The sequence below is a fragment of the Notamacropus eugenii genome, chromosome 2 (assembly GCF_028372415.1).
Source record: "Notamacropus eugenii isolate mMacEug1 chromosome 2, mMacEug1.pri_v2, whole genome shotgun sequence".
In the NCBI taxonomy this organism is placed as follows: Eukaryota; Metazoa; Chordata; class Mammalia; order Diprotodontia; family Macropodidae; genus Notamacropus; species Notamacropus eugenii.
In genome coordinates this window covers 508,958,207-509,246,564 of record NC_092873.1, presented here as the reverse complement: position 1 = coordinate 509,246,564, position 288,358 = coordinate 508,958,207, and the positions used below count along the sequence as shown (strand labels likewise).

The 288,358-nt window shown below is 46.8% G+C and overlaps 1 protein-coding gene across 3 annotated transcripts; it reads left to right on the top strand.

Moving 5' to 3' along the window:
• Positions 1 to 51,105: 51,105 nt before the first annotated feature.
• On the top strand, positions 51,106 to 283,143 carry TRABD2B (TraB domain containing 2B). Of its 3 annotated transcripts, none has more exons than XM_072649361.1 (7): positions 51,106 to 52,046; positions 55,297 to 55,854; positions 203,195 to 203,341; positions 216,711 to 216,885; positions 242,584 to 242,674; positions 253,650 to 253,934; positions 276,773 to 283,143. In XM_072649361.1, the coding sequence occupies exons 1-7, from the start codon at positions 51,909 to 51,911 to the stop codon at positions 276,987 to 276,989; spliced, it is 1,611 nt and encodes a 536-aa protein (XP_072505462.1). In that variant the 5' UTR covers positions 51,106 to 51,908; the 3' UTR covers positions 276,990 to 283,143. The 3 variants fall into 3 exon arrangements, with proteins under 3 accessions (XP_072505462.1, XP_072505463.1, XP_072505461.1); XM_072649360.1 differs by having other exon boundaries at positions 51,107 to 52,046; positions 55,294 to 55,854; XM_072649362.1 differs by lacking the exon at positions 203,195 to 203,341 and having other exon boundaries at positions 55,294 to 55,854.
• Positions 283,144 to 288,358: the final 5,215 nt, after the last annotated feature.

Below are 288,358 nucleotides of genomic sequence, written 5' to 3'. Positions count from 1 at the left end.
CTCAGGAACAACAGCTGGGGCTCTTCTTTCCCCCAGCCCTCATGCCCAGCCAGCTGGGTATTGGCCAGAGAGGCCCATGGGTCAGAGTCTCCCCAGCCTCCCCAGCCAGGTGACTGCCCAGAACCAGGCAGCACGGCCCCTCCTCTCACCCTATCCCCCAGCAGCTGCACAAACAAACATCAGTCAGGAGTGTTTGGGGCTGGAAGACCCAATCTGGCAGGTCAGGGAGACCCTGAAGGCTTGCTGAGGACCAGCTCAGGGCCAAGGCGGCCTCAGTTAGATAAGCCAGGTAATTACTGAGCTCTGCCCCTATGACCTTCACTGAGCTGGATGCAGGAGTAAAGAGTTTCCATCTACAAGGAGGGAGAGCCAGGGATGCTTCCTGGAGGAGGTATCCCCAAGCTGAGCCTCAGTAGGGCCCATTCAGTTCAGTTGGCTTTCATTAAAACTGCTGGCCTCATCCTTCAATGCCTCAGCCCTGGCATGGAGGGGCCTGCAGTCCTTGAAGCTTCCCTCTGCCAGGGGAGCACAAGTTATTAACTTACCAATTAACAAGCATTTATATCCTAAGGATTGATGAGCTGATATTTTATCTGGAGCTGCAAACCCCCAAAATGAGTCAGCCAAATGCCCACAAGGAGCTGACATTCCTAAAGCACAGGTCTGACCACCCCTCTCCTCTACTCCATAAACTCCAGTGGCTCCCTATTACCCCCAGGATCACATAGAAGCTTCTAAGGTCTTTCTAACTTTGCCCCAACCAGTCCTTCAAATTTCATTATACGTTATTTCCTTTCTCACCTTTCTGAGTTTTGTCTTAACCAGCATCTTTTCATTCCTCATAGAAGATGCTCTGTCTAGGGGGAGCTGGGTGGTAGAGTAGGATCTGGAGTCAGGGAGACTGAGATCAAATGCATTCTTAACACTTCACTAGTTGTGTGACCTTGGACAAGTCCCCTAACCTCTGCCTCAGTTCCTCAGCTGTAAATTAGAGAGAACTCCTAGGGTGGTTGTGATCAAATAAATTAGTGTTTGTAAAATATTTTTCCAGCCTTACAATGTTATAAAATGCTAGCTATTACTGTTATCGTTGTTGTCATCATCACCGCCACCACCACCATCATCATCCCTCGCTGGGCCTTCGTACTGGCTGTGTCCCTCAGGCCTGAAAAGTCTTCCCTCCTCACCTTTGCCTCTTGTCTCCTTCAAAACTCCACTCAAGCATCCCTGTCTACATGCAATCTTTCCTGATTTTCCCAACTGCTAGAAACCCTCCCTGCCCAAATATTTTGTATTTATCTCCTACAAATTTTCGTTGCACTAAAATGTATGCATTTGTTCTCCCTTTAGAGAATATAATTTCCATGAGGTCAAGGACTAATTTCATTTTTGAATCTATATCCCTAGCACAGTGCCTGGTGTAGTACTGTCAGTGAGTCATATCTAACTCTCTGTGATCCCGTTTGGGGTTTTCTCAGCAAAGATACTGGACTGATTTGCCATTTCCTTCTCCAGTTCATTTTATAGATTAAGAAACTGAAGCAAACAGGGTGAAATGACTTGTCCAGGGTCACATAACCAGTAAGTGTCTGAGGCCAGATTTGGACTCAGGTCTTCCTGATTCCAGGTACTCTATCCACTGCTCCCCGTACCTAGTAAAAGCTTAATAAATGCTTGTTGATTGATTAATAGAAGTGTATGAAATACACCCAAAATAGGTACCATGTTGGACAGGGGTTGAGGATAGGTCTGGTTTTAGGGTGCAAGGCCCAAATGAACTCATCACAAAGAGCTACACCATGAGGTTAGTTGCATGGCAGAGAAAATGAAGTCTGAATGGAGGGAGGCTGGACCTTGTGCTGGGAAGGGAAGGAGAGTGCTCAGATAACAAACAACCCAGCCCCTTCCCTCAGGGAAAGGACAAAAGGGACATAGGCCGTATGTGTCTATAATGCTGCAAGAACATGGAGTGTGAGAGGGAGAAAGAGAACTCTAGAACCCAGGCTCCAGGAGAAAGTGAAAAGGAAGAGAGAACTTCTAACTGGGAAGGCCCTGGAAAGCTTCTGGAAGGTGGCATACCCAACCACAAAGGAAGACAATTTCAAAGATGGTGAGGATTTGAAAGGCAGGGGGAGAGGCACAATAGGGCTGCATGAATTCCAAGAGTACTACAGCAAGAGGATCTCTGATCCAAAGACCTGGATTTAAATCCCACCCCTGCTAGTTATTAGTTGTATGGCTCTGAGGGGAAAAAAAAATCACTCTGGGACTCAGTTTCCGCATCTGTCAAATCAGAAGATCGGTCTAGAGGATACCTAGGATCCCTTCCAACTGTATAAAGGACTGTATACGTGTGTGATAATTTCCTGGCCTCTTGTGCCTGTGACCTCAGCCATCCTGCCCTTTCTAACCCAGCCTCCTGCTCATTTCTGCCTTAGAGATGCCAAATCACTTGGACAGCTGCTCATGGGTAAACTAGGGCTGTCTCTCAGGTCCCCCAGAGGAGGTGGGATGATGACAATAATAATTTCCCCCATTTCCAGAGCACTTTGAGGTCTGCAAAGCCCTTCCAACACAGGAAAGGAGGGCAAGAATGCAAGGACAGGTGGGAAAAAGCAGGTTAAACCCCTTGCCCAAAGCTATTGACCCAAATGTCCTGATGATCAGAGCTGCCCCACAATGACTCCTGAGGAACAGATGACCTTGATTGGTAGTGAGTTCCTTATCACTTCAGAGGTTCACACCAGATTTTGTATGCTTCAGGTGTTCACACTGCTCACTCATCAGGAATGTTATAGAGGAGATTCCCAGTCAGATTTGGGCTGGGAGGTCTTTCCAGCCCTGAGAATATGGGAAACCCCACAGCAAGTATCTCTGAGGGAAGATGGACCCTGGGCTCTGGAAGCCACATTCTAGGCTCTTTCACAAAGGGACACAAAGCTTTCCCTTACATACATACACGTAGAAGAATCAGAGGTCAGAAAAGTGAGAAAGAGAGAAACAAAAACTAGTTTGGGGAAAGTCTGGAACAGGAGGAAGAAGACAGTAGCAGGTAGCTGTGCTGGAAACAGGACCCAGGGGACGTGAGTTCAAATCCTTGGTCCATCACTAACTTACTATGTGATCTTGGGCAAGTTACTCCAGAGAATTCTAGGCTCTAAATTTGTCCTCTTCAGATCTCAGTCTGCCCATCTGTAAAATAAAACAGTTGGAGTAGGTGGTCCCAAGGCCCCTTTCAGCTCTGAATCTATGGTCCTTCAGAGTGATACCAACAGTGGATAACGTAGGAAATCAAAAGTTTAGGAGATATGTGGTAGGGGTACGAAGAGAATCAGGGATCTGACTGGAGGAGTCAGGATCGGAGACATGTGGATATAATGAAAGGACAGTTCAATTTACAGTCAAAGGGCCTGGGGTTCAAATTCTGGTTTTTCCTTTTTTTAAGATGTGTGACCTTAGGCAAGTCACTTCCCCTCTATGGAGCTTGGAGAAGCAGAGGAGGGGCCTTCTAGGATGGGGGAAGGTCACAGCCTGGCATTAGTTGTCTAGTAATCACCTCCCAACATCTACTGCCTGGGATTCTTTCAACAAACATTTATTAATCCCCTGGTATAGTATTTTACCCTGTTTTCCTTAGTTTCCTCATCTGTAAAATGGACTGGAAAAGGAAATGACAAACTGCTCCAGTATCTTTGCCAAGAAAACCCCAAATGGGGTCACAAGGAGTCAGACATGACTGAAACCACTGAACAGTGATTACAAAGGTGACAATGGTAACAATTAGTACAAAGAGCATGGATCTGGATTCAGGGGACCTGCGTTCAAATCCTACCATTGAAGTTTGCTTATGTGACCTTGGACAGGTCTTCTTCCTTCCTAAGCCATATGGAATCTCTTCATCTGTAAAATGAGAAGGTTGAATAAGATGTCCCCTTTGCAATTCTAGATCAAGGGTTCTAGGATCCTATTGTTTATAGAAGCACTTGCTTGAGATTAAGGGAGAGCCAGGTTTGAATGACAGATGATCTTTGCCTTCATAAACTTTGAGGTGGCAGTGACAGAGACACCAACATAGCTTTAGTATCCAACATTCTGTCACAAATTGATGAGAGTATGGGCGTGGGGGTGGAGAGCCAACATTCTGCAAGGGGTGCCATGTTGGAGAATGGGTTGTGAGCTCTGGGAAGGCTCCCTGGAGGAGGTGACACCCAAGCTAAGCTGTAAAGGTTCAGCAGGAATTCATCAGGTGAAGAAAAAAGAAGCTGAGCAGACCTGGGGAGGTGGCTGAGCTGGAATCCCCTCAGTCAGTCAAACATAATCACACAGCTTGATGTTTGTGGCGAGACAAGTGGAAGGCTGTAGCCTTCCACTCAAAGCTAGACAGTGTCACAGCCAGCTAGAGTCACAGCCTGACATTCACAGCCAGACAGGAAGTCACAGCCAGACAGTGTCACAGCATGACACTCACAGCTGGACAGACAGATGCTCACAGCCCAACAGCCAGTCAGCCCAACACAGGTTAACAGACAAACAATCACAGTTGGACAGCCTAACACTCACAGCTGGGATAGACAGTCCTAGTTGGACAGCCTGATGCTCCCTGCCTCCAGAAACCCCCTGACCATGATGAGGCATCTTTCCCTCTTAAGCACCCCACCCCACACAGAACAAACATACACACACACACACACACACACACACACACACACACACACACACACACACACACATTGCTCCAAGGATACAGAACATGTACATACCACCCACAGGCCCAGGGCTCCGCCTGCCTGCCCCAGAGGTGACGTCAGTGATAATAGAAAACAGAACTCCCACTGATGGGGTTTGGGTTGGGGGGTCCCCTCCCTTGAGATTCTGGGGAAATTTTCCCTCTTTGGGATCAGCCCCTGGGATGATGAGTCAGGGTCCCAGTAAGTCTGGTGAGAGGAACTCCTAGTGTCTACAAGAAACCTCCCACACCAGAAAAGAACCCTGCAGCTTGGGGCAGGCTACAGCGCCACACTTCCATCCAGTTCATGTTTGTTCATTCATCTATCCAGGCAGTAAAAATGCAGGCAGGCCACAAAAAAAGAGGCAAACAAGGGGATCTGGGGCTCAGAGGAGAGGGATGCTGCTTCCAGTGGGCAGGACCAGGAAATGGGCCAATTACAGAGAAAAAGTGGTATTTGGTGGAGATGAGTAGCAGTAATAGCAGTAGTAGTAGCAGTAGCAATAGTAGTAGTAGTAGTAGTAGTAGTAGTAGTAGTAGTAGTAGTAGTAGTAGTAGTAGTAGTAGTAGTAGTAGGGTGGTGGTGGTGGTAGTGGTGGTGGTGGTTTTTATCCTGGGCCATCTCTAGTCCTCCTGATGAGTATCAGGCCACTGGACCCAGATGGTTCCGGAGAAGAAAGTGAAGCTAGTGACCTTGCACAGCCCTCTCTCACTCAAATCAAAGTCAACTGCAAGTCATGTCATCCTCTTGATGTCCTGGTCCTCTTGGAGAATGAAGGACAAACCCAACAAATGGTGGTGGTGGTGGCAGTGGTGGTGGCAGTAGTAGTAGTAATAGTAGAAGTAGGAGTAGTAGAAGTAGTAATAGAAGAAAGAGGAGGAATAAGAGTCGGAGAAGGAGCAGCAATACCTACCATAGAGCACTTTGCCAATATGATCTCCTTTGATTCTCACAACAGTGCTGGAAGGTTGGTGCTATTATTATCCCAACTTTACGGATGAAAAAATTGAGGCAGACAGAAGTTAAGTGACTTGCCCAGGTTAACAGAGCTAGTAAATATCTGAGACTAGATACTAGATTTAAACTCAGGTTTTCCTGACTCTGGGTCCTGAATTCAATCAACTGAGCTACCTAGTACAAGTCTAGGAAACAATTCATCTGAAAAAAGACCTAGGGATCCTGGTTGCTGTAAGGTCAATAGGAGTGAATAGTGTAGAGCAAAAGCAACCAAAACCCTACTGTGTCCTGTGACAGTGTGTGCAAGAATCTAATGTCAGGAGCACTTAGAGCTTGAGGGCTCTAGAAGACAAAGTCATGAAGGTAGATGTTAGCAGAACAAGGGCTCAGATCTTTCCCACAATTCTAGGTTCCCTTGTGGCCAAAGCATGGAAGGGCAGTGATCTCATGATCTTCCTGCCTGGTTGTCAGATTATGGCTGCATCACCCGGCTCAGTTCTGGGCACTAACTTCGAGAAGGGACATGGAAGAGCCACAGCATGGCTAGAGGGGCACTTCTGGGAGAGCGGGGGGCTACAGATTGGGAGCTACAAAGACTGAAGGAGCCAGGGATGTGTAGCTGAAATAAAGAGAAGATTGGAGGATACACTCATTGTCTTCTAGTGTTTAACATGCTACCACATGGAAGAGGAACATTTCTGCAGAGCTAGAATGGCCCTCAGAGGTCATCCAGTCCACCACACTGTGTCAGGAGTTTGGAGAATGGATGAATGTCACACGGAGGAGGGAATATGACACATGAACACCCGAAGGCATGCCAGTGCCTTCCTTGTGTCATCTGTCTCCAATTTGTCCTGTGGAGAGCTCATTTGTACATATTTGTTTGTATGTTTTCTTCCTCTGTTTGACTGTGAACTTCTTGAGAGCAGGAATTGCCTTTTGCTTTTCTTTGCATCTTGAGGGCTTAGCATGGAGCCTGGCTCATAGTAAGCATTTAATAAATGCTTGTTGAAGCAATATTGTTCAGTGAAGAACTGTGAATGACTACGCTATTCTCAGCAACACAATGATCCAAGACAATCCCAAAGGACTCATGATGAAAAATGTTATCCGCCTCCAGAGAAAGAACTGACGTTGATTGAATACAGATTGAAGCATGCTATTTTTCACTTTCTTTCATTTTTTCTTTTAACTGAGTCTTCTTGTACAAAACGACCAATAGAGAAATGTTTTACATAATTGCACATGTATAACCTATATCTGGTTACAGCCTCAGGGAGAGGAGAGCGATGAGAAGGAGAGAGAGAATTTGGAACTCCAAACTTGAAATAAAAATGTCTTTAAAGAAGAAGGCTCTTCCTGAAGAGAGTTGGATAATCTGAGGAAGAAGAAGCTCCAAGGTATGAAAAAGAGGTGAGAGACCACCCAGCAAGAGTCAGAGAAGAAAGGGAAGAGTAGTGGTGGTTGGGGGCACACTGGTTAGATAACTAGGCCTGGAATCAACAAGACTCATCTTCTTGAGTTCAAATCTGACCTCAGACACTTACTGCGAGATCCTGAGCAAGTCACCTGACCCTACTTGCCTCAGTTTCCTCATCTGCAAAATGAGCTGGAGAAGGAAATGGCAAACCACTCCAGTATCATTGCCATGAAAACCCCAAATGAGGTAACAGAGAGTTGGACATGACTGAAATGACTCAACAAGTGGTGGTTGGTGACTCCCTGCTCATAGTTCCTGAGGCTGCTATTTGTTGTCCTGAATAAGAAGTGAGAGGTCTGGTGTTTTCCTGGGGCATGTATCCAATGCATCACAGAGAACCCTCTAACACATCACTAATTCTGATGAGCCAGCCCATGTATTACTGCCGGAAGGCCCCTTAAAGATAATGGCCAAAGATTTCAGAGTTTTGAACAGAAAACTGGAGATCACAGGGACACAGATTGTATTTTTCTCACTGCTGCTTACTGATAGAAAGGGATTTGGAAAAGTAAAAGCTAATTTGAGAAATGAACACCTCATAGAGAAGGTGGTGCCTGAGAATTAGATTTGTTTCTGAATGATGATTTAAATATAGGGATAACAGGCTTCTGCCCAGGGATGGAGTGTGCCAACAAAGACTGATAAGAATGTGGTTGCCAAGTGTCTTGAAAACCTCATTAAAAGGTGAAGAGATGAAAGAGTGAGAGAATGGCTTCTATTTATTCCCAACCTAGACAACTTAGAGAGTTGCTACAAAGAAGGAAGAATTATTATGTGACCTTGGGCAGGTCATCTTCCTTCCTAAGTCTTGCATCATCTCATCTATAAAATGAGAAGGTTGAATAAGATGGTCTGTGAGCTCCTTTTTTAACTCTAGATCAATGTTCCTAGGATTCTGTTGTTTGTAGAAGTATTTGCAAGTTAAAACCCCAGAAGTCAGCAGGAAGCAAACTGTGAAATGAGCCAAGAATTCAAGTGACAACGGAGTAACTAGAGTTTTTGACTTCAAGCAGGCAAATTTAACCTCATAGATATCAATGAGACTTGATGGGATAAAACTTATGACTGGATTATGGCTCTGGAAATGTATACCTTATTTTAAAAAAAGATACAGGCCAATAAGGGATGATAGTGACATGGAACTATGGATCAAGGAGCTATACTCTCATGAAGAAATCTCCAAGTCATATGAAGGAAGCATGGAATCTTAGTACTTGAGCTAATGAGTTGAACCCACACAGGGAAGATACTCTCAATAAAGCCTAACCCTCAGGTTGTGGCCCAGCCTCACTTGAAGATCTTCAGATAGGAGGATTCCATCACCACTCGAGGCAACCATTTCCTCTTTTGGACAGCTTGAATGATTGTGGCATTTTTCCTAACATCCAGCCTGAATCTACCTCTTTGCAATTTTCACCCACTGTTCCTGGTTCTGCCCCTGGGGCCCCCAAAAAACGAATCTGATCCATTTTTTGCATGGAGTAAGCTTTCAGATACTTTAAGACAGCTGTTATGTCCCCCTCTTGTCCTCAACCCCACACTTTGTTTTCCTGGACTATCCACCCCCAGTTTCTTCTATTCTCATAAGATATGGACTCAAGGCCCTTCACCATACTGCTTCTATCAATCCAGCTGATCAATGTCCTTCTTAAACTGTGGTACCCAGAACTAAGGGGTATTGTTTCCTGGCCTAGACCCAAGTCAGATCTCATCTAAAGTATTATACTCCAAGTTGAGAAAAGACATTGATAATCTCAAAAAAGTCCAGAGGACAGCAACTAAGCTAGTGAAAGACCTTGAGTCTATGTCATATGAGGAGCAACGAAGGAAATGGGGATGTTTATCCTAAAGAGAAGGCTCATGAAAGTATAGGATGCCTGTTTTCCAGTATTTTTGTGGGGCTTATTTTATTCAATCTCAGAGGGAAGAATCTGGAGCAATGGCAGGGGTGGGAAGAGGATGCAAAAAGGTTGATTTAGGCTGTTATCAGGAAAGCCCTGGTCATAGATGATCATAGAGGTCCCTTCCATTCAAAGGACTGTGATTCTGTGACAGCTACAAAGTGTTATGCATACATTTTCTTACCAATTTTCATCACAGTCCTGGGAGGTGGACAGTAAAGATGAAGATTCACTCTATTGTGAATGATGAAGGCTCTGAGGCAAAGTGAAGTAATTAAAAATGTACAGTACCTAGAGTCAGGGGAGACCTGAGTTTGAATTTTCCCCTGGAACACTCATTAACTGTGTGACTCTGGGCATATCATGTCCCCTCCCTGAACCTTAGCTTTTCTGTATATAAAATGGGGATCATTTACCTGCCGTACCAACTACATAGGATGTTTGTGGGGCTCAATCAAGATGATAGGTAAAAGGTTCTTTGCAAGACTTAAACACCATCAGGTATTTTTATAACCCTGTCAATGAGGGCATCGAAGCTCATAAAAGGCAAACCAGTTGTCTGATGTCACATATCTCCTACATGTTTAGATCAAGATTAGAATTCAGGACTCTTGTCTCCTTGTCCTCATCCTTCCCCACTATGTTAAGGTACAGATTAGATTAGATGCACTGGAAGGTTCCTTTTACCTTTGAATGAATGAATAAAGTATTTAAGTGCCACTTTGTACAAAGCTCTGGGCTGAGAACAGGAAGGCAAGAAGGTCCCTGCTCTCTGGAGTTCACATTCTAATGGAGGAGACAGCATCAAGAGAAGGTTTCTGCTGCAAATCAGATGGAAAAGTCTCATGGTTTGTAGGGTTCGTGGCAAAAGAGATGATTGAGCCTCTCCTTTAATGCCATTTCTGCCAGGCCTAGAGGCCTGAGGGCTACCCGAGTCTTACCTTACCTATCGCAGGTCTTCGGCTGGCCAAACCGGATAAACGTATGAGAGAAGAGACTTTCCAGAGTTGAACGAGGGTTAGGCTTTATTCAGGGTCTTGGTTACATGTGCAGGGGGAACTCTTCCTTAGGAGAGAGGGAGAAATCTCCCAAGGAGGCAAGATCTTACAGTAATAGAATGAAAGCAGAAGTGGAAGTGGGGAGAGAGGGGAGAGGGAAGAAAGAAGAGAGGAAAGAGGGAAGAGGGGCTTTCTGTCCTGTAAGGGCCCCTCAGCGCTAAGAGCGCCTTCAGGCTTCCCTGACCCTACTTAAGCTCTCCTGCCGCATAGTTTGCACCTGAATACCGTGCCTGTTAGATAACAATGGGTGTGCTCAGATCCGGGCCAATCTCAAGGGCGGGGATGCTCTCTCCCATCACGTTTCCCACGGGAAGAGGCGGAAATGCACGAGATATCCTGGTCTCACACCTCAATTCCCTGCTGTTCCCTGGGGGGCCTCATGAGAACTCTAAGGTTTAGAAGTTCTGACCTTTACCCACCCGAGACTGTCCACATGGAACTGAGCTTACACCCCCAACACATTTCCACTGATAAATCTTGCCAGTTTCCGACATTGAGCCACAGGACTTCATGACAAGAGCCTATCTGATAAATATGTATTAAGTACCTACTATGTGTCAGGCACCGTGCTAAACACTGAGGACATAATTAATAAAGAGAAATCTACTCCCTGCCCTCAAGTAACTTACAATCTAATGGCAACATTAGCAGTGAAAGAATCTTCCTTTCTAGGTCTTCAGTAGCTGTGGCTTCAGCCCCGTGGGAGCTGGGGCAAGGCTGTATCTCCTCATGTAACAAGATCACATATAACACTTATCCATGTGTTTGAGCATAAGCTCTTTGAAGGCAGATCTGAGGCAGGGAGACAGAACCTGGCAGGTTTTTAATGCTTTCTCAATTGAATTAAATAAAGATTATAGAATTACAGATTTAAAATTTTGGCCTTGAAGATCACCTAGTCCATTTTGAAGGAACTGAGGCACAGAGAGGTTAAGTGAGTTCATACAGTCAATGTCTGAGGAAAAAAAAATGAATTCAGGTCTTCTTGACCCCAAGACTCTATCTGCTATATCCTTAGCTGCAGTGGTAAGGTAATAAGTAGAAGAGCTGAAATAGAACCCAGGTAAAGTTTTCATATGTATTTTATATTAATATCTTTTTATATCATTTCCCAACGTACCACTTTGCTCCCCTCTTGTAGAAAATCTCTTCTGATAACAAAAAAAAATTGATAATGGAAAACAATTCAGCAAAGCGAACATAATTTAAAAGTTTGGCATTGTCTACAGTATTCCATACCCATTGCCCCCCATCTCTGCAAAAGAAAAAAGGGAGACACATGTTTTCGAATTTATCTTTGCAGCTGAGCTTGGTTGTCTGTTTCAGTTGTCATGATGTTACTGGACTTCCCACTTCTATCGCTATTGTCATGGTGTAGTTACTTTCCTGAATCTACTTATTTTACTTTGTATCTGTTCGTCTAAGTCTTCTGCTTCTTTTCCTCATCTGTAACAACTTCTCTAACAGCTTAGTATGTTTCATTACATTCATGTAACACAACTTATTTAGCCATCTCCTTATCACTGGGAAACTTTGACTTTTTTTAAGTTTTTTTTTTTTTATGTTCTGCTGTTTTTCAGTTGTGTCTGGCTCTCTGTGACCCCATTTTGAGGTTTTCCTTGTAAAGATACTGGAGCGGTTTACCATTTCCTTCTCCAGCTCATTTTACAGATGAGGAAACTGAGGCAAAAGGGGTTAAGTGACTTACCCAGGGTCACAGAGCTAGTCAGTATCTGAGGCCAAATTTGAACTCAGGTCTTCCTAACTCCAGGCCTGGTGCTCTATCCATTGGGCCACCTAGCTGCTGCAAAAACTTCTTTAACCATCCTTTTATCACTGAGAAATTTTGATGCCCAACCCAGTTCTCTATCTACTATACCACATTTCTTGTCCCCTTCAGAGATAAAGTTCTAGCAATAAGTCAAAATTCCTTTGCTCCTGTCTCTGATGATGAGGCGGTCCTTCTCCTTGCCTACACTAAGCCCTCTTTATACCCAAGTGACCCTATTCCATCCCATCCCTTCTGGCAGATTGCTTCCTCTATCACCCCCACTTTCTCACATATCTTCAGTTTCTCTCTGCCTGTTTCTGCCTACACACGTCTATGTCTCCCAGCTTCCTCCAAACCTCCTCACTTGGTCCTTCCATCCCTGTTAACCATAGTCCCATATCCTCCCTTCCTTCTTTGGCTAAACTGGAGAAGGCCGTCTACCATGGGTTGCTTCATTTCCTTTCTTCTTATTTTCTTCTTTTCTCTTTCCAAACTACTCCCTTCAAAGATCCAGCAAAAGAAGGAAAGGGAATGGGAACGCAGCTTGTGGGAGATTGAAGATATCTCCTTGGCCTCTTGTCCAACCTCTCCACCAAAGGAATCCCCACAAGGCTTCATACAGCCTCTGTTTGAAGACTCCATGGAGAGGGAGCTCACCAGCTCCCCAGGCAGCCCACTCCATTGCCCATTTACTCTCTCTCTTTCCTACTCCCTCCCCCAAAGGAAGAACCGATTCCATTTCGGGAAAGCTCTCATTGCTGAGAAGTTTGTCATTCCATCAAACCTAAATCTGCCTCTTTTTGACTTCCTGCAACTCTTCCTGGTTCTTCCCACTGGGGCCAAACCAAACAAAGAGAATCCTTCCTCCACATTAAAGCCAGTCACATTCATGAAGAGAATGAGCCAGTCCCATGGGAACCTTCTCTTGTCTGAGCTAAACCCACCTCATTTCTTCAGTCAGTCCTCATATGGCCCGAACCAGCAGCTTTTCCTCACTCTGGCTGCCCTCCTCTGGACACTCTCCAGTTCCAAATCCTGCTCAGTGCTGGAAGGGACCTTAGGGATCCCTCATTTCACAGATGAGAAAGCTAAGAGGTTTAGAGAACACTAATGACTCCCCCAGGGTCACACAGTTTGTGAGGACTGCATGTGAGATTCTCATGCAGGATCTCATTTCAGTTTTGAACTAATGTCAAAATGGAGGCAAGACAGAGATTATCCTCCCTCTCAGACACAAGAGGAGAGTGAGGCCCAGGAGGAGAAGAGGCTTGCCCAAGATCTCACAGAAAGTCAGGGGTGGGAAAGAAAAGGAAGACCCAGAACTCAGGTCTCTTGACTCCCAGTCAAGACCAACTTTCCCAGGGTCTGGAATTCTCCCAGGATGGAAGGGGACTTTAAAAAACCAAACAGTGAGGCAAGAATGAGAAGACACTGGCAGAGGCAAAAATTAGAGGGCACTGGGGGAGGCCTGATTGGGGTTCCTCGGCACTGGCCTGGGCCCTTTTTGGTAAGGCCTGGCTCTGCTCAGGCTCCACTGTCAGCCCCAGGGGCAGTTAATCTGCCCTGACAATTGCTGGGTTGGCGCTGAGGTGTCCTACTAAAAGGCAGGGTCAGACTGATTGCAAAGGGCAGAGCTGGGAGCTGGGCCTCCCTCCCTGCCTCAGCCCACTCCCAGGGTCCCCCAACCCCCAGCTTGCCACAGCAGCAGCCCTGACCCCAGGTGGGCCAGATAAAATATCTGGAGCTGTGGAGGGAGGATCAAGGGGCCAGCAGGGGCTGGATTAGCTGGAGGCCAGGTGTCCCATGGCAGGACTGATGGATAGGGCAGACAGAGATCCCAGGATTTCTGGGGTCGGAGAACCCCAGCATCTTATAGTGACAGGCCGAGAATGCTAGAGGAGGAAAGGACCTCAGAGGCCAGCTAGTCCAGCCTCCTGCCCCTCCCTGAGAGGGGCCATCCTTAATTCTAATGCCTTTCCTCTACTGATCACTTCCAGTTTATCCCATCTGAGACTTCCTTGTGCATAGTTGTTTGTATGGTGTCTCCACTACTGGACTGGGAACTCCCTGAGAACAGGGGTGGTCTTCTGCCTTTCGTTGAATGCCCAGCACTTGGCACAGCGAGTACTACATAAACACTTATTGACCGACTCAGTCAGTCTGTGCTCGAACAGCCCTCTGGAGAGAGAACTCACTGCTTTACAAGGCAGTCTGCTCCATTCTGGGACAGCGTTTTTGACATATTTGAAAGAAAACTCTTTGTCATATGGGGCCAACATCAACAACTAGGTGGCGCTGTGGATTGAGTGCTGGGTCTAGGGTTAGGAAGGCTTGAGTTCAAATCTGATCTCAATCATTTACCAGCTATATGACCCTGGACAAGTCACTTAACCCCCTTTGTCTCAGTTTCCTTATCAATAAAATGAGTTGGTTAAGGAAATGTCAAACCACTCCAGTACCTGCCAAGAAAACCCCAGATGGGTTCATAAAGAGTCAGACACAACTGAAAAAGAATGAACAACCACGAAAGTCATATAACGACTGTGAGTACTGATCCCAGTCAGACCCCCAGGGGGAAACAGATCAAAGCTACTTCCTCTTCTGCCTGACAACCCTTCAAATATTTGAACTCAGCTCCCATGTTCCCCCAGTCTTCTCTCTGTCAGTTCCTTCAGCGGATCTGATTTCAGCTTCCTTTCTTCAGCAAGCATTTAGGAACCTACCTTGCCAGGTGTCACCATCCTGGCTGTCTTCCTCTGGACACTCTCCAGGGTACCATTTTCATTCCTCCACTGTGGTGCCCAGCACTGAGCACAATCCTGGACATGGGGCATGTCCATGGCTCACCTCTCTGATCCTACAAGACTTGTCACTGTTATCAAGGCATAGGAACATATTAGCTTCTTTGGGTTCTATATCACATTGCTACCAATTGACCTAAATTTCCTCTCCCATCCCCCAGGGCTTTTTTCTGAGAAATAGTTTCTCTCCCATTCTAAATGAGTACAGTGGCTTAATTATATATGTTGTCAAACTCAGCATCCCCAAAGTGAATTCAAGAGTAGAACGTTCATTCATCCATTCATTTGACAAAGATTTATTGTGGGTCTGCTACATTCAGGACCCTGTATTTGGCACCATAGATCAAAAACAACAAATCCAAAAGTCTTCATCCTCAAGAAGTTTCCATTTTGCTAAGATGGATGTGATCCTGACTGAAATATAATGTTGTGCCAAGGGGGTGGATGGGAATCTTCCCTCTTCTCACCATCAGGGCTGTGATTAGTGGTCTGCCCTTAACCATGTTCCCCTGGGCTCTCCCACTGGGCGTCACAAATGGCACATTAGGGAGATTGCTCACCCATCTTGCACTGCTCCCACACAGTCCCAGTGATTTGGGCTCTGTCTCTGCAAAAATACTTGGTATTCATTTGGGTGGGTATGACGGAGTCACTGACTCATGGCCAGACTATCTGTTTGGCATCTTCCACATGTTTGATGCCATCTTCAGTGCTCTGGGCATTGCCAGGCCTTTGACCCCCAATTATATGGGTATATGTTGCTACCCCCTAACCCCATGTAGAATGCAAATTCCTTGGGGAAAGAAACAATTTCCACATTTGTCTTTCTATGCCCAGAACCAAGAGCAGTACTTAGCACGTTGGATTAAATACAAAGTCTTCTTGGTGGGGGGCAGGAAGGCAGTAGGGAGATCCTTGATCTAAAGTTGTAAGGAACATCAGAGGCCAGCTACTCCATTTTACAAATAAGGAAACTGAGGCCCAAGGGGATTCAGTGACAAGGTACTTGGACAGAGTCTTAGAGAAGACAAAGATTCACAGAGGTGGAAGACAGGAGGAAGACCTGTCGGCGATGGGAAATCTCTTGTGCCAATGTGGGAAATGGAATTCTGAGTTCAGGAAATTCCTGGTAGACCAGTCTGATGGAAGATGACAGAGAATAAGGTTTAGACCTGGGACTCCATTGGTCTAGGGCAATTCCAAATGAGGAGACACCCCCTCCCAATGCAGGTTGATATTGTCTCTTCAACTTAGAGTCTTAGAAAGCTGCCTAGGGCCCTGTGAGGGGAAGGAACTTTTCATCCTCTGGAGCAAAGCAGGACTCAGCATCCCTTAGATGAGGAAACTGAGGCTCAAAGAGGTATAGGGACTAGTCTGAAGCAACACAGGAAGTCTCTGCTGCTTTCCTGCACCCAGTGCTTGGATGCTTGGGGGACGGGAGGCAGCGGGAGTAGTCGATTCCAACCTTGAGCCGTTCCCTTTGGAGTCATCTCTTTTTTTTCTCTGTAAGGAGCTAATTCTGGACTCATTCTGTTTCCATTACTAAAGGTGGAAACAATTCAGACCCCTATTCCCACATTCTTGTGTACCCATGAAGGGTTGAGTGTCTAGACAAATCGCCCAAGTGCCGCCTGGCTTTTTCTCATTTGGGACCGGTCTGCATCCGTCCTACAGTCCAACGTTGGGGCTTCCCGTTCTCGGGCTTGCAGGGGCCAATGACCCCAGGGCCAGCAGCTCACTCAGAGAGGCCTCTTTTAGGGACACTGGTGAGCAGAGGGTTTTAAGTGTTGAGTCCAAAACCTTCATTTTACAAATGAAAAAACTAAGACGTTATTTGCCTAAGGTTACACAGTAAGTAATCATATTAGGATTTGAACTCTGGTCCTCTGGACCCCAGTCCAGCACACTCTTCATTCCCTATGGCCTTTCCCCATGGCTTGATAGTCCTTGACTGGGGTTGATGGCTTTTGCTGTTGGAGTCCTAAATTTAGAGGTGAAGGGTCAACTGAAGCCATCTAGTTCAATCCCTTCATTTTATAGATGAGGAAACTGAGGCCTAGAGAAATGACTCACCCAGGGGCACACAGGATTCCTGTATTAAGGACCAAGTGGCCTAGAATCCTCCAGATCTGCAATTATAAGACCCAAGGTTCTACCAGGGTAATAGCTGAGCTGTGATGTCACCCCATGGAAAAGCCTTAGGACAGCAACCCAGAGCCATTTCACATAGTCCCAGATTCTGAGCTCTAAAAGGGACCGCTAGACTCTTCTTTCCCCCTAATTACAGGAATTCTCTCCACAGGATCCAACAGAAAGAGACCTCCAATGATGAGGCAGGTGCTCCTCCCTTCCTGAGGCAGCACATTTCCCTTTGGGGACATGTTATATCTTAGGAAGCCTTTGCTGTCCCCCTCAGAACTGAGTATAGTGCCTTGTGTACAAAAGTTGCTCACGCAGGGTCTCCTGAGGAGGAATCAGTCACTGTGAGAGAATGAAAAGAACTCAGTTTGGAAATGGATGACCCGGGTTCCAATGCTGCCCTGGTTACCTGTGTGACCATAAGCAAGTCACCCATCGCCTTGGTTTCTTCATCTGTACTGGGAGGGGCTTGGAGTAGACGGTCTTTAGTTCCTTTCAACTCCAGATGTGAGGTTTAGAATCCTCTGAGAGACTCAGTAACAAGGCCCCTGATTTTTGGCATGTGGGCATTGAGTGGGTTTAGTTGAAACGGTTGCTATGTTGTCTCCCACGGAATCTTCCAGGAGGCCCAGGGGCAGCTATGCCTTCTGTCCCCTTGCCGCCTCCCAGCACGTGGGAGGGCCCCAGCAGGGGCTGCTTTGGGTGGTAGCTGAGCTGTAACATCACCCCATGGAAAAGCCATTTCCAGGGATACCATCCAAAAGTGCCTTTGTTACACATCCTCTCCCAAGCAGCCCAAACCGGGCCATAGGGAGGCTGAGGGTTGGGCTCTCCTGAAACTCATTTAGACCTTCCTAGAGTTTGGAGGGAAGAACTTCCCCTTCTGTTTGGATTGAGTGGAAGGGGGAAGCCGGGAGATCTGAGATTAACCTGGTGCTGCTTGGCTCCAGAGGAATGATGGGAAGTCACTTCAGAGAGGCAGTTTCAGGACGAGCTCCTGGAGAATCTGCCTTAAGCTTAGATCTGCCTCAGGAGGCAGAGTCCCTTCCTCCATACCCCAAGCACTGGCCTTCAAGACAAGGCTGGATGGTCATCTGTCAGCTGTAAAGGGAATTCTTGTTCAGGACCACCTGGGACTTCCAATAGCTAGGTACCCCCCAAGGTACTGAAATCCCGTGATTGACCTCAGCTCCAATTTTGTCTCTTAGGCTAATTATCTGTGCATTATTACTTATTATTAACATATTATATATTGTTACTATGATCTTATTATTTGTCTTGGACAACCTACTTTCCTTCGTAGTTCTCAGTTTCTTTCTTTGTACAAGGAGATGGGTTGACCTCAATGGGAACCTCAGTTTCCTCATCTGTAAAATGAGAGTATTAACCTCATTGACCTCTAAGGTCCTTTCCAGCTCTAAATCTCTGATCCTTTATGATCCTTTTGGATCTAAATTCAGGATCCTCTTGAGGCTGGACTATGTCAGAAAGAGGAACTCCAGGATAAGAAGAGGCTTGGAGAGTATGTTCTAGGATAGTTTAAAAGAACTCACAGAAATATAGAAGTGAGAGCAGGGGTGCTGCTTGTAAGGTTGAGCTAATCGTTAAATGTTCAATGTGAGTATTCACACTTCAAAAACAGCAGATGCTACAAAGTAGGGATTGATTTATTGTATTGTCGATTGTCTAGACTTAAGAAAGGGATAGGGAAAATTTTAATAATGTAGATTACATGTAAAAGTATGTCCTGCCTCTTTTTTAAAAGAGAGCCAGTTGTTAAACATTTGCCTGTACAAATCCAGGGTGGGCAGGACTCCAGTGACCTTAAAGAATCCTCAATATAATATAGCCAACATGTGGCCAACCAGCCTTGCCCTGAAGACTTTCAAAGAGGGGAAACCCACCACTTCTTGAGGTAGCCCCACCACACTGGAACAGCTCCAGTTGGGAGGCCTCTTTGTAATCTCCGATTGCTGAGGAGAGATTCAAAGTTCCAAACTCCAAGTCTAGAACTCTTTCCCCCAGGCCAAGCTGCTTTGTAGTGGGATCCCCTTCATCAGAGATCTCCAGGAAAATCTTGGATGAACCTTGCTCAGGTGCATACTGAATAGGTATGAGGTCTCTGAGCTCCTGCCAGCTCAGAGACTGGGATTCTGTCCTTGGATTCTAGTCTCACCTCACCTCAGCCTTTGAAGTCCTAGGGCACTTTGGGCCAGTCACTTAATCTCTCCCATCATGGAGGGAAGCCCTTCTAGGCTTTAATGCCCCCCCACTAAGAAGAGAGACCTAGACTAGCCAGCCTCCAGGGTCTCAGTCAGCCTCCAAGGTCTCTCCCAGCCTTGACATTCGAGGATTCTTTGTGGCTTGGTCCTTCCCATCCCAAAGCCCATGGTATGGAAGTGTTTGGATTACAGGCATTTCTGGGCGAGGCATCAACACAGGGTTCTGAGAGGGGCAGTCTGGTTTCACTGAGGGGAAAAAGAAGTCATGCAAAGATGGACTATTTTGGGCATGTTTTGTAAACCTCTCGGCCTCTCGTGAAACCGACATTCCCAGCCCAAGCTCTCCAGGGTGCAGGCTCTTTGAAACCCAAGACAGTTGCTGCAGAATCCCTTTACCTGTCACATGGTTTTCATAATTTTCCTGGCACCTTCTCGAATAATCAAGGCCGGCTTCAGCAGACGAGGGGGCGAGCTGATGTAGGCTGCTACCACCACTCAGTTCAGGGAGAAGGCGGAAGCCAGCAGCCTAAGTTGCTTGTTCAGACCTTGGAGGGGGAAGGGGGAGATGAAACCTCTGGGATGTCTCCTGGAGACCTGGCCTACCTTGTGGAAATCCATTCAAATGTATACCATAGAGAGGGATAGGAGCAAGTGTTTCCTGAGCAGCCAGTGAGTCCATTCTCAGGCTCAGTTCTCCTGAGGGAGAGGAAGAAGAAGCGGAAGAGAAAGGAAAGGAAGAGGAAACACAATCGGAGACTCAGAGATTTCACAGATGGGGAGACCGAGGCACAGATAAATAACTTGGCCTGATTAAGACCACTCAGATAATAGGTTAGAGTTGGGCTTTAATTTTTAATTTATGGAATAAAACAAGTATTTCCATAACAGTATAATAAAAAAAATGGCTGGGCTTTCAACCCAAGTCCTCTGACTCCAAATCCAGGACATATACTGTTTTAAAACAAAGGTTGGTTAACCTTCTCTGGGCTCTACCACCTTGCCCCACCCCCACCTTTCTACTTCCAAACCCTAGCTTGGACCCTGATCACCTCTTGCCACGACCAGTAGCTTTCTAATTGGTCTCTCTGCCTCAGATCTCTCCCCTTAATAAAAGGAAGTTATTATCATAATCATACTAACATTGTTAGTACCCAGACTTTCTCAAGAGTCTCCAAAGGTCCTAATTTCCTAGGGCAGCAGGCTGACACTTCTGCCTGCCATTCAAGGCTCCAAGACCCCTGTCAACTCTGACCTTGTCTTTTCTCTGTTCTAAGATCCCTCCCAGGTTTGACCTTCCATAAGCTGTGTTCTTGGATGCTTCCCAATTCTAAAATTTGATGTATCAGGCCTATCCTTCCAGGCACCCTTTTTTGGCTACCCTAGCCCATAGGGTCTGCCCCTCACCCCACCTAGTACCACAGGAGTGACTTATAGACTGCTGTGCATTAGGCACTAATAGCTCCACATGCATGAGCTTAGAGTCCTAGGGCTCTGGGCATGCCAAAGCTCATCACTTTGTGGTTTGGCAGTGGTTATTGTTTGTTGTTTTTGTTTGTCTGTTTGTTTGTTTTTACAAGTTATACCCTTTCATTGGCAAATTCCAGGCCTGAGTCTCCTTCCCATCCTTCCATCACTAAGTCCTGATGATAACTTTGAGGTCTTATTTCCTCCCACAACTCCTAGTCCCATCAAAATTTCAAAATCCCTTTGGGCAACATGAGGAATACAGCTCCCAGGAATAGAGAGGTGAGAGTCCTCTTAAACTCTGCCAAAGAAAGACATTCATTTTTATTTTTAAATTTCATTTTAATTTTTAAATTTTATTTTGTGAGGCAATTGGGGTTGTGACTTTCCCAGAGTCACAAAACTGGTAAATGTCTAATGTCTGAGTTCAGATTTGAACTCAGGTCCTTTACAACTCCAGGGCTGTTGCTCTATCCACTGCACCACCTAGCTGTTCTTCATTAGTTGGAGAGTGTCCAGGGGAAGATAAACAGGATAATGAAGGACCACGAGTCCATGCTTTCTGAACCCAAGTTAAAGGAGCTGCAGTGTTTGACCTGGAAAAGAGAAGATATAGAGGGAACATGAGAACTGTTCTCATGGACTTGTAGGGGGCATCTCTTGGGAGAAGAATGAACCTTGTTCTGCAGGCCCCAGGGGAACTAGAATCAATGGAGGGGGTGGGGGGGAAGTTTGTTGTTGCTTCAGTCATGTCTGATTCTTTGTGATCCCATTTAGGGTTTTCTTGGCAGAGATACTGGAATGGTTTGCCATTTCCTTCTCCAGCTCATTTTACAGATGAGGAAACTGAGGCAACCAGGGTTAAGTGACTTGTCCAGAGTCACACAGCTAGTAAGTGTCTGAGGCCAGATTTGAACTCAGGAAGGTGTCTTTCTGACTTCAGGTTCAGTGATTTGCACACTGTGGTGCCACCTAGCTGCCAGAGTTGATGGGGGAGGGGGAAGGGGGATAAATTACCAAAAGGATTTATTTAGGTTGAATGTTAGGAAAAGCTTCTTAGCATGGAGTGCTATCCTGAAATGAAATAAGCCTCCTCCAGAAGTGTCAACTTCCCTTCATTAAAGGTCTCCAAAGGGAGGCTGGGTTTGCTGTAGTGGAGATTCCTTTTGTGTGTGCACGGGACTAAAGGACCTGTACTGCTGCTGACTTATTTTGAATTTGTGGTGCATTAAAAAAAACAAACAAACCCATAAACCAGTCCTTTTCATTTGATATGTTTTCTGAGTGTCTGTCCTCTATCTCATACTTTCCAAGCAATTCATTGAAGCCCCATAACATTTTCCCTTTATTGGGTCCCTGGGATCTTGACTGTCATCCAGCATAGTGCCTCCCTCTGAGGTTCATGCCATCTGGAGGGTGGGTGGGTGGGTCTTCAATGGCTCCATCCAAGTCTTGGATCGATACAGTGAATGGTAGAAGGGAGGCCAGAAGGGAGCCCCTGGGGCACCAGGACTAAGGCTTTCACTTTTTGGTCCAGATGTGAGATTGGTTATAAACCCACCTAACTATATCTCTTCATTCTATCTGCAAAGAAAGGCTGAAATGTGAAGACTTTATTTCAGTAAGCCTGACTGCAGTCCGCTAGAACATGAATAAAAGTCAGGGCTGGGAGGTCCTTAGAACCTGGAACAGAGAAGGTCAGGGCTGGGAAGTCATCCAGGTCAAGCCCTCTCCCTCCCTCCTCACTGAAATGTCTCCATTACTGTTTAGGGTACCACCTTCCTTACAGTCATGTAGGCTCACAACTCTGGGTTTGCTCTCCTTCAGCCCACAGATTGAATCACTTTCCCATTCTACCTTTTCATTTCTATAACCAGGTAGTGGTCATTTCTATAATATCGCATGCTTCTATCCTTTTCTGTCTACTCAGATAAACACCTGTCTCTCACTGTCTCTCACATGGAGGAGGCAGGTTGGCACAGTGGGTAAAGTCCTGGACTTTGAGTCAGGAAGATTTGAGTTCAGCCTGCTTCAGATACTTACTAGTTGTGTTGCTCTGGACCTATCATCTTTCTGTGCCTCACTTTCCTCTTCTGTAAAGTAAGGGGGTTGGGTTTTAAGGCCTCTAAGGTCTCTTCCAACTCTGTCTATGATTTCTACTTGATCTTCCTGCCTCCTCTTCCTCCCTTTCCAATGCATCTTCCACTTAGTTCCCAAAGGAATTTTCGTGAAATAGAAGCCTTGATGTGACCATGTCCTTCCCCTACTCAAGGAGCTCCAGGGCCTGAATCTACCTGACCGTCTTAAAGGGCTCAGCATCCTATCCCAAGCCCAAAGGCTGCCTTTCCACCCCATCGCCTGCTCTCCCTTCCCCAGGCCCTGCTTGGTGGCGTTAGCACGAACAGCTAAGCTCTGATTTATATCAGACTCGCCCCCTTCCCGCCAAAGCTTGAGGCCAGCCAAGTGCCCCGCCGGGCAGCAGCTGCAGTCTGTCTGAAATGCTTTGGGGATGAAGTTGTTCTGTGTGTTTTTCCCAGAGTGCAAAGGAGCCCTTCCCAACCCCACCTCCATCCCCACTCGTCACCCCTACCATACTGGGCAGTGAAGCTTTGGCTCCTACAGGGCACCATGCCATTGACGTTTGGTTTGATCTCACCAGGGACCTCACTGACATCAGAACTGGCCTAGGCACCAGCTCTGGGAGGCCAGAGCATGGAGCAGCAGGGTCCGAGCCTCCGGCCTTTTCCCTCCACGATGCGTCTCTTGTCATTATATTCCCATTGGAATTTCCATTAAGTGAGGCTATTTCCAGTCGTATTTTGGTTAGGGGAGGTTTGGTTATATTTCCTAAGTACATTCTATCTATATAGCCTCCTAAGGTATTACAAGACCCTACAGAGGAAAGACAGAAAGAAAAACGTGGGCACAGCACCTTCCATACAATAAGTGCTAATAGTGCTAGGTCAGGTAGGTATGAAATAAAATACTAACTCATAAACTCCCAGAATCTCAGAGTCTGAAGGCTTTCAGGTTTCTAACCCTCATCCCATAAGAATCTCCTTGTTTCAATTCACGGGGAGCTCACTACCTACCATTGTCAGATAGAAGACAAAGGACAATTGAGTGAAAAGAGCACAGAAGACTTGGACTTGAGACTTGTTTCTTCTACTCTCTCTCTGTGCCTCAGTTTCCTCTTCTGTAATACAGTGGGGTTGGCCTACGTGGTCCTCCAGATCCCTACCAGCTCTAAGAGTTTATGCAGCTATAAGCTACTATCACAAGGAAGCTGTGGAGTTCTTGCCATTAAACTTTTCTTTTTAACTTGAACTTAAGGACTGAGGACCTGGCAGGGAGTAATTAGGGTAAAGACTCTAGGCGTGGCTGGAAGTTAGCCGTGGTTGTGGTCAGACCTGGGTACGATCAAGGTGGAAGAATTCTTGGGCTTGGTGACTGTGACCCTTCTCCATCCCCAGCAAGGATCCCAATGTCAGTGGGGTAACCTGTAGAGATAAGTGCATCACACATTCAGCCCCCATTCCACCTCCTCCCTGACAGTGAGGTTCCTTCCAGCTCCAGGGCTCTGGAGACAGCTGGTACAAAGGCACAGAGATGGGCTCAGGTTTAGGGAACAGCAAGATGTCCAGTTTGGCTAAACTGTGGAGTATTTAAAAGCAAGGACCTGGCTCCTAGGGGCAAGGTCTAGGAGAAGCCATGAGTCTGGCAGGAGCTGCAAAATTCTGAGCCAAGCCCGGTCACTCTCTTACTATTCATTTCACTCATCCATTCATTCCTTCCCTCCAACGTCACAGGACCTTAGCCTTTGCCTGGGAAGGGACCATAGAGACTAAACCTCTTCAACTTATGGAAGAAAAAAACTGATCATGAGGAGATTCAAAGAGTTGTGGCCATGAGATTGGCCTTGGAGTCAGGAAGACCCACCTTGAGGCTGGCCTCAGACATGTGCCTACCCATGAGTCTTACAGTGAATGGAGAGATTGTAGATGCTGTGGACAGTTCACTGACCTTGGCAGTATACTTTCCAGGGAAGTCACAGATGATGAGGTTGACACAGGCATTGCCAGAGCTAGCTCAGTGTTTGGGAGGCTCTGAAGGAAAATGGAAGAGGAGGTGTTAGGCTGCCTACCCAAGTGAGCTGTTGTTGTGACCTCATTGGTGCATGTCTGTGAAACCTGGACAGTCTACCAGTGCCATTCCAGGAAGCTGAATCACTTCCATTTGAATTGTCTTAGGAAGATTCTGAAGATCACCTGGCAAGATGAGATATCCAAGACTGATGTCCTTTCTTGAGCTGAACTGCCAAGCATTCAAACTCTACTGCAGAGAGTGCAACTTCAGTGGGCTGGCCACATTGTTCAAATGCCAAATGTATGTTTACCTAAAAGGCTATTTGATGGAGAACTCACACAAGGCAAGCCTTCACATGGTGGTCAGAAGAAGCAATACAAAGACACTTTGAAGGTATCTCTGAAGAATTTTAATAATGACTGGGAGATAGGGATGCCCAGTACATGTGGCATGCCCTCATCAGAGAAGGGGCTGTACTTTATGAGTGAAGCAGAATTAAAGAAGCACAAAGGACACCTGAGATGTGTGAATCCAGAGACGCTTCTACTCCTAATCCTCTAATGGACCACTTGTGCCCAGGTCTATGATAGTACTTTCTGAACTCATATAGGACTGATCAGCCGCCAGTGAACGCACAGTACCCTGATGCCAGCATTGTGATGTCACTGACCTTCTAAAACAAAGGATGAAGGATAACAACAAAATGGGGGCCATCATACCTTCATCTACTTCCCAGGATTGTTTTCAGGCTGCAATGAGATAATGTTTGTGTAGCACTCCCCTTCCCCCTCCCCCCCATATGCACCTTGGGCTGATCCTCTCACTTATACTCACAGTATGAGCATTGGGTGGGGCCAGCAGGACTATCCTCAATCTCTACCATCTACCCTACAACTCCTACCATTCTACTTCATGAGTTCTTCTCATTAAGCCAATAATCTTAATGAGTATTTATTAAGATGGTATAGTAAGAACCAACTGGCATAAAACATCGTTCTCCTCACACACAACCCCCACACAAAGAAACATGATTTGGGATGACCCTCCCACAAGTACACACAGCATCCATGGCAGGAATGGGATCAAGGTCCATACAATGGTGTGTGTATTCATCCTTCGTTGCCAAAGAAAACCATGCCATCAAAGAAATGGTGACATGACTTGTACTTGATTTTGTTTTGAGTGAGGGAGGGCTGTGCAGGTCACCAGCCTCACTTCTCCTCCAGAGCTATCTGAATCCAGTGACCAGATATTCATCAGATTGACTGGAGATGACCCAGGATGAGGCAGTTGGGGTTAAGTGACTTGCCCAAGGTCCCACAGCTAGCAAGTGTCAAGTGTCTGAGGTAAGAATTTGAACTCAGGTCCTCCTGACTCCTGCCCTGGTGCTCTATCCACTGCACCACCTAGTTGCCCCTCCATATAATTGGGTAGTGAGGCACTGAATAAATGACAAGGTACTGAAGGACCTGAAAGTCCTTTGTTTCTGAAAGAGTCCCTAACAAAGTCTCGCTTTGAGTGCAGTATCTACCTGGCAGCTCACTCAACTGGGCTCCCAGCCTTGGTGACTTGTCTGAGTCCATAACCACCGTTTTCTCTGATTTCTTCTGCTGGGATGGACTGGGCATCGAAGTGGAGACAGTGCTGGGCCAGGAAGCAGGAAGTGTCTAGTTCCAATATGCCCTCAGATCTTTACTAGCTGTAGGACCTGGGCAAGTCTATCTGCCTCATTTCCTCAACTGTAAAATGGAGGTAATAGTAGCTCCTGCTTCTCAGGGTTCTTGTGAGGATCCAGTGACAGGATATTTGGAAAGTGCTTAGCACAGTGCAGGCAGTTCATAGATGCTTGTTTCCTTCCTTCTTTTCTTCCCTCCCTCCTTCCCTTCATTCCTTCATTCAATCCCTTCTTTCCTCCCTCTCTTCCTCTTTCCCTGATTTCCTCTCCTTCTTCCCTCCCTCTCTTCCTTCCCTTTCTTCTTTCCTTCCTTCCCTCCTTCCTGACTTCCTTTCTCCTTTTCTTCCTGTCATTTATTCTTCTAACCAGCCAACATAGATGACGTAGTTAAAGGACTTGATTGGCATTAGGAATACCAGAGTTCATGTCTGGGCTCTGACTAATACTGACCATGTGACCCTGAGGAAATGACCTGACCTTTCAGTGCTCAGGGCAGCTTCTATGACCTCTCCCAGCACAATGAGTTTCCATACCATGAGTTCCATCCATTTATGAAATGATAGTTCTGGGAACAAAAGGAAAAAACACGTCCTTGGGATAAAATCTGGAGTTAAACAGCATAGATGTTAGCTCAGCCTTTCCATGGAGCTTTAAGGTTCACAAAGTGCTCCATAAATGTGATCTCACTGAAAGCTCATCACAACCCTGAGAGGTGGCTGCTATTATTATCCCCATCTTACAGATGAGGAAACTGATAAATACAAAATTTACGTTGGAAAAAATGGGTTTAGATCAAGAAGGAAGAGAAGCTGAGGCTTTTGAGATGACTCAGAAGTCTCATGCTTCTACATCACGAGCCACTGCTTTAAGGAGAAAGTAAGAAGGAGGGGTGGGGTGAGTGTTAAATACAAAGATATTTATGGAATCCATCAGACAAAGAAAACAAAGATAAGGGAAACTAACGCGTGGGGAAATTGAGGACAAGTTTAAAGTCAGTGGCAGATCTCATCTTTCGATCTTCCCACCTCCTTTATCCAGTCCATCTTTTGCGGAGACTGAGCAATAGTGGGACTGACTCTGGGGGTGGAGGTGATGAGCAGTAAAAGGCAGGAATGACTGGCAGGGCTATCCAAGGAGATACCTCCTGGTACATAACATGGGTCTATGGGCGTCCCCACCATGAGCGAAGACAAGTGGAATGCATGAACACCCTGCATTGGGATGCTAGGAGACACCCTGACCCAAACAACATGTAAACCATGCTGGAATTTTGTTTATTTAATCAGCAGATGGAGCTTCTTGGATCTCCCAGGGAGGCTGGGCCAGGGGCAAGGGCCATGCTGGGGGCCATGCTGGCCAAATGGAATGAGTACAAGTTGACCAAAAGCTGGGTCATAATAGGGAAACATGTTCACAAGGGAGAGAACAAGATCTCAGCCTTGGCCAGCTGTTGGATAAATCCCAAAGGGTCTTGGAGTCTGTAGGGTGTGGCAGAAAGAAGATTATTTAAGGAGTTAAGAAGCCCAGGCTTTTGGTCTAATTCAACCCATAACTAGCTTTGAGAGTTGATTTTTCTTCTCTGGGTCTCAGTTTCTCCTTCAATAAAATGGAGAGTAGACAAGATGTTTTCTAAGGTCCCTCCCCAGTTCTGACGTTCTGTGTTATCTGTTCTAAGGTCTTTTCTGTGTTCCATGTTCTAAGTTCTCTCCCAACTTAGACATTCTATATTCTCTGCCTTAAGGTATAGAATTCTTCATTCTATTTTTAAATGTCTTTCCAAGCTCTGACTCCTGTGTTCCATGTTCTAAGCTCTCTCCCAATTCAGATATTCTACATTCTCTGTTCTAAGGATATTTCCCATACCAAGTTCTGGTATTCCTTGTTCTAAAATGTTAGATCCTTCATAGCCCTGGCATTTACTGTTCTGTGCTCTAAGATCTCTCTCAGTCTGATAATCTATTCTAAGGACCCCTCCTTGCTCTCATATTCTGTGTTTCATGTTCTGAGGTTCTTCCCAGGTCTGACATTCTTTATTCTAAGTTCTAAGAGTCTTCCCAGCCCAGAGATCCTATATTCTATGTCCTAAGTTTTCTTCCAGATCTGACATTCTTGGCTTCATGTTCTGAGTTCCCTCCCAGCTATGACATCTGTTCTATCTTCAGAGTCACTGGGGGAAAAAATGCTGGGAGTGAGCAGAGCTGGATTAGAGTCTGGGATCTCTCACTAATTTGGGCATGTCATAGTATCAGTCCTCAGTTTCCCTTACTTGTGAAATGACATATTTAAGAATACCCCTCCACTGCACCCCCCCCCACACACACACACATTGTTGATATACTGATGGGACAAGGTGATGAATGCAGAAGTCCCTGTGACCTGTTATGCCTATGATAGATAGTTTTGCCCCATAGAATGGTTATTTCATCATGGGACAGGAGAGAATCAGAGCTCTTCAAGACTAGGCCAGAGTTCAAGCTCCGGCAGATTTTCTCAGGTGGGAAAAATTTTAAACCCAGTCCCAGCAGCAGACTGAAATCCGCTTCCCAAGGATCAGCCTAGGTAAATACAGAGCAACTCATCACTGGTCATTGGATGAATTCTTTGGCCAGGGCAACCTTTGGCACAAAGAGACACATAAATAGTCCTCTGTGCTATGCAATACCCTTAGAAAGGGGGCCCAAGGTGCTAGGAATGACATGACTTTTAGACATCTGTAAACATTAACTTAGACGTAGGCCCTTCTAAATGTGAGATTTTGATCCAATGACCCATGGGATGCCCCAATACTGAAAGAACCAAACCATGTCAATATTGATTCTATGGTTTTGGTGGGAGAAAGCTGTGTGGGAGAGAGACAAAAAGGATCTGAGCCAAAGGAGGAGGAGGAGGGGTTGTGAAGGAAATCTGGAGGATTTTAGACTTGAGAAGGCCAGAGATTGAATTTAGGGTGGGAAAATCTGGGGGAGGGGGCTTGGGCAGTCATTGAAGGAGTTGAGTTGGGGAAGGACAATGACTAGAGATGAAGGGGATAGATTGTAGATGATGGAGGAAGAGGACTCAAGAGAACACCCTAAGAAGGAGAAGAAAGGGAAGAAGGACACAAGCTAAGGTAGAACTTTAGAAAGATAAGGTAGAATCAAAGTGGATCCAACAAGATGGCAAGATCTTTGAGAGCTGATGGAAGGTGAATGTGGTTGCCAAAGGGCTGATAGTTGAGAATCAGATCTCCAAAGTTAGAGACCTCCTCCTGCTCCTTCTAGCCATCTCCCACTTCTCAGCACTTTGCCGGAGGAGAATAGCTATTCCAAGTGTGAGGCACAGCCTGAGCACAAGCATGAAGGTGGGAGATGGATCTCCAGGTCTGGAAACACTCAATATTCCAGTTTGGCTGGAATATGAAGACTGTGAATAGGAGGGAGTATCATGAAATAAACCAGCAAAGTAGGTGGGAGCTAGGTTTTTTTAGGGAGCAGGTAAGGCATTTTTATTTTTTCCTCAAGGATAAGAAGAGTTGCTGAAGGAGGTAGACTAGATGATCTCTAAGCTCCCTTCTAAATCAGTGGTTTCTAGGCAGATAACTCCCAAACCTTCAGTCAATTCGAGTCTTTCTTTTAAAGATCAGTCCCTACAACCCCAACTACTTGTTGAACTGTTTGTCCTAGAACTGTATATCCTTTAGACATCTTCTACTCAAAAATGTCCACAATTGCACTCATCTTTCTGCCCTGCCCTCTTCAGTGCCTACCTGTTCTGTCAAGGGCACTACCATCCTCTCAATTACCCAAGCTCGAAACCTTGGAATCATCTTCAACTCCTCATTCTCGTTTACTCCATATACTCAGTCAGTGACCCAAACCTGCCATTTCCATCTCTACAATTCCTCCCACAAAATAGCCCTTGTCTTGGTCCAAACTTTCATCACCTCTCCCTTGGATGATTATAATAGCTTACTGATTGATTTCCGAGCCTCAAATCTCTTCCCAAGCCAACCTGTCCTCCACATAGCAGCCAAAGTGATTTTCCGACAACACAGGTCTAATCATGTTACACCCACACATACTAAACCCCAGTGGCTCACTGTTACATCAAGTATCAAATGAACATTCCTCTGTTTGGCAGTTAAAGCCCTTTATAGCCTGGCCTTTCCCCATCTTTCCAGTCTTCTTATACCTTACACCCTGCCAGTTAGTCTATTTTCCAACCGCATCCTTCTGACTCCTTGAGTCCCACGCTCCAGGTCCTGATTGCATATTTCGGCACTGGCTGGTATCCCCCACGAAATTAATGTTCTCCCTCTTTGCCTCCACTTCCTGACATCCCTGCCTTCTTTCAAAACTCAGCTCAAGTGAGACCATGTGCATGAAACCTTTGCTGTCACCCCCAGCAACTAGTGCCTTCTTTCCTCAAAACTTGTTTTCTTTTGGTAAATATTCTATAAATGGATGAAAGAAATAATAGTATATTAAGTCTTTACTATGTCAAATAGTTTCAAATTGCTTTCAAAATGGTTGTACCATTTCATAGCTCCACCATCAGTGGATTAATGTACCAATCATTTCACAACCCTTCCAACACTGAGTGTTGGCATTTTTTGTCATCTTTGCAATTTGAAGGCATGAGGTGAAACCTTAGGATTGTTTTGATTTGCATTTCTCTTATTATAAGTGATTCAGAGCATTTTTTCATGTGGTTGTGAATACTTTGCAGTCCTGAGAACTGTTTATTCATAACTTTTGACCATTTATCTATTAGAGAATGGTTATTAATTTTACCAATATATTTATTAATTAACAATCAATTAATTATTAATCAATAACTATTAAATTATTATTAAAATTATTAATAATTAATATTTATTAATTGTTTATGTATCTTGGATACCAAGTCCTAATCAGAAAAATCTGATACAAAGATTTTTCCCCCCCATTTGACCTCTTCCCCTCTTATCCTAGATTCATTAATTTTGTCTATGTAGAAGCTTTTCAGTTTGAAGTTTCCTCTTCTACTGTAAACAGTATTATCTTCCTTTGGTCATTTTTCTTCAATCTTGTTTTTTAAGATGGCCTGTTCCCATTGGCTCTCTTCCCCTCAACCTTGATCCTCTCTTTTCACTCAATGCTCCCCCTTCCTCTCCTCCCCTTCATCTAGTCCTGCTCCTTAAAGAACATTTTTTTTGCTCATCTTTCCAACAAAGGATTTCTCTCACTCCCTTCATCATTCATCTTCTCTTTCTGTTCGCCTTCATTCACCAATTTATGACTTCTATAATTATCTGGTCTCTCTCTTTTTTCTGTATTCCTTACATTATCAAAGCTTCTAAGGTATTCATTCTGAGGTCTCCCCACTAGGCTCTTTATTCCACTGCCTTGTAGGGCTTGCCCCATCTCGTCCCTTTTCCATTATGCCTCATCTCCAGAACAATGCCAGTTATTGAAGTTGTTAGAGGACATGGCTCCATGGCAGTGCCCCTCCCCTACCACTGATCTATACACTTTTTATTGACCTATTTTCTTCTTCCTCCATTTGTCTAGAAATCTCTTCTCAGTGTCCATGCTCTCTCACTCCTCCAGGTGCCAGTTCCCCCAAGGGTTCCATCTCCCCCTCCCTCGCTGGGCAAGTAGACTTTTCAAAAGTTCCAAGCTTCATCCAGTATAAGGCCCTCACCCCTGCCAACCTCCTCCTACCTCCAAAGTAAGGCCTCCTTCTTCTCTTGCTCCCTTTTCTATCTTTTGTGCTCATTTATTCCTTTGTCGACTGAGACCACAGAGATCACCTTCCCCTCATGGCTAGTCCTTGATTTGACCAAAGTACGTCACTCACTCTTCTCTGTCTCCCAGGTCCCCTCCCCCTTTCATGTGCCCTTTTATGTTATAATGTTATCTCCTCCCCCCAAAAAAGCATCGATTCACCAATAGTCGAGGTGTCACCAGGTTCTATCTATGATTCCCTCTTTCATATTACCTCTACCAGATTTCCCCCTTTATCCCTGTCTCCTTGTGTACATTTAGAAAGAAGTCTCTTACTGGTCTCTCTGTTGTAGCTCTGTTACTGTTGCTGTCCTCACCTGCTGCCTTTCCTCCAGCATTTCTGTTGTTTGGGGTGTTTGAGAAGCAAATAATCTCTTCACTTCTGAGTTTCTTTCTAAAAGTGTTTCAAACTTTTCTTTATTATTGAAAAATTCATCTTTTGTCCTGTATGGTTAAGCTCAGACTTGCAGGATGGGTCACCCTGGGCCTCGTCCTGACCTTCAGTACCCTTCAGAAAACAATATTCCATTCCCTCCTCCTTTTTCTAGTGGGTGAGGAATAGTCTGGCATTATTTGAGAGTCCTTTCCTTTGTATTTGAAGATCTTCCTTCTGACAGCTTGCAGCCTTTGTTATTTCTGAGATGAATTGTTAAATTTATGTGCCTTGGAGTCTGTAGCCTTGAGTTGGTTCTGGAGATGATCTATGAGTTCTTTCAATTGGATTTCATTTTTTATGTTCAAAAGTTCTGGGCAGTCTTCTTTTATTATTTCCTTGATGATGGTGTTAAGGTTTTTTTGTCCTGTTATTTTCTTCTGGGAGACCTATGATCCTTAAGTTGTCTTACGCCTCCTGTCTTTAAGTTCGGTATGTTTTGCTTGCATAATGAATTATTTTCTTTTACCATTACTGTTTTCTTCTAGGTTTTCTGTGTTCTTCAGTTCTGTTTATTTGAATTTTCCTAATCTATTTTCCTCGTTTTTGTTTCTTTGGTGAGGCTTGCCATCACAAATTCAAGTTTTTCTATTCTGCTCATAGTTTTTGATGTCTAGGACATAAATTCTGTTCTCATAATTCTCAGTTTTCTTTTGAACCCTTCAGGAACTATGTGTCTTAGTTCCATGTTCTTATAAAATTCCATTCTTTCTCAAGTATTGAATCATTTTCCTTCATTTTGAAGTATTTATTCACATATGGCTGAGCTCATTTACTAGATCTGCTATTAATGTTTTTCCTGCTCATTTATTTACATCCAAAATTTTGGAGTTATCTTCTTCCTGAAATCTTTGGTAAATTCAGCCTCCTCCCTCCACTTACTTTCCTTATCATCCACTTCCTGATTTCCTTCCCTCTGATTATAGTTTCACTGGGGACTAGATCTCAAAGTGTCTCAGCCTCTTCCCACAATGGGCATTTCATGGTTCACCAACCTAAGTCTTTGCCCCAAGTGATTTTTGCGTGTTCAGAACTTGTCCCAGCTGAGTCCTGTGCTCTTTCCTCAAACTTTGTGGAATCCAGCACAACTTCCCACATGCATGTGTCCTGTCCTGTTCTAGTGACCTGTCCCACTCCCTGTGTTCCTTAGTCCCCTGGTCTGGCACTGCCAGTTCAGAGCCTTTTTTTCTGCAGCACCAGTTCTTCTGGGTTGCAGCTCCTGGCAGGCTTTTGCTCCTAAATGGTTGTGGCTAAGCAGTCTGGTTTGACCCAAGCACTGTCCTGAATCCTAGAGTCAGGATCTCTACAACACTGGAAAGAGGGAGGGAGGAATGGGACCCAGTGGTGGGTTTTGATGTAAGCCTGTGTTGTGTCTTTGTGTCTTTTAATGTGGCCTCTTTGCTGATAGTATGAGAGGTTGGCAAAGCGTGCTGAGTGATCAATGAGCATCAGTTTATGGGTCTGGGGAATTTTCTTTTTACTTTCTTTTGGATTCTGGATATCCTAGATAGCTGAAGCTGCTTAATTTTGGTTGGGGAGGTTGTGAGAAAATATCTAGTCCACCATCTTGTTGTTCATGTGACCCAGAAGTCCTTTTCTAACTTCCTTTGATTAAGATGCAGCTCAAGTATCATCTCCAAAGGCCCCCTCTACGGCCTTTCTGATCCTCCCAGTTTCTAGCGCCTTTCTTTACTTTCTACATACTTACATAGATAGAAGTTATCTTTCCATGTTCCCATCTTTTCATGTAAGCTCATGTAAGCTCCATGAGTCATGAACTGTTCCATTTCTGTCTTCTTATCCCCAGCACCTAGGACAGTAACTGGCACATAGAAGGTACCTTATGTAGATTTCTCAATTGATTTGTTGGTAAAAAGATGCTCCATCCTACTGATGCCCATCTTGCATTCCTCTATGGTTTTTTGGGTCACCTTGAATTCTTTGGAGATGGTGGCATCCTCTGACTCAAAGCCATATAGCATCAGCAGACAAATAATGCCATTTAAAGATGAGTACTTATTTCAGGGAGAGGTTTAACATCTTTATAATCATTGCACAATTATTCAAGTGCACTGGGAACCCTATCTACTCTTCCTATTCAATTCTAGACTACAATGTCTTGTCCAAGACAGACGCTGACAAACCAGTTTTGTCTGTCAGAACTGCGGCATCCTGCAATTTGGAGACCAGTCATTTTTCATCCATTTGACTTTTCCCAGAAAGATTATGAGGTTTAAGCTCTTTCTAGGGGTTATAGATGCCATTTGAGAAGCTCTGGGTGTTCCAGGGCATGATGCTATCAACATAATGTCCTCTACAAATAGAAGCATCTGGGAGACCTCACTGTCCCCAAGGAATCTCCTATTTCCATCTTTTCTCTCTCATTAGTCTTCAAGCAGTCTCTGCTTCTCTATTCCCTACAAGCACACCCATGTCTTCCTCATCCTTAAAAACTCTCACTTGAACCAGTCATTCTTGATAGATGTCATCCTATATCTTTCTTTCTTTTTCTTTTATCTATTTACCTATCTTATTTCTTTTATCTATTTCTTTCTTTCTTTCATCAGCTGAATACTTCCAGAAAATCATCTACAATTGGTATCTTCATTTCCTCTCCTCTCACTAGATTTTCTACCCTTTATCACCCACCCTTTGACCTCATCATTCCACTGAAACTGTTCTCTCCAAAGTTACCAATGATCTCTTAGTCACTAGACTGAATCATATTTTCTCACTCCTTCTCCTTCTTTACATTTCACCCTGTAGGATTTGACACTGGTGACACTTTTTTCTTTCTTTGTTTTTATGACACCGCTATGTCTTGGTTTTCTTCCTAACTTTGCTGGGTCTTCCTCCAAGTCATGTCCACTAATCATGGGTGTTCCCCAAGGCTCTGTCCTGGCTCCCCCTTTTTTTCTCCCTCTTTATTATCTCACTTGGTGATCTTATCATTTTCCATGGGTGAAGTAATCATCTCTATGTTCCCCCTGGCTCTGTCTCTGACTTTCTGGACTTTCTTGACATGCCTAAGCTCCAGTGTCATGCTAGAACTTCTCCCTAGAACATCTCTCCTCCATGCCAGCCCTCTTCTCCCATTGGTGAATTCCTTCTGGGATCTCCAGTTTGGGGAGGCATCCAGGCCAGCCAACCTTCCTTTCCCTTCTGTCTCTGCTTTGAACATTTGGGACTTTGCCACCATTCCAGTACCTTCCTCTGGTGCCCTCCTTTCCTTGGCAGTTCCTTTTTGTGCTTTGTCTTCTTTAAATAGAATGTATGCTCTTTGAGGACAGGGACTATTTTTCCTTCTTTTGCTTGTATTTTCCTTCTCAGCACTTAGCAAACTGCAGTTAAGCATAAGCACATAGTAAGTACTTTAAAAATGTATCTTACCTTGCTTGCTTTGCCTGTACTGATAATTCTCAGATATATATATATGTATATATGCACACACATACACACATATATATATACACATTATATATATATGTGATGTATGTAATATATATATACATGTATAGTTAATACACACACATACATACACACACACACATATATCCAGTCCTAATCTGTGTCCTGAGTTCCAGGCCTTTATGAGCAGCTGCCTCTTGGACATCTAGAATTAGACCTTCTGCAGCCTTTTCAAATTCATTACATCCAAATCACAAGTCATTATTTTCCTCCTGAACTCTTTTCTTTTCCCATCTTTCCTATTTCTTTCAAGGGCACCACCATCCTCCTAATCATGACAAGAGGAACTTCCATAGAATCCTTAATTCCTCACTTGCACTCATGCCACATATTCAATTCATTTTCAAAACCTGGCTCTTTGAGTTTCCCTTCTCTCTGAGAAGTCTCTTCTCTCTACTCGTATAGCTACTCCCTTGGTTCAGGCTCTCATCCCCTCACACTTGCTTCTGACTGGTTTACCTGCCTAAAGTCTCTCCACATGCCAATACAGCTTCCATTCAACTGCTGAGGTGAGCCTCCTTTCTAAAGCTCAGACCACATCTGGGCCATATCATGCCCTACTCAGTAAACTCCAGTGACTCCCTGTTACCTCCAAGACCAAACATAAAATCTCTTTTTTGGTATTTGAAGCCTTCCAAATCTGTCTCCTTGCTTCCTTTTCAGCCTCCTTAAATATCCCTCCTTTTACACACTCTAAGAACAAGCCACTGACCAAATGGAAGCTCAGTGCTCCATCTTTCACCTCCAAAGTTTTGCTGTCTTGGGATGCTCTTCCTCCTCACTTGCAGCGCCTAGATTCTTTAGCGTCTTTCAAGACTCAGCTTAAATCCTACCTTCAGCAGGAGACCTTTCCCCTACTGCCTCCATCTACTCTGTTTAGCTCATTTGTACATAGGTATTTATGTGTCATCTCCCTCAGTACACTGTGAATTTCCTAAGGGCTGGGAGTGTGTTTTCGCCTTGTATTAAAATATGTAGTTCTTAGCACAGTGCCTGGTACATAGTAGACCTTTAATGGATGCTTGTTTATTTAGCAAGAGTAGCAGCTTTCTAGCACATTAGATAGAGTAGGTGTCAAAAAGACCTGAGTTCCAATCCTGTTTCAGACACATAATAACTATGTGACCCTGCATGTCCCTTGACCTGTTTGCTTCAGTTTCTTCATCTGTAAAATGGGGATAATAATAGCACTTACCTCGTAGGGTTAGTGTGAAGACCAAATGACATACATATGTAAAGCTCTCTACAAATCTTAAAATTTTCTATAAATATTATTATTATTATTAATCTGACTGCCTGGTCTTATAAATTTCTGCAGCACAAGGTATATCATTAAGGAAATCATATAGCCAGGAAAGGAGATGAGCTGGTCAGGTGGGTAGCAGCTTTAAGCAATAACAGATGGAGAGTCCAGGGAGTCCACTGGTGACTAAAAACGAGTCCAGGACTTGGACAGATCCTCAGTGGACCCTCAAGGGGAAATCAGGAAATGTGAGTCACACTGGCTGAGAAGGCATGTGTGGGGTATGATCTTCACTGTTGGGGGGCATTCATAGCCATACTGGGAGTCAAGGGGAGGGAACAAGTGCTTACTTGTTTTTTATTAAGTGCCTACTATGCGTCAAGCACTGTGTGAAGAGATTTACAAATATTTTTCATTTGTAAGATTTATCAATAAAGCTAGGAAGCTAGGTGGTGTGATGGCTAGAGTACCAGACCTGGCAAATCTCTTAACTCTGTTTGCCTCAGTTTTCTCATCCGTAAAACGAGCTGGAATAGAAAATTGCAAACCACTCCAAAATCTTTACCAAGAAAACACCAAATGGGATCACAAATAATCAAACATGATTGAAATGACTCAACAATAACAGTGCTGATAAATTGCAGCTCCTTTATAGGATTTACTGATTATTCTAAAACCCTAACCAACTACAATTTGGTGGAGAATAATACAGGCATTTAGGTGATGGTGTCTTAGTACCTAGCCCTCTTCATAGTCTTGTCACTTTTATTTAATGCCTCTCCTGTGTCCAGCCTCAGCCCCATCCTGCTCTTACTGCCATGGTTCTTCTCTCAGCTCCCACCATGTCATATCAGGACTATTACCCTGCATTCCAGAAATAGTGACCTGAACTGAACTGAATTGTAGCAGCCTCCTAACTGGTCTTCCTGCCTCCTGTTTCTCCTTTCCAGTCTATTGGGCATGTGTGACCACTTTTGAATTCAGAGCTGGAAGAGACATTAGGAATGAATGAATGGATGAATAAGCATTAAGTCTATACTATGTCCCTGGTACTATGCAAAGTGTTGGGAATCTGCATTCCTCAAGAAACTTACATTCACCATATAAAAGGGGAGCCACGGCCAGAAAGCAATGTTTTGATCTGGGGAAACATAGGGATGGTGAGTGGGAGCCATTGAGGAGTCAATTGGCATGCCCTCTTCAGTAGCAACAGCTCAATGTTTATTTGATTCTGGTTCAATCACTGAAGAGGGAAGAAAGTGGGGAGGTAAATAGTGGAGTGCAGAAGGCACAATTTGGAGACCAGCTAGCTGAAGATGTCCGGAAAGGAAAAGAAAGTATGGCTGCCACTGGGCAGAATGGTTGGACGTGCTCCAATCAGTCAGAGATGAGAGGGACCTTGGCGCAGTGCTTGGCATACAAAAAACACTTACCAAATGCTTTTTCATTCATTCATGGAATGTGGAATTTCAGAGCTGGGGCAGAAGGTAGAGGGGCTAGCTCAGATCAATTCCAGGAAAGATGATTGTTACATTTTCAGAATGAGCATGTAGACCTCAGAAATCTGTAAATGCTGCAGATCTTGTTATATTGCTTTGTTGATTGTTGAGACTTAAAAGATTGATGGAGAAAATATTAATAATACCTATTAATGTTAAAAGTGGGTTGGACAGCTGGTTGTTAAAGATTTACTAGCACAGCCCTGTCTGGGAGGGACCTTAACCTTTAGAACAGATGTTGTCAAAGTTGAGAAGGACCTTGGAACACACAACAGAGAATGGCAGAGCTGGGACAGATTTTAGAAACTGCCTATTCCAACTCTCCAATTTTATAAATGAGAAAACTGAACCTCAGAAAAGTTAGGTGACTTCATCAAAGCCAAGCGTAGATAGGAGAGGGTAGCTCTCAAACCCCAGGTTTCTGTGGTTCCTCCTTTGGACCCCACACTTCTCTGGCCAGCCACTGCTAGGTAGCCAGGCTTCCGAGGTTTCTTGGAGTGTTTTCCTCCTGGTCTCCGCCTGGAAATTCCCCACTGGGCAGCAGCTAGTGCCAGGGGAGAGGGCGCTTGCGTGGAAAGTGGGTGTGGGCTGACCTTGGGAGGCTGGAGGCCTAAAGTCAGGCCTGGATGAGACCAAACTGATGCTCCATTGTAGGTTTTGGGAGCAGGCCCTCTGGAGAAAACAACCACCCTTGTTCTACAGCAGCCCCCCAGGAGGGCAGAGGGCTTGAGTGCCCTCTCTCCTGCTGAGGCCGATCCTGTTACAGGCACCAGGAGGGCGTCTCGCAAGGAGCCAGACTCAGCTGCTTTTTCTTATGCTCTGTACACCCTGTTTTGGGCCTCGCCATCACAGCCTGTGGAATTCCCCAGAAACAATTTCATTAAAATGGAACAAAAGCGAAGGGGGACTAGAAGTAGGGGCAATGAAAGCAAAGGTTGGAATCTGGGTACCAACCCTCGCCCCTTGACTCCTGGGGCCTTCCCTGGGAGCTGGAGCTGTTCAGTCTCTGGCAATAAAATTAGTTGGTGAAAGGGCAGATGAAAAGAACACCATCCAGTGGCTGACTCTCAGGGTCTTGGTGATGAGGGGGTGGGAGGGGCTTTGGGGAGAGTGAAAGGTAAGGGATGATGCAAAGGGCCCTGGTGGAATGGATGGAGTCCTGACCAGGTCATCATCTTTGACCCCCTTCTGTGTTAGGTTCCAGTATATCCTTTCCAAAACCTTTCCGTTTCTCCTGTCTCACAACCCCTGCCTGTCAGAGGCAAGGCAGACATGGCTATATCCATGTTTTCCAGGTAAAAAAACTGAGACCCAGAGAAAGCACAGTGTAGTCCCTAAACCAGGTTACCTGACCTCCAGTTCTACATTTTTTCTTCTGAACAACATGGTTTCTCACTATAATGTCATGTTTATTCACTGTGTGACCACAAGATTGATATTTTGGAGGCTCAGTCTCCTCTGCTGGAAACTGGATATAAAAATCATTTCCCTAGCTTCCTCATGGGGGGTCATGAGGGCTGAATGGGAAGAACTTCCATCTTAATGTGTGACTGAACAAGGGAGTGGGCTGGGCATGAGGAGGGAGAGAGAGAGGGGGCTAGCAATGAACACCCCAAGTCCTGTCCTGGTCCCCATCAAGTAGTAAGAGACCCCTGAGAGGGCAGGGCTCCTCAAAATTGGGTTTACTCCCTATGGAAGAGTTCTAAGACACCATGGATGACAGTCCCAGAATGAATGGTCTCTTGGCTTGATACGGACACCTATGATGGAGGCAGTGACCCTAGGGATGAGGTCACTCAGTCAGTCAACAAATAATTGTTAAGTGCTGAAGAGGCCCATTCCAGCCAACCTTTATTCCCCTCCTGGCTCTGCTGACTTCCTAGACTTTGACACCAGGCCTTTTCCAGTTCCCTTTTATGTGATTCTGTTTGAAATAAACCTTGCCTTGTGGGCAGAGATTCTTTCTTTTCGCTTCCATTTCCATCCTTAGCATTTAGCTCAGTGTCTGGTACTTAGGAGGCATTTTATTTTTTTAAATTAATTTTATTTATTTTCAATGTTCCACAGTCACTACCATATAGCTTAGATTTCTTTTTCCCTCCCTTTCCCCTACTTTCCTCCTCCCTCCCCAAGATGGTATACAATTTTACATAGGTTCTACACTACATTCCTATTAAATACATTTTCACTACAGTTGTGCTGCATAGAAGAATTGAAATGAATGGGAGAAATCATATAAGAAGCCAAAATGTAATACAAAAGAAAATAATTTGTACATTCTGCGATTGAATTCCATAGTTCTTTCTCTGGAGGTGGAAGGCATTTTACCTTAGAAGATCATTGGAAATTTATTTTTTAAGTCCTTGCATTGCAATGAAGTTCCAAGTCTACCAGAAAAAACTCTCGTGCACTGTGGTCATTGCTGTGCACAAAGTTCTCCTGGTTCTGCTCCTTTCCCTCAGCATCAGATCATATAAGTCCTTCCAGGCCTCTCTGAAGTCTTCCTGTTCATCATTTCTTATGGCACAATAGTATTCCATTACATTCATGTACCATAACTTATTCAGCCATTCCCCAATGGATGGGCATTGCCTTGATTTCCAGTTCTTGGCCACCACAAAGAGAGCTGCTATAAATATCTTTGTACATGTGGGACCTTTCCCCATTTTTATGCTCTCTTGGGGATACAGTCCTAGAGGTGATATTGCTGGGTCAAAAGGTATGCATATTTTTGTAGCCCTTTGGGTATAGTTTCAAACTGCCCTCCTGAATGATTGGATTAGTTCACAGCTCCACCAACTCTCCCACATCCTCTCCAACATTTATCATCCTCCTGGTCTGTCATGTTTGTTAATCTGATAGGTGTGATGTGGTACCTCAGAGTTGTTTTGATTTGCATCTTTAGAGCATTTTTTCATGACTACAGATAGCTTTAATTTCTTTTAGGAGGCATTTTAAAAGTGCTTGTGGATTGCTTGATAGATTGTTCAGTGTTTAGAGAATTGAAATTCTGTCAAAAAGTCCATTTCGCTATCTGGAAACTGGTATGTGGGAGAGTTCAAGCCCTCCACCATCCCCTGTGCAACTCACACCAAATGTAGAATAATAGTCTTATTCCTATATTTGTCTGGATAAAGAGCATCCTTCAAATGGAGGCTGCACCTTTCCATGCAACATGTAACATTTTAAAATGATTTATACATAGAAAAAAAGAATTAAACCAGCTTTTCAGTCCTACAAATACTGATCTCATCACTGAGATTTCTCCTCCTGCTAGTATGAGCATAACCTCATTTCCACCATGATGGTCAAAGTCCTAGAGACTAACATGGATGGAAGTGGGGAGAGTCAGCTTAGCAGGGAAGACTGAGGGGACAGAACACGATGGCTCCCTTTAAATGATGATCTTTGAAAGACAGCATGGTGTGAAGGAAAGGTCACTTACTGAAGCTGAAGATGTTGGCTTTGAAATGTATCTCTGACACTATCTGTGTGAGATTGAGCAAGTTGCTTCAATTCAATAAATATGGATTAAGCACCTACTATGTGCCAAGCACTGTGCTAAGTACCGAGGATACAAAAAGAGACAAAAGTCAGTCCCTGTTCTGAAGGTGCTTACAGTCAGATGGGGAAGAAAACATGCTGCCAAATTTATGCAGAGTAAGTTACAAAGATGATTAACAGAGGGAAAGTACTGGAATCAGGAAGGGTGAAAGAAGGCTGCTCTGTTCTAGGCAGAGTGCAGGGTGCTGGGGGATACAAAGTCAAAAGCTGAATGCTCCCCACCTGCAAAGAGCCTGGGTACTATCTGAGAAACAACACGTGCTTACACAAGTGTGTGGGGGCAGGGGGAGGGATCAGGCAGGACCCCTGTCCAGGTTAAGTCTCTCAGTGGACTGATGAATAAATACATTAGACTTGAAGGAGTCCATTTCCCTCTGAGATAATTGGCTGAGTGGTTGCTTCTCATCCATTTTTGAAAAGAACTAATGATGTCATGGGGTGATGATATCTTGACTTGTGTCTGAGTTGGATTTCAACGAGGTAGAGTCGTGCAAAGTCATCAGCCTCACTTTCTCTTTCAGAGTCATCCAAGTCCATTGGCACGATAAAAGTTGGGACAACTGACAATGACCCAGGATGCGGTAGAGGACCTTGGCACCTTCCATATCTGACCAAGCTCTAAGAGCTCCATAGCCTGCTTTAGCTACCTCTGTGGCCATGGGAATATTGTTCTCATCCGCCTCTTCCACCAGGGGAAGTCTTCATATGCATGGGGTAGACACTCCCTAACTCTCCAAAGGGTCTGAGGCCTGTTGGTTACCATCAGCCTTGTTTAGACCATCTGCTGGTACATTTTTACCCAGATGTGGACTCTGTGCATGCTACAGTTATTTGGAGTCGCAGGTGAGAACTGAGTGACACGTGGATACCAAAGGTAGATGAGCAGCCCTGCAAAGGGCTCAGGAGGTAGTCCTTCCTGAACATCCCCACACCCTCTGGCTGAGAGAAAAGACTAGGCACTTGCTTCTGGGTGTGGGTTAGCTTGGTCTCTTTTATCTACTCCCTCATTTACATGGGCAAAATGGAAGAAACTGAGAGTTTAAAAACAAGGGAATCTACTCTAGAGATAACAGAAGAGAAACAGCTGAGTATCCAGCTGTTGAGTCTATTTCTCATTTTTTCCTTTGTGATTCTTAGAAAGTAGTAGGGAAGAAGGGGGGCTCTCTACTGCCCTGACAAGCAATGGCATCTTGTAACAGAACCAATGGAACAGAGTTACTTACTCAGTCCACATAAGTCATTGAGAAGAGACTGGGACCTAGAACTGGGATGCTGCATGTATCAGGGAAGTGGAGAGATAAAACTCATCTGCAGCCTCTGGCTGCCCTGGGGTTTGGGTTCTGCCTCTTTCTGAAAACATAGAGCAGGAAGGTAGGCTGAGTTTTTAGTTGAACCCAAAGCTGAAGACAGTGGAGAACATGTGCAATCATCAGAGCCCTGCACCCCACTCAGAAGAAGGGCCAAGGAATCCAACAGAGTCATTTGACTCACTTTACCCCCACGAGATGCAGTGGGAGGATGTCATGAGCAGACATGGGCACGGGGCTTGTCAGTGGGATGCTGTAAATTTCCTTGGTTACAAGCATTCTTTGTGTGTGTGCCTCTATTTGTGAGCTCAATGGGTGTCTACACTTCCCACTGATACAGTATATATTTTTGGGAAAGCGTGCCTGAGGTTTACGGGGAGATATTTTCTTGCTTCTGTTCCTACTAGGTTATTCCAGGAAATGCCTTTGCTTTGAGCTCATTTATATGGAAAGATAAACATATTGATGAGTGCCTATGAACTGTAATTTTAGGAGTACAGAGTCATAGAAGACCTTGAACTTGGGGTAGCTGTCCAATCCTGGGAAATGCAAGTTGTGAGGGATAACCTAAAGGGCTGATACGCATGTGTATACTGAGTATATACATGTAACTCAAGCCCCAAAGCTTACTGCTATGGGCCTTTCCTCTCATCGAGGGAGTCCAATGTCCCAGCCTGCGTAAGGGGCAGGTCAGAGTTGGTGAGAAAAAGAAGAGAAATCTGCTCTCTTCAGCCTCTTGGGGTTCTTCTAGCTTTCAGCATCACGAGAAGATATAGGGGGATGCCTTCTTCTCTTTAGGCTGCGGAAAGGAGAAAAGGACTCTGGGAAGAAGCTGATATGAGAGCAGTTTGGAAGTCTCTATCATTCTCCCATCCTCAGCTTATTACACTAGAAACTTTGGGAATTTCCCCTTTGATTGACATCTGAGCCACTTTCTCCTGCTTGAACCGAGTTATTTTACTTCCAATAGGAGAGTTCCTTCTCTTTGTACTGTCCGGTATATATTCTCAGATGTCTACTTTCTCGGCTTTCTGTTTTGCTATCAATTTAGGGTCACTAATTTCTTTGCTATTTGCTCTGTGTGTGTTCTCTGAGGACCTGGCATTGGTTGGGAGGGAAGTCAAGGCTTGGATAGAAAGCTTGAGGCCCTCTTTCCTCTCTTTTAGATATAGCTATCAGGAGTTTTGCTAGGACCTAAAAATTACATGCTTTGGACTAACAATGTTTAAAGGAGCAAAGATACCATTCTAGCCTGGTATCCCTTCTCTCTGAAGGAAGCAGAGTGCTGACCAGCCGCTGGCCCCAACTTCTTGCCTCCCCTCCTGCCAAGAACCAAAGTCTGCCTTGGAGAATGGTTGAGGGAAGAGATTCCAAAGATGCATCCATTCTCGCCTCTGTTTGAGTCACATACAATGTCTCCTGTGAAATATAAAGCTGATACAAGATCATGTAGAAGAATGTGCTTGAGCTGAGTCTTGACAAGTTTGTAAGAGAAGTGAGGGGGAGAGTGTATTATGGGCGCACAGACCTGGAGATTTGAAGGTGTAGAGTGTTTTATACATAAGGAAACACCAAGTTTTGCTGGACAGTAGAGTTTGGGAATGGGAATCATTATGATAAGGCTGAAAAGGTGAACAGAGGACAGTTTACAAAAGGTTTAAAATATAAAACAGGAATTTATTAATATTATTTTATCTCAGAAGCAATAGGAAAATACTGGACATTTTTGAGTAGGGGATCAGCGTGATCACCGATTCAGAATCGAAAAATCCCTTTGGCAGTCATGTAGACAACGGGGCATAAGGGACAGATGAAGCAGGAAGACCAGTTAGGAAGCTATTGGCACAATAGTTTAGGCCAGAAGGGTCTGAACTAAGGTTGGGGCTCAATGTGAGTGGAGAGAAGGGCTCAAATGAGACAGATGTTATGGAGGTAAAACAAAGAGATTTGAAAACTGATCAGCTACGGGGAATGAGGAGTGAAAGGTAAAGCCAAAGTCAAGAACCTGGGGTGCTAGAAGGATGATAGCCTTCTTGGCAGAAATAGGGAAGCTTAGAAGAAGAGCAGGTTTGGGGGAGGGAAGTTTGGGAGAAAAGTCACATGATGATTTTGAGGTGCCTAGGAGATGTGTAGATTAAAACATCCACCAGGTAGTAGTTGCAGGATTGTTTGTAGCCAGGAGAGACACTGAGGCTGCTTAAATTGATCTGGGAATCATAGGCATAGAGATGGTCATTAAACTCATGGGCACTGGTGAGATCCCCAAGGGCAAGGACAGAGAAAAGTTAAGGGGGTCCAGGACAGCCACAGTTAGTGGGCATGCTGCTATCCAGCAAAGATTGCTGAGGAGTGAGCAAAAATTTGGAGAGTGTGACACCCCCCAAACTAGAAGAGAATATTTGTATGGAGTTGATTGACACTGTCAAATGCTGCAGAGATGTCTGTGGGAGTATGAAGGCAGAAAAACGATTGTCACATATAGAAATATATCATTTGGAGCTTTGGGAACAGTGGTTTTGGGTGAGGGATGACATCAGAAGCCAGGGTTACAGAGTGAGGAATGAGTGAGAGGAGACCTAGTGGGAGGGCACCTAACATAGATGACTTTTTATCCTAAGAGTTTGATTGTAAAAAATGATGAGAGGATGGGATAATAGCTTGAGAGGATGGTAGGGTTTGGAGAAGGTTTAAGGAGAGAGACTTGGGGATGTTTGTAGGCAGCACTGAAAGAGGTTGTAGATAGGGAAAGAATGAAAGTTGGAGTGACAGAGTAAGAATTAGGAGGGCAGTGATCTACTAGAGGAGATGGGAAAGGATGATTTCAAGGGCATTGAGGGATTTTTCTCAGTGTAAAAGAAGGAAGAGTGAACAAGGATACCAAGGATGTTTGAAGTATAGAGAAAGGGAGAAAAAAAGACTCATGGTGAGAGGAGTCAGTTTTTAAAAAATGTAAAGTGAGGTTTTCAGCTGAGCCTGTTGGGGAGGGGAGATGGGAAAAAGTTGAGGAGAGAAAAAAATTTGAAATGCCCTATGTGGAGTATGACAGAGAATCCAATCAGTGCAGTTCACTGGGAGCAGTGAGTTGTGATGTGTGCAGGGGGTTACCAACTCATATGTCTCACTGCTACTAGCTTGTTTCTTTGTTAAGTTCAAAAGTATCCTGGGATAGTAAGAGTCAGATATCACTAAACTTGCTGAAATTCTCTCTTTAATCAATGTCCCAATTTCAGGCTAAGCTGGGGAAAGCCTTTCCCTTTAGGGATAGCTTCCTTTTCTTAGTCTCAAACCATATACTTTGACTTGGATTCAAATCATAGTAGATGGTGACATTCTTTAATAGCAGTTTCAAGTAACACAGAAATGCAAACAAGCATTTAAAAGAATAAACTTCCACTTGCAGCTTCTTTTTCAGCCCACCCCCATACAACAACTCTTTCCTACAGTCAAAGAGGAAACAAAAATCTTTCAGAAGGCGACTTCAAGGGAAGATGAGGCCCTGGACTGGATTCCAGGCATTTCACCAACTGCTTTTAGCTGCTGATTCTTGGCTGTGTCTCCTTTCTAGTCTGCTCTAGTCCACCTCACCTTCATGAATGTTTCTTTATGATATGTGACTTTGGTTCCTTGACTTCCCTGATTTCTGTTACAGAAGCAGTACCCGATCTCCTTGTTCCACGTTGGATTGACTAGAGAAAGATGATGGACCAGTGAGGTTCACAGTTCTCTTTCTCTTCTATCTTGGTGATGGTAAGAATTCCCTGAAAACCTGGGGAATGCTAGGTAATGCCTGAATGCTAGCACACAGACACCTCTGCCCCCTCCCACCCCTAGTCAACCCAGTCTCCACGGCAATATTTCTGGGGAAATGAGCTCCATTCAGAAGAGCAGAATGTTTCCCTTGAAGCACTGAAGATCCAGTTAAGGTTAAATAACATAATTTATATTTGATCCAGACAGATTGGTTGTGTGTTTTCTTCCAACTCCAGTCAGCAGTCTGTGAAGATGAGAGAAGCAGAAGCTAACCAGGGTCAAGGTTTGCCAGGATGTTAGTGGAGATAGAACAAGAGGGCAAGGGATTTGAGAGCAGGGTACAGGGCAGAGTTGAAACGATGGATACAACTCACTGTCTATTGCTGACCTATACTAGACACCCTTTTAGCCTGGAAGGACCTGTCAGACATGATACTCTTTTGTAGGCTTGGAAGAGTGAGAGCTAGCTCTTTACCATACAAGATATCAGAGGAGGACTTTGAGTACATAAAATCAGATTATTAGAATACTTATTAATCAAAAGATTCATATATGTGTAATGGGGATTGGGGAACTGACTGATATTCTGGGAATTATAGTTCTAAGAGGCAATCATTTCCTCTTATAACTGAGAGTGATTTGGACCATCACAGTCTTTGAGCCAAAAGTGAAAGCTGAGTCATATCCAGGAGGTTTGGAAAAGATGCACATAGTCTGCAAGAGAAAAGGCTTAGAGGAAGAGGTAGGGAGTGGATGATATAAGAAGAAGCCACTGTAGGGGGGATAGTGTCCCCAGCTCCACATAGGACTTTAATGATCTGAGGTGAGCTGGAGAGAAATGAAAACACAGGAGCAACGGATAAAGGGAGAGAAAGAGAGAAAAAAGAGCCCTGAACTGTGACAAAGAAGGAAGAGATCTAAGGGGGCTGCTGTGTCTCTATGGGCATTTTGGAACAAAGAACTAGGACTGAAGCTACCAGGTATTATCATCTCTTCAAGGACTAAGGGAATTCTAAAAGCTCTACTTTCCCCAAACTTTTCCTTCCCACACATGTCCAGTAGCAGTTGTTACATACTCTTGTCTCTTCTTTTACCTAACTGTTTACTGTGTCCTGCTTTTGCTTCATATATAATGAAACTGGGCCTGGTAATGAAGGCCTATATTACATCCTTAGTCCACTTAGCCAAGAAAAAAGACTAAATAAAACCAGGTGTTGATTGAGAATACATAAAATTTAAATTAGAACAGTGCTAGACCTTTCTTCAATCAAGGATATATGGATTTTTCTTAACTGGGGGCTCTGAGCTATAATGATTGCATTGACAACTTTTCCTTTGATATAAAGTCCATAAATACACACAGAAAGGGGACCACATGGAACTGAGGACCATTATTATATTGCCACAAAGTTAAAATCAGTTAATTGTTGAAGCGGCTATAACTGATTAAAGCTCCAAGAGAAAGGGTACAGGGAGGAGAGGGCCAGAGAAAAGATACCATCCCAGAGAGGAGATGGGTGTGGTCTGGGAAGGATTCAACTCTGCTCCTTTCCAGAAGGAAGCAAAAAGGATAGAGCATTGTCTACCCTTAGTGTTACACACACACGCAGAGTAAATATTTCTTTCACGAAAAGAAAGATGTTTTATTTGTTTATACATTTTGGTCCTCCTAACTCAGTTTTTATTATTTTTACTATGCTTTTCAACTTCTTCCTGATTTTTCTGTTCTAAGGTGTCACAACAGAAAGTCAAGTGAGGAGCTCATACAGCCACCAGAATTTCTCCAACTTATCGTGTCTGTAATCTTGTTTGTAGACAGCTAGGTGAAGTGCTAGATAGAGTGCCAGAGCTGGAGTCAGGAAGATCGGAGTTCAAATTTAGTCCCAGACTCTTACAAGCTGTATGACCCTGGGCAAGTCATAACCTGTTTGCCTCCTTTTCCATATCTATAAAATAAGCTGGAGAAAGAAATGGCAAACCATTCCAGTATCTTTGCCTCTAGAAAACCTCAAATGGGGTCACAAAGAGTCAGATAGACTTAACAACAACAAATCTTGTTTGTATCCAGTTGTTTTTATATTGTCTTGCTATTGGACTAGAAGCTCCAAGACAGCAGAGACTGTTTTGCCTTCCTTTGTATCCTCAGCCATTAGCATCATACTTACACATAGTAGGTGCTTAATAAATGCTTGCTGACTCTTGACTCTGTCCAGCATCACCTGAGACACTACATCCTGCAGAGAGTTTGCCGGGCTAAGCAAGGGATCGACTGCCCATCATTGATAGTGTCTTTGCCCTGAAGTTCACTTGATGGGGGAGAGGAGGGGAGAAAAGGGCCTCCAGGGCCAACAGCTGCAAAGTTACTCTAGTGGTCCCTAAATGCGCATCTCAAGCGCTTTTGTGCAGTTCAAGTTTGAGCCCAGATCTCCCAGGAACCTTGTGCAGGACAGAGTGTCCCTCAGGGTTGGAAGGATGCTTTGTAATATGCTCTTTAAGTTAGAGCTTAAACTTTCTGAACAGAGAGGAGAGTGAGTACCCTGGCTGGAGGAAGGGGGGCGTTTTTTTGCATTTTAGACCTTGGCATACCTTTTCAGAAAATATCCCTCTTTGAAAGCTAATTGATGTCAGCTGGTTAATTGATCTTGGGGGAAGAACACTGGATGGGGGCTAGTGAGTGACAGAAATCCCAGCCCTTGATGAGAGAACCTTGAGAGGAACAGGTCAGTCAGCAGCCTGAGGCCCAAGGTGTGACTCCAGGAAGGGTTGAGAGAGTGAGCCTAAATGGGAGTGGGGGTGGGTGGTCTCTGTGTTCCAAGGTCTCTTTCAGATCACCCTTCCAATAATTTCAACAGCATTTATTAAGCACCTACTATGTTCCAGGTAGCATATGGCAGTGGCTGACACTGCTAATGCAAAAACACAAAAGGAAATAATTTCTGCAGTAGAAGATCTTAAAAATCATCCTTTGGGGAAAGGGGAACGAGATGTATCCTGATAAGGAAAAGCAAAATAGATACAAGATAGATACAAAGCAACTGAATTATGACGATGCAAAGTTACATTAACAAGGAGAAGGAGGACGCAAATAATGGGGGTCAGGCTAGCACCAACGTAAGGGGAGCATTTCGGATTCCAGGAAATCTGAGGCTAGGAGGGACAGTATTCTAGAGGGAGGGGAGGGGACCGGATGGGTCAGATGGTGGGAACAGTTCGTGCAAAGGCTCGGGAAGGGACGTGGGTTGCCGTGGCCAGAGTACTTCAGTTCCGAAAGTGTGTGTTCTGAGGCCTTTCCCAGCTGCGATATTGAGTGCCGGAATCTGGTCCTGGACGTTTCACCAACATGGAGGCATGTTCCCCGTCTCTCTCCCCCGCCTCAGTTTCCCTCTCTGGGAGATGTGATAGTTGGACCAGCTGATCTCCAAGCGTCCTCGGGACTAAAAAGGTGGTGCGTATCCAGTGCCCTCTGCGGTATCTCGCAGGATTCTGGGCCCCCGAGCTGGGGCATGCAGAGCAGACCCAGTCTAGAGTCTAGGGAGCCTCCTTCTTTCCCGGGGAGCCCTCGGACCGCGCGGGCTTAGGGCCAAGAGCGCTTTGGCCCCACAGTGACCGCGGCCGGCGCGCCCTCTAGCGACTGACTGGGCGCGCCTGGGGGGAGGCCCGGGACCAGGAGCGGGAGGCGGGGAGGGAAGGAGGGAGGAGGGGATGGGAAGTTTGGAAAGCGGCTGGGAGTTCTGCCTCCCTGGGCGCGCGCGCGCGTGTGAGTGTGTGTGTGAGTGTGTGTGTCTGACACGCTGACATGCCTCTCAGTCCCCGCCTCGCCGAGCCTGTGCGCGGAGCGGAGCGCGCTGCTGCCCCTGGCCCGGCCCAGCCCAGCCCTGCCCGGCCCGGCCCAGCCCGGCCCGCGGCGCCCCAGCTCCAACCTAAGCCCTGCAGCCCCAGGGCCGCCCCTGCACAACTTAGCCAGACCCAGCCCGGCTCGACCCAGCCCTGCCCAGCCCAATCTCGATCCGGCCGGGTTGTCTGTTCGCCCGCCTGCCCCAGCGAACTGAGCCGAGGGAGCCCGGAGCCCGCCCGCAGTCCCGGCGCCGGCCCCGGCGAGCGGCAGCAGCATGGCGGAGCGGCCGGGTCCCTGAAGTTGGGGAGGGGGCGTCCGGGCGGCCCGGCTCCGGGGGGCGGACTGACGGCCGCTCAGCCGGGACCCCGGCGCCCCCGCCCCCAGTCCCGGGCCGCCCCGCCCCGCCCCCGCCCCGCACTTGTTCCGCGCCGCCCGCCAGCCTGCCCGGCCCCTAGCCCGCAAACTCGCCCCGAAGGAGTGAGGCAGGCAGGCAGGCGGGCAGGCAGGGAACACTGAGCCCGGGGCCGGCCGGGCTGAGGGACGGAGGGGCAGGGACCCAGGCGCCCCTCCCCGGAGCCCGGAGCATCCCTGGGCCGGCAGCGGGGCTCCGGGCTGGGCTGGATTCCGAGAGGGGCGCCCTGCCCCTCTCTGCTTCCACTCCGTGCCCTCGCTCCGCGTCCGCTCTGTGCCCCAACTCTGTATCCTCGCTCCGCGCCCTGCCCCGTGCGCTCCGGCCCTTTCCCAGACAGACTGACCGAATAAGGGGACGGAGAGCGACACGATGCCCGGGAGCCTGGCGGGCCTCGGGCTGGGGCTGGCACTCGCCTTAGCCCTGCTGCTGCTGCTGCTGCTTCGCGGAGCCTGCTCCGGGTCCGGGGAGCCGCTGGACGCCGGAGGACAGTGCCGACCGCCTGGATCGGTGAGGCGCCCTGCCCTCGCAGTCGCCGGGCCGGCTGGGCCCCTTCCTACTCCCCCCTAGCCCTAGTCCCCGGCCCCCATTTATGCTCCTGCAGGGTGGACGGCTTGAGTGAGGGCGCGTGGGGGGTTTTCCCCCCACTCCCTTCAACGCCCTCCCAACTTTTCTCATAGCCTGGGCCAGCAGCACAGAGACTTTCCTCTAACCCCGCTGCCTCTGACTCCCCCAGCGCCTCTCCTAGACTGCACAAGGCTGACTCCTCCAGCCCTCCAATCCCTCTGACCCTATCCCACCTTTTCTCTTAGCCTGAGCTAGCACTAACACAGGGATGTCTCCCCTTCCTCCAAACCCCCTTCTACCCCCAACTTCCCTTGTGGAGCGAAACACAAATCCCACCCTAAAACCTCCCCCACCCTGGCTCTGTGGGGTCTGGGGCTGTGAGGGTTCACTTTCCTCCTCAGCCTGGTTTCTGAACTGACCCCCTTTCTCCAATCCTATCCCCACATACACAGCTTTTCCTCTCCTCGAAAATTCCTTTTGCAGTCTAGATCTTCTCTGACCTGGGCCTGTCTCCCCTCTATCCTAGAACTCTTCACCTCCTCTATTAACCCCATACCCAGATTCTAGGTTCCTTTCCCATAAGGGCTTGGGGATGGGGGCTGGCTTTCCCCTCTCCATTCTTTCTTCCCCAAAACTTCCCTTAGGACATAACTCTTACCCTTTCTCCTCTCCATCCTCCTCCTCTCCACTCCCCAAATCATTTCCCTTCTGTGCCAACCAGAGGCAAAGTTTTTTTCTTTCTCCCTCCCCCCATCCACCTAGCTTCCCTTCCTGACCCTGGGCCTGGCTCCTGCCCTTTTCTTCAGCTAGGGGAGGAATGGATGGACACTCATTCCTTCCATGAGTCTTCTCCTAGAGTGGGGATGGGGTGGGAAAGAGAGGTTTCCAAAGGGAAGAGCCCCAGGGCTGAGGAAGGGGGCTAAGGCAGTCTAGGGCAGTGGTTCCCACTGGACCATTCTGAGGTCACTTCCAGCTGCCTGTGGAGGGATTGCTGTGGGCCAGCCCCAGCCCTGGGTTTTTCAAATAACTGTTCTAAGGGCTTAGTGACTAGCACATGGGACCTGGAGTCAAGAAGATCTGGGTTTGAATGTTGCCTCCGAGATTGATTAGTATCTGCCTCCTGGCAAATCATTTAATCTTATTGGGTCTGTTTTATCCTCTGTAAGATGGGGCTGGACTAGAAGGCATATAATGTTCCTCCCAGCTCTAATTTGTTGTCCTATGTCAAGGAGGGGCCTCCCCAAAGGTTGGGATATGATTCTAGCCTGGCAGACTGAAAAGAATACCAAACCTGGCTTCCAGCCAACTCTGTGACCATGGGCAAGTCTCCTGATTTTCTGAGCCTCATCTTCCTCAGCTGTAAAATGGGGATAATTATCTCTGCCCAATTCACAAGGCTGTTCTGGGGATCAGATGAGATGCTGATATGTATGCAAGGTGCTTTGTAACCAGAGTGCCCTGGAAATGGAACTGCTGTCATCTCCACCCCCACCTCGTCACCACTCCCACAAAGGCCTATGAATCCAAGATGAAAGATGGATCACTCAGTCTTCCCTTCCCCCCTTTTACTAGAATCATAGGATTTTAGAACTTGGAGAAACCTTATGGGGAAGGTGTCTGTAGGTGGGTGAAGGCTCTCTGGGAGAAAGGGCTTGCTCTAGGTCTGTGTGGTGCTGTGTGGTAGCAGACCTAGGAACCATGGCCAATGGATCTCTGCTCCTTCCATGAAAAAAAACTCTCAACCCCAAATCTATCCTAGTAAAAATGTATTATCTCGTCTTTTCCATCCCACACCAGCCCTGGAAAAACCCTGAGAGAAGTGGGATACTGAAAATGAAGTCAGATATCATAGGATTAGTGTTAGAAAGGACCTCAGAGACCTACACCTATTTCCCAGAGAAGGAAACTGAGGGCCAGGGATTTTAGAGTGGAAATTGACTGGGATCTCGGGAACAAGAGAAATCTTTTGTTGGGGGGGGGGGGTGTGGTTGGGAAGAATATAAACTGAAAAAGTCACTACCTCTTTTAGTACCTCAGTTTCCTCATCTATCAAATGGAGATAACAATTCTCACATTCCTTATTTTGATAGCTAGTTCTGAGGAAAGTATGTCATAAACTTGAAAGTATCACAGAAATATCCTGAGTATTTTTCTTATACAGTACAACTGATGGTTGACTGTACTGCTGGCAGTTGCTTAAGGGTAGGCAATGGTTTATTTTTATCTCCATATCCTCAGCACCTAGCACAATGCTTGGCACATGGTAGGTGCTTTATCAGTACTTGTGGGTTGGTTAATTAGTACCCTTTTCATTTGCTCAGCATTTTCATGTACCCCAGCAGCTGCTGATCTTTCTAGAAGCCCCCATGAGAATCTCAGAGCCTAGGATCCAGAAGAGCCCCCCCCTCCCCCAGCTACCTTCCCCCTTCTCTCCTCCCAACCCATAAATTGAACCTGGATAAGCAGACTCATTTGGAAGCTATCCCAACCCCCTGTGTGTGCACTGGGTATCTTCTTCTTAGAGACCATCCAGTATTACCCTCTTATTTCACAGATTTGGAAAGGACTCGCCCAAGTTTTCTAGGAAGTTTTTAGAGCCATAGAAACCTAAGTTCTAGACCTGCCTGCTTTCACACAGAGCATCCGTGCCTTCCTCTCGTGAGCCACCGTCCTGAGCTCTAGCTGTGTGACAAAAAGCCAAGTCTGTTTCTCTCAAAAGCTGTAGTTTCTCCATCTATAAAATGGAGACAATAACACTTGTACTGTGTGCTCCTGAAGAGCAGGGAATGTTCTCCTTTCTTTGCATCTCCCTTGGTTAGTCTTGTGAGTAGAACATAGTAGGTGCTTAATAAATGCTAATTGACTCACTGAATGTTGTGAAGATCAAAGCACTTTGTACTCTTTAGTGGGCAATGGGAAATGGGCATTATGTAACCTGTAAAATGAGGAACCTAAGATGTGCCACTCAGAGCTCCGTGATGGGGTTCAAATGAGCTAATGGAGTGATTTTTCAAGAGCAGGGGCCATTTCCTTTTTGAGTTGTGTCTCCAGTGCCTGATGCAGAGTCTGGCAAATAGAAGGCACTTAATAAATGCTTGTTGTTTAGTTGGGTGTTAGAAATTTCTCAACTGTTCTGATTGTCATTCTGATCCTCTGGTCTCATCTCTTCTCTTTTCCCTGGCCTGGGTAGCAGGGAGACCTGAACTCGTTTCTCTGGACCATTCATCGAGACCCTCCTGCCTACCTGTTTGGCACCATTCATGTTCCATATACACGAGTCTGGGACTTCATCCCGGATAATTCGAAGGCGGCCTTTGAGGCCAGCACCCGTGTCTATTTTGAACTCGACCTCACGGACCCCTACACCATTTCAGCCCTGGCCAGCTGCCAGCTATTGCCGCATGGTGAGAACCTCCAGGATGTGCTGCCCCGAGAGCTCTACAGGCGTCTCAAGCGCCACTTGGACTATGTGAAGCTCATGATGCCCACCTGGATGACGCCTGACCAGAGGGGCAAAGGCCTGTATGCTGACTACCTGTTCAATGCCATTGCTGGGAATTGGGAACGCAAGCGTCCGGTCTGGGTGATGCTCATGGTGAACTCACTCACTGAGACAGATGTGCGCTCACGAGGTGTCCCCGTGCTGGACCTCTACCTGGCACAGGAGGCCGAGCGCATGAAGAAGCGGACGGGAGCGGTAGAGAGGGTTGAAGAGCAGTGCCATCCACTTAACGGGCTCAACTTCTCCCAGGTAGGATCCTGACTTCCCTTTCTCCTAACCATGCAAGCTGAGCTGGGCACGTAGGTAAAGTCCCTCCCTTCCAGGAGACAAGGCAGCAAATTGTCCAGTGGGTGGAGAGGCTGGCCAGCCTCGGGGGTAGCTGGTGGCTGTGGGGCTGAGGACATGATAGGAGTGTCTTTGGAGGGGGACAGAAGCTGGTACAGATGTTCTTGGGGCCACTTGCATATAGAGAACAGCTTGGCCTGGGGTTTCAGCATCTTGGGGGAGGGGAGAGAATAACTGGCTTCTGGCTTTGGTTGCCTGGGTTCCCCTAAGCCAAGAGAATGTTCATTTTGAGCCCTGGAAAGGAGGGAGCCAGGAGAGCAGGTTTCAGTACAGAAGTCCTAGGAGCTGCGCAGTTCAGCAGCAGGGATTGCTTGGGCATGTAAGCCCAGGTTGAGGCTGGGGGTGCCGGATGGGGCTGCAGGGCCTGGGGCACATTACCCATCCATAAGCTGCTCTTATCCCCTGAGTGGAGTTGTCCTGAAGTAGCCTTCACCATGGTGGCTAAAGGAGAAGGAGATAGCAACCAGCATTTCTGGGTTAATGATTCTGAGAGGAGTGGAAAAAATGTGTAAACTCAGTGACCCACTTTTATTCTCCGAACCCAACTAAGGGAAGGTGAGGCCTTGTCCTAAGAGGCCCCTTTAAAGTCCCCGTGGCCCTACGTGGGTAACATGGCATTCCTTTCTCCACCACCTTGCTTCTCTGGTGGGCAGAGGTCAATGGGCCAGGGAAGGGAGCCCTTCAGCCCCACCTTTGCCCTGGGAGCAGCCCCTGCAGAGTTGGGCACAGGGCATAGGGCCCTCATAGGGCCCTCATAGAGCAGGGCCCTGCTCCTCAATACAGTCTGGCCTGGTTTGTGGAATCTGGGGCAAGGCCCTGATCTGCCAGAGGGGCTGGGCCCTGGTGGGGAGGTTACAAGCTTTTAACCAAGGAAACAGGAGGAAAGTGATCCCTCCTAGGGGAACTTAGGCTTTTGTTATCCCAGAGAAAAATGCGGCGTTTTCCCTGGGGAAGGGAAAAGGATAGATTCATTTGCTGGGCCAAATGAAAGGCGACTTTGTCCTGCATGACCGGCTGCCCCCCCAGGTGGAGCCTGTGGCCAGGGCCATATCAGGCCAGCAGAGGTGGGTCACCCAAGGCCGACCCTGGGCTTTCTTTGGCTCCAGTGTGCTTCTTAGGTGGAAAATATTTTGCCTTCTCCAGGTTCACTCAGTTCTGTTTCCTCCAGGCATCCTTGGCCTGATGGTTGTTTTCAACCTTGTGGAAATGGATTGAGAGTCAGTGGATGTGGGTTCATCTGTCAGTTCTGTTGCTGTGTGATCTTAGGATAGTTTTTTTTCCTCTCTGGGCCTCAGCTGGTTTATAGGGTGATGGATGTGATGATCTCCAAGAACCTGCTCAATTTTGAATCCTCTGACCATGGGATGGACATTTGGATCCTATCCCATGTGGTTAGTTTTCTACATTTTTTCTGGCTTGGAGACCATGTGGTGAGGGGTGGGGGGAGAGGTTTCCCCATGCGAAGTCTTGGCTTGTTTGGGGCTCCTTGTCTATAAGAGATCTCCATTCCCCATCGTAGAAGGGGCAGGGCTTATTCTAGAGCCCCAGAAATAGTGAGAATGCTTCCATGAAATGGCTCCGCACTTTAAGTGACCTCCTTGAAAGCAGATTTAGCTGTGTGTGGGTATGAAGGCCCTTAGCACAGAAAGCAGGGAAGGTCGGGGATGGGGGGATCCTTAGTATGTAGAATGTGCAATGTAAGAGCTGGGAGGACCCTCAGAAATTGTATCCACTCCCCTCATTTGACAGAGGAGAAAACTGAGGCTGGGAGAGGGGCAGAGATGGCCTTTAGTGGTAGATCTGCGAAGACCCTGGTCATTCCTCCGCCAGCCCACAGGCACCCCTCTCTAGCCCTTGGGGCCCTGACTAGACTATAGAAGCCTGGTGGGGGCAGGTGCCCTGAGCCAGACAAGCTTTCTGCTCCCTGATATTGGAAGCCTTCACCACCTGTGAAAGGATCCTCCGCCCTGGCCAATTTGTCCTGTTATCATTCTGGAAAGAGGTGCTGAAATCTGCTCTCCATCCTCAGAGGCTGATGTGGACAGCTAAATCAGGAAGAAGCAATTACTGGCCCCGGGTGGGCGTGTGGCTGGCCAGCCAGTGAAGTATCTTGAGAGAGCCAGGAATGCCAAACCCTTCGTGTGTGCGTGCATGTGTGTGTGCATGTGTGTGTGTGTGTTCGCGCGCACACACATGCGCGTGCCCGCGACCCCGTGTGTGCTCATGGTTTGCTGTGCACATCTGTGATGCATTATTGTCCCAGAATATCTGCTAAGTGCATCAGATACTTTATTTTTACTTTGCTGTCTGCTTTACTGTTATTGCAAAATATTTTTGGGGGGTGGGAAAACCCTTCTTAAAATAGCCTCTTTGAAAGAACTCTGGTTCTTGGTTTTCCCTCCTGGAGAGCAGAGAGTGACCGTGCTCCAGGACTGGTCGCTCTCTCCTCGGAGCCTTGTCTCACCCCGGTGCACAGATTCTCCTCTGCCTGTGGGCTGTGCCACTGAGGCCCGGCTTCCAAAACAAGCTCCGAAGAGGAGACTTGTTTTTCATCTTCTTCCCTTCTGCTTCCCTTTCTTACTGCTTTTTCCTTTCGCCATCCCCCACTCCTTTCTCCCCACTGACCTACCTTGCCTGATTTCCTTTTCTCTTCAAGACCCAAAGAAGCCACACTCTTTTGATCTTTTAGGGAATATTTATTGAGAAATTAGGCTTCTTGGATTCCTGCATTTGTCAGGGATTGGTGAGCAGATCAAGGAGGCCCGGAGAGAGGCCTTGTTGCCAAGGGTGCTGGGATCCATCCTTCCATTCATCCATCATCACCTACTGTGTGCAAGGTGCTGCCCTGAACACTGGGGGCACACAGACAAAAATGCCCATGTTGTATAGTTATATGTACATACTGGTTTCCTAAGTGAACAAAAGTTCCTTGAGGGCAGGAGCTGTTTTAATTTTGTCTATGTATCCCTCATTCCTGGTACACAGTAGGTGCTTAACACATTGTTTTTATTTGATTCATCTATGAGCACAATGCCTGGATTCTAGTTCCACCCTGACTACTACTTCAATTTTGAGCTTGTTTCTTTTGATAAAATGATTGGTGTATCATTGTAAACTGGTGATTTCTTACATTTTTATGATTCTGTGAGGTCTCACTTCTGCTAATAAAAAGCTTGGTGCCTCTGGGCAAGCCTCTGGCCTAAGGCACTGTTCTGTTTCTCAGTTTACCCATCCATCAACTGATGGTTATGAGACCCACCTGTCTTACCTTGTACACCTTCTATGAGGATCCAATAAAGGAGTTCATGTAGAAATGTGGAAATGGAGAAAAGTAAGAGACTGGTGCATGCTGTGGTATGATGCCCAAGGAGTCATTTGGGTGTCAAGGAAGTCAAGGTGTGATTGGGAGTAGGTTGCCATCCCTCTGGATTTGAGCTCCATTCAGCTCTGTTTCACCTGGCTGGGCACCAGGTATGTGGGGGGGGGGGGGGCGGGGAGGGACTGTAGGTGAAAAGCCCTCCTGTGTGTCTCCAGGCTTGGAGAGTTAGCTGAGTGTCCCCTGCTGCTTTGGGGGGTTTTGTGGAGCTGCCTGACTCCACATTGTGAGCTGCAACTTGTTACTTTCCTTTTCTGGGCCATACCTTCCTTTCCCTGGAAAAAAAAAAGGGTCAGGCTTAATGATTATGTTCTCTTCCTCCAGCTCAGATAGTCTGCCTTCCAGGAGATGTGGTCATGAGTGCAGGAGACTTCTTTTGGTCTATATATTTCACAGACTTGGAGTCTGAAACCCTAGTTTCCCTTGTTTAGGACTCAGTCTCCTTCTCTATAAAATCAGGGTGTTAAACTCAATAATCTGCCATTTTATGATTTAAGGGATCTCTGGTTTGACTTTGGAAAAGGCACGTTCCATCGCTGAGGCTCAGTTTCCACAACAATGAAACGAGAGGGTTGGTTTAGTTGGTGTCTGTCTTGAGTCCTTCCCGACTCTCACATTTTGTTCCTGATTCTAAAGTTCCTCCCAACTCTGATGCTGTCTGTTTTGGGTCAGGTCTGTCCCATTCCCAATGTTCTGTGCCATGTTCCAAGGCCCTTCCTGACTGATGTTTTCAGAGACTGGACTTCTCACTTTGGTCCTTGGGGCCCTTGGCAGTCTGGTAGGATAGCCTGTGAGGTAGCCGCTGGAAGAAACTCAGCTCCTCCCTGGCTGGGAGTCCCTGGAGCCTGGTGATCTGTTGAGTGGAGGGAGTGAAGTGTAGCCCAGTGGGGAGTGGAGGAGAGGGGGAGAATGGAAACTCTGGCTCATTGTCCTGCCCTAAATCCGTGAACACAGGCACTGGTACAAACGGGCCCCTCTGTCTGGGTTTTGAGCTGGGCCTTTCCCAGAGGTGGCCCTCGTCCCACTTCTTGCTTTCCCGCCCTCTCACATTCTGTCCCAGTGAGTGATGCTCCTCTACAAATACAAAGCACATTTTGGGGTTGGGAATGAGATCACAGAATCAGAATGTCAGAGGACTCAGGTTGGAATTCCAGTTCTGCTACTTACTGCCTGTGTGACCTTGAGCAAGTCTCTTCCTCTCTGTGCCTCAGTTTCCTTCTCTGTAAAATGAGGGTGGGAGGACTCCGCAGTCTCTAAGCAGCCTTAAATTGGGACTTAGAAATCATTTTAATTTCCTTCATTTATTCTCTCCATTTTCCTGGTCCTCCTGTTAGCACCTTACTCATAACTACCACATATTCCTGTTCACTTGCTCATATACATGTTCTCTCCCTGAGGTCAGAGACTTTGGGGGTTTTGTCTTTGTACACTCACACTCAGCACGGTGCCTGGCACATGGGAAACTCTTAAGAAATGCTTGTTGACTGACCCACATTTGGTTAGTGATTCAGTCTTCATATTAGCGATGAAACCCCTGACATGTCCTGAGCTCTTCTCATCTCTCCTCTGTTACTTACGGAGGACAGGGGGACAAGGAGAGCTGTTTTCTCCTCGGTGGTTGGGCTCCTTGTGGCAAGGTGGCAAGGCCCTGGCCTAGTATCTTCGCCAGGGAGGGCTGTTGGGACAGAACTGGCTCTGAACTGGCTCCCACCTCAGGACCTAGAACCAGTCCCACCCCCTTGTCCAACGGGCAGTCTCCTCATCAGAAACCTATAGGCTGGCTCACTAGCATCTTGCACAGTGTCTGCCACACAGTAGATGTTTAATAATCACTTGTTTATTGATTGGTTGGAAGAGACCTCAGAAACCCCCTAGACCAACATTTTCATTTTACAGGGAGGATACATAGGCCCATGAAGGTTAAGTGACTGCCGTAAGATCACATATATACTAAGTGTCCAAAGCAGGATTTGAGCCCAGGTCCTCTGACTGTAGTCCCCAGCTTCTGGGTAGCTAGGTGGCATAGTGGAGAAAGAAGTCAGGAAGATCTGGGTTTGAAACCTTGCAACATATACTACTAGCCATGTGACCCTGAGCTAGTCACCTAACCACTAACATCTTCAGTTTATCCATCTGAAAAGTGGAGATAATCTATATTATCTATACAGACAGTAGAAATATCTATGTAGTCAGGTGGTAACTATACTAGCTACTACCCAAGGTTGTTGTGAGTTTTATTCAGTCAGTTAATTGTGTCCAACTCTTCATTTGAGCTTTTCTTGGCAAAGGTACTGGAGTGGTTTGCCATTTCCTTCTCCAGCTCATTTTACAGAGGAGGAAACTGAGGCAAGCAGGGTTAAATGACTTACCCAGAGTCACACAATTAGTAAGTTTTTTCTGAGGTGCTATTTGAACCCAGAATGATGAGTCTTCCTGACTCCAGGTTCAGTGCTCTACCCATTGCACCACCTGGCTGCCCATTGTTGTGAGTATCAAATATAATAATGCAAACCTTAAAGTACTATAAAAAGACTTGCTATTATTATTATTGCTATCCAGCTGTTGTCTCCCTTTGCCAAGCACTTTTCCTTCTCTGGACCTCAGTTTTCTCTTCTGTAAAATGGGTCTTGGTGAAAACAAAGCCCCATGTGTTTTTACAGAGAAAGAAGCAGGGCCCAGTTCCCACAACTCATCAAGCGCTTTTCCCAGAGCAGGTCGAGGGACAACCACGCTTGCCTACTGTGGGGCTGCTAGTTTGTTTCCAAATATTATCCCCTACACAGCTTTTAGTCTCTGTCCTCCCACCTGATGCACAGACAGTGGAAGGCTGGGCTTCAGCCTTGGTCATGTTTGACTAACCAGCTTGGAGACCCGCTCCTGAGATCACCAGAAAACAGAGGATTGCCTGACACTCTGAATGACTCCCCTTGCTCATTTCCCCTTCCTCCACCCTCAGAGGGTCTTACAAACAGATCCTTAGACTTAGAAGGCAGTTTAGAGGTCCTGATTTTGGGAGGCAGGGCAGCTTAGTGGAGAGAGACCAAACCCGGATCAGAGGGGACCTCAGGAGCATCTTCCCCTGCGGTCCGGACATAGTGATGCAGTTTTCCTTTCCACATCGCTGCTTTCCCCACAGTGTATGAGTTGGCATAAGAAATTAAATGGGAAATTTGGGGCGAGTTTTGTGGAAGCTAAAGATGACACATGAGGCCAGCAGATGACACAGAAACTCAGAAATGCATAAAAATATAAATATATACATACACATATATACATATATATGTATGTATATAGATAGTACTGTAAAATATCAATCCAAACACCCCATAAAAGAAAAAGAAAAATTCAGACTTCTCTGGTATGAAGGGAGGATCAAAAAGTTTCGAGCAGATTTTCCAGATTGTGGGGGTCCCATGCCCCAAATGCCTGCGATGTAGAAGGGATAACTGTATTTTGATGATGGCATTTTGATAGATTTGGTTTCCTCCTATTCTATGTATTTCATTTTGTGATTTAAAAACATAATTCTGAGAAGGGGTAGGTGGGCTTCACCAGAGGGGTTCATGACTCTGGTCCAGTCTAACCTGCTCATTTTATAGAAACAGGGTTTGAGGGACTTACCCAAGGTCACACAGTTAGGATTTGAACCCAGGTTGGGGATTTTCAATCTAGTATCTTACCCATTGCATCATCCTACCCCTTTAATTCTAAACTCTGCTATGTAAGGGTTTACCCTCTTTGGACCTCCATTTCCCCATCTGTAAAATGGAGATAAGGATGCTTTTATTACCTACTTTACAGGATGCTCCTGGAGTAAGTGTTTTGTAAGTCTGGAGGCAGTTGTACAGAGACTTATTCATGAAGGCTCAGAGGGTCACCCTAATGCTAGACCTCAGAAGCTACTTCATTGGAAGAGGAGGGGACTGAGGCCCAGAGAAGGAGAGATTTGCTTTGGGTCATCCAGCCAATGAGTGGCATGGCTGGGTTTGCATTCAGGTCTTTCTGCAGTGGCTTCCTCTTGGGTCCTTGCCAGTGAAAAGAACTCTGGACTTGGAGTTATAAGTCCTGGATTCAGATATTGGCCACGCTACTCATTACCTGGGTGACTTTTGGAAAAGTCACTTGATGTCTCTGGGGCTTGGTTTTCCTTATCCTTAAAATGAGTAGATTAGACCCAATGGTCTCCAAGATCTGTCCAGTTTTGACATTCCGTCTTCTATGATTGGGTGAAAAGTGGATGGGAATTGGAGTCAAGGGCTCTGGATTCAAATCCAGACCTTGCCACTTAAAACCTGTGAAACCCTGGGAAAAGTCAAAACCTTTCCCTTGATCTGTGAGCTATAAAATGGGGGGCTGAGACCTGCTGACATCTCAGGCCCCTGAAAGCTTCAGTTTTGTGGTTTTATGATCCCACCTGTGTAGCTTGAACAAATAACCTACTCTCTCTCTCTCCAAACCTCGCTCAGTTTCCTCTCTCAAACTCAGGGACTAGGCTGGAGGAGCAGCTCTGAACCCATGGCCTGGTCTTCCCCCATGCCTTAGCCCCACTCCCGCAAAAGAAGCTACTCAGTTCAGTGAGTCTGCCTTCACTGGCCAGCTCCTCCTGCTGGGCCCCAGGAGCTGGGCGGACCAGCTTGGCTGTCTCTATTGATGGGATTACCGGCCCCCCCCCACCCCCAGTGCAGCCTTAATGAAGGTTGTGGGGAGGGCCATCTTGTTTGGTCAGCGGCTGCTCTGGAGCCTTTGGAAGCCAGCCCCCCCCCCCCAGCCAAGCATCGGCCGACCATTCATCGGGGCTCTAGGGGGGATGCCGGATTACCTCAAGCAGCCTTTTTCTCCCCATGGCCCCTGACTGAGGCTCGGCTTGGGGCTTGAGGCCAGCAGCTTGGAAGGGAAATGATGCCTTAAAGAGAGTTAACGAGATGGATGGCATCCAGTGCCAGTGAGGACAGAGGCACAACACGGAGGTAGGCTATTTCTGAAGGGGAGATTTGCCTTTCTCCTATGTAATAAGGTTATGTAAAGACTTGGGGCTGTCCCCATCCAGTGGGGATGGCAGCCTGGGCAGGGGCCTCACTGGAGCCTAACCTTAGCCTATCACTTCCAACAGAAGGCATCAAGGACCTTACTGGTGTGTTCCAGGCCTAGCTTTAGGGGTCTGGGTTTTCTCCTGAAGGGCAGGGGGAACCTACTTGCTGAAGATTCAGGACCCAAGCCCTTCCCACCTCAGGGGAACCAATATAGTTAAAAAAAATTCATCACTTCTGGAAAAACCTAGAGCCTCCCCAACTCCATACTTCCCACCCTTACACTTCCCACCCTCTTCCCCCGACTTCATATCTCTAATCAGTTGCCAAGTCTTGTGCTTCTTACCTCCTAAGCATCCCTCCCATGTACCCCTTTCTCTCCCTAATTTGTAGGAGCCTAGAATAACTAGGGTTTGAGAGTCCATCTCTCTTATTTTATAGATGGGGAAAATGAGACCCAGAAAAAGGAAATGACTAACCAAGCTATGCAGGCAGTAGCTGGCAAAGCAGGATTCAATTACATGTCCTTAGATTCCAAGTGCAGTTTTCTTTCCAGCATGCCGTATTCAGAGCCTCCTCAGGCCTTCATCCCACCTCACCTGGGTTTTTGCTAACTGGTCTCTGTGCCTCTTGCTTCTCCCTTTGCCAGTCTATCCTTTGCACAGAGTATTCTTAGAATGTGGGTCTGGCCATGTCACTCCTTCGCTCCAGAATCTCTAGTGGCTCCCTAGTGCCTCTGGCCTGAAGGACAGACTCGGGGCTCTCTGTTGGGCATTTTTGTAAATATGACATTAATAATAATAGATCATTTTTCTTTAGAACATGTTTGACAGTTTCCAAAGTCAGTCTCCTTCTGACTGTTGTTCTAGAAGTCTGTACACTTCCTCCATCATTCTTATCCTGTATTGTCTGTTAAAACCCAGCTCCTACCAGGAAGCCTCCCTCCTCCTCTCGAGTGAGGAACAACCTGCCCCCTTGGACTGCCTCCAGCTCTGCTCTTCCTCCTCTCTGATCTACTGTTTATGTATCACAGTCATCCCTGTTGAGTTCTTATCCCCCTCCTGAGAGAGCTCCAGTGCGAGGGCAAGAGCTGGCATCTAAACATTGCCTCTCCCCTTTACAGAATCCGCACACAAGAAATGGTGAATGAATGTTTGTTGTTTGAATGAATGTACCACTAAATGCTTTCTCTCCTCCTGGGGCGCATACCCCAACTTCTACCTCCCCTGAACCTCCTTGGCCACTCTGACCTCTCCTGGGAGGTGATTGGCTCTCCTGGGCCATCACCTTCAATTCCACAGATTTGCCATTGTCTGGAATCAGCTATGGCCGCCCTCTGACCCGGAGGACCCTCTACAGCCAGCTACAAGGGCTGCTCCCTGAAATCTAGGGATGATTATCCCCTGCTCCCCCCTTCCTTTTTCTTTTCTCTCGGAGGATCCTGGGTTTCTTCCAGGGCACCCGGCGAGAGCTTCTGTTTGCAGGTCAGGCTGTTAGCATCATGCAGGATAAATGAAAACTGCTAAATGCAGCAAATGAGAACCATGTGTGGGGCCCTGGGGAGGAGCCCAGCACTCAGAGGGGGTGGCCGGGCTCACTGGGGCCTGACAGCTTGGGCTGGATTTGGGCAAGAGCAAAGTAAATATGGATGGCAGTCAACAGCCCACAGTCTCTCCTCTTCACACTCATTGTGAAATTGAAGTCAAGCCCTCTTTGCTGTTGCCTAAATAAAACAACTCCCCCCCCCCCTGCCCACTTCAGGCTGGGTGCTGATATATATTCTAGTTTTGTGTCTCTGTGGAGAAATGCCAGCTTCCTGAGACCAGGAATGACCTCACGCAGGTTCATGGAAGCCTCGATGCCCAAAGTAAGAGAACCTTTGGGTTTTAGAGTTGGAGAAACTGAGGCCCGTGGATGAGAACCAATTAGGGTTCCTACAAGGTGATAGCTAAGCCAGGCCCTGACCCTGTTTTCTCCTTTCCCTTCTCTCTGCTGAAGTAGCGGTGCTGCACTAGAGAGAGGCCAGAGAATATACCTGGGCTGCTGAGTAAGTGCCTCTTCATGAACTGGTGTCCTGCTGAAAGAGAGAGGCAGTCACCGGCCATGTGACTGTGGATGAGACCCAGAGGCACATGATTAAGATCCACCTCTACTACTGTCTACCTTTGCGACCTTGGGCAAATCACTTCATATGCCTGGTCCTTGGTTTCTTTTTCTGTAAAAGGGGAGGGTTGACCTGGCTGGCCACTTAGGACCCTCTGAGCTACAGATCTCGGATGCTACAAGCCTATGACTGTGGGGGCCAGGGCACCTCCTGTCCCAGCTGACAGCCAAAGGCCATGAAAGCTGGAAGCCTGGGCAGAGATGCTGCCCTTCTGACCACCTTGGTGGGGATTCCCCCCGATCCTGGTCTCTAGCTGGCCTCTCTTAGTCCCTCCCTGAATCCAGTCAATCAAATGTCATTGTTTCTCCCTCCCCACCATCTCGAATCTCCATCCCTTTCCTCTGTCCCCCACCCCAGTCCAGGCCTCACCCTCTTTGGTCTGGACTCTTGCAATCCCCTCTCAGTTCTCTCTGCTTTCTACTTCTCCTTTCTCCCATGCTCCTCCACACAGCTGCCAAAATCATTCTTTAAAGGTGCAGACCTGACCCTGCTGCCTCCTTGCTCTAGACCCTTTAATGGTTCCCTGTTACCTCTAGAACAAAATGAAAAGAGAACTTGGCACATGGAGATTAGTTGAAAGAGTTGAGAATGTTGAGACTGAGGAGGGGAGATTCCGAAGTAACATGTTGTCTGTGATTAAGTAGAAGGAGCCCTGTCTTGAAGGAAAGAGATATTTGACTTGTTTTTGGCTCTAGAGAGCAAAACCAAAAGGGTGTGTGTGTGTGTGTGTGTGTGTGTGTGTGTGTGTGTGTGTGTGTGTGTGTGTAAATTCCTGTACATGTGCAGGTGTGCCACATGCACATATGTGCATTGTATGTTTATGTGCATGTGTGTGTATCCAGGTGCACATATTTGGGAGTGGGGGAGATAGCCAGTATGAAGAGAGAGTTATAAAGAATCAGATTTAGGCTCAAAATAAGGAAGAACTTTCCAGTCCTGTGAGCTGTCCCAAAGTGGTATAAATTCCTGGTGAGGTAATGAGCTCCCCATCACTCAAGATGGTTCAGCTTCAAGGAGATTGGAACTGAGATTCCTACCCAGAATGGAGGGCAAGTGCCCCTCCTCATTCCCACTCCTGTGACTTCTCTGCCTTCTTCTTCCTTCTGTTCCTTTGCCAGTCTCTGCTTCCCTCCCCGCTCCCCACATTTGACCAGTGGCAGATGAGGGCCCCTCTGCCCTTTCCACTCTGAGGCCCAGATCGTCACATCCTCCCCCTTGCCCTGTCTCTGGGGTCATGGGGGGCTGTTGTCCCAGGGGTGAAAGGCACAGAGTCATGGTCCCCTGGACCCCTTAGGGCTGCATCCTCCAATGTCGTGAGGATGGAACCTGGGCCGGCCACTCCGCCTGGCCCTCTGCCAGTCCCCTCCCTCCCCCATCCATCTCAGGCTCCCAGATGTCAGAGTAGTCAGGCTGCCTGTCCTTCCTGCTGTTTATGCTGGGTCTGCCTTGTGGAAATCAAACTCTCGGCCAGGCCCTGACTTTCCAAAGGATTTAATAGACCCCTTTGTAAACAGCTCCAAATATTTGTCCAAGTGACATTTATCGGCTCACACATCCCAAGGCCTGAGGCCGCTGTAGCCTGTTGTGGGGTTTCTGTTCTTTGCAAAGCTCCCTTTTTGTCTTTACAAACACGCTGGAGAGGTTGTCTGTGAAACCAGGGTACTTGTCCCAACGGGGAATCCCCTCGCTCTCCCTTCCTTACATCAGTCCATTAGCTTGACTGTCCTTCAAAGCCCAGGTCAAACCTTACCCTTGCCATGAGGCTTCCCTTGACAGCTCACAGAATGGAGGAGACTTCACTATCTGGACCAGTGCATTGGACACTGCCCCGATAAATGGTCATCTCTCCCCTGCAAAAAGCCTCCAGTTAGGGGAGGCAGCCCACTCTACAATGGGACAGCTCTGATTGGTAGGTCATTTCCCCTAATACCAAGTTTAAATCAGCCTCTTTGTAACCGTCCCTGCTCCCAGGCTACCCTTTGCTGCTGGTCCTGCCCTTGGGAGCCCCTGAAGAGAACCTGGCAATTTCTCTTCCGAGTGACAGCCCAGCAAATCCTAGAATGTAGCTCACGGGTCGTCATTCTTTTCTTCGCTAAGATAAACATCGCCAGTTCTCTCAAGTCTGTCTCCATCCTAGCTGCCCCTCTGGATGCTCTCCAGGGCATCAATGTCCTTCCTCAAAGGTCTTCCTATTCACTCTTGTCTGCAATGAACCAGAGAGGGTCAGTCCTTGGAGATCCCCTAAGCAGAACCTCTCAATTTACAGATGAGGCAATTGAGACCTGGAGAGGGAACATACTAGCTAGCCCATGGTCCCATAGATTGATAGACCCTTCTAGGTCACCTAGGCTAAGTCCCTCACGACGGCAGACTGGAGGTAGCTGAATTCAGTAGAAACAGCTTTTTGGGTATGATCTTCTCAGTCCTCTGTTTCTTTACCTGAAACACGAGGTGGTCAGACTGGGTAGTTCTGGGATCTATAAAAGTTGACCTCTCTCAGCCTCAGTTTTCTCTTCTGTCACATTAGGGGACTGGACTCTGATCTCTGAGTTCTCTTCTGAGTTTGGATCCTGTGAAATTGAGGTTTTGTGAATAGACATCACATTGCAAATGTGTCAGTGTCCCAGGTCAAAACCAGAACTACCTGATCATTTCTGCTATAAATCCCTAACTCTTAAATCTTTTCCCTTTTGGGCCTAGAGGTTAGATTCTCAGAGAAGCAGAGGATTTGGGGGCACCTGACAAGTGATCCAGGCCGACTGGTGCTGAGGACTGAGTGCTGAGCATAGGGCCACATAGTAGGTGTTTAATACATTTGACTGACTGACAGTCTCAACACAAGGATTGAAATGTGCTTATTGCCTCCGTGAAAGGGAAGATGGGCACAGGGAGGGGCTCATGACTGGATGTGGAGGGGGAGGGACTCTGCCCATGATCTGGCTTCATTTTCTGGGAACGTAACCCTTTCCTCAACTTCTTCTCTGATGGGGATGTGTAGAGGTCATTCAGTACTGGATGAGAAGAGGGACCCAGGATTTATTAAGATTCTTTTCAGGGATGATATTCCATGATTTTGTACAATGTAGGCAAAGAGACCTGAGTGGTCTGTGACAGCTGCATCCTGAATCTAACTGGGCTAGGAGACATCGACATACCCCTCTTGCTGTCACAGGAGGGTTCAATCCTGGACCGGCTCTGGCAAGCAATCCTTTGGGCTTCAGAGTTAACAATGGAGGGGGCGTTTGAACCTTAGAATCTCAGAATCTCAAAGCTAGGGAAGTACCTCAGAGGCTTCAACCTGTCCCTGACCAAGAATCTCTATATCACTCCTGATAAGTGGTTATCCATGCTTCATTGGAAGACCCCTAGCAATGGGGAGCTCATTACCTCCTAAGGCTGGCTGTTCTATTTTGGGATATCTCTCTAATTGTTTGGAATTTTTCCTGATACCAGGCCTAACTCTATCTCTTTGCAGCTTCCAACTTGGCAAACACAACCACTCATGGCTGGTTCCCTCTGTTGTTTTCCCAACATACATTGCATCCTCCTGTTCTTTGCTTACACTGTTCCCTAGGCCTAGAATGCCCTCCCATCCCTTGGGTAGGACTTGGTGAGTCCTATCCATTCTTTAAAGCCCCTCTCAAATGTCACCTCTTTCTGGAAATTTTCCCTGATCTCCAGTTTTATCCCCCACCCTCAACCTCCAGTAGAGACCCTTCTCCAGTAAGCACAGAGACCTGGATTTGCACCTCTCTCATATTTAGGATATCATGCCCTATACTATCAGTTACCTACAGTGACATTACATCCCCCTCCTAAATTGAGCTGCCAGAGACCAGAGCCTGAGTCTGCTGTAAGCTGTCTTTCTCCTAGTGCTCATTCCAGGGCTATCTATCTTTTTGTTGAATTAATGAATGAAGACTCTTTTTCTCTGGACCTCAGTTCCTCCCTTCTAAAATAAGGGGGTTGCATTGAAGAGTCTTTAAGGTTCCTCCCACTGGTAACATTTGCTCATTTTCTGATTTCCGTGTCAGTGGCCTATCCAATAGGAACCTTCCAAAGTTTAACACAGTGCCGGGCATATAGAAAGCTTGTTGACTAAGCAACAGATTGACTTAGTTGGTCTTAGGAGGGGCCTGTGGGACTGAGGGCTAGGAGATAACCCCAGAGTGACAACAACAGCTGGGGTCTGGAACCAGGCTCTGGTCCTGTAGGCAGGGTTGGAGGTCCTGGGTAGAGATATTATCACGGTTAGCATCCTGGCATCTCCGAAGAGGCTTTGGGGATGTTCCCAGAGAGCAAGTGATCTCAACCCTGGCTTTTATTTCCACCCTTTCTCAGCCCTGCCACCCTCTTCTGAGGCTCCTTCTGACTCTTAAAGCAGGAATGCCTGGAGAACATGGGCCTCTGAGGGGTCAGGAGTATCAAGTTGGGCTTTGGACTTGGCATAGGATTTACCCAGTGCCCATGTCTGTGCAATGTGAAGAAGTCATTCCCCAGGCTCTCCTGGGAGTTACTGAGTTACCTCCCTTCACCTCCCTTAGCTGCCCCACTGGGTGGGAAGTTCCCTACCCCCTCCCTCTGCCCGAGGACTTTGGGCACAAGCACTGGCCTACCTCTGAGCACTAGAGTTCAAACCCTTGTTCAAGTACTGGAAGAAAAATCAAAGACAGGAGCAGCCTCCTGTGAAGGACTAGAAAGGGCATCTCCTTATCCATCGATGGCTGACCTCTCTGCATATGCCCATCAGAGAGGGAGAAGGCAGAGAGCTGGGCACACCCCATAGTAGGGGGCCAGATCATAGGCCTCCTCACTTCTCTACTTTTGCTTCAGGTTTTATCTTCTTTCTCTTTAAAAAATGTATATATGTGTGTGTTATGTATGTCTATGTCTGTCGGTATACCTGTCTATCACATATGTATGTATGTATGTATGTCTGCATATATCTGTCTATCTCTCTATCTCCTTGGAAATCAGACAGCTGGTCTGGTGTACCTTCCCCATCAGAGCAAGAGGAAGAAAGAACTCAGAGGTTTCTGAAACAATAGAGGGGATTTCAGCAGTGTGGTTCAGTGGGCAGGGCTTAGGACTGGGAATCCAGAGACCTGGGTCTGAGTCACTAATTCTTATTATGTTCTGTGTTTACTGTTTTTTCTTAAAGCCTGAACTAAGATTAAATAAGGTGGTCACTAAAGGCCTGCTCAGCTCAGAAAGTCTATTTTATAGGGTCCTTCTCGACTCTAGCACGCCCTGTTCTCAGGCCCCTCCCACCCCTCACGTCCCCTGTTCTCAGGCCCCTCCAGCCCTGACATCCCCTGTTCTTGGGCCCCTCCCAGCCCTGACATCCCCTGTCCTCATACCCTCCCAGCCCTGACATCCCCTGTCCTCAGGCCCCTCCCAGCCCTGACACTCTGTTCTAGGTTCTGAGAGCTTTCTCAGCTTTGACACTGAAGGTTCTATGATTCCCTGAGACCTTAGGCTTGGAAAATGTTCAGAGCACTAACTCAGAGATCAAAAGCCCCCTCCCCCCTCCTAATGGCTCTGGCAATTATTGCATCTGTAATGGAACGAGGCCTCCCTCCCCCTTTCATCCCCATTAATTACTGAATTGGCTCGTTTAGCCTATACATTCCAGGAAAGCTTTTCCAGGACAATCTGAGCTAGAGCTCTTTGCCATGGGAGCCAGTTTGCGCTGGTAGGGGCTGAGAGCAGGAGGAGGAATGTGCTCCCCTCACTGCCTGCAGGGACCCAGACCCTTCCAGCCCTGGGAAGCCTGGGCCGCAGTCCCTGCTCTGGCCCTCCCTCCTTCCCTCCCCATCCCTGTCTCTTCTCTATCTGCCTGTCTCTCTCACCTACAAGCATGTTTGTCTGTCTCTATCCCTGGCCTCTCTGTCTCCTTCACTCTTTCCACACCATCATGTTTTTCTGTCTCTGTCTCTGTCTGTCTTTACGTCTATGTTTCTGTCCCTCTCTGTGTGTCTCTGTCTGTTTCTCTCTGTCTCTGCCTATCTCTGTCTTTATATCTCTGTGTCTGTATCTCTCTGTGCCTTTGCCTTATGGATAGAGAACTCACTACCTTCTGTTCTGTTTTGGAGTAGCTCTTATAATTGCTGTGTAATGCTGGGTTTCCCCTTCTATCTGGAGAGAGCTACTGGGGTCAGTGAGTAGGCTGACATGAAATGGGGTCCATCCATAGGATGCTGTGTTACCTGAACCTTGGCAATGAGAACTGAGGGGTTGATCTAGGTTACCACATGACCAAGAATTAGAGGGATCACCCTATCTTTCTGCCTTTGTCCTTTCCTGGGTCCCTTAGTTTTTACCTTTCTCTGTAATTCTGAGGGTTTGTTTGGAGCTGTAGGAGACTTTGCAGATCATCCAATGCAACTCCTTCATTGTACAAATGGGGAAACTGAGACCAAAGAAGGAACTTAGGTAGGAAGTAGCAGGGCAGGGATTCCAACGCAGGTCCTTCGACTCCAGATTTAGAATTCCTCCCACTCTCTTTCCCTGTCTCTCTGCCTCCACCTGGGCTCTGTTCCCTCACTTCTCTGTCCTTTTCTCTCTCTCCATCCTATCTTTGACCCTCTCTCTCTCTCTTCTTCTCTCAATCTTTATGTTTCTGTCTCTCTCTATGTCTCTTTCTTTATCTCTATCTCTCCCTGTAGGAGGGGGCATGTGACTTCCTGTCTCTAGTCAGTCAATAACAGTCAAACAGTTATTAACATCTTACTGTGTACGTAAGCATTGGTGAAAGCCCCAGGAGGGTCTCTGAGGCCGTGAGGACCCGGGGTGGGGTGAACACTTGTCCCTTTGGAGTGTCCTGCTTTTTCCAGCAGATTCTGTTTTTATGTTTAGGGTTTGTCACCCCCTGCCCAGGTCCCTAAATTCCTTCACACTTGGGAGAAGGTCACCTCATGCCCTCTCTCACTTGCCTATCTCTGTCCTTAGCGCTCACAGAATCACAACATCCAGTCTAAATCTCATTCTACAGATAGGGAAACTGAGGCTCAGAGAGGAGGAAAGACTACTAGACCAGTCACCCAGTGACATAGCTTAACAGAACTAAGACAGAGGGGAGCATAGTCTATGACCTACATGCTTCCCAGGCTGTATCAAGGGGCAGAGCACTTACTGAAAGCCCTGAGACATAGGAAATAGCACATCAGCACGGCCATTTACCAGAGGAAGAAACTGAGACCCAGAGAGGCAAAGCCCAGTGTGCCCCAGTCAGTCAGAGCCCAGGACTTTCCACTAGAGCACTCAGCACACAGTAGAAATTTAATAAATGCTGGTTGACTGAAATGGGTGTGTGCACTTTGGTCAGTACAGGGGATCATTGAGGGATGGAGCTGGAAGAGGCTCCCTTGGGGATGGTCCCTCCCTCAGCTGGGCTGGTTTTGGCTGTATCCACAGGAGCATGTAGAGAGTCTGAGCTCCTACCCCAACATTTTTGTGGGGTCTGGTTTTCCCAAGTTTGTAGAGCTGCTGATCTGGAAGAGGAGCCTGGTGGTGGTAGATGACCTTGATCTTTAGGAGGTGCCCCTCCTACCTTAGAGAAGAGATCATGAATCTAGAGCTGTAAGGGACTTTGGGAGTTACCCTAATCCATACTCCCCTCCTCTGATAGATGGGGCGACTGAGGCCTTGCCAAGGAAGTGATCCACCCAAGATTACCCGGAGTGGGAGTGGCAGTCACCCCTGGTGGTTAGGCCTCTGGTGATGACCCTAGCTGTGCGGCCTCTTCACAGCACTGGCCTGCCCTCACTCCTGGCCTGGGAAGGGTAGCTGTGTCCCTGTCAGGCCACCCTCCAGCCCTCAGAGGCGTGGCTATAGGCATTGACGTTAGCTGTGAGCCTGGCCTGTTTGGGGGCGCCCTCCTCCAGGACAGAAAGCCAGGCCCATCGGAGCCTCTATGAAGGTTGACTGTATGGCTTTAGGCATCATTTCCCATCATGGTCCTCAGCAAAATGAAGATAATAGACCCCACTTTGCCTATTGGGTTGTGAGGAAGATTGTGTACTGTGTGTATGTGTGTGCAAGAATATATACACTCCTGTGTGTGAGGTATGGCTATACACACTGTATGTGCAGATAGTGTGTTTGATGGCATTGGACATCTGAGGGGCTGCTCTCTGACTTTGTTCAAACTCCTTCCTGTCTCTGGGTTTCAGTTTCACCTTCTGTAAAATGGGTTTGAAGACACACACGCGCCCTGCCTCAAGGAGCACTTTGCACACCTAGCAGGACTAAGGCTGCTTGTCTCTTCAGCATCTATACAGGAGGTGCTTAATAAGTGCACATTGGGGGTGCTTCTTGCCTGCTATTTGCCTGATAGCTCCCATTCTACTCTCAGGCTCTCAATACTGGAATTGATCCATCAACAAACATTTATTAAGCTCCTGCTGTCTGCCTGGCACTGTTCTGTGTGCTGAAGACAGAATGATGAAGGTGGGACAGTTGCTACCCACAAAGAGCTTATGGGGTGAGGTATCTCTGTAGACAGAGCAATATCTACAAAATAAGGACAAGGGCTGGAATGGTAGAAAAAACACTTCTTTAGTTCCCTCTGTGTGGGGGTGGGGGTGCCATCTAGTGCTTGGGGACTTCTAGACACAGAGAGCTCATTACTTCCTATGGTGGTTCATTCTGTTTGGGGACAGCTTGTCCTGATATGGTATCAGAATGGGTCTGTGTGAAAGCAGAAAGATGAATCAGATGTGCCAAAGTCCCATCCAGAAAAGATCCTGGGGTTTAGAACCAGAAGGCTCCCCAGTCCCACCCCTTCCTTCTACAGATGAGGAAACCAAGGCCCAGAGAGGGGACCTTGCTTGCCTGAGGCTACGTGGGGGTGGTCTCAGTCTGATCTCAGTCAGAGGCCGCTGGCCAGAACTCTCTGTGCTGTGGGTCTGTGCATGTGGGCTTTAGGGACACACTGGCTAGGGATGCCTGGGAATATGTGTCAGTGACATCATGAGAAGCTACATGGGCTCCCAGATGGAAGGATGGATTCTTTGCACCTTGCATGTGTTCAATTCCCCACTGTCCTGCTCAGGCTCTGGAGGCTGCAGGCCCCTCCGTGGCTCAGCCTGGCTGCCCTGTAACCTCTGCATCAGGCTTTTGGACCCCGGATCCTAATGCTGGATCATCTTCCCTGCATTTAACAACCAGACTACAGCTCCAGATCCAGCACAGAGAGAATCTTTTGGCCTTGACTAAGGGACAGCCACGGATTGAGTCATCCCCAGACTAGGGACGGCCTGCTGGGGGCTGGGGAATTCAGAGAGGCCATGGAAAGAGCCTTGGATTGGGAGCCAGAGAGCTGGGTTCTTATCTGGGCTCTGTGAGCTTGATCCAATACCAGCTCTGCCAATAACTGTCTTTGTGACCTTGGAGAAGGCGGTGGTCTGCCCTTTGGGGGGGGGTCTCCATTTCTTTATCTGTACATGAGAAGGTTGGATTCACAGCCCTATGAGGTCCTCTCCATCTCAAAAACTGTGACCCTAATTCAGATGAATTCAAGTCAACACATTTTTAAAGTATCTATTAAGTGCTTGCTTCTTATGCTAGGGGTGACCTTGAGGCAAAAGTCAAGTCATCTCACGCCTCAGGAGAGGAGTTTATAGTCTATTGGGCAGTAGAGCACCCAGAGAGAGCTGCCAAGGGCACTGGGGACTTTCCTATAGCTCTTCTGTCCAACCTTTGGGCTATCTGTCTGTCTATCTGTCTTTCTCTTTCTGCCTTTCTATTTCTGCCTGTCTGCATACCTGCTTCTCTCTCTCTCTCTCTCTCTCTCTCTCTCTCTCTCTCTCTCTCTCTCTCTCTCTCTCTCTCTGCTCTCTCTCTTTCCTTTTTTCTCCCTCTGTCTCTGCTCTTTCCATCTCTCTCCCTCTCTCTTTCCTTCCCTCTGTCTCTATCTTCTCTCTCTTTTTTTCTCTCTCTCTCTTTGTCTCTGCCTGTCTGTGTGTCTCTGTCTTTCTCTGTCTCTCCCTCTCCCTCTCTCTCCCCTTCTCTCTCTTGCAAGGGCAGGGAGAGCCCTGTGCCAAAGAAGCTGGTTCAGCTCTCCAGCTTGAGGGAAGAAAGCAGCTTCTATTTCCTTGAACAAAACTTTACCTCGTGTCCTGAGTCCTCTTGCTCCCTTTCCTCAGACAATGCCCCCTTTTTCCAGCTCGCCTCTTCCCGCCTGGCTGGGTCGGCCTCGCCCTGGCCAGGCCTGCCGCAGGGTCTAGCTCTCGGACTGATGCCATGTGCCATGTATGGACAAGTAGAAGTCCTGATGGGTTGCCGGGGACTGAGAAAGGATGGCAGGCTGAGGTCTGGGTAGAGAACCCTGGTACGTGGGAGCCCTGGGACCAGAGCTGGGAATGAGAAAGAAACCTGAGTCAGAACTGAAGGAGGGCTGGCTAACTTTGTGATCTTGGACAACTCATTTCTTTTGCTTCTCCAGGATGTGATTTCTCCACCTTTGTACAATGGGGAGAAGAATGATGGGACAACAGGTTTAGAACTGAGACCTCCTATCAGGGCCTGATATGCCCAGGATGCCCTGGGCTTCCTCTTCAGAACAGCTATATTTCCCCTTCAAGGTTCTAGGGGTACCTCTGAGGGTTTGAGAGCTTCTTTCTCCAATGATCTTGGCTCAAATCCTCATTCTGAGTGTATGTCTTCCCCTTCACCCTCTGTCCAGTTGGCCACCAGTGACTCCCAGTTCCATTTAACACTGATTAAGCTAGGGGCACTGGCCCCGAGTCAGGAGGATCTGACTTCAAATTTGACCTCAAAGGCTTCCTAGCTGTGTGACCCTGGACAAGTCACTTAATCCTGTTTGCTTCAGTTTCCTCATCTGTAAACTGAACCTGAGAAAGAAATGGCAAACTACTCTAGTATCTTTCCCAAATGGCATCAGAAGAGTTGGACGCAACTGAACTACTAAACAACAACAAAGTTTTTACAAAGGGATCCTCACTTTGAAGCTAAGAAGGTAGTACCAAAAGCCCACACATTTCCTCCCAGTCTGGTGCCATGCTCTCTCTGCTTGCGCTCTCTTATTTCACTTTTTTCTATATAACTCCAGTCCCACCAAGTTCACCTAGCAATGGGGATCGCTGCTGCCTGATGAATCTTCATCCCAGCCCCCCTTCTTCCCCCAGGGCACCGGTCCCTAATGTTCCAGCTTTAGGGGATTGACAAGTTGGCTACAAAGCCCAAATACAGACCTGGAGGCTCACGCTCCTGACCTTTCAAAACCCACCAGGTTAGAGCCTCCAAATTAAACTCCTTTACCTAAAACCCAAGAAGAGACAATGGGCCAAAGGGTCTACTTCTGAATTTGTGGGCCCGACCCCATGATCTGAGGAATCTCAATCATGAGCAGACAGTAGGAGAGGCTAACTGGGGGAGTTACTGGAGCTCTGCCTTCTGAAGACCCTCTACTCCTACCCCCCGGACAGGGTTGACAGCCAGGAACCCATCACAGTGGCCCTGAATGCTCCACAGTCTCTCCCTTCCCCTGTCATCACAGCTCTCTTGGAGGGAGGTTCCCTGACCCTCTCCATGTGGGGAGATGCCTTCAGAGACTGCCGCATGCATGCCAGCCCCGCAATTATGCTGGACCACTCGAGGAGTCCATGCACACCCAAACCTCAGGGCACAAATTAGCTGAATTTCATTTGACTGGAGGAAAGTGAGACCAAAGCAAGTTGAATGTCCTGCCTCAGTTTACATAGGGTAATATGAAGTGAGATTTGAACCCAGTCCTCTGAGCCTTGAGTGGGTGTCCTTTCTACCACATTATTTCGCTGCTGCTGTCAGTGGACATTGAGGTTGGGGGAGGATAGACAAGATGATGTCACTGTTTTTAGGATTCTGAAAGGCTTTCACTTTTGTCCTGTTTGGACCTGAGGGCAAGACTGAGCCTTGGGGAGAGGCTGCAAACAGGCAGGTTTCTTATCCCTATAAGGAAAACCTCCTTCACAGTCAAAGCCATCAGTCAAGAGAATGGGCTGCCCCAGGGGCTGCTGTGCCCAGGATGAATCTGGACATTCCCTGCTTCGGGGTCTGCTGGCTGAGTCTCCTCAGTCCCATCCTGCCCTGACAGTCTAGGGATCCACAGAGGTGGAGAGTGAGGAGGGAAAGCTGAGAAAGCAAGGAGAGACCAGTGGAAGGATTGAGAAAGACCTCTAGGGGAGAGAATTGGAGGCAGGGGCCTGAGGGTTCCCAAACAATGTCTGAGCAATTCAAGGGTAGAGGTTAGGGGAGACTGAGGCAGGTGGGAGTGGGACATGGAGGGCAGGAAGGTGGGGGCACTGAGGAGAGGCAGGAAGGGAGAGGGAGGCATCTAGTCCAGCCTGGACAGCCAGACTTGGAGTCCTGAAGACCTGGCTTCACATGTTAGCTGTATAAACCTAGGCAAGTCCCATGACCACTCTTGGTCTCTATTTCCTCATCTGTAAAATGGGCGTAATAGCAGCACCTACCTCTAAGGGCTGTTGTGAGGGTCAAATGAGAGAATATCTCGACATGCTTTGTAAGCCCCAAAGAAGTATCTGAAGGTCAGCCATCATTACTGCCATCAGTCAGAGCATCTCCCTCACAGTCTTTCTAGCCTCATCTGGAAAATGGGCATAATAGCAGCACCTACCTCTAAGGGCTGTTGTGAGGGTCAAATGAGAGAATATCTCGACATGCTTTGTAAGCCCCAAAGAAGTATCTGAAGGTCAGCCATCATTACGGCCATCAGTCAGAGCATCTCCCTCACAGTCTTTCTAGCCTCATCTGGAAAATGGTTCGAATGAAAGCATTCGCCTCCCAGAGTTATCGGGAGACGTGAGTGAGATCGTTTATGCAGAGCTCTTGGCAAATGTTAAATTCCCCTAGAAATACTCCCAGCTCTTGTTATGGCCACCTTCTGGACAATTCCTCCCGTGGGTCTGCTTCGGCACCTCTGGTGACCTCCAGAGCAGCCCCTTCCATCTTCTTTTCCATCTCACTAATAGTCCCTTAAATCGAACAGAAATCTGTGTTCTTGCAACACCGCCACGAGTTCTCCTCTTCTGGCACCAGCTGCTTCTAGATCTACCTTCTGGGGTCAAGCAGAACAAGCCAATTCTTTCCGATGCTTCGACCGCCTTTCACCTTCAGGTTCAGCTCTCCTCTGTGGCTCGGAATTTAGGAAGTTAGGTCTGTTTTTTGGGGGGGGCAGGTCTCAATTCCTAGAGACTGGAGTTAGAACGAGGGGGATGGGGTGGAAGAGAGAGGGAGCTTGGCTGCTGCCAGCTTCTCTGTCAATAATCCCACATGTAAGGAGCCCTCCCCTGGTCCCGCTCTTCACTCAGGGGCCCAGAGAGGGCAAGGGTGGGGTTGGGGGGGCAGCAGATGCCCAGGCCTATCCTGACTTGGGGAGCCTTTGTCTCCTAAATCTGGCTTCATGTTTGACCTGGCCGACGTCAGCCCCTTTCTCAGGTTCTTTCTTCAAGGGGACACCTCAGCCTTCTGGTGAGCCCACCTCCTATCTATCAGGGCCAGCCTGCAGAGCCAAGGTCCCCAGAGTCCAAAGCTTAATAGCCTATTGGTGTTTGCCTATAACAAGCAGTTACATGTCAGTGGCAGGAGATGGTCAAAAAAGGAAAGACCACAGAGCAGGGAGACAGGAGACCTGAAAGTGGGGGTGGAGTTGCCTAGTTAGAATCAGAAGCCATCAGAGGTAAGGTGCAAAAGACAGATTTTAACTCAAAGGAAGGTAAAACTTCCTAGTGATGACAGCTGACTTCAAGTGGGATGGTATGCCCAGGGTGAGGATGAGCACCCCCTTCTTAAAAGAATTCCAGCAGAGATCAGATGAGCAACTCTCCCTTTGGGGAGAGGATTCTCATTTAGGGATGGGTTGGATTAAATGCTTCCGGCCCATCTAAGTCTGGGGTTCTGCCATTTTCTGTTCTAAGAGCCCTCCCAGCCCTGTCATTGTGTGTTCTAAGGACCTTCCCAGCACTGACATTCTGTGTTCTCAGGGCTCTCCAAGTCCTATCATTGTGTATTCTAAGGACCTTTCCAGCTCTGACATTCGGTGTTCTAAGGGCCCTCCTAGCCCTGCTATTCTGTGTTCTAAGGGCCCTTCCAGCCCTGTCATTGTGGATTCTAAGCACCCTCCCAGCTCTGACATTCTGTATTCTAAGGACCCTCCCAGCTCTGACATTCTGTGTTCTAAGGGGCCTCCATTTCTCACATTCTATGGACCATAATAAATCCTTACTGAATTGAATTTTGATCATAAAAACACATGGGAGGGGGAAGAGAAACCCCAGCAGCACATCTTTGCCTTATTTGGGAAATATCTTTCATCCTTCTTCCTTTGGTGTTTCCCACCTGAGCAGGAGAAGAAGACAAATCATGATGCTGGAAACATCCCAGATGCTGGAGGTTAGGGCCAGTCAGGCCAGCCCCGGCAGGACACTCATGGTCTCTTCTAGCCCAGTCTTGCCTTGCCTTCCTGGCTTTGAGGGCAGCTCCAAGTCCTCCTGGGGGAGTTCAACACTACCTCGGCCCTTGAGGTCTTTCCCCTGGGGAGAGACATTTGTGTCCCTCCCCAATCCAGGCTCTGGGGGTGGCTATAGTGATGGACTTGACCCTGGGTAGCCTGAGGATGTCAGACCAAGTCGGGCTAGGGGAGGCTGTTCATCTCTCCATGTCCCAGACTCCACCTCTTCTCTCTGCCTCCTGGATTTGGGGAAGGAAAATTTGACTTTCTCCTGGTTGGGGGAGAGTCTGTTCTGAGTGATGCTCAGGACCTGACCTCTCAGAGCCTCTCATCTGATGAGGCCCTAGCCCCTCAGTTAGACCATTTAATTTATTTTGGTTTATTGAGTCAGTCAACATTAAGTAAATCCTTACTATGTGCCATACACTGTGGTAAACCGAGAATACAAAGGCAAAACTGGAATCCCTGTCCTTAAGGATCTCCCATTCTGTGGGGGGAGCCAAACATCTAGGTACAAACAAGCTACAGACAGGATGGATTGGAAATGATCCATATTGGCAAGGCACCCGCATTAAGAGGAATCAGGAAAGGATTCCTGTAGAAAGTGTAATTTTATCTGAGGCTTGAGGTAAGCCAGGGAAGACAGGAAAGAGAGGAGGAGGAAGAGAATTCCAGATGTGGGACAACCAGGGACATGCTTGGAGTCAGGATGAGGAGCGCCACGTTGGAGCGGTAGCAAGGAGGAGGCTGGCGTTGGATTGAAGACCCTGGGTCAAATCTGGACCCTGCCACTTGCTTATTGTGTGAGCCTGGGCAGGCGACAACTTCTCTGGGCACGGCTTTCCTTTTCTGCTATATCTGGGAGTTGAGCAAGGCCTTTGGGTTCCACATCCCCAGAATTCTCTCTGTTCTTTAAAGCTCTGTCTCTGCTGAGTGACAAACTCAATGGTGGCCTGGGGGAACAGACAGTTAGACCAAGTGGTGTTGAGGCTCATGGTCTTCTTGGGAGCAAAGCATTTCCATTATCCCTACCTTACAATAATATTCACACAGGCGCTGCTGGGATCATTCTCCCCATTTTCCAGAAGAGGAGACTGAGGCTTGCCAAAGGTCACGCAGCTAGTAAAGATGAGAAGCAGCATTGGAACCCAGGTCTCCCCTATCCCAGGCCCAATAGTCTGCCTACTGCTCTGTGAGGCTTGAGTTTCCAACAGACCTGAGGCTGGCTTCTCAGGAGGGTGCCTGCTCCTGAATCTTTTAGGGTTACCTTCAGAAAGGCTAATGCTCATTTCTAAGCCCAGGCAGATTGAGGGCAGAAGAGGCAGCCTTGGGTATGCTGGGAGTGTGCTCAGTCACAGAGTGAGGGTCACCTTCTGGCCTGAGAGCCCTAGCAGGTGTATGAGGGTCCCTGTCATTAGAAGCAAGGCCCAGAGGTGACCAGGGAACTGATCAAGGAGGGGTTAATCTGGATTGTGTGGAGTTAAGAGAAGGGGTGTGGAGGCCCAGGCAGTGGTGGGTGGGATGCTGGGGGTAGTGCCGGAGGCAGGGAGTATTCTGGGCAAAACAGTGTCATTCATGGCCCTGGACGCCTTCTCTGGGCTGGGACCCAACATAGCTGTGGTAAGAACTACATTTCTAAGTGGCCTTTAATGTTTTTCACGGCTGGAAAATGTCATTATACAGAGGAAAAAGAGGTCCTGCACTCAGATGCCCCTGACTCCTGGGGCCTCTCTGCCACCCACTGGGTCATCTCTCATTTGCTCTGCCCCTCATCTGGGCCCTAACTCATCTCCTGATGGATATCCTCAGGTAGAAGGCACCATAAGGGCTCCCAGTTATTCTCTCCCTCTCCTCCTATTCTTATCTCAACTTGAGAAAGCTGTCTGTCTGTCCTCAGTGCCTCCCCTTATTCTCTTGTCATTCTCTTCTAGCCCCTCTGGAGTCTGGCTCCTGCCTTCAGACCCCCTGCCTCCAACGTGACCGCTGATCTCCTTCCGAATTGTCAAGTGGAATGAACTTTTCCCCCCCAAAAGCTTCTTGACCTCTTTTCAGCTTTTGACACCATTTGACACTAGTGCCTAGCACACAGTAGGTACTTAATAAATGTTTGGTGGTTCATTGACTGGATTCAGAGTCCTATGACTAAGGTTGGAGTCACAGCCTTTGCTGACTTCCTATTTGGTCTTGAATAAGTCCCTTAATGTCGATGGGCCTGTTTTCTCATCTGTGAAATGAGGTAGATACATTTGTAGCCTTCTGAGATCCCTTCCAGCCCCACCCTTATGACCCTATAAATGTGTCCAGAATGTTTTGAGGAGAGACAGTGCTAATAATTTCAGAAGGATAGCCTGGAGGAAGTATCCCTCCTTAAGCTGAGCCCTGGACAAGCCAAGGATTCTAAGGGGGCCCTTGAAGGATAGTCCTGTAAAAGAGAGATGAGCTCTGGTCTGCTTGGTCCTCGACCACCAAACAGGGGCTTATGGGTGGAAGTTGCAAAGGGTCTGATGGGGTCCTGAAGTCAAGACAGGCTTTATACCAAGGACTGATGTCCCAGAGTGTGAGGGCTGGCTTTGGAGGTGATGTGCTGCTCCTGCTTGGAAGTCTTCAGGCAGAGGCTGGACCCCCCTACCATTTGTCCAGGGGACATTATTGTGAACTGGACTAGGGGCCTGCTGGGATGCCTTCAGGCTTCAATTCTGTGATTTATCAAGTCTAACCCTCTCATTTTACAGAGGAGGAAACTGAGGCATAGAGAAAGAAAGAGACTTGACCAAGACTGTATGGTGGTCTGATGTCCAGGCCAGAATTCAGACCTGGCTCTCTTCTGAGCCCACATCCTGGCTTCTGTCTATACCACTAGGCCAGGCTGCTCCTCATGTAGTAGAGGCCAGATTCCCACCCATAGTCCTGACACCAAACCCTGATCCCTTCCCACTGACCCTCCGACAGTGCTCCCCCACCCAGCGGAGCCCCTCGGTCCCTCAGTCCTGCACGCTTCTGATGGTGGAAGCAAATCCTGCTTTTGGCTCCCTCTGTCTTGGAAGGAGATGATGGGGTTTTTCACATCCCTGGGCTGCCAGCCAAAAGGCATTGCTGATCAGAATTGAAGCAATCCTGCTCAAAGAAATAATAATAAAACATCAATGGACTGCCCCACCCGGCAAAAGATCCAAAGAGCAAGATGCTATAAGGAGGCAGGAGCCTTCTGGCCTGGCCAGATCCCGGAGTGTCTGGTGGTGAAATCCAAGCAGGCTGGAGCCAGGGCCGAGGCTGGACACAGCCTTGTGCAAACACAGACTGGACAGACCACAAACAGGGCTCCCTGGGGTACGTGCTGTCTCCTCCAGGAGAGGGGTGCAGGCTGGGCTGTGGAAACAACTGGGGAAACTCTGCCCTCTCCCGGAGGTGTAACAGGCACAGCGCCCAGTGGGGGCCCAGTACATGTTCTTTCTCTCTTGGCCTTGGCTGCTTGCTCTGCAAAAGTGGGGAATCTGGAGGATCAAGCATCTGATGCCCTGAGGAGAATAAATAAATGCTTATTGACCGAAGGGCTTTTTAGTTCTGACATAGTAAGGCCCCTTCCATAGCTCTGACATTGTCTGTTCTAAGGCCTCTCCCAGCTCTGACATCCCCTGTTCTCAGACCCCTCCCAGTTGTAGCACTTTCTAGGTCAGGGATCCCCAAACAAGCCCTGTGTCAGAGTACAAGGTGCCCTGACCTTGGAGTGAGGAGACTTGGGTTGAGTTCTGGCTCCCCTCTCTCCCCTCACTCCTGAGCAAGGAAAGCCCACTGGCCGAATGGTAAACTACCACCCAGTGTCTCTCAGCGTCAGCAAACGAAGGGGGGAGGGGGGGTCTGAAGCCAGAGTCTGTGACTCCAGTCAGTAATCTCCTCATTGTGTCTGTTACCAGAGCCCTAGCTTGGCTGAATGCCGAGAGGCTCACTACCAGAGGTCTTGTCCCCATGAGGGGCAGGGCTGGGGGCGGGGGCGGCCCTTTGAAATTCAATCCAATCAGACAAGTCTTTAGTGAGCTGGTCTAGCTAAGCCCCCAGCCACCCAATGGGTCAGGTAGACTTTATTCATTGTCTACCCTGTGCCAGGCACCAAGGACAGATATGAAGACAGAAGCCAAGCTCTTTCTGTTCCAAGGGGCTTGCATTTCAAGGGGGGAGGAGGAGGCACTAACTCAGGACTGGTATTTGGGGCACTGAAGGCAGTAGGTCCTAGATGGGCAAACCTAACGCTTAGTAGTAAGGTCTGAGAGGCTTGGGTTATAACAATAACCTTAGCTCCCAGAACCCACCGAGCCAGGATTTGCAAAACACTGCATGCACTCTCTCAAGCCTCCTAACCATCCTGGGAAGGAGGCCCTATTATTATCCCCATTTTACAGATGAGGAAACTGAGGCAGACCAAGGTGAAGGTGAAGTGACTTCCCATGGTCTGAGTCAGAAATCGGCTTTGGGTCTTTCCGAAACCTAATCTAAGGTTCTAGCTATGTTCTATGCTGCCTTTCAGTGATAGCTTTGAGACCCAGCTAGGATGCTGTCACTGCTAGGAAGCCTCCCCTGATTCCCCCTTTTGCCACCATGGAGGGAAGGAGTCCCCAAAGATCTGTCTGAGCCAAGTCTCTCTGCCCGGCAATATGTGGTCCCCCGGAAATCCAGCGACTCCTGTCTTTGGGCGGGCCTAACCTGCTGGGCCAACGGTCAGAGTGGCTCCCGGCTCCCCAGTGAGTGATGATGCCTTTTCACTTTCCCTAAATCTTCTGTTGCTCTAAGAGGCTGGATCTTCAAAGGCGAGAATCCCTCCATCCATCACCAGGGCCCCGGCCCCTGCCTCCTCCCCCCCACCTCCCCCCGCCTCCTTTTCATCTTCCTTGAAGAATCTCTGGTGTCAGGCAGGAAATGAGAAGAGAGAAGCCAGACCGTGTGCCCTGTCAGCATATTGGTCAGAATTCTGGGGCCAGGGGCAGGATCTCTCTTACCTCAGGACTTGTGGCCCAGCGAGGGGCAATCCAGTCTGGTGGAGAGAGCATCAGAGGATGTATGTTCAAATCCCGGCTTTGACAATTCATAGCCATGTGACCTTCTCCTTTCTTCATCTATACAGTGAGCATGCTTGATTAGACAGATGACAAGAGACTTTTGGTGGATTCCTGGCCTTGCCTTAGTGGCAGTACCTGTTCAAAGGTTCAAAGATGCTGTTCTCCTTTGGGTTTTTTTCCCTTGGGTTGAGCTGGACACAGGGGAAGGAGGTCAGGCAGGTCTCAGTAGAGAAACTGAGGAATCCTATGAGATTTAAACCACCAACTTGCTTCCTTCTCTAAACCTCCTGCTCCCGACAGTTCAGCTCAGCTTTTGGGGCTGTGGCTTCCTGGAAGCTGGACATGGGCTGAGTTTGAAGGCTGTCAGAAAGGATCAGATAAGTGGCAGGGTAACCATGGGGAAAGGGATGCTTTCAGGCAGAACTTGGTTGGCTGTTCCCAGGGAAGGGGGAGAAGCTGACAGAGGAAGGTATGTCTTTATGCATTATCTGAAGTCTGCCTTATGTCTCCCACTCAGATGATGGGAACGTAAGTGCTAAGGAGAGCTCACACAGAGGGCTTTCCCATGGAGACCTGGGAGGGTCGGGGCCTAACTGGAGAATTGGTTCAGTTCTGAAGTCACATTTTAGGAAGGGTATGAATAAGCAGGAGAGAGTCTGGAAGAGTGGGATCAGACTGGAAAAGGGGGAGTAGGGAATGTTTAACCTGGAGAAGAGAATATTAGGGGGAGAGATGTGACAGCTGTCTTCTAATACGGAGGTCTGTCAGGTGTATGTCCTACTTGGCCCCAGAGAACAAAACCAGGAATAATCAGGGAAACTACTGAGAGGCGGATTTAGGCTTTATGTCAGGATAGCTTGCTAAGGCGTATTTGGCCCAAAAGATGTGGGGAGACTGCTGAGGTGGTGGGGTTCACAGGAGTTAGAGTTAGAGTTTGTAGGAATCTTGAGATGATCTTGTCCAGGAACCTAACTTTTTATATGAGGAAGCCAAGTTCCTGAGAGATTAAATAATTTGTCCAGGATCATACAGAGAGTAGAAGAGCCAGGGTTCCAGACCAGGTTCTCAGGACTCAAAATCTATCACTCACCTCTTGATGCCTCTTTTGGTATCACACTGTAAGCCATCCTTTGCCTCATTTCTAGCCCTAATCACTGAATGGGTGTTGCCTCAGTCAAACTGAGGCCTGGGAAAGACCTTAGCTTAAAAAGGCCAAGGTCTCTCATTGTGTCTGGGGCCGTCTCCACTTGTCCTGATCTATATTTGGCGGGTGGACCCAGATGACTCCAGAGGAGAAAGTGAGGCTGGTGACTTTGCCCAGCCCTGCCTCACTTATCCAATTCACTTGCATGTCATGGCATCCCCTCCCTGAAGTCATGGTCCTCTTTGGGAACAAAGGACAAACTGCAATGACAATAACACGTAAGTGGAGGCTAAACAGGCTAGTCTTGATCATGTTTGTCCTGGGGTCTCTTGGTTGGCCACGTACCTTCAGAGGTCCAGTTAACAGTTAGTCAACAAGTGCTTACTACACTCCAGCTTCTGTGCTAAGCTCTGGAAGGGTCTGGATCATTTTTTACCAGGAATCCAGGTGAGGGGGAAGAGAGAGGGGCTTGGACCTGAAGGAGAAAATCATAACAGTGCATTGAGGGGTGATGAGGCAGAGCAGGATCTTGGGAATAGCAGGGCAGGTCACTGTATAGGATGGGGTGTAGAGCAGGTCTGTTCATCAGCTGGAGCTGAGCACAGGTGGATGTCTCAGCAGGTGAGAGCCAACTGGACAGGGAGGTGGGTGCTAACCTGTGGAGGGCTTCTGAGACTGGGGAATCTAAAATTTGATGCCAAAGATGAGAGGGGGCCACTGAGGGCTTTGGAGCTGGGAAGGTGATGTGGTCAGATGTGCTTTAGGAAGATGATTTAGTTGCTGTTGGAGGGATGGATGAGAGAGGGTTAGACTGGAAGCAGAAGGCCATGTCAGGGTCTGAATTGGGCTGGTGATCCTGGGCATGGAAGGTGGGGGAAAGGCATTATGGGGGCCAATTTTCTCAACAGCTCCAGGCTTTCATTTCATGGGAGACGGATTTTGACTTGTTGACTTGGAAAAGGAAAGCCAAGTAGGAGAGAGGGTGTCTGCCGGTGGATTTGCTGGGCTGCTCACTGTTTACTCATTGCCAGGGAGACTTGGCAAGCAGAAGGTGGGGGTGAGTCAGCTGGCCTTGGGGCATCAACTTGGAATGCCAGGCTGGTCTCATAGCTAGTGCTGGGCTTAGCCTGGCACCCCCACATGTGTGGGCACTTCTTGTGAGTTCCTGAGAATTGCAGGTTTTCAGAGATTCTTAGGACCTTAGTGTTTGAGACCTGGAGGCCCTGGAGGGAGACTTACTTGCCCAAGATTGGGGGAAAACCCAAGCCTCTGGCTTCCCATGTCAGAATTGTTTCCTCTGCTTCCCCTTTGACCTGGACTTGTCTCAGACTCTGTCCATGTCCATCTTTACTCAAACTAAGACCCAGAAAGACCTGAGTTCAAATCTGACCTCAGACGCTTAGTAATTATATCACCAGGGGCAAGTCACTTATCATCTCTATTTGCCTCAGTTTCCTCAACTGTAAAATTGGGATGATAACAGCTCCTATCTTCCAAAGTTATTCTGAGGATCAAATGACATAGTCATTGTAAATTGCTTAGCAGATACTTGGCAAGTGCTAGCTTCTGTTTATTATTACCACTCTAAGGTTCTGTGACTCTCAGTGGCATTTTTGAAGGAAAGGCACCCTGAAATTGTAGCCCTAAGGCTGAGATTCAAGTCTTGGATTGACCGTAGTTAGGCCACAGGCTATCTAGTGCCCACCTCTTTCTAGGGCTTCCTTTCACAGACTCGGTGGGAAAAAATATCGTATAAAGTTCTTTGCACCCTGGTGAGCACTTTATAAATGCTCGTTATTGTCATCTTTGGTACTGTATTGGCCCATTTATAAGCATATTGTCTCCCCTCGTGAACTCCCTAACAGTGGGTCTCTGCCATTGTGTCTGTGTGTGTATTTGTATAAAAGTCTTTAGTTTCTATGTGTGCGTCATTATGGTTGGGGAAATGTGTGATTGTGGGTGTGTTTATGTGAGAGAGACAGAGGCAGAGAGATAGAGACAGAGACAAAGACAGAGAGAGAGTCTCACAGTGTGTGGCCGTGACTGGCAAGGAGCCTATTTGTGGAATTCCATGTGCCTCCCTTTGTATGGATGTGTGGTTATATGAGCCCTTGTATTTATGCATATGTGTGTGCGTGTTACTGGCCTCCATATCCAGATGGAAGCCCTTCAAGGGAGGAGTTGCTCTGGCTTGGCTGTCCCAGGTCTGAGCAGGCAGGATGCCCTGGGTCAGTCAGTGACATTCAGCCTGGCACTGGGGCTCCGGAACCTCATGGCCGGCCAGATGGTTGCATGGGGTATGGGGGCCTTTGGCTCAGCTCAGCTCAGCATTTGGCCATGAGGTCTTCAGAGATTTCTGATTTAGTGAGGATTATGCTTGAGAGGACACCCCACCCCACCCTACCTCCCTGTCTGCCTCAATCCTGCCCACTCTCCCAAGGAAACTGAGGATGGCCAGGACCTTGGAGGGCCTTGAGTCCAGGCCGTGGGAAGTCAGAGATGTTAAACTTAGAGAATGAATGACTTGGGAAGAAATGAACACTGTCTTCTCATGTGGAGGAGAAATCAGCCTCGTTCTCCTTGGGTCCAGGGGGCAGAATCTGGAACCCTGCGGGGAAGGCACAAAGAAAGAAACTGAGGCTCTTCCAGACAGTGAGCTGGATCCTAGAGATGACCTGGCTGCCCTGGGAAATGGTGGCATCCCTTTCACTGAGGCTAGCTGACCTATTATTGGGACCACAGTAGAGGGGGCTCTTGTTCAAACAATGGCTAACTTGATGTTTGCCATGATGGTCCTTGACCATCCTTTCCCCAGGTTCTGGGATTCTGTGAATGGAAGATCATGGAAGGCAGAACTTGTTTTACTTTAGTCTCTATATCCCCATGGGGAGCAAGTGCTTAAGAAATACCAGAGGAATTACATTCAGTTCCATCTTGTCTTGTGTCCTGAGGATGCGCTATCTACCCCTTGGCCACACTGGTTTTCTTATTACAGACACACACTCACAGTCTAGGCCTGTGTTCAAAGCTTCCCTGCCTATGGGAGCTGTCAGGGCTTGAGTCTTGCTGATGAGTCGTTCAGGAGCCCTCTGAAGAAACATCAGAGCAGGGCTTGAGTGATGAGGGAGGAAGTAGCATTGTCCCTATGTCATAGGTGAGGAAATTCAAACTCAGAAATGAAAGGGACTTATTTGTGTGTGGCCACACAGGTGGTTAGTGATGGTGAAAGGAGAAGGCCTTGGGTCTACCCAGTCCTCCAGAACTGGAGTCCTTAAGGTGGCCATTTTAACTATACAGTCTCAATGGGATCAGGTCGGGTCGAGACATCTGTGACCATCCGTACTAGTTTGCACCTCACATCCTGCCAATCTTTGGACTCTAGAGCCTCCCTTCCTCTGCCCATCTCCATCGCCTCACCATGATTGCCTTTACCACCAGACTCATCAGCATCCATAGGAATGTGTCCAAAGGAAGCTTTCCTTGTTGATCTCTGAAAACAAGTGGCTCTTAAGTGGCAAGCACTACCATTTTACTCCTCAGGGTAAGGTTTTGTTATTGTTTCAGCAATTTAAAAAAGTAGACAGTGTCCATTAAATGCTGGATTCTTTGTGGAATTGGGCTCTCATAGGGGGCATGGATGTTGGGCTAAGCTCCTGGAGGCTTCAAGTTCAAGGCTTTGATGTTGACTTGCCTTGGAAGGCACCTTGAATAGAAGAGGTGCATAATAATTGCTTTTTGAATGATCTGTCAAGTCACTTCTGTCTGAGCCTCCAGCTTCTCACCTTCAAAGGGAGGGGCTCTTCCTAAGGTACAGCTCTGACCTGACACTGAAGAATCTATAAGCTTACTGTCTCTAAGAAATTGGGTCAAAGACCCATGGTCTGGCTCCAACCAGCCTTTCCAGTTTTGTTTCTCATTGTACCCCTTCATGTCCTCCATGGTCAAGCCAGACTGCCTAATCAATGCCACCTGATCTCATCTGGTCTGCTCCCGTCTCCACGCGTTTGCCTAGCCTGTCCTCTCTGCCGAGAATGTGCTCACCTACTTCTTCCATGAATCCTTCCCCGATTCTCTTCCCTCTCCCCAGCTGAAGGGTCCCTCCCTGAGCCTCAGTCTCCCCATCTGTAGAAGGAGGATAATGATACCTGCACTCCCTCTCCACAGAGTCATTGTGAGAGAAAACAGCGGAGAAAATAGTGGCAAGTCTCTAATATGGCTCATTTCATGAGAATTGAACCTGGAGTATCAGGTTTTTCACCATCCCTCCTCCCCCGCCCTCTCTTAGCCCCAAGAAGCTGGAATGGCATTTGTTGGGACTGCCTGTCTCTGTTGGGGCTTAGGGCAGATCATCCCTGACCCCTCCCAGCCCAATTCCCTAAACCCTTTCCAGGGGAGATTGTCACACCCCAGGGCTTAGGCACAGAGAACTTGGATTCCACTCCCCAGGAGGAAAGAGGCGGGGAGGGAAGCCAGCAAGACTGTGCATGGCCATGGCTCACCTAGGGAGGCTTTTACAGGTGAGGAAACTGAGGCTAGGAGATGTCTGAGCTGGGAAGGGAGCCTGGTTCTCCTTTGCCCCCCAACCCCCGGATTTTCTCCTTACACCAGCTATGGCCTGAGTTTATGTTGTAAGATGTCCAACCTTCTGGTTGGAGGAGATTCAGTTGGAGAATACAAAAGGCTCTGGGGGACAAGAGCATTCCTGCGAGGAAGGGCCTGTATGGCTTCTCTTTGGCCTCAGAGAACTGGGGATTAATCAGTCAATTTACAATCTTTTATTAAGCTCCTACTGTGTACCAGGTCAAGTACCAAGTACAGTTCTTACTCACAAAGAGCTTCCAGTCCAATGAGAAAGACAAGTACGCATAAAAATATAACGAGCATGAATATAAAGTGCGTATATTGAAATGGATTCGAAAGGGTTGGATGGATTAGTATGAGAAGAGGAAGGGACACGAGCAGTTATGAGGAAGGGATCAGGAAAGGCTTCCTGTGGAAGATGGGACCTGAGCTGCATTTCCCAGAGAAGAGGAGGTGAGGAAGGAGGACATTCCAGGCTTGTGGGACTGCCAGTACAAAGGCTTGGGAGTGGGAGATGAGAATGTCTCTAGTAAGAAATAGAGAGTAGGTCAGATAGACTGGCCTGCACAGACTGCAGAAAGGAGTGTTATGTTCGATGAACCTGGAAAGAGGTCTGGACCAGGTAGCTCACCAGGGAAGTTCCTAGTTTATCCTCAAGGGCATTTGCAAAAAGATGAATTGAGCAACCATTTCTCCAGCCTGGCAGCTACCCTAACATGGAAGGCCTGCTTGGGAGGCTGTGGGGACCTTCCTCCTCCTTGCCCATTCTTTCCAGTACAACCGACATCATTTTCCTCCTCCTCTTCCTCATTACCACCAAAATCACTGTCACCAATACCGCCATCACCCTCCCCTGCAGCAGCCTGAGGGCCTCCGTAAGCTAGGTAGATATTACAGTTTCCATTTTACAGAAAAGGAAGCTGAGGCTCTGAGAGAAGCAAAGGACGTTGGCACTGATAGAAAATGACAGGAATCCTGGGTCTTTAGTCTGCCTGCCCACTGGTCTGGCTGTATCTCCTCGATGTGCAGGGCTATGGCCTGGGATTTGTGGGTGAAAACTGATGGAATCTCTGCCTCCAGGAGGCTGAAAGTCTCCTGGGAGGAGGATGTAACGTTCCTAAGAGCAGGTGCTCCGAGGCCAATGGAGTGTGATGGGGCAGAGGAGAGGCCTCTAGGCTGCGATCTGATGGATTGCAGGGGGAGGGATGGTGTTCACTCTGCTCCCTTCCCCAGACAACCCCAAAGAGTGATGAACAGTTGGACATGACTGAACAACAGATTCTGATTCTGACACCTGAGCCCTTTCCCCACACTATCCGACCAGCTGATCTTCAGGAACTGAATAATGTTTATCAACGAACAGATGAGGATGAATGCGGTGACTCCACCCCTTCTTTGAAAACTTTTCTGATAGGATGGAAGCTTGGCTGGGGCAGGGACTTGGCCGTTTTATCTCTGTGTATATAGCACTTTGCTCTACTCCTGGAACATGCAAAGAGCTTCATGAATGTTGGTTGATTGGCTGATAGATCGATCGATTGACAAATCAGATCCTGAGCCAGCCAGGCTTGAGACGGCCATACTCATACCATTATATCCTACTAGAAGAGGAAGTCAGAGTCCACCTCACTTTATCATGGGAGAACAGAGGTCAACCCATCCAGCTCCATCCATTTGTTTTGTTGTTCAGTCATTTCAGTCGGGTCCAACTCTTCATGACTCCATTTGGGGTTTTCTTGGCAAAAATACTAGAGTTATTTGCCATTTCCTTCTCCAGCTCATTTTACAGTTGAGGAAACTGAGATAAATGGGGTCAAGTGACTTGCCCAGGGTCACCCTGCTAGTAAGTGTCTGAAGCTGTATTTGAACTCAGGTCCTCCTGACTCCAGGGCTGGCACTCAGATGTATACACTGAATCCAGAAAGGGGAAAGGGTCATACAGCTAATTGGTGGCAGAGCCAGGGCTGGAACCCAGGTGTCCTGACTCCCAGGCCAACAATCTCTTACCTGCACCACCTTGCCTCTGTTTCTTCCATATAGGCAATCAATCTTGACTCAGGTTTGGGGTACTCCTCCTTAAGGAGGTACTGGCTTTCCCCCCAACCCCTAGCACAGGGTTCCTTCCCCTCTCCTCCAGTTGATTTGTTTGTTTGCCTTGGAAGGTCTCTGCTTTACATGCCAGTGTTCACCCGGGGGACCTGATTTCAATTATCCAATTGCTTGGCTGCCACTAAAATGGCCCCTGGCTGAGCAATTTGGCTCAAGTCCTTTTCTTCCTCTAATTCCAGTACTCCATCATGTGACACCCAGCTCCCCTCAGCCAGGCTCTGACTTCCTACTGCTTGGGCATCCTGGCTTACCCAGGTCACCAACCTGGGAAGAAGAAAAGCAACAGACTGGACTTCTTTCTAGTGGGAGAGGGCCTTCGGTGTAGGTGATGTGACAGCTCCTGGTCCCTCAACTGGTCCTCACTCACCTGGGCTGGACACTGGGGGCTGGGAGAGTGTGGCTAGCCTAGTCTGAGCAGTAAAAGGGTCATAGCCCTTCCCCACAGCATTCCCACTTGTTTCCCCCAGCTTGGATACCAATGGAATCTTTGTCTGGGATTCCAGAATCACAGGGTATGATTGACTGGGAAGCCCATGGATCGCTAGCATCCACAGACTCTCCAAAGACCACAAAGATGGCGGTTCTCAACCAACCTTTGCTTTTCATACTTTCCCTGAGAGCAAGGGAGCTGATATTGTGGGGAAAACGTTGGGCCTGGGTCACGTCCCTATTCTATCACATTCTAGCCATGAGCTTGGGCATTTTGCAGCTCAGGGCCTCAGTTTTCTCCTTTATCAAATGAATGAGTTGGACCAGAGAATTCCCGAGGTCCCTTCCAGTACTCACATTCTGGGTTTGAGTTTTACCTTCACAATTGTGATGTGATAGACTCAAGGTCACATGACTAGTTAATAGCAGAACTGTACTCTTCTGCCATCAAGTTGAAGTCATTTAATGACTGCTTTTTAAGTATTACTTGGTATTGACTTGGTTACTTCAGTGGGTTTGCTCAGCACTGTACAGGGTAGAAGTCAGTATAAGGGCACAGTATCTACTGTGAGTATCATCTCATTTGATCCTCATAACCCTGTGAGGTGGGTGATATTATTATCCTCATTTTACAGTTAAGGAAACTGAGGCAAACAGATTAAGTGACTTGCCCAAGGATGTGTAAATGTCTGAGGTAGGATTTGAACTCAGGTCTTCCTGACTCCAGGCCCAGCGCTCTATCTACTGCATCACCTAGTTGAACACCTAGTTTAGATGGAGAGGGAAGATAGCCAGATATCAAAAGGTTGCTCCCAACGTTGAGAAGTACATGCCTAGGGCTTGATGTGTTGTATAGCATCAATGCTGTAGGAAATCAGGAAGCAGCAGTCATGGAGACCTTTGGTGCTCAGGGGAGGCTTCATGGAGGAGGTGTGATGAGTTGGGCATTGAATGATGGCTGGGACTTGGTCAAGTGGAAAGTGGGGGTGGAAGGATCTTGGCTTGTTCCTGAAACTGCTAATTGTGCATTTCTGCTGGGATGTAGAATAAATAAAAATCCTCTGTGTGAGATAAAACTGGAGATGTAGGCTAGGACTGGAGTTTGGAGGCATTGAATGCCAGGATCAAGAGTTACACCTTTGTCCTAATTCTATCTGGAGCCTTGGTACTATGATGGAATTATCCATGATATTCAGCTCCCTGCCCCCTCAAAAGAAAGATTCCTGGGCCTCCAAGGGGCAGAGCAGCTAGTGGTGCCAGGGCATTGACTGAAATTATTTTTCCACTGTTTTCTTCCATGGATGATATGGACGTGGTATTCCTCCATCTTAGTCTGTTCCCAGTCTGAAAGGACCCTGAATCAGCCCCCAGGAAAGAGAGCCAACATTCAAGGGGCCCCTGAGGATGGGCTCTTTACCCACCTCACCAAGACACTCTTCCTCTTGTATATCCCTGATAACGCTGTCCTGTCCTCAGCATATCCAAAGACTAAGAACTCCCCTGGTGCCTGAGGGTCCTCTTAGGTGCCCCACCTCTCCCAGACAGAGACAGAGACAGAGAATGAGAGAGAGGGAGGGAGGGAGCGAGAAGTTATTGTTGTTGTGATAGGCAGTAGGGTGGTACAGTGGATAGAGTGCTGGGCCTGGAGTCAGGAAGACCACACTTCCTAGCTCTGTTATCCTGGGCAAGTCACTTACCTTCTGCCTGCTTCAGTTTTCTCATCTGTAAAACAGGGTAATAGTAACATCTGCCTCTTAGGGCTGAAGTGAGGATCAACTGAGAGTGTATATAAAGTGCTTGGCAAACTTTGAAGTACTCTATGAATGTGAGCTGTTATTATTAAACACCTACCATGTGCTGTCGAGCCCAAGCTGGAGCACCAAGCATGGGACCACAGAATATGGAGGGGAAAGCCTCTTAGGCTGTGGTGTTGCAGAGATGCCTCCTGACCTAACAGGGGTTAGGTTGGATGCTCTTGGAGGGCTCCTCACCTGAGGTCCAGAGTCTAAGTTGATTAGGGCTAGCCAGTGGTAGACGTGAGACTCAAGAATATCCTTCTATGGTGAGCTCTGTACCCCTTCCCCAGACTTCGTATTTGGCTCCAGGGGTTCTCCAGGATAAGGGCAGGTACTGTCCCCAAGTATCTTTTCCCAACCTCCTATAAACTATGTTGCAATGACTTGGAAGGTACCAGTAATTTGAGGAAATTCTTCTATCAGTCGTGGTGGATTTTCCCCATCAGTGAATGGCCTCCCTTCTTCTGGTCACCTCTGGTGAGTTTGGGGGGGGGTTCCAGGCCTTGGGGAAGGAGGCCCATGTCCATCCTAGGTGAGGACTGGGGTCTCTGGAGCTCTGAGGCTCACAGCCTACCCCGATTCTGCAGGGGCAGGGGGACAACAGTGAGCCATAGCCAGAGGGCCAGCTTTGCAGAACTGAACAGTGGGAGGAAAACCCAACACTAACCATGCACGGCGGGACCTGGGCTTGCCTTGGAGGGCAATTGCTCTGGATTCCCTTAAACCAAGTTGCTCTTAGTAACTCGATTAGTTTACATCTTGTGGTAGAGAACGAAATACAAATCACTCAGATCCCAATAAACCATGTTTTTCTAACTAAATAGATTAGTTTATATCTTGTGGCAAGAAACAAGGAGTCGGGAGGCTTGGGCGGGAGGCGGGCTGCTCTCGTAGCCCTGTTGAGATTGAGGAGAAGGCTGTGTACAGGCCCTCACCTCCCACCGGATCTCTTGACCCCAGCTTCCTCCTCTCCCCTTACCCTCTCCCTTTGTTCCCCCACAGCCCAGGGAAAGGGAGCCTCTTCTTGCTGAGGATAGGAGGAGGGGTGGCATCAGTGGTGGGGGTGGTTCTTTCTTAGCTGACTCTCTAACCCACCTTATGAGTTGGGACACGTTGCTGTAGGTCTGGAAGATTCAGCTTCTCCATCAGGTCAATGGGCCTGTGCTGGCCCTTCTCCCAGCGTAGGTGAATGAAATCATGAGGAAGAAGGGATGGGGAAAGAGCTGATGGATTTGTAGATTCCTAGACTGCCGGAGCTGGAAGACATAGCTGAGATTGTTGGCTAGGGGGAAGGGCAGTGGGCATCAAGACATCTGGGCTCAAATCTTGGTTGTGACACTTGGTAGCCACTGAGGGCTTAGAGATGACCTTGTTCAACTCCCTTATCTTAAAGATGAGGCAACTGAGGCCCAGAGAGGCTGCAATTTACCCAAGGTCATGAAGGTTGTTAGTAGCAGAGCCACAATCTGAACCCGGGTCTTCCATCTCCAAATCCAGTGCTGTTTCTACTTTTCCCCTTCACTATACCATCTTTCTTCCTGCATCATTTATGTCCTCTCATGCCTCAGCTGTCACCATCAGGCAGGTGTATCTCAGTGTCACCCCCAGCCTGTCCTCTGAGCCCCAGGACAACTCCCTGCTGGACTCCTACACTAGGAGGCATGACTCCTGCTAACTCCCCATATCCCAAACTGGAAGCCTCCTCCCCCTTCCTCAGCCTGCTCTGCCCTACAGCGGCCCAGGCTCAAAACAGTAATATTAGCCCTGATGTTTTTCTCTTCCTCACTCCTTCCACCCAACCCCCACCCACTTCTTTGTCACATTCCGCCTGATTTTCCCCCATTGTCTCTTGGCTGTCTCTTCCCCCAGTCTCTGTCCACATGGCCCTATTCAGGTCCTTGTCTCTTCTGGGTCAGACCACTGTCAGGCCCTGCTAAGGGACCATCTGACCTGCAGCACCTCCTCTCTCCAGTCCACCTCTCTCAGGCTCCATTCCTATTGGATCACTCTTCTATTCAGGAACTTTCATTGACTCCCTTTACCTACTGAATAAGGCATAAATAAGGTATATGCTGCTATGCCTGGCTCCAGCTAAACTTCTAGACACTTATCTTAGGTGATTCCCCTTCATGTAAGGGACTTACTCACTCTGAGCCTCAGTTATTTCCTCTGTAAAGTGGGCATGCTAGGGGGTACCATGGTGCACAGAGAGCCAGGTCTGGAGTTAGGAAGACTCATCTTCCTGAGTTCAAATCTAGCCTCAGACACCTCCTCACTGTATGACCCTGGGCAAGTCACCTCACCCTGTTGGCCTCAGCTCATTTGTAAAAGAAGCTGGAGAAGGAAATGGACAAATCACTCTAGTACTTTGCCAAGAAAACCCCAGATGAGGTCATAAAGAGTTGGATATAACTGAAAATGACATAACAGCATGGGCATGATGTTGCAGACATCTGGAGGTAGCATAATAAACCCTGTACTAGGTGTTAGGTGACTTCAGTTCCAGTCTTGATTCATAGTTCTGGTCTAATGACTGTCACTTAGGGTAAGACACTTTCCTCTGTACCTCAGTTTCCTTCTCTGTAAAAGGAGGGGGTTGGACTGTTTCTCAGAAGAGCCTGCCAGCTCTGATAATCTCTGTTCTGTATCTGATGATCCCTCCTAGTTCCAACATTCTCTGTTCTACATTCTAGCCTTTGGTGTTCTCCCAATCTGATATTCTAAACCTCCTACGGCTAAAATGTTTTGTTTTGTGTTCTAAGTTACCTCTTATGGATATTATATGATTTGTGTTCTGTGATTCCTCCCATCTCTGACATTCTCTGTTCTAAGGTCCCTCCAAGCTCCATTATTCTAGGTTCTGAGGTCCTTCCCAGTGGTGTTGATCTAGGCCATGTCTGCCATTTTTAGTTTTCTGTCCTTAGGCTCTTTCTAGCTCTGATATTCTCTATTCTAGGTTCTAATAGCCCTGCTATTCTGTCTTCTGAAGGCCTTCTCAGTCCTTCTGTCTTCTGTTCTAAAGTACCTTCTGGCTCTAATGTTCTCTGCTTTGCCGTGCCACATTCTGTGTTTTAAGGGTACTCCCAGCTGTAAGCATCTGGAATTCATGACCAGAAGGGCTCATGATTCAGGCACCTTCGTCTCAAGCAGGAGCTTCCCCAGTTCCACACCTGCAGCCATTTATCTACCTTCCCCAAAAAACTGCCCTTTTGCCATTGTCCTTGGTACCAGAGCCAGAGACATGGCTGGGCCTGGATTTGAGAGGGGGCACAGAGAGAGGGCCAGACCCAGGGAAATAGAGAGCAGGATCAATAAACCTAGAGAATGAAGTGGATTTTCCCTGCCTTCCCCCAAATTAAACAAACAGGAGATCCTGGGAACCTTGTAGTGCAGACTCTAGCTGAAATGGGAACCAGATGGGGCCTGTATGTGTAGGAGCTGGGACGGGCAGGCTGGGTCATGCTGGGGCAGAGGCAAGGCACTGGGGAGCCCAGGAGGGAGGGAGAGGAAGAGAGGGAATGTGGAGGGGAAATCACAGAGAGAGGGAGGAAGAGAGGCCAAGGGGAGGAGAGAGGGAAGGAGGAGAGAAAAAGAGAGAGAGAAACATGAGCTGAAATGAGAAATGGAGAGAGATGAGGAAGGAGGGAAGAAAGGATATGAGATGGAGAAAGAGGAAAAGGATAAGGTGGAGAGAGGAGGAAATAAAATGCTAGGATGGCAGAGGAAGAGGCAAAGATCAGAGGAATAGGGAGAGAGGGAAGAGAAAAGGAGACTAACAGAAGAGAGGAAGGCAGGGAGGGAGGGTGGAAATGTGATGAGTGGACTGTCTGGTGGGAGGGGATAGGGACATCTCTATTGTTAGAGTCAGTGAGAAAGAGAAAGAAAGCTCACCATTCTGGCTCTCGTGGACCTGACATCAAGGAAAAATTGAATAGATAAAATCTCCAAATCCCACAGTAGAAAGGAACCTTGCAGTACTTCCCTCTCTCACCTGCCTGCTACACGGTCGCCTGGTCTCTCCTGGGAGACCTCCCTTGACTGGGAGCTCACTATCTCATGTTGTTACCCTACCCCTTACCACTCTCTCCTCCCCCCAAATATGGCCCTTGGCCCTGCTTTTGGGGGCCAAGTAGAACACATGTAACATCTCTTCTGTATGACAGCCCTCTTCATATTTGCACATAGCTCTTAGGACTTTCCTGAGTCTTCCTTTCTCCCCAGGCTTGATATTATCCCTGTTTCTTCAATCATTCTTTGTCATGAGAACAGGCCCCTTTCCCAAGCTGGATGCCCTCCTCTGGACACCAGCGGGCACACCAACATCCCTCCTGACTCACACTCAACACAGTCCTCTGGATGAAGAGATCCTCCCAGGCATTAAATTAATGGCCAGTCTTTCTAGAACCTAATAAGGTTTGCAGAGCCCTTTACAAATGTGAGGTGGATATCTGGGAGGTCAGGCCTGCAGGCATTATTACCATCACCCATATTTTATGGATCAAATGACTGAGACTAGAAGAGATGATGTGATTTGCCTGTGATCACAAAGTTAGTAAGTGTTCAAGGCAGGATTCAAACCCAGATCTTTTGGACTCCAAGACCAGGACCCCATTGAACTACACCATACTGCCTCTGTAATAAGCTTTATTGATTGGGAGGTCACTAAAACGCTCTGGTCTTTGTCAGACAATCCAATCATGCTGTTCCCACATTAGCCTGGTGAAATTGATCCCTTGAGCCCAATGTGTGACTTTACATTTTGCCCCATTCAAGGTTATGTTTATGCTGAGGGCTTAGTGAGGTAGGTAGATAGCCTGTGCTCTGGGACCTTGGACAAGTAGTGTACACTGGTGTGGGGTTGTTAGTGGAGGCTTTAGAGAGGGAGGTAAAGGGAGCTGGGCTTGAAGAATGAGGAGATTTTTGACAATTGAGCAGAAAACGAGTATTTCGAATTGAGGGAATGACTTGGGTGAAAACGCAAATCCCTGTGGTAGGATTGGGGTGGGATGGAACAGTGAGGAGGGGAAAGGAGGTAAAGATGCTGATCTAGGAGCAGTTGAATTAAGACTAGAAATGGATATTGTCACTAGCTTCTACAGAGCCTTGAATGCCAGGATGAGGAGTTTAGACATTCCTGGTGAGGGACTGGACACCCCACTTTCCTGGGAATAGTTAAAGGAGTTCAGGATATTCAGGCTAGAGAAGATTTGGGGAGTTGGGGAAGAACAAGACATGAGAACTGTCTGACTATTTGAAGACGGATAAGACAAAGGGATTTGGCTTGGACTCAGAGGGCAGGCCTAAGAGGAATGGGCAGAGATTGTAGGAAGGTTGTAACTGTTCATAAGTTGAGAGTTTAGTATTAGGGCTCATGGACCAGGGTTCAAAACCCTGCTCTATCACTTACTACCTGTGTGACTTAGGGAAAAATCATCAAATTGCCTTGTGTTTCTTTTTCCTCTCCTGAATAAAAGGTACAGGTTTGGTCTCCTGGGCCTCATGGGCCCCTTCCCACCTCTCCGTCCATGGGGTACTTCCTAGCAGGCTGACCTGTCCCAAGCCTTGGGGGTGAGGGGGTGTAGTGAGCTCCCTGTTTCTGGGGTTCTTCCAGCAGAGCCCAAATGGTCACCTGTTAGAAGGGCTGAGGAGGGGAGTCCTTTTCAGGACTGGGCTGGACTCTGTAACCTCTGGAGGGCAGAGATGCTGTCATAGGATGTCTACTTGGAAGTCAGGAGTCCTGAATTTGAGTCTCTTTCTGTGTGACCCAGGCCTCCCTTTCTAGGCCTTGGGTTCCTCTTCCTTCAAAAGAAGTCTTGGCCTCAAAGCCTCCTGGTGACGCTTGACTCATTTGGTGACTATTGTTGGTCAACTTGTTTTTCAGTCATGTCCAACTTTTTGTGATACTGGAGTGATTTGCCATTTCCTTCTCCAGCTCATTTTACAGGTCAGGAAACTGAGATCAGCAGGGTGAAGTGACTTACCCAGGGTCACGCAGCTGTCTGAGATCAGATTTGAATTCAGGTCTTCCTGACTCCAGGTCCAGAGTTCCATCCACTGTATCACCTAGCCTCCCTTTGATGACTCTAGGTCCTTGCCAATGTCGAGGATCTTTGAGGCCATGTACTCTCCGTTCTGTTCTGATATATAGAAAACAGCTGACATACCATTCCAGGAGACTCGTTAAGAAAGTAGGAGAAGGAAGGGGGTTCAGCTCGTGATTAAGAAAAGGCATTTCCCAAAGAAGGAAGTTGGATTGATCAGAGGCCCCTGTTCTCCATCACTCCTTCCTCAGCCCCAGCAGGCCGAGCTGGAGGGGGTTCCAACCTCCTTGTGCCATCAACCACAATTTCGTGCCTGAAACACGTGTGTTATTGGAGAAGACCCACGTGCCCACTCCCGCCTGTGAGAGGCCCTGGAGGTCCTGGGTTGGCTGACTGTTACAGAATTTCCCCATTGGTCTGGGGGTCTTCGAGTTCTAGGTGAGGCATGAATTGGTAATTGCCCGAGGAATCAGCTGGAAGGCAGAGAGTATAATTTTCCTAGGCTTATGCCAGGTTGTGGAGAAGGAATTTTTCCGGGCCCCCCCTCTCTAACAGACCTTTGCTGCCCTTCCAATCCAGCAGAGGGTTGGGAAGAGGGCTCAGGAATCTGCTTCTCTGCTCCCTCTTCTTAAAGAGGAACAAAAAGGGAAGTGAGTTTTCCAAGATCACACAGCAAGTCCAGGGATTTGGAGCAAGGGATTGAGAACCGGAAGGGGGAGGAGTAGGGGGAGGGGGAAGGAGACTGTCCTAAGTTTTATGAACTTGAATGGAAGGCTACTCACCCTGTGGCCACCATTCCAAGAATTTTCTTTGAACTTCCAAGGATACTTGGTAGGGACCTTAATCTCTCCCACTGACTGGTGACAGGTGAGTGGCTGGCATCTTGAAGAACTGGGAGGGACCTGAGTAGAGAGAATGTTAAAGCAGGAGGGAAACCTTAGTACAGAAGATATCAGAGCAGAGACCCAAGGACTTAGAATTATGGGTCCTCAGAGCTTACATATATCCACCCCTCTCATTTTATAGATAGGGAAACTGAGGCCAGAGGCCCACACTGGTAGTGGGCAGCAGAGGCAAGATTTAAACCTATATCTTTGGAGTCCAAGCCCTACTTTAAGTGGAGAGGTGGATTGAAATGGCCGAGAAGTAGCCAGGCAGTCTCTTGGCCTCTCAGGGCTTTATGTGACCTCTTGCAGGGGGAGGGGGGTGGTTGAGGAGTCATTTTCAATTCATTTAAAGAGCCAGTAATTCTTCCGTCTCCCTGGGGACCTTTCAGCACCAGCCATAACCCCTGGCGCTCCTTCCAGCTCCCCACCCCCTTGGCTTTCTGTCTGAATTACAGGTTCTCCATCCTCTCTTCCCTCCTCATCCCTTATAAACCTGCTCAGAGTCTCAGGGCTGCTCAGCTGCTCCTCCCCAGCCACGTGCAATTGAATGCCAGAGAGGGAGGGACGACCATGTGTGTTGGGGCTGCAGACTGGAGACCAGAGGGGATGTGAAACTGTGAGTCTCGCAGCTGAACCGGAGCCGTGTGGGGTTACGAGAATTTGGTTTGGCTCGGAAAACTGGTGTGTAAGCAGGGTCCTAATTGAGTTCTGCTGCATGGGATGGGGGAGTGCCAGGCTGGGGTGGGGGGAAGAGCAGTAAGAGCTGGTGTCTGTGAAGGCCTCCTTCCCCTGTGAGTCTTGTGCTCTTTGCTGCCTTGGGCAGTCTCCGGTGGTCTTCTCTGAAGCCCCCAAGGAACCCTATACCCCCCATGCCAGAACAGAAGCCCTTACATGGTCCCAGAAGCCCAGTGTCATCTTCTCAACCATCCATGGGGCCTCAGCATCGTGGGCTTTGAGACATACCTGCGTAGGGATTCTCTGCAATATACTAAACTAAAAAGCAGCTGGCCTCTGCCCAAGGACCTCCGAGGAGGGAGAACATGTCGCCAGCCCATTCCTATACAGGACAACTCTCGTCATTAGCATTTGTCCAGTGTCAGTCAGCCTCATCAGAGCTTCCATGCACGCCCCCACCTTTCTACAGATGAGGAAACTGAGGCCAAGAGAAGCTAGGTGACCTTGTCCAAAGTCACGTTGGTAGTAAATACCAGAGCCAGGATTTTCACTCATTCACTCTTTCTGCTACACTAAATATGGGGGGCCAGCCTTGGGCACACAGTGTTCTGGTTTCCTGTCTCAGTTAGTCAAACTGCATTTCTTAAGCACCTACTGTGTGCCAGGCACATGTTTGGGCTTTTCCCCAAAAGTCACACTGTGTTAAGGATAGGGAAGGCTCTTCCAGGAGGGAACTTGCTGTGTGTTTCCTAGTCTGGGAAGAGAATGAGTTATGGAGGATCCTAACTGTAGCTAGAAGGAATTTGTGGGTCCATCTTGTCTCTTTTTGTGGAGAAGGGAACTGAGCTCCAGACAACTGGTCATACTGGCAAGTCAATCCATGGAAGACCTGGGATCTGACCCCAGAGGCAGAGTGCTTCCCCCTGGACCAACCAACCCTGCTTTTTCTTCTCTGAAGATTTAGCACCTGAGATACTGGGCTCTGTTGGGGGGTAGGGGGGGAGAGGAAGGGAGGTTAGCAAGTTGGTTGGTTCTAGACTTGAGGCCCCAAGTCTGGGAAGCACAACCCATAGGGTGTTAGACCTGGAAGAGCCCAGAATGAGCTCACAGAATTTGACAGGAGCAGGAAGCATGACCAACATCAGAGACCTGGACCCTAGCACACAGCAGTACTGCCTGAACTGGGGAGGGGGCAGGGCTGGCCATCTGGGAGCTCTCCCTTTCCAATAATTATTCTCACCAATGACAGACAAGCTTGCTTGTTTGTAAACTCCCTGAGGAATCTGAGGCTTGTCAGCCCCCTGGGAACAATCCTCCCTCTTTCTCACTTTTGTTCTGGAAGGGGCCTCCCTGGAACGGAAGGAGAATTCCCTCGACACCATCCCCAACAAGTGGCCATCCAGCCCCTGCTTGCAGACCTCCAGTGACAGGGAGCTCACTCCCTCCAGAGGCCACCCATTGTAGTTTTCCCCTGCACCATCCAATTCTATCCTCTCATTTTGCAAATAAGGAAACTGAGGCCCAACAGAAGGGAGGGAGTGTTCAAGGTCATCACACATTCATCCATTGACTCATTCCCTTGAGGCATTCTAGTCACAAAATCCTATCTTGAGTGCTAGAGATGGGAGCGGACAGACTCATGAAAAAAGGCATGAAATGGAATAGTCATCATTCGATTCAGGTCTGCAAACATTTCTTACACAAGAGAGAAACTTGAGGAGGGAGAAAGCATTTTCCCCTAAAGGGCTGGGAAGCAGACAGGGTTCGGGGAAGACTTCTCCATGGAAGGGACTTCTGGGCTGAGCCTGGAGGGGAGAGAGAGATAGAGACAGATAGACAGACAGGAATGGAGAGAAAGAGAGACAGACAGACAGACAGAGATAGACAGAGACAGACAGACAGACAGGAATGGAGAGACAGAGAGAGAGAGACAGACAAATAGAGAAAGGGAAGGAGAGGGAAGGGGAGGATTCCAAACAGAATTCATTCTGGATGAATGTAATGATGTTGGGGTGAGGTGTGATGGTTGAATCTGGTCCCCCATGTGCCTCACTCAGCCATAGTCACAGAATCTGGAAGGGACTGAGGGACATAGAGCTAAAAATGTCCTAGCAGGGAGGGACCTTAGAACTTAGAACCTAGCATGTCAGAGAGACCTTGGACCACAGAGTGACAGGCTGGAAGGCTGTAGAGCATAGAACACAGAACATCAGAGCTGAAAGGGACCTTAGAATTTCCGGCTTGGAAAGCCCTTCCAACCTCAAACAAAAAACAAGTTAGAGTTGAGAGGGACCTCCGAGCGGCCCATCCTCCCTTTCTTCCTTAGCTTCTAAAATGTTCTTTTTGGCAGCGTTACTTAATTTTGGTGGATGCTTTTAGGAGTGTCAGTGTGAGCATTCTAGTCAGTCAGTCAAGAGCTTTTATTTAAGCCCCTACTATGTGCCAGGCACTGTGCAAAGCACTGAAGATATTTATTCAGGTGTTTTGGTCGTGGCTGACTCTTTATGACCCTATCTTGGATTTTCTTGGCAGGGATACTGGAGTGTTTTGCCATTTCCTTCTCCATTTCTTTCTTTTTTTGTTTTATTTTTTTTTTATTTTTTTAATTTAACTTTTAACATTCATTTTCACAAAATTTTGGGTTACAAATTTTCTCCCCTTTTATCCCCTCCCCCCCAAACACCAAGCATTCTAATTGCCCCTGTGACCAATCTGCTCTCTCTTCTATCCTCCCTCTCTGCCCTTGTCTCGGTCTTCTCTTTTGTCCTGTAGGGCCAGATAACTTTCTATACCCCTCTACCTGTATTTCTTACTTCCTAGTGGCAAGAACATTACTCGACAGTTGATCCTAACACTTTGAGTTCCAACTTCTTTAGCTCCCTCCCTCTCCACCCCTTCCCTTTGGAAGGCAAGCAATTCAATATAGGCCAAATCTGCGTAGTTTTGCAAATGACTTCCATAATAGTTGTGTTGTATAGGACTAACTATATTTCCCTCCATCCTATCCTGTCCCCCATTACTTCTATTCTCTTTTGATCCTATCCCTCCCCATGAGTGTTGACTTCAAATTGCTCCCTCCTCCCCATGCCCTCCCTTCCATCATCCCCCCCACCCTGCTTATCCCCTTATCCCCCACTTTCCTGTATTGTAAGATAGGTTTTCATACCAAAATGAGTGTGCATTTTATTCTTTCCTTTAGTGGAATATGATAAGAGTAGACTTCATGTTTTTCTCTCACCTCCCCTCTTTATCTGTCCACTAATGAGTCTTTTGCTTGCTTCTTTTATGAGAGATAATTTGCCCCATTCAATTTCTCCCTTTCTCCTCCCAATATCTTTCTCTCTCACTGCTTGATTTCATTTTTTTTTTAAAGATATGATCCCATCCTCTTCAATTCACTCTGTGCACTCTGTCTCTATGTATGTGTGCGTGTGTGCATGTGTGTGTGTAATCCCACCCAGTACCCAGATACTGAAATGTTTCAAGAGTTACAAATATTGTCTTTCCATGTAGGAATGTAAACAGTTCAACTTTAGTAAGTCCCTTATGACTTCTCTTTGCTGTTCACCTTTTCATGGTTCTCTTTATTCTTGTGTTTGGAAGTCAAATTTTCTTTTCAGCTCTGGTCTTTTCATCAAGAATGCTTGAAAATCCTCTATTTCGTTGAAAGACCAATTTTTCCCCTGAAGTATTATACTCAGTTTTGCTGGGTAGGTGATTCTTGGTTTTAGTCCTAGTTCCTTTGACTTCTGGAATATCCTATTCCATGCCCTTCGATCCCTTAATGTAGAAGCTGCTAGATCTTGTGTTATCTTGATTGTATTTCCACAATACTTGAATTGTTTCTTTCTAGCTGCTTGCAATATTTTCTCCTTGACCTGGTAACTCTGGAATTTGGCCACAATGTTCCTAGGAGTTTCTCTTTTTAGATCTCTTTCAGGCGGTGTTCTGTGGATTCCTTGAATATTTATTTTGCCCTCTGGTTCTAGAATCTCAGGGCAGTTTTCCTTGATAACTTCATGAAAGATGATGTCTAGGCTCTTCTTTTGATCATGGCTTTCAGATAGTCCCATAATTTTTAAATTGTCTCTCCTGGATCTATTTTCTAGGTCAGTTGTTTTTCCAATGAGATATTTCACATTATCTTCCATTTTTCCATTCTTCTGGCTTTGTTCTGTGATTTCTTGCTTTCTCATAAAGTCCTTAGCCTCCATCTGTGCCATTCTAATTTTGAAAGAACTATTTTCTTCAGTGAGCTTTTGAATCTCCTTTTCCATTTGGCTAATTCTGCTTTTGAAAGCATTCTTCTCCTCATTGGCTTTTTGAACCTCTTTGGCAATTGAGTTAGGCTAGTTTTCAAGGTGTTGTTTTCTTCAACATTTTTTTGGGTCTCCTTTAGCAGGGAGCTGATTTGCTGTTCATGCTTTGACTTCATGTCTCTCATTTCTCTTCCCAGCTTTTCCTCCACCTCTCTAACTTGATTTTCAAAATTCTTTTTGAGCTCTTCCATGGCCTGAGCCCATTGGGTGTGCTGGGACACAGAATCCTTGATTTCTGTGTCTTTGCCTGATGGTAAGCATTGTTCTTCCTCATCAGAAAGGAAGGGAGGAAATGCCTGTTTACCAAGAAAGTAACCTTCTATAATCTTATTTCTTTTCCCTTTTCTGGGCATTTTCCCAGCCAGTGACTTGACCTCTGAATATTCTCCTCACACCCACCTCGCCTCCTGATCCTCCCAGCCAGCATTTGGGGTCTGAGATTCAAATGCTGCTTCCAGCCTCAGGGCTTTGGGTGGGGGCAGGGCTGCTATTCAGTGTGAGATTAAGTTCAGATGCTCAGGTAGGGGCAGGGCCGCCTCTCAGGCTCAGTTCCCTCAGGGAGTTTATGCACAGACCTTCAACAATGGATCCAGGCTTCTGCCTGCTTGGGGAGCCCCTGTCTGCCACCGCCCCTCAGCTTCTGTCTCCCGAGGGGGCCCGAGCCATGGGGGCACCCCACTCCCCCCTCGACCCGCCAAAGAGACTCTCTCACCGACCCCCGTCACCTGTGGGTGGAGGGACTTGTGCGGCCACTGGAGATCCCGTCCCTGAAGCCCGCTGGGATCTGTTCCTCTCGGTGCCGCGGCCGCGGCAGGGCTGTACTCAGCTCCCAGTCCTGGCGCCCAGTCCACAGCACGAAGGACCTTTCGTGAGAGGTTTGCAGGTCTCTCCGGAACAGAAATCTCCCTCGCTCCAATGTTCTGTGGCCTCTGGGTGCAGAATTCACCATGAGTTACTTCTTTGTATTTGTTCTATGGGTTGTGGGTTCGGAGCTATGTCTCCATTTCTTTCTATAGATGAGGAAACTGAGGCCAACAGGGTGAAGTGACTTACCCAGGGTCACACAGCTAGGAAGTGTCTGAGGCCGGATTTGAACTCAGGAAGATGAGTCTTCCTGACTCCAGATCTGTGCACTGTGCACTATGGTGCCCCCTAGAGGGCCTCTGAAGAGATAAATAAAGACAAAAGACAGTGCCGACAGCATGCAAATAACTGCATGCAAACTATAGTCAGGCTAAATTGGAAACGATCGGCAGATGTGGTTTTTTGTCTTTCTATTTTCAGTGCTCAGTGGAGCTTAATAAAGGCTTATGGACTAGAACTGTTCTACTGGGGAGAGTTTTGATGCTGGAGGCAGAAAGTTGGAAGTGAAAGGTCATTGCTGTCTTATGATAGAACAGTAGATCTGTGAAATGCTGAGAGTAGAGACCAGAGGAAGACTTTGTCAGGTAAAATTATTCCCAGGAGGTGCTAGAGGCATCTAGAGGGTGCAATGGATGGAGAATGAACTTGGAACTAGAAAGATCTGTGTTCAAATCCAATCTCAGGCATGCATTAGCTATGTGACCCTGGGCAAGTCATTTAACTTCTGCCTGTCTCAAGTTCTTCATCGGTAAAAGAAGGCTAGCCTTGACTTCTCAGTTTCTGTTACCTCTGGACCCTCATCATAATTGGAGCTGGGCTTCCAAGACAGGTCTCTTGATAACAAGTGGGTATCCTTCCACCACATTGTGGGGGACTGGGAGATCCAGTGAGGAAAGAGTTAATCAGCATTCTATGTGATCAATAAATATTTACTGGGTGTTAAGTTTTCCATCTTATGGGAGATGTCTTACACTGAGCTCTCATTAATGGTAATGGGCGGCGTGTGGGTCCATATTGCATATCCTGGTTGCCCAGCTCAGGGGGAGGGAACACTTGGCTTCCTTCAGAAGGGTTTCCATCCCTTTAACCCTTCAGATATTGGGGAGCCATAGACAGGGGGAGTTATGGCAGGAAAACTTGAGGTAGACCTTACCTCTGACCCTTGCTGCCTGTGGGACCTTGGAAATCATCTTCCCTTTGCTGCGTCTCAGTTTCCTCATCTGTAAAATAAGAGATTGACCTCAATGTGGTCCAAAATCCCTCCCAGTACTAACCTTCTTCATTTGAGGTCTCAAGGTCCCTCCAAGCTTTAGTAACAGCTCCTTATTCTGCTCTTGTGGGCCCAAACAGAACCAGCCTACCCTTTGGGTACTTTAAGACAGCGTGCATGATGTTACAGCTGAGAGTCTGATCTTCTCCAGTCTACACATGCCCACTTCCTTTAGCATTACAGGCACTGACTTCAGACCCTTCCCACCCTCCTCTGGACACCATGCTACCTAAACTTCGGCGCCCAGCCCTCTGATGTGGTCTGACCAGGGCAGGAGAGGGGACATTGTAGAATCAGAGACGGCTTTATCGATCAGAGACGGCTTTATTGATCAGAGACATTTCAGGTCGCTAGATCATAGAAGGGATAAGGTGGGGCAAGTGAACAGGATGCTGGATTTGGACTCGGGGTGACCTGCCTGCAAGAGGACGAGCTGTGAGAGGATACAAGCAAGTCCCCACTGAGTCTTATTTCATCATCTACAAAATGGGTGTAATAGTACCTGTATCCTCTACCTCACTGTCATTTTTCGGCTCAAGTGAGACCATCCTTTGCCAGCTTTCAAATGCTTTTAGAAGTCCTCAGTGTGAGCATTCTAGTCAGTCAGTCAAGAGCTTTTATTTAAGCCCCTACTACATGCTAGGTTCCATGTTGGTACTCATTCTACACTGCCTTTCTCACCCCATCCTTCTGCATCTTATGGCTACGTAAGACCTGTGTACGATCTAGGCAGCATCCTGATTGGGGGACCCCTCCAGCCCCTTCCCACCTCAACTCTCTGGACTCTGGGCCTTCCCTTTACCTGGTCTTCCCTTCCAGACTGCACCTGTAGATTCATAGGGCCTGCCTCCTACATGCAGCTGTCTCTGATTGTCCTCATCAGTAACAATCTTTGCCTCCTGACTCTAGGGAGCTTTCTCTCAAGTTCTCCATTCACCATTTCGTGACGCACATTGTTGTTGTCCAGGAGATGTGTTCCTTCTTGTGATTGTGTTACTCCTGTGATTGTGGTTGTGTTAGGTCCATGGTAGTTTAATCAAACCAGAACTGGAAGGGGCCATCACTTTTAGCCCCTTCATTTTACCAGTGAACAACCTGTGTCCAGAGAAGGGAAGGAGAGGAGGCACCATGGTACAGTGGAAAGTGAGTTAGAATTAGAGTCAGAACAACCGGATTAGAATTTTGATTTTGTTGCTTATTTGTTGTGGGATCTTGAGGAGGTCATTTCTCTGGGCCTCAGTTTGCTCATCTGAGGTACCTTCTGTCTCTCAATCTGAGGTTCCGTGGAGTGTCCCAATGCCAGCAGGTGACTGAACTGATCCTGGAATGTGAACTCACTCACTTTCTGTGGCAGCGCAATGCCTTAGGGACAAAGGCGGCTCTTCTGTGGTCTTGTTTCTCTCTCCCAGCTCTAAGGCCAGTGGTTTTTCCAGAGCTGGGCCCTGAAGGCTGAGGGATGGAGAGCCTGCGTTTAATAGAGCACCGTTTCCTCCTCAAGAGAGGCCTGATTGACAGCCTGGGAGGAGATAATGGCAGATCTGCTTATTAGATGTTACAAACGCCAGGCCAGAAGGTCCTGCTCAGAGTGTTCCTCCGTGGGGGCCTCTAAATTGTTCCTGACAGCCCCACGAAAGGGCCAACTGCTCGGCTGGCCTGGGCTGCCCCAGGCTGCCCCAGACACCACTTCGACAAGAGAGATTAGGTTTCTTCTCCTGCCCAGGCTTTGATGTCCACAGCTGTTTAATATTCATTAAACCTATTCTTCAGATGTAATTGACATCATTAGACTGCCCTTTTATGATTGTTGGCAAATGTTAGGGGACAGGCCCTAAAGAGGGCTATTGATGGCAAAATGGTGCCCAGACTGAGAGAGAGAGAGAGAGAGAGAGAGAGAGAGAGAGAGAGAGAGAGAGAGAGAGAGAGAGAGACAGAGAGAGAGAGAGAGACAGAGACAGAGAGAGAGACAGAGAGAGACAGAGACAGAGAGAGAGACAGAGAGAGACAGAGAGAGAGAGAGACAGAGAGAGACAGAGAGAGAGAGGGGGAGAGAGAGAGAGACTGAGAGAGACAGAGAGAGAGAGAGAGAGAGAGAGAGACTGAGAGAGAGAGACAGAGAGAGAGGAGACAGAGAGAGAGAGAGACAGAGAGAGAGGAGACAGAGAGAGAGGAGACAGGAGAGAGAGAGACAGAGAGAGAGACAGAGAGAGAGAGAGGAGAGAGAGAGAGAGAGAGAGAGAGAGAGAGAGAGAGAGAGAGAGAGAGAGAGAGAGAGAGAGAGAGAGAGATCTAGCCTAGTGTCAAAGATATAGCCCTGACCCCAGACTGGGCCTGGACCCTGACCATCTTCACAGACTGAGCCTGTCCACAGATGGAATCCTGATGCTGCAAATCAGATTGATCACAAGCTCCTGACTAGCCTCACAAGTCTCTTCCTCTTTAATAATAGCTCACATTTCTTTAGCCTGTTAAGGTTTGCAAAGTTGTATGTGGTCATCTCTCCATTTACTCATTGAAACAATCTAAAATCAGGGGTGGATCAGTGCTATTATTATCTCCCCACCCTTTTTTTTTTCCTTCCACTTTTTAGAGAAGGTAAGTGACTAGCCCAGGGTCACATGCTGAGAAATCTGAGGCAAGATTCAAACCCAAGCCTTCCTTCCTCTGAGTTCAGCTCTCTGGAGATCTTGTTTTGATGCCATCAGCACTGGCTGCCCAGAAGCCTCTGTGTTCTCTACCTGAATAGGATTTTATTGGAAGGAAAGGGGCTGGGGTTGAGAAGCTGAGATACAGATAGTCTCTGGTGCTCCCCATTTCAGAGGGCAGACATGTCTCATCCAAGAATGAAAAGGTTAGGTTAGACTATGCCAAATCCATAAGAGAAGTACTGAGGTCTGGGAGGTTGGCCTGGCTTGGCCCATTGCCCACCAGGAAGCCTTGGGCCTGACAGAACTGGGCTCCTTGCCCAGACATTCAAGTAGGCAGAAGGAAACACTTTCTGATGACCCAAGTGTTGCCCACGTGGAAAGGGCTGTCCCTGAGGGGAGGCAATGGCCTCTACATCACTCAATGGGCTTGGCCCAAGGCTGGGTGGTTACCCGGGCACGTCCTCATCCAGATGCCGATAGAAATCAGGGTTGGAGCAGAGAACCTGGGCTCTTCAGGGCCCTGCAAGCTCTCAGACTGTGATTTTAGAAACTCTGCCTTGTAGGCAGGAGAAGGATTAAGTTGAAGAGCAGAAAAGAAGCCTGCTTAGTCTGACTGCTGTCCAAAGGTGTGCCAAACCTTGTGTGAAATTTTCTGTGTGTAAATTTTCTAATTTACATCTTGGATATGAGCAAATGCTGCAAATCAGGGTTTTATTTATTATCTAGACTTAAGAAAGTGACCAAAGAAAATGTTAATAAGGCAAATTAAACTTAAAGGTGTGCCATGAGTTAATTTTATTTTTTTCAGAGAGTCTCTTGTTAAACAGTTATCATCATGCTACCAGCTCTGCCCTAGTGAGTTGTGCAAACTTGGGCAAATGATTTAAATAGCTCTGGACCTCAGTTTCTTCCTCTGTCCAATGGGCACAGTGCCTCTTATATTGCCTACCTGATAGGGTTATTGTGGGGAGCAGAGGATGGGACAGCCCTGAAACGGTTAATAAAGAATAAGGACTTGCATTGGTCATCTGCCAACATCTGGGACTGGCCACCCTTCTAGCTACTTTATCTTCTTTTTTTTCTTCCTTGGCACTATTTCATCATGTTTTTCCTCCTCCTCCTTCCCTATCAGTCCACTCCTACTGGTCTCCTCTGAGGGCTCTTCATCTATTATGCCACCCCCTCCATGTATGGGCTCCCTAATACTCTTTCCCAGGTCCTCTGTCTCCCTCTGCCCTCTTCCCTTTGGTGAGTGTATCAGCTCCCATGGGTTCAGTTTTCATCTCTATGTAAATGATTCTCAAATCTATACATCCAGCCCTAGTCTCTCTCCTGAGCTTGAATCTGGCTTCCTATTGGATACTCCAGACTCTGTACTGTAGGTGTCACCAACTCTGTCTGTCTAAAATGGAATCCATCAGTCTTTCCCCCTCCATGACCAACTTCACTGTTACTACTGAGACTACATCTGGCATTTTACTTACTCAGGTCACTAAACTCAGCTTCTTCACTCAACTGACTCCTTACCCTTCCTCACCCCACATCTCTAAGCCAGATCTTGTCATTTCTGCCTGTCTCAGAGAAAAGGAAAAGCACTGTCCCAAATCACAGGATGAGTTAGAGGCAGAGCCAGGGCCAGAACCCAGGAATCTCCCCCTCTTCTTGTGCATGCACTCTTGGTTCCCAGAAGATGGTTCTGAGCATCTCTCTCTCCCCGCCCCTCCCTAGGGTCCTCTGGCCAGATTGGGCAGTGGTTCAGCACAGGTGTCCCCACTGTGGACTCTCTTCTGAGTGCCTGAAGCTTCAGTTGAATAAACAGTGACAGAGTGGTCAGGCCTGGCCCCATCTGGGCTGGTCTTAGAGGCTGAGAACACGCAGAACTAACATTTTCCTTGGCATCTCCTCCCATTCCAAGAGGGGCCCTCGCCCCTCTCTCTCATCCCCACTGAGGCTCATGAATTCAACGTGAATCCCTCCCTCCTTCCTCTTGAATTCCTGGGCTTACGTTGGGGCCCCCTTGCAGCCCCTCTGGCTCCATCGGAGGCTGCTTGGACGTGATGTAGAGGAGAGAATGGGGTTTGATGTCCAGAGATGCGGGATCTTGCATTGGCAAGTCACTGTGTGACCTTAGGCAAGTCATCTGCCCTCCTGGGACAAATTTTCTACTTGTCAAGCCTCTCTTCCCTGTCTTGCCTGTGTGACTGTTGTGAGAATCCAATGAAATGATGAGTGGAGTTTGGGGTCAGTGACTGTCAGAGTGAGCTGCCGTCCTTACAGGCAGGGCTGGGGGCTGGAAAGGAGGGGGATTGGGGAAGGGATGAGGTGGGAATCTGCTTCCAGGGTATGGGAGGTGAGGCTATTAGAGAAAGCCTGAAAAGAATTCCAAGAAAGGTTTGATTGCTGCGGGCTGGGGGCCATCAGAGAAGACTTCCTGGAGGAGGCTGTATCTGGGCAGCCAGATGAAGGTTGGGAAAGGGAAGAGAGAGCTCTCTGTAAGCCCCACATTGATGACAGGGACTATTCTGATTAGATCAGGAGGGGTGGGGGGAAGGGAGGGGATTCCAGGCAATAGGCATATAAAGGAGGAGGGGACAGATGGTCCAATACAGGCTGGCACTTTCTCTTCAACCTGGAACTCTGGTTTCAAAGGGTTGCCTAGGGCATTGAAAGGTTTGGTGACTTATCCAGGGTCACCTAGGCAAGATGTATCAGAGGTATTGGCTGTCCTCAAGCCAATGCTACCTCTCAGTGCTTTATGAAAGCCTGTAAATGTTTGTGTGAATTTGGGCTTAATCTAGAGAGATATCATGCCCAAGACTTGGGAGAGAAGAGTCCTGTGGAATCTTACCTTGCTCAGGCCAAATCCAGAGGGTGGTATGTCCAGCTCTGGGCCACATAGACAAGCTGGAGAAGGGCCAGAGTAGAGTGCAGAGGATACCAGGTCCCACGAATGCTGGCTGAAGGCACTGGCAATATGCAGGGAAGAGAGGACTTTGAGAGACATGACAGCTGTCTGTGATGACTGTATGGGCTTTAATTAGGGAAGAGCAATTGGACCTGTTCTTGGCTCTGGACGTCAGGAACAAGATCAGAAAGAGAAAGGTGCAAAGGTGAGGAAGGCTTTGGATTGTCCAAGGGGCAGAACCACCATGACCATGACAACCACCACCACCGCTATCACCACCACCACCATCACCACCACCACTATCACCACCACCACCACCACCGTCACTGCCACCACCGTCACCACCACCACTAGACTGTAGATTCTGTTGCTCTCCCAGAGTGGAACAGGCTGTCTTAGGTGGTGGTGGCTTTCTTCTCACTGCAATCCAGGGTTAGATGGCCACTTGTCAGTAGAGGGGATGGCTAATTGGGTCCAGTTGACCTAAATTCTCCTGAGGACCCGCTACCCCCAGGATCCTGGGATTCTGGGATGGTGGCATGGTTTTATTGCCTGATATTCCCTTCATGAAAACAGATAACAGTCCTCTCACCTCATCTGGTCGAATTTTTATTGAAACATTGTCCAGGGCACATTGGTCATTGTTGGAGACTCTCCTTCCTCTGAGCACCTCAGCACTCTGTGTGTACCAGGGCCACCTATCATTCTAGTCCTTTTCCTTTAGAACATTCCTTGAGAACATTCCACTTGGCCTGAATATTCTGCCCCCAAGCCTCCTGTCTCAAACTTGTGGTGCATGTATTTGGGGAATAGGGAACCACCAGCACCTGACAGGAATGAGGAACTCTCAATGGGGAACTTATACATTCTCCCTTGTTTCCCAGAAAAGTCTCCAGTAAAATATTTCCCTTAAATCATGATTTTATAGCAAAGCAGGGCTAAGGTCACAAAATGAAGGATAATCAGGATATAAAATGGAGTCAACTGATTTTGATTTCACACTAGACTGATCCTGGGTTTTGAATGGGAAGAGAAAGACATTTGTGTGAATTAAAAACAATTGGCTCTTTACCCCGAGGCCTAGGAAAGACCTCACTTTAGAAAGGCCAAGGTCATGCGCTGGCCCCTGGGCCATCACCAGTCATCTCAACTTTTGTTTTGCCACTGGAGGTGGATAACCCTGGAGGAGAGAGTGAGACTGATAACTTTACACAGTTCTGCTTCACTTGAATCCATCTCATAAGCAAGGAGAGACTTCACCCTCACGATTTCATTGGTCCTCTTCAAGCATGAGGAAAAAATAATACCACCAACAATTTTAAAGGGAATCCTCTCTCTCATAACCCAGTAATACCTTCCACTTCTTGAGGGGTGGGATGGGGAATATGTATGCCCTTTCCAGATAGACCTTGGCCTAAAGGGGCCAAGATCTCCCAATCCATCCTGGATCATCTCCAGTCATCCTGATGAATATGTGGTCACTGGACCCAGATGGCTCAGGAGGAGAAAGTGAGGCTGGTGACCTGCACAGCCCTCCCTCACTCAAAACAAAGTCAAGTGCAAGTCATGTCATCGTTTCTCTGATGGCATGGTCTTCTTTGACAACGAAGGATGAACACAACAATTGTGAAAGTACCCAGACATGGACCAAACTACACAATCCTTATATGTTATCTTCAAGTAAGATTTTTTAAATGTATGTATCATAAAGTTCTCTGGTCACTGATTAAAAAAGAAAGAACATGCATCCTTGGATTTGGGGGAGATGAGAGAGAATGTTATAGATGTTGGAAGCAGGCATCAGGGTACCATAATATGTCATGGACAATGAAATGGGGAGGCATTTGTGGGCCTAGGGTTTAGGAAGGCTTTCAGAGCTGAGAGAGACCTTAGAACAGAATGTGAGAGGCGAGAGGAGACTTAGAACAGAGGATGTCAGAGCTGGGAGGAAGCTTAGAACAGGGAATGTCAGAACTGGATGGGGACTTAGAACAGGAGATGTATAACATCCATTGGAGATCATGTGATTTCCCTTCCCTTCCCTCTTCCCTTTGTCTTGGAAAAGGATTTAACATGAAACTGAATCTCTCCTGCACACAGCTTATGTCATAATTTAACACAGAACTTTCAAAGCCATCCTTCCTGCTTGTAATTTCTTTTGTCCTTTTCTCACTTACAATATTTTTTTTGTGAGGAGGGGCTGCAGTGCTCCTTCATCCTACTCCTCCCCATACCCCCGTGAAAAGAAAGGAAAAAACCTCGTATCAACTATTCACAGCCAAATGAAGTAATCCCCACATTGGCTGCATGCTCTTGGAGGGCTCCATCATCCACCTTTGGGAAGCCCAATTAGTCACTGGGTTGATTAAAATTCTCCATTCCTTCCTGTGTGTTTGTTTTTCAGGTCTAACATCAAATCTTCTCAAGGAGAAGGGACTTGCCCAACATCCCATAGTTAGTAAATAAGAGAAGCTGAAATTCTAACTCACACCCTCCGGTTGCACATTTAGTCTTTCTTCCAGGAAACCCTGGGGCTAATGGCAACATGGGTTCAGATCTGCCTTGTGACCTGGGTGATCCTGGGCAAATTACTTTCCCTTCACTAGCACTGTTTTGTTGTTATTGAGTTGTGTCTGACTCACCATGATCCCATTTGGGGTTTTCTTGGCAAAGATGCAGGGGTGGTTTTTCATTTCCTTCTCCAGCTCATTCTACAGATGAGGAAACTGAGGCAAATAGGGTGAAGTGACTTGCCCAGGGTCGATTGATTGATTCGTAGGCAGTAGAAGATATTGAATTTAGGGCCAGATTCGCTTTTCTCAGGGCCATTTTCCGTTGACCTTCTCCCTGGGACCTCAGCCCCTCCAAGGTCACAATGCCAGCCTAGCCTTCTTCTTTATATTCCTCACTCAGTCCTGGAAGGGGTTCTCCTTGGCAGCCCTCCCAGGTCTCCCCATTGCCTCCTGATCTCACTACAATGGGAGCATTGTGTAGGGTCAGAGCCCCACTTCCTGGCCCCCTGGCATCCCCCTTCCCCCACCATGGGAGCCCTGGTTCTCTCTAGGCCTGGAAACAGACTCAACTTTCTTTGCTCTGGTCATAGGTCAGAGAGCCCAGACAGGGAGTCAGCCTGAGATCGCTGTGCCCTTGGCCCAGTGTGGCCACTCAGGGCAGGCTGCTTGTGGAAGAGACTAGCTGGGCTCAAGGTTTCTTTGTTTTTACATAGGGATAAAGAAGGAAGGCTTTGCAACCTGGTGGAATGAGCCCCAAGCTTAACATCAGGAAGCCTGGGTTTGAATCTGAGGTTTTTCACTTGCTGTTTGTATGACCCTGGGCAAGTCCCTTTCCTAGGTTGGGCCTCAGTCCCCTCAACTGTGGGGAAAGTCATCTTTGTTCTTCCTGCCTTGGAGGGCTCTTGTGAAGAACATCGTTTTAAAACCTTCAAGCACTGGAGAAATAGGGGCTATTTTTTAAGCTAGTTTTTCTCTTGACTTCTCCCCCCACCCCAGTTTCCAGTGAAACACCCCAGCTGTGTGAGCCCCCATCTTCCCTTGGCTCCAAGCCTGGGCCCAGGCTCAGCCTCTTTCATCCCAGGCAGCGCGTGAATGTCCCTTTGTGCCGGCCTGTGGTTGGCGGCTCTGTCCTAAGGAGGTGTGATTTTAATGGTTGAAGGGCAGTTCCTGGGCTTCATAAAGATAGTTTGTTCCAAAGGAGCCTAGGAAGGAATCATGCTTGACAGATGGAGAGACAGCCCAGTTTTCGGGCAGTGAGACCAAAAGGGCCTTGTGTGTGGCTGGGATGTTGGCCTCGCAGCTTTGGGAGCCCTCAGTGCGGTGAAGCTGGGGACATCCCATCCAAGGAAACGGGGATGTGCTGGGGTCCACGTCTCCCTGCCTAAAGCATGAGTTGGGATGTAAACTGGACCTAAATATGGTGGTGGGAGCTCCCCACCACTTTAACCCTGGGCCCCCACAGCCAGCTTACACTGATGGATAGGGTTGTAGAAGGCCCGGAGACAGGGCTGGCTTATGGCTCCCGAGGGAGAGGGAAAGCAAGTCCGGCCTTGTCCATCAGGCTGGGCCCAACACAGCAGCCATTCTCAGGCCTAAGAAAGGAGGATCAAGTTGGAGGAGGGCAGTGGGGCCCAGCCAAAGCAGATTGAGCCCCGAACAGCGAGATAAAGCACTCAGCTCATCAGTCTGCAAACTGTGTGACCTTGGACAAATTACTTCCCTTCTCCAAGTCTCGATTTTCCTAATTTGTAAAATGAAGGCTCAAAGGGAATGGGCGCAGGCTCTGGGTTCAAATCCCATCTCTGTTGCTACCAGCTGTACAGCCTTGGACAGATCACTCCCCTTACCTCAGTTTCCTTAACCCTTAAATGAGGGTGCTTGAACTAGATGTCCCTTCCATCTCTCCATCTTGGATCTTGGGACTCATTTTTCATACTACCTTCCTCACAGGGTTGTTTTGAGGTTCAAGTGAATTAAAGTCTACGAAGTACTTTAAAAGCCATTCAGCAGTGAGATCAAAGAAAGAGGAAAAGGATCCGGAGATACAAAAATAATTAGAGCATTTCTTTTTTGTTAAAGCAAAGAACTGGAGCTTAAAAGGGTCTCCATCAGTTGGATGGCCTATGCATACAATGGAAGTCCTTGCGCCATCAGGAATGATGAAAGGGTCAGTTTCAGAGAAAGCAGGGGGAAACGCCTAGGGAATGAGGCAGAAGGAAATAAGCAATATTGTTTATTCAATGACTTTAGAAGGAAAACCAGCTTTGAATGGCAGAAGAAAGGATTGACAGAGTTCCCCGTGATGCCGGTTCAGAGGTACAACAATGAAGTGGGTGGGATCTGGCTCTTGGCACAGAGGGGAAGAACTCAGGATGCAGGATGTTGCTGCTTTTTCAGATGCAGCCAGTGCAGGAATTTTTGTTTGTCTATCTTGTTAGGAAGCTGGTGGTTTTCTTCTTTTGTCTTTAGCAGGAAAAGAGAAGCCACAACAAACAAACTAATTAATTCATTAATAAGGGAAGAAAGAAAAGAAGTTTATTTAAACAGTCTTTAAAAAAATATAGAGAGGAGAAAAAAAGAAAGGCTAAAAGGAAGCCCTGAGGAGTGGGATAGCTTTGAAAGTTAGGTGCAGAATTTATTATTCATGCAAGAGAAAAACCAAGGAGTATACAACAAGGTTCACAATTTAGATCGAAATAGTTTTCTTCAAGTCAAGGCAAGGTAGCAAGCATTTATTAAGCACTTATTGTGTGCCAGGCACTGTAGTAAGAGATGGAGAGAAGCATATAAGCCTAAAGAAAGACAATCTGTGCCCTCACGGGGCTTATGTCCTGTTGGGGGGAAATAACACATATAAGGGAGCTGGAAAGTGGGGGGAGGGGAGGAGGTTTGGAAGTGCAGGGGGTCAGAAGTGAATCCAGGAGAGAAATGGCTACTACCCTGGGATCTTCAAAATGGAGGAAGTCATCAGTGGAAGGAGGAGGCCGCAGAGGGAGGCATCTTTGAGGATATGAAGGCTACTGAGGCATGATGGTCAAGGTGGGGAAATCAGAGCCAAGAGAGCGGGCCTCTTTTTCTTCCAAAACACTGTCTATATGGAAGCACCTATTTTATTTGGTGATCATTTTCAGAATAAAAACCAAATTAAATCAATAAAACCGTTAAACTCTGTCACTGTCTATCTGGGACTGAGTTAGGATTCAGTCTGGGGCCAGGTTTAAGCTTTTGTTGGTGACTGAGCGAATGTTGCTTGCCTTCACTGTTATGGCTGGGGTTGGGCAGGAGGCTTTTGGTCACCGGGGGCCCTTTGGTGATGTGCTTTGAAGCTTTGGGACGGGAGGGAGATGTTCCTGCCACCGGCCACTCATTGTGGAACTTATTGACATTCTTAGCTCTCAAACCAAAGAAGAAATACTGCATTAGGTTTCTCATATGAAACCTATGCTCCTACAGTATAGTTAGGAGGACGTGGGAGCTGGGGCTATCCCATGGCCTTTGCAATGGTCAGGGGTAGCCACGCTCCCTGATATGGTCATTCCTGTAACTAATGGCTAATCTCTGACCCACATTAGAATGAGGCCTGGGATGTAAGTCAAAGTTCTGTGTAGATAAGCAGTCAGGGCTCTGTCTTTGTCCATGGTCAAGGTTCTGTTTGGGACCAAGGTCAGGGTTCTGTCTGGGACAGAAGTCAGGGCTTTGTCTTTGTCCAAGATCAGGGCTCTGTCTAGGCCTAAGGTTAGGGGTCTGACTGAGACAGAGTTCATGACTCTATATGGGATGGAAGTCATGGCTCAGCCTGGGGCTAGAGTCAGGTTTCTGTCTGTGTCCAAGGTTAGGGCTTTATCTGGAACTGAGGTCAGGGCTCACTTTGGGGCCACAGTCAGACCTCTGTCTGTTTCTTAGTTCAATGCTCAGTCTATATCCAAGATCAGGGCTCTGTCTAGGTCTGAGGTCAGAGCTTAGTCTGGGGGCCAGCTCAGGCTAGGATCAGGACACTGACTATATCCCTGATTGGAACTCAGTCTGGGACCAGAGTCAGGGCCCGGTGTGGGACCAATGTCAAGCCTCAGGATGTGACCAGGGAACAGAGCCAGGCTAACCTACTTGGGCTAAAATCAAACCCCTAACCTCAGCCTCATTATCTCCAGGCCTCCACTGACCACACCAGCAGCCACAGGCTGATATACAAGCTCCTTTGGTCTGGTGGTTGTGGTTGAGAAAGGGCAAGAGAAGCCTGGAGGGGAGGTCTTGCTGTGCTGGGTGATTGCAGCTCCATCCTCAGAGCCTGGATCTGTACAGCATTCCTGTTCCCCTCGCCCTCTTGGGGCAGGCTCCAAAGGCTTCTCCTGCTAGTGTGTGGTCTTTCTGGTCTTCCTCCTCTTCCTCAGTGTACCTTCCTGGCAAGGTGTCTGAGGATCCCACACAAAAAGTGGAGGGAATGGATGGGGCTCAGTCCAAAGATTATGCCAAGCCACCATCTTTTTAACCCTTCAGCTTCCTTTCTATCAGCTACAAGAAATCTTTCTGGATCCCCCCTTCCCTCACCCTAGTTGCTTTGTATTTATCTCAAGGAATAGTAGGTAGAGAGCCTATTTAAGGGTTAGAAAGAACTGCCTCTGGCAAGTGCTTGGCCAAGAACTCTGCACTTGGAGTCAGGAGGACCTGAGTTCAAATCTTTCCCCTGAGACTTACTGTGTGACTCTGGGCACATCATTTAACCTCTTTAGTCCTCAGTTTCCTCATCTGTAAAATGAGGGGGTTGTACCCAGTGACCATCAAGTTCTAAGTCCATGATTCTAGCATCCTTTTTATAAACTGTAAAGTGCTTAACTTAATATGAAAGGGCTTTGTCAATGACCACATACATATTCTGAGGTAAAAGACCTTTGTAAACTGAACAGATTTAATGTTAGGGGAACAGATTTTATACATTAGATAATATTAATTTTTTTGTAAACTGTCAAATATAGGGTTAAGTGAAAACTTAAGTTATAAACTGCAAAGTACTTAAGGTTACTCAAAAAGATTTTGTGTAAGGTTGTCCATTGAATGTTGTTGTTGGGTTTTATTTACAGACAAGTCCAAGTCCAAGTTTAAAGTTACTAAACAATTCACAATAAAAAAAATAAAATCCATTGAATGTTAAACCGTGGGCTACTGAAGTGACCTAATAAATGGTCCAACAATTATTGTTATCTGAAGGGGCTATACAAACTCTAGAAGGCTTACTGGGAAGTGAAAATTCTTTGTGAATGGTTCAACATTTAATGCTAGGTGTATAAGCAAGTTTTATAAACTGTAAAGGTCTTAATGTTAATAAAAGACTTTGTGAATGGTTAAATGCTTAATGTTGAAGTTTTTAAATTAAAAAGTGCTGGATTATCAATTCTAACCTACTTCTTTTTTATTTTTTAATAATATTTTATTTTATGTTAACCAACCCACCTCTGATGCTTATGAGCATCTGGGTTAATTCTAGGCCCGGCTTCCCCATCCAGCTTAGAGAAGTTTTCAGAGTTTCCTTGCCCTTGCCAGCCCCACCCTCATATCTCACCTCCATCACAGTGCCAAGTACACAGTTGGTGCCTAATAGATGCGACTGATAGATGATCAATCCCAGGCATGAGCACTTCCCCCTTTCTGGTCCAGGTCCACCTCCTCCTCCAGCCGGCATGGCTCTGGCCACAGTTCCTGTTGTTCCTGGAGAGACTTTTCCTAGTCTGAGGCTGAGTTGCCACACCACAAGAAGCAGTAGTTCCCAAAGGCAGGAGTGGAGCCGGACTCATGCTGGCCTAGGCCTGATGGGAGAAGGCCTGAACAGCTTGCTCCTGGCTCCCTCCCTTGCCTCCCTCCCAAGGCAGGGTGTGTGTCTTCCTCTGCCTGTGTCAGTCAGAGACCACCCTGGAGATGACAGACCCTGGACTATCAGAGCCGGCAGGGACCTGAGGGAGACCCTCTTATCCAAGTCCCTCATTAACAGAGGAGGGGGAAAAGGCTCCTGTCTAAACTATCTAGACCCAATTTTGCACCTGACTCAGTGATGTGGGTTAAGTTAATGCCTTCCCTTTGGACCTCACTGTCTCTTTGGGTAAAGTGAGGGCAGGGTGTGGGCTGAGTCATTTCTGAGGTCCCTCTTTGCTCTAACATTCGGTGACTCAATCTACTCCTGTTAGACTCCCACTAAGGGCTCTTCCAGGGCTGACGGCCCATTTCCTATGATCTCTCGGGGTGGTCTCTGTGGTAGGCATGGAATGAGAATGAGGACCAGAGAGGCAATGTTCTCTTCTGAGGCCACACAGCTAGCTCACAGCAGAGTGAACGGGACTAAAGATGAAAAAACTGAGGCCCAGAGATGGGGGAGTGACAGGGACAGGCTCAGAAGCTGGACATCAAGAATCTCATTGCTGATTATGCATCTGAGAGGTTTCAACCACCAAAGGTCTAAGAACAAAAGTCATTGTGGCCCCAGAGATACCAGGCTGGGCATCCTGGAAGAAAAGGCATTTGATCTGGACTTTAAAAGATGAGAAGGAATCTGACAGGAAAGGGAGGGCATTCCAGGTCTAGGCAACAGCATGGTTAAAGATATGGTGGTAGGAGAGCTCCAGCCTTGTTCAGAGGTCAGAGATGTTTGGATGGTATGTGGAGGGGGGAGGGGAGTACTTTGAGATAAGCCTGGGAAAGTAAGGTGGTACCAGACTGTGGAAAGTCTCAAATGATAGGCTAGGAACTTTGAATTGGATGTGCAGGAGCAAACCATTCAGGTGTTTCCAGGAGAGCAGTGATAGGAGTGAACATGGATGAGATTTCACAGGATCATGCTGTGAGGGTCCCTAGGGTAGAGAATGTCAGGGCAGGGGCAGGGACCTTAGAGGTCATCGATTCCATGCCCTGCATTTTACAGAGGGAAAAATTGAGTCTCACAATGGCAAAGGGACTTGTCTAAGGTTGTTCAGAAAATAACTAGCAGTGCTTCTTTGCTAAGTTACCCAGGTTCAGAACTCAAACCCAGGTCTCCTGATTCCCAGGACTGTTTGTTTTCACTGCACAGGGATGTACTCAGCATTAAGATCTGGAGAGTTGCCTCCTTGGCCCTTTCTCCTCTGGTTTCCCCCACCCATTACGGCTGGTATTTGGGGCTCATTCCTCTCCAAGATTTCAGTGGGGAAGTTTCTAACACAAGAATGGAAAACAAAATCAGAACCGGGGCCGCCGAGAGACCACGCTAATTACAGGCGGCCGAGGGGCGGCATGCCTACCCACCGAGAGGAGTCTCTTTGGCTGCCCTCCTCATCCCTGTTCTAATGGCACGGAAGAAGGGAGGGACCCACATTCATTCTGGGGCACTTGGGAGCAAGGGCAGGGCCTGGGTTCAGGCCCAGAAGGTGGGAGAAAAGTGGAAAGAAAGGAGGCCTGCTCTAGTGGGTTCTGGGGTCCCCAGAGGTCTTGGGCAAGGTCACAGTCAGGACATTCTGATAGGCTTCAGGAATCGGACACCAGCTAGTTTTCCCTTCCCGTTCCTGTTGGGAGGGGCAGTCACCCAAGCACCTGACCTCTTACCCACTGCCAGGTGCCACATAATGAGAAAAATACTGAAATTGGAGTGAGAAGACTTGGGTTTGATTCCTGGAGCAATAGTCAAGTCCCAGTTTAAAATTTCTAGCTGAGACTTGAAGCCAGGTTTCCTCACTGCAACTTCAGTATTTTTCTCATATGGTTTCTGGCAGTGGAGACCCCAGGGTAGAAGTAGGGTGCCCAGGAGAATTCTCTCCCCCACCTCAACAAGTTTTGGAGCAGGGGACCTGGGCTCAAATCCTCCCTCTGCTACACATGTGGCCTTGGGTGAGTCCTTTCCCTCTTTGGGGGTCTTTCACTCAGAGAACTTTTCTCAGCCATGAGCTGAGGATGTTAGTCTCCCTACCTCAGAGAATGATGAACTTTGATAAACCTTAAAGTACTCTAGAAATTATGCTGAATGGAATTAATATTATTTTCATCTTATAATTCTAAATTCCCTCCTAGTTTTGACCTTTTGGGTTTTAAGGCCCCTTTGAGCTTCAGTATTTTGGATTCTTTGTTCTAAGACCCTTCCCAACTCTAATATTCTCAGTAAAGCCACAAGGGTTTACATTCCTTCCTTTGTCCTACACAGTCCTGGCTGAGTAATTAATAGATGTGGCCCCTGCCCTATTGCCCCCATCCCTGGCCTAGGAGCTGGCCCATCTCGGCTCATCCCTTCCAGAACCCAAGGTGATCTCAGAAGGATTTCCTCCCAGCCCATCCCTATTTCTACATGGGCCATGTTGGGGTTGGTGCAGGACTATCCCTTCTGGGAGGATACTGAACCCCTTCCTCCCTTTGCTTCATGGACACTGCCCCCTAAACCAGCTGGGCCTGCAGAGATGCACCCCTGATTTCAGCTACCCCTACCTAAATCAAAAGCAGATGGGTCGAGCAGCCTCTCAGGCCCCAAGGAGCCAGAACTGAGCGGGACACTGTTTCAGGGGAAGAAGACAGCTCCTCCAGAGGACAGATGAAAGGCCTATTCAATAATAAACAGATGGATCAGGAGAGGAGAAAGAATGGGGCTGGGTGTCAGGCTCTTGATTCATCTGTCTCCCCCCAGAAATCACCTTTATCCCGGCCTTGGGAGCCCGAGCGGGACCTCTTTGAAGCAGAGACAGAATGGAGGGAAAATAGCAACATTTCACATTGTAAATCCTGGAGCTTGTCAAAGGGATCCTGCTCATAGAGAGAGGGGGGCGTCCTGGCCCCAGCACCCCAGGAGCCATCTGTGAGGATGACAGGAGAGAGGCCAGGGAGTGAGCTCCCCATCCCTCTTGAATTAGCCCTCCCTGGCTGCCTGGTTGGGGCCCTGCCTGGGACTCAGCCTAACTTCCCTCAGGGTCCCCAGCTGTCTCCAGTAATCCTGCTTGGCACACACACAGACACACAGACACTCAGATACACACACACAGAGACACACACAATAGGGTGAGGATCCCAGCTCAGTTTTTATGCAGAGGAGTGTGTGTGTGTGTGTGTGTGTGTGTGTGTGTGTGTGTGTGTGTGTGTGTGTGTGTGTGTGTGTGTGTGTAGCAATTGCCTCCTGGCCTTCACACTTTTCACTTTCAGGACCTGGAAAGAGTCTGACAACCAAGAGATTTAAGCCTCTTCATCTTCCTTGTTTGGAAGCCTCTCCCTTTGCAGGAACTGAGGGCAGGCAAGAATGATTCTCCTCCCCCCAGTTTCCTCACCAGGTTTTTACCAATCACCAAAGTTGAATTTATTGGAAACAACCTTAGGTTTGGATGAAGTCAGAGGATCTGAGTTAGAATCCCGACTTGCTCCTTTATCTTGTTTGATGATGTGTGTTCTGGAAGAAGCCAGAGAGCATCATAGACTCAGAGTTGGAAGGCACCTGAGAGCCATGGAGGCCAACTCCTTCATTTTACAAAAGAAGAAACTGAGGCTGAAAAAAGGGAAGTCACTTGTCAAAGGTCACACAGCTAAATGTTTGAGACAGGATTTGAACTCAGGTTTTCTCAATTCCAAGCCTAGCATTTTATCCACTGTACCACTGAGCTATCCCATTCCTTCTTTGAATCTCAGTTTTCCCATTAAGAAAATGGGGATAATGATGTATGCATTGTCTCTCTAGGACTGTCAAATAGTTTTGGAGCTAGAAAGACCCTTAGAGGCCATTCCGTGTGACAAGCGAGAAAAGAGCCAAGTTGAAGTGACTTACCCACTGCAGTCATAGGGGTGGCAATAGAACTGAGTCAGGACTTGAACCCAGGATCTCTGATACTGAATTTAGAACTCTCCTCTTTGCCCCACCCCATGGCCGAAAGCAGAATCTAAGACAAAAACAAAGGTTAGGGAGAGCCTTGTGATCACTCTATATGAGAAGTGTATTGGAAGTACTGGGGATGGGAAGACATAGCCTTCAAATCCTACCCAGGCCATCCCATGAAAGAGGCGGGGCTCAACTGAAGTCGTAATGACTGAAAGTAGCTTGATGTAAGGAAGAATTTCCCAGAAGTGAGAGCTGACCCAAAAAGGAATGGGCGGCCTCAGGAGGCATGAGCTAGTCTTCAAACAAAGGAAATTTGTCAGCTATATTGTAGAAACAGATTTTTTTTTGCTCATGAATGAGGCTAGACGGCCCCTAATGGAAAATTCAGAGAATCATGGGAAGACTTATATGAAACAATACAGAAAAACAATAGATACAATGACTGCAACAATGTGAAAGAAATGAACAAAAGTGTGAAAGCTGAGGCGGTGATATTGACCAGAGCGTTACTTAGGGTAGGTGTGGTCAAAGCAAATGACCTGAGCCTCCCTGTGTTGCTTTAGTGAATCAGCTCTCTCTGAAACAATATTTGTATTAGTTAGGTCACACGGGTGTTTGGATGACAGTTATGTGATAAAGGTAGCCCTCTCCATCAATCAAGTGGCTTGGTAGGACACCAGACATCTGGGGCTTATCTGTGCCTATAGAAATCTTCAGAGAAAGTTCTAGAAATCATCTCATACTGCAGGCTTCTCATGAATGTTACAAATCAAAAACAGGCTTATCAGACAAAGGGCTAAGAAGTTAAAGGCACCATTTCCAATGTTTGTAATAACAGCAACTAGCATTTCTTGAATGCTCTGAGGCTCCAAGAGCTCATCTGATCCTCCCAACAATCGTGGGAGTTAGGAGGTGTGGAAACTGAAGCGAACAGAGGTTAAGTGACTTGTCTAGTACCTTAGAACGTGGAATGCTAGGGCTGGGAGATACCTTAGAACAGAGAGTGGGAAATAGACAAGGCTAAACATTATGGTCTAGACTGGACCAAGTCAGAGAGTGGGGGAGACGGAAGGAAGGGTGAGGTGGAGGCAGACAACTCTGGGGACTTCAGATGCCAGCTGATCCCATACTGTGAATGTGGTGGAGGGGAATCTTTTTCCAGTTAGGGATTAGGCTATGTGGCCTCAGAACTGTCTGTCTCACTCTCAACAAAACCAGTCAATGTATCATAGAAGCCAACCAGTGAGGTCTCAAATTTATGGTTAATTGAATTGACATAAAGAATGAGACTTAGCTCCAAATGTTCTAGGCTTCTACATAATGAAAGATGCTGGTTACTGGTAGAAAGTAAAGGCCTCCCATGGGGACATGGGGAGGCACTCCGAGACAACAGAAGGTGCTTTTTCACATGACTAAGGAAGAATGAGTCAGGTCTCAGAGAACTGCAGGCAACTGGATCTCTATACTTTGAAAGATCTTAACCTTACCCTGGATGTTCTTCAAGTGGAATGATCCTGGTTCGTCTGATCTAATATAGTGGCTTTATTGAGGCCGCCAAGAGCAGGAGCCCTGGAGTCAAGAGGTTGTTTGTTGTTCCATTGTTTTCAGTTGTGTCTGATTCTCAGTGACCCCATTTGGGGTTTGCTTGGCAAATATACTAGAATGATGTGCCATTTCCTTCTCCAGTTCATTTTACAGATGAGGAAACTGAGGCAAACAGGGTTAAAGGACTTGCTCAGGATCACACATATAGTAAGAGTCTGAGGTGGGATTTGAACTCAGGTTTTCCTGATTCCAGACCCACTGTACCTCCAATGGCCTAACCTTCTTGACTAAAGAAATGCATTAATCACCTGGAGAAGGGCGATGCAGACATTGAGGCAGGCTGGGTGAATTTCATCAACCTCCTTTTAAACTCAGCTAATCCTTGTCAGTGCCAGCCTGGGTGCTGTGTGTAGTCCCCTCTCCCCTGCTTTGTGGTCATCCACCCATTGTGCCCCTCCTCACTGGAAGCCTCTTCCAAAACCCGCTGGGATTACCTGGGGGCACTGACTGAACGCTGTGAATGTCTGGGCCTAGAGTAATTTCAGTCTCATCGGTATTTTTACTTGGAGGATTTTGAGCCCCAGAGAAGCTGAATCAGTTGTCCCAGGTCACACAGCATGAGAGGCCAGAGGTCCCTGACATTTCTGAGGGTGTGGGATGCTTGCTGTTTCTCTTGGAGATCACTCGTGGAGAGGCATATCTGAGCAAGCTGCCAGTGGGATCCTTGGTTAACAGTGGTAAGGAGACACCATTCTTGGGTATCTACTCCCTTTCCCATTCCTCACTGTCCCTGTGTTGATGGCCAGTGGGTGTCCTGGGGCACCAGTCTGGCCTTTCCGCAGGTACAGCCACAACGTCTGGCTATACACAGGATCAATCAGTTGGCCTCCTCCCTAGAAGAGGTCCCTGTGGGTAGCCATGTATGGTTATTAGTCTTCAGGTCTGGTCCTTGCTGCAGGACCTGGTCCTAGCTCATCCCTCCTCATCAGTTAGCCAATAAATTTATAAACCAGCCTTTTTTGGCTAGGCTCTGGCTAAGTACTGGGTCTACAAAGTTCCTGCTTCCAAAGAGCATATACATTCAACTCCTGTTCTCAGGCCCCTCCCAGCTCTAATATCCTCTGTTCTAAGCCCTCTCCAGCCCTGACATCCCTTGTTCTCAGGCCCCTCCCAGCTCTGACATCTGCTGTTCTCAGGCCCCTCTCCAGCCCTGACATCCCCTGTCCTCAGGCCCCTCCCAGCCCTGACTTCCTCTGTTTTCAGGCCCCTCTCCAGCCCTGACATCCCCTGTCCTCAGGCCCCTCCCAGCCCTGACTTCCCCTGTTTTCAGGACCCTCTCCAGCCCTGACATTCTCTGTTCTAATCCTGCCAAGGTCTGTCATTCCATATTTGAAGGCACCTCTCATCTCTGATGTTCTTTCTCTCTTTTATGATCTAAGGCTTCTCCTGGTTCTGATTTTCTCTGCTTTAAGGTCCTGCCAGAAGATGAACACTTGTCATCCTTGCTACCAGGGCTGCAGAGCAGGGTACACCTGGGTCACCTTCCCTAAGCTGGGCTCCATCACCTTATTCCCATCTTTCCAGGTTGCTCCTAATTCTCTATTGGGCTCAGAGGCCTCAGGTTTGGTGAGGAGGCTGATTAATTCCCTTCCTGCCTGCTCCCTCCTTTGCTGCCCCCCCCCATGCCTTCCATCAGAGATCTAGAGCCTAGGAATTCTGGTCCTAGTGTCTGTGAGCAGGGCAGGACTGCTAGAGCCAGGATGACAGTTGTAGGCCAAGACCTAGGAGATATGCCATTGTTGATACTCTTTGATCACAGAAGATCCAAGCCTAGGATGTGACCCTTGAAGATGAGATCTTAGCTGCCCCTCAGCAAGACAAGTCACCAGTGATGTGAAGGTTGATGGATGGGTCCAAGAAGCCAAGAGGGCTGTGACCAGGGCAGTCAGAAGTCATCAGCACACTAGTGCAGAGTGGTAGGGATGCTTGATGTGAGAATCAGGAGGCCTTGATTCAAGCATGGGCATAGCCATTTATTACAGCAGCAGCCCCTTGACCTCTGGCAAAGTGCATCTCATCCCTGGATCCCAGGTTTCTGTGAAATGGATGTTATCTTGGCTCGTTCATTCAGCAGGCCCTAATTAAACATCCTCTGTAGGGGACTGGACAGCTAGGTGATGCAGTGAGTGGAGTGCTAGGCCTGGAGTCAGGAAAACCTGAGCTCAAATCCAGCCTCAGACACTTACTAACTGTGTGACCCTGGTCAAGTCACTTAACCCTGTTTATCTCAGTTTCCTCATCTACAAAATGACCTGGACAAGGAAATGGCAAATCCTCAAAAGGGATCAGGGGCAGCTAGGTGGTGGAGTGGATAGAGTTTGGGGCCTTGAGTCAAGAAGATTCATTTTCCTGAGTTTGAATCCAGCCTTCCTGCCTCAATTTTCTCATAGAGTGAGTATCTCCTAGGATTTCAAAGCTTTTCATGGACTCTTCTCTACCAACTTCCATAGAGCAGGTAGTGAGCTCCCCATTACTGGAAATCTTCTAACTGAGGCTGGATGCCTACTTCTCAGTTATATTGTAGAGAGCATTCTTGTTCGGATGTAGGCTGGACTTGATGCTTCCAAAGTCCTTTTGAATTTTAGATTTTGTTGCTGTGCCATTTTGCCCTGACTGATGACAGCCTGGTATAGTTCTTGGGGCATTTCTAGGGAGAAGGGAAGAGGGTTTGGGGGAAAAATCATTGACGTATATTTTTTCCTTTTTTTGGAATTTGTTTAGTATTTTATTTTCCCCCATTTACATGTAAAAACAATTTTTAACATTCATTTTTTTAAAAACTTTGAGCTCCTAATACTCTCCCTTCCACTTTCCCTACCCCCTTCATTGAGAGGCAAACAATTCGAAATAGGTTATACGTGTGTGGTCATGCAAAACATTTCCATATTGCTCATATTGTGAAAGAAAACATAGAACATAAAGAACTCGAGAAAAACAAAGAAATTTTAAAAAGTATGCTTCAATCTGTATTCAGACACCATCGGTTCTTTCTTTGGGGATGGATAGCATTTTTCATCTTAAGGCCTTCAGAGTTGTCTTGGATCATTGTATTGCTGAGAACAGCTACGTCATTCACAGATGATCATGTTACAATGTAGCTGTTACTTTGTGCACAGTCCATGTCACTTTGTATCAGTTCATATAAGTCTTTCCAGGTTTTTCTGAAAGCATCTTGTTCATCATTTCTCATACCACAATAGTATTCCATCACAATCATACGCCATAATTTATTCAGCCATTCCCCAATTAATGAGCATCCCCACGGTTTCAAATTCTTTGCCACTAGAAAAGAGCTACTATAAATATTTTTGTACATGTAGATCCTTTTTTAAATCTCTTTTGAGATACAGACCTATTAGTGGTATTGCTAGGTCAAAGGGTATGCCTGGTTGTGTAGTCCTTTGGGCATAGTTCCAAATTACTCTACAGAATGGTTGAATCAGTTCACAACTCCACCAACAGTGCATCAGTGTCTCATTTTTCCACATCTCCTCCAAAATTTGTCATTTTCCTTTTCTGTTGTTATCAGCCTATCTAATAGGTATGAGGTAGTACCTCAGAATTGTTTTGATTTACATTTCTCCAACCATTCGTGAGTTAGAGAATTTTTTCTTTTCTTTTTTTTATTTAGCTTTTAACATTTATTTTCACAAAATTTTGGGTTACAAATTTTCTCCCCTTTTATCCCCTCCCCCCCCAAACCCAAGCATTCTAATTGCCCCTGTGACCAATCTACTCTCTCTTCTATCCTCCCTCTCTGCCCTTGTCTCCATCTTCTCTTTTGTCCTGTAGGGCCAGATAGCTTTCTTGACCCCTTAACCTGTATTTCTTATTTCCCAGTGGTAAGAACATTACATTTGATCCTAACACTTTGAGTTCCAACTTCTTTAGCTCCCTCCCTCCCCACCCCTTCCCCTTGGAACACAAGCAATTCAATATAGGCCAAATCTGTGTAGTTTTGCAAATGATTTCCATACTAGTTGTGTTGTATAGGACTAACTATATTTCCCTCCATCCTATCCTGTCCCCCATTACTTCTATTCTCTTATGATCCTTTCCCTCCCCATGAGTGTTGACCTCGGATTGCATTCTCCTCCCCATGCCCTCCCCTCCATCCTCCCCCCCACCCTGCTTGTGCCCCTGTCCCCCACTCTCCTGTATTATGAGATAGGTTTTCCTATCAAAATGAGTGTGCATTTTATTCTTTCCTTTAGTGGAATGTGATGGGATAGACCTCATGTTTTTCTCTTGCCTCCCCTCTTTATCCCTCCACTAATAAGTCTTTTGCTTGCCTCTTTTATGAGAGATAATTTGCCCCATTCAACTTCTCCCTTTCTCCTCCCAATATTTCTCTCTCACTGCTTGATTTCATTTTTTTAAAGATATGATCCCATCCTCTTCAGTTCACTCTGTGCACTCTGTCTCTATGTATGTGTGCGTGTGTACTCCCACCCAGTACCCAGATACTGAAATGTTTCAAGAGTTCCAAATATTGTCTTTCCATGTAGGAATGTAAACAGTTCAACTTTAGTAAGTCCCTTATGACTTCTCTTTGCTGTTCACCTTTTCATGGTTCTCTTCATTCTTGTGTTAGAAAGTCAAATTTTCTTTCCAGCTCTGGTCTTTTCATCAAGAAAATTTGAAAATCCTCTATTTCATTGAAAGACCATTTTTTCCCCTGAAGTATTATACTCAGTTTTGCTGGGTAGGTGATTCTTGGTTTTAGTCCTAGTTCCTTTGACTTCTGGAATATCCTATTCCATTCCCTTCGATCCCTTAATGTAGAGGGTGCTAGATCTTGTGTTATCCTGATTGTATTTCCACAATACTTGAATTGTTTCTTTCTAGCTGCTTGCAATATTTTCTCCTTGACCTGGTAACTCTGGAATTTGGCCTCAATGTTCCTAGGAGTTTCTCTTTTTGGATCTCTTTCATGCTGTGTTCTGCGGATTCCTTGAATATTTATTTTGCCCTCTGGTTCTAGAATCTCAGGGCAGTTTTCCTTGATAATTTCATGGAAGATGATGTCTAGGCTCTTCTTTTGATCATGGTTTTCAGGTAGTCCCAGAATTTTTACATTGTCTCTCCTGATTCTATTTTCCAGGTCAGTTGTTTTTCCAAGAAGATATTTCACATTATCTTCCATTTTTCGAATCTTCACGCTATGTTCTGTGATATCTGTCTTTCTCATAAAGTCCTTAGCATCCATCTGTACCATTCCAGTTTTGAAAGATCTATTTTCTTCAGTGAGCTTTTGAATCTCCTTTTCCATTTGGCTAATTCTGTTTTTGAAAGCATTCTTCTCCTCATTGGCCTTTTGAACCTCTTTTGCCAATTGAGTTAGGCTAGTTTTCAAGGTGTTAATTTCTTCAACATTTTTTTGGTTCTCCTTTAGCAGGGAGCTGATCTGCCTTTCATGCTTCTCTTTCATCCCTCTCATTTCTCTTCCCAGTTTTTCCTCCACCTCTTTAACTTGATTTTCAAAATTCTTTTTGAGCTCTTCCATGGCCTGAGCCCATTGGGTGTGCTGGGACACAGAATCCTTGATTTCTGTGTCTTTGCCTGATGGTAAGCATTGTTCTTCCTCGTCAGAAAGGAAGGGAGGAAGTGTCTTTTCTCCGAGAAAGTAGCCTTCAATAGTTTTATTTCTTTTCCCTTTTCTTGGCATTCTCCCCAGCCAGTGGCTTGACCTCTGAATATTCTCCTCACACCCACCTCGCCTCCTGGTCCTCCCAGGCAGCGTTTGGGGACTGAGATTCAAATGCTGCTTCCCGCCTTAGGGCTTTTGGCGGGGGCAGGGCTGCTATTCAGTGTGAGAATTAAGTTCAGATGGTCAGGTCGGGGCAGGGCCGCTTCTCAGGCTCTGTTCCCTCAGGGGGTTTATGCACAGACCTTCCACAATGGATCCAGGCTCCCACCCACTTGGGGAGCCCCTGTCTGCAGTCACCTCTCAGCTTCTATCTCCCGGGGGGGCCCGAGCCATGGGGGCACCCCACTCCCCTCTCGACCCGCCAAAGAGACTCTCTCACCGACCGTCCTCACCTGTGGGTGGAGGGGCTTGTGCCGCCACTGGAGATCCCGTCTCTGAAGCCTGCTCGGATCTGTACCTCTCAGAGCCGAGGCCACCGCAGGTCTGGGCTGGGCTCCGCGTCTGCAGCGTGACGGACCTTTTGCGAGAGGTTTGCAGTTCCCTCTGTGGGTGGAGGGACCCGCGTGGCCGCAGGAGCTCCCGTCCCCGTAGCCCACTTGGATCTTTTCCTCATGGTGTCGCGGCCGCTGCAGGGCTGCACTCAGCTCCCAGTCCCAGCGCCCAGTCCGCAGCGCAAAGGACCCCCCGCGAGAGGTTTGCAGGTCTCTCCGGAACAGAAATCTCCCTCACTCCAATATTCCCTGGCCTCTGGGTGCAGAATTCGCCATAAGTTACTCCCCTCTAGTCGTTCTGTGGGTTATGGGTTCGGAGCTATGTGTATGTGCATCTTTCTACTCCGCCATCTTGGCTCCGCCCCCCGAGAATTTTTTCATATGGCTGTACATAGCTTTGATTACTTCATCTAAAAATTAGTCATATCTTTTGGGGAATGACTTTTACTTCTATAAATTTGACTCAGTTCTCCATATATTTGAGAAATAAGTCCTTTATCAGGGAAACTTGCTTCAAAAAACTTTTTCACAGTTACTATTGCTAACTGTATTTCCCTCCCTCCTATTACCTCCCCCATTTATTCTATTCTCTCTCTCCTTTCACCCTCTCCTTCCTTAAAAGTGTTTTGTTTCTGACTATCCCTCCCCCATTCTGCCCTTCCTTCTATAAAACCCTTCTTCTCTTATCCCCTTCCCTTCCTACTTTCCTGTAGGGTAAGATAGATTTCTATACCCAATTAGATGTGTATATTGTTCCCTCTTTGAGCCAATTCTGATGAGAGTAAGGTTCACTCACTTCCCCTCACTTCCCCCTTCTTCTGCTCCACTGTAAAAGCTTTTTCTTGCCTCTTTTATGTGAGATAGCTCACCCCATTCTACCTCTTCCTTTCCCTTTTCCCAGTACATTTCTCTCTCATCCCTTAATTTTATTTTTTAGATATCATCCCTTCATATTCAACTCACACCTTTGCTCTCTGTCTACATATACTCCTTCTAACTACCCTAATAATAGGAAAGTTCTTATGAGTTATAGGCATCATCTTCCCATGTAAGAAGGTCAGCAGTTTCACCTTATTAAGTCTCTTATGATTTCTCTTTCCTGTTTACCTTTTTATGCTTCTCTTGACTCTTGTATTGGAAAGTCAAGTTTTCTATTTAGCTCTGGTCTTTTCATGAAGAATACTTGAAAGTCCTCTATTTCACTGAATATCCATTTTTCCCTCTGAAATATTATACTCAGTTTTGCTGTGTAGGTGATTCTTGGTTGTAATCCTAGCTTCTTTGCCCTCCAGAATATCATATTATAAGCTCTGCAATCCTTTAATGTAGAAGTTGCTAAGTCTTATATGTATACACACATACACACACACACACACACACACACACACACACACACATATATATTCATATACATATATATCCTGACTGTGGCTCCATGAATTGTTTGAATTGTTTCTTGAATTGTTTCTTTCTGGTTGCTTGCTCTTTAATTCAACTATAATATTCCTGGGAATTTTCATTTTTGGAATTTTAGAAAGTGATCAGTAGAGTCTTTCAATTTCTATTTTACTCTCTGGTTCTAGAATATCAAGATATTTTCCCTTGATAGTTTCTTGACAGATGATGTCTAGGTTCTCTTTGGATCATGGCTTTCAGATGCTTCAATAATTTTAAAATTATCTCTCCTAAATTGTTATTCCAATGAGATATTTCATATTGTCTTCTATTTTTTCCTTCTTTTGGTCTTGTTTGACTGTTTCTTGATTTCTCATAAAGCCATTAGCTTCCATTTGCTCAAGTCTAATTTTTAAGGAATTATTTTCTTCAGTGAGCTTTTGCGCCTTCTTTTCCATGTGACCAATTATGCTTTTTAAGGCATTCTTGTCTTCATTGACTTTTTGTGCCTCTTTTATAATTTGACCTAAAGTGTTTTTAAGGTGTTATTCAGCATTTTTTGTGTTTTCTTTAGTAAGCTGTTGATTCATTTTTCATAATTTTCTCCCATTACTCTTATTTCTCTTCCCAATTTTTCCTCTAGCTCTCTTACTTGATTTTCAAAACCCTTTTTGAGCTCTTCCATGACTTGAGACCAATGCATATTTTTCTTGGAGGCTTTGGATGTAGGAGCTTTGACTTTATCTTCTTCTGAGTATATGTTTTGCTCTTCCTTGTCACCATAGTAACTTTCTGTGGTCAGGATTTTTTTCTGTTATTTGCTCATTTTCCCTGCCTATTTCTTGACTTTTAACTCTTTGTCAAAGTAGGGCTCTACTTCCAGGGTGGAGAGTGCACAGTCCCAAGCTTCAGGGGTTTTGTACAACTGTTTTCAGAGATACTTCCAGGGATCTGTAAGTTTTCACTTCTTCCAAAGTGATATGATCTAAGGAGAGGTGTATTTACTACTCTCCTTGCTTGTGCTCTGGTCTGTGAACTATCAGAAGTACTCTTTTCTGCCCTGGAACTGTGAGGAGGGTCCCTGTTCTACTGCAGCTGAAAACTCTGATGTACTAATGCTCCTGCTCACCCTGGCACTGCCACCCAGGACTGGGACCCAGATCTGAGTATGAGCAAAACAACACAATCCTGCCCCCAGTATAATTTTCTTCTGACCAGTTGTTTGACCCCCTTACCATCTGTGGGCTGAGAGTACTGGAAGCAACTGCTTTCGCTGCTGATTTGTTGGCTCTCAAGGCCTGCTCCTGGTTTTCTGGGGCCTTGTCTGTTCTGGTGTGATAGACCTTTTCTACCAAACTTCTGAATTGTCTTGGGCAGAAAATTGGTTCACTCCTATCTTTTTGTGGGTTCTGCTGCTCTAGAATTTTGTTTAGAGTCATTATTTAAGGGTATTTAGAGGAGTTTTGGGGAAAACTCAGCAAGTCACTGCCTTTTCTCTGCCATCTTGGCTCTCCCCCCGCTCCCATCATTGATATATTTGAACACACAATGTGGTAAGTTGGGCTGGTCCCAGGTGCTAATCTCTGAGAGCAGCTGCCCTAGCCCAGCCTTCTCATCTCTCTGCCTCCGTCCAGGTTGGGCTACAAACACCCTCTGCATGTCTCAAACTGGGGGTTTTGTTTATTTTTTGCTTAAATTCCCCAAACCGTGTGTAATTGCGGGCAAATTTAATGCATGTGTTTCTGATCTGTTTCTACCGGACTCATCAGAAATTTGATTTGGGAGAGTGGTCTGATCACTTCTCAAAACTCACTTCTCCCTGCTGATATAGAGAGGAAGGTCTCCTTTGCCAAGAATCAATCAACTCCACAGCCCTCGTGACTGCCTTTCCTGAGATCCTCTCTGGCCATGGTTTTGACTTGCTCCCATTTTTGGCCTTCCCTTTCTGGATCTATGTTTCTGTCCCAACAAGGAGGCCATAGACCAAAACAAATCCCTCACACTGTTAGTGATCAATAGAAATCTCTAGAGTTAAATCAACAAGCATTTATTAAGCACTTGCTGTTTGCCAGGCACTGTACTAAGTACTGGGGAGACAAAAAAAGGCAAAAATATTATCCCTACTGAGACTACAGTTTTCTCATCTGTAAAAGGAGAGTGAGACTAGATTCGATGTCTGTTGTTGCTGTTCTCCTCCTCTTTTTCCTCCTCTTCTTCCCCTTCCTTTTCCTCCACCTCCTTCTTTTTCCATGCTCAGAGCTGGGAAATGTGTTCCCACCAAATGTGGAGGGAACTGGAGATCATAACCCTCAGAGGGTGGGACTAGCAGCTCTCACCTACAGCATGGATTGAGTTGGTCCAGCTTGGCCATAGAGGGCAGAACAGAAACAATGGATGGAAGTGAGAGTGAGACACTTCAGCTTTTGCAGGCAGACATCAGATTTCCTTGAGATGGAGCCCCCATCATAGGTCACAGATTGAGTCCTGACCTGGACTGGCCATTAGAGATCTACATGCTGTTGGACTCAGGGGAGAAGACACTGGAGTGTATGGGGTGGAGGAGACTCTTCTTGGATGGTAGACTGTGCATGTGAGGGAAGGCACGTTATGATATTATTTTCCTGTTATAGCACGGCTCCTCAGTCAGTTATCATACATTTCTTAAACATATACTGGGTGCTCCACTGATGGCCTCGGTGTGCAACAGGGGAGAGGAGAAAGGGCTCCCTGGGGTGTCCTCCTGTTCGATGGAGAAGGAGAGGGAACAATTGGGAGCCATTGGAGTGAGCACACAAGCTGTAAGTGTTCCATTGCTAGTTAGGGCTTAGAGGGGACTGGGTGCTTCAGACTTCCTGGATATGAGCCTAGTTTGGGGTAACTGGCAGGATTTGCCAAAGTGGGGAAGTCATGGGGGAGGAGCAGTGTGAGGAGGGAGGCAGTGATGGTGAGTGCAATGGCTTATGGAGCTATAATAAAAGCTAAATTCATCCATCCATCCATTTAATCATCTATTAAGGGAGAGCAAAGACATCTGAGGTCAGATTCTGGAGAGTCTTGAATGCCAGGCTGAAGTATTTCAAGATAGCAGTGTAGCTTAATAGAAAGCATCTTGGACCTGGAACCAGAGAACCTAGTTAAAAATTCTGTCTCCAGAACTATTTACTAGCTGGGTAGTCTTGGGTGCCTCTTGGAACCTTGGTTTCCTCATTTATAAAATGAGTGTGGGGATTCAACTAGTCAACAAGTGAGTCCCCTTCCACCTCTGGATCCTGTGATGTGTCCCTCCACCACCAGGGAAACAGGGCCTATGGATCATGGACCCAGGTCTGGCTCAGGTCATGGAACCCTGACCTTCACCCACAGCTTCTGCTGCTGCTAGTGCCTTGGGGGCCTGATCTCTGAGTTGGTCAGTGAGGTCTCAGAAGCCAACCCTGGTCTTCTCAACCTGTCCCAAGCCTTTGATCATTCACACCTGCAATTCAGTCCTTCTAAATTATAATAAAGGGTGACTGTTTCTTTTGTGTTTTTTGGGTATCTGACTTCAGGCATGTAATTTCATAAATGCTTGTCTCATGGAAATGAGATGAATACGATTCAGTGCAAAGATTTTTATCCTTTTTTGTGACTGAGGAAACTGAAGCACACAGAGCATGGATTTAAGTGTAGGTCTTTTACTCTGTGCCTGTCCCATGTTTGTCTGTATGACAGACCAGGTACCAAGCAGAGCCACACAACCTCAGCAAGATGGCCGCATACTGTCCCTTGGGATGTGGGGGATGAAGAGAGTGGCTGAGGTTTCACTGTACTTCTCTTTTATATCAAGATCTTAGGGAAGGCTGGGGCAGTGACACCCAAGCAGAAGATGATAAGCCAGAATCTGGGTTATCTACCTGGAACCTATGGGCTGTTGACTCTGACCACACTGGGGTCTGGCCTCCACTGACTTCTGTTTACACAGGTATCAAGGAAGTTCAAAAAGGGGGAAAATGATCAGGACATTTTCCATCAATGAACCTCACTTAAGTACATGAGAAGTGTGCAGGTACTGTCTCTGTTTCTATCTCTTTCTGTCTCTGTCTCTTTTTATCTATCTCCCTCTGTCTTTGTCTTTCTTGCTATTTCTCTCCCTCCCATTTCCCTCTCTTTTTGTAACTCTCTCTGTTCCTCTGTCCCTATCTCTCAGTCCCTGTCTCTTTCTCTATCTCTGTTTCTCTCTCTCTCTGGAGCAGGATGAGGGTTAGGAGACTGCTCTGACTGCTGAGAAACAAAGGGGTTTCTGGAATCTATTATGCCCCAAATATCACAGGATAATTCCTTCAGAGCTTTCAAAACCTGCCTTTTGTACTCTTGACATTCTGGCCTTCTCTGCTGGCCCCTGCAGGGCATTGCCAAGGCTCTAATCTTTCTCCTTTTCCTCTCCCATCCTGTCCTCCCTTCAATGGCTCCCACACTGATGGAGTGCTTCCTATGGGCATGGCCACATGTGGTCTCCCTGTCCACAGCCACCCTGTGAGGGCAGGGCTGCCAACCTGTGTTAGCACCTGTATTTTATAGGGGAGGAAACTAAGGAATAGAAGCAAAGAGACTTGTCCATGTTCACACAGCCCAGCAAGACTTGAACTCAGGCTTCCAGGCACTGGATCCAGTCCATCTGCCTCCACTTCCATTGCCTCTTCTCCTTCCTCTTCATCCTCCCCTATTCCTTCTCTGTTCTTAAACTGTTCTCCCTCCGTACCCCTTCCCTCCCCTTCCCTTCCCTTTATCCCACACCTGAGTTACATTTTGCAGGATAATTCAGATTCTATAAGGTAGAGGTGAAGAAGGAAAACAAACACTCCAAGCATGGGGAACAGATGAGGCAAAAGCCCGGAGGTGGGAAATAGATTAGCCTAAGTCCTCCCACCGTGCTTATTGGGGTGCCGAGATGGTTGTTAGCAAGGCAGGAGGAGTGTGATGCTTCAGGCTCATGAGTGATGCCACTAATGCACCATAACCAAAAACACCGTGTTTCCTTAAGCATGAGAAGACTTGCTGTGTGGGAGGAAGGCCAGGACGTGCCAGAAACGAGTCGAGGGCTCTCAGTGCCAGACGCCGAACCAAATCTTGAAGAGCATTAGTCATGACCCGTTTCCGTTTCCATCCCGAGACGGCTCTGAAGACAGGGGCCTGAGGGAGCTGAACTCTGTTGTCTGTGGAGATGTGGCCTCTCGCCAGACAGGCAGCAGCAAATTGATTGTGACTGGCAGTCTGAGGCGTCTGAAGGCAGGCAGACAGGCTGGGGCTGGGAGGGGCTGCCTCTGGAATCAGGGGATGGCCTCCTGCCCAAAACACCTGGTGGAGCAGGCCCTGCCTGGCCACCTGCCCTCAGCCGGCTGCCTGTTTGCATGGGGGTGGAGATGCCTGCTGGGGTGAAGAGGCTGGGCCTTGGCAAGTGGAAACAGTCTCTGGGATAGGCAGTCTCCAGCTCAGAGAAGCTAATGTGTGCAAAGTACTTTACAAACAAGTGTTTTATTAATGCTGTAACCATCATCATCATCATCTTCTCATTTCTGAAGGGGTTAAGATAGAAAAATGGTCTTATTCTGTTGTACTCATATTAAATGTGCAATGAATGATTGCATGGGGAGATGAGATAATTTTTGTAATTGAATAAAAGTATTAGAATATAGGAGGCAGCTGAATGGCTCAGTGGATAGAGCTCTGGGAGTCAGGAAGACCTACTGGATGTAATTTTAGCCACGAGGTTATATCTTACTGGGTATTCTGTAAGTGTTGTGCAGTCTCCAACAGTGTATTGCAAGTCTCTTCTATTCCCTTTTATAATTGGGCTCCTTAAAGTAAACCTTCCTGTCATTAGTAGTGGCAGTTACTGGGTCTTTAATGGTCATCATTAAGTCTCTTTGTTTCCATAAGCAAACCTTCATTTCTCTGCCTTTGGATGCTTCTTTCTCAACAGATGGTTTGTCCCTGTTTCTGTGGATGTTGCCCACAAAGGGCCATTTGATTCTACTACTGTATCTTAGCTACTTCATGGGCTCTAGTCAGAAGTGACCCCCTTTCTGTTCCATTTGTCATTTTCAAAACTGTGCACCTGTTATGAATCATTTGAAGGAAAGAAGGAAGGAAGGAAGGAAGGAAGGAAGGAAGGAAGGAAGGAAGGAAGGAAGGAAGGAAGGAAGGAAGGAAGGAAGGAAGGAAAGAAGGAAGGAAGGTAGGTTTGGTTTGTTGTTAGGACTCTTTCAAAATCCAAGAAGTCCATTTTATATGTGAGGATGTTCATGAAGAATGGTGCTGGGTTGGGGTTAATTTCTCCCCACTGAGTTTTGATTTCCAGATACAGGAGTTTCTTCATGTTTTCAGCCACAACTTTCTCCTTGATAGTTTAGAAGGCTGTGCCCAGAGGAGACCAAGTATTGTTGATGAGCATTATCTTCATCTTCTCATTCAATCTGAGCTCTGGCTTCAAGCTCGAAGTCTTTAGTCTCTAGCTTTTCTTGGTTTATGTTAAGAATTTTATGCATATCAAGTCCAAATGACTTGATATTTCAGCAAGTAGAAAGTTTTTCATAAGATGAAGGAGCTGTTTTATGTGTCTTAGTGGAGTGATATGGCTTGTTATCATGCATGGTAACTCCTGATTTTTAAAATGTTTTGGTTTGATATACTCTTCAATTTGGAAGCCATACTCAGTTCTAGTTAGGAGAAATGATGATCAACTCAATCGGTAAACATTTTTGAAGCACCTGCTATATGCCAGTCACTGTTCTAAGTGCTGGGAATATAAAAAGAAGGGGAGAAGTAGCTGTTTATTTGGGGCTACAGGGAACCATAGTGAGTTTAACTGTGTCCCTTGGAAGAGGGAATGCCATTTCATATCAGTCATTCTTGGCATTATTTTGGTGGCAAGTTTTAGCAGCACCATGGTGCAGTGGACAGAATGCTATGTTTGGAGGCAGGAAGACCTGTGTCCAGATTCTTTCTTAGACTAGCTGTGTGACCCCAGGCAAGTCACTCTTGGCCTCCTTTCCTTATCTATAAAATCAAGAATTTGTACCAGATGATTTCCTAAGTCATTTCCAAATCTTAATCTATAATGTTATGAAAGGTAGAGAACAATTTTCCATGTGAACACCAGGTATTCCTGTGTTCTCACTGAACTTGGGTCTGTTTTAGTAATTTGTAGTTCATAAACCATGAGAGACGAACCTCATGAATCAAAATCGCAATAATCAATAATGGTGGTGTCGATGTTATGGTGCTTTCTGGTGGCTTATCCAATAATTACCACATTGATAAGAAGTTGTTCTTTAAATCCCTGGACTTTTTGGCACTCTTTTTTTTTTTTTTTTTTTGCTCCTCAACCAATATGTTGTTTTCATTGTTTATAGATTTTTAAAAAAATGATACATGTTGCTACTGTTTTGCATAATTAATCTATTTTTGGAGAGGCTGCTGGGGTTCACAGCTCTGGGTAGCAGACATGTGCTGTGCTCTATTAAGAAAGGTGGAATGATGCTTGCATTTAAGAAGAAGCCAGAAAGTGGTTTGCTAGGAATCCATGCTCCACTATGAAGTGTTTGAGCCAATAGTAATGGATCTTATCTGGCCCCACTGCTTTCTAAATTTGCAGAGAATCTCAGGTTTCAGTCCCCTCACTTGACCTCGCTGTTCTGTCTTTCATTATGTTAACAGTACACAACCTGTTTCTTGTTTGACACAACTTGCATTTTCATTATGTTGGACTTCTTGTCCCCATTTAGATGACCAAAGTTCCTACATTCTCCTTCTTTAGCACTTCTTTCACCCCTCCCATTGCTTCTCAAGTCTCTGTTGTAAAGTTTTGGGTTTTTTTTGGAGCGTTGGGTTGTTTATTTTCTTCCGTTTGCTGCTCTGACTCTTGGGATAGCCTAAACCTTTTGACTTTTTCTTTCCATTTCTAACTAAAGGAATCTAGAATTTCTGAAATAACTTTGTTTTCCAGATTCTTCTTTGTCTCTCACCTTTTTGGACATTTATGTTATATTACTTATATGGATATTATATAATATGATGTTGCCTTTAATTGGGTAATAATATGTTCAAGTTTTCCGTTGTGAATACTGACTAGAATTGGATGCAATCTTCTCATGGCTTTTGTAGTTCAAGTGTCTTCAACCAAGATGGCGCTTGACGTCTCTTTCAAATGGCATTCTTTGAGAACTCCACCTTTGCTCTCTTGGTGCCTCTCACGAATTCAATACAATTCAATTCAATAAATATTTATTGTGGCTTCTATGTGCCAGGCACCGCGCTAAGCACTGGAGATACAAATAAGAAACAGAAAGACAGTCCTGTCCTCAAGGATCTTATGCTGTAATGAGGGAAGACAATCCTATATGTGTTTCCTGTGGGCATATATAGTCGTATGAAGCTTCCAAAATATCTTCATACTTTCTCTCAACTGTTAACGAGAGAATGGTTATAGCCCATGCTCATCGTTTTAGGACAGTTATTTGGCTAGCTGGGTCACTAGGTAGTACAGTGGAAAGAATGTTGGACTAGGAGTCAGGGAGATGTGAGTTTAAATCTTGCCTCAGATACTTAACTGTGTGACCCTGGGGAATTCATTGAATCTCTTCCAGCCTCAGTTTTCTTATCTGTAAAATGAAGATAATAATATAGCATCTACTTTACAGGGTTATTGTCAAGACATCAAATAAGCACTTTAAAAAACTTAAATGGTACCATGATCACCACCACTGTCATTGGTATTATGGTCAAACTCCAAAGTAGGGCCTTTTGAGATTCCATCTAAATACATCCATCTTTTTCAAAATCATTGAACCCTCCATGTTGTTTTTCTCATGATTTTGGTCACTAAATTTGTGACTAAGATGATTGATTTTGGATAGGTATAATCCTCTCTGCCTGGTGGAGGGGGAGAGGCTGTTGCTGCCATCCATCCTGGGGCTCATTTGGTGACAACAGAGCCCCATGAAAACCACTAGGCTTTGTGGAGAGGCCTCACCAGCTCCCTTCTCACCATGTTGGGAGGCTACTATTCCCAGGCCCAGGGAGGCCAAGATCCCAAAGGCCTCAAAGTGATCTGAGGGAGGGAGGCCAGGTTCTGGCTCAGCAACTCCTGACTCTAACCGCAGGACTGACCCTCCTAGAGCAAGACCACTGCAGGGGGAAAGGTGAGCAGGACCCAGGTACTTGGTTTTGGGGATGAAATTTGGGAGAAAAGATTAAGCAGAGGACAGCTGGTGCTGCTGGTCAGATTTAGTGGTTTATTCATTCAATCGTTCATCCAACATGCTGAAACTGAAAGAAAATGGTTTTGGAGCCAGACGTTCTGAGTTAGAGTGCTGGAGATATCATTTACTGGTTGTGTGACCCTGGGCAAGTCATGTGGCATCTCAGCCCCAGTTTCCTTAGATTTAAAATGAGGATAATAATAGAACATGTTTCTGAGTTGTTATAAGGATACAATGAGAAAAAAGAAACATAAAGTACATTTGACATGGTTGTTTGTAATAGGAGTAGTAGTAATGGTAGTAGTAGTAGTAGTAGTAGTAGTAGTAGTAGTAGTAATGGTAGTAGTAGTAGTAGTAGTAGTAGTAGTAGTAGTAGTAGTAGTAGTAGTAGTAGTAGTAGTATTATAGATTGGTCCTTGGGCAAAGAACAATGCAGAACAGCATCTGGCAGCCTGGGCAATGGGGTTCAAGGTGCCAGGGTAATCCTTTTCATCTCTAGAGCTATATATGAAAGGTTATAAGATTTTTTCCTTCCTACCTAAGAAGTAAGGTTGGAGGGCCCTTTTTAATTCCTATTGAATTGATGAAAAAAAGTGACTGGCCCACAGTCTTGAGGTAGGTTGGTTGCAGAGCTGGACTTGGCACCTATGCCCCCAGGAGGCTTGGGGCTGTGCCATGCAGCATGCAACAGAGCCAGCCCCACAAAGAGCCCTCTCTCCACTGGTCTTAGGCAGCCAGAGGCCCATGGTAGAGCCAGTGCCCTACTGAAACTGGGCAGTGACTGCCCTGATGGAGGCCTGCATGAAACTGTGGTCAGAAAAAAAGAGGGCCTTTCCATGGTGGCAAGGAGGGCCAGGTGCTGGGTGCTTCTTATCCTGAGCTCCTTCTAGAGCATGAACAGTGGCAGCCCGGGCCTCATGATGGAACCAGGAATAACTTGACATGTGAAAAAGAAAAATAGCCAGAAACTAGGCCAGGGCCTGAGGGCGAAGTCTCTGGGGGCCATGTCCAGTCAGCATCCTCTAATTCTGGCCCAGTTTGTACAGTGGCAGTGTATTGGGTGCATTCTCCAGACCTCCCTTCTCTAAGGCAGATTGTGGCCCCTGCCAGCCTCAGGACATGGGCTTTGGAGTTTTGTGGTTCTTCCCCGTGCATCCTGCAGGGTCAAGGATCTGGTGATGAGCCTCCACCTTGAACTTGGCTCCTCCCCAGACAGTAGCCCTGCTGACTCCAAAGACCCGGCCTGTAAAGTTTCTCCAACTGGACAAGACCTGCCAAACCTTATGCCTTCCTGGCTGAACCTCCAGGACCACAAGAGATCCCCAATTCCAGAGAGTGAGGCTCGGCGAGGCTGGGGGTCCTGACGTGGTTCCTCAAGTCTATCACTGGGAGTGGGGAGAGCAGCCAAGGCAGACCTCCCAGGGCTGATCAGACTCTACCCCTGGCTTAGGGGTGAGGAGACATCTGGAGCCAGGCTTTGGGGGTCCTTTCTGTTCTTACCACCCTGGAGTCAAACTCCAGACCCTTGAGAGCTACCAGGAATGTTCAGAGGGCACCTGGGCCAAGATGCCACCCAGGGCAGAAGCCCCTCCAAAGCCTGCCCTGCGAGGGCCTTTTAACTGCCTTCAACATGAGTAGTTATTAGCTGTTGGGATACCTCCCATGACAGGCAGCTCATAACCCCACGAATCAGACTGATCTATTTTTTGATAATAGGAAATAATGGCCAGTGCCCTAGGTCTGGTGCCTGGGTATGAATCCTGCCTCTTTACAACCTGGGTGATCTTGGACAAATGCCTTCCCCTCTTTGTGCCTCATCTGTAAAATTAGAGGGCTGATTTAGAGAATCATCAGAGCTGACATTAATATGACCCATCACATTATCTCCTGGGAGTCTTACAACCCCCCAGAGGTAGGTGCTGCAGATATAATCATCCCCATTTCCCAGATGAGTATACTGAGCCTTAGGGAATTGAAGTGTCTTATTTAAAGTCACCATAGCTGGTAAATCTGACTCAAAATCTGAACCACGCTTTTCCTGACTCCAGGTCCTAGTCTCTACAACCCCCCTCGAGGGTGTCTCAGACAGAACTAGATCCCTTGTATTTCTGGCTGGGGGTGGGGGGTGGGGGGGAAGGTTCATCCTGATGTTGACCTAATTTTACCTCTCTGTGAATTCAATTCTATAATCTTCTACTGATGTTCATTAGTATGGTTTCCTCTTATTAGAATCAAAGTTCTTGGCATGCAGGGGTGGTCTCATCTTTGTATTTATAGCCCCAGCCATTAACACAATGGTGGCACACAGTCAGCCTCCACAGATGCTTTTTCATTAATTCATTACCTGCATGTTGTGTGCAAAGTCCTGGAGGATACACAATTGAGAGATAACAAAGATCCCGTCTTCAAGGCACTTAGAGTCAAACCTGGGAGATATGGCAGGTGTGCAGAGAATGAATGCATACGCAGTTGGGACAATTACTCATATCATATTTCTACAGAACTTTGTGGTTTACAAAGCCCTTTCCTCATACTCTCCCCCAAATAAAAGCCCCCCCTTATAATAATAAGTATAGTTGAGCAAGACAGATCCATCCATTGTCAGTGCCTGAGGACGTGTGTCTCTTCTACACGTCTAGTCCCTTATCTCTCTACCAGAAGGTGGGACTGGGGCATGCTTCACCATCATGTTGGTCATAGCACTGACCAAGAGTTCTTCAGTCTTTCACAATTATTGCCTTTTCCATTATTTCAGTCATTCTCTCAGTTGTTCTCCTAATTCTGCTCACATCCCTTGGCATCAGCTCATACGAGTCCTTCGTTTCCAGAGTGACTGGACCAGTTCACACACGACGCCATCGACAGGGCATTGAAGTACCTGTTTTCCCACAGCTCCTCTAGCATCTGTTACTTTCTTCTTTTCTATTTTTTCTATTTTCTTTTTTGACCATCCTTTCCAGTCTTAGGGATATAAGGTGGAACCTTTGGGTTGCTTAATTTACATTTCCCTAATTATTAGTGATTTTTCTTATGACTGTGGATAGCTTACATTCCTTCTTTTGAAAATTGCTTTATTTCAAACTATTTTTATTTCAAGGGATATTTCCTGTCTTTTGACCATTTTTCTATTAGGGAATGGCTTCTCTTCTTAGATATTTATATCAATTCCTCACGTACCTTGGATATCAGAGAAATTTGTTGGAGATGATTTGCCACCCCCTCCCCACCTAACCTTACACATTTCTTATTCATTGTGAGGCTCAGCCCTGAGTCCCACCCTCTTGTCCAAATATGGACAAGCATATAAGGGGTCATTTCAAGAAATCTGGGGAGAGGAGACAGTGGGGGAGTTGGGTAACCAAGACCTAAGTCAAATCTGAGAGCTTGGCAGGACCTCTGCCATGGACCTGTCCATTCCATATTCTCTTGTGGACCTCTAGTGATGGGGACCTCACTCCCTTCCTTGGCAGCCCCTTCCACTTTGGGACACCTGTGACAGATTAAAAATGCTTTTCCTGACCCTGATACTAAGCTCAACTCTGAGTGACTTCCACCCTTTGCTGGTTTGAAAGCATGATACAGGGGAAAGAGGGATGACTTTGGTGTCTGAGAATGCAAGTTCGAATTCTCCCTTTGTCACTGTCTTCTCTTCATCCCTCTGAATCTCAGTTTCTTCTTCTGTAAGATGAAGGCTTTGGTCCAGTCAGCCTCTCAGGCTCCTTCAGGCCTTCAATCCAGGATTCAAGCTCTATCCACTGGAGCCAAGCCCCGAATCTAAAAGCACTAGAGCTTTCTCTTCTGGCCAACTCTCCTCCTTCTTTTAACCAAGCATCACTGTATGGCTGGGTCTCTAAGCATTTTGTAAAATGTAAAGATTCTTTTAGGAGGGGAACCACATTGCAGGGGGTTGTGGGTAGACAGGAAGCCAGAAGGAGATGGGAGAGGGATGACAAGTATTTCCTTTCAGACTAAGCCTGAATTGGGTTCTATTGAAATATCTTTGCTCTTTGTGGGCCTCAGTTTGTTTATCTGTAAAATGAAGCAATTATACATTCTCCAGAGCTATGCCCTTCAGTACTCTGTGTTGAGTCTCCAAATCTCAGGATTGGAAAGGATTTTAGAGGCATGGAGCCCATCTAAGTATCTCTGATGAGGGTTCATTCAGCCTTCTGTGATGTATCTCCAGTGATGGGGAACTCACTCCCCTCCCTGGCAGGCTGTTCTACTCTGGAATAACTCTTATTCTCAGGAAGATGTTCCCCTTCCAGAATGGAAATATACCTCTTTGGAAATGCCCCTCACTGTGTTCTGGGCCAAGCGGAATTAATCCAAAGTCCTTAAACTCCTTCCTGTCTCAGCTCTCTGTGATTCTGCCTTCCCTGAAGGGATTCCCTGCAAAGCTGCGGCAGGGTGAGAGGGAACTTCGATTCTGGAAGATGCTGCATGATCCCAGCAGGAGCCTCCGGCTCTGGCAGAATCCGGGCTACCACTAACCAGACGGCTTGGCTGCAAACGCTGTTTCCAGGGAGCTGGGGGCAGAGACATGGCCTCCCCGCCTGGGCCAGCACTCATAACAGGCCACAACTCAGCCCTCAGGCATGGACCTCCAACTGCACCCAGCCCAGCTCACCACAACGGCCCTGGGCCCAGAGGCTTGGATGGTTCATCTCTAGGCCTTTGCTACCAGCAGAGGAGAGGGGGAGAGTGCACAGTTAAGGCTTCATCTGGCTCCAAATCCATGGATGGGCTTTAAGTTCTAGCTCTAGTCCTTGTGTGACCTTGGTTGAGTCCCTTCCCTGCCCTGGGCCTCAGTTTTCTTCTCAGTTTAGATTAGATGGTCAGATTCTAGTTCAGTGTCCTGGGATGACTGAGGCTCAGGCCAGGATTTCAGCTCTGATTCTGTTTGGCCTGAGGATTCTGGGTGGGTATAATCCTCTTTGCCTGGTGGAAGGGGAGAGGCTGTTACCCTTCATCTTGCGGCCCATTGTGTGAGAACAGAGCCCTATAAAAAAACCACCAGGCTTTATGGAGAGGCCCCGCCAGCTCCCTTCTCCCCATATTGGGAAGCTTCTATTCCCAGCCCCAGGGAGGCCCCAGGAAAAAGCTGGGAATGGTTTGAGTGCAAGGTTGTGGCCAAGCAGCTCCTGACTCTAACCACTGGGCTCACCCAGCCAGAATAAGAAGGAAAGGATTGGAGTGGGGGCAAGGATGGAGGGGGTCCTAGGCACTTGGTTTTGAGGGGGTGGGTATGGGAAAAATGACTTAACCAATGAAATTACTGAGAGCAGGATTGAACCTCTGAGGAGTGTCAGTCCTAGCTAGTCATTCAGTCATGAGGGGGCAGTGGAAGTCTAGGACCTGGCGCTGGGAGAACTGAGTCCTAGGCCTGTCTCTGGTACTTACTGGCTGTGTGACCTTGGGCAAGTCTTTCACCTCTGAGCCTCAGTTTTCCTCTCTGTAACTGACCTGTTCCTACTGACTGGTAGGAAGAGAAAGGGACTTGTAGACCTAGAGGGATAGGAGTGATTATTCCTGAAGACAAGATTTTTTGTTGTTGTTTAGTCACATCTGACTCTTTATGACCCCATGGACCATCTTATTGACCACTAGGTTTTCTTAGTAGAGATACTGGGTGGTTTGCTATTTTCTTCTCCAGCTCATTTTACAGATGAGGAAACTGAGGCAGACAGGGTCCAGGATCACACGACTAGTAAGTATCTGAGTCCAGATTCGAACTCATGAATTTGAGTCTTCCTGATTCCAAGTTCTATCCAAGCTCTATCCACTGCGCCACTTAGCTGCCCCTCCTTCTCCAATGGATGAAGGCCTATAGAGGTAAGTGACTTGCCCAGGGTCACACAGTTAGTAAGTGACTGGATTTGAACTCAGGTTTTTCTGATTCCAGGGTCTACCCGCTGAGCCACCCAGTGGCCTCCTAGAAGACATAGATAGCAATGACTAAAAACACAGGATTGGCTAACTACCCATTTCCTATCCTCGCCTTGCCATAGTAATTCTAAGGAGGCAGTTCCCATTCTCTATGGCCTTCATCAGAGAAGATTTCCTGGAGAGGATAGGATTGGGCCTTGAAGGACAGGTAGAATTTGGAAAGGCAGTAATGAATTGGGGAAAGAATAAAAGACTGGAGATAGCCAAGTACAGAACGGAAGTCATCCTGTTTGACGTGAGCAGAGGGTGAGCGAAGGAGAGACCTTCACTAATAGCCTCCTGCATGAAGGGCTGGCCTTCAGCTGTGATGATAAACATGATGGCGATGGTAAAGAGGAGGATAGTGATGATGATGACAACCTTTGAGATTTGCAGAAACTCTTTACAAATGTTATCTCTCGGTGCTCTCAACCACTCTGTGAGGTAGATAACTATTGTTATCCCCATTTTCAGATGGGGAAAGTAAGTCCAAGAGAAGCTAAGACTTGTCCAGGTCCATGGGAAGTCTTGAACATGGGCCTTCCTGACTCTGAGGTCATGACACCCTCAATTTCTCAGGGACGGTTCTTGTCTTTATTCCTCACAGATGAGAATAAGACAAGGGAAAGGATCTTGAAGGCAGAGTTGAGACTCAAAGTGAATTTGGAAAGTGTAATGATCAATAGATCACCTTGAGTGGAAGGCAGAGAAGCAATCAGGGGAGACTTCCAGGAGAAGGTGGTACCTCTGCTGATATGAAGACAGGAAAGAGGGAGCACATTAGGAATTCTCACCATGGGACACAGCTTTGAGGTCAGGGATGACAAGTGTGATCAAATCACTATCTCAGTCTCAGTTTCCTCATTTGTGAAATCTGAATGATGGTCTAATAATGTCCTCACAGTATTATTTCCAGGAAATTCTGTGTAGACTTTAAAGCTCTTTAGAGATGAGAGTGATTTATATCATTATTGAGGGGAGGATTGGAGAATCATGGACTGACAGATAGAACGTTCCTCAGAGGTTATCTAATCCAGGCCTTTCTTTTACAGATGAGGAAACTGAGGACAAGGAGGTTGATGAGTTGTCTCATGGTCACATAGGCAGTAAGAGGCACAGATGGAATTTGAACACAGGGTCTGAGACTCCAAATATGACCCACTTTCCACTGTGCCATGAAGTTCATGAGACTTTCAACGTTGTCTGGGCTTTCTTGAGCCCTTACTCCTTCTCCAAGAAGAGCCTCAGCCTGGGACAGCAGGAAGGTTGTCCCTTCTGCAGCTGACAAATCCTCAGAAATGTAATGGAAGATGGCTTCCCCTCAGCGCTCTCTCTCTCTCTCTCTCTCTCTCTCTCTCTCTCTCTCTCTCTCTCTCTCTCTCTCTCTCTCTCTCTCTTTCTCTCCTCTCTCTCCGCTCCTACCTTGTTCCTTCACTCCCTCTGCCTCTCTCTCTCCTCTCTCTCTCTGTCTCTCCCCTTTCTTTCCTCCCCCCTCTCTCCTCTCTCTGTCTCTCTCCCTCTCTCTTCCTTTCTCTCCCCCTCTTTCCCTCCCTCCTCTCTCTTCTCCCTTTGTCTGTCCACCCTTCTCTCCTCTTTCTTTCTCTGTCTTTCCCTCCCTTTCCCCCTCCCTCCTTCCTTCCTTCCATCCCTCCCTCTCTGGAAGTTTCTTTCACAGGCAACCATTTAAAAGTCTCAACTTCTTTTCCTTTTGCTCCCCCCATTAACATCTCCTGCCAACCTTTGTTGCTGGGACCATCGCTCATGATTTATCAGGATCGAATCCATCACAGTGTCTGGGAAGGAGGATGAAAAGAGTTTGGGGGCAGCCATAAATCTTCTTTACCAGAGGTGCTGAGCAAGGAATTCATGTTGAGCGGAGATGCTGAAAAATGGGAGGCCTTGCGGGTTCAGGCGGGGCTCACTGCCAGCTATGGGGGGTTGACCAGTCTCAGAGCCAATGGGACGGGTTTCAGAAGTCAGCCCTGGCCATGGAGCCTCTGTCAGAGGTGGGATCCGATGGGGCAGCAGGAAGAGAGGGATGGAGGCGGAGGGGTGATTCTGGGACCCCTTTGCCGGAGAGTGTCCAGGGGAAGGCAGACAGGATAGGGACGGTTTTGGAGGCCAGGCTCTGAGAGACTCAGCTGAAGGGACTGGGGATATTTCGCCTGGAGAAGGGAGCACTTGGCAGGGCCATGATACTTGACTTGTGTTTCTGAAAGGCCGTCTTAGGGCAGAGGGATCAGTGGGGGAAGGTGGGGCAGAGGGAGGGCTGAAAGAGGAGGATTTGGAGATGAGGTCAGGAAAACTGTCCTCCCAGGTGCTGTAGAGGGAGTTATTGTTGTGGTCTTTGGTGAACCAACGATCCTGGCTATCTTCCCACTTCGGACATTGTGTGTTCTGCTGGGCAGGTGGCTACTCAGGAGTGCATAAAACTGACCTTGAGAGGGAGGTGGCTTTAGTGTGTGTGTGTGTGTGTGTGTGTGTGTGTGTGTGTGTGTGTGTGTGTGTGTGTGTGTGTGTGTGTGTGTTTGTGTGAGAGAGAGAGAGAGAGGGAGAGAGACAGAGAGAGACAGAGAGACAGAGAGAGAGAGACAGAGACAGAGACGGAGACAGAGACAGAGGCACACAAAGATAGAGACAGAAACAGAGACAGGGAGAGACGGAGAGACAGAGAGAGACAGAGGCAAACACACAGACAAACGGGGACAGAGAGACACAGACAAAGAGGCAGTGAGAGACAGAGAAAAAGAGACAGTGGGAAAAACAAAACCCAAAACAGAAACAGAAAGGAAGAGTGAGACAGAGACAAAGAAAGAGACTTCTATCTTTTTGTGTGAATGTGTGGGCCCACATGTATGATTATCTTCAATTATTTTGGGGACCCACATATCTTTCCTGGCTTCAACTGGTACTTTCCTCCTTACCCTCCCAAATGCAACTTGGACTGCCCTGGAGAACCAGAGAGTACTGTGGTGGGAGTCAGAGGTCCTGGGTTCAAATCCTCCCCCTGGTAGGTAGAGCCCATATGACCTTGAACAAGTCACAACATCTTTGGGCCTCAGTCTCTTGCTCTGTAAAATGAGAAGGTTGAACTTGTTTCCCTTTAGGGTCCCTGTGGTCTTTTATGCAGCAAAAGTTTCCCTTCCATGTTGGTGAACTCTGATTCCTTTATCTGATGGTGGTCCTTTATCGTGCCACCTCTCCCTCTGCCTTGCAGCCCCTCATTTTGTTCTTTGTTCTTGCTTTGACCTCAGATCCCTACACTCTGAAGTTGTTCCCAGGTCATCTGGACCCTCTCTGCCTCGGCTGCCCCCTCCTCCTTTCCCCATCAGGGAGCCAGCTGAGCTCAGCGCTGTCCTCTGCTCTCATGTCCCTCATCCCACCAGATCACTCTTTGCCAAACTGGACCTTGAATTACTTCAGCATTTGCTTTCACTACTTTTCATGTGAAAGTCCTGATGTGCTGCCTGGGGCTGCTGCACATTTACCTTCTGTAATCTGGGCCCTCCCTGCAACAAGGCAATCCTATTACACCTCTTTCCCTGGATCACTGTATCCTCCTCACCATATCAGCTTTTCCAGGCTCTCATCTCTCCTCAAACCTCTCCTAACCTCCATTCACACATCACTACTGCTTTTTAGATATCTCTGGACTGGAGGTCCTATGGTCCATCTCGAACCCAACATGTCCTCAACTGAACCCATTATTTCCTTTCTCTCCATTTCCCAGTTTCCTTCCCACCATCATGGGCACCACCATACTCTAAGTCACTCACCCTTTGAACCTTAGCATCCTTCTCAGCTCCCACAGGAAACCTTGTCCAGCTCTTCTGTCTGCTAGAGTGTGCCTCCTGGGTCGCCTTCCATTTACGGTCTAAATTACTCATGTGCCACATCCCCATTAGATTGTGAGTCCCTTGAGGACAGACAATGTCCTTACTTGCTATCTACAGTACTTAGCATGGTACCTTAATAAATACTTCTTGGCTCCCTGACTAATATGCTGCCTTAGTTTAAATACAGTTGTTTAAGAACTTGAGAAGGGTTTTACTTCTCTACTAGAGTGAAAAAAATGCATGGGCTTCATGAACAACTATTTGCTGCTCAAAATCGTTTTTGGGAGGTGAGACTAGCCATTGTGTTCTGCTTCCATTCTGCATGGTTGAGGGTCTAACTTCAAGATAAGCAGGGATACTGTGTATGTGTGTGAATTATTTTTTTTGCACTGTAGGCATTTCCATAGGCAGCTAGGTGACTGGATGGATAAAGCCCCAAGCCTGGAATCAGGAAGACCTGAGTTCAAATCCAGTCTTAGACCTATACTAGCTGTGTGACCCTGAACAAGTCATTTTACCTGTTTGCCTCAGTTTCCTCTTCTGTTAAGTAGGAATAATAATAGTACCTCCCCTCAGCATTGTTGTGAGGATCAAATGAGATCATTGTAAAGCTCTTAGCATGGCGCTTGGAACATAGGTATGTAAGTGTTTGCTGTTATTATTAAAATCATTGGCACAGGGAGTTTCCAGTGTGGAGTTTCCTCTGTAAGTGAAAATCAGCCCCTTTCTACATTTCCTAGACTTAGGGAGTTACCTGGAACGTTGAGAAGTAGGTGACTTGTTCAAGGTCATTATATCAGAGACCAACCCACAAATCTCTAGCTTCCTTACTTCAAAGGCTGTTCTATCTACCAGGCCACACTGTCTCTGGAACATGGAGTCCTATATTAATATGGGCCAAGCCTGTGTGCCTGCCCTGGGGAATGGGGGACTGAGGAGGACCCTGGGAAGGGGCCCATGCATGTGTACCCTGCCAGGATTTTGGGAAGGAATAAGACGGTTACTGATCTAGTCTCAAGGGTCTCCCTAATGCAGCTTGAGCTGATTTGGGGTGGTTTGGCATCTTTAGGATTACCCCCATCCTAGAGCCCCAGAGAGGCCAAGTGACTGCTTTGGGGGACATTGCAGAGTGAATTTCTGTTTAAAAATGTGGGTGGGGCTGAGGTATCCACTGGCTTTCAGGTTCCATGATAGATGGGGAGAGCAAGAGAGTCACCGTTCCGCTGACCTACCTGGCTGACCTGACCTATTGAGGGCCTGTTCTTATCATGGGCTCCTGCCCCCTGGAGTAGGGCCAGGTCTGGAAGTCCATCACTCCTCCCTCTAATCAGACTTGTCTGACAAGGGTTAGAGGACAGCATGCCCAACTAGATCTAGAAGGAAGCCAATGATTCACTGAGAGGGCATTCTAGGTATGGGGGACAGCCTGGCCAAAGGTTTGAGGATGGAAAAGAATGAATTGCAGGGGGAAATAGATTTTAGGAGCTCCAAATTTGAAGAGATCCCTGTGGGTTTCAAGGATCAGTAAAGCCTCTTGGAGTAGGGTTGGAAGGAGGGATAGGATTAAATCAACAAAGGGGAGTATGGAAGACGTCCAAATGCTGTATCTTCCTCTTGAGTTTTGGAAGAGTCTGGGGACACATAGCCAGGACACCCGGTCTCAAGGTCCCATCAAAATCCTTCACTTTACAGATGAGGGAAACTGAGTCCCAGAGAGGGGGAAGGCACTTACTTGCCCAAGGTCTCATCTGGGACTTGGGCCCAGGTCTCCTCGCACAAGTGCAAGCCTAGAGAGGGGACATGTGAGAAGCCCCTCTCTTGTGCTCCCCTCCTCCCTCCACTGCCACAAGGTGACCCCCACGCTGTTGAGGCCTGCCTAGAAAGAGACACCTTGGGGAGCCCTCGGGGGAGGGGAGCTGTTCAAACACAGATGCTGCCGGGCTGAGGGGCTCCGGGCAGCTCAGGGAAGGCAAATATTGATCGTGTGAGGCAGCAGCCGGGTGGGAGAGGCCAGCCAGGACCTAGAAGAGCAAGGTTTGCCAGGCGAGCCGAGGCCCGGCCTAAGGAATGTTGCCTCCCGGGGCCCCTATTTGCTGATCAGCCAGAGTTTGACATCCCAGGCTTAATCACCCTCCTGATTTCTAATTAAACGTGTTTACAGATGAGTGCTCTGTTTGTCCAACATTCATTAGAAAAGGCTTTTCTCCCAGGAGGGAGAGGATTCTTGCCTCCCCCAGGCCAGCCCAAGATCCGGAGGCCAGGGGAGGCTTCATAATGAAGTTATTCTCCGGCCAAGCCCTTTCAAGAGACTCCAGCATCCTTCTCAGCCCCCCTTGCACATGTCCTCCCAGTCCCCCACAGGACTGGACTTGAGATGTGGGAGCCATGGCCCTGGAGATCTTCAGCTCCTGGGTCCACTGTCCTTCCAGCCTTAGACCAGAGAACTCTAGAGCAGGTAGAGGCCTTAGAACCAAGAGTATCAGAACTGAGAGGGAGGGGGCTTAGAACAAGGAATGTCAGAGTTGGGAGGGGGTCTGAGAGCAAGCAGTGTCAGAGGTGGGAGAGCCTTAGAACGAAGAATATCAGAAATGAGAGGGAGCGGGCTTTGAACAACTATAGAATAGAGACTTTCAGGTCAGGGAGGGACCTTAGAACAGAGAATGTCAGAGGAGAGAGGGCCTTAGAACAGGAAATATCAGAGCTGTGATGAGTCTTGGAACATGGGATGGCAGAGCTGGTAAGGGCCTTCGAACACAGCATTGAAGGTAGGAAGCGTATCTGAGCTGGGCTACGTCACTGAGGGAGTGGTGCCTAATGCTTGGGTGATCTAAGCTGGATCCGACCAGTCTTACCCATGATCCTCTCCTAGCTGTGAGTCATTTTCACTGGTAGAGTGTTTCTCTTACTACCAGCCAGTCTCTACTTTTGGGAAAGGTCTTCCCCCCATTGCCCCCTGCCCCAAGTTCTGCCCCTCTGGGGTCAAGCAGAACAAGCCCGGTTCCTCTACTGTATCCTCAGGATCCTCTGCCTAGAACTGGAGAGGTTCCCAGACACCATTATGTCCAGCCCTTTATTTTACAAATGGGGAAACTGAGGCTCAGGCAGGTTAAGTGCCCCCCAAGTTCACACAGTAATAAAGTAAAGCTTCAGAGGCTGATTCCAGAGTTATTCTCTGCCAGGCCTAGAGGCCTGAGGGCTACCCGAGTCTTACCTTACCTGTCCCAGGTCTTCGGTTGGCCAAACCGGAGAAACGTATGAGAGAAGAGACTTTCCAAAGCCGAACAAGGGTTAGGCTTTATTCAGGGTCCTGGTTACATGTGCAGGGGGAGCTCTTCCTTAGGAGGGAGAGAGAAATCTCCCAAAGGAGGCAAAGATCTTATAGTAAGAGATTGGAAGTAGAAGTGTAAGTGGGGAGAGAGGGGGAGGGGAGAGCGAAGAGAGGAAAAACGGAGCCTTCTGTCCTGTCAGGGCCCCTCCGCGCTAAGAGCCCTTAAGGCTTTCCTGACCCTAATTAAGCTCTCTGGCCGTGTAGTTTGCACCTGAATACCGTGCCTGTTAGATAACAATAGGTGTGCCCAGATCCGGGACAGTCTCGAGGGTGGGGATGCTCCTCCCATCACGTTTCTCACGGGAAGAGGCGGAAATACACGAGATAGCTCGGTCTCACTCCTCGATTCCCTGCTGTTTTCTGGGGGGCCTCATGAGAACTCTAAGATTTAGAAGTTCCCACCTTTACCCACCTGAGACTGTCCACATGGAACTGAGCTTCCACCCCCAACAATTCTCTCTATCTCATCCTCAAATTTTGAGCTTTTTGGTCTGTTATGAGACGTCCCCTGCTCACTAGGCTGATCCTCTGAATTTACACATGAGGAAGGGGAAGGGGATGGGAAATAAACAATTATGTAGTACCTACTGTGTGCTAAGCATCATGCTAAGTGCTTTACTGATGTCATCTCATTTAACCCTCACAAAAATCCAGGGAGGCAAGTGTTGTTATTATCCCCACTTTACAGTTGAGGAAATTGAGGCAGGAAAATATTCAGTGACTTGTGCAGGGTTCCATAGCTAGTAAATATCAGAGGCTGGATTTGAATTCCTGTCTTCCTGATGTCAGTCCCAGTGCGCCATCCCCTGTGCCTTGTAACTGAGGAAACTGAGGCCAGAGGAAGGCATCATTTCTGAGAAAACACATCTCAAACAATGGTCAGGGCTTCTGGAATCTGGGCCCACAATGCCGGGATTGTTGACCCCAGGTTTTGTGCCTCCTCCCTCAGCCTCTTCCTTGGCTCTGGCCCATTTCTCACTTCTTCCTGTTGGCTTCTAATTGGGCCCAGCTCAGCCTCCTTCTCAAACTGGCTTCTGGACGTAAGACAGTCTGTGGCTGCCCTCTGGGGTCTCAGGACCATCCTGGGTCCAGCCCGTGGCCAGGTATGGCGCACTCCCTGCCTGCTGGGTCACCACCAAGGGTAGTCAGCCTGTTCTCTGGCAGCCTGGCCTCCTCTTGCCCCCAGGCTACAGTAATGAGCCTCTATCAAAGACAACATGCCTTGTGAATTTTATATGCCCTGTTTCCTACACGTTCTGAGCAGTGCTGCCGATTTATAAGGTAATGTTTTTTCCATCCATAATTTCTTTCGTATGATTTCCATAATGGGGACCTTTTTCCCTGGCTTGCACTGGCTTGCCTGGCCTGGGTCTCCAGAAGGGAGGTAAAGAAAAGAACTGTATAAGGATTCATTCAGGAGAGTTGGCTCAGGTCGAAAGCCTGGGACTGGGAGAGAGCATCTACTAAGCTCTGCTTCCGTCTGTGCCCTCTGACCTTGAACCAGTCACTCTCCTCACTTGAAGCTCGGTCTCCCCATTTGTAAAATGGAAAGAATGTTCCTGTATGCTCCTGACTTTTGAGAGGCTGAAAATGTTTCAATATATGGAAAAGTGCCTTGTAGCCGGAGCATGGAGGTAGAAGATGTCTGTCTTCCCTTGAGCCTTTTCAGCCTTTGTTTCCCTATCTGTGCATTGTAAGTAATCATAGTTCCAACTTCACAAGACTGCAGTGAAGGCTTGAACAACATAATGTATGGGAAGCTTGTTCTATAAGGGTCACTCGGGTTTCTTATCTGACAGGTCATCAGCACGGCATCCTCAGCCTTCCTCCCTGGGAGCCAGGTTGTAGGAGAGGAGGAAAGGAGGCCTCATTTCTGTTTTCCTGGGGAAGACCAGACTTTCCTCCTTAGCCTGGCAAACAGTGGGGGCAGGGGTGGGCAAGGGGCAGAGACACCTGGTCTGAGCCCAGGCCTATCCATAAATCTGGACCCCTCCTGCCTTTGATCTGCTCCCACTGCTATCTCTCCAGCATCACTGACCACCCAGAGTCTGAAGTCACCATTGACTGGAGGGTCAGAGGGCATGGGGCACGTTAGTCTTAACCCTGCTCTGTACTCTGTTAAGCTGGAGAGAGTTGACGGCTGGGAACGCCCTCAGCAGGTATTTCTGGCTTGGCCACTTCCCCCGATGTTTGGAAAGGGAAAAACTGGCCGGTTCCACGTTGTTTAGTCTGTGGGACCCCAAACAGCCGATTCAATTTCTTTTCCCTGCATGGACCAGATGTGTTGGCATCTCTGAGACACACGTTGAGTCATGAGCCTGTCTCTATACCTTGGCACGGAGATCTCACGTCCACTGTTTCTTTTGTGCTGCACAATAACCCTGTGGAACAAACAGGACAAATGAAGGTGTTCCTACCTCACCGAGGAAAAGCTGAGGCTTAGGATGAGCAAGTAGACCAGGCTGCTAAGGAAGGTAGTGACTTCCCCATAAAGGGAGGTATTCAAGTAGAGTCTGGAGGCTCCCTGGTTGGGATGTTGCAGGAGGGATTCTTGGGCAGATATGATTTGGATTAGTTGCCTCAGGGGTCCCTTTAGCTCTGAGATCCTATCATTCTCTGACTTGCTCAGAGATATGTAATGAATTTTTCTCAAGGTGGATTAGAAGCCAAGCATCTTGATGCTCAGAACAGCCGCTGGCTGTAACTCAAAGGTACTGAGAGTGGTCATCACACCTTCCTAGGGTGAATGTCAGGGCTGGGAGGGGGCTGGAACAGAGAATGTCAGAGCTGGGAGGGGCTTTAGAACAGGGGATGTCAGGGCTGGGAAGGGCCTTAGAACAGGGGATGTCAGGGCTGGGAAGGGTTGATTCCAACCCCCTGTACCCCAGAAAGAATGAGGTCACTTGCTAAGGCTAGTCATCCAGTCAGTGTCCAAGCCAGCACATAACCCTCGGTCTTCTGCATCTGAAGTCTGGCATGTTTTCTACTGTACCAGAACAGACAAGCCATACTGAAAAATGAAATGTCATATCTGGAAGTTTTTTCTCCTCATTTTATAGGAGGAGCTGAGGCCCAAAGAGAGGAAGCCACCGCCTTTTATCTCTCAGTAGCTTGGCTACAAAACTAAGGCTCAAGCCCTGTCTCCTGCCCCAGCCCAAGGCTTGTCCCTTAGCCCACATCAGCTGGGAGTGCTTATTCCTTGGGGAAAGAGCGAACAGGGCCAGTGGTATCATCTTAGGAACACAAAGGAAGCTCCCATTTGCTTGGGTACAAAGTACCTGAAATTTCACCGTCAGGACACTGTTGAGGGGTGTTAATAGAACCTCTCAGTCTTGGAACCTTAAAGAGTCTTGAATCTGTGAGGAATCTCTGAGGGCATCTATCCTGGCATCTGCTCCCCACCTCCAATCCATGTTAGGAAGGGCACTGATAAGATGGAGAGCATAGTAGCAATGTCGGTGCCAGTCCGGACAATTTTGGGGAGGTATTTTTTGGGGAGGCAATTAGGGTCACACAGCTGGTGTCTGAGGTCATATTTGAACTCGGGCCCTCCTGAATTGGGTTAAACTTTGCAAAACACAACATGAAGACAAAACATAGAGAGGGGGGCCTCAGCCAGAAGGACCGGGGTTCCAGTCCAACCTAAGACACTTCTTAGCCGTGCGACCTGGAGAAAGTCACTTCACTTCCCACAGCCTCAGTTTCCTCATCTGTAAAATGAGGGGAATGGAACCAAAGATCTCCACGATCCTTTTCAACTCCAGATCAATGATCCTTTGATGTTTCCTATTATCTATAGAGTGTGTCTCATTTTATTAGTCATAGAATTCTTGAGGAATAAATCTCAAAACAAAGCTAATATTCATTTTACTAAAATGAACATAAATCCCTTGCTTTTTTGTGTATGAAGAAGGAAAAATTGGTATCATATGTAATCCCTCCCATCACTGGGCATTTGCAGAATCTATAACTCATGATTCCCTTTACAAGTTATAAAATGCTCTCTCATATCTCGTCTTCTCTGAGCCTTACACATTAGCCCCCTTTTAGAGAAGAAATAAAAAAGAAACAAACCCAAGGCACAGAGAGGATCGATAACTTTGTGGGATCACAGATCTTAAGCTGACAGAGATTTGAGAGAGGCCATCAGGTCTAACCTTTCCACTTTACAAATGGGGAAACTGAGGCCCAGACAAGGGAAATGTGACTCCTAAGGTTGCAGAACTCTTTAGCGGTGAACCAGGACGGGACCCCCAGCCTCTCTCTTGCCCAGGGCCCTTGGGAGGGGCAGCTCATTAAGCTGTTATCGGCCATTAACACCTTGGTTTATGAGCTCACTTTCCCCCCTGACCCAGAGCTGCCTGTGAAGTCCCCAGGGAATGGGAGTTTGGAAGAACAGAGCCCAGAGGACAGGGCGAGTCAGCCTTCACCTTGTCCATCCTCTCTTGTGTCTGCTGTCTTTGAACTTCAGGATTCTGGACAGACCCAACCACCCCTGGCCCATCTTACTGATCTTGGTGCACACGCACGCGCGCGCGCGCGCGCACACACACACACAGACACACACAGACACACACACTCTCCCCGCTTCTGTGGACCACAAGCAAGGAGAAGGGTCCTATTCAACCGTGGCCCATAAAACCTCTTTGCTGCCACTCAGAAGTCGAGATCCCTCTCCAAGTGCGGTCAGGACTGTTATTGCACCAGCCCTGGCAGGGCGGGATGATGACATGATTTACTCTTGTAATTAGCAGGGAGCAGCTCCCTGAGTCAAAGGCAAACACAGGGCCTCGGCTGGAATGAACGGCCCCCTCCCACTGGGCTTCCTTTGCAGGGGTCCGAGCCATCCCAGGCCAGGCCAAGGGCTTTGTCAGTTCAACAGCGATCTCATTCAGCTATTCACCATTCAGCTTGGGGGGCCCCACTGTGTGCCTAAAAGGGGTGGAGGAGGTGCTGGAGCTGGGGCCTGGGGGGCAGCAGGAGTGCTGGGTGTAGGGCTTATGGTCGCAGGACTGAGAGCCGGAGGGAAATGGAGGGAGCATCGAATCCAAGCATATCCACTTGGCAGTGGAGAGAAGGGGATGGATGGGAGGGAATTGGTGGAATGTGCCAACTGGTTTAATTTGTGTGCTGGAGCAGAGAGAGAGAGAGAGAGAGAGAGAGAGAGAGAGAGAGACTAGACAGGGATGACTCCAGGGTTCCCTGGGCATCTGGGAGGATAGATTGGTGATGCACTTCCTCCACAGAGATCAGGAAATGAGGAGAGGGGTCAGGCTTTGGGGGAGGGAATTATCATGAGTTTGGTTTTGCACTTGTTGAGGTGTCCGTGGGATATCCAGTTGAGGTGTCTGGCGGCAGCTGGTGATTGAAGACTGGAGCTCAGGAAGGAGTTAAGAATCCTCTGCATAGAAATGATAGTGGAACGAGTGGTGAAAGAGAAAGTGACCAGAGTCCAAGACAGAGCCTTCACGTATATCGCTCCAGGACATAGATGCTAATCCAGCCAAGGAGATGGAGAAGAATGGATTGAAGTGATAGGAGGAGAACGAGTGGTGTCAGGAAAACCCAGAGAAAAAATAAGACTCAAAAGAAGAGGGTAGTGGACAGTGTCAAAGGCCGCAGAGAAGTCATGAAGGATGAAGACTGCACAAAGGCCATTGGATTTGTCCATTAAGCCCTTGATGTTAACTTTGGAGAGGGCAGTTTCAGTATAGCTATGAGGCTGGAAGCCAGACTCAAGGGTGGAGAAGGGAGGGAGAGGAAAGGATGGGGAGGCAAAGAACAGACTGGTTTTTTCCTCTAGGAATTTCACTGTGAAAAGGGGTGGTCGGGTTAAGTGATTTTTTAAGGCTTTGGGAGAGATCTGGGCTTATTTGTAGAAAGGAAGGAGCTGGTGGATAAAGAAAAGATTGAAAATTATTAATAAAAGAGGTTGTGGTCAAAGGGGCAAGATCCCAGAGAAAATGGGAGGGAATGAGATCAAGGGTACAAGTAGAGGGTTTAGTCTTCGGGGAAAGAGCCACTTGTTCTTTGAAGAGTGGGACAAAATCAGAGAGAATGAGGAATGATGTTACACAGATCCAAGGTATAGATTTGGGGAGACGAGGGGACTTCCGATGGATGGTCTCAATTTTCTCCATCAAATGTGAGATGAGGTTCTCTGTTGGAGGGAGGGGTATATTGGCATAGGTGGTTTGAGGAGAGAAAAGGAAGTATGGAATAGACATTGTGGGGAGAGCCCCCTCCTTCAGGCAGAAGCTGAACCACCCATTGTCTGGAATGTTATAGTGAGGATTCTTTTAGCATATGGGCTGGACCGGATGATCTCTGGGGTCCTTCCAAATCTCCAGTTCTGTGAAATTCTATGAGTGTGATTCTGTGAAATTCTATGAGTGTGATAGTGAAGAGTGAAAGGTTTGCCAAGCAGTAGTGAGGGTTCAGTTGAGAACATATAACATTTGTAATGGGCCAGTCAGTAAGATTGTGTGGCTTTCTCCCAAAGCATTTAGTAGAACATGTGAAGAAGGAGTGGAGAAGGTGGAAGTTGGAGGAAATCCAGCATTGGGATCTGGAGAAGACTGAGTGTGGATAGGACAAGGGAAAAAGGGATCGAGTGCAGAGGACTATGCAAGGTTGAAATGGTTGAAATGAATTTCAAAGAGGGAAGACAGGATGATCTCCTAAGAGAACAAGGAAGGGTGGCGTGACTTAGGGAGTGTGTGTGTGTGGATGTGATCTTGTGGATGTATTTCTCTAGTCCCACAAGGGGAATGATGCCAAACATAGCCTGAACCTTGCTCCAGGGTCAGAGATTGGGAACCCCTGTGTCCCTTCCCAACTCTGAGCATCATCTCAGCTGCCGTAACAGTGTTCTCCCCTAGGTTTTCATTCAGAGGAATCTGTACTTGACTGAAGGCTTTTGGTGGGATGGCATCACATACAGCAGCCCTCATAAGCCCCATCAGCCTGAGCTAGGAGATGACAATTATCTTCCCTAATTACAGAGCTTCTTACTTACTAAGTACTGTCCCTGCAGTAGCCCTGGTGAGGAGGCAGGGTCAAGGTTTCCATCTCCTCTGTACAAATGAGCAACCCAAGCCCCAGGCAATGGAAGGGACTTTCCTGAGATCCATGGTGATGCTGTGAGGGCTGAAGCCAGACCTAGAATCCAGTTTTTCTGACTCCCAGGCCAGGCCAGGATTCTCATGGAGAAGATGTATCTCAATAATGTCTTTGTATACTCACTGCTTAGCACATAGTTGGTGCTTAATTAATGCTTGCTGATTGATCAGTTGGCTCTCTCCATTTTATAGAGGAGGACACTGAGGCTGGAGAAGTGAAATTTGCTCTTGCTGGTGCAGCTCCCAAGTATCAGAGTCTGGATTCAAGTGTCCATTTCCTGACTCCGAATTCTATGTTCTTCCTACTGTCGCCAGTGCTCATGATATTGTACACCAAGGTTGGTTGTGATTCTAGCAAAAATAGTAGCAACTCACATTTATAGAATGCCGTAGGTTCACACACACACACACACACACACACACACACACACACACACACACACTATCTCAATTGATCCTCACAATAACCCTGGTGCAATTGTTATGCCCATTTGACAGATGAAACAGCTAAGGCTGAGAGATTTGTGACGAAAGGATTTCTCCAAAATCCCATGGCTATAAAGTGTCTTAGGCGAGATTTATATTCAAATCTTCCTGAACCCAAGTCCAGCCCACCCACTTTCCTCCCTCTGGTCTGGTTCAGGGGGAATCTAATTTCTAATTTCTGGTTTCTAGAATACCAATTTCTTTCAGTGACTCCCCATGGCCTGCCAGTAAAGTTCAGACTCCACAGCCTGGGATTCAGGGCTTTCCACATCTGGGTACCACCCTGTCTTTCCAGTCATATCTTACTGTCTTTCCATCCAAAGTGGGTGATGTTGTGTCCTTCCAACCTACTCCTGCACATTCCGTTCTCTTTGACTCATGGTGTTCCCTATGTCTAGAATGTACTTGTTCTCTCTCGTCTGTTCAGTTCCTTTTTGACCTTGAAAACTCAGCTCCAATATCACTGCCTCTGAGAAGTCTGCCTGGATTGCCCCCTATTAACACCTGAGACCTCCTGGAGCACTGCTTCTTTGCGTGCTTAGCATGTATATCATTGGCTTCTTTCTGATTCATATTCATCCCCCTTTTGTTGGTGATCTCCTATGACCTGGGCCAGATCACTTCTCTGGGTCTCAGTTTCCTCAATAATGATGATATCTTGAGTCTCATCTAACTTTAAAGCTTTTACCCTGGGATCCCATGAAAGATCAGTTCCTTGTCCTTGGTCCTTGCCAAAAACTCTTAGAAAAGTCATCCAGATTGTTAAACTTTCCTTCCCCAGGACTGGTGGTTCAGGCAGGAGCAGCCTTGCCAACTGGGAGTCGGAAAGCCCTAACTCAGCTCCAGGCCCTGTCTTGGGGCCAATTCCAAGCAAAGCCTCCAACTGCCTGTAGGCACTGGGCAGTCACCAGGTATTCTGGGTACAGGCTTGGAGGCAGACTTCCTTTTAGAGGAGGCCCAGTCTTGAAGCTGGGAATACTTGGAGAGACAGCAAAGACAACATGAAATTCAATCAGGGGAAGGTGGAGTCTCATCTGCGGAAATAAAATTCATCAAGGTTCTGTGTTAAGTCTTACAATGTAACTAAAAAAAAAAAAATCACTTTGCCTGTAGAAGATGAGGGAAGCTTTCATCTGGAAATAACTGGGGTGTGGATCCAATGTGATCCCGGAGATGAGCCAGCCAAGGAGAATTCATTGAGGAGACAGTGCCTAGGCCTAGGGAGGGCATGGCCCTGCTCTTGTCACCTGCTCTGGTCAGAGCCCTCCTGGCGCATTGGGTCTGGTTCTAGGTGCCACAATTTAGGAGGAAGATTGAGAGGTTGTGCTTTTGGCCAGAGACTGGGTTAGACCACATAGAGGATCGATTCGAGATGTGAATGCCTTGAAACAGCTCTGCCATGCTCAATCTATGCTCTTGGGTTCTCCCAGCCCTGATACATCATCATCCTGTGAATTGCCTTGGAAAGTAGCTAATGCTCCTGCCAAAATTTTACCCTAATTTCTGTGAACATTTGGTGAGCTTTCTTCCTTCCGCGACTGTCCTGTACCACAGATACATCCACTAATTACATGTGGTCTCAAAATTGGTGGTTACATTTTCCTTCTATAACCTGTTTTGTCTGGGCATATATGGTGTCATGTCCGTTAGAGACCAAATGGTCCTTGTTGTTCAAGTCTAGACTGAGTTTTAATGTCAAAATTCCCACATTTTTAAGGAATAGTAGTGAGGCATTTAAGTATGGGGGGAAATATTCCTCTGTAGTTTTCCAAGTATGTCTATTTAGACATCAAGAACCTACTTCAATTTTGCAGACAATAGAAAAACAGAGAAATAGCAGAGAAAGGGAGAAGGAGGGAGGGAGAGAAAGAGAGAGACAGAGAAAAGAAGAGAGAATGAGACAAGGCTAGTTGGAGAAAGAGAAAAAGGGAAAGATAAAGAGAAAGGAAGGAGGAGAGAGACTTATACAAGTATTGAGACTGGAAGAAGGGAACCATCTCTAACCCTGACCTTGCTGCCCAAAGACGTCCTATATGTTTTATCTGGCTGATAAAATTATTCACCTTGATTCATCCATGAGTTACAGAGGGACCTCAGAGAAAATCTAATCCAATTGCCTTATTTTAAAGAGGAGGAAACTTGAGACACAGAATGGAAAGAGAATGGCCCAAAGTCACATAGCTACTACATGGCAGAGTTGGGATTTGAACTCAGGTCTTCTGACTGGAGAGCCAGGGCTTTCTGCACCACCCCTCAGCTTCCTTCTATGTTTTCAAACTGCCATATGTACAAATTCCCTAGAAATTATGTTTGCTCTCCACATTGACCTTTTCAACTCTGCTGCAGCCTGTTGATTTGCAGAAGCCCTGAGGAGGGACATTAATAATCCTGAGTTCCCAGGAAGCCCACTCTGGGGCCCACTGGGCTAGCTTGAAGACCAGAAGGGTCAGTCTCCCAGATGGCCGGCTTGGGTCTTTCCCCCTCCCTTCCCTCTTTGTAAAATTAAAAGGGAAAAACCAGCCGGCTCCTCGTGGCAGCCCCAGGCCCTTTCTCTAGACTCCGCAGAGCTGAAGCCAGGCCAGAATGGACAGTGAGCTCCGAGCACATGAGCCTCAGGCCCCTGGGCCATCCATGGCCAGTCGGGGAAAGATGTGACCCAAAGCTGTATGTGCTGTGTAATCCAGGCTGGCCCTCTGGGTGTGCGAAAGCTCCCGTCTCCCTCTCTGCTCCTGCTTGTGGCTATAACTCCTTCCTCTCTCTCTGTCTCTCTCTCTCTCCGTCTTTCTCTCCCTGTTTCCCTCTCTGTTTCTCCTTCTCTCTGTCTCTTCTTCTTCTTCTCTGTCTGTCTGTCTCTCTTTGTCTCTGTGTGTTTTTGATCTCTCTGATTTTCCATCTCTTTATGTCTCTGCTCTCAATTCTTATCTCTGCTTCTCTGTCTCTGTCTCTTTGGTACACAGTGAGCCCTTAATAAATACCATTTCATTCATTCATTCCTTCACTCTTGGTCTCCATCACTTGGTTTCCATCTCCCCTTCTCTCTCTGTCTGTGTTTCTCTCTCCTTCTCTCTCTCTCTCTCTCTCTCTCTCTCTCTCTCTCTCTCTCTCTCTCTCTCTCTCTCTCTCTCTCTCTCTCTGTGTGTGTGTGTTTTTCTCTCTCTCCATGCCCCATTTCTGCTTCATTCTCTCAGTGTCTGTCTGTCTCCCCTTTTCTCTGTCTTTTTGTCCCTCTGTCTTGGCTTCACAGTCCCCTCCACATCTCCCTCCTCCTATTTCTGTACCTTCCTGACTGTCCTTCCATCTGTCTGCTCTCTCCCTCTCCCTCCATTTCTGTTCTGTGCTCTGTATCTCTCTCCGTCTGTCTGTCTCTGTTTCCCCTGACTCAACTCCTCAGCATCATCTCTGTCCCTTTGTTGGTCTGTTTCTCTCTCATCCCTCTCCCTCCTCATTCTGTGTCTCTCTTCCCTCCTCCTCCCTCCTTTCTCCCTCCCTGCCCCCTTCCTTTTTTCCCTCTCTGCTGCTATAAGTACTTTACTTTCATTAAAGGTGCTAGAAACACCCTCTGGACTCCAGCTGAGATATATAATACGCCGCAAACAGAGATTGGTTTCATAACCCTCCACTATTAAAAATATCCGTGTCTCCCCGAGAGAACCTTTTAAAGATTTCTTTTTTTCTCTCTCCCTCCTGGAGGCCACATACATACTGGAGCCCAGAGGGCCACCAGGAATGCAGGCAGCCTAAGCTTTAAAAAAAAGCAAGAAAATTGAGGAGCTGAATGTCTCTGAGAAAGTTCTCTCCTATCTGCCTGGCACCTAGTCCTTTCCTCTCCTTCTGTTATTTCATCACGTCCTCTGGGAGGAAGAATGGTGCCGAGGATGGAGTGGAAGCCAGGATGGACCACGAAGGGTTTTCAGTTCATGTGAGATGAGGATCGAATGAAGGAACAGGGGGGCTGCTTTGCATGAAGAAGAGCTGGACCTTGGGTAGGTCAGGATGGCTGCACTGGCATTGGAAGGGTGATTACCTGGAAGAGTGATCAGACTTGGTTGTCAGGGCCCTAGAGGGCAGGATGAGGAACAGAGGGTTTGGTGTCAGTCAGACTCTCCAGGTGTTGAACAGACTGCCTCTGGAGGCATCAGGCTCCCCTTCTTTGGATGACTTCAAGTCTGGGCTGGGTGACCTTTGGCCACGTATGATGGAGCAGGGATGCTTTTTCAATCATGGCTTTGGGCTTGGTGGTCCCCGATGCCCCTTCCAACAGCTCCTGAGGTTCTGCCACTCTGGTTTGGATTGGACAGAGCTGCTCTGCCAAGGAGGAGACTAGGGCTGACTCAGGAAGGCAAAGTATCTTGGCTAAGATCATGCAGCTTATCAGTGCAGAATTGGGGCTAATTCCAGGTCTCCTGGTCCCTGGTAGATTGCATCAATCTGTTAGCTTTTCAGTCCTGTTCAATCAGTTCAGTCCTCAAACCCCCACAGATCTCATCAGGGCTGGGCTACAAGGATAAAAAAGGCCACAGGCAGCTGCCCTCTAGAAGCTTCTCCTCTGGCCAAAAGGTAAGCCAAGGTAAGGTATAAGTAAGAACATACAGGGAGAGTGTGAAGAGGGCCAGGGAGAGACTGAACTGAACGAGAGTCAAGAAGACGAAAGAAGAAAAGTTCCATACCCTGGATAAGAAGGGAGCTGACTCAACAGTTAGAGAAATAGGTCATTTTGATCACAAGGTTTTGCAGAAACATAAAATTAATGCATCCAGAACAAAAAAAAAAAAGGAAAGAGTTCAAGTGGTAAATTATTAGCAATTCTTTTAAAGGCTGTCAAAGCAGTAATAACAAGAGACGTGCAAATCAGGACATTGAAAAAACTGGCAGACAGTCAGAAATGTCAGTGCCCGGGACATTTGTTCACTCTTGATGAAGTGTGACCTGGTCTGACCATTCAGGAAACCAGATAGAATGAAGTGAGAAAAGGTACTAATGTGGTGTCTGTGTGAGGAGAGAAGAGGATGGCGGCAGCAGAATCCACTAGATTTGGCCACTCATTGGATGGGGGTGGAGGGCGTGAGGGAGAGGAAAAAACAGATGATGCCTCTGAGCTTGTGAAGTTGAGACACCAGGATGGAGGAAAGGGGCCATTTGGATGAAGGGTGGCTGGGGGGAGAGGAAGTTCCATTTTAGACTTGTCCAATTTTCGATTCCTCCAGCATTTCCATTTCCAGTTCTGACCTCTCCCTTCGAGTTCCACATGGAGGCCCTGCAAACCTTCAACTCCATATGGCCATGGTAGCTTATTATCTGTTCTCTGAAAACAGCTTTCCCATGCAACTTCCTAATTTGTATTGGCAGTAACCACACCATCCTCCCAGCCAGTCCACACCACTCAGGACCTCATCCTGGTGTTACTCAGTCCCTTCTCCTTGGTTCCTTAGAGAGCCTTGGTGGCCAGATCTCTAGACCTTATCTAATCTCCCTACCCCTTGAATACCTAAAGCCAACCAGTTCTAATATGTGTCCCATACATGTTAGCATGTGGTGGTGTGGTATTTGGTATGGTCTTTTCTCTAGTTACAACATTTAAAAGTGAATAGGCCCTTAGATATCATCTGGTTCAACCTCATTTTACAGAGAGAGAACTGAGTTCCAGAGAGGGCCAGCATCTTAAGGTCACACAGCTTATAATCGATGGAGCCAGAATATGAGTCTGGGTCTATGTCTCAAGCTACCTCCCCTTTTCCCATGAGACACTACTCCTGCTTCTGCTATAGCTCCTAGGTCCTTGGGTGTATTTTATTTTCACAAAGATTAGTTTGCTTTTGGAAAGAAGGAGTTGATCTTCTCAGGGGCCTAGCCTCAGCTTGCTGGGTTGTCCACAAAGCTGTGAGCTAAGAGAATGGCCAGTCTATCTGAGATGGGCTTGCTCCCGAGCTTCTGTGTAGGAACTCTGGGAGGTCTCTGACTTTCCAGACCTTTGATTTTAACAGCACTTCTGCCATCTTTATCTCTCTAGGGTCCTTCTCTTGCATTATATGGAGCAAGAAGTCTTGGGCTGGGCTTCAAGGGAGCCAGATTCTAGCCCTGGGTTTCCTAGCAACTTGCTCTGTGACCTTGGCAAATCAGAGGACAACACTGAGAGAATTATGGGGAGACAGCAGTTAGTCTAAAAACAGAGATTTGAGAGTTTCACTAGACTGTGGCCTCAACATGAGTTAGCCCAAACAGCTAATGGGACCCTGGACTGTGTTAAGCCAGTGCAGAGCTTTCAGGAAACAAGGAGGCAATGTTTCTTCTGTCTTCTGCCCTGGTCAGGCCTCCTCTGGAGGGCTGTGTTCAATCCTGTGCACCATCGATTTTAGGAAGGTTATTAGGAAGTATTCCTGGAGGATGTCAGGGGGATGTAGAGTTTTAAATCCGTGGTTCAATGAATCAGAAAGCATTTCTTGAGAGTCTACTGTGTGCCAGGTTCTGTGTTAGATACTGGGGATATGAAACAAGGCCAAAAAACTACAATTTCTTCTTACATTCTGTTGGGGGGAAAAGCATATAAAGATGACTGGAAGAATCTAGGAATATTTAGTCTGAAGAAGAGGAAACTTGGTAGAGAAAAATGGGGTATTTGGAGTGAGGTTGAGAGCTGCCTTTGAACCAACAAGGAAGCATCAGAAGCAATAGTTGAACCTAAATTTTCCTCACTCCAAGGCTGGTGTTCTACCTGCTGTGTCACATCTCAATAAAATATGTGAAACCACAGTCCTGTGCCCCTAACCAAGGGTCATTTCATTTGATAAATCTGGGGGAAGTGTGCAGATTTGTGGGGGATGGGGCTGAACAGAAAATAAGTGGAACCCACTGTGAGCCAGGAGGGAACTGTCAGGGCCTTCCCCTCCCCTCAAACTGAGTGACCACAGATGGTAGTGAGTTCCCCTGCCCTGAAATCTTTAAGCAGATATTTTTATGATTACCCATCAGGGATTATTTTTTTCAAGATGGGTCACATTAGACAGTCTCCTTCCAGATAGAAGAAATTCTGTGAATCCATTTTCTGTGACTCAGTTTTCTCATCTGTAAAGTGGCAGGGAGAGAGTAGATGATCCCTCTTACCTCTAAATCCCAGGTTCCTTAGTGAAAGGTTGGAGGCACAGAGAGGGTCAGTCATTTACCTAGCATCACACAGCGAGAGGCAGAGAGACCACCAGACTCCCAAACTGGGGTCCTCTGTAGAACCCTCCTATCCCTCTGCTCGTTGCAGTCACTTTACATCTCAAAGAATGTCCAGGCCCAGGCCAGTTTGGCTCTAGGACCTCTTCCTGGATGCCGTAAAGGATCTTTGGTGTCCAGATTTCCAGGCCTGAAAAGCAAGACATTTCCACGTGATATTCCCTGGGAACATTTAAAATTAGACTGTTTTGAAGCATTTGACATATACCAGGCCAGTCTGAAACGAATGACCCAAAAGAACTTCTACCCTAATTTTTGTGATTCAGTGGAAGCAATAATGAGAAAGCGCAGCCCCAGAGGAGACAGGCCTGGTGACGGCCAGTAATATTAATAGTAATAATAAAGAACCAACACTTATGGAGAGATTTAAGGTTTGCAAAGCACGTAGTCATCTCACTTGAGCCTCCTAACAGCCCTATCAGGTAGGTGCTATTATTATCCCAATTCAAAGATTAATTGACTGAGTCTGAGAAGGTTAAGTTATCTGTCTAGGGTCATAGGGTGTCTGAAGAAAGGTTCAGCCTCAGGTTTTCCTAACTCCAGATCTGACATTCTACCCCTTGTACCACCTGGTAGCCTTATATTATTATAAGTGTTTATAATAATAACCACCATTCTCCTTTCTCCAGTGTTTTATGATCTGCGAAGCACTTTCCTCCTGGAGAGGCAGGGATGGTGGGTATGACTGCTCTCATTTTGCCGGTGAAGGCTCTGGATGTCAGAGAGGAAAAGTGCCTTATCTGAGGGCACACAATGTGTCAGAATTGGGATTACAGCTAGGCCTCTTGATGCCAAGACCGTACTGCCCCCATGGTGCCTCTGGTCCTGTCCTGGTTTCTCTTGACTCCCTAATGGTGATCCTTATCCTTGTCTTCCCCTCCCCCACTCCTATAAACCAGGGGCTCCCCAAGAACAAGGTCTGAGTCTCCTTCTTTTTCTCTTTCTTTCCCCACACTGGCATGGGACTGAGCACAGAAGTGACATTCAGAAATGGTTCAGCAAACTGAACTGTCCTTCTATACCAGGATGGGAGCAGAGGAAAACAATGGTTGGCTTGGATAAAAGTGTAGATGGTGGGCTCATCACCTCTGGAGATGACAGCAAGCTGGTGGGAAGAGCCTGGAGGGCAGAGGCAAGACCAACTCCCAATCAAATGAAAAACAGTAGGGAGCAGTGTTAAGTATTGTATGAAGGTACAAAAAAATCATTCCAGATTCAAGATGGAGGAAGCCTGGTTAGCTGGCAGATGCTTGAATGACAGTCCACGGGTTTTAATGGAGCTCTTTCAAGCTCAATGTGAGTCTGTGAAGGAATCTCATGGGATTACCAATGGGGGTTTCATTAAATGGATCAGAACTTCCAGGAAGGAGGAGGAGGAGGAGAGAGCCCCACTGTACTTGGCCCTTATCTGGAGAGTTGTGGTGAGTCTGAGCTCCAGGGTTTCGGAAGGACATCAATAAGCTGTAGAATGTCCAGAGGATGGCAAACAGGGTGAAGAAATACTTTGGGTCCATGGCATGAGGCTTACTTGGAGTAAGTGGAAATGTTCTTTCTGGAAACAAGAAGCCTGGGAGGGAGGTCAAGAATGACAACTGTCTTCACATATTTGTAGGATGGAGAAGGAATGAGGTTTGTGTTGTTTGGATCCAAAGAGGAGAATCAGGAGTAACAGGTAGACCAGTGTCCCTTCTGTAATTGGTACACTCTGAAAGAGAATGTCAGAGATCCCCTTCTTCCTTTCTTTCCTCATCCCTAGGTGGTCATAAGTCTAGAGCTCTGAAGGAACTTAGAGATCATCTCATCTAATGCCTTCATTTTACAGATGAGGAAACTGAGACCCAGGAAATCAAATGACTTGCCTAAGGCCACTTGTTCTCTCACCTCACCAGCTGAGGTTTTCTCTTTGTTTTTCCCTTCCATTCGTCCTCTTTCCCTCCTTCTCTTCTTTTTCTTTCTTTGCCTTTCCTCCCTCCCTTTGTTTCCCCCTCTCATCTTTTCTTCCCTTTTCAAATCAGTGGGAGGCCCATTGACTCTGGAAATTGATGCGGAGAGTGTGGCTGCCCCCATCTCCCTCTCTCCTCAAGCATGACAGGCACCTCTTTAGGGCTTGAATCTCAAAGAGCCCATGGAGGGAAGAAGGAGATGGGGGCGCAAGTGGTGGGGAATGTGGCACTTCCACTCTGGTCTCTGAGTCAGGGGAGTAAGGGGCTAAATGACAGATTAAGCAGATCCCCACTGATACTCCTGAATGACTGGTTGGAGACCATGCTGTGCTGGGCCTGTTTCCATGGTGACCCCTCTCAGATGGAGGAGTCTAGTTCTTCATCTCCCTGGGATGACTGGGCGGGATGGAGTTCTCTGCGCTGCCAGGGATTCCTTCTCTCTTTATCTCTCTCTCTGTCTTCCTTTCTTTCTTTCTTCCCTCTGTCCTTTCTCTCTTTTTCTCTTTCTCTTTCTTTCTCACTCTCTTTCTCTTTCTTTCTCTCTTTCTTTCTTTCTCTTTCTCTTTCTTTCTCACTCTCTTTCTCTTTCTTTCTCTCTTTCTTTCTTTCTCTCTTTCTTTCTTTCTCTCTCTCTTTCTCTCTTTCTTTCTCTCTTTCTCTCTTTCTTTCTCTCTCTCTTTCTTTCTCTCTCTCTTTCTTTCTTTCTTTCTTCCTTCCTTCCTTCCTTCCTTCCTTCCTTCCTTCCTTCCTTCCTTCCTTCCTTTCTTTCTTTCTTTCTTTCTTTCTTTCTTTCTTTCTTTCTTTCTTTCTTTCTTCCTTCCTTCCTTCCTTCCTTCCTTCCTTCCTTCCTTCCTTTCTTCCTTCCTTTCTTCTTTCTTTCCTTCCTTCCTTCCTTCCTTCCTTCCTTCCTTCCTTCCTTCCTTCCTTCCTTCCTTCCTTCCTTCCTTCCTTTCTTTCTTTCTTTCTTTCTTTCTTTCTTTCTTTCTTTCTTTCTTTCTTTCTTTCTTTCTTTCTTCCCAGCAAGAAAAGAGAAGGGCTGGAGGAATGACGGAGAGATGCATCTTCAGGTGACTGACTGGTTGCCAGGAGATGCCTTGCTTCCTCTTCCACTCCTCCGCACCCCTGCCCCACTCACTTCCTCTGTCCATTGTTGATGACCTTTTTTCTGGGCCCTTCCTTGGCCCTTATCTTGCTGGCTCCAAGATCAGAGGGATTGGGGGCCTTATCCTCCCCCTCCCTGCCCAGACTTACATGCTGAAAGCACCTAGGTCCCTAGTAGTGCGCAGCTGGCACCTTCATCATCCCCATGACTCCCAAGGTCATCTTCTGAAAGCTCAGAATTGACCATGCTTAATTTCCTTGCTTAATAAACTCCAGTGATTCCCTATTACCTATGGAACAAATAGACGTTCCTGTTTGTCATTGAATGTCCTTCACAGTTTGGTTCTAGACTACCCTTTCATGTTTATTATATATTATTCCTTTTTACACATGGTTATCTAGATGAATTGGTCTGCTCGTTGCTCCTCCTCCAGGACACTCCATCTCTCATCTCCATGCCTTTCTTCAACTGTCCCTCATGCCTGGAGTACAGCCCCTCTGCTGAGGATTCCCAATTCTCTCCAAAATTCACCTCAGATACTACCTCTTACATGAAACCTTCCCTCCCATTGTCCTGGGATTCATTTTCATGTATTGTGCTTATGCTTATATGGGGACATGCTTCCCCTCCTCCCCATAGAATGTCAGTTCCTTGAGGGCAGAGGCTGTTTGGTTATTCTCCCAACACGTAGTACATAATAAAAGTCTGCTGACTGATTGAATTGGTGTGGTGAGGCAGAACCAACTGGTTCATAGCAGAACTTTTGCCTTCAAGAATACAATCTCAGAACTCCAAAATGTCAGAGTTGGGAGGGATCTTAGAACATAGAACAGGGAACATCAGAGTTAGGAGGAATCTTAGAACATAGAACAGGGAATGTCAGAGCTAGGGGGATCTTAGAGCATTGACTAGGGAATGTCAGAGCTGGGAGGAATCTTAGAACACAGACTTTTAGGGATGAGAGGGAGGGGTCTTACAGACCATTTATCCTTGTTTTGTAGAAAAGGAAACAGAGGTCAATGGTGGGGAAGGGAGCCCCTACCTCCCAAACTGGTAAGAGGTTGAACTAGAACTTAGAGCTTGACTCCTGCGTTCTCAGCCAATTATCCTTCCCTTGGTGCTGCTGTCTCTCAAGGAACCTTGCAATGGAATCTTTCATGTGGGCACTTTCTGAAGGTGTTAACAGTCTCCCCTTGATGGAGCTGCTCATTTATACACTTCCAGTCTTTTCCAGGAGTCATTCCAGACCCTTCTTCCTCTCCTCTCTCCTCTCTTCCTCCAAAGCAGAGATGGCCCCTGCAAGGAATATTATCAAACCCAAATAGAAACTGGGGCCAACAACCTGTACATGAGGATCCCTGGGGACAGCATGTTGACTTAGAATATCACATTTTAACATTATCTGTGCTCTGTTGTATTTTTATGTATTTTGTTAAATATTTTCCAATTATATTGTAAGCTGATTTGAACTGCACTGGTAGCTTTTACAGGTTTCAATGCAGCCTAGGATGATTCTGACACCTCTGTCTTAGAGCCTGCCTCAGCCATCCTCCTCATTTTAATAGCATCACATGCCACATTTGGAGCATTCTCCATCCATTATCATATGTGACCCTCACCACAGGGAGGTAGTACAGATAAGAAGACTGAGGCTCAAAGAGATAACACTTTAGCTCAAAGCTAGGAGGATTCAAACCCGGGTCTCCTAACTCCAAACCCAGAGTTCTTTCTCCTTCACCAAGTCAAGGAACAAATGACATGAATTCCCCTGTTAATAATGTGACAGCTGGATCACAACACATTGTTAGTCATTCATGTTAGACAGCTGAGCCTGCTTCTACCATTAAGACAAATCTAGAGGGATCCCATAAAGCACTCAGGACTTCCAATGTTGTCCATCCTCAAACTATGCTCTTCCTCAACCAATTCTTTCAACATTCAATGTTTCTCGGTTTTGTCATCCCATCCACCATTTTGTGGGTTGTGTCCCCAGTGGTATGCTACATTCTAAGAAAGCCTGTATATGGAGACATAGAGTTACAAAGCCTACAACATTATTCGCATAAAAGTCAGTTTATCTAAAAAAAGATCTAGGGATTTGAGTGAATTATAAGGTCAATATGAGTCAACAGCATAATATGAAAACTGTGACATCTAATGAGATTAGGAAGATAAGAGAAGCATAGGTTCTGGAAGTAGGAGGTGAAAGTCTCCTTGTCTTCTCAGCTGATCAGATTACATCTGAAGCACTGTGTCCACTTCTGGGTATCATGTTTTAGGAAAGACACTGATAAACAGGACAGAATCCAGTCAAGTTCATGCCTTAAAGAAACTAAGAATGTTTTCCTCAAAAAGATCAGACACAGAAGGAGGGGAAAGGACATAAGAGCTATCTTGAAGTGTTTGAAAGGTGGAAAAGTTGTTCTGTTTGGTCCCAGAGAGAATAGAACTAGGGAAAATGGGTGGCTTGGCAAAGAGACAAATTTAGGCTTGATGTTAAGGCAGAACTCCATAATAATAAAAGCTATCCAAGAGTGGGTCAGGTTGCTTCGGGAGGTAGTGAGCTTGACCTCGTTGGAGGTCACATGGGTGGCCAATGATAGGGATGAAGTAGAAGGGATTTTTGTTCAGTTATAGATTGAACTAAATGGATTTGAACTCAGGTCTTCTTGACTCCAGTACCGGTACTTTATCCACTGCACTCTCGGAAGGGGAGAAACAACACATATGAAAAGTTTCAGCTGCAAGTCAGATGGAAAGGTTCCATAGTACTTAGGGTACAAAGACTAAGCAGATGGTAATACTTCTTTTATGTCATTTCTACTTACAAAATCTTATCAGTTCCTGATGTTGAACCATTTGACAGAGTCAAGGACTTTGATGGTGAGAACTTTCCTTTCTAAGTCTTCAGTAACTGGGACTGCAGCCCCTATAGGAACAATTTGTCCTCAGGCTACATCTCTCCAGGGATTACTTCCTAGGAGGATGACAGAAGGACCTGGGCTGGAAGCTTGGTTATTCACAAGGTTCTTGGGTTTGGGGACCTGGGTTCTCTCCATCAGATTCTGAGGGAAGATGGCAGGCAAGGCGTTATTAGACATTTACCTTGCCTAGCACATGCTGCTGCCTCTTGCCTCTCCTTTGCTATGCCTTGCTGCTTGGGATGTCTCTATCCCAATTCCAAGACTTTTCATTCTATCATTATAACTGCTACAGAAAGTCAGCATGGCATTGTGGGTAGAAGGCTGGGTTTCGAGCCAGGAAGACTAGGGTCATTTAGCCTCTCAGTGTTCTAGGCAGCTCTAAAATGATGTTACCATATAAGTGCCCACCTACTAGTGCTAGAGGAAATATTTTCATCTGAGAATTCCTTGTATCCACTGAGTCGCAAGCATGTTCACTATATCCTAAGTACAGCTCTGCTTGCAGATCTCTAGGGATGGGGAGCTAATTGCCTTAGGAGGAATCTCCTTCCATTATCCCTTTATTAGAAAGGGCTTCTTTGTTGAGGAGGACTCCACTTCCTCACCACTCCCACCATCTCTCAACTCCTACTTCATAGTTCTTATCAAACTTCCATTCCCAAATGAGAAATACCCCATGCACTGACCGAGAAGCACTTGCAGGAATGTGTTCAGATTCTCACATTCTGTAGCCTCAAGTTCTGCTGACTCAAATTCCTCACGTCTTCATCGAGGGGCTGACCCCCATTTATCCCCCCAGCCAAGGCTCTGATTGCCCTTGGGAGCTTGAGGCGTATTCGATAAATCAAAGTCAGGAGCTCTGAGGGCTGAGGTAAGCAGTCCAGTGTCTCCCCCTCACAGGCATGGTCAGAAGGTCTGGAGTTGGACAGAACTTCAGAGTGCATTGAGTATAAGCTGCTCATCTTATAAAGGAAGAAACCAAGACTCGGAGAGAAGAGTTCAGTTAGAACACTGAATTTTAAAGCGTTGGGACTTTTTTTGTCATTATTTCTTCCAGATCTGTGATTTCACCAGTGTAGGGAAATTCTAGTGTGCAGACTCCCTCCACAAATACAGATTAGTTCCTTCTCTACAACTTACAATCTTAAAGAGTTGCCTGGGTCACTAAGAAGTCATGGGATTTATCCAGAGTCACACAGCCATTATTTCTCTGAAGCCGAAGTTGAATTCAGGTCTTCTGTGAGCTGACCAAGCACTTACTAAACACCTACTATGCGCCATGCTAAGCACACTGAGGCTACAAATAAAAAAGGGAATCAGATAAATAGCTATAGGCTCTATACATGAAATCAGGGGTAGGACACTCTTGGCCAGTCCCTCATTATGTGAAAAATGAAGATACAGAGACTTCCCAGAGGAGAAAAGGAGTCCAAGATCTATAAGGCCTGGGGGAGTGAGGCAAGTCTTCCTGAACGAGGTGGCCCTTAAGCTGAATCTTGACAGGGGTGAAGGTTTTCAGGATGAGAAGATGAGGAGGGAAAGAGTTTCAGGTATGGGGAACAGCAATTAAGCCATTTTGACTGAGGCGCCATGTGTGGAAGGATAAATAATGTGTAATCAACCTGGAAAGGTGGGCTAGAAGCGAGCTACGAAGGGCTTTCGATGCCAAACAGGCGAGTTTATGTTTTATACTCAAGTCCATAGGGAGCTGTTGGCATTTATTGAGTAGGAGGTGAGCAGTGAAGCCGGGCTGGCAGCCGAGGGGAGGATGGATGGAGTGTGTGTATGTGAGAGGGGGTTAGAGGAGGAAGCCTAAGTCGTAGAGGCCAATGAGGGGGCCATTGTGGTGATCCAATGAAGAAATGATGAAGGTATGGCTATGAGAAAGGAGAGAAGGAGAAGGATGAGGGATGGGCAGGAGTGATAGAAAGGACAAATTATCACAACTGATTTGAATGTCAAGGAAGGGATTGGAGCCCTGGGAGTTGGAGACAAGTCAGAGTTTGGGAACCCAGGTGGTAACTGTAGTGGGCAGTAAAAGTGATCACTGCATCATAATGGTATAGATAAAGCCCTGTGGGAGGCTTATTTATTACCAGCCAGGGAATCCATGGAGCCCCAGGATTCTGGAGGCATCTAGTCCTCATCCTCAGCGCCCCCAAGTCCTGATCCTCAATCTAAACTGAGTTCTTCCAGGGATGGCTGGATTCTCTCCTTTTCCTCTATCCTCACTTTCTCTCTCACTGATGGTTTCTCCCACAATGCTCAGTAAATAGAAGATGCTCTATAAATGCTTGCTTTGACTCTATCCTATATGATCTTCCAACTCCATGCCATCTGTATGACTATTCTGAACTGGAAATGAGGACTCCTCCAAAGAGACCAGAAGGAGCAAGGGACATATGATGTCTCTGGGAAATTGCTAAGTCCTTTCTCTGACCCCATATTTCTCCCTGAAACAAAGACCATATCTTGAATACCAAGGTCCTTCCCAGGATTCTGTGTGGCTTCCAGTCTCTGAGAAGAGAAAGGGGTGAGACTGTTAAGGAGCAATGGAGAGGGGAAAGGGGGATGCGTCAACAGTTACATATTGATGGCTGTGAAGGTGCAGGAGCAAGAGAGTAAGAGCCGTCATCAGAGATGTGGAATCAGAAAGGGAGGTAGACAAGTTGTATAGTGAGAGTGGGAGCTAACAGACTGACTGCTCCATTGGGATCAACCCATCAGCTCATCAATAAACATTTATTAGGTACCTTCTATGTCTTAGGCACTGCTAGGGATAGTCAAGAGCAAGATGGAGCCTCCCCTAGCCAGGGGAGACCCCATATACTTATAGAGATACATAAAAAATAGATGCCTGATGTTTGCTTGTTATTAAGAGAGCCAGACCAAGGCCTCCAGATGGTTAAGTGGAAGGTCTACAGAAAGATGTGGTTAAGAGGCCTCCCCAGATCAGGGTCTGTGCTGGGAGTGCATCTACTGATGAAATCATAGATCTATGGAAGCTTGCCATGGCTTTCTTTCAGACCCAGGAGGGCAGGGACCCCTTGGACATCACTATAGGTGTATGCTCCAGCCCCATGTCGATTCCCACCTTTGCAGGGTATTCAGAGCCTTTCTCAGATGGGGAAATGAGGCTGGAACGCCAAAGGCCTTTGTGATTTTTTAAAATATGCACATTTCATCCAGGAATGTGCTGACTCTGCAGAGACTTGGCTGAATTTCAGCCTCCTTGTTACAGACGAAGCCTTGTGGGTTAATACCATAGTGATGGCTGTTTCTGATCCCACACAAATAGTAATTCATTCATTTTGTCTGGTCACTCATTCATCGGACACCTATTAAGTACCTGTGATGTGTTCTGTCACCAAGTCAGGAGAGAACTTGGAGCAGAGAACATGGAGTGTGGGGCCTCGAAAGGACTTAAAATACAGAATGTCAGGGCTGGGAGGGGCCTTAGAACAGGGAATGTCAGAGCTGGGAGGGGCCTGAGAACAGGAGATGTAATAGTTGGAAAGTCATCTTAGAACAGACGCCAGAGTTGGGAGGGAGCAGAGAATGGTGAATGGTTCATGGAGAATGCCTGGTTTGGGTTTGACCCCTGGACCTGCTGTGTGATGTTAGGTCATGTTACTTTCTTCTTCTGGACCTCAGTTTCCTCCTCTGTAAGATAAGCAGGTTAGACTGGGTGGTTCAAACATGTCTCTTTCTCTACCTCTACAACCAAATCTTGAGCTTTCCTCCACCTCCAGCTCATACTATCCTAGTGACCTTGGACACATCTTTCAGCTCACCCAGGTGTCCTCCTGCATTTTCCCACTTTGCCTGGGAATGCACAAAGGGCTCTCCTCAAAGGATGCACCTTCTTACCTAAAACCAAAGTCTTCCAAAACCTGGCTCCTCCTCCAGGAATCCTGACGAAATCCCCACCCAAAAGGACCTCACCATTCTTCCCTGTGCCTTGTCTGAACCTCCTCTCTTCATTCCTCTTGCCATGCCTGGCACCAGTGTGTTTGCTGCACTCCCTTACCCCAAGGGAAAGAGGGAGGCCATGGTGCAAAGCTCTGCTTGTAACTCCCCTATTCTGTCACTGCATGCCCTCTCTAAGACTCAGTTTCACCATCTGTACAATGAGGTCAATTTAGCGTGGATTCTGGGAACTGTTTCCTCACAAGAAATGTACCACAGTAGAAGAAGCTTGTGAGCGGCCCTTGCCTCAAGGTCTTTAGGAGTGTCTGGTTGCCCATGTGCCCAGGATGTTGTGAGGCTACCTAAGGGACCTTAGAATTACCCCCTTGTAAGTTGCTAATGCACTGTTTTAACCCTGAATAAGACACTGCTATTCTGGTTTTAGTTTTGTTATTTGTAAAATGAGGAGTGACCTCCAAGGTCTTGTCCATCTCTAAGTTCCATGACCCTGGTATTCTATGATCAAGACTCCAGGAACTCTGAAAGTTCCTTACCCACTGTGAGAGCCTAGGCAGACTGAGCCCTCTGGGGCAGAAACAGCTTCAAAGGCTGTGAGGGGGAGAAAGCACGCCATCCTTGGCTGGGCCTCGGCATTCCATGTCCCGCCAGATCAGAGATCTGGAAAGAATGAGGCAGATTGTCCCAGCTGTGGCTGTTGCTTTCCTCTCAGGCTGATCTGGGTGCCTCCAAAGTTTTAGCAAGTCTCTAGGGGAGCCCTGTGGGCTTTAGTTTCAGGCTTGAGAAGGCCTGTTAAACCCCAATCTAAATAAATAAATGTTGGTCTGGGCCAGTGATGGGTTTGTGACCATGGAGGAAACACTTGACATATTCATGCCTGATCCAAGCAGCCAGTCCCCCTGTGGGATCCATTACTCCAGCTCAGCGTGGCCCCACCAGTTTGCCGGCAGCCATCATCCCTGAGGTCCCAGCCAAGGGGCCCCCCTGAACCCTCTATGTGTCTGCCACGATAGCTGCTCCAGGACACCTTAGGTTCAAGTGTTGAGAGGCAGCCAAATCATGCCTGTGCTCAGAGCATGGGCTGGCCTCTGTCCTCAAAGAGAAGGTGGGAGGACTCCAGGAGGACCTTTCCACATTCCAGGTTATCAGGGAGAATGAAGGCTTCCATTCAATTAAATTAAAAAAGAATTTATTAAGTGCCTTCTCTGGCCCAATGCCAAAGCACTATGACTATGCCAGGTAGCAGGGACAGCTTATGCAAAGGCATAATGATGGGAAATGGATTGTTGTGTATAGGGACAGGTTGTTTGGTACATGGAGTATGCTAAGGGGACTAATGTGAAATTGATCTAGAAAGTAGGTTGGATTGTGAAAGGCTTAAAAGGCCAAATGGAGAAATTTGCATTTAGTGTCTAAAGGTACTTCTTGATTAGCCAAATATCAGACTCATACCTATGCTTAGGAACGTGACTTTGGCAGCAGAGTAGATAACAGCTTGGGGAGAGGAGGACCTGGAGTCCTAAAGAATACTTGAAGCAGTATCTGTAATGGGGATAAGCTAGAAGCCTTCCCAATAAGATCAGGGGTGAAGCAAAGATGCCCGTGATGACCACTATTATTCAATATATTACTAGAAATGTTATCTAAAGCAATAAGAGAAGAAAAAGAATAATTGGTAGGCTATTTCCAAAAGAGAGGAGAAGGGAGGAGGGTCTGAGCTAGAATGGTGAGAAGTGAGGAGGAGGATGGCTAGAAAGACATGGAAATGATGGGGGATGGGGAAGGAGACCTATGTCAAAGAGGTGACCTCCTGTCCCATGAGGCTGCCCATTCCACTTATAGGTGGTATGAGCTGGAATCCAAAGCTCATGAACTGAGTCAAAGACACAGGTTGGGTTCTTCTGAACAGTTTTTAACACCAATCAACCCAAAACTGGTCAAGTAGACCAGTCAGAGAGAGCACAGAAAACTCGTCCTGAGATGCTTTTAGCCTGTTTCCCCTGAAAGAGGTTCTGAACCTGGCCCTGCTTCTCCCCCAACTTCCAGTTTCCTCTTCCTTTCCTGCCTCCCCACCAGCTCTCCACTTCAACTGCTTGGTGGCTCTTGTCCAAGTCTCTAGTCCTTCCCTGGAGGCCAGCTGAACAACTTCTAGGAGACTTGAGGATCACAGAATCAGGCAGGACCTCAGAGTCCATCTAGGCCAAACAGATGAGGAAACTGAGGCCCGGGGAAGTGAAATGATTTACCCAATCTCATGCAGATGGTAAGCATCCAAGGCAACAATGGAGCTCAGGTCTTGTGACTCCAAAGTCAATATTCTTTCTGCTAGGCCACCCTGATCTCTCTCTCCCACTTACCATACACACACACACACATATATATATATATATGTTCCCCCCTACTTAAATGTAATTTCCTTGTGTGTAGGGTCTGTCATATTTTTCTCCATATCCTAAGCAAAACCAGGCCCTCTGATTCTTAGTCCCAACCATGTGATAAACAGGTTAAAAACTTGCAGAAAGATTTTTGGAACAAACAGACATCATTTCACTGAACAACAGTAAAATGTTGATCATAGGTACACTCCTTTGGATTTACAGGATGTAACTGAAAGTGCTTTACATCCAGATGGAGCCTGTGAAATGGCTAAGATCCAAGAGTGGAATCACAAAACCCTCCATGGGTGACATCCACATGAACTCAACCAATATATCAACAGAGAACCATCGAACAAATGGCTGAATGGGGCAGATTTGTTGAAAGAAAATGGAAGGGTTTATGGCGGCAATTCAGGTCATTACCAGAAATTACAGAGAGTTCTCCTTAAGGAACCTGGACTTACTGATCAATGAAGATTATGCAGAGAAATGGTAGGAACTGTGCTATATATCATTGTACTTTAAAAACTTAGCACCTGTAGAATATAGTCCACCAAGACAAGACCTGGTAGCTGGAATTAGATAGCAGAATGTTTTTATGAAGTGACAGATGACAGATTCCCGGATTTCATATACAGATCTTGAAATATCTTTGAAAATCAACCAACACACTGTACTGGAATCATACCTTTCTCACAGACTAAACTGTTGTCCAGAATCACTCATATAATACTGGTCCATAAAAATTTTGAAATAATTTTCCTAATCAATGTTGCCATTCTAAACTCTTTTCTCCATGGCACCAGAGATTCTCAAAATAGAAAAATTTAGTGGAAGAAACCAAAGAAATTGAAATCATATGGCAGCATAAGGTGTCATTCCCGTCATCTTGTTGGCTCACAAAGTTGTCTTGAAAAGCTCTCTTGGTCAGTTACTTTTCAGTCATGTCTGGCTCTTTGTGACCCCAAGCAGGACCTCAGAGTCCATCTGGTCCAAAAAGAAGAGGAAACTAAGGCCCAGGGAAGTTTTCTTGGCAGAGATACTAGAGGGGTTTGCCATTTCCTTCTCCAGCTCATTTTACAGATAAGGAAACTGAGGTGAATAGGGTGAAGTGACTTGCCCAAGGTCAGACAGCTAGTGCCTGAGGCTGGCTTTGAACTCATGAAGATGAGTCCAGGCCCAGCCCTCTATGCAATATGGCACCACCTACTAATTGCCTAGATACTCTCTCTACCCTACAGAAGATGAGCCTGCATCATCTCCTCAAAATTTATCTTTTTCCACCTGTGCAATAGTCTGGAGAAGATTAAATATAAAACATAATAGAAGGAGAATGACTTGTTCTAGGGCCACTTTTATCAGAACTCCAAGAATGAAGTGAGTTAGCAATCATGATGTTGGTGGCTGGCATTGATGGTTTGGCTTTGAGGTTTGCAAAGTACTTTCCCTATGTTGTCTCATTTGATAATAATGATAAGAATGAAATAATACCAATAATAATTCTATTATGATAACAGTAAGAAAAGCTTCTTTTTTCTCTGGTTGAAGGCTGATTGGAAACTCCCAAACAATGATATGAATGATAATTAAGAATTAGTTAAGAATATTAATAACAAATAACAATTAGCATTTAGGGGGTGCTTTAATATTTGGAAAACACTTTCCATATGTTATTTCATCTGTCCTAGTGATAATGATGCGAAAATATTAGCTAAAATAATAAGAACAACTATTCCAACACAATAGTAGTAGGAAAAGAGTATTTCCCCCCATTGGGGAATTGGGGGGCAATTGGAGCTCCTCTCCCAAATCAAAAGCAGATTTTTCTGTGAAAAGGGTTGCACCAGTCAGAGGAGGTAGGGAGAGGATGGCATTGATGGTTAGCCTTCTCTCAATCATCCCCACGCAGGGGTTGTCTGTCTGTCCTAGGCTGGAAGACATTGAATCACGTGGATTTCATTCAAGGCCATTTCTAGCAGCAGCATTCTTAGCATCGCTAGCATTTATATAGCCTCTTTCCAGTTTAAAACCACTTTACATCTGTTATCTCATTTGGTCTTGGAAGGTATCATTTATGACTCCCATTTTATAGATGAGGAAACTGAGGCAGCGAGGGCCACCCAACTGGCAAGGGTCGGTGGCAGGATATAAACTTAGATCTTCCTAAGTTTAAAGTCCAGCACTTTGTCCACTGTGCCATGGACTTTTTTGCTTGTTTTGGTTTGTTTTTGGTTTTTTTGAGGTTTTTTGCTACCAGATCTCACTTGAGCTGGCAACCTACTAAGACCCCCTGATCCTTTTCAAAGACACTCCTCCATCCTGAGGTTGGGCTGGTGGTTTTGCTGGAGGCCTGAGCAGGGAAGAAAAACATGTGTGAATTCCTGCTTCATTCTACTCAGTCTGCCCTCGTTTTTAGACAGGGCCGGGCTCTGGGCTGCTCCCAGTTGTCCCTTGAGGCTCTCTTGAGAACCTGATCTGAACTCCAAACATGGCTGTCAGAGGCCCAGTTGTGGCTGGGGGAAGGGATGCTCAGGCCCCCCCCCCCCCTCCGCCTCCAGCTCTCTTACCTCATAAACAGCTCATTTGTTACATATTTTTGATGCCATAAAGAAGACAACAAGAATCTTTTCTCTCTTCTATTTGAGTTCAATTATGTTTGTGGGAGAATCTGATCCCGTTCAAAGGCCAAGGGGCACAGACCTGGGTAGGGCCTGCGGGTCCCCCACCCCACCTGCCTTCCCTCACTAGTGTGTCCTTAATGGAGAGAAGGCGGCTAGGACCTGAGGAGACGGAGCCCAGCCCTTCTTTTTGCCTTCCAAGGGCCAGGACAGATACTCCTAGGGTCTGCAATAGATAGGAACCTTAGAACAGGGGAGCGTAAAATGCCAGAGCTGGAAGGGGCCTGAGGACAGGGGAGGTCAGGGCTGGGAGGGGCCTTAGAACAAGGGATGTCAGAAAAAGGAATGTCAAGGCTAGGAGGGGCCTGAGGACAGGGGATGTCAGAACAAAGGATGTCAAGGCTGGGAGGGGCCTGAGGACAGGGGAGGTCAGGTCTGGGAAGGGCCTTCCCTTTCCTTGTTACCTCTCTTCTAGGGCAGTTAGGTGGTGCTGTGGATAGAGCACCAATGCAGGAGTCAGGAGGGCCTGAGTTCAAATCTCACCTCAGACACTTGACATTCACCAGCTGTGTGACCTTGGGCAAGTCACTTACCCCCAACTGCCTCATCCTGGGTCATCTCCAGTCATCCTGATGAATATCTGATCACTGGATTCAGATGACTCTGGAGGAGAAGTGAGGCTGGTGTCCTGCACAGCCCTCCCTCACTCAGAACAAAGCCAAGTGCACATCGTGTCATCACTTCTCTGATGTCGCTGTCTTCTTTGACAGCGAAGGATGAGCACACCGCTCTTCTAAATTCTTCGTCTTGAACTAAGCTGCTCAGAACTGAGGACCTGCAGATTGAGTCACAAACATTTGTAAGCCTCTGTGAGGTGCTGGACACTGTGCACTCATCTGGCCCCTGCTGTCATTGAGCTCACACCCTAAAGCAGGAGACAACATGCCAGTGACTATGGAGACAAGATGGAGATCATTTTGGCCAACCCCTTCATTTTACAGGTGGGGAAATAGAAGTCCCAGTAGGACTCAACTTTCCAACCATCAAAGCTTGACTGGATGTGCTGATCAAAGAATTGGGCCCCCCATGAGGCATTATGGCAGGGTCACCGAAACCCTCCCCATGGTGGCTTCCCTAGGGCCTCCAATGCCACCTTTCTCACAAATCACTGTTTTAGGATAAGGAGTTCTCTGGGCATCTCTAGGAATACATGAAATAAGGGGCTTCAGAGTTGGAAGAGACCCTGACCCCATTTCCAGGGCTCCTTCCACTGCCCAGGTTTTGAGGGCAACAGCCTGGGGGGGGGGTTTGGAATTTGAAAAGAGCTGCTCCTGGGGCCCCAGCCCAGCTCCTGGGGTGGGGATAGGGCAGTCCCAAAGTCCTAGCTCCCATCTCTTCCTGGTGTTCCCCAGGGCTCAGAAATCTCTTAGCTCCTCTGACCTTGTGATAGCAGCTACAATAGTTGCATTTATTTAAGGTTTTGTTAAGCACTTTCCATATATTATCTCAAATGATCTTCACAACATCCCTAGGAGGAAAGTTATATCATAATCCCCATTTAACAGATGAGGAAAAAGAGGCGGAGAAGTTAAGTATGTGACTGAGGGTCAGAAAGCTGTAAGATATCTAAGGCAGGATTTGAACTTGGACCTTCCTGCTTCCAAGTCTAGCACTGTCCACTCTGCCAAGCAATCTCTCTAAGAGAAGAAGAAAAGAAAGACTTTATTCTCCCCCAGAAAAGCCAAGATATGCCTACCCATTCTGGGAACTCTTAATCTTATTTATGTAGATTCTCCCTTGGTTGTCACAACACTGAGCATAGTACCGGGCACATAGTAGGCACCTAATAATCAATATAAGTTGATTGAGTGATAGATTGAAAACTGTCTACACCTTTTTATAGTCTGTAGTTTCCTTCCATAGCTCAGCTCCTCATGGAATCTCCATCCTCAGTAAATGGAGGCAAGGACTTCTTTCTTTGGGCCTTTGGTAATTCATGGATTTCAGTGCAGCACTCACTTGTCCCTTTTCCAACCATGCATGTCTTCCGGTGATGACTCAAGTGCCTAGGGGTCCTTGTAGCTGAGATGCTGCTGTCCATTTAAAGATCTCAAAAGGGAATAGACTAGCCTCCTACTCAGGGAAAGCCAAGAGAATACTCTTGGTGTAGAGTATGACCTGCAAATGAATGGAGAAGCTGACTCAGTCCTTCAGGTCACTTGGACCATTCGCAGAGATGGTCAGATCTGTTTTAAACAACAGGAAGTGAGACGGGAAGTTCAGAACTGGGAGACGATGGTCCCATTGTCCTCAGAGCCCTTCAGACCACATCTACAATACTGTGTTCAGTTTTACCAGGTGTTGATAAGTCCAGTGAATATGATTGTCAGGGTGAGAGGACTTTAAATTGACCTTTAAACTTTAAATATATGCAGGTCAGGAATAATGTAATGACCATCCTGATATCTCTGAAGACCAGATGGCAGATATCATACTTGTTCTGTTTGCTTTACAGGGAGACTGTTATAGGAAAGTAGATTTTACTTTCATTTGGGGGTTACAATGAGTTGGGGGGCAATCCTTCTTCTAAATTACTTGGATCTGTATGAGGATAGAATGTGATATCTCAGAGGTAGTGAGTTCCCCATCACTGAGGGTATTTAGGTAGAACCTGGACAACTTCCTACCTGAGATGAAGTAGACAAGAATCCTGCACTGCGGGGAGGGAAAGGAAGGTTACGCTTAGTAGCCTTTGAAGTCCTCTAAAATCCTTAAATTCCATGGGTCTCCTTTACCTTGTGAATTCCTTAGTTTCCTTAACTGTAAAATGGGGATAATAACAGTACCTACCTGGCAGTGTTGTGAGGATCAAAAGGGATAATATTTGAAAAGCATTTAGCACAGTGCCTGGCACATAGTAGGCATTAAATACATGGCTCTTCTCTTCCCTTTCCATTCCTCTTGTGATCCCAGATCTGATTTTGGAATCATCCTGTCCAGTATAAAGCCTTCCTTTGTGGGATCTTGGAAAATGCTGGTTTTGTGGCCCATTTTTTAGTCTTCAGATTTTCCCCTGCAAGAAGTACTGGAAAGAGAAGGCTTTGGTGTCCTGGGACGCTGCCCCAGCCTGCATTGGTGTTGGCATTGCGAGTGGAAACAGTTCAGCAGACCAACTCACCCCAGGCTCAGGCACATGAGCCTGACTCCCTCTGGAGGCCAGTTCAGAAGAGTTCTCTCTGGAGTTCCGGTGGCCCAGCCAAGTGGGTAGCCTCCCTTCCGCAGGCCAGTGGAGAATAAAACCATTATTGGAATTCACAGTCCCATCAACGTTGGTTTTCATGGCCAATTCCCATTTCTTAGCTTCTTTGCTTCCCAAGAATCTTAAATCCATTAGAGCCAGCATAATTTGTCCCCATTTCACAGACATGTGGCATAGTTTTGGGAGCCACGTTGCCAGTGACCACTTGGAGTTTCTCCAGGGGAGGCAGCAGAAACTAGAGACCAGATAGATCATGGAAATGCTCCATAAAGGGAGTGGGAAGGCTTGTTAGCTTAGAGAAGACAATGGGAAGGGCTGTATTATATTAGACTAAATTGCTCTGTGTATGTGTTTATACATACACATATGCGCACACATATGTATAGGTCCATATCTGTATTGTGTACATACATGCACATATGTGTATGTCTATACATGTGCATGTGGTTTCTAACATATATCTATATTTGCATTGAATAGAAATTAAACTCCTTGAGATCAGGGAGTACTGTCTTAGTGTATCCCCAGCAAGTGTATCTAGCAGGTACTTATATATTTAGTCAGGGCAGGCAGGTGGTGCAGTGGATAGAGCATGGGGCCTGGAGTCAGGAACACCCAAGTTCAGGTGTGGCCTCAGAGACTTCCTAGCTGTGTGACCCTGGACAAGTCACTTAACCCTGTTTGTCTCAGTTCCTCATCTTTAAAATGAGCTAGAGAAAGAAATGGCAAACCACTCCAGTATCTTTGCCATGAAAACCCTAATTGGGGTCATGAAAAGTTAGACAGAGTAGAAATGACTCAACAACAACATATATTTAATTATGTGAAGGGCGTGGCTTATTCTGTTTGGCTCCAATGGACAGAACCAAGGAAATAAGGGGAAGGTGAGAAGAGGCTGATTTGGGCTTGATATTCTGGAATCTTCCTAACTGTTAGAATTGTATAAAACAGTTATAGACTGCCTTGGAGGTAGTGAGTTCCCTGTCTTTAGAAGTCTTCAAGCAGAGCCCCTTGCTGGGTGTGTTGTTCAAGAATGGGTTGGACAGGATGGAATCTAGTCAGAATCTCATCCAGCCATCAGTCAACAAGCATCTTGATAGAGGAAGATGGAATGAACCTGGAAGACCAGTTATATGGTCATAGAAATTGTCCAGACAAGAAGTGATGAGAACCTACACTATAATTACTGCTGTCTGAGGGCTGTTAAGTAGAGAGTGAATGTTGTGAATGTAGAAAGGATAAGATTGGGTGCTGAATTAGAAATGTGGTATGAGCACAAAGTGGAGTGGGGGAATTGAGATGACACTGACACCTTCAACAGTAAGAGGGGTGATGGGAAGAGGGAAGAGTTTAGGAGGAAAGATAATGTTGAGTTTGAGATGCCTATGAGTCATCCAGGTAAAGATGTCCAAATGGTAGTTGGTAAAAACAGTAGTGGAACTGGAGGACAGGAGAGAGGTTAAGGCTGGACAAATAGATCTGAAAGTCATCTACCTAGGAATGGTCATTGAATCCATGGGACTTGATGAGGTCAGTAGATGAATATAGAGGGAGAAGAGAGAAGGGACCAGGAGAGCCCTGTGGATAGGACATCCAGGATCACTGATCATTAGATTGATGAAGAGGTATCCAAGAAGACTGAGAAGGAGCCATCAGATAGGTAGGAAAACCGGGAGAGAACAGAATGGAAGTATGGAAGAGAAGGGTGATTGATAGTGTCAAGCAAGATTTGGAGTCAAGAGACTTGGGTTTCAATCCTGACAATAACCCAACATGGAAGCTCCATGAGACCAGGGGTTCTTCTTCATCCTCACTGTATAGAGAGTACTAGCCCCTCTGATGTGAGGGTTGGTGAGCCCTTTTTAGGGCTACTCATCCACCTTCACCCAACTTTCACCTGTGACTCTAAGAAGATGTAGTATGTGCAGAGTCCACATTCTGGTAAAACCATCTCAGAAGAAGAACTAAACAAGATTAAGAGTAACCAACAAGCCTCAACGCCACTGGTGAATTAGGGGGGTGTCCATCCCAAGTATGTGAAAACTTCAGCTGTCGAAATAGGTGGGTGAGGACAATTTGTTCCAAAGGGCCATGAAGGCGGCTGAAGCAGGCCCTACTACTTCTGCTTGGAGCTTGGCCAGATATCAAGGATGCCAAGGTCATCCATTGCATCCCAGGTCATCTCCAGCCCTCCTGACTTTGGTTCTGCCACTGGACTCAGAGAGTTTGGCCCATGACTGCCTCACTGAGATCCAATTTATGCAGGAGTCAAGATATCATCCCGTGATGTCATTGGCCCTCCTCTTAAAGGAAGGAGTACCACCACCACCACTGATACCCTCACTGAGGAGCATAAAGGAGTTTCCATGCTGAGCACTGTTCTCTTCCACCCCACCCCCCTCCGTCCCATGCTCTTTGTTCTGCCCTCTGGGGTCAACAAAACAAGGCTAATAATCCCTTTCTCAGTGACTGCCCTTCAGGCCCTGGAAGACAGGTGTCAATCACCCTGGGTAATTTTAGACAAATCACCTCGGAAGGAGGGAGGGTTGGCCATAAATCCTCCAAGACCCCTTTTGGCCTCCCCAGCCTTTACAGGATTCCAGTTCTGGTCCTACCTCAGACACTTACCATCTACACAACCCTGAACAAATCCCCTAACCCCCTTCAGCCTCAGTTTCTTCATCTGTAAAATGGGACTAATAAAGGGCACCTACTTTCCAGGGCCATAGTGAAGATCAAATGAGATGATGCTAGTAAAGCCCTTGGCCAACCTTTGTTGTCTTTCAGTTGTGTTGACTCCATGGGATTTTCTTGGCAAAGATACTAGAGAGGTTTTACTATTTCCTTCAACAGCTCATTTTAAAAATGAGGAAACTGAGGCAAATAAGGTAATGTGACTTGCCCAGAGTTACACAGCTAGTACGTTTCTGAGGCTGGATTTGAACTCAGGTACTTCTGCCTCCAACCCTGGCATTCTATGCACTATGCCCTACTGCAAACCTTAAAGTACAGCTAATGAAGCTCAAACCTAATAAAAATTTCCTGTTATTATAATGTATATAACCCAGACCTGCAATTTCCTTGGTACAGGGAAGCAAATTCCCTCAGCCAGTGTAGATCAGTACTGTCTGGTCTCAGAGAGCCGGTCACTGAGAGGTTAAGTGACCTGCCCATGGTCAGTAGACTGCAGGTTTCAGAGGTAAGACTTTCTACCTCTGAGGTCCCTGATCTAGCTGCCCATTCTGTCATAATTGCCTATTGGTTGTTATTTGCCAATAGCTTATTATGGTGATGATGGATCTCCCTCACTGTGGGGCTAAAGGTCTGGGGGAAGCCTTCAATGCTTCCAATGGACCAGGGAGACACAGATGGCACAGAAGCTGAACCTTGTCACTGTCTCCCCATTTGTCCAGGGCCAGCCTGGAGCTTCTTACCAGCTTCTCAGTGAGTCAGAGGTGGGAAGGATCCTAGATAACTGCCTAGTTAACTCCTTGTACAACCCAGCTAACCAGTCAATGGCATGGGTTTGAATTCGCACCCAGCTCCTTTATCTACAGAGTGAACTCTCTCTACCCTGCTCTACTGCTGCTGCTTCAGCTGCTGAAACGCTCCAGAGGACTTGAGGCATCTGGCAAAATCCCAAAACCCTTTAAAAAGGTTGTTTACACTGTAGAAACCCCCATAAACACCATCCCTCTGTCTGCCGCCTAGAGGCCAAAGGGGACTTCCTGAGCCACGCATGGCAGCTCTGCGGAATTCCGGGCCCAGGGCTTCAGCTGACATAGCTTACCAAGGGAAAGAGGGTCATTCATGGGCCACTGGTGCCCCCATCCAGCATGGTCAGGGGAAAGGCCTCTCACTATCTACAATGGGTCCTTCTGCACGCCAACTGGCTAGCTGCCTCCTGGATACCTGGCCTCTCTGGCCAACTAAGAGTCAAAAGTCATCTGGTCGCGCTGAGAGTCAGAAAAGACCTTGGAGGCCATTTGGTGTTTGTCTCAAAGAGAACCATGATATCAGGGAGGTGATGCCAGCACATGCAAATGAATCGGATTTAAGTGAGGCAGCACTGTGCAGTCACCAACCTCATTTTCACCTCCGGAGTCATCTGGGTCCAGTGTCCAGATATGGATCAGTGCAACTGGAAATGACCCAGGATTCAGTAAGGGACCTTGGCTTTTTCAAGCTAATGTCTCTAAGGGGCCTCAGTTTGACTGAGGCAGTGTCCATTCAGAGATTAAGGCTTAATAAAATGAGGCAGAGAATGACCTCTTTAAAAAAAAAATATCTGGGAGGGGAAGACCCTCGGGGTTTCTGAACTTTTAGTTGACCCAGGGAGGAGCCCCTGACTTTCCCTAAGTCAGGAAACATCATAAGAAGTACTGTTTGAACCCAGGCCAGCAGCTGGAGGGGAGGGAATGGAAGAGGGCTTCAGAGAAGGCAATAACCTTGAATTAAGAGAAAGGAACCATGGATTCCATTACTATGTCTACCATTAAGGCACTCTGTGCCTTTGGGCAAGTCATTCCCCTGGGAGAAAGTCATTCCCTGGGCTTCAGTTTCCCCATCTGTAAAATCAAGACATTGGACTCAATCTCAGAGGTCCCTTTTAACACTGACAGCAGAGTTTCTGCTGTAGAACCCAGCAGAAGAACCCAGTCGCATCTAGACCCTGAAGTGCTGGGAAGACACACAGTTCTAGAAAGAAGTCCAAATTATTTCTCAAAGAGCCCTTCTCCACTTCTCCCACACAGAACAGACAGTCCATTGGAGCAGCTGAGAGCCCCCACCCGTACAACTTTACCTCCCTTAGCTCTGGACCCTCTCAGGAAGGGCCATCTGGCCTCTGTCTTCATGGTGAATTATGAGTGATGGAGCCGCTGTCCCTTTCCCCAGATTCTGGCTGGGAGGTCTCCAAGCTGTCATCTTAACACTGTCTCCAGTCAGCTACTGTTCCCTGGGGGATCCAAAGTCAACTGTCTAATGGCTTTCTGAAAATCTCTGCTTCCGGCACCATTTCCCTGGGCAAGGGAGAAAGGTTGGGGGTCGTGGTGGCACTCTGGTGAAACCAGACATGAGGTAACGCTACCTGTTGTCACAGCCTCCCAGGAAGGTCCAAGGTTACAAAGAGTCCGATGCATTTGACAAACTTAAAAATCTCCAAAATGCCGGTTGCTATTTCCAGTCACTGGGCAGTACTGTTCTTTGGCCCTGCAAGCTCTGACATGAGTTGACCTGTAACTCAGCATGTCACCGTCTCCCTTTCAGGGGAAGGCGAAGCCCTTAGGACGCAGTCAGGAAGGAGGATGAGCTGCTGGCTGCATCTATGTCTGATCGACAACTTCTCAGAAGCCCTGGCTCAGAAAATGTCAGGAAGAGGATCTCCTAAAAGGAAGCATGGTGTAGGAGACAGTAGACCTACATGACCTGGATTCAAATTGGCCTTCAGGCTCCTCTGTCGAATGGGCACTCAAAGACCCTCAACAAGTCCCCCTAAGTACTTTTCTCATGACCATGCAATGAAGCTGGGTGGGGCTGAAGTGATAATTTGCTTCTTAAATGGGGTGGGGGGGCTGAAGAAGATAGTCAAGTTTGAGAAGAGATGACAAGATTTCTCATTCCTCCTCTGGATGGTTCAGGAGTGTTTGGAAGTGATCGTCCCTCGGTAGAGCCAAGTGAGTCTCTCCTGGTGCCCCAGGCTCTGCTGGTGGGAGAGAGAGAGGGGCCCCCTTTGTTTTTCATCATTCAATGAGTTTATTCTACAACTTGCTTGCTTCACACTCTCTCTGAGGGATGAGGGACCTGGAACCCCCAGTCGGGCCAGGCTGATGTTCACATAAGAGGACTCATTGAGAGCCTTGTCATCATTTACACTCCACACGTGGAAGGCTCACTTCCAATAATATACAGCCCATGTTTGCTCCCTTTGTCATCAGGGCTGGCATGTGGGACTTAGGTTTCACCTTGACATTCGGGGCTTTTCTGAGAGCCTTTTTCCAGGGTGTTTGGGTTGTACATGTGGGGATGTTTGGAGGGGGAGATTCAAAGACAGACCTGAGCTCACTGCTCCCAAAGGCAGGAGTGCTGGGCAGACTTCTCATTTGTTACAGGAAGGACCTGGGAATAAAGTCCAAGCTGAAACAGACAGTATCAGAGCTGGAAGAGAACTTAAAACATAAAACAGGGAATGTCAAGGAGGGGAGGGGCCTTAGAACAGAGAATGGCAGAGCTGGGAGGGCCTTAGAAAATGGAACGTCACCCCAGGTCACAGATGTTGTAACTGAGCCAGATCATGATGCCAAGGGGGCTAGTCACAGATTTAGAGTTGGAAGGAGAGTCCTGAGAGGACATCTAATCCAGTTATCTAGGGTTACCATGGTTGTAAGTGTCAGGGTCAAGATTTGAACCCAGGACCTTTGCTTCTAAATCCATCTCTTTTTTTTTTTTTTTTTGCCTGCCTGAAGGCTATCCCCAGCCTCAGGCCAGTTTAAGGGATGCTGCTACGGATTCATTTCAGTGTTATCAACTCTACTCATACTCAATCCAATTTTCTACTCCAGTCAGCCTTGATGAAAGAACAATTCAGGGGTGGGGAATCTGTGGCCTCAAGGATCCATGTGATCTTCTCAGTCCTCAAGTGTGATCCTTTGACTGAATCCAAACTTCACAGAACAAATCCTCAAAAGTTTGGATTCAGTCAAAGGGCCGTACTTGAGGCCCAAGAGGGCCACATGTTCCCCACCCCTGGGACAGACTAAAGAGCCATGTGCCTGGCTCCGATGGGGGCCCTGTGATCCCATATAAAGAAAGGGACATTTGGAGTCAGGATTTGTATTTGGTTTCTGCCTCTACCCCTCACTCACTGTGGACCTTGTTAAGCCATATAAGGAATCTTCAGGGTTATCTAATCTACCCCCTCACCTTACAGATAAGGAAACTGAGGCCTCGAGAGGTTCAGTGACTCATGCAGTCACGCAGCTAGTGAATCACAAAGACGGGATGCCCAGTGATTTTCCACTCTGGGACCTGGCTGCCCAGCTGTCCTCCTCACTTGGTCAGGACCAACGAAAAGGATCTTACCTCCATGGCCCTCCCCAGAATCAGCTGAGTGTGGATATTTGTGAAGGGCTGGCAGACCCACACAGATGTGGAATCCCCTCTCATGAAGGGAAGAGAGCTGATCTTGGAGGAATGAGGAGGCCTTGATCTCTGCACTGCAGCGTCACCTAGGGTCTTCGTCAACCTGTAAGTGCTCAGAAAAAAACAGCCAGGATTATAAGGGGAATTGGGAATTGCAGCATCCTTGAGCACAGTACCATAGATCTAGGGACCTCAGAGGCCAACTGGTCACACCCAGTTCTGGGATGGGAATCCCCTTTATAGCCTTCCTGACTAGTGACTGTTCTCGCCACCTCCCCAGAACAGCCCACTCACTGCCTGCATTTTGTGATTGCTTTCACTCTTAGGATTTTTTTCTTGACTTCAAGCCTCAGTGTGCCTTTCTGCAAAGCCTGACATCATTCCAAAGATGACAGTCTTTCAGAATCTTGAGCATAGTGTCCATCTCTCATCCCTCACCTTCCCCAAGTCTTTTGCTCCTCAGGTTAAACTCCTTCCACACACACCCCTTTGGAATTCCAGACCCCACAGTTTCTGATTAACTATAGCTGGCCCAGCCCCTTTTCTGGCAGCAAAGGTTTGGAGGCTGGCCCCACGTTCAACTCATCTAGGACCGAGCATGTAAATGAGAATGGGGAAACCAGAGCAGTCTGTGTTTTTTTCTTCCTTATTTGTTAGTTCATGTCAAATCCTTAACATAAACATTATCCTAGAGTTAGCTGTGGAGGCCACAGCCCAAGAAAGTTTGTTATTCTAAACAGGCGGGGCCTACCAGTTTCGGGGTGTTGAGTGTCTCTGCCAGTCCCAGGGCTTGAGATTTGAATGAATGAAGGAAGGAAGGAATGAATTCTGAGTCAGCTGAATATAGACGAGAGTGTGATGCAGGGAGCAGCAAGGCAGCCTGGCATCTGGACCCAATTCTGCCCCTGACTCTGTCACCCGAAGCATATCCTTTCCCCCCTTGGATCTCTTTCTACCTCAGTAAAATTGGAGGAATTAGGGTTCTAAATATTCCATGTTCTATGTGCCAAGGTCTCTTCAGGTTTTGACTTCTCTGTTCTAAGGCCCCTCCCTGTTCTCTGTTCTTAGCTTGTGGTGTCCATGCTTTGTGCCTATAGAGGATGGTGAAGGATGATGGCTTTATAAGCAATGGGCGATGAATGCATCGTCAGTGGGAGACAAATCCGGTGCTCTATGGAGGTATTTCATTGGCTGGGCCCTGGGAGACCCAGGTGAGGTGCTGGTCGGCTTTGTGAGCTTTCCCCACTTCCTTTAAAAAAAACCAATTCTTTGTTTCCAAGAATGACTTCCCAGGAAGGAGGGACATGATCAGGAATGGAAGGGATGTGAGAAGCAAAGGTAGTCATTTAAGAAAAGGTCTGTTGAGGTCCCTCCCAGGAAGCACCCTTGATTTCTCTCCCATCCTCAGTGATTTCTTCTTTCCCATATTCTCATCAAGCATTCCTCAGGAGACTTTCCTTCTCTCAGGGACTTTCTTCCTTGGAACCTCCTTCTCTAGGCTCATTTCACAGCCTCTTCCTGTCTCCTCAAGTGGAATGTAAGACTCTTGAGGGCAGGGACTGTGCGTGTGGTTATCACTAGCACAGATTCAGCAAAGTACTAAGTGACTGATAGATGTTTGTTGAATGAATTAACTTGAGACTAGCGACCTAACCTTGGGCCACCTTGGTCACTGAGTGGGGTGGAGCAGCACCCATTGATGTTCCATGAGGAGGCCCCCATAGGAGCATGAGGACTTGTAAGAAGTCATGTAATAGCAGAAGCCAGGGATTGGGAGTCCAAAGACCCAGGTTCAAATCCTTGCTCTGCCAGTGACTTTCAGCATGCCCTTGGGCCATCCTCAGCTCTCATAGGGTCTCATTTATTTATCTGTAAGATGAAGGGGTTGGATGAGTTGATCACTAAGCCTCTTTCCACTCTAAATCTTCTGATCCCAAGTAGTGGGAGGGCTGAGCAATACTAGTGAGTCTATTAAATGGATGCTTTCACCCCCGGCATGAGCCATGTTTGTGAGAGCCAGTTTCCATGGCAACATTTCCATCAGCCGGATGGACCCCTCCTTCCTCTTTTCTCCTGCTGTTTTCCATCTGTGACTGAGAAGCTGCCCATCAACAAACAGCACCCAGCTGGCTGTGGCTAAGCTTTCAGCACCCCAGCAGTCAGAGCAGGAAGGCCTGGAAGATGCCAGAGACAGCTTTGCCCACATGGCAGGGCAGGGCAGGACTCTCCAGAAAGCTGAATCCCTCTCCTCCGGCTGTCCCTCCCTGCTGGGAGGGGGTGGATTGGGGTGATTAAAGGGAGTTCCAACATTACGATTATCCCTCCATCCATCTGCTTGTTCATTCACACATTTGCTCATTCATCCATCTATCCATCCAAACTTCTGACTATCCATTTACTCGTACATGCTCCATCCAGCCATTCACTCATCCATGCATATGTCCATATGTCTGTTCATTCATTCGTTAACTCACTCATTTATGATCTGTCTATCCATTTATTCATTCATGTGTTCATTTTCCATCTACATCCCTCCATCTCTGTATTTTCTGTTCACTTACTCACTCATGATCTGTCTGTCCATTTATTCATTCATGTGTTCATTTTTCATCCACATTCATTCATTCCATCCACATCCCTCCATCTCTGCATTTTCTGTTCATTCACTCATGATCTGTCTATCCATTTATTCATTCATATGTTCATTTTCCATCCACATCCTTCCATCTCTGCATTTCCTGTTCACTCATTCATCTCTCTGTCCTCAATTTATCCATTCAATCAATCAGTTAACCAACAAGTACTTACTTAATAAGCACTGACTATGGGCCAGCACCACTCTAGAGAAAAGCAAATCAACCCCTTCCCTCCTCTGGAAGTTTACTATCTAATGGGAAGGGATAACATGCCCATCTGGGAATATATTCACAATCCATACAAATCAGATACAGGTCGTGGGGTGGGAGGATCAGAGAAGGTCTCCTGTCTTCCTCACTGGAGTTTCCAGCCACCTCTCTGCTTGTGCATGCATCCACCTGTTTGTCAGTTAGGTCAGTTCAATTGCGCCTTTGTTTGTCGTGTATTTGTTCTTCTTGCCCATTTGTTCATCTGTACATTTAACCCACATCTCTTGAACTGGTCTGAGGTCATCCCCAACCCACTCTGTATATATAGACCATTTGTGCGTCAGTGACAATGGCTCCCTCCCCTGATTACCCTTATGGAATCTGTTGCAGTTCACAAAGTATATTGGCAACCACGCCCCTGTGAGATGCTCAGGAAACTCAACAAGGCAGAAAACTTACAGATCACCACCCCCTCCCTGAAAGAGCAGGAAACTGAGGTCCAGAGAGATAAAATTTCGAGCCCAGTCATTGGTGATAGAACTCTGTATCCAAAAGCCCAGAGTGGGGCTTTTTCTGCTACATGCCCTGGAGCCCCTGCAGTCTATTTAGTGCTTCTTTTAGGTGGATTTTTCTGTGATTGAGCAATGGAGAGTGGGAGGTGGGAAGGCCTCTTAGGAGAGTCCTGTGGTGTGCAGGGCTCCCTCTGGCCCAGCTGTTCAGAAAACTGACTGTTGGCCCCTTGGGTCCCCAGGTGCTGTTTGCTCTGAATCAGACCCTGCTTCAGCATGAGAGCCTCCGGGCAGGCAGCCTACAGGCCCCCTACACCACAGAAGACCTCATCAAGCACTACAATTGTGGAGACCTCAATGCTGTCATCTTCAACCATGACACGTCCCAGGTAAAGGCTGGTGGCCTGGGAGGGGAAGGACTACTTAGGGAGAAGAGGGAGGGGAGGGAGGAGAAGAGCCCAAAGGGAATCATTCCAGCTGCTGATCCCTTCAGAGTCTACAAAGCTCTTTCTTCTCCTCTGCCCAGTGTGAGGGAAGATGTTGGAAGAGCCTCACCCCATTTTACAGATAAGGAAACTGAGGCTCAGAGAAAGGATCTGGCTTTACAGCAGAAAGGAAGCATAGGATACATTAGATCTAGGAGGGATCTTCAGTACCACCTAGCCAGAAAAACCTGGTTCCAGGTTCCATCTCTGATACAAAGTAGCTGTGTACCCCTGAAAAAATCACTTAATTTCTCAGTGCTTGGGTAGATTTCCAAGAATATGAGTCCATCTAGTCCAGTTTCTTCATTTTAAAGAGGAGTGGGAGCGGGGTGAGAGAGAGAGAGAGAGAGAGAGAGAGAGAGAGAGAGAGAGAGAGAGCGAGCGAGAGAGAAACCTGCTAACAGTCACACAGACAGTAAATGTTGGAGCCCACAGTTCAAACTTAGATCATCTCACCCCCACATCTAGCATCCTTTGTAGCATGCTGGGAGGACCAAGATAGTGGGCAGGGCTGGTGGTCCTGAGGTCCCCTTGGGTTCCCACCTAAAATTCTGTAACTGGTCTCACCCATAACAGCTGGCATGGAGGGAGGGGAATTTGGCCACATGATGAACTCCAAGGTGCTCAGTCATTTTACCCACCACTACAGGATGGGGGAGAGGTGTCTAGAGAATAGTTTGGAGAAGAAGTAAAAAAAAAGACCTAGGGGTTAAGTAGCATGCAAGGCACGATGTCAGCCATATGATTTGGCAGTGAAAAAATCCTTACACTCTTGAAGACACAGTCCTGACAGGAGCAGCTACTAAAGGTCTGAAAGTGCTTTGCGGCATTGTCTGGTTTGCTCTGCAGGGAGAAGCATGGTGGCCAGCACTCCCACCCCACTGTCCCAGGATCGGGCAAGGCAGGAGGGGTGCCATCTCCCAGCCATGGAGATTTAGGGCCCTGGCAGCTTCTGAAACCCCTGCCTGAGCTCAGTCCCAGGCTGAAGCCTGCCTGCTCTGAGCAAACATCTCTCAGCTTCTCCACTGATGGGCAGCCTTGCTCCTCCCCTCAGTCGGCTCCCAGGGCCCCTCAGAGCAGACACAGGACAATTGTGTGAGCAGAGTGCTGGTGACGCCCACAGATACACTAGGTTTTCTTTGGACAATTTGGGAGGTTTTAAGACTGATTGGGAAATGGAGATTTTCTACCCCTTTTCTTTTCCCTCCATCTTAGGAATTATCAGCCCAAATCCTTGTTTTCCTCAAAGCAGGGAAGTCTTTTTTTGGCCAGGCAAAGAATGAGCCCAAACAGAGAACTCAGAGCTAGAGAAGCTCTGTTCTTTAATGCTCTGTCCACCCCTCTCCTTGTACCCAAGACCCTGAGGCCCAGAGAGGGAAAGAAACTGGCCCCAAGTCACACAGCCGATAAGTGACTGATGCAAGGTTGACATAGGCTTTCTAACTCCAAAGGCAGGGTTCCTTCCAGGTACCAACCAAGCAGAAAAGACTTCTGGGATGACTTCAGAGATTCCAGGGAACGTTCAACTTAGAAGAACGTTAGAAGTCAGCCTGTTCCTTTCATTCTTGTGGCATAAATGTCAACTCCTGTCTTTGATGTAAGCAAGAGTGCCTCTATGTGCCCAAGTGTGTGACACAGTATTCTGCCCCTTTTGGGGATGGAGGATTTCCACTGTTGCCACCACAGAACAATGAGAGACCTAGAAACCAAATGGGGCACCAGGTGGCAGAGGGGTCAGGAGAAGGGCAGAAACAGGGAATGGGAGAATAGGAAGGAAAGAAAAAGACTGAGGCTAAACTACACATTGAGAGCTGGAAGGGACCTCAAAAGCCGCTGAGTCCAGTCCCCTTATTTTGTAGCTGGGGAAACCGAGGCACAACCAGCATTCTCCAAGTAGTAGGTGTCCAAGGCAGGATTTGAATTCAAAATTTTAAAAATGGATCAATGGTTCTCTACTTCCTTCCCCCAAAGGAAGACTTGGGGGAACCTCATAGCCATTGACTCATTTTGTTTCAATTTGACTCACTGCAGTAAATGTTTATTAGTATTGTGGGCTATGTGAAAAGGTGCTCTTGACCTAAAGCTCTAAAGGGAGAGGCTGCCCCATGTATCCAGAGAAAATACAAAGCAATTCTGAGGCAGATCTACTAATAGTGAGCAGGACCGAGGGAAGGATGGCTAATGGCGGGTGGCAACGGAGTAAAGAACCAAAGCTCTTGAGATGGGAGGTGAAGAGGTGCATTACAGGTGTAGGGACCCGATCTCTGCAAATGTATGGAGGCAGAGATTAGATGTCATTTTCCTGGAACAGCAATTTAGATATTTTGGGGATGTAAAATCCATGGGAAATGATTCTGAAAAGACCAGGGGGACAGGAGGGGGACAGGAGGAGTGAGCATTTTAAATGCCAAATGAGAGGTTTGTATTTTCCCTCAGATTCAATGAGCAATTGAAGCCTGCAAGAAAGGGTGATATGGTCAGACCTGAGCTTTGGAAAGACCACTTTGGCAGCCATGTGCAGAGTATGGAGTGGAGTGGGGAGAGACCAATTAGGAAGCTGCTTCAAGAGTCCAGGTGACATATGATGAGGGCCTGGGCCAGAGGAGCAGCTGGGCCTCTGGGGAGAAGGGATCATATCTAGGAGATGTTATGGAGACAGAAACAACAAACCTTAGCAACCGATGTGATGTGGCAGGTGAAGGAGAATGCCCCCCAGGGGCATCTCAGATTCAAGTGGAACAGAACCTATGATGTTTCCTTCCAAATCCCCCACCGCTCCAAACTTCCCAATTTCCATCCCAGGTACCGCATTTCTTTGAGTCGCCCCAGTTTGCAACCTCAGTGACACACCAGGCCCAGAGAAAGAGCTAAGTTAAAATCCAGCCTCAGACACTTTAGTTCTATGACCCTAGTCAAGTCACTTCACTTCTGTCAACCTCAGTTCCCTCAGCTGTAAAAATGGAGATAATAGCGTCTATCTCCTCAGGTTGTTGGGGGATCAAATGAGATAATAGTGGTAAAGGGCTTAGCACAGGGCCTGGCATACAGTAGGAGTTTAATAAATGCTGGTTTTCTTCCTTTTTTCTTTCTCCTGTCCCACCTATTCAAGTAGTTGCCAAGTCTTGTCTTTTCTACTGCCATGATATCTTGGACATCTGACACCTTCTCTCTGTCACAGTCAATGCTCTGGTTCAGATCCCCATCACCTCTAACTAGGACTCTTGGACTAGCCTCTTAATTGGTCTCCAGGGCTCCATTCTCTCTCCCTACCCCAAGCCATCAATCTTCCTAAAGTATCAGATCCTTGCTGTTTACTCCCTGCTCAAAGAGCTTCTTATTGCCTTTAGGATGAAAAAAATGGAAATTCTCCTGTTGAGCTGAGTCTCCTGGTGTTCATCCTACGGCACTCCTTTTTCAGCAATATTTTCCATTATCCTCCCTCCCCATGCCTTATTCTAGACAAACTGGCCCAATTATTGTTTCAAGAAAACTGCATTCCAGCCCCCACCTCCAAGTTTTGCACATGCCAATTGCTGTGCCTGGAATGCACTCCCTCTTCACATCTGCTTCTTGCATTCCCTGGCTCTCATCAGGACTCAGCTCATGCCTCATCTCCTCCACCAGCCCTTCCTAATTCCCTCTGTTGTTTGTGCCATGGCCCTTGAAATTGTTCTGTGTTTATTTTGCAAAAGTCTTGTATTCACTTTCTAATGTACATGTGACATTCCCCCAATAGAACAGAAGGTCCTTAAGGGCAGGCACTGCCTCTTGTGTGTCTGGTACCTGGCACATAGTAGGGATGTAATAATAAATAATAATAAATGGCTGCTGAATTGTAATTTTGAGACACATCCAAGAGCAGATGTCCAGTTGGTAGTTGGATTATGGGACTAGAACTCAAGAAATTTAAGTCAGATACACAGGTCTGGGAGACATCTGTGTTGACATGATCATTAAACCCATGGGAGCCAAGGAGGTCACCTGGAAAATGATCATAGTGTGAGAAAAGAGAAGAGAATCTAGGATGGAGCAGGTGTGTGCATGTGTGTACATGCAGGTGTTGCATGTGTGTATATGTGCATACATGTATGCATGAATGTGTGTGCATGTGTGTATGTGTGTGGGGACAGGGCGTACCTATGCATGTTTGATGTTATATGATGAATAATTGGGAGATTGGGTGTGTTTGACCTGGAGAAGATGGGAAGGAGGGGACAGGGAGACATGATAACTGTCTCCAATTATTTGAAAGGTTATCCTGTGCAAGGAAGATTAGATTTGCTTTGTGTGACTCCAGAGGGCAGAACCAGAAGTGAAGGGGAAGGAGGGGGGAAGTTACGGAGAGGTGAAATGAGACTGGATGTTAGGGGCAGCTAGGTGGCGCTATAGTGGATACAGCACCGGCCCTGGAGTCAGGAGCACCTGAGTTTAAATACAGCCGTGGACACATACTAGCTGTGTGACCCTGGGCATCACTTACCTTCAGTTGCCAGAAGAGGGAAGGAGATAGACAGATAGACAGACTGAATGTCAGAACAAACTTCCTAACAATGAAAGCTGCCCTAGAGTGGAATGGGCTACCACCTAAGGTGATGAGCTCCCTGTCACTGGTAGTCTTCAAGCAGAGGAAGGGAAACCATGCACTGGGAAAGGTCTAGTGGTGATTCTTTTGGTGTGTGGGTTGGATCAGCTTGCTGATAATTCTGTGAGACTCTTCTCCTTGGAGAAAGATGGAAAGAAAGTGGTCCAACAGAACCAAGACCAATGGAGGGGAGGAAAGTCATCATAAAGGCTGAACTGGGCTCAGTGTCACTCATTCCTTCCTCACAAATAAAGATATCCCAAAGGCAGGATGGAGGAGCTCCTCCAGAGCTAGCACCTCCCCTTTCTTGGAGATGAGTAGGCAATGTCTTGATGCTCTTTCTAGTCCAGGGGTCCTCCTGAACCCAGGTTTTCATTGTCTCCCACAACCAACATGCTTACTTTCCCCTTGTCTTCTTAGCTCAGGCCTCCACAACCCCCCATTTTGGGGCCTCGGTCTTCTCATTAATACAGTGTCACAGGGGGATTTCTGTTCAATTCTGGGTTGGACTGGCTGCCTCTGGGGTCTCTGCCAGCTCCAAGATTCTGGGATTCCATGAGTCAGAGAAAAGGAGAAGCCCAAAGAAAGGAGTGTAGACTTCTGGCCCTGTCCTGGCTAATCACAGGCATGTCGCTAATATGACAGCATGGGAAGGAGGAGGGGGAGGAAGTAGACCTATGAACCAATGAGGGACAGTGAGCCGTGAATCTAGAAGGTTATGGGAAATGGAGCACCAGAGGCAGGGGAAGCCACCACTCTCAAGGTTTTTGACTCCCGAGTTCCTGCTTGACATTTGAGATTTTCATATTTTTTACAAGGATGTCCTGGGGAGAAAGGAATTTTGGAGGAAAAAATGCACACTGGTTGAGTCTGATTTATGCCTGCAGCTGAACTGTGGAAATAACACAGAGGATTCTGGGCCATGGTGTGCTCCCTGGTAAGACATCCTCAAGGATTCCAGATGGAATGCCAGTGTCTCCAACGAGGCACCCATCTGGTCTTACTTTCTGTTTTTGGTGGGCATCCATGTCTGCCCCTTTTCCACTACTGGGTCTGGGAAGCCCTCAGGTCTCAGAGCTGGCAGGGACCTCAGTTAGCTATCAAGTCTAGCCAAGCCATGATCCCCATTACCAGACAAGCTCCTGCTGGAAGACCTTCAATGACAGGGAACTCACTACCCACCCTGTGTGAGATAGCTCTCATCAGCAGGAGGTTTTTTCTGATGTCATGCCTGTCTCATTGGACTCCTTTCCTCCTTCCCTGAATCAAAACTAGTTCTTGCCTCTAGGACCGAGAAGACTAATCCCTCCCCCATATGATAGCCCTTCAGGTACTTGAAGATGGTTTTCATACACTTTCCTGTCTCCGCCTCCTCCCGTGAGTCTTGTCTTTTCCAGATCATAGTCCAATCATCATTTTACTAACAAGGAAACTGACTAACAGGATATATAAATACATGGCAGGAGAATAAATGAGGTCTATGGAGTGTGGAGATGGTCTAGGGTGGAGCTGAGGCTTGGGCTAAGTCAATCACAGGTCTCGAGCCTTTTCTCCCAATGCTCTTTTGAGGCGACTCTCTGCTATGTGGCACATCGACCAAGCAGCCTCTATTATGGTTCAGTGGAGAGACTGACAAACTTGGCATCCCGAAGACCTTGGTTCCAATCCTATTTCAGACATTAGTTTATGTGACCCCAAGTAAGATCTGCCTCAGTGTCTTCATCTGTAAAAAGGGTCAAATGATACCTGCTGGATCTCTCTTCCAGGGCTCTTAAAGTGAGTTAAGGTCTGTGAAACCTCAAAGCATTATGTGAATACCTTCATGTCTTCTTCCTTCCCCACTCTCTTCTTTGCTGCTGTTTGGGTATGTGGAATGAGAGGAGAAAGTTTGAAATGACTGAGAGGTTTCAATCTGGGGTGACCAGAAATCCTTCTCTAATATAAAGAAGCTGGGGGGAGGAGCTTGTTTGGATGCAGGAGAAATGCTCATTTGGGGAGGGATGAGACTATGACCCATGTCTGTACAGAGATGGTCGTTAGGGTGAGGCAGCATGATGGTAGGCGGAAGGATTCCACCTTTCTGAACATCAAATGTCAGAGCTGGGCAGGACCTCAGAGGTCTAGCATAACCTCTCCATTTTACAGATGAGAAAACTGAGGTCCAAAGAGTGAAATAAGTGCCCAAGTCCCACAGCTAGTATATAGCACAGCCTCCAAATTAGTATTCTTTCCTTTACCTCACCCTACTTCCTAACTTCAGTGCTTCTCAGACCCCCACATCCTCCTTGCACCCCATCTCCTGCATCCAGCAGACCACACTCTTTAGTGCCCACCAGCCTTTTAAGGGGCTGGAGGCAGAAGGTAGTGGGGGGAGTGGGGAGGAATAAAGTGAAAGCAGAGGGTAGGGCAAGGTCAAAGTCAGAATCTCCAGCCGCCTGCACATTACAGAGTCCCAGAATCTGAGAGCCAGAAGGGACCCAATATATCATGGATTCCAAGTGGTCAGGCAACCTCTGCTTAAAGTCTCCAACACAAAATGGAGCTCACTATCTCTCCAGGTAGACAAGTGCACTTTGAGGAAGGTCTCCTGGTTGGCAGTTTTCCCTCTTATGCTAAGCCCAGGTTGGCTTCTTTGCAATCTGGCCAGTCACTCAAGTATAGACTGACCATGGCTGAGACCAAGATATTGGCAGAATTTGAACCCGGGGCTTTTGCCTTTTGATCCAACACCTTTTTTCTCTGGACCATGCAGCTTTTGTGCCACAATCTGGGTCAAGCAGAACAAAGCTAGACCCTCATCTTTAAGACAAAACAGTCACAGACATAAAGATACTTCATCCCCCTGTCTTTTCTTCTCAGGCCTAAATGTTCCTGGTTTCTGTACCCCCTTCTCCTATGGCAAGGAAACCAACCCCTTCCCATCCGAATTGCCCTTGGATGCTTTTTTTTTAGCTCATCACTGTCCTGAGTCCCAGAATAGTGTGTGTTAGTATTTGGGCAACGTGGGTAAGATCTCCTGACCCCTGCTCTAAGCTGACCCCAAATCTGTCCTTGTGATGATGCCCCAAGGCATAGCTTCAGCATCCTGGGAGCCCCTCCTGAGATGGGAGCCCTCAGGGAGGGGTTGCGAAGTGTGTTACCCCCACACACATACACACACACCCCAAACCACATCCATGGCCTATAAATCAGGGGTCTCGGGGGCTGACGTCTCCTCTTAAAAATGTTATCGGACCATCCTGCACTTCAACTTGTCAGAGGAGATTTAAGGCTCCCGACAATTCTAATTACATCATTAATTTGCCTCGTCCCAGCCCCAGCTCAAACGCCAGCCAAGGGCCTGGAGCCAGGCCAGCCGCCGTCAGCGCTGAGCATCTGAGGAATGAACTCGGCTTCCCAGCCCTGCAGCTCTGCTGGAGTGGTGACGGGGCAGCAGCCCTGGACTGACGGCTGCGGCCTCCAGAGAGGGCTGGGAGGAGGGAGGCAGGGAGGGGAGTGGGGGAGAGGGGGTCTGAGCCCGTGAGCCAGTGAGCTTTCCACAAATGTACTCTGATTAGAGAGAGGCGGCTGGCCCAGCCTTATCACTGCTGCCTGTGGTGAAAAGGGAGGAAGGAAGAAAGGAGGAGGAAAGGCAGGGGAGAAGAGAGGAGAGGAGAGGAGAGGAGAGGAGAGGAGAGGAGAGGAGAGGAGAGGAGAGGAGAGGAGAGGAGAGGAGAGGAGAGGAGAGGAGGGGAGGGGAGGGGAGGGGAGGGGAGGGGAGAGGAGAGGAGAAGAGAGGAGAGGAGAGGACGGGAGAGGAGGGGAGGGGAGGGGAGGGGAGAGGAGAGGAGAGGAGAGGAGAGGAGAGGAGAGGAGAGGAGAGGAGAGGACAGGAGAGGAGAGGAGAGGAGAGGAGGGGAGAGGAGAGGAGAGGAGAGGAGAGGACAGGAGAGGAGAGGAGGGGAGGGGAGGGGAAGGGAGGGGAGGGGAGGGGAGAGGAGAAGAGAAAGAAGGAAAGAGAAAAGGGATGAGAAGAGGAAATGAGGGAGGAGGGGAAGAAAGGAGAAGAAATGAAAGGTATATGGAAGTACAAATGTACATGGAAAGGAGGGAAAAAGAGAAGACAGAAGGTGTAGGAAGGAATCAATCAATTGGGAAGTGTTTCCTAAGCACGTGCTGTGTGCGCCTACTGTGTGTTAGGTTCTAGGACTGAGCATACGGAGGGAAATGAAACCATCTCCTCACCATTAAGTGGGAGGCTGCAGGGTGAACACAAAATATATACATATATATATAGAAAGCAATCTGAGGAGAGAAAGGCCTCTAAACCTTGACTTCAGGAAAGGGCTTTTGGAGGAAACAGTTCTTCACCTGAGCCTTGAAGGAAGACAAGAATTCTCTGAGCTGGAGATGATGAGAGTAGTTTTGTGGCAGGGGGTGGCCAGCCTGGCCAAAGCAGGAGGCAGGAGATGGGAGACTGGGTCAGGGAGTCTGGTTAGAAGGAGAGTCCCATGAAACACAATTAGAATGTCAAGCTAGACCAAGGGGCTTTCAGTGTCAGCCTGAGGACTCTGAAGTGACATAGTCAGACCAGTGCTATGGGCGTAAGGCTTTGGCAGCTGTGTGGAGAGCAGGTTGGGGAGGGGAGAGGCTGGAGGCAGGGAGGCCAATGAGGAGGCTATTTCCATAGCTCAGTGAGAGGTGAGCAGAGAGAAGGGAATGGGCACAAGAGATGTGGCTGAGGTAGGATGGCCTTCACAAGTGACTGGGTGGATGAGGGAAAGGAATCGGAGGAGGTGAGGGTTACCAATAGAGGATACAGGATCAGGGTGGTGCACTGGACAGCAATGGGAATGTTAGGAAGAAGGGAGGGTTCTGTTTGAGACATGGTAAGTTTCAGGACCTACAGATTGAGATCAGTCCAGCAGCAGGTGGTAGGGTGGGTTTGGAACACAGGAGAAACACCGGGGCTGGATGTGTCCATCTGGGTGTCCTCTGCAGAGGAGTGATAACTGAACTCCAGGGGACTGATGAGAGATCAACAAGCAAGATAGTCTAGAGGAAAAAGAAAGGGACCTGGGATAGAGCTTTGGGGATAGACACCCCAATCAGGGAGAGAGATCCAAATGATGAATCACCTACAGAGACTGAAGAGGAGGCCAGACAGGCAGGGGGAATTAAGAGAAGGCAGTATCAGGAAATCCAGTATTAAGAATAGATTTATTTATTTTTGCGTTCATTTGTAATTTGTCCCTCCAACTGTTTCTCCAATCCCATTGGACAAAAAAGTGGAGGCAAAACCCGCACCATAAAAATACATAATCCAGCAAAACAAAACCCTACCTTGTCCATGCTGGAAGGTAGTACCTTTAAGGATAGGTAGGTATTGAATGGACAGATGGCTCCTTGATTGGGAATGTGAAGGCATCAGAATATGTGAGTATGGTGATGAAATTAGTCCTTCCTGTGTTCATGCCCCCTTAACTTTGTCAAGTCCTACTGCCCCATCTCATTCAGTGATCTCCCCAGTAGATGCACGGTACTCACCAAAAGGGCAGCCTGTATGCCAGGCACCGTGCTAAGCACCATCAATGCAAAGAAAGACAAAAGCATAGTTCCTACCTTCAAAGGAAGTGAAAATTGTACAGCCATGTCCCTTCCATCTTAGGGATTTGGGGGCAGTAGTGGCCCATTGAGGCAGGAAAGGGAAAGCATATCCATTTTGCAGATGAAGAGAGTGAAGCCCAGAGAAGATAAGGTACTTACTCAAGGTCACACAGCAGATTCTGCAGAGATGGAGCCCAGGCAAAATTCAACCCTCCTGATCCCCCACCCCCATGCCGGTTCTGGGTTCTCTTCAGCACAGCTATCTCTAACAGTGGTAATCAGTTGTTAGCAATGGTGGGGAGTCTCTGTCTTTAGAGATCGTAAAGAAAGAAGGACCCAGAGATAGTATGGCTTAGTGGAGGCAGTCTGGAACTGGGCATAGGAAATTGGGCTCACATCCCCACTTTGCTGCTGACCTGCTGTGTGACTGAGCGTCATCTAACCTCTGTGAGCCTCAGTTTCCCTATCTGTAAAAGGAGGACAGGGAAGCTGATCTGCCAGCCCCACAGAATGAGTGTAAAGATTAAAGGATAAAATGAGCAGAAATCTTTTAAAAACACATTTCAAGGAGCCCTCCCTCCTCGCACACTGGATTTATAGCCTCCCTCCCGTACACACGTCATAGGCACCATCTGCAAGCCATGAGGTCCAACAAACACTTCCACATTCTCCCTGCTCCGCTTAAGCTGGAAAGCCTTAAGCACACGGATAAACAAAGTGCACTTCTTCAGGCTGTCCGTCTTTCTCCATTCACTCAACCTTTAGGCTTCACAGAATCCACAAGTGCCAGAAACAGCTTGGGTAGGGCAAGAAATACCAGAGGAACATCTAGAGCCTGGGGTGGGGAACCACATGTGGCCTTCTAGGTCCTTGGGTGTTGCTTTTCGACTGAGTCCAAATTTTACAAAGCAAATCCATTTATTAAGGGAATTTGTTCTGTGAAGTTTGGATTCAGTCAAAAGGCCACACCTGAGAACCTAGAGGGCCACATGTGGTCTTGAGGCTGCAGGTTCCCCACCCTGGTCTAGAGACCTGGTTTATTGTTGTTGTTGGGAGACTTGGGGGTAATTCCCGAGTCTGCTTGAAGGAGAAAAGGTGTAAATAGCTCTAGATGCTGGGACGGTCTGGCCAATCCCAGAGCAACCCCAGCTAGGAAGGGGGTGCTGGACTACGCATACTCTCTCTCTGTGTCTCTCTGTCTCTGTCTCTCTCTACCTCTGTCTCTTTTTCTGTATGTGTGTGTGTGTGTGTGTGTGTGTGTGTGTGTGTGTGTGTCTTTCTGTCTCTCACTCTTGCTCTCTTCCCATTCTCCATAAGTGTGTTGGTTGGGGGCCAGTGGAGAAGTTGAGTCACAGACTTGTGTAAAGTGTCACGTTGGGTTTGGGTTGGGATCCACTCCTTTATTTGCTTTGGAAAGTTCATGGATTTCCAAGGTGAACTTAAAACCCAGGGTGCTTGACTGGAGAGGTCATCTCAGTCATCCCCTTACCTGAGTGTTTGGCTGCATTTCTGTCATCCCAGGAAGGACACATCGCCCTTGAGCTGGGGGTCACCAAGGGGACTTGTGACCCTCTAGTGGTCAGAAGTCTAAGGCAGAAGTTTAAAGCCTTCCCTAAACATGGCCTTCCCTCCTTGTGGTCCAATTCAATTCGGTATTTAGGGTGGGGGAGAGGGCAGGGATTGGAAGTCCCAGTGAAGAAACTCCTCCCACCAATACAGATCAACATCTGTAACTTAGAGAGAGGCCAGGAACACTGAGAAGCGACTTGCTCAGCATCACATATTCTACTATTGAGTTCAATGGTTATTAAGCACTTGCCTGAGCGCTCAGGGAGATACAAGGTTAAGTTACAACCTCCTCTTCTGAGAAAACTACACCTCCTCCCCAACTTTCTCTAGAAGCAGAGAGATACAGAGAAGAGGCCTTTTTGGAGTCACAAGACCCGGGTTCAAATCCAAAGTCAGCCATTTGCTTTGGGCTCACTCAACCTCTCTGGGGGCTTGGTTTCTTCATCTGTTATAGTGAGGGTTCAACTTGATCTTGGAGGTCCTTCCAGGTTCTGGATCTGTGAATCTGGGAGCTGCTCATTTTGTGCCCTGCTGCTGAGCTGGAATGATGGAGGACAGCAGCAGCATCTCCTTGTCCTCCCTTTGGGTCATCAGGCTCAAAACATCTTCCTCAGTCTTCCCTTTCCCTTGCCCCCCACATCTACTAGACCACTAGGGCCTATTGAGTTAGCCTACAAAATGGCGGACATCTTTCCATTTATATGGTCACCACCCTAGGTCAGATTCTCAACACCTTTCATCTGGACTATTCCAGTTGGCTCCTTGCAGGTCATCCTATCTTATTTCCCATCGTTCACACCACTGTCCATGTAATTTTCCTAATATACAGTTTTGGTCATGCTACTCCACAGTTCAATGACCCTCTCTAGCTCCCATTGACCGCAAAACTAAATGCAATCTCTTTAGCTTGTCATTCAAGGTCTTCCACAGTTTAGCTCCCAGTTCCTGTCCTCACTTTGTTCTTATTAGTCTCTTACAGAAAGTTTCCCTGACAGCTAGGCCCTCACCATTCACTTCCCTGGCCCATCTATACTTAGCCTTCATTGTGAGTAAGAGGAGGAAAGGGATATCAGAGTGGTGTGAGGATGGGGACAGGGCAGGTAGCTCTGAGTCATCATCAAGTCCAAGGATGAATGTTTATTGGATTTAATTGTTTTACAAAAAAGAAAACTGAGGCTGAAGAGGGCACATGGCATGCCTATCCACTGGACCTTTACCACCACCTTGTTGGGGAGGCAGGGCAGTGTTCAGGGCTTAGAAGGGGAGGGGTCCTTAGTGGCAGACTATAGATGGAAGAGGTAAACTGAGGCACCCCAGGGGCCTGTATCACATACTGTCCTGTAACATCCCACTGACATCCCCATCATTCTCATCCCTTCCATCACTCCCTTCATTCCACAGTCCTGAGAAGCTGGTAGCACCAATAATGGGCAAAGGGGGAAACTGGTTTATTGAATGACTCAATGAATAAATCTGTGCTCCCATCCATCCTCTGGATAGTATGCTCCTAAAAAGACATGTTCCTTTCTCCTTCAGCTCCCTAATTTCATCAACACCACGCTGCCCCCCCATGAGCAAGCCACAGCCCAGGAGATCGATAGCTACTTCCGTCAGGAGCTCATCTACAAGCGGAATGAGAGGATGGCTCGGCGGGTCATGGCACTGCTTCGAGAGAATGGAGACAAGAGTTTCTTCTTTGCCTTCGGTGCAGGTAGAGGGCGGGGAGTGAGTTGCGGGGCCAAGTCAGGAGCGATTATGTGTGGAATTCATTCCATCTCTTCAACAGAGGAGAGATAGTTATTATAACATTTATCTGTCTCCTTTACAGTGGGGAGGGGGTTGTGATAACAGTGTCAAGAGGCTTTAAGAAACACATCCCCACAATCATTACTATCTGTTGTTCAGTGGGTCAGTGGGTCAATCAACAAATGTTGGTGGGAAATGCAGTGCTTGGATTGGAAAATTTATGTGTCCTTTTCTCCCCTTGGAGAAGGAAAGAACTTTGTTCCAAAACTTGTTGATTCTGCCTCTGAGATCATCTCCGGCATTCACCCCCTTTTCCTTCACACAGCCACCATGACTCTGATCCAGGCCTGTCTCCCCTGGGCTATTACAATGGCCTCCTAATTGGTCTTCCTGCCTCCTACCTCTCCCCTCTCCTGCCCATTCTCCAGACCCCTATTATTCCTTTAGCTTATGTCTGACCACATCATTCCCCTGCCCCTTTATCAACTCTCTCTTGATTCCAGACCTCTTTACTGGGCATTTAAAACTCTTTCCAAACTAGCATCATCCATTTCTCTAGTTTGATCCCCTCTGAACACCCACTGTCCAGCTGTACAGGGTCCTTCTCAACCCCTCAGACCCAGGACTAAAGATAGTGCTCCAAATATGGCCTGCACAGGGCACAACCAGTCAATACACATTTATGAAATACCTACTATGTTCCTGGCACTGAACTAAGTGCCAGGGATACAAAAAGAGTCAAAATTCAGCCTCTTCCCTCAAGGAACTCACAGTTGAAAGAGGGAAGCTAGCAGCATGAAATCCATACAAACTGGAAATGAGAGGGAAAGTCCTAGAATTAAGAAGGATTGGTAAAGGCTTCTTGTAGAAGGTGGCACCCATGGAAGGCTGGTTCCATCACCTCCTTCTTCCTGGAAGCCATGTATCTTTCCTAATCTGCTGCCCAATATCTCTTGGTAACTTTGGGGTGGAAGAAGATAAAGCAGGATCCAGGTTTCCCAGTCTATGAGAAGGGCTGGCAGGTGACAAGGATTTACCTGGGAACTGTCTGTGGCTTGGGAGGGGCTGGAGCACCTGCTGGAAGTGCATTCCAGCATCTGGCCTGAGGCTGACTTTCTAACCACATCCCAGTAGCAGCTTTCCCGGGGATTGAACATTTCCTGAAGAGCCAGATCACAGGATGGTGCCCAGGGATGGGGTGGGGAGGAGGGGACCACAGAAAGGATCCTGCCCCTGGACCCACCCTCTTTCTCAGCTTCAGCCTGAAGAAGAGGTGACTCAGAGCAGATACACCCATAGCCTTCAGATGTTGAAGGGGAGGAGAGATTAGCCTTGCTCTGCTTGGTTCCACAAAGTAGAACCTAGAGGAGCCGTGGGCTGGGGGAGAAGCTATGGGAGGTAGGAAGAACCATCTAACATCAGAACCATTTGGAAAAGGAAATTTTGATAAGGAGTGAGCTCTTCATCACAGGACAGGTTCAAATGAAGTCAGTAAGAAACATTTTAGAGGTGCTCCGATTTCAATATAGATGGAGCTAGACACCTCTTAGGGCATGCCCAAGAATTTCAGGATCGTTGGATACCTTATTTCTCTCATTGGCCTCACCATGTTCTAGCACTCAGACCATCCCAAAGAGTCCTCTCTGGCTGTCCTCTCCCTCCAATCCATTGCCATGGGCTAAAGATTCTATAACCCCACAATTCCTGTCAGCTCCACCTTCTATCTGGGTATCTCTGGGTCTCTGTGTTCACCTCTGGAGGTGGAAGGACATTCCTGCCTTGGGGAAGGAGTGTGTCAAGGAAGGCTTCTTAGGTGAAGAGGGTAAGGAGAGCATTTCAGGGAACATACTGAGCAAAGTCATGGTATCTGGGAAGTATCAGGCATGAAGGGGCATGAGGGTGGAGTGGAAGAGGGAGAAGGATCCTAGGGGCATAGAATTAGAACTGAAAAGGGATTCTGGAACAGAACTTCATTGAGTCCAACTGCCTCATTTTATAAAGGGAGAAACTGAGGTCCAGAGAGTGACTTGCCCAGCATCACACAGTAAGCAGACATCTCTAAGGTGAGATTGACTCCAAGTCCAGTGCTCTGTCTGCTCCATCATTCAGAAGGGAGTGTGGGTTGTTCCGACTGGCTGGAACTTCGAGGGAAACCCTGTGATATAATACCATAAAGTAGGTTTGATGGGAGATTGTAAAGGACCTTGAATGTCAAGCCAAGGAATGTCAAATTTGCTTCGTTGACGAAAAGGAGCCCCTGGAGGTGTCAGGCAGAGAGCCAGCATGGTCAGATCTTTGCTGGAAGATAAATCGGTAGCAGGTTAAGATTGGATTAGAGAGAGAAGCGAGTAGAGGGTTTGGGTCATATTGGGATTGGAGGCATCCTTCATGCAGTGGTTGCACAAGGCTGCAGCTCAGAGGTGAGGTCAGTGCTGGGCATGCAGGTGTGGAAGTGGTCTTCTTGGGACAGTAGGTGGAGCAGGCTTTGAATTCTGCCTCTGACACTAACTGTGAGACCAGCTGTGGACAAGCCATTCCCTACATCCCCTACTGAGCCTCAGCTCCCTCCTCTGCAAAATGGGCATAATGATACTTCCAATCTACACCTGTAAAAGCAGGGGTTTGGACTAGCTGGCCTCTGAGATTTCTTCCAGCTCTAAACCCTGATAAACAAACACATGTAATTTGTGATTTGAGAATTCTGAGATGGCCGTTATATTTTCATTAGAAATTCTCTTTATTGTCAATCCCTCTGTGGTGTTTTTCCCAAGCCTCCTTGATCGTGTATATCCCTCAGTCAATCAACAAACATTTCTTAAGAACCTACTGTGTGCAGGATGCTACTGGGGACACAGAGACAGAAAGACCAGACAGATCAGTCCCTGGCTCCAAAGAGTTTCCATTCTGTTGGGGGAATAAGCTGAACAGTGATTGGGAATGAGGGTTCGATGCAAAGTGAATAGAAGGGAATGGATGGTGAGGCACCAGTGGCTGCCAGGGCTCAGTCGGGGCTTCCTGGGGAGGTTCAGAGCCAGCAGGGATCAGCTAGTCAAATGCCCTCATTTTGTAGGAGAGGCAAATGAGACCTAGAAAAGGGAGGTGACTTCTCCAAGGTCCCCAGATGCTGGGGCTCCAGCAGCACGATGAGCGCCCTGCTTTCCTAGAGCCATGTTCTTCTCCTGGCCCTCAGATGACATGGCCAGTTGCCAGTGACCAGAGGCCCCTTAACCTATAGGTCGCCCTCTGCAAAGTGCTTTACTTTTTATATCCCCAGAGCGCGGTGTATTATAAGCACTTAGTAAACGCTTTTCTTTCATTCATTCATTCATGTCCTACCTTTACTACTCGAATGAGAGAATGGATAAATAATAAGACATTTGTCAAGCTGCTACAATGAGCCAAGTCTTGTGCTATGCATGGGAAATGGAGTGTAACAATGTGCCGTCCTCACCAAGGAGCCCATATTCTAATTGCAGGAGACTTCTCGTATAGGAAGAAAACCAGTCAGTTTCTGTGGGCCTCCCTTTCCCCATCTGTAAAACAGAGATATGATTAGATGAATTGTAAAACTTTCAGGGGTAGGATAAGGAGCTCACAATCTCAATTCAGGAAAGAATTGGATGAGAATTTAAGGAAAGCAAAGTCTTGGGGAGAAACTGATCTTTAAAGATGCTTGGTAGTTGACCACCCATACTTCCTGAGCCCAAGGAGATAGATCAAGTTGCTTCTGGATTGGAGCCTCTCTTAGCCCAGCCTTCACATGGCCTCTGTCCGTCTCTGGGGTGTTGTTTGGCCCCCCTGATGGTCTGATCAGGCCTCCGGGACCCTGTGGGGTTTATCTTGAAGGTTTCTAGCCTTGACCCTGGCTGGGATGGAGTGGATGCTGACTGGCCCCAGCAGTCCTCGATCAGGCTGCTATGTGCCATAAGGCCCTGGGAATTTGTCAAGTCTTTTATGGCCACTCTGTCCCTGAGGCCAGCCCAGACCCGGGCTGTTAAAAAGAGTTAATATGCTGGCACAAAGAATATACACATGAAGCCAAGGGTAAGAAACGTTCACTCCTGGCTTATTTCGATTTTATGGCCAAGTCATTTCCAAGCCACACTTATGATAACAGATGGATAAATTTATGGGAGCAGTTAATTCGAGGAAAACTTCCCTCATCTCTGAGTTGGCTCTGGCTGCATTGGATGAGACCTGGCTCTGGCTGACATCTGGCTTTGTCTCCTGCTCTCCCGGGACTCTCAGAGACCGCTATGGTATCTGAGGTCCAAAACTGATGAAATCAGAGCAAGGGGCTTCAACCCAGGCTTCCTGCCCATCTCCCAACTCACCACTGAGTCTCATTCTATAAGCCCACCAACATGGTACAATGTGAGGAAACCGACCACCACAACTGCTTGGACAGGAGGCTGGAGGCCTGGGTTCAAGTCTTGACAACAGCATTTATTTGCTGTTTGACCTAGAAAGAAAGAATAAGTCTCTCTGCAACATGTCTTTGATGCTCCTGGGCCTGCACTCTAAGGCCAAGCAGATTGAGGCTGATCCCTTGTCCTCATAACAACAATCCTTCAGATACTTGGAGACAGCATTCCTGTCCCCTCTGAACCAAGACTAAGTACCACCAATGCCTTCCCAACCCCAATCTCCTGAGCCTGCTCTGAGGAGTCTTCAGATTTCTGTTGGGTTAACCTGGCCTGATTCCATTTCTGATTCCGCTCTGCCCTCACACTTCTGGGGAGGTTTCCTCCAGCCTGGCAAGGGAACCCAACAGTTAGAGACTTTCCTTATCAAGAGATGCCCCCTGCCCCATCTCTCCTCACATGCCTTGACATGAAGCAGAGACTGCTTGTCAGCAACCCGAGGTGTGGGGGATAGATCCCACATGAGGGGATGAGCATGGGCCATGGGAGTGGGAAGGGCTGGAAGCAGCTCTGGTTCACCTCCCTAGTCAGCCCCTCCTTCCCTGCAATCTCCAAAGGCCTAGGAACCTCCCTACAGGTACCATCCCCGCTTTACACAACTGGGAGCCAAGGCCCCAAGAAAGCATGGTGGCTTGCCCTGGATGCACAGCTACTGAGTGTCAGAAGTCCCACTGGAGCTCAGGTCTCACCTAAGTCCAGTCCAGCTCCTTTTCCACTAAGTCACATGACTCACAAGAGTCAAGACCATACAATTTAGGGATGAAAGTGCCCTCTGAATTATAATCACCAAGCCTGACCCTGAAGGAGAGACAGGAAAAATACACTTCTCTCCCTTTTTGCTGAAGTGGGGCACTAGGGAGTAGAAAATTGCAGGTAACTTGGTTATATGTAGCTGGGTGGTACAGTGGATAGAACCCTGGTCCTGGAGGCAAGAAGACCCGAATTCAAATTTTACCTCATACACTTACTATCTGTGTAACTCTGGGCAAGTCATTTCTTCACCTCTGCCTCAGTTTCCTTAACTGTAAAATGGAGATAATAATAGCACTTCCGTACCAGGATTGTTGTGAAGATCAAATGAGATATTTGCTTGGCACAGAATAGGTCCTATTTAAATGATCATTCTCTTCCTTCCTTCCCTCTCTTCTTCCCTTTTACCTGCTCCTTTCCTCCCTTTCCTCCCTCCCTCTTTACTTCCTTCCCTCCCTCTTTCTGTCCTTCCTTTCCTTATAGCATTAGTTTGGAAAAAATGCTTTTTTCCTCTTTCTTTTTTGTAACTTTCCTTCTTTTCATTATCGTGTTAGTCCAGAAAAATTCTTTTCCTCTTTCTTTTATTAAATTGGAGAGGGGGGTATATTCTAAAGTAAAAGTATTGTAAGAGCAGAAAATATCAAAGAAGAGTCAGTCAGCAAGCATTACTAAGTGCTTATTAAGTTTCGGTCCTGGTGTACAATAGAAATTGAAAATAATTCTAAAGAAAGACAGGGAGAGGGACTGGAGAAATTACCTAGTCCAACTCCCTTGTTTTAGTCATGATGAAACTGTTGTTTCCCTTTGTTCTTGAAGAGGGCCATGACATTAGGGAAGTGATGCCATGACTTGCATGTGAATTGGATTCAAGTGAGGGAGGACTATGCAAAGTCACCAGCCTCACTTTCTCCACCTAGGTCTAATGGAGAGATATAGATCAGGGCGACTGGAGATGGCCCTGGATATACAGTAGGGGACCTTGGCCTTTTTAAGCTGATGTCTTTCCCAAGTCTCAGTTTGACTGAAGCAACGTCCAATGTGATTAAGGATAGGTAAGAAATGAGGCAAAGAATGGCCTCTTTTACTTAGTAAAAAAAAAAAAAACAACCTTGGAGGGGAAGACCCTCAGCATTTCTGGCCAAAGTAGACACAATTGCTATTTACACTCACTCTGATCCGTCAGGGCCCAAATAATGACCAAGTGAGACTTGGGGTGGGACCTGTTGTTAGTCAATGAATGAGAACCACGGTGATTTGGGTTTAAGGCATGGTCCTTAAGAAACACATCGTAAACCCCAAGATACCTTTGAGGTTTTAGAGAAATAGCAAAACTGAAGCCTGAATTTGCCCCAGATCATGCAACTGTTAATTGTTGGAGCTGAGACTTGCAGGATCAGGGGCCCTGGAGCTGGAAAGGACCTAGTTATCTCATCCAGCCCTTCATTTTTATAGATGAGGAGACAAAGAAAGGTCACGTGATTTGTCTGGGCCACACTGCACTCATCAGAGGCAGGCAGGATTCAAATCCAGATCTTCAGACTTGTTTTCTTCTGCCCCAGTGGTATCTCTCTGGGATTTGCATGAAGGCATTTCAGAAAGGATTCTGAGTATGGAGGGAAGGGTCGGACCTCCAGTTGGTTTCATGGGGTCCAGGGTTGGGGTGGGCCAGGCTTACACTAGCAATTCTCTGTCTCTTTTCTTTTTTTCATAAGCATTTGATTATGCCCACTTTAGGTTGCTGTGAACCTGGGTGGGTTGACCTTCTCATTAAGGAAAGAAAAAAGATTATCTCATAGTAGGGAAGGTGCTGTCTAGACACAGGATAAGTGAAGGAAAGGGAAAGTGTGAGGTTATTCTAAGCAGGCCAAGATGACGTTTTCTGGGCTCAGATGGAAAGCCTGTGATGTGATGTGTCTTGAACATAGTATCTCTGGAATGAACGTGGCCTCAGGGAGGACGGTATTCAGGAAATGCTGCTCTAGTGGGGAGGGGATTTGCTGAGGCCACTGCCCTCCAAAGTGTTGGCTTCCTAGTCCACTACCTCTTGGGGGAAGTCCTATGCACCTGGGGAAAGATGTAGTGGAGCCTGGAGAAATGCACCCGAAATGACAGGATCCTGGAATATCAGAGCCAACAGGACCCTGGGAGAACATTATAATTCAGGAATATGCTAACCTAGAGAAGAACTGACTTTTTAGGACCATCTGTTACAATTCCTGCATCCTATAAAGGAGACAACCCAGAGAAGGGAAAGGATTTGTCCAAGGTCGCACAGCTAGGAAGTAGCAGTTAATTGATTAATTATGTCAATTGTCCCGTTTAATATATTGGGAAGCTAAGACCCAGCAGTGACCTGCCCAGGACTGCAGGTAGTGGCAAGAGCTGAGATTTGATTTTGTGTCTCTTTGCTCCCAGCCCAGGGCTTTCTCCTCAGGATGCCAGATTCCCTTTCCTATGGTGGACTTCCATGACTTTAGCTAAGTGCCTTCCTCTCTCTGGGCTTCACTTTCCTCATCTGTAAAATGAGAAGGTTACTACACAGGTCAATGATGGGAGTGCTGTGGGCCAGGTGGACTTAACCTCGTCTCCTTAGACTCCAAAGGGGCTTGTGGACAGATTTCAGGAAGTCTGTGGATATGAACAGGGGGTGAAAAACCTTACACCATTCCTTAAATAAAACTGGTTTCCCTTATAATCCTATGTGTTCTGTGTCATACATTTAAAAACATGATTCTGAGAGTAGGTCTGCAGGCTTTACCAGATGGCATGCCCACAACACCTGGGACACAAAAAGGGTGAAAAGCCACTGTAACAGACAGAGTTGACCTAGATTTGAAAGGACCATTTTCCAAGCCCCTTTTTATGGCCATGGTGGAGTGATGTGGGCTGGACAATAGTCCAGGTAGGTAGATTCAGATTAGCTTGAATGGTCCAACATTCAGAGTAGTCATTAATGGTCCAATGTCTACGTCTGAGTGGTCTCCAGGAGAGTGAACAATCAATCAATCAACATTTGTTAAGTGCCTACTATGTGTCACAGTAACAGTTCTGGGCATCACAGTTTAGGAAGGACATTTATAAATCCTGAGAATATCCAGAGAAAAATAACCAGAGTGTTGAAAGGTTCATGATCTTGAATGATAGGAGGAAGACAGGGACTTTTAGCCAGGAGAAGACAAAGGGCAGAACTCAGAAATAGGCGAAATTAAGAAGAGGTCATTCAAGGCTGGAACTTAGGACTTTCTAATAATTCAGTCTGTCCAACAGCACAATGGGAGCCCTTGAGAAGTATCAGACTCTCCCTAGCATAATCAGGAGGGGGTGGCCTTGTCAGGGAGGGGTGGTCCTGAAGGACTCTTTGCCCAGGTATGGGTTGGTCCCCTGTGACTGCCTGTGCAGAGCTGAGATGCCAGGGGCTGAACTGAGCCAAGCAGGAATTCAGGGTCATAAATTCTAACCTAGCTCAGGAAGCCAGAGAGTAGGGAATGCCAGGGAGTTGACATTTTTTCTGACTCAACCTGATTTCCCAAAGTGATAGGTTTTCTATAAACGCAGTCGCGCACCTTACCCAACCCTACCAGGGACTGACCCACTATTGTGTCCATCTACCATTCCTACCAAACTTTCTCCTGCTTCACTTGGCTTGTGGAGCCTTCTACAACAGCAACCGCATGGAGGCAGATGGGAGTGGGAGTCTCAGAGCACCAGAATCCAGCAGCTAGGAATTTCTGGGAGGCTTAATTTCCATTCACTTTTTGTCCCTCCCATTCTTACAAAGGATCGGCTGATCTGACCAGGGAACTCTAGCTAGCACTGAAGGCAGGGCCAAGGTGGATTAACTTACCTGTTCTTTTCCTAACGCAGGTGAGTGCCCATCTCAAGCAGATGGCTCCAGGCTAGTTCTTTCATCCCAAAGCCCACAGCTAACAGGACACCACTATTTTAACATATCTCCTCTTCCCCTCATGCTTCAGGTTTGGGCCCATGCTGAAATGCTCATTCCATCCATGGATTCCTTAGTGCCATAAGACAGCAGGGGGTGAGACCCTAGCAGCCTAATAAAGTTGCTTGTACATCGCGGCTTGGCCTGGAGCCTGGGTTGATTGGCTGATTTGCAGCTGGGACTGTTTTATGAGCCCAAGTGTGGGGAGCCAGCACACCCGCCCAACTCAACATTGGCAGCCCCAAAGTGACAGCCAAGTTAAGCGTCCCGGCTCTGACTCAGAGGGCTGGTTTATTCTGGCTTCATCAATTCTGCTCACAATTCCCTCTCTTGACTGGGGTTCTGGGTCTGTATGATAGGAGGGACCCAGGCTAAGTCGGGGCCCTATGTGCCCTGACCCCAGACCACCTCTTTATCCTTATTTCATGTTCCTCTCTGGCACATGCTCCATAGCCCAGCAAACTAGAGTCATTGCTCTTTTTCAAGAGATTCCATCCCTGGCCTCTGTCCATGTGAACATCCTTTATGTCTGGAATCCGTTCCATCCTCATCCTCCCCTTCCCTTCCTTCCAAGCTTTTTTTAGCTTAGATACTAAATCTAAGATGAGATGCTGTCTCCTTCCTAAATTCCCTAATTTCCAAATGAAAGTGTTTTCTCCACTTTCTAATTCTTCTCTAGGACTTAATCTGAGCTCTTAGCCCCTAGAAGAATGTAAAACCCCAGAGAGCAGGAAATGTTTCATTCTGGCTTCATCTCTCCAGTACCTACAAAGAGTTTTGCACCTACTAGGTCCTTTATAAATGCTTGCTTACCTGAATTGAATCATCCAGACCAGGATAGTGAGTTACCTAGAGACCACGTCAGATGAAGATGAGGTGAAGTCACCCAAAAGGATAGTGATCAAGCGAGGGTCCTCGAGACCAGGCTATATGGAGATCCTATGGAGATGGGGCTTGGGATGCTTAGCTTAGAGTAAAGAAGACTTGGGGGAACATGAGAGTTAATTAAGCACATGAGGAACAGTCGCAGTCACATATGGACTTGTTTGACCCAGGAGGTGGGGCAGATTCAGTTTGTATGTCAGGGATGGGGAGACAGGGGCTTCTCTCCCTGGAGATCATCCAGCAGGGGCTAGGAAAAATTTGTTAAATCACTTCCCCTCTCTAAGCGTCGGTTTCTCCATCTAAAAAATGAAGGGATATGTGATAATGTCTCTTCCAATTCTTTAGTTGTTTAAGTTCTAACTCTGACACTGGGATCTAAGGCAACAAGGTGGCACAATAAATAGAACTCTGGACCTGAAATTAGGAAGAGTGAGTTCCAATTTAGCCTATATGACCTTAGCCTCACTTACGTCAATGGGTAGCACCCACCTCTCAGCGTTTCGGTGAAGATAGAATGAGATCATATTTGTAAAGCTCTTTGCAAAGATTAAAGCATTATGAAAATATTAATGAGTTACTAAGGGACAGACACACACAAAGATAATGACTTGTACTGAGCTGAAGTAAAGGGATAGCAAGAAAGTTCCTGGCTTCCCTGAAAGAGATCAGGACACCTGGCCCAGGTGGAGAATATTCTCTGGTCCTGAAAGAACTGGCAGGTGGCCTTGCTCTGCAGGATCTTTGGAAGATCTCAGAAAATTGAAATGAATCGTGTTGGAGAAAGGCAATTCCCTCCTGCCCCATCAATTTTCAGTGAAGGGGGAAAAGAGTTGACAAAGTGTAGCTGAGCATTTGGAAGAGGAAGCAGCCATCGCAAGGAGCCAACATTGTTTCACTAAGAACCAGTCATGCCAAGCTAACCTCATTTCCCATTTCAACAGATTCTGGACCGATAGATCAGGGGAAAGCCTGCAGCAATTGTTTACTCCACTTTTCGCATGGGTCTTGATACAGTTTCTCCTGCTATTTTTGTGGAGAAAGTGGAGAGACGTGTACTAGATGCTAGTCTAGTGAAGTATAATCAGAAGGGGTTGATTGACTGGACCCAAAGAATAGCCATGGATGGTTAGAGTGACCCTAGGGATCTATGCTTGACCAGGGGTTGGTTCCTATTTTATCAATGACTTGGAAAGAGGCCAAAGGGCAGGCTTATTCATTTGTAGATGACTCAGAGCCAAGAGGGAGGGTTAGGTGGATGTCAGACTCCAAAAGGATCTTGTCACTCTAGGACACTTGAGCTAAATCTAATAAGAAAGACATATAAAACTTTGTTTTGGGGTTCAAAAAAACACCAACTTTACAAGTACAAGATGGGAAACTTTGGTTAGCCAGCAGCTCATCTATAAACAGTGGCCTGCACGCTGAGCATGAGTCAGCAGTAGGAGAGAGAAGCCAAAAAAGCTTGGACTCTTATATCTTGGACTTTATTTAAAAAGGCAGAATGAGCGTAGAGGGAATAGTCTGTCCAGTTCAATTCAATTCAGTTCAATGTAGTTCAATTTCACGTGTATTTCTTGAGTGCCTACTGCATACAGTCTAGGAGTACAAAACTTAAATGGAAGTAGATATAATTCCAGTGTATGGTGTTTAGATAATGAGGATGGAGATGATGATGATGATGGTGAGGAGGAGATGGAGGAGAAGAAGGATGATGACAGCTGATATTTCTATGGATGTTGATAAACTAGAGGTCATCCAGTGAAGGGTACCAGCATTTGTGAAGGACTTTCAGTGTATATTTTATGAGAACCGGTTGAAGGAGTTAGAGATGGTTAGAAGAGAAGGGTTGGAGACACGCTAACTGTCTCCCAGCATCTGAAGGGTAGCCATGTGGAAAAAGGATGGAACCAGGGCCAGTTGTGGGGGAGAGGGAGCTGTAAAAGCAAATTGAGGCTCAGTATTAGGATAAGCTTCCCCAACAATGGGCACTGTACCAGAGTGGTATGGGTTTCCCTGGAGGTGGAGTGATTTCCCCTTAAAGTAGTGACTGGGGGACGTTCCTTAGTTGGGTTTGCTATGTTCATTATGAGTCAAACTAGGTGCTTTCTAGTCTGAGGCTTATCTGGACCTTGGTCTCCTTCTTTGCAAAATTAGAATAATAACCCTTCCCCTACCCAGGTGGCAAGACCGTTAAGGGAAAGCTTCCTAGGAATGGGCATTTGTTAATCATTCTGTCTCCATCTCCCCAGAGTCCTACAATGCTCATACTATGTGATAGGGATGACAGCCTGGAAGCAGCTTCACTATAATAGGCAGAGGCTGTGCCAGGTGTGGGTGTGGGATGCTGAGCAGGTAGACCACTCTCTGGGCCTCAGTCTCCTCCTCTATAAAATGGGATGCTAATCCTGCTGGCACCCACCTTAGAGGGTTAGTGGGAGCCTAAAGGCCCTGGAAAATAGGAACTTTGGCTGGGCTGACTGACAGAATTATCGGGAGCTGAACCATTCCAGGGTCTCCTTGGGCCAGTGAAACCCAGATTTGCAGTGTTTGCAGATCTCCTTCTCTGAAAGCCTGCCCCCTCAACCCCAGCTGGGCTGTAACCCAGGGCTTCCTGCAGGAAGGCAGACTGGCTTGCCAGCCCCAGCCTAAGTCCCCTTCACTATCACCACCACCAGCACCCCACCCACCCTCCTTCCCTGCCGCCCACCCACCAGCCCAAAGCTGGATTTTTTTTTCCTTCTGTCTGGTTTTTTAACACTTCCCAAGTTTTCTGAAAACTCAGCAAGTTCTGTGGGGTGACCCAAGCTCAGAAACAAAGACAGCTTTCAGCTCCAATCATGCACACATGTACACCCGCATACCCACAGAGGCCTCTGGGTGCTGGGTGAGCCAGGGACTTGGGCTTTCTGGACTGGGTGGGTCCATTTTCGGTCAAGACAAACAATGGAGTGTCAAGAAAAAGTCCTGGATTTGGAAACAAGACCTGGCTCTGACCCTGGCTCATCAAGTCTCTTTATCTCTTCAGACCTCAGTTTCCCCATTTGTAAAAAGAGGGGGTTGGTCTCTAGGGTTTCTTTGAGTCCTTCCTTCCCTCCTTCCCTTCTTTCTCTTTCTTTCCTTTTTTCTTTCCTTCCTTCCATCCTTCCTTCCTTCCTTCTTTCCAGGACAGTTCTCAATTCAGTCATCATAGACAAAGTGACCCAGCTCTTATCCTGAGATATAAATTAAGTCCTGACTAGAAGCTGAGACCTGAGTTCTTGTCTCAGTTCTGCTGTGGACTTACTGTGGGACTCTCTTTACTTTCTTTCTATTTTCTCATCTAGGAAATGAATTGTTGGAGGATGGAAAATAGGATCACAGACTCCTAGACCTAGTCCCCACTCCTCACTCAATGAAGGACATGCTTTGTGCTGCTTGCCCTGGGCACCAAACATCCCTGTTATAGCCTCATCTGGCCCTGAAGAAACAAGGGAGAAGGGCAGCTTCTTACCATTTCTCCAAACCTGTCCCTCATTTTGCCATTAATTTTCCATCTGTGGGACCACCATCACCCTGTCTCCCATTTTTGTAACCTTGGCAGCTAGATGGTATCAGAGATCATGGTCTGGACTTGGAGTCAAGAAAACCTGAGTTCAAATCCCACCCTAGATACTTAATAGTTGTGAAACCCTGGGCAAGTTACTTAATCTCTGACTGCCTCAGTTTCTTCATCTGTAAAATCTAGATGATATTAACAGTACCTACCTTGCAGGGTTGCTGTGAGGATCATAACATATATAAAGTTTTGAAAACCTTTAAGTGCCCTATGAATGCTAATTGATTATGAGGGTGGTGGTGGTGGCAGTGGTCATCTTTGACTGTCCTTGCAAATCTCATCAGTTCCAGAGCCTGGTGTATCTCCCTTCTTGTCGCTCATGGCCCTACTCTCTCAGAGGCCCCGTCCACACCCACTAGCCTACTGTAATATCTTCCCTTCAGGTTTTCCTGCCTCAATTATTCCTGCACCTCCAGAACCACTTTCCTGATGCTCAGATCAGACTGTGTACCTCCTTTGTTCCCCCTAAAGCAGCAAATGTGGAGTCCAGCTCCATAGCCAATGCTTGATGAGGTCTGCCTGTGTGTGAGTGGCACACACACATGTACTAGTTGTGACTGTCAGCCCAGCAGCCCTGTGCACACTGCTCCCATTACGAAACAGCCTGACACCAATTCTCCTTCTTATCAGGGCTGACTTAGGATGGAAACATGCAATGCAAGAAGTGGGCTGTAAAGCCAAGGGGCTATAGATGCTAAAAACAGCACACTAATTGAGTGTCAGAACCTTGAGGGAGGCCAAGGGGAAGGGGCTGGAGTCCTCCTGAGGAGCCTTGCCCTGGGGAGGCAGTGCTGGCCTCTTAAGGGGAATCACAGTCACAACACTTCGGAGCTAGAAGTGATCTGAGAGGCATGTTGTCCTCTGGGTACTGAGCCTTGTCTAGGCACTATGGGGGAGGGGGGCAAAATAGGACAGAGAAGAACAGAAACCATTGAATCAGGAAGGGCCCTTAGAGACCACCTAGGCTGCCCAGGCCCATTTTACATGTAAGAAAAATGAGGGGAAGAGATTTGGTCAGGTACACTTCCAGGTGAGGTGGTTTCTAATCCAGGGCTATGCCTCAGGTCTTTTCGACCCTCCTCCACTTTCTACACCTCCCTCCCCCCATATCACCATTGGGAAGAGAGCAGAAGAACACCAATGGGTCATGGAATTCTAGTCTCATACCTAGAAAGGACCTCAGAACACTCATGGCTCAGCCCACCCCCTCTACAGGACCTTTCATCATGCGGGACTTTAGAGAGAATCTAGTCTAACCCCTTCATTTTATAAGTGGGAGTGCTGAGCTCATACAGAGGAAGTGAGTGGCCCAAGCAATCACAAAGCAAGGCAGAGTCTCCTGGGGTCTCCTTCACTTGGCTCCAGTCAAGTTATTCCTCCTGGCCCTGTTGCAGCCCCTTATATAACTTAGCCCCACTTCCACGAAAACGGGAACATTGGTGATGGCAGACTTGCTTACATGAGAGAACATCTGTTTACAGAAACCTCCAAGTGTTTATATTCACGCTCCCATGTGTCTGAGGTCCCCAGGCTGCTTCTTCCCTTCTTTGGCCCATGATTAATTGTTCCAGTGGGATTATTCTCCCTGACTTGGACTTAATGGGCCAGCATCATTAATCCCCTCTGAGGTTAACCATATGTTTGGACATTTAAAAGAAATAAACCATTAGGGGACTTTTTTTCCCCTTCCATGGCCAAGAAGTCATGGCCTCAGAGAATAAGGGTCAGACTTTGGAATGGGAGCCCTCCCAGAATCTCAGAGTGGGAAGGGACCCCAGGGACATGTAGTCCAACCCATGGTTGAACAGGAATCCCCTGCATTCTGACTGGTGACTGCCTGACTTCTGCTTGAGCATCTTCAAGGAGATGAGGATGCACATCCCACTTAGGAAGAACCCTCATGATCAGGAAGGTCTTCCATGGTTTTGGCGTACGCATCTGCTTCTTTTTAGAGTGGGCCTGGAAAACAGAATTCTGCTCTAGTCCATCAAATTCACTTTGAAAAATCAACAATCAGTATGGTAGGATCTCTGCCCCCAAATCAGGTTCAAATGGAGAGCCTGCCTGTCCCCTCCCCATGGCTTCACCAAAGATACCTTCTCCATGTCTCCAAGATGCCATGTTAACTGTTCTTGGAACAGCGTCAATTCCTCAAATCCTAGGACCATTGATCTGGATTAGGAAAGGACTCAAGAGGACAATCCCCTGCTTTTATATGTGAGGAAATTGAGTCTGCAAGAAGTAAAATCACTTGCTTAAGATCCTACAAATAGTAAAGTGGCAGAAGGAGGATTTGAACCCAGGACCTCTGACTCCAAAGCCAGTATTCTTTCCATGGACTAGCATATATTATAGTTATCCGTATTTTATCTAGTCTTTTCTTCTCTGGCACTGAACACAAGATTCTGTACACAGTAGGTGCTTAATAAGTATTTGTTGAATGAGTGATAAGCTTTAGATTTGATTTAGATAAACTTTTAAATTATAAACTCCTTGAGATTAGGTGCTGTTTTTTGCCTCTTTCTGTAACCCCAGTGCTTAGCACAGTGATGGCATATAGTAGGTCCTTAATAAATGTTTGTTGAATGAATGAATGAATGATAAAAACATAACACCTGTCCTCAAGAATATCACAGTACTGAGTCAGGATAAGACAGGAGCACAGATCACAGTAGATAATATTCTGCATGAGGTGGGATGCAAGCTAGGTGAGATCTGTGAGATCTGAGAGGGAAGGACTTTACCACCCAAAAGGAATCAGGGCAGTCTTCCTGGAGGAGTGGGTATTTAAATTCTGTAGATAAGCAAGGAGAGAGACAGAGCCAAAGGGAGTGCTTGTCAGGGCCTCTGCCATGGATGGGGAGGGATGGACATGATCTGGCAGAGAAGCCCCTGATTCCCCTAGCAGGTCCTTGGTACTTCCTGATTCAGATTCCAGTGACAGAAGGGTCTGTCTTGTGGGTACCTTCTTTTCTAACTCTCCAGGACAGAAGTGGGTAGAAGCTTGAAAGTTCTTTCTCCCTTCTGGAGAACACTTTATCCAGAGAGTTGGAGAGGACAGTGAGGATGCTGAGCCCCACAGCAGCCTGACTCACAGGCTGTGTTTCCAATCCACAGAATGGGTGAGTGTATCTGGACAGTCTTGGCTGAGGTCTGGGGCAAGAGGGGAGGCCAAGAATGGGAAGGCTTTGATAGAGAGGACAGGGCTGAATGATGAGGCTTTTCACAAGAAGGCGGGGTGGTCTGTGTGGACACAGGGTAGAGGGCTTCTGATCTGTTTAGTCAGGAGAGCAGCAAGAGGACACTTGGCTGAGATAAGGGGTGTAATGGATAGAGCCTGGAAGTCACATCAGAAAAGCTTGGGTTAAAATCCTATCTCAGATTCTGGGCAAGTCACTTAATTCCCCTAAGACTCAATTTCTTGATCTGTAAAATGGGGGTAATAGATAATAATAGGTAGTAATAACCCTCTTAGGATTATTGTCAGGATCAAATAAAATAATATTTCTAAATCACTTTGAAAACATAAAGGTCACCCTCCCCACCCCCATACCGTGTGCCCGGCACTGTGCTGAGTGCTTTACAGACATTACCATATTTAATGCTAAGATGCTATATGAAAGGGGCATGTTGTAGTTGTTTGGGTGAGGGTGCTCCCAAAAGGAAGCACAGGGAGGGTCAAGGACAGCAGAAAATCCTGGGCTAAGGGGGATTTCAGAAGGGGAGAGAGGATGAGGGACAGGGCAGGGAAACGGAAGAAAAGTTCTGGGCTTGAGTCAGAGGGGATCACAAATGGAAAAGGAACCTGTGAATGTCTGCTCTTATCCCGGATAAGACAAGTAGACCTGTCCTACAGGAAGAGCCCAGATCACACAGGGAGCACTGCAAGGTCTGATGGGGGGGGGGGGGGGGGGGTTCCTTCCAGGGAATGGTAACAGTGAAGGCCCCTGTATCCTCAAGTCCTTCCCACTCTTGGTATTCTTAGTTTTAAGGTTCTTTCAGCTCTGACCTTCCCTGTTCTAAGCTCTCTCCCTGCTCTGACCTTCCCCCAGCTCTTACATTCTTTACTGTATGTTCTCAGCCTTCCCTCATCTCTGGCTTTCTATGACTGGCTCCATGCCTCTCCCTCAACTCTCTGCCCTCCTCCCCCTGTGCCCTCTTTCTGGCTTCCACAAGAAAACTAAGGAGCCTGTCCTTCCTCCTTCCCTCCCTCCCTCCCTCCCTTCCTTCCTTCCTTCCTTCCTTCCTTCCTTCCTTCCTTCCTTCCTTCCTTCCTTCCTCCCTCCCTCCCTCCTTCCCTCCCTCCTTCCCTCCTTCTCTTCCTTCCTTCCTTCCTTCCTTCCTTCCTTCCTTCCTTCCTTCCTTCCTTCCTTCCTTCCTTCCTTCCTTCCTTCCTTCCTTCCTTCCTTCCTTCTTTCTTTCCTTCCTTCCTCCCTTTCTCTGTGTCTCCAGCCCTGTCCGCAGCAGCAGCAGCAGCAGCAGCGGCTGGGGGTGTGTGTGTGCAGAATTAGCATTTGAAAGAAGCCCCTGCATTAATTTCAGACGGAACATAAATATGGGCTCAGGCCCCGTCTTCCCAAAGAGGGGAACTGAGCCTGCTCTTCTCACCAGCAGAGGGGAAACATGTGGGGGGATTAAGGACAGTAATAGAGGCTTTCAGTGGCAGCCCTGCCCTGAAAACATCTGGCTGGGTGCCCCTTCCTCGCCCCCATCCCCCCAGTCCCCTGGCGCTGTCTCTGGGATGACTGTTAATTGCCCCATTGTTTCTTGGTCCCTTGCACAATCCTCTCTCCATCTGTGGAGTCTTGGAAGGGACACGTCTTGTTTCTTATGATTCCTTGCTCTGAAACTCAAACTTCTGGGGCCAACAACAGAAAATGAAACAACAGTTCTCCTTCTGGCAGCACCTTAGATGAATTAATGATCAGCGGCATGGACACAGTGTTTCACCTTGGCAGAAGCGCCTTACAGTTTATGAAGCCCATACACTCATTCTCCCACTGGATCTTTCCAGATGTGGGCGCTGATGCTGTAGAGGGAGGCCCCGCCTGGGCCACACGGGGTGGCCAAGCATCCTTCAAGGACAGAGGCTGAAATGTCTTCAGGAAACTGGGGAACATAGTACAGCACAACCTGTCAACCCCTAGGTGGCACAGTGGAGCAAAGTGCTCAACTTAGAATCTGAAAGACCCGAGTTTGAATCCTGCTTCAGACACAAGTCAAAATGAGGGTAATAAAAACCTAGCAGTGCATCAGGCTGTTGTGAGATAACACAAAACTTAAGTTCTCCATTATTATTGCCCAAAGAAGCATCCCTTCTATCACAATGCCCTGAAACACCACCCTCAACTTCTGCCTGGAGACTCTTGGGGGAGGGTGGTGTCTGACTACCTCTTATTCTGCTTTGGGACAGTTCTCATGATCAGGAATCTTTTCCTTGTGCCTGTTCTTCCAAGAGGGGCCATTTCACTAGTGAAAGGATGCCCTCTCACCATTGACACTGATTGCTACCCTCTGTGACTTAGTAGCTCGTCTTCAAGAGTGTCTGTGAGTAAAAGCAAATTCCTCATATTGTGGCCAGCCAGGTGAGAGGCATAGGAAACAAAGGCCTTCCTGGAGCTGAAATTGGCTTCTCCATGTGTAGCACCTGATGAAGGCTACTAAGTCAATGCCAGGATGGTGGAAGAGAAGGAACTGAGGCTGGTTAGGAGTGAGGTCAACCAAGAGGCAGGCGAGAACCAAAGATGGATTGGGGGCAGCGAGGGGACCTATGGGAGATGCCAAGTCTGAACCATCCTCAGTCACTCAGAGGCAGAAGAACAGGATAGAACAGTCTGTCCTGCTTAAAGCAAGGAGACCCTGAGAATCTGAGACAGAGTTACTCCCCGCTCCTGGACTGAACATGACCATCCTGTCCTCCTTGTGGGCCTCTGCTGTAGGAAGGATCCCTCATGGGGCATCATGGGTCTAGCAGGAGAGAATCCAAGTCCAAATTCCTGCTCAGCTGTTTACTTTCTAGGTGATCCATCTTTAGAAAAGCTCTTAGAACATAATAGGTGCTTAATAAATGCATATGGACTTGATTTGACTTGACCCTGAGTAAGTCCCCTCCTCTGGGTCCTTCCTCCATGTGTAAAATGCAGGCCTGTGTAAGATGACTTTCTAGGGACCATTGTAACTTTTCCTGATCTCACCAGTCACCAGTGTCCTCCCACTTTGGAAGCAACTTTATATTTACTTACAGGTGGTTTTTTTGTGGTATTTTATCATAAGGATAATAGTGAATCATATAAGGTTCATGAGCAGGGAGATGACATAATCAGGCCTGGGAAGTAGGAGGATCAATTGGAGTGAGGAGAGACTGTCAGGAGGGAGACCCATTAGAAGGCTGCTGTAAGAAGAGTCCATGTTGGAGGTGATGAGGATCTGCATCAGTGTGTGCAGCTGTGTGAGCAGGGCCAAGAGGATGGATAGATAGAGGCAGAATTAACAGAAGCTGATAGCTGTTTGGAGGGGGTCAGGGAGGGTCTATCAGGGAAGTCTCTGGTCACCACAGCTGTCCTTCCCCAGACCCCTGCATCCCCTCCCCCTGCCAGTCTCAGATTTCAGCCTGCTCTACCATCTCTACTGCACTGCCAGTTCCTGAGGCTACCCACATCCACAGTCTGTGGTTGCCCATGGAGCCCTTCCCCACTCTGTTCCTCCCATCTAGGAGAGAAATCCAGATCCACCAGCTGCTGGAGCTTCCATAGTCGCTCTGGGCCAACTGAGGTCTGGCTTTATTGAAAGGAAGGGTAGAGAGCCTTGAAGGTATTCACAGAGGTATGGGAGGTTCCTTTTCAGAAGGCTGGCATGGGGGACACAGGTTAGCTTTGTTTTGATTGACTTCAGAAGGAAGAGTTAGGAGCAGTTGGGAGAGTCACAAAGAGGTCAACTGAGGCTGGATGTCAGAAGAAGCTTTCTAACCACTTGGAGATAGCCCCAAGGGATCTCAGCTGCCTCTGGGGTAGTACGTTCCCCCTCCTTGGAGGTCTCCAAGCAGAGGCTGGGGGGCCACTCATCAGGGATGGCAGAGTGGGAATTCCTTTGGGTGTGAGTTGTCACTTTAAAGGACCCCATTGAGTTCTGAGAGGATAAGAGTCTGTCTTCCCCATACTTTTCCTCACCCCTCCCAGTTTCCCCTTTCCCTTGAACCTCTTGGTCAGGATCACCACCTACACATGCACGCCGTGCCCCATATTGGCCCCAGGTTGGCTCAGTGACTACTGTGACAGGTCCCCTCTGGGCTCATCATCATCACTCTCCTCTTCCTTGGCCCTGGTTACTCCCACCTAGCACTTAGAAAAAGAAGACGATCTGAGGAATGGGGCTTTGTAGGGGGTGGAAGAGACATCTCAGGACAAAGAATGGAAAATGACAGAGCTGGGGGGAGTCCTAGAGAACATTTAGTCCAACCCCTTCATTTTACACATGGGGAAACAGAGGCCAAGTCAGAGAAAGCAGCTTGCCTAGAACTCCATTGCTTTACCTGCATAGCAGAGTGGAGACTTGAGCCCAAGTCCTTTGTCTCAATGCCACCACTGCTGCCTGGGGATAAAGACCCTTGGCTACTGAAAGAATGGAAGCTCTGAAGAAGGAGCTGACCCACTCATGTCTAAGACACCAGGTTGTGGGGCTGAGGATGAAAAGCTAACAAGAGCACAGTCTTTGCTCTCAAGGAGCTTACAGGGTGAGGGAGGAGGAAGAGGGTCCCTATGACGTGCACAGAAATAGCTGGGCCACAGGACCTTGAGGAATGGCAGGGCCTTCGGCAGATACAGTGTGAGGGAGGCAGAGGGTAGGGAAAAGTGGGATCCAGATGTTCTGGTATTGCCAGCCCTGGAGCCATGGGAAGGCCCTGGCCTGTGTCTGTAGGAGACGACCCAGATCCACTCTGGCCCTGGACCCAGGTTCCAGAGACAAGCAATGCATTCCCAATGAAGTCATGAAGGTTTCCCTTATGGTCTTGGGGGGAGTCCCAAAGATTTCCATCCATGGGTCAATCTGTCTCCCAGGGCCAAGGGTATGATAAAAAATCACTGAGACCTCCTCCAAAACTGAGAGGTCTTGAGATGTCTAAGGTTCTGAGGAAGAATCCCAGCTGGCAGGGGCCTCAGAGGCTTCTCATCCAGAGTAGCCATCCAGCCTTTACTTGGAGACCTCCAGTGACTGAGAGCTCATTACCCACTGCAGCAGTACTTTAAACTCTTGGATGCTCTCCTTGTGAGTTCTCACTGCCCATAGCTCTTCTCACACTTTCCCAAGAAACCAATTAGAATGAATTCATAAAAAATGTCTTTGTACTTCAAGGATCTCCAGAGTTGCCTGCTTGAGTACCTCTCTGTGGACTCAGATTTCAACCAGTCTCCAATTTAGGAAAACCTCTTTGAAAGTTGTTATAATAGAAAAAAAAATCTACCTTTAGCTCATCTCTGCATTAGTTTCTGCAAACTTAGCTAGGCTGAGCCTTGCAGGACAAACACACAGGGCACTATTAAGCCCCTACTGGAAACCTTCCCCACTCTTCCCTGGAATCTCATCATGCCATGTAGGGGAGTACAGCCAGGTGAAGAAGTTGACCCACTCCCCTTTGGTCATCCACTGAGTCATCAGTCAAGTAGAGGACCCTCAGCCATCTCAGGACTATGGCACAGATAGTCAGATACCATCCTCAACACTAACCAAAGCCAAGAGAAACAGATCTGAACCCTTGTTCCACCCAAGAACAATATTGCCAATTATTTAACAAAAAATAATATTAATTATTATTAATGTTAATACTTTAAACTTTACAGAGTGCTTCCCTCTCAATAACTTTGTGAGGTAGGGATAAAGGGCCTTATTTTCCCTATTTTACTGAAACTGAGTTTCCAAGGTGAAGCTCTTTGCCCAGGGTCACAGAGCTAAGTCCTGGTGCTGGAATTTGAATCCAGACCTTTGACCTATAAACCCAGGGGTCTTTCCTTGTGCCAACAGTAGGAGATGAGAAAACTAAGATGCAAGGATGTCCTGTAACTTTAAATCTGACAGGTTTTTCTTCCATTCTCTTGTAATTGATAAAGGACAGATTACAAGTCTTTAGCCTGGCATTCACCAGTCTTATTTCACTCTTTTCCAATGCACACATTCCATATTTCTAGCAAACTGACTTGTGGGGTACTCTTCCTGTCATTTGACTGGCAGTTCTTTCAGCCAAGGAAAATGAACTAATTAAACTTCAAGGGACAGGGAACAAAATGACCAGTCAGGAGATGTAAGAGCAAATAAAAGGAGATATAGGAGGAGTGGGTTCTTGCCAGTCCCATGACCTGCATCCTGGATGCCTCCAGGAACTGGCAGGGCTAGTTTCTGAGCCACTGCCAGTAACCTATAAAAGATATTGGAGAAAAGCACCATCAGATTGGAGAAAGGCCAGCGTTTTCCCAATTTTCAATAAAACGAAGAGATTGGAGTCTGCCCATGATGGGCCAGTGGGCTTGATGATTCCAGAATGTATCTTTAAAGGAATGGTTGGTGAGCCTCTCTGGAAACAGTGAGCCTGGGGTTTCATCCACACGGCGTCCCACCTGACCTGGGATCTCATGAAACAGTAGGGAACCATTGGAGGTCTTTGAGCTTCATCCCAAATGGAAAGCTGCCCCCTCCTCACCCCTCTCACAGTCCAGAAGGAAGCTGGGGCCTAGCATCTGAGGAGGAGGTGACCTGGGGGCCTTCTGGGGGAGCTCCCAAGCTTTGCTTTGGAAGGCTGAAGCCCAATTCCAAGTTGGTTTCAGATCGTGCCCCCGTGATCTCCTCCTCTAACACCTCCTGGTGGCCAGGGGCTGACCCTGGGATCCTAGCCCCAGGCTGGGAGGCCCTGAGTTAGCACAAGCCTTCTGGCATGCTCCTGGCTGTCATCCCTCTGAAGTCCGTTTAACTCTGTCTCCAGGAATACTCGTTCTGCTGGAGCAGTCAAGGCATGCGTAAATATTTGCTGCCCATTGTATACAGCCTGGGGGCTGGTATTTTCCTTGGCAAGCCCTTAAAGTGAACATGGCTTAGACAGGGAGCCGGGGGCGCCTTTAATTAAACAGGTCTCCAAGGAGGCAAGAGGCAAGTTGCCTTGGTGCCTGGGGCAGATTCCAAGGCCTGTTCATCTGTGGTTTCTGTAGATGGTCTATTCAAGGAAATTCCTATGTCTGTAGCCAAATGGCTGATTGATGGATGATTGGTATAACCCTACCCAGACCAAGGCCAGGGGCACAGGTTTGGTCCAGTCCAGGCATGGTAATCTCCTTTTGTTCCTCAGCCTCATCCCAGACCCAGGCATCCCCCAAATATTTCCTGGTGCTTTGTGGGATGACTGGACCCAAGGGTATGTATTTTTAGGGTGTCTGGGAGTACTAATGGTGATGGAGACAGATCTGTATAGCCCATAGAGGGCTGGATTTAAAGCAGGGAGCACCCTAGCTAACTAGGGTTAGCTAACCAGGTCCTAACTCTAGCACATATTGTCTGGCCAATCCTGATCGAGGCAGTCAAACCTCAGAGTTGTGGCCTGAGTTGCAGAGAAAGTGCTGATCTTCCTGCTTGGCAAACCTTCCTGAGAGCTCCTAGGGACAGAGGACAGCTCCCTTTTGCCTTCCTATCACTCCATGCCCAGTACAATTTCTGGTGCCCAGTGGGTGTTTTTAAAATATCTATTTCCTTAATTAATGTGAAAGTGAAAATCATAGCCAGATGCCATGCACGTTTGTGATGTCACCATGGGTCCCAGGCTTTTGGGATAACTCAGTGGTGATGATGGTGGTGGTGGTGTTGATATTGACAGCAACAATAATAATATCTGAAAAAAGAGTGTTGATCATCTTTGGGGGATGGAAGGTCTTCATCACACAGTTCTCTATGCCAGTGAAATCACCAGTCCCATCTCCACCCCTGACCCCAGCAAAAACAACATTAACTCCGATTCTTTAGCACCTATAAGACACAATCTAGACAACAGTCCTATAAAGCAGGAGGTGGACTCATCATCCTCATTTGACAGATTAGGAAACCGAGGAGTGAAGGGCTTGCCAATGCTGACATGTTTCTCTCCCTGGGGTAGAATATTAGCTTACATTAATGAAACCACTGTGTGAGGGAGGAAGGACTAGGGCAGAACCAAGAGAATGGGGAGAAGGGGCAGAGGGGCAGAGCTAGGCTAGTTAAGGAAGCAGACTAACCAAGAGGCATCCAAAATGGGCTACTGCAGGAGATAGTGAGCTTCCCATCCCTGGAGGTCATCTATTGACTGCTAAACTGTTTCCTGGAGAATTCTTGATCAGCTCTGAGCCGACCTAGAGTCCTCTGATTTTGTGAAGGACTTTGCTATACTGAAGCACAATTTCAATGCTGACTTTTTTGATTGTGCCTTCAGTGAGGTTGTCCCTAAATGCCTCACTGGGACCCTGGGATCTTAGATACCAGGAGGTCTTAACAAGCTGGGGAATCCCAGAGGTAGAGGACCAGCTGGGATCATTGATCATTCAGTCAGTCAGTCAGATATTTATTAAATGCCTACTATGTGCCAGACACTGGGCTAGGAACTAGGCTAGATAGATCCTTGAAGAGCTTACGTTCTGATTATAATATGCACATGTATACAAATACATATGCAAAACTGGCACCACAAAAGCCCCGACATTTGATGCTAGCAGCTGGAGGCATCAGCAGCAGCCTCATATAGGACAGAGGGGAGGAGGGAGAGAAGTCTAGAGATGGAGGACAGATTCTTCAAGACAGGAAGGGCCTGTGAGCTATATCTGTTATTATGACCATGGGCCAGTTACTTGGGGTCTCAGTTTCTTCCTATGTAAAATGAGAGGAACCTGCCAGATCTTGACCTCTGATCCTATCACAGTGCCTGGCATACAGTAGGTGCTTCATAAATGTGTATTGACTGTCACCTGCTTCCCAAGGGAGCATCTGGAGGACTGGGGACTTGAGGAGAGGCCACGGATGCTGGGAAGGGGAGACCATAGATTCTCTTCTCTCTTGCTGTTTCAGGTCATTTCCTGGGGAACAATACTGTGATCGACGTCCTACGCCAGGCTGGGTTCCAGGTGGAACACACCCCACCAGGAAAAGCTGTACACAGGTGAGATGCCTCTGTCTCCTCTGCCTGGGTCCCCATGTTTCCTGGTGCTAACTGCCTTCACATGAGCTCTGGCCAACCCAAGAAATGGAGGACAATAAGATCTGGCCCCACTCTGCTTCTGCTGTGATGGAAGGACTGAGGAGCAGAGGGGGCAAACAGCAGGTGTCAGAACCACACAGTGTTTAGACCACCAGTTAACTTCTGCTCTAGCCCCTGGTCCTGTGAGCGTGAGATCCTTGTGCACTGACCATTGAGAGGACTTGCCTTGTCCTCATCTTCATGTTCTTGAAAGAAGTGAAAGTCAAATACAGTAAGTCACTTCCAAAGCTAGGACTTCCATTCAATTTCTATTGACTATAATAAATACTTGTTGATGGACCAATTCAATTCAATAGGCACTCAAGTGAATGAAGGAAAATCATTTATTAATTATTAATCAATTATGATGTGCCAGACACTGTACTTAGTCCTAGGGATACAAATGAAGGTCCTGGGAATTAGGGTTGAAAAGTGGGATGCTGGGTGGGGGAAGGGGCAGCCTGGTTTGGAACAGTCTGGGAAGTGATGTATAGGTCTGATTGAGGCAAGCTAGAGTGAAGGCTCAGCTCTCAGAGCCCAGAGTCCAATGGTCATAATGTAAAAACTTTGATGGGAGGGGGAGGCTGGAGTAGGGGCAGTGCAACTGGGAGCTAGTCATGAAGGACTCCTGAACTAAGTGGAGGGTGTGAAGTAAGTAAGAAACCATCCTTGACCTCCAGATTTCTACTCTGCCAGGTGGGATATAAGTAAATGAATATAACGAATAGTCAAAGAATTACAAGAGGGAGAGAGAGACAGACAGACAGACAGACAAAGAGAGACAGAGAGAGACAGACAGACAGAGACAGAGAGACAGACAGACAGAGACAGAGAGACAGAGAGGCAGAGACAGAGAGAGACAGACAGAGACAGAGAGAGAGGCAGAGACAGGGAGACAGAGAGAGAGACAGAGAGACAGACACACAGAGAGAGAAAGATGGCTGGATTTGGTATTGGAGGACTTGAGTTCAAATGCTGTGTCTGTGACATACTATGTGACCTTGGACAATTTGCTTCCCCTCTCTGGGCCTCAGTTTCTTCATCTGTAAAATGAGGAAGTGGAACTAAATGGCTTCTAAAGTTTCTTTAAGCTCTAAATCTGTGGTCCTCCAGTTCCGCTACCCCTTTTACATGCTCCCCAATTCACAGACACCCTATGTCCTCCTAATGGTTTTCAAAGGGACATTTGCAGGGAGGGGAAAGACGGGAGGAGTCACTGGCTCCAGGGCTCTGTCTGCCCTTCCCCCTCCCCTGGAAAGCTTTTTTGTCCCTATCTCCGGGAGGCCCTCCCCACCAGCCAGGCTGCAGTCCGAGGCCACCTATCTCCCAATGGCCTGGCAGAACAGGTGCCCACAACACTCAGGCCCAGGGCTGGAATGCACATTCAGTAATAACAGGCTGCATTCTGCTGGGGAGTGGAGAGGCCAGAAGGGATTCTGGGAGGTCCCGGAACAATAGGGGGCTATCGATGGTCACAGGTGTTACTGGAGCCCTCCTTTTGTTGAGGGGCTTTGAATTAAAGCCCTGGCAGCTGCCCACTATCACTGGCCTTGACTGGCAAAGTCTGAGGGGCCGGAGATGGAAAGGAAAAATTCATGCTCCCTTTCTCTTTTTAAAACAGAGAACAACTAATAAGGCAGGGGGAGGTCGGGAACACAGGCCCCTGTGAGGAGGAGCCCAGAACGACCCTCTTGGGTCTGTTAGATGTAGAGATAGGAGAGGCCTTTGACATGGCTCCCTGCCCAACACCTTCACTTCACAAAGAAAGAAACTAAGGTACAGCTCAATATAAATCTTGCAGCAGTGGTGACCAGGACAATTAGCAGGACCCTGAGCTGCCCTGAGCACTGTGGGGGGATTGGGGGGAGTCCTCGATTAAGAGCTCATTGCTGAAGACACAACAGGAGGCCCAAGGGCAGCCCCCAGGGTCCCAGTTTACAGATAACCTGGAAGGGGACCTTCTCAATCATTTGGGCCAACTCTCTCACTTTTTCAGCTCAGATGGGGAAACTGAGGCATAGAGAGGAAAAGAATTTGGATGGATCATAAAATAAATCAGGGGTAGAGCTGGAAAGAAAACCTGTGTCTCCATCTCCCAGGTCAGGGTTCCTTTCATCCTGTCTCAGCTGCCTCCCCTATCTCTATCTCTCTGTGTCTCTGCATGTCTCTGAGTCTTTTGTGACTGTGTCTTATGTGTCCTCTTCTCTTTGTCTCCATTCCTCACCTTCTGTCTCTTTCTCCATCTTTCAGTGTGTCTGTCACACACACACACACACACACACACACACACACACACACACACACACACACACACACACACACACACACACACACACACACACACACACACACTGGTTGTAGAGGGAACTCCCAGGCTGGGTAGCAGTTTACAAGAGATGCCCTCAGAATGGAAGTCCCATCTAGATCTGGTTCCATACTTCATCCTTCTCCTTACTCTTACAAACCACAAACCCTGCTTTCAGCCTCAGTTTCCTCACCTGTAACACAAGAGAGTTTGACCAGGAGGCCTCAGAAGATTCCTCCAGCTCTTAAGTTCTGAGCCTTTTTGGTCATACAGGCTCCTTACACTGATTTCTATTGAGCACGGATCATGTCTCATCCTCTTGGGATCTCTCCCAGCATGTGTCCAATGAGCCAGACTTGCCTCAGGCCCAGGGATGCAGGAGAAAAGGTGCTGGCCATGACTCCTTGTCAGTCTTGGAGCCCATTCAGGCCCCCTGGCCCTTCTCTGCCTGGCTGGAACAGAGGCTCTACAACCCTCCCTCATCCCCTGGAGCTGGAGAAATTGTGTGGGAGTGACCTAGCCATCAAGGGCTGGAAATCAGGAGCCAGTCTCCAGCAAGAAGTGTGCAGCAGCAGCATATGCAGCCACAAAGTACTGCGGAAAGGATTCATATCCCATCTCCATGGTTCCAGCTTCCTCCCAGCTCTGACATTTTGTGTTTTAAGGCCCTTTTCATCTCTGACTGTCCTCTCTGTTCTAAGGCCCCTCCTTCCTCTGACATCCCCTGTCCTCAGGCCCCCCCCAGCCCTGACACCCCCTGTCCTCAGGCTCCTCTCAGCCCTGACACCCCCTGTCCTCAGGCCCCTCCCAGCTGGCATTCTCTGTTCTCAGGCCCCTACCAGCTCTGATGTTCTCTGGGACTCTTAAGTCCAGAAGCATCTGTTCCATTCCCCTCCAGAAGGGAGTGAGCTTGCTGGAGGAACAGCTGGCAGAGAACTAGGTTGAGCAGCACTGTCCTTCCTAACGAACTCCCTACTCCAAGGATGTCTAGGGCCAAATTTCCAAGGTCATGGACTCTGTGGACCTGAGCATGACCCAGCAGGCCTTGCTCAGGGTAGTGACTTAGAAATACCCCTCTTACCTTCCTTACTGACTACAGCCTCGGATCTTGGGGGCACCACACAGGGACTCCCTGAAGAAGGAAAGCTGATAACACAGCATCTGAGAAGGAGCAATGAACCAGGAAGCTGGAGACCTCATCCCCACATTGACTTGATTCCCCTCCATGGGCCCAGCTATGGACTTTGTAAAAAAGACTCCATGATGCCTTTCTGCTTCCCTAGAGGCAAGGGGCAGTCGGTGAAGCTTTGTGAGCAAGGGAGCATATGCACAGCCTGACCACACTTTAGGAATCACACACCATTAACTCTATAGCAGGGTGGCTGGAGAGACTGGAGGCAAGGAGACCTGCAACTGGGAATTTAGTTAGGAGGCTATGACAATTCAGGGTGAGTGTTATGAGTGGTGAAAAAGGAATGCACGGGATAATGATGCATCTGTAGAAAGGAAGGCTCCTGAGCTGAGACCACATCCCCCAACTTCCCTGGGACCCTGTATCCCCATCTCAAGAATGAGGGGTTTGAACCACATGACCTCAGAGACCCCTTCCAGCCCTATGTGTACATGTTGTCTCCCCCACCCAAAGGCAGAAAATCTTTACCTCCTTTGTGTTGTGCACCCCTCCTTGGGCTGTCCCTAACGACCCCTTCTCTTAATCATGTTCTTAAATACACAAAATAAACTACATAGGATTACAGAGGACAACAATCATATCAAAATAGAGTTTTCAGAATTTTTTTTGAAACTTTATTTTATATATTTTTATATTTTTAGTTTCAACATTCATTTCCACAAGATTCTGAGTTCCAAATTTTCTCGCCATCTCTCCCCTCTCCCCACCCCAAGACACCATACATTCTGATTACCCCTTCCCCCAATCTGCCCTTCCTTCTATCACACCCCTCCCTTCCCTTATCCCCTTCTCTATTTTCTTGTAGGACAAGAGAGATTTCTATACTCCATTTTCTGTATTTCTTATTTCTTAGGTACATGCAAAACAATTCTCAATGTTTGTTCCTAAAACTTTGAATTGCATCTTCTCTCTCTTCCTCCCTCCTATCCCCACTGAGAAGGCAAGCAATCAATACAGGCCATACATGTGTAGTCATGTAAAAGACTTCCATAATAGTCATGTTGTGAAAGACTACCTGTATTTCCCTCCATCCTATCCTGCCCCCCATTTATTCTATTCTCTCTTTTGACTTTGTCCCTCCCCAAAAGTGTTTACTTCTTATTACTCCTTCTGCCATTTGCCCTCCCTTCTATCATCCCCCTCATACCCCACTTATCCCTTTCTCCCCTACTTTCCTGTAGTGTAAGATAGATTTTCATACCAGATTGAGTATGCATGTTATTCCCTTTTTAAGCCAAATGTGATGAGAGTATCACTTTTTCCCTCTCACTTCCCCCCCTTTTCCCCTCCATGGAATAAGCTTTTTTTGCCTCTTATGAGAGATAATTTTCCCCATTCCATTTTTCCCTTTCTCCTCCCATTATATTCCTCTCTCACCCCCTTAATTTTATTTTTTTAGATGTCATCCCTTCCTATTCAACTTACCCTGTGAACTCTGTCTATACATATATGTATATAATCCCTCCAACTACCCAAATACTGAGAAAAGTTTCAAGAGTTACAAATATTATCTCTCCATGTTGGAATGTAAAAAGTTCAGCTTTAGTAAGTCCTTTATGATTTCTCTTTCCTGTTTACCTTTTTATGCTTCTCTTGATTCTTGTGTTTGAAAGTCAAATTTTCTATTCAGCTCTGGTCTTTTCATCAAGAATGCTTTAAAGTCTTCTATTTCATTGAATGACCATTTTTTCCCTGAAGTATTATTAGTTTTGCTGGGTAGGTGATTCTTTGTTTTAATCCTAGCTCCTTTGACTTCTGGAATATCACATTTCAAGCCCTTTGATCTCTTTATGTAGAAGCTGCTAGATCTTGTGTTATCTTGGTTGTATTTCCACAATACTCAAATTGTTTCTTTCTGGCTACTTGCAATATTTTCTCCTTGACCTGGGAACTCTGGAATTTGGCTACAATATTCCTAGGAGTTTTCCTTTTGGGATCTCTTTCAGGAGGTGACCAGTGGATTCTTTCAATATTTATTTTTCCCTCTGGTTCTAGAATACCAGGGCAGTTTTCCTTGACAATTTCTTGAAAGATGATGTCCAGGCTCTTTTTTTGATCATGGCTTTCATGTAGTCCCATAATTTTTAAATTGGCTCTCCTGAATCTATTTTCCAAGTCAATTGTTTTTCCAATGAGATATTTCACATCGTCTTCCATTTTTTCATTCTTTTGGTTTTGTTTTGTAATTTCTGGATTTCTCATAAAGTCATTAGCTTCCATCTGCTCCATTCTAATTTTTAAAGAACTGTTTGAACCTTCTTTTCCATTTGGCTAATTCTGCTCTTTAAAGCATTTTTCTCCTCATTGACTTTTTGGACCTCTTTTGCCATTTGGGTTAGTCAATAGACTAAAAGTGTTATTATTTAGAGGTATTTTTTTGGGTCGTCTTTAGCAGGCTGTTGACTTGCTTTTCATGATTTTCTTGCATTGCTCTCATTTCTCTTCCCATTTTTTCCTCTACTTCTCTTCCTTGAGTTTCAAAATCCTTTTTGAGCTCTTCCATGGCCTGAGACCATTGCATATTTTTTTTTGGAGGTTTTGGATATAGAAGCCGTGACTGTTATGTCTTCCTCTGATAGTAGGCATTGTTCTTCCTCATCTGAAAGGATGGAAGAAAATACCTGTTCACCAAGAAAGTAGCCTTCTATAGTCTTATTTTTTTTTTTCGCCTTTTTTGGGCATTTTCCCAGCCAGTTACCTGACTTTTGAGTCCTTTGTCAAGTGGAGGGTATACTCCCAGTTCCTCCAAGGTGGCACAATCAAGGGAGAGGAGTTTACTCCTCCTGGCCTGCTCTCTGGTCTGGGAGCAACCACAAGCATGCTTTGATGCCCTGGAACTGTGAGTAGGATTTCCTGTTCACAGCCTCCACCAGCTCCATCAGGCCAGTGCTCCTACTCACCCCAGGACTGCCACTCAGGGCTGAGATTCAGATCAGCAGCTCAATTCCCCCAGGGTCTTTATGCTGAGGGCTTCAAAAATGGACACTGCCACTGCCTGGGGCCATGGCTAGGGCAGGACCCTGCTCCCTTCTCACCCAGGTGAAAGAGCTTTTTCACTGACCTTTGAAGCTGGCTTTGGAATTTGTGGGTTGAGAAATCTGGGAACTGCAGCTGCTACCCAGGATTTCACACCCTGAAGCCTGCTCCAGTCCTGTCCATGCCAGCGCTGCATGACCAAGACTGTGCTGCGCTCTGCTCCAAGCCAGTGCAATAGACCTTTCCTGTTGGCCTTCCAGGCTGCCTTGGGCTGGAAATCTCTTTCACTCTGTCATTTTGTAGCTTCTGCTGCTCTAGAATTTGTTTAGAGTGATTTTTTTACAGGTATTTTACGGGCTATGGAGGAGAGCTACAGCAGATCCATCTTTCTACTCCACCATCTTGGCTATGCCCCACCCCCCCAGAATATTTTTTAAAGGGAGTTCAGGGTTCTCAGCTTAAGAACATCTGTCCTAGAGAAAGCAAAGTCCTTGAGGTCAAGGACTGCCTGATCTTTGTCCTTGTGTCCCCAGCGTCTAGCATAGTGCCTGGATAGTTAGTGAATATTCATTGATTTAGTGATGGGTGAGAATGACTTAGGAGTACCAGTATCTGTTTTATTCCCCCTTTGTAGCTTCATCAGTGTCTGCTCTTGGGATGAGCTGGTTTACTTGGGTCTTGTGCCTGATTCAGCAAACTCATTTTCCCTCCATCATTTATCCCTTATTCTCTACTCCTGTGGAGGGTTTTACAAAGAAGTTTATTTTCTCAACCCTCTTTGTCCTTGGTTGCTGTGTCCCTGCAGTGGGCAAGAAGACCACATATTTGTGGACTGAAGAATGTTGTTTGTTCCTGTTTTGCTTGATTTTGATTTTTGGCTTCTGATTGTTTTGGGTGCCCTCTCTGTAGTGATTACATTACTGCCTTTGAAATTCTATAGGAAATGAGGATAATCAAAGTTGGTGTCTTGTCCTCTATCCATTTCCAGAATTTTTTTGGCATGTCATGTCAGCAAACTTTTATTAAGTGCTTATTATTTGCCAGGTACTGTTTTAAGCACTGGGAATCCATATAAAAGAAGAAAGACAGTCACTTCCATTGAGGACCTCACCTTCTAATGGAGCAAGACACAGATGAGAGCTGAAAGGGGATAGGGTGGAAAGAACAGTAGGGTAGTCAGGAGTAGAACCCAGAAAGAAATGAAGGCCTGGCTGGCCTGTGTATTTTCCTTAAAATGGAGGTTCAGGGAGGAATCAACAAATTAGAGGAAGGGGCTCCAGGGGCAGAGAATACTTCCAGTGGGAGAAATCCAGGGACAGAGTGAACTTCTAGGGTGAAGATGCTTCCTGAATTCAAATCTGGCCTCAGACACTAACTGTGTGACCCTGAGCAAGCCATTTAACCCTGTTCGCCTCAGATTCCTCATCTGTAAAATGAGCTGGAGAAGGAAATGGCGAACTTCTCCAGTGTCTCTGCCAAGAAAACCCCAAATTGGGTCATGAAGACTGAACAACAGAGAAAGTCTAGAAAGTTAGAAGGGCCTGGAGAAAATGAAGACAAAAAAACTTCTCTGAATAGGTGGGAGGCAGCTGGAGGTACAGGGAATAGAGCCCTGGACCTGGAGTCAGAAGAGCTTGAGTTCCAATTCGACCTCAGATACTTCCTAGCTGTGTGACCCTGGACAAGTTATTTAGCCTTTGTCTGTCTCAGTTTCCTCATCTGTAAGATGGGGGTCATAATAGCCCCTCCCTCACAGAGCTGTGGTGAGACTCAAATGGGATAACATTTGTAAAACAAACAAACAAAATCACTCACCACGGTACCTGGCATAGGAATCATAGAAACGTGTATTCCCTTCCCCCTTTCCTATTGTCATTACACAGCATACCTCTTCTCCTTCATCTAATTCCATGTTGACTCTGTCTTTGGCCTGCCAATCCAACGGTCTGACTGCACACTCAGACAGCTGCCTGGGACGTGCCTCCCACATCGGCCTCTAAACATTTCTTTTTTGTTAGAATGAAGTCGATTTTCTTTTCTGTAATGTTATTCAGTGAAGAAAGCTTTCATCATCCTCAGGCCCAAGGATCCTGAACATTGTTTCGTTCTTTAACCCCCAACCCAATTTTCTCCTTCCTTCCTTTTGCCCTGATTTCTCCCCCTGACCTCAACTACCACACATTTAAATCCTGCAGTTTTAAGGCATATATTGACTTGGCTTGGAGCATCCTGTTGGGTGCTTTGTCGATGTGTCTACTCTCTCATCCTCCGCAACAGATGTTGGCGTGGAAACCACAGTTACCTTCATGGTGGTCTTTCTTGCTTATGCTCGTCCCAAGCTCTGCAATATGAGATGACCAAATGTCCCATGAAATGATGTTTCTTGTTGCCTTTGGATGCACAATAAAACCAACTCCGCCAACGCCTCCATTGGCCTCTCCTTCCTCCCCAGCTGAAACTTCCTTCTGCCTTGGGCTTTCATTGGCAGTGAGAGTGCCCAGGTTGGCAAGATTTGAGTCCTCAAGTGGTATGTCCACATGTGTCCACAAGATATGGCCACTCACTCATTGAGGCAGCAACTAATTTCATGTGTATAAACTGGGTGATTCTGAGCACTTTCTGCCACCCTTCCCTAACTATCTGCCATTGTCCCAGTGGGACCAGAAGGGGCTATGCAGGATGGAGGGAGTCGTTTTATACTGTTCTCTGTTTCATGAATTGACAGGGACAAAAAATTCATGCTCAAGCAGACTGGAATGAGGCTCTTTCCTTAGCTAGGCTGGTGTACAACCCGTAGCCAGAACCTACCTCCCTGGGAAACTTGCCAGTTGGGTGGGACCTGCCAGAGCTGGTAAGCTGTGTGCACAGACTCCCAGAGCCCAGGGTCACATCCTGGCCAGGCTGAGGTGTCAGGGGAGGAAGTGAAGGGAGCAATGAATGATAATTACTGTAATTTAAAAATAGATGAGCCCTTGTGGTTGAGAGAATATTTGATAGGAAAAAAAACAACATCCTTACATAGGGCAGTAATAGGTCCAAGATTATGGGTTTAATGTATAACTGAGGTATAGAGGTTTAATTTCCCTCCCCATCTTAGAGTAAGCCCTGAGTCTGGTTACAAGAGGCTTCAAACCAGTTACGGACTGAACCCTGACTGGCCACAGACTGACCTCTGACTCTGGCTTCAGACTCCGTCTTCACTCTGGACCTGGACTTGGTGCTTACCTTGGACTCACACTTACCCCCTGAACCTGAGCCCTAAGCCTAAGACTGAACCTGAAGCCAGTCTCAAAGTGAACCCTAATTCTGGTCCAAGACTGGGTACTGGCCCTGGTCTCAGAGAAAGCATAGTCCTGGCCTTCCTGTGGTCTCTGCCCATGGCCTCTCTCATGGGTCCACTTTACCACACCCATTCTAAGTCATGGACTTGGCTGTGCCCTAAGTGAGGAGATCAGGGAACCATCTGTCACCACCTGCTCTGAGTCGTTGGGCTGGGCTAACTGGATAACAGTATGCAGGAGCCACTCATGACTACATCAGCCTTTCTTTCCCAGGCACTGCCAAGATATCAGGGCCCTTTTAGGGTGGAGGTGGAAGGCTTGGATTCTCTGTTGTCTGTCAGAGGAAAGCACCCAGACCTGGGGGCTGTATGGTCCTCAGCAGGGCAGGATTACTAAACCTCTCTGCCCAAGGCTCAGCTCAATCTGGTCTGATTCCCTACCCTTCTAAGGGCTAGCCCCTTGACCTGCCAGACAGAACCTACATGCAGAGTGAAGATGAACAGTGAGCCCTCCCTGGATGCCTGCTGTCCCTCCAGTAAAACCCCATCATCAGCCTGGCACTCAAGGCTCTCAGGTCTGAGCCCTACCTACCTTTTCATCCAGCTATGCTAGCGTCTTTCTTGATCTGTGCCAACAACATCTTTATCCCCCAACCCAAAAGCTTCATTTACACCGTTCCCTTTGCCTATAATATCCTCTCCCCTTCTCTGGCCATCGCTGCCAAGATTGAAACTGGATTCATCCTTCAAGGCTCAGCCCAGATACCCTCTCCTATAGGAATTCTTCCCTTTCCTCTCCTGACTCAAACTTTTTCCTCTTTTGGTGCTTTGTCTGAGAAGCTTCTGGGACCTTTAGTGTGTCCCGACTAATGATGGCGTTTTTATCATCCTGTCTTATCTCCCTGGGTAGGTAGTGAGACACCAGATGACTACAGATATGCAGGTGACCTAGGATCAAAGGCCAGACAGATCAGGACCACGGCACAGTTGGTGGACGACATCAGAGCTCATTCTTTTATTCTCTGTGGGCTAAACAACTTGGTTTCTAGGAGAATTGTTCCTGACCTTGATAGCCCCTCCCCCCTTACCCTCTGTTAACCCCTGGCTTCACAGGTTGAACTGACTCAATGTTGGTCCTTTTAAGTTCCAGCCCCCGGAGTTCCCAGCCCCCTTCTCCGGATCCCGTAGTGACCCCAGCTCCCACAATGCCACCGATGGAGCAGAGCTCATCCTCCTCGCCGGTCTCCACACCTCCCGGGCCAGGGGAGGAGGAGGAGGAAGATGATGACCTCTTGTCACCCCATCTCCTGCTCTCTGACAGCCTTAGCCAGCTGGAGGAATTTGGGCGACAAAAGAAATGGCGGCGGAAGCATCATAAGCAGCACCGCCCACGGCAGTTCAATGACCTATGGGTCCGGATCGAGGACAGGTGAGTGCCGGAGACTGTTACTCATTGTACCATCGATGGGCTCAGCCCTGCTTACAGCTGGCCGAGTCTAAGAACATGTGTATGGATTAGTAGAACCCTGGAATCTTGGAAATCGTTCAGTCTATCCTCCCCCACTCATTTTACAGATGAGGAAACTGAGGCCCAGAGAAGAAACATGACTTAGAAGTGGAATGCAATCTCTGCTGGTCTGATGTCCAATCCAATGCTCTGCTCTTCCCTACCAGACCATATGGACCCTTATCTAGACAGATAAATTATGTGAAAATGAAAAGGACAACCCAGGGCTGGTTTAGGCACACACACACACGCACACATACACACACACACACACACACACACACACATATACCTGGTGTAGTCCTAACACTGAACCTTGAGTCCTCATAATTCTCTAGTCAGCCATTCATATGTGAGGCTGCCAGGAATTTCCCAGCCCCACCCTCAGCTCCCTATGTGCCATCCAGGTTGGTCTACAAGCTTTACCTTGAACTTCCAAAGCCATCCCCCACCCCCATTCCTGAAGTGCCCTCCTTCCACTCTGCCTCTATGATTCCTTAGCTTCCCTCAAGGTTCAACTGAGGTGTTCCCTTCCCTGGGACACCATTCCTGATCCTCTGGCTCGCCCACACTTTCTTCCTCTTCAAATGACCTTGGATCTTTTCATCTCTGTTACCAGATCTCCCTTCCCCTGTACCCTATCCCCACACCCAGGAGACTATAAACTCCTTGAAGGACAATATTTCATTTCTCCTCCCATATTCCAAATTCATTGCCCTGAATTCACTCATCTCCAAGCTCCTAATTATAACAATGGGGAAACTGAGGTTCAGAGAACAAAAATGGTTCTGCTAAATTCACAACTGACTTAGGTCTGGAACCCACACCTATTGATTCATAGCCCAGGGCCCTTTCCTCTGGACCGCACTTTCTCTAGAATGTGCTTCAGGAAAGATTTTATGAAATAAATGAATAGATAAATGGAAGGGGGGAAAGGGGAGAGAGAAACAGAGAAAGAGAGAGAGAGAGAAAGGGAGGGAAGGAAGGAGTGAGAGAGAAAGAAAGAAGGAAAAGAGGGAGGGAAGGGAAGGGAAGGAAGAAGGGAGAGAAAGAAAGAAGATAGGAAGGAAGGAGAGAGGGGAGGAAGGGAAGAAAGGAAGGAGGTAGAGGGAAGGAAGGAATGAAGGAAGGAAAAAAGGGAAGGAAGGGAGGGAGGGAAGAAAGAAAGGGAGAAAGGAAAGGAGGGAGAGAGAAAGTTTGGGCCCTCCATGGGGCAGATTACAGTTAACTGGAAAGTCTGTTAAAGCTGAGTGGGTCAATCCTGAGAGATGCCAGATGCTCCCAGCATTCCTGGGCATACATTTCCTGTGACATATTTGACCAGTGGTCACAGTGAAAGCCCTGTCTGGCTCCCAGAGGGAATCTAGTTACATATTCCTACTTCCTCCCCAGAAGGAAGGGTTCTGGAATTCGGACCTTGGGGCAAAAGATGAAGTGAAACGGTTGCTGCTTTTAGCCAGGGCCAGAAATAAAGCTGTTATCAACATGGCAGGCATCAGAGGTGGGGGTCATCGGGGCCTGGGCCTGCCAGCCATAGTCAGGGGGTGATGACAGATGTCAGGGGGCTGTTGCCTTGGCTAAAAGCTCACCCTTCTGCAGACTTCCCTGTAAGACAAAAATGCTGCCCGGGCTAGCTGGGGGATGTTGTTCCTCATAGCCCAGAACCTGGGGACATGGGTACTCCAAAAACCAGGCTGTGCTTCCTTGTTTTGTCCTGGAATGAGTCTCAGGATGGTCATCAGCCAGCCCAGGCTCTGGACAGATCCTGACTGGGGGACTCCAGGCAAGGCACCAGATGCTAATAGACACCTCAACTTCCTTTCTCCAGGGCTCTGCAGTTTAGGAAAATGCTTTCCATCCCCCAACAACCAGGAGTAGGGAGGGTGAAAATAAAATGATTTCTTCATCAGTGAGGGCAGCAGACGTGAGGGGAAAGGAAGTGATCTGACCAGGGTCACACAGGTAGAAAGCTCCGCAGGCCCAGGCCTCTGATTTGGAAGCACCGAGATAACAGAGAAAAGTCTTGGTCCTGGACTTGGAGGACCTGGGTTCAATCCTCACCTCACATGCCTTCCAGCTGGGCAAACCCTGTCTGCAAGCTTTCAAATGGGAATGATCAAGATTGAGTGCTTGTCTCTGGTAATTCAGCTGGAGAGTGAGAGCTCCCAACTCTAGCCCAGATCACACTGCCCTCTCCTAAGTGTCCACCCACAGAACCCTGTGGAGCAGGGATCTGAAGTCAGGGGACCTGGATTCAAATTCTGGCCCTCCTCTCTACTATCTGTGTGACTCTAGACAAGCCATTTACTTCTTTTTGGCCTCAGTTTCCTTGTCTGTAAAACGAGGGGAGTGGAAGGGCTAGTTGACATCAGAAGTGCTTTCCAGCTGTGACTCCAGCTTCCCTCAGGTGCCCGACATTCCTCTGTTAGGGCTTCCTTCCTTTGGAGGGGAAGGGGGGAGGTACCAGATCAAACTTAGCCAACTTCCCTGTGTCTCAGCAGTAGAGCATCAGCTCCTTGAGGGTAGAGAGTGTTCTTGCCTTGTCTTTGTACAGCCTAGACAAGGGCCTGACAAATAGACATTGACTAGTGAATGCTTGGAATGAATGAGTGAGTGAATGAATGAATAGGTGAGTGGAGAAATGAATGGCCAAGGCTGTCTCCTTGTCCTCCCCCAACCCATGCCAAGGCCTTCTTTCTTCTTATCAGTCCCTCCTTTCCCAGAATATGTAAACAGAGCTGAGAGAATGTAGAGAGGAGCCAGAGGCCTGTCTGGTCTGACTTCTGGGGATTGATAGTAAGAGCTAGGTGAGCCCAAGCCCCTGTGAGCAGTCAGTGGACAGGAGACTGGTGGGAGGGACGTTCTACCCTGCTTCAGATGTCTTAGAAGTTCAGTCAGGAGATAAGGAGAACTCCAGGAAGGCGGTGGAGAGTATAGGGTAGGTCGGCTGAATTGCGCATCTGTGGGTAAGTCCATCCCCCTCCATGAGCCTCAGTTCAGTAGAATGGGGAGACAGACAATTGCTCTGCTTGCCTCACCAGGTTTTTCCAAAGGGATGCTTTGGTGTCCATTTAATATGTCTATAGACTGCACTTGCTGTCTGGCTGGTCCTGGGCTGGGACAGAGGACAAGACAAAGCACAAGAGCCCCTGGTCAGGCCCCATGAGCTCCCAGGATGCTTGCGGAGCAAGATGCCCACACTTGAACCAGAGGAACAGTGGAGGCTATAGATTCCAGAGGCAACTAGCCTGGCCCATTTTCTTCTTTCCTTGACATCCAGCATTGACACTAATAAGGATACTGATGGTCAAAGACATCCCATGACTTGTTCAGTCACACAGCCCAGTCTAGAACCCAGAGGACCCCTAGAGATGGGATGAGGAGCTCACTACCTTTCAGCACTATGCGTTCCACTTTGAGCCAGCTGTGATTGTTAGGCGGAATAGACCTCCCAGAGCACCAGTGTGTTTATCCCTCTTTGAGGCATTTCACATCACATCATACATCATTTTCCTTTGTCCTTTGTATTCTCAGGGCTTAATACAGCACTTGGAACATAGTAGGCACTGAATATGTAAATGTTTGTTGATGGATGTCACCCTTCATCCTAAACTGGGAAGGTGTGGGGGGGGAGGGGAGGGGAGGTGGGAGTCCCTGGCCTTGCCAGTGCAGGGAGGGGCCTTCAAAGTGGGCCTTGAAGGACAGGTCAGATTTGGAGCATGGGAGTGGGTGAAGGCATTGCTGGTATCAGGTACTGTGTGAACAAAAACCCAGGGGTGGGCATTGGTCAGTGATAGAAGGGGGACCTGTAGAGAAAGAGGGAACAAGAATTTGGGGTCACATTGAGGAAAGGGAGTCAGAAGCGCAGCTGATGGAGCACTCAGTGCCTCAGTTTCCCCAACTGGTCAATGGATCCAAGACCCCCCATCTCAAAGGATTATCTATAAATAAGAGCCTGGTTCCAGAGGTCTGGGCCCTGGGGTGACAGGAGTTACCAGAGGGAAAGGTAAGATCCCAGACTAAGAACACAGTATGTTCTTCTCCCTTCATCCCTACATATTCTTGCCTCCCTCCCATCCTCTCTGGGACTATCTCTTTCTGGGTCTTCTTTCATTTTCTGCCCACACACCAAAGGCCCACAGAAGTTTAGTCAGCCACTGGGCTCAGGAAAGGAGCAGTGACGTTGGATTGAATTAGTCACAGCCCCCCACAAACTCTTCCTTCACAGAATGAGACCCAAGTAGCTTAGCACAGCCCAGGTCTCTCCCACGTTGTCTCTGAGTCTGTGACTGACTGTGGGAACTGAGGTTGTGGGCTACAAGGGAAAGCATTTATGCTTTGGGGAAAGGCGTCATCTCAGAGTTTACCTCTGACTCTTGTGAACAGAAACGAATGCTGATGGACATCAGGAGGTAGTCTGAGGTTCCTGTCACTGGAGACATTAAAGCCAAGGCTGGAAAAGAAATTCCTGAGCTCTGGCAGAAGCTGGACTAGAAGAGGTTGGGGTCTCTCCTGGTTCTGAGGATCTGTGATTTGCCAAACCCACCATCCTTCTGTTCCCTGACAGATGGAAACTAAGTGTGGGCATCTGGTGTTGATGTGGGTAGAGCCCTAGGCCCTGGAGTCAGGAAGACCTGGGTATCAAATGCAGCCTGTGACCCTGGGCAAGTCACTTAACCTCTGTTTGCCTCAGTTTCCTCATCTATGCAATGGGAATAATAGTAGCCTCAGAGTTGGAGGGGCCTCAAATCCAACCCACAATGGAACAAGAATCCTCTCCACATCCCGTACCCGACAAGTGGTCTCCAGGGCTCTTATTATTTCCAATAGATTTTACAGATGAGGAAACTGAGGCACAGAAAAGATATAACTTGCCTAGATCACAAAGCTAGTAAGTGTCTGGATTTGAACTCAGGTCCTTTTGACTCCAAACCCAGTACTCTATCCACCACTCTACCTAGCTTCTGAGACCAAGCCTTATCCCCTCTTCCATATGACAGCCTACCAACACATAAAGACATCTATCATGTACCTGAGTCTTTCCTTCTTCAGGCTAAATAACTCCATTTCCTTCACCCAGCCCCCAACTTCAGACCTTCCCTTCATCATCATAGTCTCCAGTCTCTGAATACTCTTCAATATAACATGCCTTTCCTAGAAGGCAGTGCCCAGAACTGAACCCAGCACTGCAGAGGTAGAGGCCAGGATGGTCATTCCTACATTCAGGATGTCACCCAAGATTACACTGGCTTTCCCAGCTAGCATGTCATAAGATTGACTTGTACTGAACTTGCAGGCCCCTCAGACCCCTGGATTGTTTTCAACACTGCCTTCCCCATCTCATATTCATGTACTGGGTTTCTGGATTCCAGGTGTATGAACCTTGGTGGTTCTGTCTATTGAATGTCACCTTATCTGACTCAGTTTATTTAGTCGTGCAGTCTATGGCTCTGTTAAACATTTGTCCAGTATTATGAGAAACACAAGAATTGTGGAAGCCCACTACAGCCCCTCTTACCATGCACATGCCTATTCCAGGAAGCCCACCGGCATCTACAACAGGTAGGGGCTAGTTGTGGAGACAAAACTGACTCACCATGATGGAAGCTCTAAAGTGAGTGTAGGCTGATTTAATCAGGGCAGGCATCCTGGAGGAGGCAGAAGGAGAAGGTTTGGGGGGTGGGGGAAGTTGAACAGGTGGAGAGAGTAAAAGGCCATCCAGGCATATGGGGGATGGTGGGATATGCCAATGTGGCAGACTGGATCATAGGAGGCAGCAGGGAATATTACCCCAAAGGCACCATCTTCAATGGAAAGATCACTGGATACAAAGCCAAAGGATATGGGTTCAAATTCTGCCTCTGCCACTATCTATGGGGCTTTGGGAAAGTAGCTTACATTTCATAGACCTCAGTTTCTGTAAAATGAGGGAATTGGATTGGAATGGCTTCTTACAGCCATTGCAGCTAAAAAGCTGGGATTCTCTGGTCCCATGTTAAAGACTAGATCATAATGTGAGAGCTGGAGAGAGACCTTAAAACAGGGGGTGTCAGATCTGGGAGGAGGCTGAGGACAGGGGATGTCAGGGCTGGGAGGGGCCCAAGGACAGGGGATGTCAGGGCTGGGAGGGGTCCAAGGACAGGGGATATCAGGGCTGGGAGGAGCCTGAGGACAGGGGATGTCAGGGCTGGGAGGGGCCCAAAGACAGGGGATGTCAGGTGGCAGAGGTAGAGGGCTTGGTACACAGCAGGCACCTAATCAATGGTTTTGGAATTGTTCACACCTTTCCCATCCCCCACCCTGCACTTCTATTTACTTTGTGTGCGTTTGACATGCTCTACTCCTTTCTAGACAGAACATAACCTCACTGAAACAGAGACCATTTCCTTTTTGGCCTTCTCCACATTGCTGGGTATGTAGCAAGTGCTTAATAAGAATGAGAATGCCAACCATGATGAGTGGCTGGCATCCCAGTCTGTATTATCTCATTTAATCCTTATAACAGTCCCAGAAAGTGGGTCCTATTACCTTCATTTTACAGATGAGGAAACTGAGACTGGATGACTTGCCCAGAGTCACATGGCTAATAAGTGTCTGAGGAAGGATTTTGGCTCACGTCATGCTGACCCACAGCACTGCCCAGCTGCTGACCCAGCAAGGGCTGCCCTGAAGGCCTTCTGGTCTAACTACCATGCCTTTCCTAGAAGGCAGTGCCCAGAACTGAACCCAGCACTGCAGAGGTAGAAGCCAGGACGGTCATTCTTACATTCAGGACTTCACCCAAGATTACACTGGCTTTCCCAGCTAGCGTGTCATAAGATTGACTTGAACTGAACTTGCAGGCCTCTCAGACCCCCAGATTGTTTTCAGCAGTTCCTTCCCCATCTCATATTCATGTACTAGGCACAGCCACAGACTACTTGGATCTCAGGGAGAGGCCCTCAGGGCAAAAGAAGGCCAAGGCAGGACTGAGGAGAAACTTGAGAAGCAGGGGGCCTCTCATCTCTTAGAGGGTGCTTCTAGTCCAAGCAGGAAGGGTCCTGGGTGGCTGAGCTGTGTCTTAGTGGTCCCCCAATGCCTCTCAGTGGATCTCTACACAAGGAGCAGCTTTCCTCATTGGCAGCTTGAGCAGCTGGGAAACAGTTAAGTTCCATCCTGCCTCGGCCAGGCCCCAAGAGCTGGGCAGGGAGCCAGGAAGGCATTTCTATGTCGATTTTTCTCTGGTGCTTTTTTTTCTTTTCTGTTCATTAACCAGTGTGAAAGAAAATGAAATTGTGTATTTAAGGGCAGTCCAGTGGTTGTGGAGGAACAGAGGGTCACCACAGGATTCTGGGGAGCCTGGCAGGGAATGTCAGGGGGCTGGGAGAGGGAAGGGAATCACCCTTCCCTGCCAAGCCTGGAGGTGTGATTATGCCTCATCTGGCGCCCTTTGAATAGTAGTTAGAACTCAGGGAAACTAAGGCCAGAGTCAGAGGTATAAACCCCATGTAGATTTCAGAGCTGTTTCCTGGCCTCAAACTGAGGCCAGCCTTAGGTCCAGCCTTGGGCCCAGCCTGAACCCCAACCCCATCACAGCCTAGAGGATGAAGTAGACAGAAGCTTTTATCCCTTTCCCTAAAGAAACCCTTTTCTTATTCCCCTTTCTAGTTAACATCTAAGGAGACTGAGACACAAAGAGGTTTAGAACTTTTCTAAGGTCATATCAGTTAATAGCCAAGCATTTATGAAGCCCTACAGTGTGCCAGGAACTGTGCATACAAAGACAAAAGGACAGGGATCTTACCCTCAAACTCTTATCCCTCCCTCCAAACCTCCCAAGGCTGAGGAAGATCTCAGAGTCCCCACATTGAACTGATGGGCAGAAGGAAGGAGAAAGCAGATCTCCTGAGTGGGTGGTCCCTTTGGGGAAAATGAGGTGGCAGTGAGGAAACTCAGAAGCCAGTCAGAGCACCCTTGGGTGCTCAAAGCAAGAACCCAGGCAAGCAAGGATTGAAGTCAGGTTAGGAGATACTAAACCCAGCACTCTGGGGAGAGGGGGACAGAAAACCAGTGCCATGGCCTTATCCCTCCAACCCCCATGCAGCCCCCTGTTAGCTAATTGGGCTCACCTGCTCATGGAAGGATACCTTCCTGGGTCATGCTCACTCTAAAGTTCCCAGAGAAGGCCTCTGTCATCACTGGCCCCGATGATTTCACCACTGCCCTGATAATGTCATCACTGCCACAATAATGTCACTGCCATCACTGCCCTCCGATGGTGTCATCACCACCCTGATGATGTCACCACCCACAGGGCTGGGCCTGGTTCATACTCTCTGTAGCCTCAATCTCCATGTCTGCCATCCACCCTTGCCCACTCTGGGAGCTCTGGCAGCCAAAATAGAACTGGTTTTCCAGTGTAGGCAAGGCTCAGAAAAGGGCTCCCAGGCCCCTGAGGGCAGCTTCTGATGACCCCAGGTCTGGGAAAAGCCCAACAGGCCCCTCTGACAGAAGAAGAGAGGGAGGGAGGCCCTGATTCCTGCAGGCTTCAAGGTAAGGTCTCAGTCTTACTGAGCCCCAGCTCTAAGCCTTCCCTGCCACAGGTCCTTGTAGGCTCCTGCAGCTCTGGCCCAGATGCCTCTTTTTCCACCTAATTACCTTTCTCTAAAGGAGGAGGTGACTGGGAAGAGGCCTCTTCTTAGACTGGGGGATTTTGAGTTATGGAGTGGAACCTAAATAGGTAGACTCAAGAAGGAGAAGGCAGTTGGCAAGGCAAAGCAAAGGAAGGAAGAGGAGGCAAATGGAACAAGAGAATTACATTCATTGATAGAGTGGGTTGGGTTGGAACGAATTGGCAATAAAAAGTTTTAACTTTTACAAATTAATAATTGACTGTAAAACGTTTTAGCCAGGTACGTAGAGTTGAGGTGTGGTTTTATAGTTGTTCCTTCATTCATTCATTGGACTCTTGGTGACCCCATGGACCACAGCACTCCAGGCCTTTCTTTCTTCCACTGTCTCTTGAAGTCTGTGTGAGCGCCCATTGGTTACTTCCATGACACTGTCTGTCCATCTCATCCTCTGCCATCTGCTCCTTTTGCCTTCAATCTTTCCCAGCATCAGAATCTTTTCCAATGAGTCCTGTCTTCTCTTTATACTGCCAAAATATTTACATTTCAGCTTTAGCATTTGTCCCTCCAATGAGTAGTCTGAATTAATTTCTTTGTCTTGACTGATTTGATACCCTTGCTGTCCAAGGGTCTCTCAAAAGTCTTCTCTCACACAATTTGGAAACATCAATTCTGTGGCACTCAGCTTTCCTTACAGACTAAAAATTTTGTCAAAATAACTCGCTGGTCATAACAAACACTCTTTTTCAACAATTCAAAAGGCAGTGCTACACATGGACATCACCAGATGGTTAATACCATAATTAGACTGATTATATACTTTGCAGCCAAAGGTGGAGAAACTCTGTAGTCTATTAAAACAAGAACCGAAACTGATTGTGGCTTAGATCATGAGCTTCTTATTACAAAATTCAAACAAATTGAAGAAAGTAGGGAAAACCATCAGATATATAAGTATGACCTAAATAACGTTCCTTACGAATATTAAGTAAAGGTGATGGATAGATTTAAGGGGTTAGATCTGGTAGATGGAGTGCCTGAAGAACTTTGGATGGAGTTGAGGTATAAAAACCCACAGTTTCAAGAGACAAGGCTGAAAATTTCAATGCTTATAAAAAGCAGGGGATATATTGTGCAGGTCTTTGCTGGAGGGGTGTGACATTGAGTTTTCTGCCAGAATCCAGTGATTTTTTTTCTGTGTCCCCAATGTGGAACCAAAGAAACTCTCAAGTGAGAGATCATCCAGGGATCCATAGAAGAACAAAGAATTGAAAAGTGGTACCAATTGGTGCTGCTCTGCTGAAGGGTACTGAGGCAGTTGTTTGTTAGTTAACAGCAAACAATTAGTAAGTGACTGCTATACATCTGGCACTGTACTGAGTGCTGAGGCTAGAAAGAAAGGCAAGAACGATCAGAGCTCACATTCTAATAGGGTAACAACATCTAAATAATTAGGTACATACAACCTACATACAGAGTAGATGGAAGTGAACAGCTGGCCAAGGAGGTGGTGTCTGACAATAGCATTTGGATTTCTGGATCATATCTTACAATGTAAGGTTGACAGATTCCTGGCCAGAGATGGAGTACTCCTTAAAAAGTCTTATCTGAATTTTTTTATCAGGCATCTTGCAAATTTGATCAAGAAGGCTTCAAATTAAAAAGGATAGGAGAGGGAGAAGACTGCCTATGCCTTCTCAAATTAGATACCATAGAAAGTAGCCACAAAGAAGGAAGGACAATAACTGGAATGATCACAAATTTGTAGGAGATAAAATCCAAGAAAGGGGCCATTCATAAAACAATTCCATTGAGGAGGAAGAATGAAGCTTGCCTGAAGGGACCAATGTGGTTCCACAGGGTGCTCACCAAATAGTTTAGATTTTAAAAAGAACTGAACATGGCAGGAATGGCAGGTAATAGAGTATGAATATAGAAGACTTGGCATGATCCTATAAAAATAGTGTCAGCAATGCTCAAGCCTAGTATCAGCTGAAGATGGCAAGGGAAACTAGACATCAAAAAGGCTTATTTTAGTTATGTTGGGAATACAAAGGAGAATCAAAGAAGGGATAGAACATTTACTTAGAGTTTATTGGATGACTACAATAGAGATAAGTTAGAGATGGTCAGTTGTTATATTTCCTTTCTGTTTTCTCTACAAAGGAAAAGAACTTTTGCATCGGAAATGACAATAAAAATCACTAATAGGTAACTGATACCCAAGATAAGTAGGGAGATAGGAAGGGAGCACTTATCTTCCCTTAGGGAATTCAGTTCATCTGGTCCAGAGGAACTACATCATCCTTGGGTCCAGAAAGAATGGGCAGAAGCAATGCCGAGTCAGTCAATGACATTTGAGAGATCATGGAAACTGGGAGCAGTAGCACTAGACTGAAGAAGGGCAAATGTTGTCTTGATTTTTAAAAAAAAAGAGAACAAAAAAAATGAGAGTCTGCAGACTCTAGGCCAGTGAGCTTTACTTAGATTCTTGGGAAAATTCTAGAGGAGATCATTAAAGAAGATGATTGGTGAACATCCAAAGAAACAGCTCTAAAAAGCTAACTGGGTTTCATCAATAACTACTTATTAGATTAAAATTAAACCAGTAGATAAGAGAAACGCAATGGATAGAATTTACCTAGATTTCAGCCAAACCTTTCCTATAATATTTCATTCTTTTCTCTTGGGGAGTTATGGCCTAGACAATAATACAGTCTAATGGATTCAGAACTGATCAGGTGCCAGATCCAATGAGTCATTGTTAATGGTGCCATGTCAAAATGACAGAAGGTCTCCAGTAGAGTTCCACAGGGATCATGCCTTCAGTTGTTTAACCTCTTTATCAATGACTTGAATGAAGGCATAGATAGTATATTCATTAAATTTTCAGATGACCCAAATCTGGGATGGATTATAAAAACAGGGAAAATACAGATAGGATCCAACTAGCCTCAACTACCTAAAGAATTGGGCTGATTTTAATATGATGAAATTCAGTGGGGAGATATGTTGAGTCTTGCACATGGATAAACAATAAAATTGATGTTGTATGACTAAGGCAGGGGAGAAGTCATTAGATAATAATTGTTCTGAAAGAGGTCAAGGGGTTTTAGTGGGACTGAAGGTCAGTAGGGTGACCCATATTGGTGGCCAGAAATGCTAATGTGAGTTTGGGTTGCATTGAGAGTAGGCTCATTTTCCAGGAGGGAGGTGAGACTTTCATTATACTCTGCCCTTAGCAGACCTCTTCTGGAAGATTGTATTCCATTCTAGACACCATGGAAGAATATCGATCCGCTGGAGAGTCCACGACCCATGAAGATCAGTCGATTGACCTAGACATGTTTAACCAGTGAAAAGACTTTAGTGGGGGTGGGGGATGAAGGAGAAGAGGTGAATGTGATAACTATATTCAAGTATTTGAAGATCTGTCTCTTAAAAGGTCCATACTTGGTCCATTTGGTCCCAGAGGGCTGAAATAGGGACAGTGGGTAGAACTTAGAGGTAAATTCATGCTTGATATCAGGGAAAACTTCCCAATGATTGTTGTTCAGTCGTTTTCAGTCATGTTTGACTCTTCATGATCCCATTTAGAATGTTCTTGGCAGAGATACTAGAGTGGTTTGCCATTTCTTTTTCTGCCTCATTTTACAGATGAGGAAACTGAGTCAAACAGGGTTAAGTGACTTTTCCAGGGTCACACAACTAGTGTCTAGTGTCATATTTGAACTCAGGAAGAGGAGTCTTCATGACTGCAGGCCTTGCATTGTAGCCACTGTGCCACCTAGCTGGTCCTTGATGTCCAGAGAGGGGATCTGAGGTCCAGGGGTAATGAAGTGATTGCCTAAGAACATACAAATATGTAATATAAATCGAATTTGAACACAAATCCTCTGACTCCAAAGACAATGTATTTTTTCAGCTTAACCATGTTGTCTCAAATGAAAATAATCCTAGAGCTTTTCACAGCAAATGGGTCATGCAGGTAATGAGCTCTCTATCACTAGAGGCTTTAGAGCAGAGACTGGATAACTTGTTGACTGGCATGTTGTAGGAAAGATGACCTGCTCAGGTATAAGTTGTCCTGCACACCCTCTGAGGCCCTTTCTACCCAGATATTCTGCATGGCTGATTCAGGTTTCAAAGCCCCAAGCCCAGATTCAAGGCCTCATCTTCCCAAGAAATCTCGTGCCAAGGACATATTTCCATTTGGGGGATGACTTCAGACTAGGCTCAGACCACCCACAGCTTGCCTCCCACCACCCAGCAAGGGCTGCTCACTTCTCTCCAGTGATGTCCCGTCTCCACTCCCTGTCAAGAAATCTTTCCCTCCCTCTAACCTGGTGCTCAGCACCTCCCTTCCTCCCCTCTCTCCCGTTCACACATAGAGGCACACACATGCACACACATATGCGTGCACACATACAGAGGCACACACATGTGTGCGCATATATGCACACCAGCACCCCCCCACGAAGTCACACACATGCACGTGTGCGTGCATGCACACACACACACACATACACACACGCACGTGCGCACACACACACACACACACACACACACACACACACACACCAAACACATCCTCCTGGAGAGGATGACACGCTGTTTCTCTTCCTGCCAAGCTGATTCCAATCAGGCGGAAGGCAGGGCTGGGGCTAGATTAGAGACGAGCAGCACATCTTTAACTCATTAGATGGGAGAGGGGGTGATCACTTGGAGGAGACACTTCAAAGGGCCTGGGGGAACTGAGGCACTATCATTTGGGCCACTGTCCGTGGGGGTCTGGGGCCTCATCAGAGCAGGAGAGATCCAGGCGCTCCAAACAGGCTTTCTTAAACCTCCAGATCCTAGGGCTGGAATGTATCCTGGAGGCTGTGGATCAGTACAACTCCAAGGACCAGATGAGTCCGAAAAACAAGGAGTCCTGAGTCTGAGCTGAAAGAGCCCTGAGAACACAGAACAGGGAACGTCAGGGCTGGGAGGAAGCTTAGAACAGGGAATGTCAGAGCTGGAAGGGGCCTGAGAACAGGGAATGTCAGAGCTAGTGTGTGGGGGGGGGGGGGACTGAGAACAGAGGTTGTCAGAGCTGGGAGGGGCCTGAGAACAGGGGATGTCAGGGCTGGGAGGGGCCTGAGAACAGGGGATGTCAGGGCTGGGAGGGGACAAGAGAACAGGGGATGTCAGGGCTGGGAGGGGACAAGAGAACAGGGGATGTCAGGGCTGGGAGGGGCCTGAGAACAGGGGATGTCAGGGCTGGGAGGGGACAAGAGAACAGGGGATGTCAGGGCTAGGAGGGGACAAGAGAACAGGGGATGTCAGGGCTGGGAGGGGCCTGAGAACAGGGGATGTCAGGGCTGGGAGGGGCCTGAGGACAGGGGATGTCAGGGCTGGGAGGGGACAAGAGAACAGGGGATGTCAGGGCTGGGAGGGGCCTGAGAACAGGGGATGTCAGGGCTGAGGGGCCTGAGGACAGGGGATGTCAGGGTGGGAGGGGCCTGAGAACAGGGGATGTCAGGGTGGGAGGGGCCTGAGGACAGGGGATGTCAGGGTGGGAGGGGCCTGAGGACAGGGGATGTCAGGGTGGGAGGGGCCTGAGGACAGGGGATGTCAGGGCTGGGAGGGGCCTGAGGACAGGGGATGTCAGAGCTGGGAGGGGCCTGAGAACAGGGGATGTCAGGGCTGGGAGGGGACAAGAGAACAGGGGATGTCAGGGCTGGGAGGGGCCTGAGAACAGGGGATGTCAGGGCTGGGAGGGGACGAGAGAACAGGGGATGTCAGGGCTGGGAGGGGACAAGAGAACAGGGGATGTCAGGGCTGGGAGGGGCCTGAGAACAGGGGATGTCAGGGCTGGGAGGGGCCTGAGGACAGGGGATGTCAGGGCTGGGAGGGGACAAGAGAACAGGGGATGTCAGGGCTGGGAGGGGCCTGAGAACAGTGGATGTCAGGGCTGAGGGGCCTGAGGACAGGGGATGTCAGGGCTGAGGGGCCTGAGAACAGGGGATGTCAGGGTGGGAGGGGCCTGAGGACAGGGGATGTCAGGGTGGGAGGGGCCTGAGGACAGGGGATGTCAGGGCTGGGAGGGGCCTGAGGACAGGGGATGTCAGAGCTGGGAGGGGCCTGAGAACAGGGGATGTCAGGGCTGGGAGGGGACAAGAGAACAGGGGATGTCAGGGCTGGGAGGGGCCTGAGAACAGGGGATGTCAGGGCTGGGAGGGGACAAGAGAACAGGGGATGTCAGGGCTGGGAGGGGCCTGAGAACAGGGGATGTCAGGGCTGGGAGGCGCCTGAGGACAGGGATTGTCAGAGCTGGGGGCAGACAATCCAAACTGCTTCCTTTCTGTGAGCCTCAGTTTTTTGTCTCAAACATGAGTGTTACAACAATTGCACTATTCATATTACCAGGGCTGTTCTGAGAAAAGAACTCCGTATCAATGTATCTATCAAGACATCTTTGCTGTTCTCCAGCAGTGTGCCAGGCACCGTGCTCAGTGCTGGACATACAGTGACAGAACTGAAGCACTTTCTGCCCTCAAGGAGTTTATGTTCTACAGACAAGACAATGTGCAAACACATAAGTGGATGTAACGTACTAACAAGAGAGAATTTGGTGGTCGGGGGGAAGCAGAAACGGATCCAGAAAAGCCTCCCGGGGCTTGGCTCAAAATAAACTATTTTGCCAAGCTTATGGTGCTGTGTAGACGCCATCTATTAGTATGAAAACCTAAAGGTCACAGATTAGGAGCTAGAAGACCTCACCTGGAGATTATCTAGGAGGCAAAACCAAGTTGGTGGAGAGAAGGCAGGAAGTTGTCTGAGTTCTCCCCAGTTTCCCTCAAAAACAACATTAAACCAGGCCTCTAAACAGATTCTGGAGTGACAGAACACACAGAAAAATAGAATGAAACAATTTTCCAGCTTAAGGTAACTTAGGAGGACTTTAGAAAATGTCTGTATCACTTGGGTGAAAAGGGAGAGCAGGCCAATGCAGGCAGGGTGTGGGCAAGCCAGTGGGAGGTGCTTAGCCCCACCACAGTTCAGCAACTGAGGCCACACAGTTCTGACTCAGCAGGCCAGCTGCAAGGCTTCCTGTGTAGCAGGCAAACTGCTAGCCCTGGAATCCAGAGCACATCAGGTGTGATGTTTGGGCCACCCCAGCACAGTGGACAAGCTACCAGCACCTGAGGCCCTGGTGCAGAAAGCCAGTGACCAGGCCCTTGCCCATCAACACAAGAAGATTGGGAGAGTGCCCCTGTGCCCCAGGAGCAGAGTTCAACTTTAAAAGATAAGAAATTGGCTAAAAATCAGCAAAACCCAGAGAAAACCCCTGACCATAGAAACCTACATGGCAACAGGAAAGATCAAAACACAAACTCAGAAGGGGACAATGATGTCAAGATGCCCGCATGCAAAACCTCACAGGAAAATATGAATTTTTCTCAAATCCAAAAAACCTCCTTGGAAGAGCTCAAAAAGGATTTTAAAAGTCAAATAAGAGAGGTAAAAGAAAAATTGAGAAAACAAATGAGAAGTATGCAAGGGAGAGTCAACAGCTTGGAAAAGGAAGGACAAAAATTGACTGAAGAAAACAATTCTTTAAAAAAGACAATTGGCCAAATGGAAAAGGAGATACAAAAGCTAACGGAAGAAAATAATTCTTTAAAAATTAGGAAAGTGAAAACTGATGACTCTATGAGATATCAAGAATCAGTCAAACAAAATCAGAAGAATGAAAAAGCAAAATAAAATGTAAAATACCTCATTGGAAAAACAACTGACCTGGAAAATAGATCCAGGAGAGATAATTTAAGAATTATTGGACTACCTGAAGACTATGTTCAAAAAAAAGAGCCTGGGCAGCATTTTTCATGAAATTATCCAGGAAAACTGCCCAGAACCAGTGGAACCAGTGGATAAAATAGAATCTTTCAATAAGACTCTACCAATCACCTCCTGAAAGAGATCCCAAAATTAAAACTCCCAAGAATATTGTAGCCAAGTTTCAGAATTACCAGGTCAAGGAGAAAATACTACAAGCAGTCAGAAGGAGCCACAGTCAGGATTACACAGGACTTAGGAGCTTCTACATTAAAGGATGAGAGGTCATGGAATATTATATTCTGGAAGGCAAAGGAGCTTGGATTACAACCAAGAATCAACTACCCAGCACCACTGAGCATAATATTTTAGGAGAAAAGATAGATATTCAATGAAATAGGTGACTTTCATACTTTTCTAGTGAAAAGACAAGAATTGAATGGAAAATTTGATCTTCTAATATAAAACTCAAAGGAAGTTTCAAAAGATAAACAGAAAAGGAAAAACATGGTATTCAATAAGGTCAAACTGTTTGCATCCCTATATGAAAAGATGATATTTGTAACTCTTGAGAACTGTAACTCTATTAGGGCAGTTGGAAAGGGTATACATAAACAGAAAGTATGGGTGTAAGTTGACTTTGATGTGATGTTATAAAAAAATTCAGGGGTGAAAAAGGATTGTACTGGGATAAAAGGAAAAGGAAAGGCAGAACAGAGTAAATTACATCATATGAAGAAGCACAAAAGACCTATTACAGCAGAGCATTGTTTGAACTTTACTCCATCAGCTTTGGCTCAAAGAGGGAATAACATACATATCTGGTTGGGTAGAAAATATATATTACCCTATGGGGAAGTAGGAAGGGAAAGGGGAAAGAAAAGGGTGGTGGTGGTGGATAGAAGGGAGGACACAAAGGAGGGTAAAAGTAGGAGGGGAAAGGGGAAAAGTGGAGGGAGCTGATACAGAGGGTTGGAAAGAAGCAAAACACTGGTGAGGAGGGACAGGGTGAAAGAGGAGAGAAATTTATAAATGGTGGGGTAATAGGATGGAGGGAAATGCACTGTTAGTAGTCTTAACTGTGAATGTGAATGGGATTAACTCTCCTGTAAAATGGAAGCAAATAGCAGAGTGAATTAAAAAAACAGGATCCTACATTATATTGTTTATGAGAAATACATTTGAAGCAGAGAGACAGACATAAGTAAAGATAAAAAACTGGAGCAGAATCTATTATGTTTCAGCCAAAGGGGTAGCAATCCTGATCTCAAACAAAGCAAAAGCAAAAATAGACCTAATTAAAAGAAATCAGGAAGGAAACTACATCTTGCTCAAAGGCACTATAGACAATGAAGTAATATCAATACTAAACATATATGCATTAATTGGTATAGCAACCAGATTCTTAGAGGAAAAGTTAAATGAGTTGCAGGAGGAAATAGACAGCAAAACTATACTAGTGGGTAGCCTCAATCTCCTCCTCTCAGAACTAGATAAGTCTGACCACAAAATAAACAAGAAAGATGTTAAGGAGGTGAATAGAATTTTAGAAAAGTTAGATATCACAGACCTGTGGAGAAAATTGAATGAGGAAGGAATATACCTTTTTCTCAATGGTATATGACACCTACACAAAAATTGCCCATATCTTAGGGCATAACAACCTCACAATCAAATGAAAAAAGGCAAAAATATTAAATGGATCCTTTTCAGATCGTGATACAGTAAGAATTATGTGTAATAAAAGGTCATGGAAAGATAGATTAAAAATCAATTGCAAATTAAATAATCTAATCCTAAAGAAGGAGTGGGTCAAATGACAAATCATACAAATCATAGAAACAATCAACAATTTCATCAAATCAAAAAGAAAGACAACAATGAGACAATATGCCAAAATTTATAGGATACAGTCAAAGCAGTACTTAAGGGAAATTTTATATCTCTAAATACTTAGATGAATAAAATAGAGAAACAGATCAATGAATTAAGTATGCAGCTAAAAAAGCTAGAAAAAGAACAAATTAAAAATCCCTAATTAAATAGCAAATTAGAATTTCTGAAAATCAAAGGAGAGGTTAATAAAATTGAAAGCAAGAAAACTAACTAATAAACAAAAGTAAAGTCTGATTTTATGAAAAAACAGTAAAATAGATAAATCTTTGGTTAATTTGATTTGGAAAAAAAAGAAAATCAAATTACCAATATCGAAAATGAAAAGGGTGAATTCACCACGAATGAAGAGGAAATTAAAACAATAATTAGTAGCTATTTTGCCCGACTGTATGCCAATACATCTGACAATCTAAATGAAATGGATGAATACTTACAAAAATATAAATTGCCCCCAGATTAACAGAAGAGGAAATAAAATACTTAACTCCATTTTAGAAAAAGAAATTGAACAAGCCATCAATGAATTTCCTAAGAAAAATCTCCAGGGTCAGATGGAGTTACAAGTGAATTAAAGAATGATTAATTCCAATACTATACATACTATTTGGAAAAATAGGTGAAGAATGAGCCCTACCAAATTCTTTCTATGATACAAATGTAGTGCTGATACCTAAACCAGCAAGAGTCAAATCAGAGAAAGAAAACTATAGACCAATTTTCCTAATGAATATTGATGTGAAAATTTTAAATAAAATATTAGCAAAGAGCTATAGCAATTTATCATGAGGATAATATACTATGACCAGGTGCGATTTATACCAGAAATGTAGGGCTGGTTCAATATTATGAAAACTGTCAATGTAATTGACTATATCAATAATATAACTAACAAAAACCATATGATCGTCTCAATAGGTACAGAAAAAGCTTTTGACAAAATATAGCACCTAATCCTCTTAAAAACATTAGAGATCATAGGAATAAATGGAGTTTGTCCTTAAAATGATAAGTAGTATCTGTCTAAAACTATCAGCAAGGATTATATGTAATGGGGATTAACTAGAAGTTTTCCCAAAAGATCAGGGGTAGAACAAGGATGCCTATTATCATCAATAATTATTCAATATTGTACTAGAAATATTAGCTTTAGAAATAAGAGAAGAAGAAGAAATTGAATAAATTAGACTAGGTAAGGAAGAAACAAAACCATTACTCTTTGCAGATAATATAATGGCATAGTTAGAGAATCCTAGAGAATCAACTAAAATCTACTAGAAATAATTAACAACTTTAGCAAAGTTGCAAGATATAAAATAAACCCACATAAATCATCAGCATTTGTGTATATATTGCCAACAAAGTCCAGCAGCAAGAGATAGAGAAATTTCATTTAAAAAAACTGTAGTCAATATTAAGTATTTGAGATTTTACCTACCAAGACAAACCCAGGAACCAAAATACAAGATTTAGTTTAATTACAAAACACTTTTAGCAAAAATAAAGTCAGATCTAAACAATTGGAAAAATATCAATTGTTCATGAGTAGGCCAAGCTAATATAATAAAAATGATAATTCTACCTAATTTACTTATCTAGTGCCATACCAATCAAACTACCAAAAATTATTTCATAGAGCTAGAAAAAATAATAACACAATTCATCTAGAAGAACAAAAAGTCAAGGATATCAAGGCAATTAATGAAAAAATGCAAAGGAAGGTAGTTTACTCATACAAGATCTAAAACTATATTATAAAGTAGCAATCATCAAAACTATTTGGTACTGGCTAAGAAATAGAGTGGTGAAATCAGTGAAATAGTTTAGGTACACAAGACACAGTGGTAAATGACTACAGTAATCTACTGTTTGATAAACCCAAAGACTCTAACTTCTGAGATAAAAACTTATTATTTGACAAAAACTTCTGGGGAAACTGGAAATATTAACTTTAAAACTTTTAAATTAAATTAAAAAGTTTTAAATTAAATTTAAAAGTTTTTGTGCAAAGCCAATGCAACCAAGATTAAAAAGAAAGCAGAAATCTGGGAAACAATTTTTATAGCCAGTGTTTTTGAAAAGGCCTCATTTCTCATATATAGAGAGGACTGAGTTAAATTTATAAGAATACAAATCATTCCCCAATTGATAAATGGTCAAAGAATATGAACAGGCACTTTTCAGATGAAGTAATTAAAGCTATAGACTATCTATAGCCATATAAAATGCTCTACATTGCTATTGATTAAATATTGATTGCAAATTAAAGCAACTGAGGCATCACCTGACAGAAAAGGAAAATGATAAATGTTGAAGAAGATTTAGGAAAACTGGAACGCTAATACATTCTTGGTGGAGTTGTGAACTGATCCAACCACTCTAGAGAACACTTTGAAACTATGCCCAAAAGATTATAAAACTATGCATACTCTTTGATACAACAATACCAGTATTAGTTCTGTATCCCAAAGAGATCATAAAAAATGAGAAAAGGACCCACATGTACAAAAATATTTCTAGCAGCTCTTTCTATGGTGGTAAAGAATTGGAAATTGAGCAGATGTCCATCAGTTAGGAAATGGCTTAACAAGTTGTGGTATATGGATGTAATAGAATACCATTGTGCTATGAGAAATGATGAGTAGGCAGATTTCAGAAAAGCCTGGAAAGACTTATATGAACTGATGCTGAGTGAAGTGAGCAGAACCAGGAGAACATTGTACACAGTAGCAGCAACATTATTTGATGATCAATTATGATTGGCTTAGCTCTTCTCAGCAATTCAATGATCCAAGATAATTCCAAAAAACTCATGATGGAAAATGCTATTCAATTCCAGAGAAAGAACTGTGGAGTCTGAATGCAGATTAAAGCATACTATTTTCACTTTTTTGTTGTTTTTTTCTTTCTCCTGGTTTTTTCTTTTGTTCTGATTCTTCTTTCACAACATGACTAATATGGAAATATGTTTGATATGACTGTATGTGTATAACCTATATCAGATTGCTTGCTCTCTGGGGGAGGAGGGAGAGAGAAAAACTTGGAACTCAAAATCTTATAAAAATGAATATTGAAAACTATCTTTACATGTCATTGGAAGAAAATAAAATATTATTAAGTGGGAAAAAATAAAATAATAAATACGTATAAACAAAAAGAGATCAGCTATCTCAACCCTCTCATTTTACAGAGAAGAGAAGTGAAGCCCAGAGGGAATTTGCCTAAGATCATACAAGTGACCTAAATAGGGTTCAAATCCAGGTCTTATGATTCCAAAGACAATGTGTTTTTCACTTTTCCATGCTGCCTCAAATGAAAACAATCCTAGAACTATCCGCAGTAAGTGGATTGTGCTTTGAAAGAAAGTAGGGATCACAAGAGGGTGATCCATCAGATCCATAGATCCAACCCTAGTTTTTCTTCTAAGCTACAGACTCTCATCATCAATTACCTTTTGAATATCTCTGATATGATGTCCGTTAATCATTTCAAACTCATGGTGTCTAAAAGAGGACCATTATCTTTCCTTAGAAACCATCCATTCTTCCCATTTTCCTATCACCATCAAGGTCACCACCATTTTCCTCTCATTATCTTAACTTCCTCACTCTCAGCCACCCCCATGGCCCTTTGGTTACGAAATCTTGTTTCTAACTTGACACCATCTCTCATATGTATCTTTTCTCTACTCATAAGATGGCTGCCATATTTCAGGTCCTCATCACCTCTTTCCTGGTCTGTTTCAAAAAATAGCCTTCTAATTCATCTTCCTGCCTCAACTGTCCCTTCACTCTAATCCCCAGACTTGGAGTTAGAAGCTTCCTTCCTATTGATCCCCTTCCTAGCTAGATGTCATCACACATCCCATAACTTCTCTGTTTCGGTCTGTGGTAGTAGGACCATGTGTAATAAAATAATACTTCCCTTTCAAAGTTATTATAAATAATAACTTTGTTATTATTATGTTATAATACATATTATATATAAATATGTTATTATAATAAAATAAGATGACATGTGGAAAGAGTTTGGTAAGCTTTTATGTGTGTGCATTTGTGTGTATGCATATATGTATGTTTGTATGTATATTCAGCTATGTTTTATATATATATTCATATTCAGACTATATATATATATATATATATATACACACATATATATGACTTCTGTTACTGCTATCATCTTTGATGATGGTAGGATGAATAAATACATTCTTTCCTATGCCTCTCTTTTGCCATCCGAAACATGAAGAGTATCTCCCCCATCCCTTACCCCTAACCCTATCCTACCAACACTTGATAGCCAGTAGCTATGGAATCTTCCATGGACTGGCAAAAGGAGGGATGGGAGGGAGCTCTTCCTAGAAATGGGCACCCTGGGCAGATAAGGCAGCCCCTGATGGAGCTGAAAGCATGTATTTCTTTTTCCTTCCAGTACAACCACAGTGCCTTCCCCATCCAAGGCCACCAACAGCTACAACACCGCCAAGCCTCCCACTAGGTTTGCCAAACAGCTGGAGCATCGGCCACCACCAGCCCCACCAGAACCTCCAGGGGCCTCCAGAAACTCAGCCTCGGTTGCCTCTCCCCTGACTTCCTTCCTTCTCATCATGTCTGGCACCGTCTTCCTGCATATGGTGGGGCCATCTTGACTTCCATCAATCCCAGGTGCAATAGCTGGAGTAGAGACTGTGGTAATTTATGAATTGATTCTGAGGGTGTGGCTATCCTCCCCTGATCCCTGGGAAGCTCCTGGGAATGTCTCCTAGTATCCCGGGAGGATTCTGGCCTCCTGGGGAGGGTTTGACACATTTCTGGGAAACACTAAAAATTTTCTCATGATACTGACTTACATCTTCTTTTTTGTAGAAGGATCTTAATTTCCCCTAGTACTATGGGGCTTGTTTTGTAATATATTTGTCCATGTTTTAAAAAAAGCATATTTATTCTATGATAAACTTATTTTTATGATGTATATGTTAATGATACACTTATTAAACTGTATTGCCGACCATCTAGCTAAATGAATATTTCCTATCTGTGACTTTAACATCTTCCTTCCTAAGGGTCCAGAGCAAGCTTTAGACTGGGTGAGGGCAGTCACTGTTTGTATTTTAGCTCCCCCAGGACTATAGGATTGAAATGGCTGCCCATACTCCATGGGAACTGGGATGACAGACTCTTGCATGACTCATGGTTTCAACCAAAGGTCTGGGAGGATGAATGCTAGAAATGGAAGCCCCCTCAACCCCCAACCCTGGGAAATAGCTGCTCCCAATGGGGTTCTTGGGCTCAGTGGGGTGGACAAGGGTGTCTTGTTCCATCACTGGGAAGACTTTTGCTCATGCATATGCTGCTATTGTGAAAGCCCAGAGCAGTCACTGAATTCACCTTTGAATTTACCAAGTGATTTGACCAAAGCATAGAATGTGTGGTGTTCCTTCAAGTGGCTGGCTGCAGGGCAATAAGCCAGTCTGGTCACTGAAGAAGAGGGATGCCCAGAGTTAGAAGAAAGCTTTGAGATCATCCAACCCCACGCTTTCATTTTTCTGAGTTGGGAACTGAGGTTCAGAGAAAGGAAGGGAATTGTCCAGGATTACATAAGAAATGACTAAGAGAAGTGAGACTAGAGCACAGGTCAGGAGAAAAAGGAGAAATATATCTCAGGAGGAAGCCCTGGAAAGGAGAGAAGATGAGTAATATTATCCCCACTTGACAGATGGGGAAAACTGAGGCCCAGCAACACGAAGTAACTTACCTAAAATCACATAAAGACTTTCAAAGACTTTCACAGGATTTAGAAATGAAAAGAAACTTAGAAATCATCACATCTAATTCCTTTATTTCACAGAGGGAAACTGAGGTCTGCAGAGGGGCAAGGCCTTATCTCAGGTCTCACTGGGTGAAAAAGAACTCTTAAGGTTTGGGGCCAAGTGGACAAGTTGGTCTTACTGTAGAGGTTTCTGAAATTTAGAGCCAGAAGAAACCTTAGAGATGGCAAGCAATTGAGGCCAGACAGGATAAGGAAGGCAAGCCAGGGCTGAATTGCTGAACTGGAAATGTTTCTATTATGTCCTGATGGGAATGCAGATCTCTATGCAAGGCTGCTCATCCATAGCCAGGTACAGAGGGCAGGGGAAGAGCCAGGGAGCGGCCCTGAGGTTAGAAAAGGGACCGAGTATGCCTTCACTTTCTTCAGTTCCTTCCCAAACTCAAATGATGGAGAGGCCAAATGGGCACAAGGCAGGTGTTAGAATGTCAAGTCTATAAGGGCAGAGACCACAGTCAGACCTGTGGCAGACCTAATTCTAAGGCCAGGATCAGGGCTTTGATCTGGGTCAAAGTTTGCTCTATGGTTGGAGTTGGGGCTTGGTCTGGGACCAGGGTCAGGGTCAGTGAGAGGCTCATGTTGGGTCTTGTTGGGTCTTGATCTTTAATGAGAGTTCTGTGACCAACTCAGCTTTCCTGTCATGACTGGCCCAATAAGAACACACATGACCCCTGAATCAATCAGTTGGCCAATCACCTAAGGTCTTTCCTGAGTCCCCACAGTACCTATGTCGATGCTCGGGTACATTGTGGGAGCTCCTGCCTTCTGGGAACTCCCAGTGTGGTGATGGAGAAAATCCGCATGCAAGAAGTCATAAAAGTCATAAAAGACATAATAGCAAATCCTCCAGGTGACCTTTGCAGATATTAAATTTTGCAGCAGATGATAAATGCCATGAGGCTCAAGGTTATTTGCATCAGCTCAGCTCCGCTCAGTGAAATCCAGGGCACTCGGGGTAGGCTTCCTGGAGGAGGAGGCCCCTGCTTAGGGCTCAAGCTTAAGAAAAGGAAGAGAATCTTTTGAATAGAAGCAAAAGCCTATTTCTGGACCTTGTCAAGGCTGCTATGTCCCAAGCACTACCCTGGGCTTCAGCCTCGGTGACCCAACCTCAGGGAGAGATGCTGCCTTCGGGATTGAGCAAGGTGCCAAGAGAAAGGAATCGGACAAGCTCAGGATCTCAGCCTCTGAGTTGTGTGGGGCCCCCGTGAACAACAAGCCCTGTAACATTCCTTGATGGATAATCCTCCAGCTTCTCCTCGAAGGAAAAGGGAGCTCCCTACCTCTCAAAGCAGCCCATATCTCCTCAAGATCACGGATGGTTACATGCTAAGAATCTCTGTTTCCTTCAACCTCAGTAATCCTTTGTAATGAGGCAAGATGGAATGCTAGAAACAATTGAATGCAGAGCCAGATGATCATACATTTAAAACTCTAGGTTACCTTGGAGATTACTTAGTTCGTTCCCTACATGCCCCCTCCTCCACATCAATCCCTCCATCCATTCCTCCATCCACCCCCCACTTTACAGAGGAAGGGAGCAAGGTCTAGAGAGGACACGTGATTTGTCCAATATTGCACAAATATGACCTGGCAGAGCTGAGCTTTGAGCTAGGTTTTCTAACTCCAAATGCCCTGGTCTTTCCATGTCGACTTGCTCCCAGGACTCAGGTTTAAGTTCTGGCACCAATGCTTAAAAGCTGTATGACCTTGAGCCAATGACTTCTCTAGCTCTGGGCCTCTTTTTCCTTTCTATAAGATGAGAGGGCTGGATTGGGGAGTGTCTGGGGCCCTTTCCAGCTCTGGGTCCTGTGAAGCTATCCCCAGGCAGAGCCTCTGGCCAAGAAGTGACCCAGCCAGAGTGCTCCAGGGACAGTGCTGACAAGCCGCTGAAGCTCCCTTCAGACTCATCGCCCGACTGTCTGAGCTGAGGACCAGATGCTGCTTTGCGTGAGCCGGGCCCCACCCCCAGGCCCATCTTCGTGCAGGGACCTCTCTTCAAGAGGCTTTGTTCCAGTCGACAGTGCCAGGGCAGTGCATGGGAGAATGGACCAACCACACTCTGCAGAGTCCTCTCACCCTTCAGCGTCCCCACACTCGGAATGGAATGTGAAATCTCCAACCTGGCCGGCTTCTGCTTGTCAAAGAAGACACTTCCGACTTCTGAGAGAAAGGGGCTTAGCGAGCTTAGGAAGGGGGCTCCAGCGGCTTGTTGGACATCAAACAGAGCTTGCAAAACAGGATTTTGGTGAGAGAAGTGTAAAGGAATTAGAAACACACGGGCCAGACTTCCCTCTGACATGCCCGTTGCCGCCTCTGGAGAGGCTGGCCTGGTGAGTGTGGCTCCACTTCTGCAGGAAAGAGTGTTGGCGAAAACAGTCCCTCCACAGAGATTGGCCCCCAAAATCCTGTGTGCCCAGGTCCGGGTGGGGCCTCGTGCTGACTCACTTTTTCTGTTTTCCTCTTCATTAGTTCTGGAAAGAGATACCAAAGACAAGGTCAGGCCTTACGGATCCTGTCCTCCAGATGGGGAAAGTGAATTTGAAGGTGAGCTGTTGGAGAGCAGGGACTGTCTGGATTTTCTGTTTCTATTTCTAAGTCTTAGCACAGTGCTTTGTGCAGAGTAAGTGCTTAATGAATGCTTTATTTATTTATTCAGATGAGGCTACCCCATGGTGCTGGCTCTCTCAGGCCTTCTTGTCAGTCAACAAGTATTGTTAAGTGTCTACTGGAACACATGTACACACAGACACAGACACAGACACACACACACACACACACATGTCCCTACCCTGAGAGGCCTTACATTCTAAAGTCTGAAAACAGTCTCTGAGCTGGAAGGGATCTCAGGGGCTGCCTAGCCCAATCTGCACCTGAATCCTCTCTGCAACCTCTCTGACAAGTGCTCATACAGCCTCTATTTGAAGACTGAAAGTTACAGGCAACTCACTACTTGTCAAGGTGGCCCATTCCACAGATGAATAACTCTAATGTGGAGAAAGATTTTTCTTTGAGCCAATCTAAGTGTGTCTCTTTGCAGCTTTTCCTGACTGCTTCTTGTTTTGCTCTCTTGGGCGAAGCTGAACAAGGCTAATCCCTCCTCCACACAAGACCCTTTAGTATTTGAAGTTGACAGCTGATATCCTGTTTTCTTCTGCCTTAATGTCCCCAGTTCCTTGAATTGATTCTTGTATAGACTGGTCTCCAATCCTCTTATTCTCTTGGCTGCCTGCCTCTGTACAGCCCCTCAGCATGGCTGCCCTGAGTCCCCTATGTCCTGTTCTAGTTGAGGACCCTGCACCTTTGCTGACTACCAGCAGACAGGGCCAATTTTTCCTGATGAAGTGTCTGGCACATCATTGAGCAGGGGTTTGTCCTCAGCCCCAGTACCTGGGGGAAGCCCTTTGGCACTCTATGGACCATGCAGAGCTGTTCTGTGCCCACTGCAATCAACACCTTGGGAACAGCCTTTGAGGAAGCTCTTTCAGCTCCTCAGCCAATCCGTGGCAGAGAGCTAGAAGAAACTGGCTTTGAGACAAGAGCTTGAGTATACATGGCGAATTCTTGGAATTACAAACACATGTCCACACGAAATGTGATGTAAACACGTGCAATGGCTCCATGTGCGAATGGGACTCGTGACTCAAGTCCCTGCCCCACCCCATTCCCTTCTCTGCTATTCCAGAACTAATCAAATTGACAGTCTATCCCTGGACTTTGGACATGATGAATGGATGGAGCCAGGATTTGGTCTTTCTCATGACAGATGTCAGTCGGAGGCACCTCCTCTAGTCCTCCATCTTTGGAATTTCTGGTTTTCATAGATTTAGAATTTCTGGTAGTCACATGGGATTTAAAGTTGGCAGCAATGTTAGAACATAGACTGGGGAGCATCAGAGTTAGGAGAGATCAGATGAATAGAGAAAGTCAGAACTGGGAGGGATTTAGAATATGGAACATGAAATGTGACCGTAGAGACGATCTCATCTCAATTTCCTCATTTTACAGTTGGGGAAAAGGAGGCTCCAGCTGTTGTCAGAAGTGGCTTTTTGGAGAGCCTGGGGTCAATGGTGTTGATGTAGGGTATGAAGATGCTCTGAACATTGAGTAATGAGACCTGGGTTCTATTCCTATCTCTGATTTGCCATGATTTGACTGGGCAAACCCTGGCCCTTCTCTGGATCTTAATGCCTACCTTTGTAAAGGAGGAAGTCAGGTGCCCAAGTTCTCTCTCATGCTAAATCCAAGGATCCAACTTCATCCCTCTGGGCCTCAGTTCCTTCACCTGTCAAAGCAGGGCACTAACCCACTTCTGTCACCTTTCCCAAAGCACTAAATCAGAACTGATATGGCAGAAAGATAAAGTCAGTATTTTAAACCAAAGCCAGGGGCACATTCTGCATGTTTGTTTGAGTTGGTAGAAGATTGTTGGTGTACAGGGTAGGGGTGAGAGAAAGAAGATTCCAAAATGCAAAGACTTCAAAATGAACTTCCCTTGGCCCCAACACAAAATCAGTCCATTCAGCTGCTCATAAGCATCCCTTTCTGGAAAGCACTGGCTGAGTTCTATTCAGGGTGGGCACTACTCCTACTCTTGGCAGGCTGAGTGGTCACCCATTCTAAGGAGAAGTCATGTTTGGCTTTCTGGCCTTCTGGGGCCTCCAGGGATCTGGGAAGAGGCTGACTCAGGGGCTTTCCACAAGCTCCACACTGGTTTCCCAGAAATGTGCGTACCCTTTGTCCTCTTTCAATGGGGTGCCCAGACCTCTGGGCATCCCTTGGCAATAGCACCTCCTGACTGATAGGTTTGAGATGTTTCCAAAGCCAATGGGTGGGTTTTCACCCCCACACTCCTCCTTTGAAGTTTTGTGAAGAGTTTCCTAAAGAATGTAATGAAGAGAAAAAATGTTATTAATGTTATTTTGTCAAAATATTTTTGTAGCATAATATATTAATAATAAAAGATATTCTAAGTTCTCTCTGGTTGCCCTTGGTTCTTCTCTTGTTTTTCAGAAAGTATTTGAGGGAAAACCACAGAACTATAGATTTAGAGCCAGCGGTTATGTACTAGATTGTCTGCTCTGCTGCTTCATTACTATATGACCTTGAGCAGGTCCTTGCCCTGCTCTGGGTCTCAGCTTTGCCATCTAGAAAATGAGAGGTTTAGATTAACCCAAGTCAACTGGCCTTTGCTTTGGAAAGAACCTAACAAATGACTAAAGGGGGATTGATGCCCAAGATAAATAGGAAGATAGTAAGTGAGCACCTAGTTGTTCTTGATGACTTCAATTCACCTTCAGTGGTTGACTCATATCCTTGAGTCTAAAAGACTGACAGATGGGATTGCAAGCCACTCTCAGGAATATTTGAAAGACATTAAAGAATAGGAGAATCTTGAAAGAACTGGAGAAAGACGGAGATTGTTCCAATTTTCAAAGGAGAAGAGAATCAGGGAAAGGCCAGTGAACTTGACTTTGATTCCCAGAAAAATTCCACAGTGGATTAAGGAGAAGGGAGACAAACATCTTGAAAGGGAAGTAGTGGTCACTAAGTCATCCTGGCTTCTTCAGTTGCAGGTCTTGCCAGACTTACATTATTTCCATGTTTGACAAGGTTAATAAAATGGTAGATCAGATGGTATGTGGTAGATGGAGTTTATCTAGATTTTAGAAAAGCTTTTCAACAAAATCTCTCATGCTAGAATTATAGATGAGATGGAGAAATGCAGGCTACTTACTTAGGCCAGGGGGTCTTCTTCTGTACTGGATTACTGACTATTCCTTGGTAAATGCGTCTGGGAAAGCCCATGAATGAATCCCTTGTCAGAATCATATTTTTTAATGCACAAAACAGAATGCATAGGATTACAAAAGAAATTAGTTATAGTGAAATACAGACACTAGTGGTACATAATAGATTTGCAGTTTCATGTGCAATCATATTTTTTATTAAACTATGCTTATTCCATAAATTAAAATTTTAATAAATATATTTAATAAATATATTTTTTTAAAAAAAGAAATAGTCACTAAAATATATTCTTTTTTTAAAAAGCTCATAGACCTCAGTGAAGTAACTATGATGGCCTAGTGTGAGAAGTACCATATAATTCACCCAGGAGAGAGTAAACAGGTTGGCTTTCTGCAATGAGGAGCTCATTGAGATGAAATAGCAGGATTCTTTAGTGTTTATAGTCAGCAAACTTGTGTGATTCCCTCTAGGAGTGCTTAACAACTCATGAGTAGGAGTGGAGAAGGCAAATGGTGGGGATATTATAGGATTAGAGTGGATGGGATGAAAATGAAAGATGAGTGGAGTCTGAAGAAGGGAGCAAGGAATTCAACGATAGAGAAGGGCTTACTATGGCAGCAAGATTTTGAAGGGAGAAAAGTGAGACCAAATTAAGGGGTGATAAACTAGGAAAGCAAGGAAGGATCAAGTGGCCAGGGGTTGAGGTGATTATAAAGAGTAGGTTTAGAAGGGGTCAAGCACAGGGAAATATGGAAAGACCAGGAGTTCTTGTCAAATTTTCAGAGATTGGAACTGTGAAAGTAGAATGCTTGTGGGTGATAATGAATTAACTTATGGGTATGACCATGCTTTTGTGTGGCTGAGGTGTAGTAAAGTGTAGGTCATGGAAATTAAGAAGGTCAACAAACTGGCAAGCCAGCAAGGGGATGTCAGCATGTGTACTGAAGTCCCCAAGGGTAGATTTGTGCTGGTGAAGAAGACTGAACTAGGTGTTACTAACTGATTAAATGATTGATTAATTGAAAAAGGAGGGTTAATGACCTGGTAGCTGGTAGATAATTGCTACCAGGATCTGGGAAGGATGGTAATTCAGTATGAAGTGAACCTCAGAGGAGGGAAGTTGTTGACTGATGGGCATAAGGTGAGGGTCTAGAAGTGGGGGTAAGAAGCAAGGAGGAGGTCTGCTCTTTATCTTTACCTACTACATTAGGGAACAGAAGATAAGGAGCATCAAGTACTAGAGAGGAAGGCCAGGGATGCAGCATCTTCTTGGGATTTCAAGGAGATGAGTAGAGGATAAAAAGAAGAGGTCTAGTATAAAAGGTAGTTTGTTAACAACAGATCCCGATAACCAAGCATTATACCAGAGTCACAGGAAGTTAGAGAAAAGAATGGAATAGGACATTCTAAAAAGCAATGACTTAATCTGCAAATCAAGATAACATATCCTGAAAAGATGAACATAGTCATCGATGAAAGATGACCCGTCAACAAAAGAGAGATATTTGAGGCCTTCCTGCAAAAATAAAATAAGACCAAAATGAGCAAAATATCCATCTTCAAAGACTCCAAATAAGAAAAATATTAAAAAGGTAAGTATAATAAAATTAATTCTCTTATGTTCAAAAACCATTGTTAAAAAAACTGAACCCATGGATAAAAGAACAAAAAGGAATCATCAAGAGAGAAAAAAGACCTAAAGGGTTAAAGATGTAAGGGACCTTTAGTAATAAGTGAAGGGAAGGTGGGAAAGCTGAATGTTTTATAAATAAATCAATCAGTCAACAAACATTTAATAAAAGCACTGTACAAAGAAGTAGAGATACAAAAAAGAGGGACAAAGTCCCTGCCCTCAAAAGGCTTACTTCCTAATAAGAGAGACCACAAGTACATATATAAGCATACATAAGATACAGACCAAGTTGATACTAGGCAACTTTAGAGAGAAAGGCTCTAGCAGATGAGGGAATGTGGAGAGACCTCCTTCTGAAGGTGGTGGGTATTTTGAGGAAGGGAATACCATGGGGGAAGGTACGAGAATAAAAACAAAGAGGGCAAAAGCTAGAATAAATTGGAGTTGGAGATGCCCACTTGCTCATTCCCTACGTGAGCAGGAAAAGCATAGTAGTTTCTGAAGTCATTCAATATGATTAGAGGCAAGGTGGGGGGAGACTATGGTAGAATACAACAAAGTCAATGCAGTGGGTGGACAAGGAGGGGAAGCAGAAGTCTTTCTGTTTTGTAGGGGGATGAAAAGGAAGGACTAAAGAATGTTCCCATGTGGAGAAGTGTATGCCTGTGGTAAGAAACAGGAGCCTTATAATGTTTTGTTTGATTTGGTGTTTTTCCCAGGGAAATTTACAGATTAGGACACTGTCTGATCCAAGAAAAGTGTTGTTCTTCCCAGGACTGAAGTCCACCTCAGGAGAGGGGATGTATGAGTCCCCAAGGGCAGCCAGAACCTGGGGTGGGCAGCATGTGTGTGGATGGGGATGGGGGAGCGTGGTAGCATCAAAACAGAGAGACAGTAAGTGATCATGGTAAGACTGGTCCTCACGACTCAGGACAAAGAATTAATTTCACCAAACAACACGATTTCCTTCCTTGAAACAGCTTTCTTCATGAACTGTCATTTCTAGGAGTGAGGAAATCGTAGATAAACAAAAGGTAGAATGAAGCAAAATGTACAGATATAATGACTTCAGAATGAGCTACAAAAGGGAGTTCCAGGTGGGCACTATAAAAGTGCTACTTTCCTTATGGGGAACAGAGGAAGAACAGAATTTGGAGCAGAATGAAAGAGAAGAGAAATGCAAAGGCTAAAAGTACATTAGCTTTCTTCTTGGAAATGGGCACAGCAAGATAAGTCATTTGATTGATACTTACTAACCATCTACAGTGTGAAAATCTCTGTCCTCAAGAAGCTTATAACCGCTAAGGAGGAAGTCCAACTGAAGATTTTTGTTTTAAGTGGGAAGAAAAATTTTGAATCACATATCCAAATGGGGTGGCAAAAGAGAGGGTTAAATGAATCAAGAAAACAAGCTAATAAATAAAAAAGAAAGGGAAAGAAAGAAACAACTGAGCAAATTAAGTGAAGCCAAGGAAGTTAGAATAAGGCAAGCAAGCAATCATGGGGCAGGGGGAGAGATTATGAGAAGAGACAACCATTAAATTACTGCAGATGATATTAATCATAAGGACAAAGGGCCGGCTTATTTAAAAAATCAATACAAAACAAGTAAATAGAGGAAAATGTAAACCTAACAAACATAAACTTAAATATGAATTTATTCAACAATCTAATAAAATAAAAAGAGTTTACACGGAAAGAATTTTTTAATTAAACATTTTGTTACATACAAGAAACATATCTAAAAATAAAGATATTTGCAGAATGGAAACAAGTGGCTATGATAAAATTTAGTAGATGTTTTTCAGGAACAAATAGGAGTTACAATCTTGCTGTCAGTTGTAGCAAAAAAAAAAATGTCAAGGGATGAAAATTGCATTATGTTTAAAATTACCATAGACAACGAAACAATAGCAACACTAAATGTACATGAACCAAATGTCATAGTATCCAAATTCATAAAGAAAAAGTTAACTAAATCACAAAAAATAAAGTAACGCAATAATTATAGGACTTTTTAATATTCCCATCTCAGAGCTATAGAAGTCTAACAGATAAACAAAAAGAAAAATATACAATTGAACAAACTGCTAGAGAAGTTATTTTTAAAGATTTAGGACATTGAATAAGAACATGAAGACATAATATATCCATATTCACAGTTTTAATTAATACAGATTTCATATATATATTCATATTTTTCAGCATCACATTGTACCTTTAACAAAAGAAACCATGTATTAGGGCTCAGATAATTTACAAATGAAATAAAAATGCTAAAAAAAATTCTTCATGGATACTAATGTAATAAAAATTAAATATATAGCATGTAAGAAATGACAAATATGAAAAATTCAGGAAATCATGTGGAAACATATGAACTGATTCAGAACAAAGTAAACAAAGCTAGGAAAACAATATACATAAATGAGACCAGCAGCAGAGCAAACAGCAGAAACCCAAAGCTTATTAATTAAAATGACTAGGCTTGACATGCTATAATGAACAGGATGGTAAAAGATCTTGAATTTATTCCATGTGAGGATTAGTTGAAGCAAATGGGAGCTTTGAGCCTAGAGAATCCTTAAGGAGGTAGAAGAAATATCTTTAAGGATTTGAGATGCCATCATATAGAAGAGAGATTAAACTTGTTCTGTTTTACCCAAGGTCGCAACAGGGAAAACTGGAGCGAATTGGAGGAGGGGCTAATTTGGGCTCCATGTGTTGAAGTTGTTGCGTTTCTCCTTCATTTTCGAAGAGGACCATGACATCAGGGGGTGATGACAGAACTTGCAGTTGACTTTGATTTG

Coding starts and splice junctions, on each gene's coding strand:
- TRABD2B (XM_072649360.1), top strand. CDS start 51,909: ATGCCCGGGAGCCTGGCGGGCCTCGGGCTGGGGCTGGCACTCGCCTTA. Junction 216,886..242,583: donor CTTCTTTGCCTTCGGTGCAG/GTAGAGGGCGGG, acceptor TTGCTGTTTCAG/GTCATTTCCTGGGGAACAAT. Junction 242,675..253,649: donor CCAGGAAAAGCTGTACACAG/GTGAGATGCCTC, acceptor GGTCCTTTTAAG/TTCCAGCCCCCGGAGTTCCC.